Genomic DNA, 288,358 nt, shown 5'->3' on the forward strand with positions numbered 1-288,358 from the left:
TGACAGCCTACAGAAATCACTACTAGGTGGCTTTTCAAAGGCAGCTTCAGAGCTAGTGCCTTCATGCTGTCTTGCCTAATCTTCATTCTGGGTAATTTTTATAGAAGATGCACTTCTTTGTGTACTTTTGATGTGGCTTTTACATCTGGGTCTGGGTGAAGCTCACGTGATTAGCAGCATAGTGTGTGCTGTTTCCCTGGAAGGAGCAAGTCACCTCTGAGATTGCAGTGCAGGGAGTTACAGGAATTTGTATCATCAGGTCACTTCTGGCAAGAGAAGTAGATGAACGTATGCCCCTCTCACAGCTCTGGGTGGGATACGGGTTAATTCAACTGACCTGCAGGCAGCCATTGCTTCCTTTGCTTTGGCATCCCATTCAATAGGTAGGGCATGAATGCTGGAGTCCAGAAATCTACTTTATCACTGTGCCACAGCAGTTTTCTGAGTCAAATAATCCTGGTTCAGGCAGTTATGAAGTGGGACCTGTGGGGTCTGTTCTTAATGAACAAGAATAACTTCTAGTTGTCCTTACTTGAGGGAGATGGGGACAATTGGCTGGGATCCCTTCCCTTGAGACCTGGTGCTTATTCTGTCATCTAAGCTATGGTGTATCAGCTGAGGACTGGTTGTCCTATATTACATCATTTTCCGCCTCCCTGTTTTGCTTCTCTTAGAGAATGAATAGTAATACAATTTCCCTAGTTTATTTAATTGATCATTTGGCTTGATAATACTGTGTCATCAGAATGTCAGAAGAAAAGCTTTAAATATTGAAGTCTGCAGGTTGACCTTTAAGTCTTTGTTCTGTACAATGAATTGGAACTTTCTTGCTGATCGCTTTAATTCATTGATGCATCTTAATGGAAAATTGATTTTTTTTTTTCTCCCTAAAGATCACATTTACATAAAAAAAAAAGGAAAATGATGTTTTAAGAAAAGATTTGCTAACAAAATGAAAACGATGTCTTTGATGTATGCCCTGAGTTTCAGGATTTGAAATAATTTTCATTAAGGAAAGACTCATGATAATGCTGTGACTTTTTATCTCATTAAACTCTGCTATAGTGCAAGGAAGTGAGAGATGATTACTAGACATTATCTATTCTTGCTTTACAGAAGACCAACATCATGAGGCGCAGTCTCTGTCCCTTAATTTTCAAAACCAGTAGGGTTGAAAGGCTTATCCTCTGTTTGTTCTCTAAAACCAAACAAAACCTAGAAACCAACAAGCAAAAAGCCCTCAACATCCTTCTCTTTTCTTATTGGACTAGGACACATAGTATAAATCTTACAAAGCCTAGAGCAAGACTGGCAAAATGCCATTCTGATGAAAGAGCATCATTATAAAGTCAATACCAAATGCCACTAAGAGTGCCATTAACTTGAAAAGAAGAATGAAAAAATATTTCTGTCTAATCTGAATAGCATGGGTCAGATTTTGTTTTGCATGCTAAATTCTGTTAGGCAAGACTGGAATAAGGTTGTGGTGGCCATAGCAGTAGCAGGAAGCTTATGCAAAGGTTGAGACAAAGCCGCTCCTTTTATCTGGAGTCCTTCAGTGCAAACTGGGGCAGCTCCCTTCTTCTTTCTCTCCTTACCCCTACTTTTGCTTTATCCTACATCAAACAGCTATGGACCACCAAGTGGATATTCTGGGGACTGAGAAACGTCAAGCTCAGCCCTCTTTCTTCTCTCACAGTGAAGCTGTGATGAGCCAGTTTCCTTCTAATCTTGGCCCACAGACACCCCAGGGCCTCTCTGGACTCTCTTTCTTCCTCTTCTCTGATACAGAAGATACTCGTATCATAAAGAAGTTGTAATCAAAATGTTTTGAGACGTGGGGGGTGGGGTGGGGAGAGAGAACAGATTGTGAGGACAGAGGAAATTTGGTAGCTGCACGACTTCTAGAAGAATGCGAAAAATGTGAAGTTGGGGTAGCAGAAGTATTGTTGGGGTTGGGGACAACAGAACGAGAGACAAAAAGGTGCCTTAGAGAAATGTAACGGTGTGGATTTGGCCCTAGTGGTGGTGTGAATCAAGTTCCCTTGCCTGCAGCAGTGGATTAGACCTGCAGAATTTGTGGCACCCACACTTTTATATATATATATATACACACACACACACGCACACACACATGTATGTATATATATACACAAACACATACACACACAGACACGAGTGTTTTTATGTCTCTTTAGCCTGTGTTGTTGAAAAGAGGTCACTATCTGTATTTGCCAGCACTCTACGTGCTGTACGTTCCACGAGACCACTTCTACCACACTGTTTAGGAGAAATCGGCCAACTGATGATGAGTAACAGGCTGCTTGCATGATTGTTTACATGGCAGGAAGAAAGACTTCTCGTCTGGAATTAGTCATACGTGCTAAATACCACCTCAATCTTCAAGCCTTTTTTTTGGAGTTGGTCTGGTTGTTTCTTCTTTTGCTGTTATCAAGGTATTCTTAGTTTTTCAATTAAAAAAAAAAAGAAAAGCCTTTTGGAGAAATTTAAAGGAAAATATATTTGTGATTTGGTGAAATGAGTCCAAGATGACAAACTTTCTACACCAAATATGCTTTTTGGAAAGGAGTTAGTAAAATTATTTCTGACTCTTGACAAAAACAGTTTTATCAATAATACATGGTGCAAATATTTCATAGTGTGCTTTTAGATAAACAATTCTCTTGAAAACTAACAAATTTGTAAGTTTTTTATTAGTTTTATGATAATGAAATGCTTTTTTCTTGAATAGTGTTGGACAGAAACTGAAACATACTAGTCCATCCACATCTACCACCTCCAAGTCTTGGTCCCCCAAAGCCCCCTTGGAATTTAACAACAGACATTTTTGAAAGGCATTTTAACTTCTAGCATTCAAAATAATGTCTGGGAAAAAAAGCTAAAGTTTTGGTCACTGAGTATGTATGATTTTAAAAATTAGGTAAGACATGGCTTACCTTTGTACTGAAATTAAGGCAGCTCTGGCTACGTTGTCTGTTAAATTAGTTTCCCATTACATCCATTGGCAGTGCATAGCGTGCCATTATTTACAGCACACTTGCATCTTGCTACCCTCCTGTTACACTTAATTGGAATGGCAATAAATATTAAAACTCCATTCCTCTCCCTTTCCAGAAACCCAGCTATATGGGGATTTGACCCTACCCAGATTAGATCTGCCCTCTTTCCATGTGTTCCAAAATTTTGTGTGGGTGTCTATATGCACTCGTATGTTCATCCATAGATATATAAATGCCAAGTATTTTGACCAGTCCTGCCTTAAGACATATGTGTAATATACATATTATTATACACGTATGTATCTAGGAATATATGCATGTATGTATTTATAAGATTCAAAGTTTCTGCAAATGAGATTATTGCAAGGCATTGCAGTCACTAGAATTAAAATGGAAGTACTGAAACACAGAGCAATTACAGTTTGTGCTCAGCGCTCCGGGTGTCTGATCCCACTGTGCTCCCGCTGAGCACTGGAAGAAGCTCAGATAATCTACCTATATCATGAATCTTTGTGAAGTGTTGGGGAATGAGCCAAGATCCAGCAGGTCAGCTAGGGGAGATGTGGGTGGACTGGTGGTAGGCTGTGCTGTGCATATGTATTTGAAAACACAATTGCTGCAGCAGCCAAGGGAATGGAGGTGTTTTGATTTCAGGCTCTTCCAATGCAGATAGCTGGAAACATTTACTAGACTAAAGCTTTAATGTTAAAATATAAACACTTTTTTTTTTTCCCCTGAAGATTTGATAGCAGACACCTCTGAGGGATGCGACATTCTCTTTGTCTATAAATACACTGACAGTGTGCCTGAACTCAGACCTTGAGACAGTGTCTTTGCTTTGGGCAGCTGGAGATTTTTGGCTATTGAAGTTCCCAACTGTGAAGATTTTATTTCAGCATGAAAGATTTTTTTTTTTTCTTCTCAGAACTGGAAAAGGTAAGAACTGTTCTACGTGTAAAACAAACAAACAACTTTCTAGTTAGTCCTGCTATTTGTCAGGGTGATTTCATTATCTTACTGTGCCACTGCTTCCAAATGGCCTTGGAGACATCATTTGAAGTACAGTGAAGTATTTGTCAGAGTCAGAATGTTCTTGGCAATTCTGAGAATTGCTAGATTAAGAGCTTACCCAACAGCCTGAAGTATTATTGTGTACACTTCTTGGAAACATATATAAACCATGATTATTTCTCACCCCCCTCATGTACCTATGCAATAACATCCTTAAACTGGACTTTAAAAGCTCTTTATGCTACAAGAGCATTATGGTGTTAACACCAAGTGTAAATTAAAGTCCCTACCTTGTGAAAACTAAGATTTTGGGGTAGTATTCTCAGGTGCAAATGGTATGTTGTTCAGGAAGTTGGTTGGGTTATTACCAATTTGTCCTTGCTGAAGACCTGTCCTATCACTTTCTGGAGGACACTTATCGGAGATGGACCCTTCCAGGTCGTACATATCTGGGTTAAAGTCTCACAGTCATTACTTCTAAAATTTGGGATTTCCGCCTCGTTTTCCCTCTCCTTGCTGTGCAGCAGGTCCTTGTGCTGGCAGCTGCCTGTAGGTGGGGCTGCCGTTCCACGCAGGCTGGGACAGCGGCAACTGTGGTACAGATGTGTACAGATGTGATGCAGATGCAGCCTGTGCTGAACTGCAATGGCCAGCAAGTAACCATCTCCTTTAGCAACTTAAGCGATGCAAAGTGACCATAGTTTTAAAATATTTTGTTTTATTAAATGTTTAAAATAACATAAACATCGTATTAACAATTTTATGGCTGAGGTTCTCATAATTTGTGACTTTACCATTTTATCTGATTTGAGAGATCAAAAGATTACACCTTAACATTAGAAACTTTGTAATTAAGATTTATAACTGTAAGTTGTCTCATAGCTAACAAGTGAATAGAAATAGCAGATAGAACCATATAAACTTTGGACAGTGGGAGAGTACATACTTTACTATAAACTGGGGTCTGCCAAGATTATTTAAGAACAAGAAACCTTTTACAAGCAGTTTCATGTTAATCTGAACAAACCAACTCAATTCATAGTTGACTTCTAAGCAATAGAGAAAAGTGGGATAGTACTTCTTTAATGATTCCCCAAATACCTGTATTTTTTTTTTTTAAATTCTCTTAAGTACCTGTACCACCTTCATACCAATATTTAGCACCATGTAATGGGATATTCACCATTTAGCTTCTGGGGAATGTACAGTGTGTTATTTACTCTGCGCTAGAATAAAGGGTCCAATTGTAATAAAAGTTCATCCTTGCTTTCTGCGGTAGAACGTCAACACTGGAAGAGCAACAGCATGCTTTCGACCATGAAGCTGTAGCTTATTTACAAACAAAAGAATGTCCGCCCCCTCTTTTCCCAGTTGCTTATTCATGATGATGATTTGATTAATAGTACTACAGGTTAGGTTTCCTTTACGCTGGAAACTAGGGTAGGTTTTAATCACTTCGTCTTAAACTGAATTGGAACAGTGCATACCAAACAAGCACAGCCTGGCATGTCAATATGAGCTCCACTACTTTTACCATCTCTGTATGTTGTATGAGAAGACAGGTGCTGAAAGATGTAACTATACACACAGGCATATATAATCATGTTTTCTTAGAAAATGTAAAATAACAAATTTCTTGAGGTGGGTAACGAGCCAACAACCTGTAATGTACCAGTATGTCTGTTACCCCTCCTCTCTACCAAAAAAGAATTGTATTTTCTTAACAAAGTTATTGGGATAGAGGGTGGAGGAGTGAGAAATTTTTTTTTTTGGTAACAGACATGCTGGAGATAAACAGCTTCTGTTGTCAGTCAAAAGGCAGTTTAAACTCGGATTAATTTTAGGGATTTGGGTCTTTTTGTTACCACAATTTAATAAAAAAAAAGATAATTGCAAGCTTATGCCCATTGCTCTTTGACAGGGAAATGATATTCAGTGTTTCATTGCTTTCGCACAGCAGTTCATAGCTATAGCCTACAGACTATTGTATATGCATAGTATTAACAAAACATTAGTACATCGGGTTCAGCAGTGGTCCGTGTTATTTCTGTAGCAGCACTGCAGGCTTCTGACACCATGAGGGGGTAGATACACTGCAAGTTCATAGGGTACAAACAAATAATCCCATTATACTGTCTTGTGGCAGATATTTTCTTTTGTGGCTGTGCACAATGACTGCCAATATTGTTCTCTACGCTGCCTGTTGGTAGCTGGGGGAAGGATGGAGGAGCCTTTCAGTTCATATGTTTTATTACAAGAAACCAAACTGATAAAATGCTGATGGAGCTCTTCCCCCACTCCTTAGGAGGCAGAGTCCTCTGAGTTTGGCAACTCATACTCCTCTGATCCCTTGAGTCTCCCTTGCCTCGTTGAGCTGGATGCTCTGTGCCTAGCAATGCTTCTGCTGCCTGTGAGCAGAGGCTGCAGGAATGCTCCTCCTACTCCTCTCTCCTCCCCATAGCACTGACCATGCTACCTCTGTAGGGAAAAAAAAAAAAAAAAGCTTGAGTCCTGCTTCAACCTTACAGGTATTAAAAGGTCTAGGCTTCAGCCATGAGTAATATCCACTTCTGAGTTGTTCGCGTTACTTTGTGCACGGTCACCACAGGACCTCTGATTTAACTTAACAACTGTATTTGGCTTTTCTTTTGTCAAAAGCTTGTGAGTATACATGAAAGAGCAAGAGAGAAAATAGGGAAGAAAAGAAGTGGCTGTCACTCAGTGTTTTCTTTTAGATATTTTCCCCAAGGTTTGGGTTTCTTCAGAGCACATACAAATACACTAAGGAGCACACAGTAAAACATCAAAGATAAGTCACTGCTTGAGGCGAGAACAAGTTCTTATGCCAGGTCCAGCTCTCCATGATGACAGTCACCACTGGCACCCAAAGGCCATTGCCACATGTCAGTCTCTGCATTGAGGTTTTTCTGAAATACTTCTGTGGTTCAGACAATCACCTGAAAACATCTCAAGCCACAAGACAATGGATTAAAGATTCAAGTTTCACTGTATGTTATGTCTGTGTTAAGAAAAGCTAACAAACAGCTTGATCCACCCCTCAGGCAAGACCAGAGCTTTGGAGCCAGCTGCTGGCAATGCTGCGTGAGCTATGAAAGGTCTCCAGAAGAGCATACACCATCTCCAACAGCTATGTTTCTGCAACATCCCAAGCAGCTCCTGCTGTTTTCTCAGGGCTGAGTAGTAGCTTTGCTGTGGCTGTTACCTTCAGCAAAATGCTGAAGAGCTTTAAAACGTGATACCACCATTGTTCTGAGTGAAACCTGAAGCATCTTTTTGCATGTGCAGAAAACAAGTCCGGATATGCTCAGATGAGCAAAGATACATCTCAGACTTCTTGGGACAATACAGCCTGTGCAAATAACTGTGAATGCCTACAGGCGTATGTGAGGAATGCATGGCATGACTAGCATTGGGGAAGGGAAGGCAGGACACTTTACTCTTAGTAGAGCTGACTGGTGTAGACCAGACATTGTAGGTGTAGCAGGTCTGCAGTATTTGACTTTTCTGTGAAACTCAAGTTTTTGTCTATGTGCACAGCATAAGACTTATGATCCCCTTAGCTGTTGCTTCTTTTTGTACGTAAGGCAGGCACTTAAAAAGACTTTTAGGATATGAGTTGAAATTCTTTCCTACTTTGTTTAATGGAAGTTTGTTTCAAAATAATCTGCAGTTTTGTTTTGTTTTGTTTTTTAGCCTTTTGTATGAGAAGACTGGAAGCTGGCTGATGACCTGATTATGTACTTGAGGGAATGCAGTCTTTTTAGAGGAATCCCCACAGCAGCCTGCCTCACCCTGCCAAGGTAGCCACAGTCTGCATAGCCAAGTTAGCAAAGTATAATGCAGCTAACCTTCACCATATGCACTGCTACAGAAGCACTGTACATGAAATGTCTGGTCCTCAGCACCCGAACCCATAGCTCCTAGTTTCCTAGGCAGTGACACCTTGCTATTGTGCAATGCATGCACTGCCAGCTTTCTGAAGTTGGAAAACACACATAGCTAACAACCAGTATGGTTTCATTTTGAAAGTATGTTTTCCAGGCAAGAGTGTAAAAAATTTGCATCTTTGTAAACTGAGTGCTTGACCTAATTAAGCATAGATCAGAAGTAATGTGTGCCAAACACAGGGGCCTTTGCTAGGGAATGCCAGACCCCTGCCGTTCTGGACACCATGTTTCTGGTCAGGTTCTGCTGCAGGCATCCTTTGGCAATTGCTTGAAACTTAGACCTCTGGGGCATATGGGGGAAGATTAATTCCTTGCACCTTTAGAAGGACTTTTGAACTAGCTTGCAGGCCTAAGATATAAATATACTGTCATCATAACTTGCTCTTACCTTCACTGCCAAAAACAAGTATAATTTTTGAAGAATGCCAGCTTTGTAAATACTCTGCTATTCTCAGCTCTCAAAAGAGCGACTGTGTCATTTTTTTGTGATGTAGCATTACTTTTTCAGGCAGCTAGCATGACACAAGACTAGAGAAATTGGATGCTGCATTGTTTCAAAAACTAGCTGCTTTGAAGTCTGATAATCTTAAAAGTGCTTATTCAGTGTTATTTGAATAAAAATATTCCAGTATTAGATTTGACTTTGAAAAACTGATAGCATGATAAATTTGTTGCTGTTGCACTAAGGCCGTTGTTGCACCAGCTACTTTGAAGAAGGCTCTCTCCTTCTCTCTCACCCCACAGGAATTCATACCTCACTACGTGAAACAAGTATCTCCAATAGCCATGAGTGTTAGGAAGACCCTTGGGTTCCTTTCTAAACTGCAATGTAGGACAAAAGCCATTACCTTCGCAGTGCATGACCGTTTTTACACAGAAGTCAATGAAACCTTTCCTATTCTCAATGAAAACAAGTTTCAGACTTTTTAATTCCTACTGACAGGAGTGGCCGCAGAACTGGCCTGATGTGATTTCCTCCATACATGTCTTTACAATTTCTTTGCCAGTGGAAGTGATCAACTGCAAAAAGTGATTTAGCTGTAATGAAAGCATGAAGGGCAGTATCAGGCTGTTTTTGAGGTACAGGGAGAGAGGTTTTCTGGAGACAAATCCAAGGGGGAAAAAGACCTATTCCTCAAAAATAATAACGAGTTTCTGAATTCTTCAATCTTTTATGAAGTCTTCTCTTCATTCTCAGAGTAAATACAGCATTTTTCAAGCCAAAAAAATGTTCCAAACAAATGTGATAAATGCAAGAAAAGGGCTTTTTAATAGACTGCAACCTTAACCACAGAGAGAAAAAATACCTCTCCATAAGAAAGCAGCTTGTGAGAGAGTAGAGTTAACACAGGTACATGAATTCTATGTGTGTCTTCAGTTATGGCTTGAAAGTATCAGTCCTCAGTAGCAATATAAGACAAGATCTGAAAACTTCAGTGTCTTCACTGGCCTAGTCTAACTGATCTTTTTTCCCCTCTAAGTTTTGAAAAACTGAAAATATGAAATCATGTTTTTCAATAAGGTACCATTTCACTGAATGAGAATGAAGGAATAGCCTCTTTAGGAAGACCTCTTACAGGTTAATTTTCTTGGCTGGGTCTTCGCTGATGGCATCCTTTTCTTCCAAGGTTGTATGCTTTAAATTTGCCTCTTTTGAGGAAGAAGATGGGATTAAGATAGCCTAGGTAGTACATGGGAAGACAATGACTTTGGTTAATCCTTACTTTTGCACTTCAGACTCTAGATGAACGGTTCCAGCTTGACCTGTTCCTAAAGCTTCAGTTATGGCTTTAAAAATTGGCCTGGTCCTACAGAAGAAAGACCACCATGTATTAAAGCATTAGTTAAAATTAAAAAGGTGAACATATAACAGTGCACAATAAATGCAGGCTGCTGTTGGAGGGAGTGGATTTTTCTGCTACTTTCAGACCCCGATGCCCATAGTTGCTGATTAGAGGAGATGGAGGTCCTTCTGGAAGAGGCTGGTTGCTGATGGATGGCTTCAGTGCCTGAGGGTGCTGGATGCCCTGAAGTAGGAAAGGAACTTGTAGCAGAGGCTCACCACAAAGTACCAGATGTTTCGAGCCATCTGTGACCTTGCAATGAAAATGCGCCAGATGATCACAAGGAGGGTGGTGTTGAATGCATATCGGATGTTCCTCAGCCTAAGAAAGAGAAAGAGGCATCTTATGGAGGAAGACAAAAAACAACAAAAAGCTTACCAGCTTGCTTCATTTGCTACAGGTAATTTTGTAAGAAATTCTGTTTACAAGTGGCCCTTGGGCTTTTTGCCATTCCTATTTTAGTGAAGACACTGTGCCTAAGATGTCCCTACTGTCTTGCCAAGGACAGTGCTGAGGTTAGGGTATAGTGAATAGTTAATGTGATAGGTGGAATACCTGTATGGCAAATCTCTCTTGTTCTGTGTACTCTCATTTCAAACCAGAACAGAAGTCATACTGAGAGTTTTTTCTTTATGATAGTCTAGGTCCAATACTTTCTGCTTTGATTTGGTATATTGCCTATTTTTCACTTTGCAGGATTGGTGGCAGGCTAGAGGACCTTTGCAGGAGCTGATGAATAAGGTTCTCCTATTTGGGTGAAATTTTTCCTTTAATATTGGGAAATTACTCAATAATCATAAATGGTCTTCACTTTTGCAATACTGCAGCGCTGGGGTTTTGGGGGTGGTGGTTTACACCATATATTTAAATGGTATTAATGGGTCTTTAAGATGCTAATCATCTTGTCTTCTTTCTGTCAAGCAAAAGTTTCTGCAGTTCTCTAATTCTCACTTTCCCAGTGTCTGACCAAGGGAAGAAACCTTCATACCTAATGTCCCCAAGACTGGTTTAATTTTTGTAAGAGGTTTTTTTTTTGGTAAACTTTATCACTGCACTATACCACACTGCCTGTTTGGACTATGAGGCACTTACTGGCCTGTTACGGAGGTTCTTATAAATCCTTTAAAAATGACCCATGAACGAAGAACTTGTTTAGGATTCCTTGCTATGGCAACAGGCTGTTTTATGCTTCCAGCATTTACAGTGCACAAGAATGGTTTTCTTAAAGGAAACAACCAGGCTCTTACTCCAAGAGAGCTGCTCCTTCTCCTTTTGCCTGCACTTCTCAGTAAAAGGGCTGGAGAAGACAGGAAGAGCCCAATCTTTAACTGAATAGAAGGACAATCTCAAATTGCTCATTCAGACTCTCTTAAACTGTCACCAGGGATTGAATGCATAAGCTCTCCACTGATTTTGGAGAATGTTTGCCCATTCTCCCCAAGGAATTAGAAACTTCAACTTTAAAATGAAATTTAAAAACATACAAATGCTTAAAGCTTTTAGGCAACGTCTTTAAATTGCTAAAAACTTCTAGGAGCTTCACAAAATCTAAATCTGACCCTTATTTTTCTATTGTAATTCTGAATGACTAAGACGTTCTGCATTCGTGTATTCCTCTTATGCATTTGTCCTGGTTTCGGCTGGGATAGAGTTAATTTTCTTCTTAGTAGCTGGTACAGTGCTGTGTTTTGGATTTAGTGTGAGAATGTTGGTAACACACTGATGTTTTAGTTGTTGCTATGTAGCGCTTATCTTAAGCCAAGGATTTTTCAGTTTCCCATGCTCTGCCAGCAAGCAGGTGTGCAAGAAGCTGGGAGGGAGCATAGCCGGGGCAGCTGACCCAAACTAGCCAAAGGGATATTCCATACCATGGAACGTCATGCCCAGTATATAAACAGGGGGAGTTGGCCGGGAGGCGTGGATTGCTGCCCAGGCATTGGTCAGCGAGCAATTGCATTGTGCATCACTGTGGTTTTTTTTTTTTCTTTTTTTCCCCTCTTCTTTTTTTTGTTATATTTCTTTTCACTAGAATTATTATTATTATTATATTTCATTATTATTATTGTTAGTATTATATTTTACATTAGTTATTAAACTGTCCTTATCTCAACCCACGAGTTTTACCTTTTCTCCCGATTCTCTCCCCCATCCCACTGGGAGGGGGTAGGAGTGAGGGAGCGGCTGCGTGGTGCTTAGTTGCTGGCTGGGGTTAAACCACGACAGCATTGTAACTTCGTTACTTGGGTCGTCTGCTGGGAAGGCATACTATCTAGCCCCTGATCATTAGTGTCATCAGAAGTCCTCTTTTTCTTACGGGAAGGGAAAATGAAATACTGACAACCATCTGCTGTAAGAAATAAACTATGCTATGTTTATCTCCATATTATTCAACAACAATTATTGCAATGTAACTAGAATAATTTTCCTCAAAAGCCATTCAATGTAGCCAGGAGCTCTTGTCCTTGTCACTGGGTATGACTTACTTTCGTAAATGCTGCTTTGCTGCTGGAATGCCAGCCATGTCCTCATTTAGCAAGTACTTCTTAGCACCTAGGCAGTAGCTTTCAATGTATTCTGACCAGTGCAGCTGACGAACATCAAAGTTGTATAACTGGGATTTAAAGACAAAGAGCAGAAGTTAAATGCCAGAGTTCAAATCAAGTTCACTTTATGCATCAATTCTTCATTGACCTCCGTTCCTGACAAGGTCCTCTCTCTGAAGTTCTTAAAGCCACCAAGTTTCCAAGAAGACGTGGGCACTAGCAGACTGTATTTCACAGCTGTCGATTAATGTCTTACCCAGCTGGGAATTTGGGCAAAGCAAGCAAAAATTTAGTGCTAGCTGGCAGAAAATAAAGATAAGTTTGTCTTTCAGGTGGCAATTTTTGCATAAATACATGTATATGTACACACACATACACATACACACAAAATTGTGGAAGAAAAATGGCATTCCACTCAGGTAAATGGATTCATATGAAAACCTCCATGCAGTTTTTAACGTGTCACTAGAATTATGTGTAAATAAATGAATTGGACATTGAGTCAACAGGTGCCTCTGCGTCAGTATTACTCTCTGCTGCGCTGCATTCTCTCTCAGCAGCTAGATCAACAGAAGTCCAAGAAATGGGTTACTCTGGCATTTGGCATCAAAAAATCTCACTGCAGAGCTAATTACCCCAGTTAATTTCAGATGCTTATACTGGAAAAATTGTTAGCAAGTTCTCAGGCAGTTGTCTGTCTATTAGAGCAAAGAAAGGATTTGTAAAGAGGAAGAGTTTTGTTGTAGAGGATTTTTTTTTTTTAAATGAATGAGTGAAGTGAATGACATTTCTTATTTACAGGGTCTTAAAAGGGAAGATACTCAGAAAAATACCTTCCTTTCATCCCCATGCCAATCCAGGCCATTTGCTTTGGTGGAAGAGCTTTGGTATCAAACCAGCAATAACTTAGGCAGAGAGGGGTTAGCTAACTCTGTCAAATACAGGGGGTTAGCTACTTGCAGATCCTGGTGTGTCTGTCAGATATGCATAGAAATGTGTGCTGCCCATAAACTATCTAGCTTGAATACTGCTCACAATGCAGCAGTGGCAACACTGGATGCGGTGCATCTCACAAAGTTCTTATAAGCAGCTTGGTAAGCCTGAAATTCTGTCTAGCTTGCACTAAGTCCTTGATGCTGTAATTTTTTGTTTATCAATCTGCCTCAGAACTAGCTCGTATTATACCATTTAGGTTCCCTCTACATCTGCTGTAGTGACAGCAGTGCCACTGCCCTTAGAAGTTAGAATTTGCTGCATGTACTCCCTCTGCAGTCTACGGAAAAAAAACCTCTTGATTCTACTACCGGGAGTCTGTGCAAGAATTTCGTGATGTGAGTGAGAACAGTTTGATGTGAATGCCTAAGTATCTCTTTGCAAGGAGATACTGACCAAAGGTGCATTCAAGCTTATCACAAATCTACTCTTTGTATTCCTTCAGTCTTTCAGTTACAATCCCGTTCTTAAGGAGTAGTAATTCAAGCCTATAAGGACTACAACAGAGCTTGACATCCTGCAAATTAATTGCTCTTTGGGGACTTGAATAAAACAGGAACTTTTTTCATACTGTTCAGTGTAAGACACTATGTGTTAACTGAATTTCCCTGTCCAGAGCCCATTGAAACCAATGTGGATGTAAATGTCAAAATCTGTCAAGTAATTTCCATCTAGATCACCCACCGCAGCTGCCATGTTAACTGGAAAGACTTCAGTGATTGACCTATCTCAGAAGAAAGAGCAACACACCTCAGGAGAAAACATTCTCCTGTAATAAATGGAAGGTTCCTGATAAGTTATTTAATAAAACAAGGAGGAAATGAATTGACTTTAACCTGAAATAATTTCAGTCATTTGGATGTCATTCGAAAGCTCAACAATATACCAAAAATAATTGCTGCAGATGAACGGAATTGGAAATTAGCAATCCATATTCAGGACATAGTTACCTTTTTGTCCTCTGTGTTAAGGTGACTCATTAACATATTCATATTATCTGAAGACCAATCCCAGGACTGGGTGGAGAAGTACTGCAGGAGCATCATAGACTTGTGCAGTCGATTGATAATCTTCATCATTCTGAAACAGAGGAGGAGTGTCAGAGGTGGATAGGAAGTTTGACCGTATGCGAAAGCTGTCGGTTTGCTCTGTGTTTTCACCAATCCAGATGAATAGGCATTGCAATTTCTGATGACCACTGCACTGGTGCTCACCAGGCTGAGAACTTGCTCAGCAAGTCGAACTGCTCCAGCTGAGGGCTTGAGCCTACAGCTACCCAGCTTTTATTGTTGGCTCGAACATGGGTGCAAACATGCATTTCCCAGGGCAGGACTGATGCCTAACTGGCCTGAACTAAACAAGCGTTGGAGGCCGTATCTACATCACCATGTGTGAGGTGAAGAGCCCATCTGAACTAGTATGAAGTCTGCACAGCAGACTGCAAAACCACAAAGGTATATTGCTTGCCTCTCGAGGTGGATACTTCTCTTTCTACCACACAAATTCTCTTCTGTTCTCAAGCCTGAGTTGGCTCCCGAAGCAAGGCTCTGATTTTTGGAGTTGGCTTCAGTACAGAGGTGACTGCATCTGCAGCATGAACAAGCTCTGATTCAGTTCAGCTCAACTTCAGTTTTCAGATAGAATCATAGAATCACAGAATGGTTTAGGTTGGAATGGACCTTAAAGATTATCTAGTTCCAACCCCCCTGCCATGGGCAGGGACACCTTCCACTAGATCAGGTGATCTAAGCCTCATCCAACCTGGCTTTGAACACTTCCAGGGGTGGGGCATCCACAGCTTCTCTGGGCAACCTGTTCCAGTGTCACACCACCCTCACAGTAAAGAATTTCTTCCTAATATCTAATCTAAATCTACCTTGTTTCAGTTTAAAACCATTGTTACCTTGTGTCCTATCACCACACTCCCTGATAAAGAGTCCCTCGCCATCTTTCCTGTAGGCCCCCTTTAAGTACTGGAAGGCCACTATAAGGTCTCCCCAGAGCCTTCTTCAGGCTAAACAACCCCAACTCTCTCAGCCTGTCCTCACAGGGGAGGTGCTCCAGCCCCCTGATCATCTTTGTGGCCCTCCTCTGGACCTGCTCGAGCAGGTCCATGTCTTTCTTACATTGGGAGCCCCAGAGCTGACAGGTATGCCAGGTGGGGCCTCACCAGAGCCAAGTCGATGGGCAGAATCATCTCCGTTGACCTGCTGGTCACGCTTCTTTTGATGCAGCCCAGGATACTGTTGGCTTTCTGGGATGCGAGTGCACATTGCCAGCTCATATTCAGTTTTTCAGTCACCAACAGCCCCAAGTCCTTCTCTGCAGGGCTGCTCTGAATCCACTCATTGCCCAGCCTGTATCCATGTTTGGGATTGCCCTGACCCAGGTGCAGGACCTTACACTTGGCCTTGCTGAACTTCATGATGTTCGCATGGGCCCACCTCCCTAGTCTGTCAAGGTCCCTCCCTCTGGATGGCATCCCTTCCCTCTAGAGTATCAATCAACCGCACCACTCAGCTTGGTGGCATGCTTTTCATGTCTTTGGGCTTCTCTGATGTCTTTCAAAAAACGCCTGTTTTTCTTAAAGGCCATTCCTCTCCCTGTATAATATAGTGGCAGTTTGGAGTGTTTTTTTGTGTCCTTCCTTATACAGGAAGGGTCTGATAGCATACACTCCTTGTGGATGACCTTGAAAATCATCCAAGTCCATAGGCTTTTTTTTGCAGGGAGTAGAGAACTGTTTGAGCATCTTCCTGGAGTGTGAGTGTCCTGGTAAAGATGAAAGCTGCTTCAGGGGCACAGCTGCTTAACAGGGACTTTGGAAACGTAGGTTCAGGTCTCTCATGTGTCTTGGCCTTTTTTTATTATTCTTTTTTTTTATAAAAGGGGATGACAGTAATGCTGTCCTACCTTGCAGGATTATTTTACAGTCGTCCCAATGGTCATGAGTACAAAAGGCCTCTGGGAGGCAGTTGTTTTAGAGTGTGATGTGCAGTGCTCGGTCAATTTTGAGAGAACACCACGTTCTCTCAGACTGGATAAGGGCAAGAGAAAGCATTAAAAGGCTGATTTCTGTGGAAAACAGAGCTGTTTTCATGAGAAATTTTGAGCTGCCCAGAGGGTAATACAGTCGCTGTGACAAATCAAAGGCGGCAGTCTGGGGAAGAATGGTGCCAGGCTGGCCTCTCCCCGTGCAGATGTGACTGCCACGACGATAAGCACTAAGCACAGCAGAAAAAGACACAATGAGTACATTAATTCAGAGGAGAACTGCACAGCTTACCCAAAGCCAATTGAAAGAGCACTAAAACCTTATATAGGCACTGCTACTCAGAATTAAAGTGGCTTTCATTTTAGAAGAAAAGCACACCATCAGATTAAGGGAACCTTCATTCTGAATAATTATGTGCACATTGATGGAATGCGGTTTATATCTAAACTACTTTAAAATTACTTCAGATTAATCTTCCTGATTGATCGTGCCTGTGTAGGCAAGTACTATGGGGCAAAGCTTTGTGAATATTTTAATACCTTTTAGGAACTGGGGAAACAAAGTATATGGCTAGATTGCAAAGATCTGAAGCTGCCCCTCAAACTGGCTCCCCAAAAGCCATCAATATCTTTAAAATGCTTCGGGCTAATGGAATCTGTCAGAAAAAAATGATAAGAGTATCAACTGTGTGTCCCTAATTATGTTTTGAAAATAGGCTATCCATGTGGCCTCCTGTCAATGTGGGCAGAATAAGCTCTGACCGTAGATCTACCCAAAGTAACGTATCTGAGGGGCTAAAAGTAAGGGTCAAAAAAAGAAATGAAGCATCTGAAGAGGTATGTATGAAAACTGCGTTTCCTCTTAACTGACTGAGCTCAAATGTTGTGACCACATTCAAAATATTGACTAATTTGGATGAAGGAATGGTCTACTGAAAAACATCAACTGAGTAGAAACATGCTTTTCTGCAGCCTCTAGGAGGCTATGGCACAGATTTCTTATAGAAAATCTCATTCTCCACTGTGGAGGAACTGAGAGTAATAAAGCAGATATTAGCTGTCACTGATAGCCTTATTAGTTACACTTCAGAAATGCATCTTGTCATCTAGAAAACTGTTTACAGCAATGATTTCTTTATTTGCTCCCATACTGAGCCTTGCATGAGCAGATTCTCAGGTGCAGCAGATTGCCCTAGGAGACTACTAATGATATAAAACACATTATTTTCTAAGTCATGGATGGATGTGCAGCAATAACAGTAAGCCATTTAGAGCAGTTTTGCTAGACATCTGGCAATTTATGTGAAATGAGCTAACACTTAAAGTAAGCTTCTCAGGAGAGGCAGTATATAAAAGTCTAAAGCTGAAGGAGATGACTCTTGTACCTACACTTTGGTAGATGATAGGGTACTGCATGTCATAACTACAGGAGAAACTACAGCCGAGTTCCTCTGAACTACCCTGCAATTCAAATTAGTGAAGGTCATAGGCTGGTCCTGAATAAATAGTAGACTTGCAAAACCATAACCAGCTCCCAGATAACCTATTCCATATGATAACCCATCAGCTTATGATCAGTTGAGTATGGATACAGTAGAGAACTGAAGCCTGAGTCTTGGTCCTGGCAAAGAACTTTCTCCTTTCTGCCTGCAAATCTGGCATAGGGTCATGGAGAGAATTCAAGAAACTGCCATGAAGAATGCTGGTGCTTCAATAGATGGGAGTCACAAGCGGGAGGAAAGTTAGGCCTAGGTGCTCTGTTTGAAGTAGAGGGAAAAATTAAAGGGAAACATTAAAGCAGGTTCAGTGACACATTCAACTTTTTTTAAATTTGATGTAGTTTATTGCCCTTAGACCATAAAGATCTGATATTTAGGTAGCTGTGAAAATAAGAAAGAATGAACTGCTACTATGCTTTCTACCACATTGCAGCAATACCTGGATGAGCTTAAGTAGCGTGTAAAAAGAAAAGGGGAATTATATTTAAAAAAAAAAAAAAAGACTTGGTGAACTCACAAGTTCATTGCTGAGCCGTGTTTGCTCAGGTCGCAAATCTTAAAGTTCAGAAGAAGGTATCTTTCTCAGCATGAGTTCATGCTGAGCTCTATTTGAAATTTAAGTACAGTATTGCGGCCAATGTCCATTGGCTACTTATGCCAATCAACTTTATGAAAAGAAATGTCAATTGTAATGGCAATGCCAAGATCTTACTGCTGCCTGTTTCAACAGAGTTTGGAGATTCCAGCCTGTTCTTGCTCATATTCAGTTTACCTCTATTTCTAGGGTAATTCTTGCCTCCTGGATAGCTGGAAGTCTTTTTATGGACCAACTTCCCTCCGTAGCAGAATGTCAGAGAGAAATCAGAGCAGTACATCAGTCAGGGATTTCCCTGCAAACAGCTGAAGCCAGCTTTCTAACTAGCAGAGGAGCACAGAGCAGCTGACATCAACACAGTGCTGGCATACCGTTCTTGTGTTGCACAATAAATTCTCCTCTGTGGTGGCAGGGAGTAAAGGAGGATGTTGGCTGAGTTATGTTACTTACACCAGGATTCCTTCCACATGGGACATGCATGTCGCATGTTCCTCCTAGCCATGACACTGCCAAGGTTCAAATACCAATTGTAATGGTAAACTGTCCTTGTAAATACAATTCAGAATTTATTCATACTCAGAAAGAACTGCTTCCTAGATTTCAGGGTGCTGGGCCAGTGCTGGCAACTGCTAATAATGCATCTGATTTATGGGGAAAAAGTATTAGCTGGAATGTTCTAAACCTTGCCAGTCTCAAGTCCTTATGCAAGCTCATGACAGATAGAGGCAATCACATCAGAAAGTTGCAATGGTGGAAATCTTGCTATACAGAGGACAGTGTAACTACCGGTCCTCTTCTTCTGTCTTGGGAACCTCTGAAGTGTGTAAAGCTGAGTTTAAAAGATGTGCTGTCCCCCAGGTACTGGAAAGGGTGGGAACCCTAGGCTACGCTTAGCTGCGGCCATGCGGTTCCTTTTCTTTTTGAGCAATCTCCTCAAGACAAGGAGATGGGAAGAAGACCAGGGACTCCAGGCTGAGGCAGCCAGTTCTCAGAACTTGTTAAGAGATCTGCTCTCTATAACAGTGGCAGGCATGCAGGAGGCTGAAGGCGTGCGGTTTCTTACCTGGGCTTTCTCCCTGTGAGCCTCATGTACAGGTCATAGAGTATGGCCGGTGCCTTGTGACTGACAGTTATCCAGTACTGGTTTATCAAGTAGTTGGTCGTCAAGTGAGCATTGGGTGTTCGGAAGGCCTGCTCCAGGGGATTCCTTTTGAACGTGGACATGACATACTGCTCTGTAAGGGAACAGGCATTTAACTTAAAATCAGGCACTTTAATTTTAGTTGAGTTGGGCACAACCATACCAACATGCTGCAGTAAAGCCCAAGTTACAGTGCTTAACATGTTTAACCTACAGTTCTGTGAACTATGTAACCAGGGGTTGAACAAGATCATCTCATGGTCCCTTCTGGCATTAAAATGGATGAGTCCATCTATTGCCTATTTGAAACACAATCTGACTCTAGATTTAATAGTGGCAGACAAAACCTTCCTTATCAAAACACCAAAACACAATGGAGGAAAAGCAGGCAGTTGTAGCCTGAAACGCTTCAAACCAAGGAACTGCAGTTCTGCTTTCACCTGCAGTAGATGTAAAAGAAATTGATAAGTGTTAACATACCTTCAGATCACTGAAAGCAAACTTTGATCTGCTAGCATAAAACAAAAATGACATTTCTAATTTCTAGTCAAATTTTCAAAAGGGCTGATGTGAGTATTAGTCTGAGTCAGGGACAGGTTGCTTACACACATAGGGTGCTGCTTCTAAAAAGACTTCATTATATCCTTTCAAACCACGTCTGACCCACAACACGAAAGACCTCAGCCTGTTTTCAGGGGAGCTCTGGATGCACTAAAGCAGCAAAGTGTCTTGCATTCTTAACTTGAAAACTAACGATAGGGTGGTAATCTTTCATTCCCTTTGTATGTTAAGGCACAAAATACGTTGGGTCTGATTCTGAGCTTGTGCAATGGCACAGTGCCACAGAAGTGGCATCTAGATGTGCATATCTGGAGCATTTGCATATTGCAGAGGCTTAATAGAACTGCAATAGTTGAATATAAGACTATCATCCTAGGGACTGATAAACAGAATGTGCTCCTATTCCTGAGCACCAGTGAGCTCAACAAAGAAAAACATGTGGGCTTTTTTTACTTTTTTAAAAACGAATTTGAGTTATGACATCAATCTGTGCTGATATTATAGTTTACTCTCTAAGCTTATGTTACACATAGAAAATCAGATGAGAATTTGCAAGTCACAAGAAACATCCAGATCATCCTCAGATAAGTAGATTCCAATCATAATATTCAGACAGTACTCTCATGTATCTATGGTCAGCTCATTACTGCACTTCAAGTAGTAACTTTTGCTGTACTCATTCTAAGTAACAGCAAGTAGAGGAGACTTGCTAGCCACTTAGCTGCTAAGTTTAGACAACAAAGACTTTTAAAATAATACAATTTAGGTTTAGGGCAAGTTTATTGTTAATTTTTGTGTACCGTATGCTGCAAGTTTAATGGCTGAAGACCAGTTCTCCTGAAACTCATCTTGCATCTGAATAGCTAGAACTGACTGCCATCCCTTCTCATGTAGCCACACTGCAATGATGTGGTTATCTTGTGGTCACCTTGCGGGCTGCGGTATGGAAATCTTATCCTTTGCAGCACGTTCTCTCAAAATGGCAAGGATTAGCAAAAAACCTCCTATTTAAACTTTCCCATGTAGTTGTGCCTGGCAGGGAGGGCTCGCTGGAGCAGTTTTACTGAAGATCTGGAAAGGTGTTTACTCCTGGCAGGGGAGTGGCGATAAGCAGTTCGGGATGGGCTACTGGGAAGGAAGCCGCTGTCCTGACCTAGCTCTTGGCAGAGTTTGTGTCTGTCTAAGCAGTGCGTGAGGAGTTTCTTTCCTCTGTGTTAGCAGCACGGCCATTTACTACAATTATACTTCGACAAAGTCATAGATGGCTTAAAGCTAAAGAGATCTGCTACCAGTTCGGAGGGGGCTGTATATCTGTGCCCATTCAAGTAGCCCATGGATCAGGAGAGCAATCCCATGAACTCTGCTGCTTCTCCTCTTAAGGAAGTTTCTCCAAGAGGCACTTTAAATCCCAGTTTATTTACAAACTCTCATCTGCTTATCAAATTTAAGTTCATTCAGTTCCATTTGGTCACTTCATTTCCTAATGGAAACCTATCAGTTTAACTGGGAACCACTGATATTTTGGAATTGTGATAGTTTTTATATTGTCTGCAGCATATATTTATAGCTCTGTTTATTCAAATCCTGATGTTAATATACTGCAGATCTAGTTTTCAGCTGTAAACTGGTTGAGAAGGTTTCCCTTTGGAAACATGTTAAAGATATTACTGCCTTTCTTTTCTCTTTGCATTTTTGGCATCTTTGGCCAGGACAGCAAGAAAGAACTAATCAGTAAGTGGAAAATGCAGCCCTTGGCATTTCAGATCATTGGCCATACACCAAATTCACACAAATCAGCAACACCCTTATCGTCTTGGTTACTTAAGGCTTGTAGCGGAAAATGCAGCTGTAGTAAAGGAGCTACAGTATTATACCGTGATATTACTCGTGAGAGAAGCACATATATCAAGAGCAGATGAGGTATCTGAGGGTGGTGAGGCACTGGAGCAGGTTGCCCAGAGAGGTTGTGGATGCCCCACCCCTGGAAGTGTTCAAGGCCAGGTTGGATGGGGCTTAGAGCAACCTGGTCTAGTGGAAGGTGTCCCTGCCCATGGCAGGGGGGTTGGAACTAGATAATCTTTAAGGTCCCTTCCAACCCAAACCGTTCTATGATTCTATGATTCTGTGATCTGCTGAAAATGCAAGAAAAATTCTGAAAGTCAGGAATGAAAGTGGTTTCATTCTAAAATGCACATAAGGCAGTGCAACTTGAAAGACTTACTGGAAGGAAGCTGGGAAAAAAACAGTGTTGCATAACTTGGAACAGTTAATGCTATGGGTGTTTTGTTTACGAACCTCCCTTACCCTGGCTTGCACTGACTCAGCACAATTGCTCTGTCTCCTAATTTCTGGAAAGTGTTCAACTTCGCAAGCGTAGCAAGTGTCTTACGCTCCAACAGTTTGTTTTGGAGAGAGAGAGAAAGAATCAAACAGACAGACAGACGGGTCAGGCAGGCAGAAAACCCCGAACCAGAAACATATCACCTCCAGGAGCTACTGAAACGACTTAGTGGGTGGGTGGTCTTTTGCCTTCGACCACAGCACAAAAACGCAGCAGCAAATTCTACAACTCAAAGGCAGATTTAGCAGGGGGAGAATCAGACACCAGTCTCATCTAGGTAGACTGTCAAGGATAAATTGAAATCAAATTTTCCCACACTGAACACCATTTTAAAGCCTGCTTTAAGGTTTAGTTTGGAGCAGAAATTGCAAAATGTACTTCACAAAGTCAGACTGGGAAGACTTACATTGCAGCAAAGCAGAATACGCTTCTTCAGATTAATACTCAGTTATTTGACCACATTTTTGTAATAGCAGGGAAAATAACAGCAGTAATGGAATAAAGTAAGAAAAAATTCCAAGGCATAGCCTTATTTGGAAAAGAAATAAATCAGTTAAGGTTCCTTTTAACACTAGAGGTTTGTCTGTATCTGGAGATCTGTAGAATAAACTGGTTTGCAATGGATGTTTAAGCATAAGCTCTTAAATAGTCTTCTATATTTTTCAAATAATTCTGTTCTACATCTCTTTCTCCTCCCTCCCTCCAAGCTCATCACCTTTGTACTCAAAATGTCCCCATCTCAGTTGCTTCTGTTCCCTATGCAGGGCATCCTGAGCCTGCTCCAGTCTCAATTTCTCTATTCGATCTTTCTCTCCTTTCCTGCTCTCCCACCAAAAAATCCCTACTCTGTTGTGTTCGCCTGTCATTCCTACAGCTGGTCCTGGTGTAAGTCTCCCTAACCAGGTAGTTCAGGTCTTCCCCTCTGCAAACCCCATGTTTGATTTGCACTAAAACACTCAGTCCCATGCCAGATGACTCCCATTCCACACCCTTGTTTCTCAGCAGCTTCCAGTCTCACTCTCACAACCCTCCACCTCGATGACCGGTTACAGACCCTGTGCCAGTCCGGCCTCCCCAGACTCCTTGAACAGACTCTCTTTCCCTTTGCTGATCCTGTGTCTCCTGTATGTTTGCATCAAACAGCTTCTTTCATGCTGGGGAAAAAGAAAATTCTGAAAAAGCTGGAGGTAGAGACCTGGCCTCAACAATTTCAACCTGAAAGGCTAGCAGAGCTAAACACAGTTGGAAACAGGCTTTCAGAAAGAGAGGGTGACAACTTGAGTAGCAGTTGCTGCCCATGTGCAAAGGAGGGAACTGGTGGGTGAAGTTCAGTCCTTCTGTGCAGGGGCTGGACTACTCAGTGGTAGCTCTTATTTCAGAGACATCATGGCTCTGAAAGGCCTGTTGAAAGTCCATGTGATGAGACTGGCTGCCTAGAAGCCAAATAATAGTGAGTAGACAGAGAAAGTAATGTGAGTGGGTTGAGAAAGTCTGTCATATATATAAAGAAGATTTTAGAATTGTGTGTATTTACCAAAAAGAAATCAGTGGGAGACTGAATTGAGAATTCAAACTAGATGGCCGCAGTCATAACATCCTAATGTGATAAATCTTCCCTAAACTCATTTCTTAAACCATTGCAACATCTTTAAGGGCAAAATTTTGCTCTTTGATACTCCATCCTAATTCCTGTTCATGAATTTGTACCTAATACCCCTCTGCAGCCTGCTGATCTCTGGAAAACTGTGGATACAACATGTGGTAGAAAGAGCTCCACAGTGTCACCCAGGGAGAAAATTTTGCCTTTAGTCCCATCACACAGGTGAACTGCTTATGCAAGCTTCTGCTGCACTCAAATGATTTCTTTGCTAAATCCACAGTTATGAGCAAAGTAACAGAGTAAGATCAGTTACAATGCATTAATACATTGCTGTTTTAATCAGTAAAATTACACTGAAAATGGGTTAAGCAGGGCAAACCTCAGGTAGCGGTGCTATGGTGGCTGTTGCCTGAAGTAGCAGCCTGTGAAAAGCTTTGCATTTACTCCTGTGAAAAAGCCACAGAAGATCTGACTTTACACGTTACGAAGACTGGCTACATTTTCCAACAATCATCTATGAAGCCTCACCTCTTCTCACAACTGTGACAAACCACAATGTTAGATCTCTCATAAAAAAAATATCAGAAACTTGGTGTGATTTTCCCCCGCTCAGCCAATTGCTGAAACCTCTTCCCTGCTAGATCACTTGATCAAATCTCATGGTAGGACATTAGTAGGATTTTCAGGCAAGCCTTGCTCTGAAGATGCAATTATGGTCTGATTCTCTGCTGACTCACAGTTTGCCAATTAAATAATGCAAAGACAAATGCAAAGCAAAGGCTGAGAGGTGAAACACCACAGTAGTTATTTGCCAGCATCCTGTATTTAAAGCACAAAGAAATGTATTAATGTATAACAGAAAGCGAATCAGGCCCCGTACATCTGTCCATGAATGTACTGACTGTACGTAGTATTTCTGCTGCTTGGCTTCAGCGTGAGTTTTCCACTGTAAGTGTGTCAGGATTTGATTCCCTTTCCTTCATCACTGCCTCAGAAGCACATCCACTTGAAGAAAAGTCAACCACGAAAATAATTTTAATTCTTCCACTGGCAAAATTCGTGATGAAAAGGCAAACTGTTCTTGAAGCACACCTGTCATTTCAAGGTTTGCCTTCTCAAGTCTACACCAATTATTTCTGTTTAGAATTTTCTTCACAGAAAGAGGAAGAAAGGCTACTCTACTTCCTTAATATACTAGTTTTCATTCACTATCAAGGTCCTCCAAGTGATTTCAAAGCACAAAAAAACCCCCAAACCCAGAAAAGGTTCTCAATCAGAAAAGGAAGATGTCCTGTTATAGCTATGCAGAGCATCTTCTCATAGAATTAAGGGGCTGGTTCTCTATTCCTTTTTCTACCACTTTAATACCTCAGTGCAACAAAGCACGTACTTTGCTGGGTTGTTCTGTGATTACGCCCACAATGAAAACTGAATAGACGCTTTCCTGAGCTGAATGCCCAGCACCAGGAGCTTTTGCTCACAGGACCCTCACCGACTGCAATTGGGCCTCCCACGCGCAGTTTGAATGGCAGATGCTGAATGCCACCTAAATATAGGAAATGCCACCTTTTCGAAGACTGGCCGAGGAATGCTATTGATGTTTGACACATTCTAGGTTTAAATTAGACCTTACCCATTTCTCCCCAGAAGAAAGGGTTGATTCCACCTGTTGTGCAGTTGTACACCAACATGTTTTTTGGTCTGGAAAAGAGAAAGAAGTATTATTTTAAGGTGTGAGGAAAAGCACCCAAAGCTTTATTAACGGAGCATGAAAGCTAACAGACCAAGAAACAATATCAGCTCATAAAAAAATGCAGAAGAGGTCATTTTTCATAAATATGAAAATACAGTATAAAAAATGAAGTTTTAATAATATTCAGTCAGATTCTGGAGAGCATATGAAGTTAATGGGGTTTAAGAAAAATCATTCATATATCACTTATCAAAAATTATAAAAACAATAAGGAAAGCACGCATACTGACAAGTTTCTGATTTTTTTTTAACGGTTTCTCTTAGTATACTCTAAATAATTGGCCCAAGCCAACCTCAAGGACACACTGTGTATTTTGCAATCATTTACTTAATGGATATGATTCATGCTACTTTTAAACTCATTTGTTAGGGTGGTGATTACGAATCAATCCATTTCAACAAAATTCTCATTTTAATACCAAATAAAGTTTGGTTGTTATTTGGGCATGGAACTAAACATAGATCATACCGGTTTTATTTCTTCCTTTGATACAAGGCAAGAATTAGTCAAACAGCTTTTTTGATCTAAGCCTGCCTTGCCAAGGGTGCAAGTGATGCCATCAATACAGCATTTTTCTTACCCTGCATTAGCAGCTGGAGCCATCTGCCAAAATGCTCTAAGAGGTGAGATCTGGCCTTGAACAGGGGTAGGAGCTGGGCTGGAGGATACAGCATCTCAGTGTTCCTAGGGTGCCTGTGGTGCTCAGAGCCTTTCTCCACTGGAGGAGGCTGCCTATGAGGAACCTTTCTTTTCAAAACTCTTATGACTGAAGAGACCAGGAGACAGAACCCCTAAACCTGGGATAAGAAATCTCGCATGGTAATACCTGAAAACTGCATCTGGATACTGCACAGTTTTAATGGTGCTTTTTAAAATAATGCTTTGAAATCATGGCATTTGGCTGTATATTATCATTATTACTAATCCCTAGCAGACTTCTAGGGGTGGTTAGGACTAATAGACGTGTGTCCAGCTCTGAATCCATGATCTCCTGTAACTTTGAACTACTGAGTAGAAGTCTGATAGAGTGTTAAACATAAAAATGCACAGTAGCGCTTAATGTGGGAAACTCTGCATTATGGAAATCAATATGGCAACTCACTAAGGACTAAATCCGTAATATGTGCCCATATAGAAAACTCACCTAGTGCTGAGCCACACACACAGCCTGATAGAAAGTGCACTGAAGTGAAAGCACAGACTTCCACTTACTCCAGTAGGTCAGGCCCATTAAACACCAATGAAGAGGATTTCTCCATTTTCCCAGCTTCCAATGAACAGTCTCTCCCTGTTGATTTTTTTCCATTCTCCACCCTCCAGCTGAGTCGGTGACCTTGGTAGAGTGTAGAGCTCTGCAGAGCTTCTACACTATGTAGTGAAGATTGCAATTCTCTGCTGAGTTTTAGAATCTAATTTCCCTCAGTAATGTCACCTGCCCTGAAGGATACTGACTTTCTAATTAGATGATTTGGAAAAAAAAAAACCCCAACCATACATGCTATTCTTCAAGACAGCACCTAAACCTGAAACTCTCTCAAGAGAAATTAAATTTACAGAAGGCTCAGGCTCTTGATTTTTGTATACAGATTGCTAACCTTAGGGTTGTGCCCAGCTTTAAATCAAGTTCTGCAATTGCTCCTTTAGCCTAATAATTATTTGTGTAGGAACCAGATTAAACACATCTATCTCTTGCCAATGAAAAGTTAAAAAATGGCACTTCTCCTACCATGGCCAGAGCCAGGAAGTCTACCTGTGTGCTGATGTACTGCTCATCAGCACACGTTTGTCTCCTTTTCCAGCTTTATGGACAGGCTGTAGCTCTCTTCATCTGGAAGCTCTCAGGAGTGGGTGTGTGTGTAAAGGGAAGCTGTATTTATTTTTCCCAGACCATGCTGCTTTGCCTGTTGCTGATGGAGAGGGATGAAACTATGAGAAAAATAAATCTAAAAAGCTAGCGAGCTGCCGTTTAAGATCCTTTTAGGATCCTTGTATTTAGGTTACTGTATGCAGCTTTTCTCCACCCTCAGTTCAGAGGGCTTACTCTGTCTTTCAGAGTGAAATATTTCTGCCTTTTATTTGCCTGGTATTGATTTCTCAGAGTTGCATAAACCTCCAGAATAATTCATGTGGTTTACTCTGTAGCACTTCCTACCTAATGATTAAAGGTCAGAGCCAGAGGTTCACAGGAAAAGATCTAAAATCCTTATAGATATGTATAATCCACTTATACATACCCTTCTCAACAACGCAAAGAATGGGTTTTTTTAGATCATCTCACCTATCATATGAGCCCATAGTATATTTATATTGTGCAGTGTTTTCCAAGGAAAACACGCAGAGCATTTTCACTAAGAAAACCTAGAAGCCACTTGAAAAGCGACTCGATATAGCTGCCTGAGAAAGGAGGCCCCAAAACGGCTGCTGAGAAGCTACAGCAAAGCTCTTGGCCTTCAGAAAGTGACTTCTGAGGGAGAGACTTGTGAGTTGAGCTTACGTTGTACTGAGAAACAGGTCTCACCTGCAGCTTTAGAGATTTCCTAACTCTGAAGCCTGCCTTTATTGCTTCTGCTACACTCTTAGTCCTTGCCAACTCAGGGAAGAAAACATGAACCAGAAAAATGAATCAACAAGGCTCTTGCACAGGTTTTCAATTAGCTTCTGGTTCCCTTTAGAGTCCTGGTGCAGGCAGTAAATGCCCGAGTCTGGCAGAAACAGGAGTGCCTTCCCACCTGTGCACAGCAGTGTACCACCCGGCCGCAAGGGTGAGGTTGATGGCGACGTCTACTGGAATCATATCTGCCACCGCTTCGTTGTTGGCGATGACGGTCCGCAGAATCCCTTTGCCCGCCTGTGGGACAAAGGAAAACAGTTACTGATGTAACACCATGGTAAGATTTCATTGGCTTGGATTGAGGACAGACCGTCAGGTTAGCACTTTTCAAGCCTGGCACCTGCTGCAGAAGATTATTTGGTTTCTGTGAAAACAAAGATGCAACTCACGTGGATCCCATTGTTCTGCGTTTTCAGAGGAAGTCTAAAACATGATGACGTCTGTGCTGTGTATAACAAGAAAAGCTGTAACTCTTAGTTAACTCAATGTGAAAGAAATACCTTAGGAAAGAAATATATTTGAATTTACTCAAGTAAAATTCCCAGTGATACCTGAAGTTACATTTTCTTAAATGACACTGGCAGGCAGAGGTCTGAGTGTCCCTCAAAGACAGTAGTCACTTTGGAAATGACACCAATAGGCTTTTTGAAAAGTTTACTCCCTTTCCTTTGGATGTATTCACACCCTCCTCTTTTCTAAAGCTATGTCTGTTAAGCACAAAGACACAGTCAAGACATGGCCCCTGCCTTGAAGAGCTCGCCACCCAACGAAACTCAGGAAATGAATGAGTGAAAATACAAAGTACTGACAACCAAAGAGAAGAGGTAGGCAAGAACAGAAGATTTTTATTTTGCTTTGGTTGGAAGTGCATTTGTCAAGGGATCAGGCTTCCCAAAATATACATATTTAACCTGAATGCTTATCAAGGGGTTTCCCTGATGACCAATTAGTCTTTGGAGGTTCCACAGGAGAGACGTGGCAACAGATGGCAACAACATGGCAGACTGAATTAGAGAGGACAATTCAGCAATATAGAAACATGGAGGTGAAATGGGGTGAAGGAACTTCACCTAGTGTGTCAGGTATGAGGGCTGAACAGAGCAAATAAAAAAAGAAACCTCCATTGGCAGAGTCAAGGTTGCAATCAAGTTATCTAGCATGTGGGAAACAAATGCAATGAATTCGAGTTTGATGTAGAAGCTGAAGACCCAGTGAAAAAGCCGGGAGGATAAAAGTGCTAGTGAAGCAAGGAAGGAAAAAAGCTTTTATAATTTAGATCCGTGTAAAACCAGAGGGAAGGTCTGAGTGAAGGGGCAAAGGACTATGCTCTACAAATCCATGAGTATTTAAAAGTTAGAGTAAAGGAAATGTTATAGCATTTTTTTTTCTTTTCTTCCAACCTGAGACTCCCATTTCATGATGAAATATCGCTACAGCTGTGAAAGATGAAGTTTTACTACAGCAACTAGACAGGAAGCACCTAGTTGTGCAAAAACCCTTGCCTGAAGTCTGTGGAGAGGAAAGATGTGATGAAAAAAGCATTTAAGACTTGGTATTAACTTGTAAAGCACATGGCATTGTCTACTGGTCATTGTTGGATGTTAAGGGACACCGCATCCCCTGTTTGGAAGGTGTTTATCTGGGTTTTTTTTGTTCTGTCTCTCTCCCCTCCTTTCCCCTTCTATAATCAGATGGTTTTGTTACATTTCACAGCTTGCAAGTAAGGGAATACCACTTATGACTGATTTAATTTTCATGAACTAAGACTCCTGAGCACTCTCATCTCATCCTTGGTGCAGCTGGCAGAGGGATCATAGACAGACAGACTCAGACACAGGCAATCGTGTAAGCTTCTCCACATGACTCCATCCTCCTCAAACCCATGGCATGCAGTTAACTTCTGCTGCCCTAAGCTGAACCTCAGGTGAACCACAGTTATGCTTAGACATTAAAACCTTAACTTGCAAGATCACTATGATTATTTTTTTTTTTGTTCTTACTACTGTTTTTTTCAAGGGAAAAAAGGCAAAAAGAACCAAAGGAGGCAATCAAGCTCAGCTATGAATTTTCCACTGCTGTGAACACATGCCCACTAGAGACCACTGTGTGATCAACTATCACGTTTTCACAGGTACGCTGAAGACGTTTCTGAGGTCCTCAAAACTAGGAAGTTTGATGGATGTGCTGCAAACATGCCTGTATTCAGAGCAGCATGCGATGGTCATATACACATGAATGAATTAGAGATTTCATATATTGTGTATTTAATAAAGACTTCAGGTTTAAGTATTTTAAGTTACTTTTTACATTGGAAATGGTTTGGTACTTCTTTGTCAGGTATGGCTTGATTTCTGTTTATAGTTGCTGACTTTTTTCTCTTTAGTGAAATAGAAGCTACTGTAGCTGAAGCCTCCGAAATCATTTCCTGGTCTGAGTCTGATGTTTCTGGACAGCCTCCCAGCTGAAGCACTTTGGGGCCAGTCACTGTCCAGAACATGAATTAAAGCACAGTTCTGCCCTACAGCTTCCCTGCCTTGCAGGGAAGAAGGTCTTTACATGTAATACAGAACAGCAAGACAAATTCTTCAATTACAGTCCAGCGGAAATGTAATTAATTTCATTTTGTTTTTCAATCAACAAAGCTTCTCCCCGCAGCAGCTGGAGCAACTGTAGGCGAAAGAAACATAATTAGACTTTCAAGAACAACTTGAACTCCCATATTTCATGAATATTTAAAATAAATATAACTATCTGTGGAATGAAATCATCAGACTCAAATACTGTAGTGGTGACTGAGAGAAAAAAACAAACAACTTTGCAAGGTTTGGAGTTCAGATTCTGCCCAGATGATCCCAAAGATCATCTGAACCAAATCTGAATCTAGGGGTTGTTCTCCATATAGGATGAGCTTGGGTTAGAAGTGGTTGTCCTGGTTTCAGCTGGGACAGAGTTAACTCTCTTCTTAGTAGCTGGTACAGTGCTGTGTTTTGGATTTAGTGTGAGAATAACGTTGATAACACTCTGATGTTTTAGTTGTTGCTAGGTAGCGCTTATCTTAAGCCAAGGATTTTTCAGTTTCCCATGCTCTGCCAGCAAGCAGGTGTGCAAGAAGCTGGGAGGGAGCATAGCCGGGGCAGCTGACCCAAACTAGCCAAAGGGATATTCCATACCATGGAACGTCATGCCCAGTATATAAACAGGGGGCAGTTGGCCGAGAGGGACAGATCGTGGCTCGGGCATCAGTCAGTGGGTGGTGAGCAATTGCATTGTGCATCACTGTTTTTTTCCCTCCTCTTCTTTTTTTTGTTTTTGTTTTTGCTTTGTCATATTTCTTTTCATTAGAATTATTATTATTATTATATTTCATTATTATTATTGTTAGTATTATATTTTACTTTAGTTATTAAACCATTCTTATCTCAACCCACGAGTTTTACCTTCTTCCCTGATTCTCCTCCCCATCCCACTGGGAGCAGGGGGGGGTGAGGGAGCAGCTGCGTGGTGCTTAGTTGCTGGCTGGGGTTAAATCATGACAGTGGTAAATTAATATTTTAGTATGGGGGGGAATTTAAAAAAATACACAAACACTAGAACACTTCCTTTTTGCTTTTTCCATCCTTAATTAAGGCTAATAAAGCTACTTGACTAATAAATACACTTTGAAATATAGTTGGCCAAGACAGCTGGTTGTAATCACACAACTTCCAGGTAATCAAACTAACGTGTAACTCGCATGCTCAAGGGTTAATTTTCAAATTACCAAACAGGACTTACCAATTCACCATATCCAAGCACATTAATTCAAAACATGTATTTATTTTTTTTTCCCCCTCAGAAGACCAAAAGTCTCTTGGGCTCCCTAATAACAAATACCTTTCACTTCCAGAAAACTAGTACCAGTCCAACTAAGTTCAGTAGCAACTGGAGATGTTACAAGACAAATACTGTCTGTCAGCACTGGTCCCCCCTCGCTTCTCCACATCACGGAGTCTCTGCTTCTGACTGATGCCAGCCAACATCACTGCCTGTGGGGCCAAAGAGCCATTGGACACGGACAACAACCTGGTCTCTACACCCTGCACCTATTGTCATTGCTCTTTGTCTTTTTCTTGGTTAAGTCTCAATATAGTTACATACCAAATTGTCATATTTCATCACTGAAGAGCTCAGTGCAGATGACACAAATTTCATTGTCTCTTTATTTTCTATATTGAAGAACCTCAGAGTTTCAATTCTGAACCAAAAAATACCATCTCTGTTTCAAAACTATTTCAGTACAAGTCAAAGCTTTTATATAAAAGGGAAGGGAAGTTATTTACTACAGTGACCCTAGAATCTCAAAATCTTTACTTTCCATAGAGTTAATTTGGAGATGAAGATACAGGCTGGCATCTGCATGTGAAACCTGGCCTGAGTGAAACCACTATTAGGTTTGCTGTTGTATTCAGTAAGGCTAGAAATTTTTTGCTTTGAAGAATAGAAAATATTAGTTACTGGTATGAGTGGCAAAGGATAAGCATATGAAATATATGCAAGCTCTAGTTCCTAAAGCGGACACTATTAAAAAAAGACTGATATATGGGCAAAATTTCCAAATACTTAACCGTTAGGTGTTTTTTACTTGTTGGCAGATTAAAAGAAAAGAGGAGGGGAATAAAGAGCAATGTAATGGAACTTTTTTGTATAACATCTTTCTTGCAAACCAATTGTGGACAAATTTTTGTGACAGACATCTTTAATGCTCAGAAGTAATCATAAAAAAATCAAAACTCACAGATATCATTACGAAAGTTAGAACCTGTCACATGAAAATGTAAAGAGTACATCTGCAAAATTAAGGAACTGCAAAACCTTTCTTTATTGTGATGATGACAAGACATCATGGAAGAACACAGAAAACAGCACAAGATGCTGGGAGTAGAGCAGAGAGGCAGTGCAAGCTTTATGAGCAGTCAGCAAGGAGTAAAAGGCTGATAGATAATTATTTTAAAGAAACTGTGACATGAATAGGAGCTAATAACACTTTGGGAACGCAAATGATGCGTTTGGGGGATTTTGAATGTCTCTGAAATGTGTAACTGGGGTTTCAGATAAAAGCATTAGCTGGGATATACCCACTAATTTCACCAGTCCTGTGGATTCCAGAAGTAATTGTAACAGTTTCTATTTATGCTCTACTTCAGGTATAAATGAACTTTTTTAGCAAGATGATATTTGGATTTTATTCTGCTCTCCTATGATTGTAGACTGCTAATCCCTTTATACACTGCATCAGGCTAATTACAATATAGTTTTTACAAAGTAATCAAGTTGGACAAATCATACATGAACAAAAATATCTGCCCATAGCTATACAGCATTATGCATTGACAAACAGACCTTAGGCAGTGATTTTAGTTCAGAAAAAAAAATAAGCCAGGAGAAAAGGTATGCAACTTTACTGTTTTCATATGTTAAATTGTAATGATTGTTTTCATATTACAGAGGATATTTTATCAAGTTCTTAATTATTTATCTTATGGGTTTTTTCCTCACCATTTTACACAGTATTTATTTACACCAGTGTTAAGCAAGAATATAGTGAATTATCCATGTGACTGGCAGAGTCTGAATTGATAGCTATGCACATTATTTAGGTGTACTCTGCACATCGAGAAATCCTGTATAAAGCAACGGCAAGTGAGACCCAGAATGTTTGTTATTGTGGAGTGGTCACAAACTACAGCAGTGGACTTAGCAACAATACATTTGAAGAGAAATGAAAGGATAAATAATGCTGCCTTGTATTGATGGTATGGTAATCTGGCCTGGAAAATTAAGTTCTCTTATAAGATTCAAGCTTTGACATCTGTGAATTACCCTAGTTTCACGGATGCATCTTTTGCCCTTTCTTTGAAAATTTGGCCAAATTTGTCCAAAACTTTAGGGTTTTTTAGTTTTTAGAAACTGCAATTCACGTTTAGTGAACCAGCAACATGAATACTCTTTCAATGTCCTTTTTTGCACGCAGCATAAACAGTCAGTCTTCTGGGTCCTACAGGCATATAGAGGTATGGCAAGTGTGTGACATGAAAATTGCTATGATCCTTTTTTGCGCACAATTTCTACGTGGCTCTGTAGAGTAACTTTAGAGTTGCAATTTTAGTAACTCAAACTCCACTTTAAGGGGAGCTTAAATAATAACTAGACATACCGCAACAAATATTCCACTTGTCCCGTTGAAGCTGTCAATCCAACCCTGCAAAAAAGAAGAATGATTACTATTTCTTTCAATGACATGTTGCTTACACAGGCTTCGAAATGGTGAAAGGGCTATAATGCTGTGCTGTAGATAAAGAAGCAACGAGACACCAGTTAAGATGGATGCCAGCCTATCTGGGACAGCTGCCAGGAAGCTAACCAGTATCAAGTACCTAACTGATTTTAAATAGGGGATGCAGTGTATGATACCTCATTCTGTCTGCAATCTACCCATCAACAACAGAATCTAATTTTGGTTTTAGAAACCCCTTCTTTCCTATAATAACTTGGCTACAGGAATAAACTCTGGCTTTAAACACTACAGTGTCTTGGTGCCGTCACACTTGCTGAAAACAGTCAGTGTGTTATATACCCTCCACGTACAATATGCAGAGGTCACTGAGACTGATTTGGTTACTCCAGCTAATTTCTAAGGCAAGGAAGAAAAAAAAATACCACTCCACTTTTGAATCCCATCCTACTTCAGGTCAGGGAAACTGCCACTTGTGGGAGGGAGCTGGAGTTAAGACCAGTGATGAGCTATCTGACCCAAAGCAGGTTACGACACCTAACAGAGTTCGCTCTGTCTTTCCAAGATGGGGAGCTTGGCCCAGAGCCTCGGCTATATCTCAGCCATCTTTGGCACACTTCGAGCTGCATGAAAGCCAAAGGTGACTTTATGTTGCCTTTCCAATTCGGCTGCAATGTTAGGGCACATTATTCCTACCAGTATATTTAGCTTAGTGAATTATTTCAGTCCAAAAGTACAGCTGCATTTAATTACTGTGTGGCTGACATTTGTATCTACAACAGGTCCATACGAGTGTGAATCCAATGAATTCAACGATTGCCAACATAAGACAGAGATACTAGGTAACTGCACATGACATTATCAAATGCTTTCAAGGACCACGTGAGGTCTAGGGTGCTCATTAGGACCTCATTAATAGGCTGACTAGACCATGGAAAGACTCGAACCAGAATGCATCAGGACTATGATCAACCCTCAGATCTTGTGTTTCCCCAGCTAGTACAGAAACTCCCCTGTGTGTCTGTCTGGGCACGACCCTCTGCGTGTAAGACTGTCAGTTGCAAGTCCAGCATTTTGCACCATTATTATCCCAGATATTGTTATTATTGCTTAAATGTGTTCTTTTCACTTAGAGACGAGAGTCTTTCCTGAAGATGCTGAAGAAGGCTTGCTGTTCTACTCCAGCACAGGTCCTCCACCTCTTCCACAAGCTTTCCTATGAACTGAAGTATCTGTTTCTCAAGTGGACACTGCTATAAGTAGGGAGAGATTCCTGACAGTACTGTAGCTACAGCTGCATCAAAGGGCTCTCAGTAGGGAATTGCTATGTATTCATGCTTACTGGGAAAGGCTCATGCCAGCTAGCTCCCACGATGGATGGCCTGATGATAGCAATGTTCAAGTTTCCTTTCTCTTGCTGAATCAGGTATTCTGACAGGGCTTTGGTGTAGGTGTAAGTGTTGGGCCAGTCCCCAAGCAGCTTGGGTGTGATGTCTTGAATGATAGATTCGTCCAACCACCTACAGGAAACAACAAGAACGTCATTATCTGCCATGCAGAGAGAGAAAAGACTGAGGCAAAAAAGACCAGTGAGACAGGAATCCTCACCTGAAACAAAGGATAAGCAAGTCAAGGCCATTTAAGACAAAGCAAGGAGCAACTGGTGTGGATTTAGAACGGCTCTGTGGGAGAAAGGTTGCTTTTGTCTTCAAAGTGCAAAATAACCCTGGTGAGCTTCATGCTACGATGTCCAGCTCAACTTCAGGTATCTATACAATCTCATTTTAAAGCAATCTCTTGTGTGCTTTATGCTTCACTGCAATCTGTAACGTAAAAATGTAGCCATGGTCTACAGGTTGATGGAGCTTTCCAACCTAGCACTCTCACTAGGTAGCACTCATCCTTAGTCAACACAGTCCCTATATCCTCCCATGTACGTTTCAGGAGATTCTTGGTAACCTTGAGTTACTAAGTCGAGTAGCATTACAAAGGTCTCAAAAGCTAGAACAACGTACTACAGGGATATCATTCCAGTAGCACTATTTACAGTTTTAGATGTTCCTTCCTACTGGTTTTCCATGGGTTTCTTCACATAGGAAATTAGGAAACTGTCAGTGCAAGCTGCTTAAAAAAACCCAACAAACAAACCAAAAAAACCCCACTGAGTATTTTTTTTTAAGGTATTCAAGTATCTAATCCATCAGAAGTAGTTATGCATATACCTTTTAAAAAGTGGCCCTTACCACTTCGGTGCTGCAGTGAGGGCCTAAGGCTCAAAGGCTCTTCCCTGGCACACCATCAAGACTGCACTGGTCCTGCCAGCATTTGGGTCTAAAGGACAGGAACTGGCTGTACTTCCAGAGCCCTTGCACACTGCTGCCAATCCCTGACAGGCTTTCAGTAGTCTGGTGTTACACCACAGAATCAAAGATTAACTCGTATAATCCAATTTGTAATTAAGTCAATGGACTTATAGTTCGGATTGAATGCGTGTGCTCTTCTCAGGGGCATTGCAAGGATACTGTTTCCTGCAGATCCTTGCTTCACCCCTCCTTACCTTGAATTTCAGAAACAGGTGAAGGTCAAGGGGAGAGGAATAAGGTGGAGACTGTCACGGCTGGAGAATTACTTGATCATATCAACTTAAACATCCAAAAACCTGGTGGTTCAGGAGGCACACCGCTTTTCAGATGGCTCTCATTAGACACAGATGGAAATACTACAGAAAAACTATTGTATGAGAAAACATTGATTCACTGAAACTGCAAAACAGTTTGCAGGCGAGGGTTGAATTCAGTGAATCTCAGTTTTGGAATGAGTTAAAAAGAATCTGACAGTTTTTAGTATATAGAAATTATTTTTTAATAAATCAAAAAAGCCTTATGGAGGCACAAATACTTTCCTTTGCAACCCTAGTCCCATGCTTCAGAAATAAGGCAGAAAAATTGTTTAAGCATAAAATATGAAGTTGAACTACGCAGAGGCTATAAGCAGCACACAATATTGACTTAATTTACAAAGCCTGTTTAGGCAGCCATTGAACCCAGCCTCCTCAGGGTCTCAGCTAAATTGCCATTGTTTGAATCTGTCGAGTAATTAATTACCAGCCTACCAAAAGGAAATGTCTATTTCTGTGGAGCCTGGAGGAAGACTAGGTTCATTTGGGAACTCAGATTAAGCTGCATACAAGTCTTTTTTCCCTTCTTTTTTTTTTTTTTGCTTTTATTTAAATAATAGGAGCTTACAGGTTAGCATTCTCACAAAGCAAAGACAGGTGTAGAAGTACAAGGAGAAGCAATTTCCCCTTGCCCTCATCCTTCCAGACAGGCCTCTGCATTACTTTAAGTGGTCATCAAGAGGACCACACTCCTGCCTGTCTCAAGTGTACCATCCTACCAGGTGATTTGATCTACCAGCATTACCATCACAGGACTGCTGAGCTGACAGTTCAGCGAGGTGAACTGTTCCTACTCCTCTGTGACCTACTTTAAAGATTTTGAAATGCTAAATCACAAAGCTACTGCTTTTGCTCACTGCTGCAATTGCCCGGTAGAAACAAGAGATGCAAATTAAACAATTAGTAACCTCTTCTTTCACCATATATATGCACCAAATTACTCTGCCATAGGAAACATAACTTTCTGTGTTAATCACTTTGCATTAATAAGACACTCTCTTTCTTGTAAGTGATGACGGATCTACATTTTCTGCAATAACGAAAACAGTTCTGCTTCAGCCCACACTTCACTGTGCGCTGTGTTCCTTACCTCAGCACACCCTTCGAAGCTGATTTCCCTCAGCTTTAGATTAAGGCAAACCTTGCTTGATGTGACAGATTATATGCTTCCTCTGTTGGCCTGGCAGCACTTAGAAGTGTGACTTTTGGTTTACACAGGTTAAGCCTAAGGCTTTACTTGCAGGTTAAATATCAAAATACTGGAAAGCAGGGATATAATAGGAGGATAAGAACAGAAAAAGAAACAGCTGGGAGTCCTACTTGGGATTTCAACTGAATAAAGAATCATAAGCATATATCAAGTGCATGGCCAAAAGCATCGTTAAATGGATCTGTTATTGCATCCAGTTGTGTGATCATGCCTCTTAATGCACTTGCAGAAGAGCACTTTAAGACAAGGGTTGTTTGTGAAGGGAAGCTTTCACAGCTGGCTGATGCAAAACATGGCCTGTATTTCTTCCTCCTTTTTGAAGGGAGTTTATATTTCCTTGTCTACTTTTTTCCTCCCCCTCTTTTTGAAGGTAACGTTCTGATATCTGTTAATCTCCTTTCTCTGAAACCTTCTGTATCCAGATATCCACATATTATTTCTTCCACTTACATAGTGAATAATAAAAGGTGCATCTCTCCCATCTCCTTCCAACCCTACTTTGTCTTCTCTCTCTCCCTCCAAGTAATCCCCTGCCCTTCACAGGCTCTCAGAATTTTCTCTATCTCATTCCGCCTATGTCATCCCAACATCCCAGGGACTTTCCCTGTCCTGGTCCTTCACACCCTCTGCAGCCCCATGCATCTCTTTCATATATTGCCTTTGATTTGCAGAACACCTTCCAAACCAATGACACTGGAGACAGTGATTTTCAACAAGGCCCACCTGATTTCAATGCCTTTGAAAGCAATGGTTGTCTTTGCTGTGAGCAATTATAATGCTACCTGCAAACACTATAAAGAAACAGATGCGATCCTAGCTGAGGGCGTGCTGTGATTTCTGTCTGACTAAAAGTCCCAGAAGGTGGTGAACTTCTGGAGTACGGGACATAGGAAAAACAGTAAAAGAAATTGAAAAATCTAGTAAAAAAGCAAGAAAACCCATCTCTAATTATGTTGCTAAGAAAAAACAACCAAACATACTACCAAGATAAACACATCAAAGAACACATCTGAAAGCCCATCCTCTGTCACTCAACCTTTCTTTCAAACATCATCCTCTCTGCTGCACATGCAAACTATGACAAATGAATTCCTAGTGTCTTATATGAATGTGCTGGTTTTGGCTAGGATAGAGTTAATTTTCTTCATAGTAGCTAGTATGGGGCTATGTTTTGGATTTGTGCTGAAAACAGTGTTGATAATACAGGGATGTTTTAGTTATTGGTGAGCAGTGCTTACACAGAGTCAAGGCATTTTCTGCCTCTCACACCACACCACCAGCGAGGAGGCTGGGGGTGCACAAGAAGTTGGGAGGGGACACAGCTGGGACAGCTGACCCCAACTGACCAAAGGGATATTCCATACCATATGACATCATGCTCAGCATATAAAGCTGGGGAAGAAGAAGGAAGGGGGGGGATGTTTGGAGTGATGGCATTTGTCTTCCCAAGTAACTGTTATGTGTGATGGAGCCCTGCTTTCCTGGAGATGGCTGAACACCTGCCTGCCGATGGGAAGTAGTGAATGAATTCCTTTTGCTTTGCTTGCGTGTGCAGCTTTTGCTTTACCTATTAAACTGTCTTTATCTCAACCCATGAGTTTTCTCACTTCAACCCTTCCAATTCTGTCCCCCATCCCACTGAGGGGGGGAGTGAGCGAGCAGCTGTCTGGGGCTTAGTTGCTGGCTGGGGTTAAACCACGACAATGAATCAGCTGAAGTAGCAACCTCTGGGGTAGCCAGGCACTTCTGCATGTTTCTGATTAGCATTCTGTCCTTTGCTGGAGTCTTTTTTATCTGAGCCGTCAACACTAATTGTTTCTAAAGCTGCAAGTGATGGTAAGCTTTTTGGGGCAGTGAAATGTACTATTGATAGCGATGAACGCCAAAGAACATTGTAAAACTGAGTCAGTGGGCAAAAAGGTGGCAGATTAGCTTCACTGTAAATAAAGGTAAGGATTAGGGAAAAGCAGTCTAAACTGGTCTTAGAGGTTGCTGAACTCAGAACTGGCAGTTGCAGCTCAGCAAGAGCTCTTGGAAGCATAGCTGACAGTTCTATGAAATCTCCAAGTCAATGAGTAGCAGCAGACAAAAAAGTCAATGAAATGTTGGACATCATCAGGTACTGAGAACAAGACCAATGGTGTCATTTGGAAGCTATTTAAATAAAACTTTGAGTGACCACACCTTGAGTACTGCATGCAGTTCTGTTTGGCCCTTGCACTTCAGGGAGGGAGTGGAGTTAAAAAAAGGCAGAGAGGAAGGGCAACTAAAATCATCAAGCAGACAGATCAGTTGGCATATGAGGAGACAGTAAAAATGCTGGGACCCTTCAGGCTGAAGAAGAGAAGGTTCAGGGTGAATGCAATACAGATTTACAGAACTGCAGAGGTAGTGAATAGGGGAAATATTGCAGATACTGCAATGCTGCAACTATGGGACATGCAACGAAACTATTAGCATGACAGCTTGAAACCCGTAAAAGAAAGCTCGTCTTTATGCAGCAGTTAGTTAGTAAACTTCTGGAACTTGCTGCCACAAGGGGTTGCAGAGACAGAGTACCAGAAAGTTCAAAAAGGGATTAAACAAATTAATGGATTAAAAAATGGGTCAAAAAATAATAGGATGTAACACCTCTCATACTACAGTTCTGGTTTCTGGGAGGCTACAAGGGGAACGGATTGCAAAAAGTATCCAGGCTTGTGTAGTTACCCTAAACAGCATCTCCTAGTGCCACTGTTGCGGGAAAGATACTGGGCAAGGCAGCCCATTGCTGTAATGCACTAGAGCATCTCTTACGTTTTTATCACGCTCCACTTGCTGAATAAATGATAAATGATAGATGACTACTAGCTGGAAGTAAACATATCCAAGAATATGGGCTACTGGAAAAATTAAAAAAAGAAAACACTGATTTGTACTAAATTTTCTGGAGTAGTGCTTAGTCCAATTATTTTTTTTGGCAAACAATTTTTTGATATAAAACCTCAGTGGTTCTCCTGCTGGACATTAATTCATGTCATCTCCTATTACCCTAAATGAAGGAGAAGAAAGATTTTATACCAGCTCTTTGGGTTACTAGTTCACAGGTCAGTTGCTTATATCACACAAGTGGAATACCACTAGAAAATAAATGAAAACAAAGTTACAGCTGTGGGAAAATTCTTCTAAGGGAAGGTGTCCTGGGGCCTTTATCATCAGATTTTATTATTCTTTCTAATTATTCTTCATTTCAGTAAATTCAGTTAAACAAGCCTTTTTATTGTTCCCTCAAAGTCCTGGATTCTCACACTGAACTCCTTCTAAAACAGCCTGTTTCTGACTCATCCCCATATAACTCCAGTTTAATACCACAGGATTGTTGAAACAGGTGGAAACAACGTTGGGAAGCTGAAGAGATAAAGAAATGAATACAAGGTATATGAAAAATTTCAGTTCTTACTAAGGTAGCAACAGAGATGAGTCTTACAGAAAGAAGAATCACAACTCCATTCCTGATAGCAAATGCACTCGTGCATAACTTATTCAATGCTGGACTCCCATGAAATCACACAGTCTTTATTAAAATGGTGCATGGAAAAATTTAGAGGTAGCTGAAATCATGAGGTTATTAAGTGTGGTTTATGCTATTTTCTAATACTTTTGTATTTGGAAAAGTATGTTAAGCTCAACCAAATGTTTATAAAGCGTGACTTCAGCACCTCTCCAGATAAAAAGGCTCCAAAACAGAGTCTTTGTTTCTTCTATTTTCAAAAAACCTCAGTAAAGCTAGTTTCAAGAGAAAATCCAGAAAGGACAGACTTACTGGATGGCATTCTGTGGAAAGCACCCCTCAAAACCACCTAGAATGAAAGCTCTCTCTTCCCTTGGTCTCGGTCTTATTATGGCCAGCATTTCTTGCTGGCATAGTGCATACAGACAAGGCCATACAGCAACAACAGCAACTATGAACAGAAATCCCACAGGATAGGTTATATGAACAATTCGGAGGTCTTCTGCAGAATGAAGCAAAAACAAAGTCAGAAGAGGCGATGCAGTTCCTACTTACTCTACTAAATCGAAGAGCTTCTTGGGTTCAGCTGGGGGTGGGTAGATGACTTCTTCTATGCATTTCCGGACACAGTTTGCATAGGCAGTGGAGATGTGGATGAAGGCCTCGAGGTTCTGCATCTGCCGGGCCAGCTCTAGGAGCCGCTGCGTGCCCATTGCGTTCAGTTGCAGGGCATGTCTAAAGAGGGCAGGGGAAAGAAAAAAAATGCACTTCACTGGAAAGAATATATCAAAGTTGAGCATTTTCCAAACCCCAAATAATGAAAAGGCAAGTAAGGGAAGAGATGGGGTCACAGCAGAGTGGAAAGCTTCAATGAAATGCAAGGGCTAAACCAGTTTTCAGAGCAATGCTGTTGGATTTGCTGTTCTGGCCACAGAATGTCTCTCAAATATTTTTACTCAATTCAAAGGATCAGAGGTAACATTTCACTAACATCGCTACATCTGACATATTTGCCACCCCTTCCTGGAACAAGTATTTCCAACACACGTGACCACTGAGGCATTATGGTTCCTACGGTACCCGTTCAACTTTCTGCTTAAGGGACCACTGCTGAAACCAGATAAACACATGGTTTCAGTAAGCAGCAAAGTGTCCTTGGGCCCAGAAAAACAGATTCATCCTGAAAGAAGACACAATTAGAGATAACAGCTTAAATTCCCAAGGAATGGAGAAGAGAACTGATAAGCATAAGAGAAAAAGAGTCCTGGTTAGCAAGGTTGACCTTGAAGCACCCAGCATAGCTAGAAGTTGTCCTAGAGACTATCTGCAATGGATCTTAGTGAACAGACGTTCAACTTTGTTGCATGCTTTGTACTGGAAGAAAGACCTTCCTGCATAGGAGGGAAAAGGCTAAGGAATATGCAATCTGTTCAGCCCAGGAGTAGAAGCTTTCAACAACATGTACAAGATTATGAATAATCTTATCAAGTACAGTGTACAGTAAAGAAATTAATTACACTAACATTGAAGAGAAATTATAAATAGTCCAGATGAATGAAAACAGAAGCTAAGAGTATGATTAATGTTTGGATCACAACATCTAAAGCCAGAGATACTTTTTTTTTTTTAGCATGCTGCTATTAAATAATAGCATTTTCTATAAATTTCTATTTCCTCCTGCCCTTCTAGCAGGATGAATACTTCTACTCTAGCTACCCTTCATATGAAAGTTACTCTTCCATGTACATTTCTATTCGATTGTATCCCTTCTGAGAGGGGGCGAACAGAATTGCGCTCAGAATACGGGCCCAGCACGGATTTCTGGAGACGTTCAGAGTTCCTTTAGCCTTCTAGGGGAATATCATCTAACCCTGGTGATTTGTTACTCTTTGTTTTTTCTACTTATATTAAAACTGCATCTACTAATATTTCAATATAACACAGTTTCCCAGATTTCTGCCCTCAAGAGTTCCATCTGGAGAATTCCCTAAATGTACTGCATGTTGATGCCAGTAACTCATTTCATTTCTCTATTGCTGCTTTTCTAGTATCTTGATAGCACTGCTTTTGCACCTCCCTTATCTATCAGCTCTACATATTCTGTGGTAGGCTTTGGACTTCTGCCGTGTTTAAAAAATATTTTTTGTGTGTGTGTCATTAGCAAGTTGCTGCTCAAAATTCTTATTTGAGTGGCAATATTGTACTTTCACATTTAACATGCTAGAACTTTTACCCATATGATGTATTTTATTATTCAGCTAGGAATAATTTGATTTTAACAACTTCTCGTATTTTGCTGCTTAATCATACTGGATTTTCCTTGTTCTGTTAGACAGATTTTGAGAGATCACATGTAATCAGCCTTTAAATAGTTTCTACACTGTCTGCAAGCAGATGACCATTTTAACTTTTTCTTTTAAGTTCTTTCTAGCTATCCTCCTTATTAAAAAGGTAGTTTCCCTTTGATGTTACATGCCACTGCGACCTATTTTTATAGGATGTTCATTCGTGTATTGATTTAAGAACATTTATGGCTATTAATGCAGTGCAGTGCTTTGCTACTTATATCTTGAGCCAGGTTCTACACATGGCTCAAGTTTAAATCAAGAGCTGCTTCCTTTCTGGTGGATTCTCTAATCAGTTGTTGCAAAAAGCAATTATTTATGGTGGACACAGTGGATATCTATTTAGTCTACGTATGAGCAAATGAAGACTGACATTATTAATTGTGTTTTCTGCTCTCACAGCTTTAGTGTTTTTCAAAAAAACTGTGAAGATTGGGCAATCCAGATCATCCACCTCAGTTTATTGACCTTTACGATTTGCATACAAGCACTTACACATCTCATCTTGGTTTAGTGGCTTATTTCTGCTGTTCTTTCTTAATGGAAAGCCTGCCTGGACAGGCACTCCCAAGGGAGCTCCTTCAGAAACTGAGCATTTATTGTAAACAGTTAATTACATCGACTGTTGGATATTTTAAAGCTTGTGATAGGCTATTTTCTTAAACAACATCTCATTTCCCTCTTCAGTTACTCAGTGACAAAGAAAGGCCATTAACACTAGCTTTAGAGACAGACACAACATAGTTTCACTTCAAGCTGTCTCCAGCTAGTTCTGCCAAAACATCTCCCTCTTGACCTAAAACACACTTTTCCCTATCCCAATTTTAGGTCATACTTAACTCCCTTACTATATTACAACCCAAGCTTGCAGTACTTCCTTCTGTTTCCATGGAAATCTGCCAAGATACTTCACTTTTGACGTGCATATGCACATGACATTTTCAGAGCATTTACATTGCACATTCAGCACAGAACCACATGTAGCGTGAAAACGTAAATGGAGAATTATTACCGCAGCTATACAAGAGATGCACTGAACGGTGTGTTATGGGCTATTGTGCATTCTGAATCATGCTTAGCAAATACAGAAAGCAGAAAGCAGGACATACTTCAGGGGTTCATCAAAGCGAACTGTTGCTGCACAGTGGAAGACAATATTGACCCGGGTCAGAAGCTCCTCCTCATCTTCAGCACTGATGGCCAGCTTGGGCTGAGTGAGTTCAGCATTAATAGGCTTAATCTTCTCGTGGAAATTAGGGCAATCTTCTCGGACCCTGTCAAAGACCTTGAAGCACAAACAGAGAGAGATCAGGTACAGAATTAGGCTACTGAGATCACTTTGATTAGTAGCCAGTCTGATTACATCAGTCAATGAAATTGGCACAAAAGAGAATGCCTGGTTCTTTCAGAGGGAGGACACAGGTGAGATGATAAAATAGTTAATTCACTTGTTCCCTCCCATGGGAAAACCTCATGGGGAAACAGAACAAAAATATAGGAGGTAATGCACTGTACTGAAGAGATTAATGAATCTTCCCTGCACCACTCATTTCCTGGGACAGCCACTGAAATTTCTGTATCTCCACATCTCCTGCAACCACTCTCTAGGGCTGCTTGCAGGACCATAACAGGAGCTAAGGAGGAGGGCAGAGTATGGAGTGGGAAAGCCTGTGAAGCATTGGACTCAAGCAATTTTCTTGATGGTTCTACAAAGAACTTGAGGAGAGGAGGGGAGCAGGGCACATTCTGGCTCCTCCTCTTCCTTATGCTGCTCCTTGCCTACTGTCACTCTTTGTTCATGTCAGATGAGTCCTCTGGGGAACTGCCTTTGGGATGGAAAGATGGGGAACCTCAATAACCCATGCTGCTAAAGCTGCTGACTGCCACCAGCAACTTTGCATGACTGGACAAGTGTGCAACTAGTTGGCCTCTCAAGCTGTCTTCCAGCCCTTTTTTTCTAAGAGTATGATCCATAGCTCTTTCCAATACATGTTTTCTGCCCAGCCTTCTGCAGAATGACAAGACTGTGCATCAGTCCAACAAAAAGATCCCTACATTTCCATATACTGGTCTGTCTGATGACTTGTCCAAAACCAGCATTTGGCACCCTGCTTCGCCTAAGATCCGAGATAGCAGGTACCCTGAACAGCAAGACAACTGTATACAAACCTTCTGAAAGGAAAAGGAAATCAATACTGTCATCACCTGAAAGGTGCGTATGTGAAAACAGCGCTTTCCTCAGTTCCCATTTTTACTCTGTGAGTAGCTCAGAGTCACTGATAACAGTATAGCAGGTCTAGGTGCAGTTCTGCTTGCGCCCTGAAAGCAGACAGCTATTGCAGGTTCCACCTGGAGACTTTTTATTTGGTAAATCTCACAGGCAAAGAAGATGAAGCCTGAATTTCAAAACACTATGTTTGCTGGAATAGGATTTGAAAAAATCATCTTAAGTTTTAGAAGCATCTGTTCTAAGGGTTTTGTATTGCTGGCCACCATTATTGTATTTGAGCAACTTCAACTGAAATAATAGTAACAGTTAAATCCAAAAAGTCCACACACCACCTTTTGGGTGCAAAGTGACAACGAGAAGGGTAGAAAGAATAAATAGAATAGAGAGGCTGTGGGATCTGAAGAGGTATAATCTAGATTTCAAAGGATAACCACACTTCAAAGGTGACTAGCCTACTGACAGGAATGACTAAGTACTGGGACAGATTGCTGGTGGATGCTGTGGGCCACCGCCTTTGGATGCATTTAAGAACTGTCGAGATAAGCATTGCCAGGAAAGGCAGGGAATAGCTGAACCCGCCTTGGGGCAGGTGGATGGGCCAGCTGGCTTCTCAGGAGCTCTGTGGTTTTTGGGTGTTTCCTCTACTCTGTAGCTTACTTGCCAGTAACACCGAGTTTGTAAATCTCTTTACTATCATGGCCTCTTCTTTTCCTAGAGATTATTCTGTCTTTGATTTGCCCAGTGCTTATGTAAAAGCAGAAATTGTGTGACATAAATTAAACATACTAAAAGAAAAAGACATATGAAAGATTAAATTGATACTAATAGCAGTATTTTCTTGTTTGACTAAGGGTTTACCACCTTTCTGCTTATGTGACAACCAAATCTAGATAAACCTCGATGTTCTTAGGGATAAAGAAGTGATAAGAAAATCATTAGCTTTCCCCACTATGCAGCACACTCTGTACTTGACTTTATGTATTTTAACACACAGCTGCACATCCTTCATAAACCTGAAACTTGAGCAAATTAACAGAAGTTAGGACATGATAATGTAATTTAATTTCTCTCAGTTGCACCCAACTACATGCATATTTCAGCAATGTAGTCTAGGCCAGAGAATAGATTTCTAGACAGAGAAAGCTAATCATGGACAAAGATGTTGGTGAGAGCCAGCTGGACCGTAGGAACTCAATTCGCAACGACTTATGTTCAGAACTGGGTACTAGCAGCATTAATGTCTGTAAAAATCTTGTCTTCTAACAAGAGGATGCTAGCTGGCTGTCCAAATATGCATCGTCTCATGAGAGATCACACATGAGCAAACCCTGATAAGACACAAACCGGAAAGTTTTCTCAGAGAACCCATCTAAGACGAAGGCTGTCTTGTAAGAGTTTTAGGAACAATTCTGCATTTGTTTGTTCTGTTGCAAAGAGAGTGTAAAACTCCACCCAATGAGAGTTATTTTATACTTGTTTTACTTTGGCATAAATAATGCAAAGGCAGAGAAAGAATGAATCAGCCCTTTCTCCATTTCAGTCATGGCATATAAAAAGAAGAGTAGTATTTCTGCAGCGCCAGCCTTGCTCGAATTTGGACGGTTATATTCTGTCTACATGCCATCTCCTCCTGATGTTCCCACTGCAGATAATATCCCCTTCAGTTTCTGTGCCTACTGCTAGGTATTGCCTACCACCACATGCCACTCAACAGCTGTAGTTTTTCACCCCCTCCAATGATTCACTGCATTTCTCTGAAGGATGAAGGCAATTTCTAAATGCAAGCTCACAAATCAGCATACTGCTTTGGAAACCTTCTGGATCACAAGAACATTCAGTTCATCGTCACCATTAAATCAGATAACAGGAGCAGCTGTTTAATCAAAGTCTGCTGCCTCTTTTACGGAACCTGAAGATTTCAGACTTGTCAGTGCTTTGCAGGGAAGTGCAAGAAGATTTAAAGACAAAATAAATGCAGCTTATTCTATACTGTTTCCTATAGTTCAGGGAGTGCTTAACATAAAGATGATGCTTAGGCTGCAGGTAAACAATAATTGCGTCTCTAAATTCTGATTAACTCACCCAGAGCATATATAATAAATCCCCAATAACTGCATGAGGCCTAAGGATTGTTCTATCTTTCTTATCTTTTAGAAGCTGTCTGCCAATACAAAATATATTCAATGGACAGAAGTGGGCTGGCGTGCTGTACTGTTGGAACTGCATGAAAACACTGGCCAAGTCAGCGATACTCCAGAAGTGATACACAAATTGCCACAGAATTACAGTGAAGAGAAAGGAAAGATGTTTGATTTCAAGTTGTCCAATATTAATTAAACTGAGGGAAATCAGTAATAACGTATCCTGATTTCAGTGTCTTTTTGAGCATCCTAATGCATTCCCAGGGGGAACACTGCTGCCTTGACCAAAACAGAATAAATGAACCTAATAGGTGCTATTCTCATTTTAAACCTCAAAATAGGATGCAAGTTCTGTATAGGCTGTGCTACCCCTCAACAGAGGTGAGAATTTCCCTCTGAAATTTGCTGAATTTTTCTTATTTTATAATCAGGCAATTCCCATTTATAATAATAATCTAATCTCTGTGATTTCAATTTACATTGTCAAGCACTTATTATGAAAACAGGACATCTAGAATTTCTCCCAGCATTATATTTGAGTGTGTTTGATGGGCATTTCTTTCCCTATTCCTGCCCACGTAAGCTTTGACCTCCCTTCCCAAAGGACATCTGTAACTTTGTGTTCTCTGTGCTTGCCTTAAAGCATGTAATAGTTCAGAGAGATTTCTGCCCATCAATCTTTCAATCAGAAATTTTTCCATACCACAAAGATACAAAAACCTCAAAGAAAGGGTAAATTGCACATCTATGGAACAGCGCAGCTGAAAAATAAAGGAACCACTGAACAATGTAAAATGCCAAAGGCTTCACATCTTCCTCAGGAGACATTTTCAGTGAAGCAAATACAAAATAATGAAAAGTAGCGTGCCTAAGCCATGGTCTACTTTAAAAAGGAACTTGCATGAGTTTGGTCTTATAACTGCCTTTCACAGAATCCTGGGTAGTCCTTCCTCTTTTGGACCTATCAGTCCTCACCCCTAAAAAACCAACTTACTGTAACAGGCACCATGCAGGATGGCACTTCATTGAGAAACACAAGTATGAGAGAAAGCAGTTCTCCTGTTTGCTTGGTAACGTTATCTAACATTATTTCTTGTGCTCTCCCCTGATGTGAAGGATTCATCTTCCAAACTGCTGAATAAAAACATCCCAGCAATGCAAGCTGTGGTGAAGGTGGGCTACTGCTCTTCATCACGTTATCAGCAGAGTCTGTAACTTGCTGTGGCTCCTTTCTGCAACAAACTGCCTCTTCAGCGATAGCACTCATGGCTCTCCCTCTGCCAGATCGGGGCCAAACGCTTTGGTGACAGACCCAGAAAGCATCAAGTTTTTAAGTGTGGCCTAGAAAGGTAACCTTTTTTCCTCCTGTGGTACAAAACCAACAATCATCAAATTACACCATCTTAACCAGATATTGCCAGCTTTTTTTTTTTGTAAGACCAATAAAAAATGGTCTTCTCTGGTGCACAGTGGGGCCAGGTGTGTTTAATAGGTGCTGGGATATTAGGCTTCTCTAGGAGGGTTAGCAAAAGATGGTGACTTACATTATAGTATGCACATTTCAAGACATTACTGTATGAGAACATTTAAAATGGAGAAAAATCAGAGAATTCCCACAAAATGAATCTAATATATGAGGAACTACTGAGAAGATTAAGGTTGAGAGAGTTCAATTAAAAAAAAAAGAAAAAAGGCAAAAAGCTTCCGTCCTTTCAGATAAAGAAATGGAAGGGATTGCTTAGCATAATTCAGGAGCATATAAGCATGAATTGCTTCTGTAAAGGAAATGTAATTTATTCTAAGCAAGGCGTGGGCCAAGGGGTAAAACATTGTGGCAACAATTCTTTTAAAGAGCAAGGTATTCATTGGGGGTGTGGAATAATTTTAAAAACAAGGTGTTTGAAACCTCTCTTCTGAACAGAGCATTGGTGTATAAATGCTAGGGAACAGCCTATGTATAGATACACAGAGTAACAACCTGGCGCATATATCCATCCCTCTGTGATTTCAATGGCAGTATCATAAATGGATATGAGTGACCACCACAAATCTAAACTACTGAAGGTACCAAAGTAATGAAAATAGCTCTTTAAAAAACACCTGATCACTGCAGTTTTATTCTGATGAAAGGGCTTGTCCCAGTTGTGCTTGCCACTGATAAAATCCTCCAATACAGTCTTGAAGGAAGGAAGGTACATAGCTACTTTTAGAATTGCCATTGTAGCAAATCTTAGAAATAATTGGGCAGCTTCTTGACATAAAGTAATTAGTCTGCAATTAATTTTTAGCCTGGTACATTTCCATCAATAAGCATCAGGATTGCTCAGTCAAGAAATGTGTGAAAATGCAGCTCAGGAAGCTTTAATTGGGATAGAGCCTTTTTTTCCCTTGTGCGCTCTCTGCTTCATTTCGTCTTCAGAAATTTGCTTTTAAATATGGTTCTTCTCAAGGCAAATAAAGCATAATTCATCTAATCAGTTAGAAAGCATGCAGCAGAGTGTTCCTCATTATAGGAAAACAAATGGCTTATGCTTCAATCTAGACCTATTACTTTCCCCTGAGTAGAGCTAATGTAGTGGAAATACAGTACCCATGACCGACGTCTAGTAAACAAAACAGCTGATTATTTAAAGATAAAGACTACAGAAACAAAGAGCAGACAGACAGTAAATTTCAATATAGGTCAGCTAAGGCTAATATGTATAGCCAGCTACTTTGGGTGTGGTTTTAAACAGCCAATTTCCTTGAAAATTGGCTACTGACAAAGCCTGCTCTTTTCTAGCAAGAATACTCGGGTTACGTGTCAGTTAATCTGGAACAGTAAAAGGAGTTCTTTCAGAGCCAGGCGTTGTAAAAAGAAGCATTAGGGACTTGACAGACATGGAAAAGCTTTCTGTGGTCTCTAGTACCATCATATAGGTGGGTGGACAAGTCACAGACTGAATATGGAGCTTTTTTACATTCATCACAGACGTTTCTTGTGCTCCTGTGTGGCACTTAGATAGATATCACTATCAGCATTTGATGGCATGCTTGACATTTAAAACCGAGGAAGAATTTAAGTGCAGGGAAGGAGGATGGTAACACTTGGAGCTTTTCCTACAGGAACCATTTAACATGTTTCTTCCCATGCATTTTCCAAAACTGTTTTCCTTCTCATCCCTCCTCCATAGCTATGCCCCAATGTGGGCATAGGTGCAAGGGGAGTAGTTGCCAAGGGATGGCAGGAGCACTTGGCTACGACCAGAGTCCCATCCATCCCCCCTTCCTCAATTCCCGCCATGCAGAATTCACTACTGATTCCTTAGAGAATCACTGGATGTACTTGGAAATTTTAATAAGTACAGAGTTATCCAGACATAGGATCTGAATCTGCTTTTCCATACCCATTGCCTTAATTACAGATCTTTGAAGTTTCACTGCAGATTTGCTTGGGCACCAGGGAGCTTCAGGGGTGTTTGCTGAGTCCCCAAGGCTAACCAGCCAGGAGTAAAGGCTGTGCCAAACACAGATGCCTATTTCTTGGAGACATTTAAAGAAATGACCAAGAAAGACTTTGAAAGACATTTAAAGAAATGACCAAAATTACTTTCCCATTTGAAAGTACCTAACAAAAATCAGGTTGATTTTTAGGAGACTATGGAGATTGGCATAGCAGCTAGACAGCGTGATCTCAAATGCATTCTCACTTATAATTACATTAAAACAAGTTCTATATCACAGGTGCAGAACTCTGAGGTTCCTTGCCTCTGAAAATATAAGTTTCATGTGTATAGTCATGCAGATAGTGTGGAGTGGGGTTTTGGGGAAGTCAGGGGACCACATGTAGGCAGCAGCTGCAAGGCGTGCTTTCAGATATGACTCCCTTTCACATGGAGTCTTAGCAGGGAGAGACAAGCCAGACAGAGCTACCCACAATTACGCATCTGGCTGACCAGGTATGCCTGGCTCATTAGATCACAGAGCAGGAAAGAAGACACAGTGCAGCTCTGCAAATGAGTGAGATGCAGTCCTGGCTGCAGAAGAGTCACTCTCTGTTGTGAAGCTTCACAGGATGGAATGATGTGAAAAAGAGGTGGTCATCACAGACTAAATACAGCATGATGGCATCCTCAGCCAGCTGCAAAGCAGCTGACCCAGCACAACACAATCAGCATTAGCTCTGCATAGCAGTCCTTGTTTATACAATTGATCGTATCCTCTGATGGCTGGAACTGGTTGAGCCCCACAGAAGTCTTGGGATCTGCCTGGTGGTGTCTCTGTATGTTAGACCACGCCGCATCTCACAATCTCACTTTTTAGTGAAAACAGAGCTCTGCCAAAAAGTCACCGAGGGATCCTCACAACTAGAGACATTCAGGTAACCTTATCTCAGCCAGATCCTGAGGGTACTTCTTGTTCTGCTACAATGCTGTTTCCAAAGAGGATAACCAGGAACATTGGCTGTCACACAGACACAGCTGAGGCAGCTAGCATGTAACCTGTATAATACACAGTGCTGGTACACATTTCAAAATTTTGTTTCAAGGACAACTCCGTGGATGCATCTGGGCCCTACAACTCCTGTAAGTATATCTGGAAAAGTCTTGAGATACTCCGCTCTGAACTTGGCCCCTCCAAAGAACTCTTCCAAAGGAATGACTGCAGCAGTTGTGGCAACCTAGGGTGGGTGTCCTGCACTTCCATACTCACTTATTTAAGATCCCTGACCTCTTCCTGAGGCATAAAGGAGAGAATGCCATCATGAAGAGGATCACAGGTAATGTGGACACCAAAGTTCACCTTGATTAAAACTGTAAGGGAGGTAAAAATCCTTTGATGTCACATACAACAGAAGTTGAACAAATCAAGACAAATGCATCAAATATTTCAAGCTACTCAAATAAAAAAAAGATTTTTTTAAACATTATAGTGAGATGGCACTCAAGTGTAGAGAGCTGAACATCTGGGAAATGAGTACAGTAGAAGAGTAAGTCACTCTTCTAGCATGAACCATGCTAGAAGATTCTGGGATGTGAGGAGCAGGCAGTCAGCAAATGGTAAGAGCCTTGTGCCGAACCCCCACCACCCAAGAGAGCCAATGAATTCTGTGGAAATATCTATACCTGGAAACTAAACTGTGCCAGGTTATGCCCTAGGCACTGGAACTCAATCATCTGTATTGTTCCACTGTTAGAAGGGTCTTAGCACAATTTTGGCTTGAACCAACTACCAGAAAGATGAACACATCCCTGGTCACAAGTGAGGAGTTAGCCTGGGACAGGGGCTTTTCCCAACAGATGTCCCACATGTGTCCATGATGTTTTGCAAGGTAAGAAAGTTTAATGGCATGAGTGCAAGCATTTCATGCCACCTGGTCTCGGTGCCTGAAATTCATCCCAAGAACATTGAATTTATGGACATTGTCAAACAGTACAATCATTTAAACATCGAAGTTTTGCAGGAGGTTCCTGGAATGCATTGATGATAATTTCCTTCTCCAAGTGATAGAGGAGCCAATGAGGAAAGGTGCTATGCTGGACCTTGTTCACACCAACAAGGAGGGGCTGATGGGGAATGTAAAGCTCAAGGGCAGCCTTGGCTGCAGTGACCATGAAATGGTGGAGTTCAAGATCCTTAGGGCAACGAGGAGGGCGCACAGCAAGCTCGCTACCCTGGACTTCAGGAGAGCAGACTTTGGCCTTTTCAGGGATCTGCTTGGTACAGTACCATGGGATAAAGCCCTGGAGGGAAGAGGGGCCCAAGAAAGCTGGTTAATATTCAAGGGTCACCTTCTCCAAGCTCAGGAGCGATGCATCCCAACAAAGAGGAAGTCAGGTGAAAACGCCAGGAGGACTGCGTGGACGAACAAAAAGCTCCTGGACAAACTTGAACACAAAAAGGAAGCCTACAGAGGATGGAAGCAAGGACAGGTAGCCTGGGAGGAACACAGAGAAAATGTCCAAGCAGCCAGGGATCAGGTTAGGAAAGCCAAAGCCCTGATAGAATTAAATCTGGCCAGGGATGTCAAGGGCAACAAGAAAAGCTTCTATAGGTACGTTGCTGATAAAAGGAAGACTAGGGAAAATGTGGGCCCTCTCCGGAAGGAAACGGGAGACCTGGTTACCTGGGATATGGAGAAGGCTGAGGTACTCAATGACTTTTTTGCCTCAGTCTTCACCAGCAAGTGCTCCAGCCACACCGCCCAAGTCGCAGAAAGCAAAGGCAGGGACTGGGAGAATGCAGAATCGCCCACTGTAGGAGAAGATCAGGTTCGAGACCATCTAAGGAACACATCTAAGGTGCACAAGTCCATGGGACCTAATGAGATGCATCCGCGGGTCCTGAGGGAACTGGCGGATGAAGTTGCTAAGCCACTATCCATCATACTTGAGAAGTCGTGGCAGTCCGGGGAAGTTGCCACTGACTGGAAAAGGGGAAACAGAACCCCCATTTTTAAAAAGGGAAAAAAGGAAGACCCAGGGAACTACAGGCCAGTCAGTCTCACCTCTGTGCCCGGCAAGATCATGGAGCGGATCCTCCTGGAAACTATGCTAAGGCACATGGAAAATAAGGAGGTGATTGGTGACAGCCAACATGGCTTCACTAAGGGCAAATCGTGCCTGACAAATCTGGTGGCCTTCTACGACGGAGTGACAGCATTGGTGGATAAGGGAAGGGCAACTGACTTCGTCCACCTGGACTTGTGCAAAGCATTTGTCCCACACAACATCCTTGTCTCTAAATTGGAGAGACATGGATTTGATGGATGGACCACTCGGTGGATAAGGAATTGGCTGGATCATCACACTCAAAGAGTTGCGGTCAACGGCTTGATGTCTGAGTGGAGACCTGTGACAAGTGGCGTTCCTCAGGGGTTGGTATTGGGACCAGCATTGTTTAACAGCTCTGTCAGCAACATGGACAGTGGGATTGAGTGCACCCTCACCAAGTTTGCTGACAACACCAAGCTGTGTGGTGTGGTTGACATGCTGGAGGGAAGGGATGCCATCCAGAGGGACCTTGAGAGGTGGGCCTGTGTGAACCTCATGAAGTTCAACAAGGCCAAGTGCAAGGTCCTGCACCTGGGTTGGGGCAATCCCAAGCACAAATACAGGCTGGACGGAGAATGGATTGAGAGCAGCCCTGCAGAGAAGGACTTGGGGGTGTTGGTTGATGAGAAGCTGAACATGACTCGGCAACGTGTGTTTGCAGCCCAGAAAGCCAACCATATCCTAGGCTGCATCAGAAGAAGCGTGACCAGCAGGTTGAGGGATGTGATTCTCCCTGTCTGCTCTGCTCTTGTGAGACCCCACCTGGCGTACTGTGTTCAGCTCTGGGGCCCCCAATGTAAGAAGGACATGGACCTGCTGGAGCGAGTCCAGAGGAGGGCCACGATGATCAGAGGGCTGGAGCACCTCCCCTGTGGAGACAGGCTGAGAGAGTTGTGGTTGTTCAACCTGGAGAAAAGAAGTCTCTGGAAAGACCTTATAGCAGCCTTCCAGTACTTAAAGGGGGCCTACAAGAAAGCTGGAGAGGGACTTTTTACAAGGGCATGTAGTGATAGGACAAGGGGCAACGGCTTTAAACTGAAAGAAGGTAGATTTAGATTAGATGTAAGGAAGAAATTCTTCACTATGAGGGTGGTGAGGCACTGCAACAGGTTGCCCAGAGAGGTTGTGGATGTCCCACCCCTGGAAGTGTTCAAGGCCAGGTTGGATGGGGCTTAGAGCAATCTGGTCTAGTGGAAGGTGTCCCTGCCCATGGCAGGGGGATTGGAACTAGATGATCTTTAAGGTCCCTTCCAACCCAAACCACTCTATGATTCTATGATTTACCTAAGACAATTTCTCATTTCATCATCCTTCTTTTGTGTTTACATCTGATACAAATATTTCAGCCTTCTTATGCCATTCCACATACATTTTTGTTATGTTATTCATGACAATGTAATTTTTTGATTGGTGCTTAAAAGAAAAGCGCTAAGCCCAGGTACCTCAGCCTGTCAAATATCTGCTTCCTTTCCTTGCTGTCACTTAACTATAATCATATTCTCATAGTAAGACTACATGCAGCACACACAGTAAGTAAACAAACTGGAAAATTACTGGGAAATGATCAGAAGGTAATGTAATTTATGAGACTAATAGGAAAAGCAGGGACACTACAAGAAGTGAAGGCACTTGTGAAAAAGAGATCAAGTCCAGTGAAGAAGAAAACAGTTGAGATTCTAAGAAAACATCTAAGAAAGGATGACTTAACCATTATAAACCGATTTTCTATAGTGTCACTATTCCAAGCAAGCAAGGAAGCAGAGAGTTACAAGTAATCCTTGATTTCCATCCAAGGAGCCTTCAGCTTAGGGTATTTAAAACTTCTTTAAGAAGATAGAACCATCTGTCCAAATACTGTCCAGCTACTTACAACGCAGTGTGGCTCTGCAAGTACCACTCTTACCCGAGACCAGCTGTAATTAATGCCTCTGAGTATGGCCAGTTCTCAGAAGAATCCATGGAAACCCTTCAGAAATGGTTGCAGAAGCCCACATGCAAGCCTGACAGCTGGATTCACAGCTCAGACCTTCTCTCTGAATCCAACCTCTTTGCATGTTATACAAAATATGGACCACTTTCTGTATTTGAGGCCTCTTTTGACAGTGCTTGGATCAGTTGGTTCTGCCCATAATAAACATTCTTAAAATTCACCTCTTCCTGGCATGGGTATAAAAAAAATATAAGCGGTCCCACTGAACTGTGTCAAATTATTCTGATGTAAGGAAAAGGCAAATTTGGCCCATGAAATCCATACCAGCTTTTTGGCATGTGTAATCCCTTTTCCACTAGCTTGGGTCTCATCAAGCAGGAGGTATAGCCTTGTTTCAGAATAAAGATACCTGTTGTTAGGAGAGCCATTTAACGTCAGCTTGTGATAGTAACACTTCTACTAGGAGCAGATGTCGCTCACTTCCTGGTACAAAGATCAGAGCGTTGCCACAGATGGCTCAGTTACACCATGTGAAAATTTTCCCCCTACCCTGCCATTGCAGTTGTACCTGACTAGACTGCTCTGACAGGGCTGATGGTAAGAGACAAGCCAGATGATGTTTCACACACCCTGCAAGACTTTTCCTCTTCAAGGCAGTAAAAGATAAGAATGAGGTTTTTTTGCAGTCAGGTAGGAGTTTCTCTTTCTTTTTTTTTTCTTTTTCTTTTTTGTTTTTATTTAATGGTAGAGAAAGCCAGGTATTTTAGTATGGAAGGAAACACACACACATTTTAAAGAGGATCAGGAAAGCCATATCAAGTGTCCTTAAGCCAGGCTCAGGTTTTAGCTCGCTCTGGCATCTCTCAGAGACTGTTGAAGGGTAATCAACCATTACAAGCCCGACTTACCATCTCTGGCACTCCTATTAATTGTTCCAGCTAAAGCCATAATGTTAAAACTTTCTGATTAGAGGATCTGTGACTCAAGATATCTTTCACACTGACATGCAGTCTTCATCTCACTCACAAAATACCCCAAATACTGTACATCTAATAATAGAAAAGTTACTTTTCTCTGCAAGTATATTTTCAGCTCATACTCCTTCCAATGGAGACCAAAAAGGAGAATTTATGTAAGCTGAAATGGCGTTCATGTTTTCTGCATGCCCTGCCCTTGGCTTCTAGATCTAGATTTTACCAATTAATTTTATGCTACCCAGTTCATACAAGGCAGAACAGTGAGCACTTGGGCTAATTATGCTTCAGGTGTAACAAATCACTTGCCCATGTGTCACCAAAATGAGCAACATTTCCAACTAGGTTGAACAACAAAAAGTTGTTTGTACACAAAAGTCTCCCCATCTGTCTGAGCAGGGATTACCGTTAATGAGCCTGTGTCCTTGGCCCTAGTCCTACGAGGTCATAAATTACTTTAATGCTTTAATCTACTGGTGAAAAAGTCTGGCTGAAGGAGTGGAGAAGAAACAAGTAGAACATACCACAACCAACTACCCGTACTGAAATGCACGTCTCATCCCACATAGTGGTTTCACAAATAAGAGATACACAATGTTCTGCAAATACTACTTGCATGAGGCTATACATCCTAACTATATATTTAACTGAGGGAAGTACAACTCATCTCTACATTAAGTCTCCATCTGTTCTGCTATATTCAGTAGAGGCAGCCCATCAATTTCCCAGATTTCCTGGGGAAAAATCCCCAATGCTTAAAGATCTGCCCCAAACTACATGGCCTGTAAAGTTAGCATCTTTAGGGCATACATCCTTCTATAGACACTACTACAGAGTGATAAGGTGTAAGCAGGAGTTCCGGATGGAGCACCAAGCCTCACAACTAGGTAAGGTCTCTACTGGGAATGAGGAAAGTGATTAAAACAGTTCAAGGACAACAAGGCTGCATGAGCACAAAACCAGAGTGAGAAAAATGTGTTACTCTGGTGCTGTTGTATGCAGACTGTGCACAAGATAAGAAACTGCTTGTGCTTAATTGGAACGAGGTAGAAGAGTCAAGGCTAAAATAAAATGATTTGTCTCAGTGAGTGTATATGGTAAACAATATGATGCCAGTATGAACTGGATACTGGTGGGGGAGTTCTGCGGTGCAAAGTCTTCCAAAGTCACCTGTACCCAGGCAACCACATAAGTAATACCATACAAAGTCAAGATTGCTTAAGTAACAGCACTGAAAAAAACCACCAGACTTGAGTATAGATGCATCAGAAATGGGACCAACCAGGAAAAAGTAACTGGGGACAGACTGTTTATTTGAGAGGAGTTTGGATGGAGAAAGAGAGGTGCAAGGGTAGTGAAAAGATGCATCCAGAAATAGAAAACTGGGAGATAAGATATAAAATCAGGTACAGAATAAAGGAGGACAGGATTTTTTGTCAGTAGGAGTGTGGACACCTACAGATGGTGATGAAGCTGACCTTTGAATCCAAGTCCACAATGATGATGGAGGGACCCCTATTGGACAACCTGCTGGAGCCTCCATCATCTCTTTGTCTGAAAGACTTGGTGTGCAAGAGTGGAGAAAGGAGGGATAGACTTACAGGGGGAAGGGAAAGGAGATAGAATTGTAATTCAATAGTAGTTGGGTGTGATTCATAAGACTTGAGAATGATAATTAGTAGCTTTATAGTTCTGTGTGCTTTTAGATTATCATTTAATTGCTTTATTAGTCTCTTAGTAGTGTATTGCTTAATTTAAAAACATCATAGTCTCTTAATTCAGTTATGCATCAAGCCTGCAACCTGAAGTGTAGAGTTAGACTCATAAAGCAACATACGGCTACTACCTTTGGCTCACCAGCCTGAAAGACCAGCTCTATCCATTAATCAACAGGGGCAGCTTTCACCCCACCTCTAGATGGATGCTCAGGCTCCCACCCAACCAGTCTCTCTCTCCATCCTCCCACCAAATGACACCTGTAATTCACAGGCTCCAAAGCACTTATAACAGAATGAGAAAACATTGATCTTTGTGTTCTCTGATTTTCTGTGCTCAGCTGTCCTGGTTTCGGCTGGGACAGAGTTAACTCTCTTCTTAGTAGCTGGTACAGTGCCGTGTTTTGGATTTAGTGTGAGAATAACGTTGATAACACTCTGATGTTTTAGTTGTTGCTAAGTAGCACTTATCTTAAGCCAAGGACTTTTCAGTTTCCTGTGCTCTGCCAGCAAGCAGGTGTGCAAGAAGCTGGGAGGGAGCATAGCCGGGGCAGCTGACCCGAACTAGCCAAAGGGGTATTCCATACCATGGAACGTCATGCCCAGTATATAAACAGGGGGGAGTTGCCCGGGAGGGGCGGATCGCGGCTCAGGAACTAACTGGGCATCGGTCAGTGGGTGGTGAGCAATTGCATTGTGCATCACTGGTTTTTTTTCTTTCCCCCCACTTCCTTTTTTTGTTATATTCCTTTTCATTACTATTATTATTATTATATTTCATTATTACTATTGTTAGTATTATATTTTACTTTAGTTATTAAACTGTTCTTATCTCAACCCACGAGTTTTACTTTTTTTTTTCCCCCCTTTCCTCCTCCTCAGCCCACTGGGAGGGGGGAGTGGGAAGCGGCTGTGTGGTGCTTAGTTGCTGACTGGTGTTAAACCACGACATCAGCTCACGACACTTCTGATTCTTACATTTGTATAGGAAAATGGCAAGCCCACTGGTATATTATGATCTTAAAGAGTTTCTGGAATTGCTTCACAGTGTCATCCCTGTTAATCTGAGGGAACCATGACAGCATGAACAGATCTTCCCCACTGAACTCATAACTGTGATGGAGGGACTCTCATACTCTCTTGGCCCCCTGCCTTCCCCTGTGCTTTCCTTTTGCAGTACCTTTTTCTGGTACTGCAATATCACTTACTTTCTACGTCTTTGGGACCCCAAGTACCACATGCAATTTGTGATCCCCTGAGCAGCTATATAGGGTGCCCAAGCAGGAATGTGGAAGTACTGCTGTGCTATAGCTGTGGAAAATGATCTCTGAGGTGGCACATGCCCTCATGGTGAACTTGTGTCTTGGATTCTCCAGTAGTATGCAGGCTAATGGCCAAGTATCTCATGTATGGATTCCTCTAACTTCAGAGGTATGCTGTTTTCAGACTCATTTTTGCAGCAAAATTGTTTTTGCCCCATCAGGTTAGTGGGGCTTTGAGGAAAGAATGAGGAAAATCCTAGTCCGTGCAATTTTCCTTACATTAAACATTTTATGGCAGCTCATTCCTTTCAAATGAAAAGCATTCAGTTTTGGCTGCTTCTCTCCAGGGATAATAGCACAACTATTATCTCCCCATCATTTACTCTATTCATCACTCAGAGCATTGCAATTTTATCTAATTCAGAGAGAGTAAAAACGTACTAAACCAAGAATATCTTCTTTCCTTTTACACTGGAAGAGATGACTCTCCAAAACACTGTGTCTCCTTCCCTCCCACATGCCTAAAAGCATCTCCTGAAGAGGCTCAAATTATATAATAATATCTGATCATCACTCTCTGAATCAAGAGAAATAACAACTAATGAACAATGACACTGACAATGCTGGAACCATCTATGTCCTATGAGGTATGGAGATCAGCGATGTGCTGTTATAGAAAAAGAAGCTCAGGAGATCATCTCCAAGATTAAAGCCCACTTCCGAAGGGATGCTAATCTATGTTTGGGGTTGCAGCCATGGAGATATGCATTTCCTTGTATGTTGCTCAAAAGACCTTGCCAGTTTAGATATGATTTTACAAAGCCAGATGCCAGTTCTGAAACATTACTGCAGGATGTTTTGTATGCGTAGCCTTTAGCTCTGCAGTTAAATATCAGTTATTGTAGTTAAGAATGGCTCAGAGCACATATAGTCATTTATTTAAAAAACAGACATTTTTACTGTAATGCTAAAGGGAAGTAGAATTAAGTCTCAGACTGCTTAGTACTGCTTCTATTAAACCCAAGTGAAACTCTGCCTTGTCTGCTTCATATTTAGTAGCAGCAGCAGAGTATCTTGGACTGGTTTAGACGTCTGGTTGAGAATTTCCCACTACACTGTGGCCAGCTCTAAATTAAAAAGTTCGCTGTAGATATGGACTTTAAAATAATCTCCCCTGAGCTGTGCTGGGTCTGCAGGCCCAATAGACCTAAAATTGCATTTCAGTCAATATAGCGATTGAATGAGTCCTGAAAAAATACTGCCAAGTAAGAAGGGGCTACTTATTTAACTCCTTTCAGTTCTCACACTGGTAAAATTGAGATGCTTTTTTTCTAATTCCCAGCTGGTGGGATGGTTAAACACCCTGAAAATGAAACACCAACGTATCAAATGGTTGGCAAGGAGCTCTTACTCATGACTGAGCAAATAGCCCACAGTACTGGGTACTTCTTTTGTAGGGGGAAATCTCTTTCATGGCGAGAGACTTTAATCCACCCACTCAGCAACCTGGTGTCAGAAATCGTTCTGTATTGGTCATGAAAGTCATCATCAGCACTGATAACTAAACCATGACCTTTAAGGAATAAATATGTTTTTATCAACACTAGTGGACAGAAATGAGCTTAACTGAAGAATTTGTCCATTTTAACTGTATGTATTGGTGGGTCTACAGGATGATGTTTTCTGAAATCTTTCTTTATGCAAACTACCACCTCCCCAGGGAGCTGCACAGAGGGGCACTTCTAGCCTCACAGGCAGGCAATTACTATTGCACCTTTGCGGTTCCCACCGCTCTGCAGCAGGACACAACTGGAACAGACAGGCAGCACAGTCTCCTGCTGCTTCAATTCCTCCCACGTTTGAGGATCCACATAACAGGGCAGTTGCCTCGTGAATAGACCTGTGCTGCTGGTCATAGAAGACAGCCCAGGCAAGGCAACCACATTTAAATCGCTACCCATGGCTCAAAGGTACATACTGGTCATCCCAGGTATGGTTTATCACTCTTTTTTTTCTTTCAAGACCTTTGGAGATAGCATGTGTGATGGATACACTTGACCCCTAGCCGTACTTTGGTTTGGGCTGACTAATGAGCAACAGGCCTCATGCCCTGTAGTGAACCTGCGAGGTGGAGAGCTCCTGGCTCATGTACAAGGAAGTGAAGGTGCCTCAGAAAAATATTTCGGAAGGTGGTTTCGAAGCCCAAAAATGCAAGATAACCAAAGTACAGAACAAGATACCAGAGCTAAAATGAAGACTTCTCTCTTGTCTATACTACTGACTAGCAGCCAACTACTTCACTCTATAAATATTACCATCAGAATGAGCCCAGTTTGAGCTCTCCCTGAATTGCAGCTGGACTGCATGCCGAGTGACTATTCCCTTGAGCACGGATGCCTCTCAAGGTTTGAGATTCTTTACCTGAGACTAAGAGATCCTTCCTTGCCCAAGGCAGAGAGATCCTTTACCTGCGACAGATCCTCAGTAAGTGACTGATAGCATGCTGAATTAATACTAATGAAACATTACTAATCCATGTAGCTACTCAATATTATTATAAACATTGTATAGATAATTCCATTAGGCATAAACCATTGTCCAAGTCTGAGACTAAGATTGGACCTAGCCGCACCTAGGCTCCATAAGGAGTTTAGAAAGCAAGGGGGTCCACTCTGAACCTCATGTCTCAACAGCAGGTTCTTCCTTACCCTTTGCGTCTCTGGTCTGTGTGTGAATCATTCTAACTCGATTCTAATTCAGTTTTCCTTTGTATGTTTCTTCTATGCAGTAATTAATAAGGTGAATCTTGCCATCAAACTTATTGAACGTTATTTAACCACTGTTAAACTCTGTTAAACTCCATCGAATTTATTGAACTCTCTCAAATTATTATTTTACCTCAATAAAACATTGCTGCTTCTCTCTTTTGAGTGAGGTGCATTCCACTCATCCATGACACCATGTAAAAACTAGACTTACATTGACCTCCATCAGAAATTCTCAGTGGTTTCCTACACCACCTTCAAGTAGATAGACGCAAATCTGTAGAGGCAAAATTTCTGCTAGCGCAGAATTCTTTATTTTCATTCCGAGTTTCAAGTGCCTGGTTTTCTGCCCTCCTTTGCTCAATGATAAACACATCAGCATTTTAAAAATAAACAGCTCAGAGAATCCTTTCTATAGGAGAGCTATTAAAAAGCAATTTCTTTACCAGGGAGAAATACCACTGTCAAGTATACAACAGGCAGCCTTGCTTCATAGTTCATTTTTTTGTTTATATTATGGTTATCTTTCATATTTCTATCCTTCAGCAAATCAGCTTGATAGATTCATTCTTTTTTGAGAGTCGGTCTTAGTCACTAGAGTCTGTTCACCAAGAACCATCTGTTCACCAAGACTTCCCTCCCACACACCATGGTAGAATTACGCCTACAACGAGTTTCTTCTATTAGGAAAGAAACATCTATAAGAAGCTAGGTGACATGAGTCCCTAGGGAGACAACACAAGTACTCATGTCTTTGTTCATAATTATTATAAAGCATTTACGTGCAATACCCATTACTGAAGGACTGACTCTGGAGGGTAAGTGAACCTGTCTACCCTTCCCTCCCAGAGTCAGAATTTAATCCTAGAAATGATTCTCTAAGACATGGTGGTATCATCACAGGCAACAAATGAGGAAATCTGTCTAACTTCTGTTTGTCAGTCACCTGAGAAACGTTTAGGAGAAGAAACACTGTTTTTTGATTGTCTTCCCCTTCATGCATAATGGAGACAGTCTGATCACATAGCCTGTGTCAATGTTCAGTCAGTGCAAACGGGAATACCTCCACTGACACCACGTGTTTCAGCTAAGGACATAGCTCTTTTTTTTTTTTTAATGTGAAAGTTCATATTGAAGGTTTCCCTGCAGTAAAATATCCACACTTCAGTTAGAGAGGGCAGCTGGCCCAGAGGTTAACACACCGACCTGGGATTTAGATATGGATTTACCAGCTTCAGCTCCCTGCTCCATACAGATTGCTGATTCCCACTCTCTTGCTACAGTACCAATAGCTCAAGATCTGTGCTAGAAGTGGGGATGGGGAGTGAGTGAGTGATGTTGTGCCAGTTCTCTTTCTCCTTCCACAGCCGAGGCCCTGATTTCACTGAGTGCGTTTATGTGCGAGTTAGGGGTGATACCCCTCGAATTCCTTCCTCTGCCTCTGACCTTTTCATGATCATGCAAGAGTCACCTAATCTTTCTGACTCAGACTCATCCCATCTACCTTACCTAAGTAAGTGTCTGGGAGAGTTTAATCAGATTAAACTGAAAGAGCCAATAGATCTATTATGAAGGTATCATCTCGCATCAAATCTGTTACATCTGCCAAATAATAACAATAAAGTGTGAGCCTTATCTTGGGCCTCATCCAAAGTGCAGGACATAGATGACAGACGAGAAGCTAGACTGCAGCCTGTGCTACGTGTTCATGCTTCACCAAATACCAGGATCAAGTGCACCCTGGGTAGCTGTCATCTTCACTTATGTCACTCAAGCAAGAAGACAAATTGCAGTGGAGAAGTGAGTGAGTAAATACATGCCATGCCTTCAACAGAAAACAAACTGGGAAGGAGTGAGAAAACCAATTGCTGTTTTCACATTAAAGGGGATACTACTGATGAAATAGCACTTCTTTTCCACTTTACCTAGACAGTATTTTCACTCAGTACCTAAAGTGACCTGCTGAACCAACCCTCTGGAGGTGTGCTGCTGGCCTTAGAGAAAATCTAATCTCTTTTAAGAAAATGTTAAAGTTTTCAGAATAGAAATGGCATTTCTTGGCACTTCCTCCTTCCAGTGTTACATCTCAGGAGCCCTTGCATCTTACCAGTGCATGGGCTCGGCTATGCCTTTGGAGCTAAAATCCATCTAGCCTTGCTGTTAGAATGAAAACTAATGAAAAGAAGGGAAAAGGAGTGCTGAGTAAATTAAATGCAGTGCCTGCCAGAGGACAGGAGCACAAAACAAGCTGTAGGCAGAGAAATTATCCAGGGGCACAAGAAGTACCATGCAGAAGCAGACCTAAGGTGTATTTGTTCTTAGCCCCCATCTGACAACAGCTACAAGGGATGTTTCAAAGAAAGATGTAAGTAGTTTGCATCAAGCAGCTGGGAAATCACATCTTCCCAGTTAGGTCTCATTGTGGTTTATAGGAGGAAGGGATTGGTTTAAGTGCTTAAGTTACAACACTATCTTCCTATATATATTTTACGTGTAATATATTTTTTATTCCTACAAATGTTTAGTACAGCTTGAAGCCCCATTTCATTGCCTCAATAACAACATACACAATTAATTTCAAAATCTAGTTACTCTTTAGTAACATAGTCCTTCCTTCTTCAGCATCGAATTTGCTTTTACTTTCACTGAATGTCCCCTTTTCTGGACACTGAGTTTATCTTATTTTGGTTTTATTTATTTTTAGCATAGATGTCTTTGGCCACTCTGGTTTCATGTTCTGCTGATTCTCCTGATGCCAGGGATTTGAACATCATCATGAGCGATCTGTAGCCAAGCATACAAAGCTGATTGCTTTCCTAGAGAGCATCTGCATTCCAAGGAACTCACAGTTTCCATAGGCACACGGCCCGCCCATGGAAAGCAAATTTAAAGAGGATGGTCTCAAAGTTATATGAGTAGCCAGGGAATGACACTGATTAAATGTCCCTGAAACTTCCAGATTAGATTTGAGGCAGGAGGGACAGAAGGATAACTAAAAGTCTCCAGACATATCTTTTGGATTGCAAATACTTTTTTTGATTAAATATTCCATTAATACCTAACTATTACGTAGCCTTTTTCTTCAGTAAGTTCTTCATGAAGAAGAGCTATATAATTTTTCAGGGTAGGAAACAGACACATATATTTGAAGTGATTTACCCAAGGTCACATAACTAAGCAGCGGAAGAACCCGGAGGAGAACCTAGCTATTTTAAAGCCCTTTAAGAGGCGACATTCCTTCCTTAACTAAGTGCTTCTTTCCTGAGAGCTGCCATTTGAATGCCGAATTAACATTAAAATTATGGCACTGACTCAAAGTCAAACTTATGTTTAAAAAAAAAAAACCAGCACATCATACATTTTAGGATTAGGAATATCATCTCTTTGTAACTGGAGCATAGGAAATTGTGTTTAATAAAGGTAGGATACATTGGGGTGAATAGTAACAAACTTGGGTGACAGGCCTGTGAAAGATTCTATTCTTTTTGTAGGTACCATGTGCTCTCCTCTGTCACTGTTCATTGCTTTTGTGCTCAACTGCCAGGAGACTGCAGGCCCTCAGGGAGAAGGAAGGGGAAAACACATGGGTGAGTCAGAGTAATGCCAGCCCCAGAGAGTGCCAGCCCCAGAGAGTACCAGCCCTTGAGGAAACATTTAAAGGTGGTGTTAACTGGAGAATGCCTCTGTTTGCCTCCAAGCAGGCTGGGAAGACCACCCTTTCCAGCTCCAAGCTTACAAAGAAAGAGGGTACAAATAACTGCTTTGCTCTTCGTGCCTTCCCCCTAGCTGTTTTTGACCCATTCTAATCAGGAGCTAACATTTATCTGGAGGAAAACTGCCTAGAGGTAGCAATCCTAATGTGTCCTGCAGAGATAACAGTTAGGAAATGTGGAAATTGCCATTTGGTGATCCAGGGGTTTCATCTAAACAAAAGGAAAGCGGTGAAAACTGTCCTCGGAGGACACATCTGAGAGGGACTGAGGAGTGAGTGATGTGTGACTGAGGCAGACACTGGCAAATGAAATAAATATATGTATAGCAACTAAGGTAGAAAATCAAAAGAATCTTCTCTGCAATTCACAGATCAACACAGAGGCAGCTATGTCAACTCTCGTTTGATACAGTACAGATCCCAAATCAGCGCTGAAGTAGGAGTGTAATGGTACACGAAAAACATTTACAGAAACAATCTCAGATCTCAAAAGCACCTCTTCAAGAGCTTTTCATATTGCCCATTTTGTGTAAATGGATGGATAACATTCAATTGGATTAGGCTAAATGTATGTCACTGCTATAAACAGCAGCAGGGAACCGATGCCTTAAGATTGCTAGAGCTTGTTTTTTCATGTCCCCTTCAGCAGGAGGTTAATCTTTGCACTTTATTACAGACATAAGCAAGGCTTCAGTTTAGCCACACCTTTGGGCCTCTAGCATCAAAAATGTTTGCTCGCTCTTGCAATAGTTGCTCAGCCCCAACCCTCTTATGCTAAATAATGAATCAAGCACATTCTCCAAAATATCTTTTTGGAACCTTCCAAGGAAACTAACCATACATTTTATTTTGACAAATTACATATGAATTCATTTCTTCTACAACTGATTCAGTCCAGCACAAAGGATAATTTAACAGCATGTATTTCTGTGTGAAAGTTGTGACTTCTACGTAAATTATTTGCTTTCTCCTACTGTCACTGGGGAAATGTTCACCTTTGAATCAAAGACAATGTACAGATTCACAGAAACACAGAAACATGCCCCCATTTATGTGCACCTACTTCAGGTTATTCACTGCTATTTAAAATACACAACGGCACACATGGAGAGCTAATATCACGTACAATTGGCTTTTCAGTTAAATTGAAAATTTAATATGAGAGAATTTGGCTTTCAGCCTGGTTTCCAAGGAAACATTTCCAGCTACTATTGGTGGAGGTTACAGGTTGACTGTCAAGCCCACAATTTCCTTTGTTCCTGGTCCATCAGTTTGATTTCTTTTATCATCTGGTCTTCCCCACTGAAATACATGCTAATATAGGGGGAAGGGTTTCTTAATACGTGCAAATTAATCACTATTTCCCAAACAGCCTCCCCAAAAGAGAGACACTCAAAAAGCAGTAGCAGTGATTAAAGGAGAATAAATTAAATGAACGTATTTGAATTAATTTCAAACGTGATATCCAGATTTGTATATGTACAAGTCTGCACAATGTTGATAAATATCTACTGGAGATAATCTACGATTTTACTATTTATCGCTAACAAGCAGATGGGCTCCCACATTGCTATTTTCAGGAATACAAACACATTCTGAAAACAAAAACGAAACAAGGAAGAGTTTAAGAATACGTGTGCAGGTTTTTAACCAAATGTGCCATTACTAAGGTGAGATTTTATAACCCTTTAGGATACCCACATTTTCTACAACTACAGCATTAGGAGATGATGAGGACCGCAGAAAATCAATCACCAGTGCCATTGCTTTTTGAAGACAAGGGGCAATACACATTGGAGTGCATACGTAGGACAGAAAACAGGTCCCAGCCCCACAGGCAGGCACTGACCCGGGCCGGAGGTACACTGCCTTGGTCTGGTCCCTTCCTGGCTTTGTTTCTTACCAAAAAAGTGGTTGGTACAGAGGAAGAGAGGGCAGCTGGGTATTTTCATGCACGCAGAAATGAAGTCTTGCTCGTAATGCTTAACGCAATTACACAGACTCAAAGATACATCACTGCTGCTGTTTCTACTTTTGTCGTTACTCGTGTTTCTGCTCGCTCTTTCTTTGTGCCTTGGCAAGGAAAAATATGGGGAGTTGTGGTGATTCCCCTCTTCTTCCCAGGTGGAAGGGGGTTGGACCCCCCTCTTCTTCCCAGGACATTCACATGAGCCCAGACTGCGGTATTTTTTGCTCCTCTTTTACCTTTTCTAAAAGCTCTGTAGTGGCAGAAGGCTAGTATGGCTCTTTTTAAGGACACTATTAATAATACCCATTGGACCCTAAAGAAGATTTCTAGGAGCTATTCCCTCTCTGCCCAAGTAACACCCAGTCTCCCTCCTAAGCCATGTCAGTCATAAAATATGGACATACAGGAGGGTATTCCAGTTTTTTTTAATAGCTATAGTTCATCTTTCCCTGGACTGCAATATGCTCTTCTCCATAAGTGCCTTGCACTGCAATTGCCCCAGCTCATGCTTTCTCTACTCCTTTCCTCTCCTCCCATCTAAACTGCATATTAGTAAACACCTTCCTCTGCTTTGTATAGTACATTTCTGCCTACATTTGATTAAAAAGCTCAAAATTTCTCTTCTAGGCCATGCACAAAGTCTCCAGTGTCCTTCCATCCTACTTTCCAGGATACCTTCAGCTCACGCACCCTGTAACGATCATGGCAACTAGGAGCAGAGATTAAGTACTATGCTTTTTGTTGATAACTGGGTGATGAATCAGGCCCGATAGCCTCAAAATTGGAGCGAGACATGCCCTGCTTGTGTAAAAGCACAAACACTGACGCTGCTATGAGCTGAACCTGACCTTGTGAAATGGCCGCCTTGATTCCTACAGAGCAACACGTACTCTGTGAATTTTCCCTTTAGATGTTCATAATTTAAAAAAACCCAGTCTGCTATGACAATTTTCCTCAAACCTGTGATCTAATTTTCCACCCCTTCCCTCCTATTATATATAAACAGATTTAATTCCTTCCTCTGTGGTCTACACTGAAATTAGGAAAAGAATGGAAGAGGAGAAAGCATAATATTTATTTCATTTCTGCAAAAAGCTGATAAAGAAGTCTTCCTCTGAAGACATGGTGCTAGGCACCACAGGAAATGCAAACAGAAATGATGGGTGCTCTCAGGAGGATGGCTGAGAAGGAGGGCAGGCTGGAGGTGCCAAGGGGGTACCTGATGTCGGCATTTTGTTTCATGGGATGCTGACAGAATTAGCACATCACTGTAACTTTGACAGCAGAGAGTCCATATCCAGAGGCAGCACTGAAGGAAGGCTGCTTGTGACCTGGATGGGGACCACTTCATGGCACCACTGTTGCCACCTTTTACCCTCCTGACCTGCATGGGCCCAGGAGACTGGGATTTGACCAGTCCCACCCCTGGCACTTTCCCAGTGCCACCCAGCCAGGTCCCTGCCAGCAGCAGCTCCTGCAGCACAGCATGCTGACGCACCCAGTACCCTTACTTGCGGGTGCTTATTGCTTTTTTGTCGTTGTTCCAGGATACTCCTCCCTTACTGTACTTGTTACTGCTTTGTTTCAGTGGTAATAAACACTATTTTATTACCCATTTCCTTTGCAGCAGGTGTGTGATGGTGCTAGGAAGGCACAAGAGACACAGATGCAGGAGGGCTGGACTACAGCGATGATGCGGGGTTAGACATTGCTCCCAGGACTTAAAGGCACGTGGTCTTGAGGGAGACAAAAGCAAGAGAAAATGTCCTATAGACAGGATGGTCTGTGGTTTGCTGAGATGTTGCTTAGAAACGTTTTCTCTTTTAACTGGCATCCTAATGTTATCACTGGCAGCACTTAAAGCTTGATTTACCCCTGTTCACACAATGAGTTTTAAGTAATCTCTGTGGGTCTGGGGGCTGACCTATCAAACTTTGACACAACATCATGGCAGCATAATTAAAAATAGGGGTCCTGATAAATTCTAACATTGCTCTGATTTTATTCTAGTTTGAATCCACTTAGATTGGTCCAATTTAGATCACCTGGGATAAAGGTGAAACATTTCCAATCATGTCATCCAAACAGGAATGTCAGAACATCATAAGGGTTCACCTTCCTCTCCTGAACTAAACTAGGTGGAGATATTACAATATTATGAAAAAATTGTGGATAGGATAAGAGCAGTATAATCATTTGATACTAATCAACGCTGAAATTGCTAGAGAAATAAGAAGCTGTCATTTTGCTTAAAGCCTGCAGCAAAATTTGCTCAGTTGATAGCAAAGTGAACATTACACAGGTTCATTTTATGCATTTCAGTTCTCAGTGCGACATGCCTTCTATCCAGAGATGTGAGTGTATTTGCAGTGTACCTCAGGAGATGGGAACATGTCCATCAAAAAATTCCACTGTAGTTTATTTACGGTTAATATTTTACAGCAAATTAACATTAAATACACTCCTCTCTGATAAGATAACAATCTGAGGGCAACACCTTCTCTTTCAAGGCTCCTAGTAAAATGATAACCTTTGAAACATGTCAGCTGCCTGAGGTAAAAACTGAGCACTGTCTCCATCAGGCAATTTAACAACTGATGTATATCTTTATGACTACAACCGCTCATTATAGAGATATATACTGCCTAAACCACTTCCAGAAAGACACAAGCAGAAGTGAAAAAGTTGTTCTAGGCCCCCATGTGGAGTTAGCTCAGCATATCAAGATACTGATGTAGTTCTGCTGCGAAGTCTTCCCAACTGGACAAAACCTGAAACACATAGCATTACTCTGGTTAGTATCCATGGGCTGCATGGCTACTATACCTACAGTGCACTTCAGCTATGTATTTGACTTGCTGTTTTATTGCTTTCCTTTCTATGGGGCAGTAAATTTTACAAGCTGTAGTTCTCTTTTTTCACCCAGAACTGCTAAGGACTCTCAGACTAATATTATGGCATTCAGGTAAGTGACACAGTGTTTTGCATGGGTAGACTGTGGCCTCAGTGTGCATGTGTTCTTCTAAAAGAAATAGTATTGTTTATCATTCACAGGTAGAAATGAAGAAAAACAGGGTTGGAAGGGACCGCATAAGATCATCCTCTGTCTCAGTGAGACACCAAACTCTCACACTGTTGAATATGTGGTTCATGTTGCAGCTGCAGTTGGAAAATACAAATGTACTTAAGCTGGTTGATTTGTTGAGATTACAATGCTAGTTGAAATCTTACTCTACTCTGAAACATCAGTTTGGGTGCTTGTACTCTGTAGTGAGATACATAAACACAGGAGATAACTAGTTCATACAGGTTAGGCAGACCCAAACCATAGCAATTAAAATAGAAACTAAAAGAGAAGGATGAAAAGATAGGTGAAAAATAAGTTTCTAGCATGGTTGCCCAGGTACCAGGAAGAGAGGCACACAGAAAACTCTGTACCTGAGGGAGGGAGAAAAGGAGAGCAAATAGTTAATCCCATTTGGAAAAAGGGCAGGCATTCAGGAGTAAGGGATGTGTATTATGCTGAGAGGGAGAAAAGACATACAAAGGGGTATGGAATAAAGGACTTTGCTTCCTAAAGGGAGATGGCCTTTAAGGTCAGCTGGCCAGGGTCAGCCTGGACATGCTCTTATTGGGTACGTATTTGGTCAGTATCCATGAGAGTAAGCATGAGATGAGTTAGCACTGTCTTATAGAAGATGCCTGATACAGCTGTAAAAACACTATTTTAAGACTTTGTTTCTAACAAGGGATTGCTGTTGAACAATTGAGGTAATTCTCCCCCTCTACTAAATGTATTGCTTTACTCAAGCCTCAAAAGATATCAATGAAGATAATGGCTGCCTCTTGATTTGCAAACTAGGCTATTAAAAACATTATTCAATACTCACCAGAGCATGGGCACCTAGCCAAAGAAAACAGTACAGCAGTCTCTCAGCAAGGTGGATGGTGTAACGTGTATGGACCAGGGGACAGCACGCTGCCCAGCAGCACATTTAGTGCCATCGCTCAGTTGCCTCATTTCAAGCATGACATATGTCCGGCCATATGTGCAGAGTGCACCAGTTGAGACAACTGCCAAGTTAAGATATAACCAAACATTCTCCTTCTGAACATCCTTGGCCAGCAGCCGTCCCAGCATATCAAAGAGTCAGGAAAGCTCTTCAGGGAACCCTCTGGGGCAGGCGCACTCAGACTGGCTAGCCCTAAACTAATCAGCATTGGCTGTGAAAGCTGTCGAGCCGTAAGTGCTTCAGGCAAGCTGCTTTATTTCAGTTCTCCAGACTCTGCATGGGAGTGAACAAGCAGGTAGGTGCAAACGATCAGCTGTGTATGATGAACAGCACCCTCCAGTCCAAATCCAAGATACAAGATGTACACTCATTTCTTCCAACTTTAACAAAGACTGCACTTAAAACTCCAGGTGGCTGATAGGAAAAAGTGCAGCTCTACCAGTCTGTTTAAAGGGTGACCTCTGAAAGTGGGAAAAGTGAGCTGTGGAAGTGCAGGTTGGTGCGGAAAGGGAATTGGGAAGCATTGTTGGCCATCACCCAAATGTGGTGATGGCTCACTCTCAACAGAACACAGTTGGCAGGCCCTGAATCTCAGCAAATTCACCTCTAATTTTTCCCCTTTCTGCATCTGCAATGATGTGCTAAAATGGCAAAGAATTTACTTACTGTTGACCATAGTTGCTGAGGTATATAGGAGGGACAGGTGACCTGACAATGCTGGGAGCTGAAGAAGATATGTGAAAAAGGAACTGAGCAGATGATGGCCGTAATGCTCTACAGATCATTAAACAGAAAAGAGAAGTAGAGCTGGATAGAGCATTTGGGTCAGAGTTGACTTGGAAATGTAATGGTGCAGCTAGAATTGCTGATGTTAGAGTAATGTTGTGATCAACACCTTCCCTGGAGATTTCTGGGGCTAGTGCAAAGTGGGGAAATGGGTTGCTAGGCCCCGAAGCAGCAAACTCTGCCTGTCAGAAAGAAATGGAAGAAGTAATAGGGGAAGGGTGGAAAGAATTATAATCTTCCAAGCTTCGAAAGGAAAGGCCAAAAGGAAGAATTTTGGAAGGATGACAAAATGATTTACTGCTTCCATGCCCTACTGAAGCTCAAGGTCTCTCTGTTGCTAAGAATGGTTACTGTCCTCTCACTCAATGTACTGTGCACGTGGAAAAATTTGACAGAGAAGAATCTAATTACCGTTCCCTAAAGGCTCAGAGACTGTCCATTGATAAAACTCCATCAAAATCATACAGGCACTACATTAACAATTCTGAATTGCAGTAAACTTGATTTATTCTTTGTTTCTTTGGTACTCAGGCTACAGTGTACAGAGTCCTGATGCCCTTTGGATGTCACTACCAAAATGAGTACATTGACTTTGATCACAGTTTGTATTTCTGCTCATGCTGAAACAGAGACAAGCAAAATCAGCACTCAGGATTTGCAGCAGACATCAGGCTTTTAAAGGATCAGATATACTGGATTAAAAATATTAGAATGAGAGTAATATCTACAGAGAACATGCCACAATGTATTTTTAGCACATATAAGTCTTCACATAGAAGAATTTTTCCCCCTCTGAACTTCCATGCCTTCATCTCTTGTGCATCCTTTCTTAGTGTAAATCCTTCAAATGGATTATATTTAAAGAACTACTTATTTGATGCTTGGAAGAGATGCTAAAGCAATATTTTGGCACATATTTATAAAGTGATTAAAATCTTGTACTTATTCCACACAGGTAAAAAAAAAGATGGTCATGTATTTTGATAATTGATATGAAATGGTAAGGACTAGTACTTTAAATCAGTGGAAAGATAGGAATCAAAACCTTACTGTCCTTTCTTCAATGAACATAGCATGAGCCCTGTGCAGAGAAAATCCCTTCCTTGAAGAACTTGTATGATGACAACTGTTGTGGTTTAGTCAGCAACTAAGCACCATGCAGCCGCTTCCCCCTTCCCCCTCCCAGTGGGGTGAGGAGGAGGAAAGAGGTGAAAAAAAAAAGTAAAACTCGTGGGTTGAGATAAGAACAGTTTAATAACTAAAGTAAAATATAATACTAACAATAGTAATAATGAAATATAATAATAATAATAGTAATGAAAAGGAATATAACAAAAAAAGGAAGTGGGGGGAAGGGAAAAAAACAAACAAACAAAAAAAAACCCCACCAGTGATGCACAATGCAATTGCTCACCACCCGCTGACCGATGCCCAGTTAGTTCCCGAGCCACGATCCGCGCCGCCCGGCCAACTCCCCCCTGTTTATATACTGGGCATGACGTTCCATGGTATGGAATACCCCTTTGGCTAGTTCGGGTCAGCTGCCCCGGCTATGCTCCCTCCCAGCTTCTTGCACACCTGCTTGCTGGCAGAACATGGGAAACTGAAAAGTCCTTGGCTTAAGATAAGCGCTACTTAGCAACAACTAAAACATCAGAGTGTTATCAACATCATTCTCACACTAAATCCAAAACACAGCACTGTACCAGCTAGTAAGAAGAGAGTTAACTCTGTCCCAGCCGAAACCAGGACAACAACATGCAGCAGATGGATGAAACAAAAAGGATGGAGATGAAGAAGAGAGTCTCGTCTCTCAGTCGTTTCAGCAAGTCTGTATTTTCTCTGCTTATCTTTCTGGATATGCCTAGTCATGTTACACATACCTCTCAAAATTCTTACCTACAACACAGATTATCTCCCCAGGCTATTTCTATATTTCCCCACACTCTTTGTGACAAGGAACATTAATAGTTACATGTACATGTATTTATGGTTCTCTGCCCTGTTTACCAAAAAAAACGTCAAACCCACCTCAGCTTTTCTACTATCTTGAAAATAATAAAATAGCAAGCCCTATTTTCACGGATGAATCCTTGGGTATTTCAAAGAAGGCATGTTGCAGGTTTAGGACTTAGCTCTCAAAAAGAAGCACCATTCTCCTAATATCACGTATGTGAAGAGTGTGTGACATGGTAGGTAGTCAAGTGATAATGATGGTAGTATTTTACAAGAAGTTACTAGCTCCACTTCCATGTTCTTAGAAACTTGGGTAACTTGAATAGCATACCTAGAAAGCTGAGCTGCATCTTGGGTATGAAGTTTGATAGAGAAACCAGCTGGCAAGAACATATTTGAATAAGCAGCCACATGAATGAGCTCTAAAACACATTCTGGTTATCTTTGACTGTGCAAGGTGGAATTCTGTGGCTGGGTAAGAGCTTCTACCCACAGCACAGGAAAAGATGTCACAGCTTAGTATTCTTTCATTGGCATATTCTTCTCCGTGTCTCACACACTTGTAACATCTTTTCTAGCTTTAGGCATTCAAAAGCCAGGCATTCAGTCTAAAATGCTGCCCAGATTAGGCTAAAGACTTAAGAGTAAATGCATGTGTACTTAAGCTACCCTCATTCCTTATGAGAGCCTAAGTCCAACTCTGCCTTGCCACTGACAGTCCAAGCCTCTCCCCTGCCTCCCTGTCTGCTGATGGCCACATCAGGAGCTGACCTGGTACAGGCAGGAGTTACATTTTCAGCCAGAGGGTGGTTTTTTTGGTTATTCCTGCCAGGTTTGGGGGCTGGTTTTTGTGTGGGGGATGGAGAGGGTTGCCTGTGGGTTTTCAGACAGACCAATTGCTTACCTGATTTGTTGTAGCTGTGTATAAGGGCTAAGGGCAGCATGTGGGAAGTAGCCAGATCATGTGGCATGTGGTGAAACCATCCTTTTTGGCGGAATCAGCAGGGACTTCGATTGGCTCAGGTCAATCATGAAAGTGCACCGTTTAAGTAAATGCCTCCTTTAGAAGCTAAAGCTAGGGAAGATTAACCCTGCTCTTAAAGGTCTTTGGGTTAAAGCCACAAACCAGAACTCAAGAGACAGAAGCTCCCTTGCTTGCTTTCCACTGACAGGCTGTGGAGCTTGACACAGGTCAATTAAACCTTGCTTCAGGAAAATGCTTAAGCAGGTATTTTATTTAAAGCGCGCTTGTTGTAATGGGAACTCACTGCAAGTTTCATATTAGGTAGGCTTTTGCCACACAGGGTCTGGAAGCTGTACATCTGTTTTGTCCCTCATTAAAACAGAGAAAATAATTTAATTTATTTGACAGAAGGGGTAGACTGAAATTATGATTTATCTAGATATTTAAGTAGTTGTCCTGAAGGAAGAATATGAAGTTCTGATATGTATCTTTCACGTCTCTAAATTAAAGCAGGTGCATACCCCCTTCACTGAATCAGAGCTTTAATTATACCAGACCTTTAATCACACCAGGCCTCCAGTATGCCATTGACACCTTTGGTTGCAAGCTACATATTAGTATTGTTAATGGCACTGCACCTATTTTAATCGCTTTGCCGCCAGGCGCTCACTTGCTTCACTATCACCAATCGTGGTAATTCCTGTGACTTAAAACACCCTGCCAGGATGTGCCTGACACACATGGAAGCACTTATCTGACTAAGGTTTGTTTAGTGAGTGACTGCTCACACACAGAAACTTCCTTGTACTGAACACTGCCCATCAGTGGCAAGAGAGCAAAAGCCAAGAAATGTATAAAAAGACCAGGGAAAGCTACCGGGCCTCAGGGGCACAGAGATGCAGAATAGGGTTATTCCTGCGTTTCCCTCCTCCAGCTTTCTAAATCAGATATGATTTATGAAAGCACTGCTTATCAGTAGCCTAGCATAAAGAATGCAGTATAGCCTGGAGATATTTTTTTTTTTAAGGTATTAAACAGGGCAGGTCCCCAGATAAACCCCTAGGGAATTCTACTTATAACTGGCCTCCAAGCAGAGCGTGAACCATTAAACCCTTGCAGTCTGTCTGTCCAGCCGGGTTTCTTTTCCCCATCTTGACTGTAACATCCCAGTCTGGATGTTGGCATACTGTTGGAGACTATGCCTAAAGCTTTGTTAATGTCAATCATTTGCAATGCAAATGATATCCATGTCTTTCCTTTCATCCACAGATTGAGCCATTTTATCACAGAACACGATCAGGTTGGTCAAGGCAAGGATACCAAGGGTAAATCCATGCTGACTATTCTCAGTCACCTTCTTCTCCTTCGCATATCCAGAAACGTGCTCCAAGAAAACTCACTCCATGATTTTTCCAGGAACAGAAGTGAAAGTGCCTGGTCTACAGCTGCCTGAATTGTCCGTCTTGATCTTTCTGACGATGGGTGCAACATTTGCCTTTCTCCAGCCATAAATGTCCTCTAGAATCTAGAAAGCCTGGGGGCTTCTCAAATAAATGAAATACATAGTTTTTTGTACTCTCTGCCCCTGTGGCAAAGAAATTTGCTGCAAAACATACACACATACACACGTTTAATAAAGTCAGCTTCCTGGAGATCATAGCAAGGACAGCGGCTTGGGAACTGCCCACATACATCAGGGATTCAAACATCAGGGAGACAGTGTGCCTTCAAGCATGGATACCACACACTAGGTTACAGAGCAGATTTTTTAAAATGTTATCTCCTTTAAGCAAGCAACCTCCCCAAACAGAAATCTACGAGTAAAAGTATTTTTCCTGCTCAGATTATTCAGGTGGCTAATTCCTTGGGTGTGGGTACACATGCAATGCCAGAAGCAGTACAGTTGTATTCACCTGGTCTTGTGAAACATGACTTTATCAGTTGGTTCTGGGTAGCCACCACAGAAACCAGTATGATAAAACCTTCTGTTACCCTACTGCACCCCTATTGCATGTTCTTACAGCCTAGTTTACACTTGAATACCTTGAATAGTAAGTGAAGTACTTTTAAAAAGGTTTAAAGAGGTCAGACTGAGATGGTTTACAGACAGGATCATGAAGCTTGAGTGACAAGTCTAACTACATGCTTACTGTGTGTGTTACACACCTTTCATAAATAAAATGTTAGTTTAAACTTGAGACTACTACAGAGCCCTCTGGACACCTAATTTTTCAAGATGCTTTCACTATCAAAAAAAGAACCTATATAACTTAATTCTTGCTTGAACCGAAGGGGAAATTTTCAATGAAATGAAGAAACATTGTCACTGACTAGAAATTTTTGCTGTAATTTTGAGCTCTAGTTCCACAATTTTAAAAATAAAAATCTGAAATAATTTTCAAAATAAAAATATCCTTCTGAACCAAAAATGTGAACTGTTATTTTAGAAGAGGTCATCCCAAAATATTTTGGGGTTTGCTTTTTTTTTCCTCTTTCTAGTGCCCTGGTGTTAGAGCTCCACCAAAGCAATCCAGGTAATTCAATACGGAAGTGCATTTTGCTTGTCCTTATCCATGTTTTATTTGCCAAAAACCATTTTGGGGGGATTTTTTTTCCTTCCCTACTAGGAAGATACTGACTGTTCACCATAAACATTTGCTTATATTTATGCAATACTTGTAGTATTATATAATTGTAACGCCTAGTAATGCCCAGCTTGGAGGCAGACTCAGGCTCCTGTTTTGCTGAGCTCAGCAGTATTATGAAGGCTTGAAAACAGGGTTTAGGGTTTTGCAGATACAAAACCAAAATAAGAGAGCTTGCCCCTAAACTAAGCTCTGGAAGCCCACTTTTAAGACAAGATGGCCACAAAAGGAGGCAACTAGCAGAAAGGCAAGAGAGATGAGAAGAGAACACATGATAATGCAGATCAAATGTACACACACAGTTAGCAAGTATCAAAGGTTTGTTTCGTTTTTAAACAAGCAACATGCCATTGTTTGGTTTTGTTATTATTATTTGCTATTTATATTGCAGCAATGCCCAGAACTCCATTCTGGAAAAAAGCGCACCAAGCTCAGTCCCCACCTTTAAATCTTGGTGCAATCAGACATGGACAAATGCAAGTTACTAGAATCAGTAATTTCTCCTCTCAAATGCACGCCTCCAGCAGACTGGGAGAAAAATGATGACCATAGATTTTTGGTAAATTCTGCCATTCTAGCAGCCAACCTTGTTTCTTGTTATCACAGGTACAATGTGCTGTGCATTGCGGCATACACCTACCTTGGTCTCAGTCCAGAGCCTTTATCCTTTGTTAATTGCCCTTGGTGCATCCTCTGTCTCTCTGCTATTCTCCAGTTCTATGCTTTTATAATTCTGTGCTGTTTTAAGCATTTCAGTGTGCTGCCACTGTGGGAGCAGATTAGCACTGGCATCAGCTGGTTTCCCAGCTCTGATTTTTCCTTACTGTACCTAGCACTAAACAAGCTACTGATTCTCCAAGCTTAAGCTTTTGACACTACCAATTTATTTTTTGGCACATCTGAACTCTTCCAACACCACTGCCCATCATATGCCTGCTGGGATATTTTAGGAACTCACAGGCAAACTAGTTACTTAATCGAGTGATTATCCCAAAGCTTAATGTATGAGAAGGAGATCATTCTAAATTTTCTCTCTCATCTAAATCACGCCTGTAGGTAATGAGCCATACACTTGGCAAAACTCACCCAATTCAGTCTGTATCAATGCAAGACAAGATTCTGTTAACTCTTCAGTGGCACCCACTTCAACACAACCTCCTTGAGTTTAGGATAAAACAGATCCAAACTACAGCACAAGACTGACACACCAGTGAAAGATGTTACCAACTTCCTTCAAAGAAAACGAATACTGCAAGGCTTGTAAAATATTTGTCACTGCAATACCCAGACTCTTCTTCAGGTACCTCAGCATCACAGCCTCCACCACCACAATCCATGTCAGTAACCACAGTAGCTGTAGGTCATATTAGACTTGCTTATAAGCCACTGTCACTTTGCTTGCTGCAGGTTCCTAGCAGATTTGCAGGTATTTTAACTTTCTGGGGTAAGGTGACATAAACATGCAGGGTAACAAAAACATGAGAAATCACATAATTCCATCTCAGGAGAAGTACAGGCACAAGCTGTGACAGCCAGGCAGGAACAGAGATGCACGAAACCCTGTCAAACTGACACAAAGTGCCACCTGGCATGGCATGGTGCTAGGTGCTATAATGTAGGAAAGCATTCAATCCCAAAAGTACACCTTGGAAGCAGTCATCCTACAGTTAGGGTTTTTAAAGAGGAAGCTTATAGTAACTAAACAAATATAGGATCAAAAATCAGTCTAATGATAATTTTTGACAGAGGGCATAAGGCATGCCTTGATTTTAAAAATTGTTAGCTAGACCAGTAACCCTTTCCCTATGCCAACTCCAGATCAAACACAAGTCTGGTCACAAACAACAGGCTCCAGACAGCCATCTCCACGGTCCAGAGTGTGGCAGTGAATCATCCCTGTTCACAGAATTAACAGGGTTCCCCTCTGCAAAATCAGACCAGCTCACACTGAATGTTTGGCTGCAGTCAGGCAGTTGCTGTTCATAACCATACCATCATTCACATTTAACTATGCATGGAAGAGCTGCTTTGCCACAGCAGTTTTTCTTTCAAGAAGCAAAATTAATTTACAACAGGCTAACACTAATAATACTCCCACCCCCAGCTGCCTTAACAGAAAACAAAAGGCCTATACAAGTCCCCAGAAAATTACCAAAACCCAGTTTTCACACTTGGGTTCCTTGGCACAATTCAGACATTTTGATTTGTGTATGCAATGATGCGATTCAGAACTTCACATCTTTTTAAAGCATTCTCCCTTATATACTTGGCAGTCCTAACGGGTTTGGTAAATGAAATAAAAACAATAGGCTGGATTTACTAGGGCAAAGTGCAGTCAAAGGTGACCTTCAGCCAACTTTTAAGCTGTCTGATCTTCTGGAGGATCAATTTTAGGGTCAATTGTTTGGAACGTAATACAGCAGTCAGTACTGGTATGAACGGCCTTATGAGTGCCTTCTGGCAATCCGGGCATTCTGGTATACAGGGATACCTTGAATTTGTTTTCACTCTTCCAGTCATAGCTCAATGCCAGGGACTGGGAGAAGGATGATGCATGAGCCAGCGACTCTTCTTTGCAGGCAGGACACCTAGAAGATCAAATGCTCTGGGCTGTGCATATCAAGATGTACCACTGTGTCACAAGTGGGAGGCCTCTCTTAGAGGTCCTAAGGCTCAGAGCATTCCCCCCCATCTCCCCAGTATTTTAACAACTTTGTTTGTAGAAAGTATTATCCAGTGATCAGGTCTGAGGGTTTTGACTGGAAAGTCAAAACAGAAGATTAAAGATTCTGCCCCACTATATCTAGGATTTCTTCTTAAACTGCAACCTTTTGTTCACAAAAAACTTTATTTCTTTGCAAGATCTTCTGACATAAAATTGGGTTTAGCATCCATCATTCAGTCATAGTCAGCTGCCAGATAAGAAAAAACACAGGTAAGGAAGGCCAGAGTTAAATTTAGGAAAACAGAAAAGCTTTCTTTAAGAAAAAATGGAAGAAGCAGCTGGGGATAGAATGTAATAAAATCAGAGATGAAGGATGAAACATGAGTTAACTTTGTATTTTGTTGAATGACCAAATGGCAAATTCTGCTCTTTGGGTGCTGACTGATAGCTCCATTACTGACCTACTTAACAAAAAGATAAGCCTCCATTCTTAAGTATGATTTGCAGGCCAAGATGTTCCCAAGAGAGGTTGCCTGAGGTTGCCTTATTCAGCCCCAATTCAAAGCAAAGAACCCAAGCCTGCATATGAGCTTTGGTACATGAGCAGCTCCGTTGGTGTCCAGAGCAGTTCTGAAGTGCAACAGCCCAAAAAGGAATCATGCCAACTCGCACACATCAAGAGCCAAGTCACAAGCTCCAGCAAAATGACAAACATTGTTTGAAAACATGTTTGCTGAAGGCCTTGTTGGTGAACGGGTCACTTGGCAAAATTGTGAACACAAAGCATGCTGTGCAGCTGCCTGAAAGCTCAGCTTTCCTGTGTGCCTGAGCAAAACTGGGATATAGGAGAAATTGGAGGGTTACAAAGGATGCCCAACAGGACTTCTCTAATGATGTTGCTCCATGGCCTTCATGCCAGCAAAAGCTGCTGGGAAATAGCTCTGATTTCTGTTACTGGTGTAAACTCTCGAGCCTGTGGAGTGGAGCTTTTATCTTCAATGTTCTTTGTACTTTTGCTGTCCTCTTTGAAAATGCCATGCTGAACTCTTTACCATCACTCTCCCCTGCACCACGTTTCTTCCATACCTCTAATGCATGCTCTCTCACTTCCTTGACTTTTACCACTTAGGATATGCAGACAGCAGTGATGGTGATGCTGAAAGCTTTCTGCTGGCAAGGAGACCGACATCCAAAAAGGGACAATTCTCTGGATGGAGAGATCTCTGACTAGCAGAAAAGTGAATTCTGTGGATTAGAGAATCTAAATCTTCCCTTTACTCACTTGCAAAAATCTAATATTAGAATACTATTTCCATTTCCAACTTGACACACAAGGTCAAGTTCAGATGCAATCACATGGGCAAAAGAAGTGGATGAGAGTCAGCAGTACCAATAAAACCATTGCTTCGTGGTTTTAGTGGCTTCCAAACCCAGAAACTGTCTAGCTTGCTTATCCTCCAAGGCTTTTAGGCTGGAGTCACACAGTATTGGTTTCCCAGATATAGAAGAGTGATTAACTGTATTTGCATTCCTGTATCAAGCACTTCTTACTATGTTTAAATCACTATCATCTTAAGTTGAAATACTGGCAGCGAAATCAAACTCATACACGCATTTTTTCTATAAGAAACAAAATTATCCAGAGCAAAAAGAAAATCCAACACAATGACATATAATTGAAAGGACAACTATAAATTACTTATGTGGGCCCATCACCTCTTTGAAATCCACCCTTCACGAGATACTCAACCAAAGCTAAATGAAGATACCAAGAGAAATTCTACTGATTTCAGGAACTGGGCCTTGGCTGCAAACCAGAAAGTATGTAGGCATAAATGTAAATTCAAGCAATGTTATGAAGATCCTTTAAAGTTGTGACTCAACTGCAATCTTAGTTTGCTAACTCCCTGATGAGATTCCCTCTTTCTTCTGTAAGACACCCTTGCACATTAAAGAAAAAATATTGTGAAGTAGATACAGGCTACAAGTGTCCCAAAATATCACTGCTTACGGAGAACTAAAAATGCATTTCATTTTACATACGGTGGCAAATGCAGCCTGACTGCAACCTCTAGGCTGTTACTGACAAGAGAAAATCTTACTTTTGAGGGTTTTTAAAATTGTATCATTCTAAATGTACTGCCTGCTCATTTGCTTCAAGGGCTGAACCTTACTTTATTTTGTCATTTATCAGCTGGCAGAATTCTTCACTGCAGACATCATCATTAACACATCAATCCCTTGGCACATCCACCATTAAATAAAACAAAAATGGCTAGCTTGAAAGAGAGTACCTTTATGCACATGTGTGCATTTGTGTGTATATAAATGTGTATATATTAATTGGACTGCAGAGAACAGTTTTGTGTTTACTGCATAAGAAGGTTGTCCACATGTTCCTTGGATAAAATGAGGTCCCTGACCATCAGAGTTCTCACAGAACTGCATAAAATTAGCCATGATATATTTACAAATTTAGCAGAATACTTGAATATTTATATTTAAACTTGTGCATACGTCTCTTGTTAGATATCTAATGTGAACCTGAGAGGTTTCTCCTTTCTTTTCAGCTTTTTTTTTTTACCTTATTGCCTTAACAACAAATGCATTAGCATACAAGTGGCTAGAGTGATTTTTCTGGAAGGTTTATATTTGAGGTTATGTATTCTCCCCTGGAAGTGCTGCTGTTTAGATTATGATCTACTTAACATCATGAAGGGATTTTAACTAAAAAACCAACCAACTCTTTTGAAATCTGATGATTTATTGTGATTCCAGTCCAGGCCAAGGAAAAGTCATAGGAAACCAAGAAGTAAAGATAAAAACAAAGGCCAGCTTTTACACATCATTCTGTAGGTGGTGGCTATTTGTGTAGAATGACATGCAAGACAGAAATCATTAACCCTCTTGTTGTTGTAGCTGAGCAAGTAGGCGCATAGAAAGCTGACCTCCAGAAAGAGATCTTGCTAGACCCTTTGCACAAGACATATTTTCTGTGCATGCACCTAGCAAAGATCACACGCACCTTGTGATAAGAGGCTGGGAAGAGAGATGGAGAGATGGAGAGATCAGCGCTCTGCTGAGATGGCAGCTGCTGCCAGGCAGGTGGCCTTTGGTCAGACAGTGATGGTGGGCCACCATACTTCATGCTGGGTTTGTCTTGCAAGTGCCTGAGCACCTGGACAAGTATCAGTGTTACTGTCATTCTGCTGGTCTCAGCAGATGTGCCTCATCAACACCTCTAACAGCTGTTTTGAGTGAAAGATGAGGAAACGGATGTGTCAGGGTTTGACACCAAAACACTTCAATTCACAAAATGAGACAAACACTCTTGAAACGAACTGTGAAGCATTTTTGCTTTCAAGAAATTACTCATTTGAGAATAATTCACCTTGCTTCTACAGTTTCATTTAGCACTGTGTCCTTGTTTTTCATTTAGTATTTTATGTCAATTAATCTTAATTTCATTGTGAGCTATTGTGTACCTATTGCAAGCAATGTATAACTGGAGTAAATTGAAAACTGCAGCCTATTTTAAAAAAAGAAACACCGGTTGACTTTACTACTGCGAATACCCCCAGAAGCTGAAGTACTGAAGACAGTTTGCAAAGCTGGAGCATTAAGCTGTGAACTCTCCTTGGCATTGACAGAACTGAGGTTTGTATTCTGTACCACCTAGCAGAGCTTGTGACCAGTAGACAAACGGCAGACCCCAAGGCTCGTCTGTATTTCAGCAGTATCGCTTGTTGTAATAAAAGACAATGCAGCACACAATTAGGTCAGAATCCTTCCTAGAGCTTCCAGGTACTGTGAGTTCTGCTTTTAAGGGACAACATCAGCAGGAACCATTTTAACAACACCGGAGAACTGCATCTGTAAGTGACCAGAGCCTGATGTTTCAGGGAGAGATTCAATCAGGAGTACAAGGACAAACCATGTAATAAGGGACCCAGCTTCTCCCAGTGGGAAATGCCTTTGTGAAGGGTCTGGAGAACAAGTCTTATGACGAGCAGCTGAGGGAACTGGGGTTGTTTAGTCTGGAGAAAAGGAGGCTCAGGGGAGACCTTATCGCTCTCTACAGCTACCTGAAAGGAGGTTGTAGTGAGGTGGGTGCCAGTCTCTTTTCCCAAGTAATAAGTGATAGGATGAGAGGAAATGGCCTCAAGTTGCACCAGGGGAGGTTTAGATTGGATATTAGGAAAAATTTCTTCACCAAAAGGGTTATCAAGCATTGGAACAGGCTGCCCAGGGAAGTGGTTGAGTCACCATCCCTGGAGGTATTTAGAAGACATGTAGACGTGGCGCTTAGGGACATGGTTTAGTGGTGGACTTGGCAGTGTTAGGTTAATGGTTGGACTCGATGATCTTAAGGGTCTTTTCCAACCTAAATGATCCTATGATTCTATGATTCTGTAACTTATTTGTGCTTCAAACACATACAGATAGAAAAAATATTATTTCAGTCTTGGCCTATGGCCTATAGGATACTCTGAAACTCCTGGGGACAGTCTTTTTCTGCCTCTGTTGCTACTGTGAAGAGATCTATAGAGTGATCTGGAAGTCAGAATTAATGGATGGAGTTTTCCTCCTCAGAAGGAGGCACTTCAGAACCAATTAGCCCAACACTTAGCTGCCAGCAGCACTGCCCCAATGATTAACCTTCCCCGCTGCTTAGCACTGGTGAGGCCACATCTGGAGAGCAGGGGCTAGTTGTGGGATCCCTAGCACAAGAGAGAGATGGACATACTGGTGCAAGTCCAGTGAGGGGCCACAAAGATGGTGGAGGGACTGGAGCACCTCTCCTATGAGGAAAGGCTGAGAGAGCTGGGACTGTTCAGCCTGGAGAAGAAAAAGCTCAGGGGGATCTTACCAATGTTTATAAATACCTGATAGCAGGGGGTAAAGAAGAAGGTGGAGCCAGGCTCTTCTCAGGGGTATCCAGTGACAGGACAAGAGACAATGGGCAAAAAATGAAACACATGAAATTCTGCCTGAATATAAGAAAACACTTTTTTACTGTGAGAGTGATGGAGCACTGGCACAGGTGCCCAGATAGGTTGTGGAGTCTCCCTCCTTGGGGATTCAAAACCCAGCTGGACATGGTCCAGGGCAACTGGCTCTATCTGACCTGCTCTGATAGTAAATCTAGACAATCTCCAGAGGTCCCTGCCAACCTCAGCAATTCTGTGATCCTGTGAAAAGGTGCAGAGAGAGGAGTGTGAAAACAAGTCAGAAATGAAAGAGATTTGCATTTTCAAGCTTATAAAAAACTAGCTGAAACTGCAGTGAATAGAATTATTATTTTTTATATAATAAAGGACACTACAGAAGTTTTATCATATTCCCTACTGATTAAAACAGGAGATGAAGTTTCCTGGGAATAGCTACTGTACTGTGACAGTATCAAAGACTGATCTTAATTAGAAGACAAGAAGGAGACTTTCTTTTCCCCTGAAACTGGAGAACAGTACCTCTTTCAGACTCTTGATATTTGTGGCTAGGAGGAACAGAGAATTACTCAGGCCACAGGGATGTCTACATGATGTCATGACACAGGTGGAGAGCAAGAGAGAAATGGACAATTTAACTGGCCAAAGGAAGAAGAAAGAGTTTAGAGCTTGTTCTGCAAAATAAAGTATTAGTTCTGCATAACTTTCAGGAACTGCACAGAAGAGAGAACAGGATGGGCAGTTCTCATACTTAACCTCTTCTGTTCTGTAACATAATTAAGACTGAGAGGTAGAGAATAACGTCTGTTTAGTTCAACAGATACTCATCAACAAATTACTTTGCCATTTAAATAAAAGACAAAAAAAAAAATTACAAGTAACATCTAAGTGAAAGACGAAAGACTTCTTTTACAGACTGTCTTAAATGAGGTCTAAAAACTCCTCTCCCATGCTCCTAAAAGCTCAATGAAGATTAACATATTTAGCAAAATTTGGGATAAGCAGGAAAACATTGTCTGATCACCTTGATATAGGAGAAATGATGAATTCAACAGGGTTATATGACAGGCACAAGGGTTTTGGCTTTAAATCAGGCATAATCCTTTTTATAATTCAAAAGTCATGGTGTTGATTCACTCCCATGGGCTTTCTGATCACCCTAAACTATTTCTCTCCTTTCTGCTCATGACCTTACCAGACTTTTCATTCAGACTGAAAGACTTTTTGGACAAAGACCTGTGCTTGCATAGCTATGGCTCCTGAATGCCAACATAAGGCAAATAAAATTTATCATATATCAATACCAGAAAAGAAGGTTTCATCTTCTCCCTCATCCCTACAAACATCCTTTTCTAGTCCTCCATTACTTTTTTCCTCCATCTAGCTCCTCAACTCCATTCTCTTCCAGATCCTTGCCCTGACTTTCACCAACGATAATGCCCTACTCCTCACACTTTCCTTCTGATGCTTTTTACAAACTCTTTTTTTCCAAATGTTATCTGATAGCCTCTGCAGACCTGCTGTCTTCACTTTTTCCTCTAATTGCTTCTTTGAGATCTCTTCCTAAGTTTTCATATTACTGCAGCCTTTTACTAGTCCTTTTATCTTCTGCGTCTGTACTGTTTTTCCTCCGTTACTAAGATTTCCACTGGTGTCACCGTTATGTCATAAACTTATCCCCTTACTCTACTGTTCCTGACCCACTTCCCTCTCTCTCTGCCATCTTTGAACTTAGCTGACGTCTCTCCTTTTGGATGTCTTGATGTTCATTGTAATTTCTCATAACCAAAACATGTTCTTTCTTTAGCAATATCACCAACTCATTATTTAACCGCTTCCTCTCTCTGTCCCTGGATGTCTAATTTGCATCACAATCCTGTCACCCACATTTTCTTTCCAGCTTCATTAAAAAATGAGGGCTCGTCTTTTGAGAATGGTGTATAGATACCTCCCCACATTTTTTTCATGCCTGCTTTTGTATGTACATAGAACCTTACAGAATAAGATTGTGGTCCCAAAAAAAGGAGTATGGACACAGCAACACGTTTTCAAATATGCAAGCATTTTCAAACCGACTGTTGATCTGAGGTGCTCCATTTTTAACATTTCTAAATTAAAGTATCTCAAAGGGAATCAGTCTGCAAAAGGGCACCAAGATGAATCAGACTCACCAGACACACTGGAAATTTTTAGCAAAAAGAAATACATTATATGCAGAAAAGTATAGTTACTATTATTTCTAATACTGTAATTAGTCACATCATATAAGTGTAACAAAACACAAACAGCAAAGAATATTTAGGGTTGTTCTAAATCCTTAACTCTGAATGCATCCCTGATCAACTTACGCAGTGTGTGGAGAAATTCTAGATTACTGTGCAGCATCTGTGTATACTAAGTAGTGATGGAAACTGCATTATGACTATGAAACTGTGTGATGAACCTATTTTCTCTGGGAATTGCCTCAGTCACACAAAGACATTCTTTCTTCCTCAGCAGACTGCAGCCTGAATTTATCTGACTGATGCAATGGAGGACACAATTTCAACCACCACATTTCTTTCCCCCTTCCTCTCATGGTTTCTCCTCTGACATCTGAGTATGCATTAAAAAAAAAACCAAAAAAACCCTCTGCCATTTCCACCTAGCTGCACTTCTAGCACCTCTGCAGAATGCAGTCTGTGCTGACAGCCGTGCAAGTGCAAAGGAGAAAGGAGGTGTAGGAAACCAACTTCTGCTGATGCTAATTGATAATAAGATGGGCCTTTGTGCTTCTCAGCTTCTCCATTAGCCTCCTGGTAGGCATGGCTTTGCATGCAGAACAGATGAAACAGTAAGTAGGGCTGCCAGATCTCCCAACTTAGCTGAAAGCTGACGGGTGAGATTCTACATCCTGAGTCATGACATGGGTTGGACATCCATCAAATGAGGAGGAGCTGTCACCATACAAGGCTGCAGTTTTGGCGCAGCACCCAGAAAAGGCAATGCCATTGCACTTTGCTTGTTCCAGATGTCCATGTTCCAGCAGAGCCTAGAGCCAAGGAGCAGCAGCAGCAGCATGGCTGCAAACATCCAACAGCAGAAAGTGACACCAGGGACATGTGAATGAGTCTTGAGCTCAGGACTAATGGTGGCTTTTTTTTTGTCCAGTGTGAAAAGTTATCTTGCTGGAAGCGCCAGCTGTCTTGTTGGCCCTTCCTTGTGCTGTAGGAAGCAGGCTATCAGCTGCTAACATATAAAGCAAAACCTTACCAGCCTTCTTCAAACAGAAACAAATTGGAGAAAAGAAAGAAATAAAATGGAACAACGCAACAGATGGTGTTAGCTTAGGAAAGAGGAGAGACCCTTGCCTGCATTCGTGTCAGTTATGTTACTGCCCTTAAGAATTAGCTCCTCTCTACCACACGGTTTACAAATCATGGGGTCAAGTAAGAAACAAGTTTCTGTTAAAATGATAGATTTGTTCCTTTGGTACACAAATACCAGAGTTAATTCTGATAATCTACTGACAAAAGTGACAAAAGTGAGGCAAATCTAAATAAATAAACAGAAAACATCTTCAGCTGTTTCACTCCAATTAGCAGTTTCCAGACCTCTTACTGAGCAAGTGGGATCTTGTTCCATCAACCAAAAAAACTCATTACTCTGATCCAGGTACTGATCCATGCACCGTTGCAGTGGTCGCAGCAGATTTAGGGGACGCTGTTCCAGAGGGAGTGACGCTGCACTGGTTTGGCATGGAGAACCTTTACTGCTTATGGTGATGAGCAAGACGCATGAGAGAGAGAGTGGAGTAAAGGGACAGTCAAGGGAGGTGGAAAAAGAGAAATCTGGCATGATTTGGTGAAATTTATAGGCTAACAGAGGGTCTTGCTCTATATTTGCTGGTAAGCATAGCACACTTGACAAGGAAATACTGAAGAGGCAAAGGTGTCTGATAACATTGGACTTCTGCTGTTTTCAGTGGTCAGTCCCACTATACTGTGTAGTTTCAGACAAAGCTTTGCAGGGAAGAGAAGAAGGTCTATCTGTACCATCCACTGTAACTATAAGGGTTAATCATAAGGGTTAACTGTGGTTGGACGATATGAAAAAGCAGGTTTTACTGTATTTCTGGTCACACCTAGCAATATCTGCTCCCCATATTCAGCAGCCTCACAGCCTCCCTATTTTCTCTCTGAATTATCAGAGACATTAACAAGAGTCTTTTCGACTCCTCACTTTGACTGATCTTCTAATTAGGAGCACTGAACAAATAGATCTGCGAAACAGCCTGGCAGCAGCAAGCAGCCTTGGTTCACTGCATGCAGGGCATGGAAAAAGCTCTGCTCTCCCAGGGACAGCGCGAAAGCTACAACCAGTGACTCAGCGTTAGCCCAGTAACTGCTCTCCAGGGAATCTCAGACAACCCCTCCAAGAATTCCTGCCTATTTCTGTGCACGGAGGGATCAGACAACAAAGAATACTTCTTGAAACAATTCCCTACCTCTGATAAATAAATATACACCTCCCATCAACTAATGAGTAAACAGTGCTGTCAAGCTTTGCCTTGTGATCCGCATCTATGGACACATCCATGGTGAAGCCAATACTGAAATGCGGGTTTTGTGTAAGAGCTGCTCTCTGTGCCATGCAGACATGGCATTTCATTAAGCACAGGGTAATAGCTTGATTCCCTTAGGGATTCGCTGCTGGAAAATAGAACATCTCCTTTCATAAATAGGCAAGGTCACCATGAGCCACACATTCCTCAATGCACACGTTCATTTTGGAGTTGATGCTGAGATAATTGAATATCTGTTCATTATATGTTTCATATTAATGCAATAACATATCTTCATGTAAAACTAATTTTACAAGATCTGAGGAAAACCAGCTTTATATTATATTTCAATGCCATCTGTTCAGCTACTCCAGAATACAGTGGAAGAATTCTGATTTATGCCCAAATTATTTTTTATATTTTACTCTTCATGTTGGATTCAGAATTTGAAAAATTCCAGATAAGAAACATTTTAAAAGCACAAACTAAGGCATTTTGCCCCTTCACACCTCATCACCCTTTTGTGACTTACAATTGCTTGTAACCATGACAGGAGTCATCTTCCAGCATATTCACATGTACACAGTGTGAACAAGACAGTTCACAAATGTGACACCTCAAAGTTTAAACCCCTAGTAGATATAATGATAGAAACCACAAAAATTTCACAGAGATATATGAAGAGAGATCAAATATTATAGGCAATTTCTTTCAAAATATTAAGTACTACCAAAAATCAGGAGTCCCCAGAGGACCTTACCTGAAGAACCTAAGCATTATGCAGCGCAACTAATTCCTGCCAATCTACTTCTCTGCTTTCATCTTACTTCATCCCAAATACTATTTTTATCTGTTTGTTTAGCATATTTAGAAGCTAGCAACCTGCTTTTCTCTATTCCTCTGGTTCCTGGGATACTTCCCTTTTGGATGTGAAAATGAGACATTCCAGAGCATAATACTGGGTCAAAGCATAATGTAAAAGAAGAAAGACTTACTTTCAAAGTGAATGTGTGATCAGTCAGTAAAGTTATGTAGGGCAGAATACAAAAGTAGAAATAAAGTATTTTCTCCTAAACACAGATACAAATACTGTATTGCATTAAATCCAACAGTTTGTGGGGGAAAAGAATAATTATGCAGGAGAGATTAGAAATTATATATGTACATGTAAGGAAGAGAAGGAATTTTATTCTGAATTTTCCTGAGCTTACTCAAATATATACATTCTTCATCAGAGATTATGATCAGGAATGTCAAATGCAAATGTTGCCTGAAGACTTGGAATAAGCTTTTGCTGCACTTTTATTTGTTATATAGCTAAGGAGTTTCCCAAACTGGAGAATGCAAACCACAACTCTAAATGAAAGCGTAGTCTCTAGATTGTGAATGACTGATTATGTGGCTTAAAGGCATACAGCAAACTTAACTGGAAACAATCTGCAAAAATGTTAGCAATACTGTTTCTTGCCCTCTTCATCTGCAATGAAATTAACAGTTACTGGAATTAACAGTTTCACGTCCAGAAAAAAAACAAAGGCTGTCAACATTTTCACATGGAAATAACCTTTGAAGAGGTGGGTTTCTGCCTTAGGGAAGTATTTTTGCTTTATTTTAAAAAGATCAGCATCAAAAAGACACCTTCTTCCTTGAGGGGACCTGAATGAGTTGTGAGCATACCCCTAGAGTTTTTTCTTTTCAAAGCTGCAGCAACCTAACTTAGAGACTTGCCTCCTTCTTTTGTTCATTTGAAACACGTTGAAGCAGGCTGTCAAAGGTTCAAGGAGAGGTTATCAACTCCTGTTTGCTGTTGTCATGCCTAAAACTGCTGACACATGCTAGGGAAAAAAAGAGTACATCTAGTACAGCTGCAACAATAAGACAGCTACTAGGGAACCTCACCTAGAGCTAACAACAACACTAAACTGTGCTGGCCAACTGAAGAGATGAGCCAGTAATATTTATACATAAAATGCAAACAAAGCTTATAGAAAAATAGCTACGTTTGTCATTTTCTTCGTGGTTTAAAAAAAAAAAAGGGCAAAAAACCATGCAAACACACCACATTTGGGATTTTGTTGTTTGATGATGAAAACCATTACCCACAGTCTTCAGTGATGAAAGCTGTAGAAACAGCTGAAAAATGTTCATTGAAAGGAAAAGTAATGAAAAATTGTGCACTTGACAGACTTGCAAAAAGCAACCAATGCAACAGTTTCCTTTTATATCACTTACAGATTTTCCTGAACATGAAAATAACCTACCCTCTATTGAAAACACACCAAAAAAAAAAATCAAACTCTGCTGTTGGACATACTTAAGATTTTTCTAGCTTGATGCCTCAAAACATTAGGAGGAAAAAGGCATGCCTTCTCCCAGACCTACTTGTCTCTAAGTAAGTTATCTATAGACTTATTTTACCTCTAACACCAGTAGAAGGAGGAGGAGTACTTTTCCAGTCAAGTCTTGTTCAAAGCTTTAGACCAATACTCTAAAGATATGTTGACATTTCTCAGATTAATTCCAAGTAATTCCTTGCCTACTAGGGCCAGATCTGTCCCTTCCCCTCATTTCACATCAGCTATGTACAAATTCACACTAGCAGTAAGCATTAGCTTGAACTCTGGCACTTATCATAGCTGGAGGAGTCTGAGCAAGTTCATGACCTGACCACTGGCCTAAGCTCCTGAGGACCTTGAGGTCCTCAGGCCAAGTCCACTCTAGCTAACTGGTCTAGCAGTTTCTCCTTACAAATCTTTACATTAAATGCAGCAAAGGGCTTTGACATCCTTCTTGACACTAGAGATCTGGTTTTCCTCACCGGGGCGGCAAGCTAAAAGCTCAACAGAAACACGCCACATGGGTGGAGGTCATACAGGTCTGTGCTTCAACTCACAGGTCTGTCTTAGCCTTTGTGTCTGCTGCAGTCAACTTTGGAAAACACCCTTTTCAAATGCAGCAGTATTTTATCACTTCATAAGTAAGGTTAAACTGGAGCTGACATCAGAAGATGGCAGATTCCCCTGTGTACTGCAGCAATGCACAGCCCACTATATGTTGCCACCAGGCTTTGTCTTATGAAATGAATGTAATGCCCCAAAAAGGGCAAGGAGTAGGGTGTGATGGGCTCACACTCAGTTTTATTTTTGAATGCTAGTGTTCAAATATTAAGTTGTGAAAGTGGGGGAAGGAAAAGAGTTCATGAAAGCAAAATACTGCTCTTCTTGCAAAAAGGATATTTGCTAAGGTAACATGCTTTTGAAAAAATTCTCAACAAACAGCAATGCAAAAAGGAAGAAAAACAATTACATCACTACAGTGTAAAATGCTCCATCACCTGTCAAAATTAGACAGATCCAGGTTCATTCATGTACAATTTTTTTGTTTGTTTTAGACACAACAAAAATATACAATGGTCACAGCAGAAGATGGTATTTTGTTCTTCATTAATTGAGTATAACAGAAGTCCTTTGCTTCACCCAGCTAAATGGATTTCAGATTAGACTAGAATAAAATATAGAAACTTACCTTGCATTTCAACATGTTGGCCACTCTCTCTTGCATTGATTGTCCAGCCTTTGGCCTGACGAGTATATAAACTGCTTTCACTTCAGGGCTGGAGCGCAGAAGCTTTTCCACCAGTACTTTGCCCATGAAACCTGTAGCTCCTGTGATAAGTATGGTCTTTCCATTGTAATAAGCTGAGACTGAAGACATGGTGCTTTCTTGTCCTGTCCTTCCTTTAACTTCCTGCAGGAGGTACCTGAGAAGATGCAGAAATAAAGCGTTAAGGGCTTTTGAGTCAAGACATAGATCAGTTATTTGGGAGCTACAGTCTGAGATACCCTTTTCTAGTCAGCTATGGCAGCTCACATTAGTTCAGTCAATAGCAATTTTAAATATGATTTTTTTAAAAGTCTTTATTATGAAAATAAACCATAAAAATGAAAAAGGTTAATCTGAGAAGCTTAAAAAATCAAGCTCAGCCTTATCCTCCATATTGTACCATAGCTGCACCCAGCAGTCACAGTTTAGAACATAACTTGTCCTGTCCAAGACTCCTAGCAGTAGATGCTCATTGCAGTGTTGAATAGCCTTTTTCTGCTACACTGAAGTGGCAGCCATGAAGATATGCAGTTATCCCTACAAGACAAAGTAGAAACAGATCTCCTCACAAACGCTGCAGGTACAAATGTGCACTTTAATTCCACTGTGCCAAGCTGTTGCATTTCTTGTCAGCCATCACTGAGCAACGTGCTCAGTCTTTTCCTGTTGTCTCGGCTTCGAATAAAACCATAAAGAAAGCTCTTCTTCGTGGAAGATACAGTGCAATGACATTGCTCTGCAAGACTGCAATACCATGCTCCTGTGTGTAGGTCATCACCCATTACTGGCTGTTAAGGCCAAAATCCACCCCACTTAACTCTAAGGAGCATAGATGTCATATGCTTTCTCTGGAGAGTTTAGGTTGTTTGAACTGCCCTTTGGAGATCCATTGACTATATAAGGGGGCTGACATGACTAGGCTCCCACATGAAGTGTCCCAGTGAAGTATTTTAATTAGATACAATGGTTTCAGGCCTACATGTCCCCAGCCATCCTGATTCAAACTCTAAGTTGATTAAATGACAAACAAGGCTGGACTGAATCCTCTTAGAATAGCCCCTCTCTCTATTAGACTAATGGAAGGAAAAAAAACCCTCCTATCTTTGAAGTGCGGCAGATCACAGCATGCACAAACCACTTACATTGCAAGGGAAAGGCTCATGAAAAATATAAATAAATGTTTTGAAAAAAGCCTACTAAATTTGAAACAAAAAGAAACAAGAACAGTAGAACGCTGTCAATCAAGTATTCAAGAACCAGGACAATAATCTTCAGGTACCTAAGAAAAATTTCTCTTCCTCCTGCAGAAGCTTCAGAAACACTGTTGGCCACTTCAAGATTCTCAACATGACATGAGTCAGCTGCATGTTAATAAAATGCAAATACATCAAAACAGACATACAGCAGTTGCTGCATTTTTGCAGTCTTCCGAGATTCCCTGTTCTCACTAACAACTCTTTTGCATTTCTGAAACCTAGTAAACCATTCAGAGACAGTGAAGTAGCCTAACTTAGAGCAAAACCACAAGCCTTCATAGAGAAACATCTTATATAATGAGTCCTTGGCTTGGACCAACACAAATGAACAACACCAAGTGATTTAAAGTACTGCAAGAATCTTGGCTACATGTGATGGTAGGTTAAATTCCCTTCACCACATGGGACCACGAGAGAAATATAGCTTGTCCTACAGCCCATGTGTTCCTCAGGATAGAGTGAGGTATCTTACCCCAGAAAACTGACCACCAGCTATGTGAATCAAGAGAAGCACCACGGATCAACCCTTACAAGGTGTGCCGTGTTCACTGCAACACTCAGGAATGTGCTTAGCTGGACTGCGATCCCCAAGGCGTCACCACTCACAATGGTGAAAAGTGATCCACAGTCTGTGTCAATGTGCTGTCATTATTTGGGTCTACAGCTGATGCATCTACCCAGACCTGACTTTGGATTCCTACCAATCTGCCAGTTTTCACAATCACTGTACTGCTACATGGAAACATTGAATGTATATTTCTAATGGGCACAGACACATAAACTAGGGACTCAAGCCCAACAAAATATTGCTCTTCTTTCCCACACTGCCTGGGACTGCAGTACATAGCATCAAACAAATGAAAATCCCCAAATTTCTTTATCCGTAATGAATCATCAGGTGTGCCATCCAATTTAGAAAGTGGGTCAAGCAGAATAACTTCTGAGGGACACTATTTTACAAATTAATAGCTGTGGGTATTCTGGCTCAGTGAATTTGAGTATTAGCCTACTTTCAGATATGGCCTAGATTACAATTTAAATGAATGTAGCAGACTCGTCTAGGCCTATTAAAAACCTTTTCTTATTAAAGAGCTGGCCACTTGGGAAATTAAACAAACAGGTTAAACTATTAGATAATTAACTTATTTATAACAAAATGTCACATCTCATTCAGGTTAGGAAAAACTGAGTGATATTGGAAGACAGGAACTTGCAGAACCTGGAAATGTGTGAAAGGGTGTTTGAGTCCAAAAGTAGATACTAGTTTAGCCAGATGAAGACAGAGGTGACAAAAGACTTAAGAAATTTGGTATGACACTTGCCCTGCAAAGCAGAAAAATTAATTAGAGAAGACCTTAGTCACTAGAGGCCATACATATTATAATGAACATAAGGAAACAGATGAAATATAAGACCACTTCCAGTCACTGGATACTTGCTTTGAACTCATATTCAGAAGATCATATGTACCTAACCTCACCTAATATTCTGCTACTACTTTGCACCGCAAACTTGGAGATTACCACAGTGTTTAACAGGAATTACTCTCCTTCCCACACTTCAGTAGTAGAGGACATTTCCAACCTGCATCACTAAACATTAGTGCTTTGCATTACAGTTGTAGACTACTGCACAAACAACTGTTAAGATTTCCAAATGCGGACATCAATTTATTATGTTGTTTCATTTGGGTTCTCTGTTTGAGCTATCCAAATGGGGCTTCATTTGTTTTGGCCAGACATTCAATGCCTACTAGAATGGGGGGGGGCAGAAAAAAGAAAAAAGATCACACTACTTTAAAGTGTCCCTAAAATTAGCCATGCAGCCACATTTCATTAAGTATTTCTGCCAAGGACTACACCCACATAACTGACAGTTTTTCCCCATGTAGTCTGAGACCATTTTGAATGTTTGACTCCAAAAAGTCAGGAAAACAATTGCATCTCCCAAACCATTCTGGTATGATGAAAATGGAAGCAACAAACACAGCCACAGAAAAACTGAACTTCTAACGCAATCATCTGCTGTTCCTCTTGATTACTGGCTTAACCCTATAGAGTTAAAAGAAAAGGTAAGAAAAATCACATCCTTTCTATTTTCTATAATAACGCACTCCGTCAGGCAGCATATAGTTCGCAGGGCCAGTTTCACAGTTGGATCCAGTTGCTCAGGGTCTCATCCACAATAAAAAGCCATGAGGAATGAGATGGTGTTTGCTTATTACGGGATCAGATTTGTGTCTCCTTGTGTCTCTCTTTTTTCCCTTTCCTAAGTTAGCTTTTGTCATGGTTTAACCACAACGAAGAAAACACAATAATCTTGTACCCATCTGACGCCATGCTAATTATCAGCAAAGAAAATCTGTGTATTTGTTTAATGTGCACAAACGAATTGAAGTTTTGAGATCATGACACAAAAGCCACAATGCTGCAGTCTGCTATGTTCAGACAGATCCCTGAATCTCCACTGTCCAAGCAAATTTAAAGAGGCTTTTACTACGTTCTAAATTCAAAAGCAGATTCCAGTTTATATTCAGGATTGCTAAGATATTTTCCTTTCAACTTAGTCTTCACTTGACTTTTTTATTTTTCAGAACGATCTTTGGTTTTTATATTTTTAAGAGTGTGATTTTATAACAGAATTTATTCTTCTCTGTTTTAATTGATTTTGCTTGGCCTTTGTAAAGAAAGTACTGAAGAAGGTATGGAGATTTTAAGGAACCAGAGGATTTCTAAGGTCAAAAGGTGTGATTCAAGTAATGTCTGCTGACCTGACCCTTTGGATGTCTACTTCAAAATACAGAGAACTATATGCGTGCCTTTTTGACTTTTTACACTTAGTCAAATGAAGAAAAATCGTTTCCTGCAGAAGCTTATACTTTGCTTTTCATTTTAAGGAATAAACAGTCAATACTGGGCATTAACTATTTCCCAGTCAATTAAGTTGCAAGGGATTAAGCGTCTGGTAAGAGAAAACTATTCAAAGTCTGAACCATGGTCAGCAGTTGCAGTGAGTTGACCCTTATTGAGGTGAAGAAGGATAAAGACTATTTCAGAGCCTGAGGTTCCTGTCTCTTCCAAAACTGACTGGAGGCGAGAAAGCCACTGAATTGTGGAGAAAAGCCCACACAAGGGCTTCTTGAAGCCCAATTCAAGTGAGTAATTACATGCAACTGTGACTGTTTAGGCACTAATCAGAGCAGGAGAGTAATCACTGATACCATCTGAATTACTGAATGCAGCATCTTTGCACCAGTATACATCTCACTGATGCTGACTCATCTCCAACCATAGTGTGAAAAAACCACCTTTTGGACAGCCAGCCAGGAATCACACTGAGCATCTCTGCAGGCACAAGTACACAAGCTGCTTTAAGGGTAAAGCTCTGTTACTGATGCCTGTAACAGTCTCCTCTGGATCAGACATAAAGGACGATCTACGGTGCTGCATGACAAACAAAGCCATGATCTTGTGCCAGGGCATATGCCAAAGGACAAGCAAAGGGAAAGGTGGGAATCCTACCAACCTAATACTTTCCTCCTGCAAAATAAAACCCTCATATCATCAACAGAAGAGTAAAGGAGAGCTTTCCCCACCAAGAGCAGGTACAATTGAGCTCTTATTTAACAAAACAACTAATACACTGTCCTCATCTTCCACATACTTCAGTGATGCCAAATCTGCATTCAGATTACAATGGTGTCATGCCGAGAGTTAGACTGCTATCAAAGCCATAGCAATGGGAAGGAAAATGTATAGCTGAACCTCATTGACTGCTGCTACTGCCACTGCCCAGGGCAGGTCCATGGCTGCAGAAGAACAAGAGACGGCATTGAACAAGAGATGTCAAAATGGTGCACGAGCAATGAAGGATAGGTAGACTGGAGCAGGTTAACATTGCTGCTGGTTATTATTGTTAATAATAACCAAATATATGGTTATACTATACTAAGATTTCCATGCCCCACTCAACCAGGACAGCAGCCATTTCAGAAGCTTATCTGTTGAGATATTTGCCTTTTCAACTCAACAGCATAAAATGAAAAAAAAAAAAGATATTTAGTTTTGTGCAAGAGCAAAGGACTGTATGCCTGTAAATATACATCTAGATTCACAATCGGCCCCTCTGGCATCTCCTTCTACTTAGTCTGGTTTTGATGAGTTTTCTCATGTCTGGTTCATTTTCACAACTTTGTGCAGGGATGTAATTTCTGTAAACAAGAGAGTCAGACTGTTCAGATGAGTCTTTTAGACATCATATTAAATGTAATGAACTAGCTTCAACTAAAATTACAATTAATGACGAATAACATTTTTTGAAACAAAGCTACAGACAACAAAGTCCTTTAAGACAAAATAATTTTTGGCCACTTTCTGAATATAAATTTTTAATCTTGGGTACAAATATCCAATCATACATAAGACAGTTTTCTTTAATCAGGATTCCGGAGGTGTCAGAATTAACCTGGGACATGCAGAGAAAGAAAAATTCCTCTGTTGCTTCAGAGCACTTGTACAGCTGAGGTCAGAAGAAGCAATATAAAGTGGTTACAGACTATTTCAATCTCACCGGTTTGCTTCCTCAGTCTATTAATTATTTTACGAGTTTAAAATGGACTGAACACTGGGGATGCCTGAACAATGTATCTTCATATAATTATTTTTTTATTTTTTGCCCCAGGATGTGTGACAGAGACTCCACAAACTATGCACGTAATTACAATACATAAAAGCAATTCTTTCTAATATGTGTTCTTTGCCTGAAAGCATTTGTGTATAACTTCTTGTTAGTTAATCATCAGCAAGTAAATAATTCCATGACTATGACTGTAGCAGGAATAACCTGATCTTTTCACTTTGGTGGCCAGTAGAGGTGGACACTTGAACAACGAGCAGTTTTCCTCCAACGCTAATGCATATACAACAATTGTATGGTTTGAAGCAAATCAGTATAATCCAAGGAGAGCGTGTACATGGATGAAGAGGCAGGAATAGTGTTAAAAGTTCAACACCTGCACACCATCTCCTATAGAGCAAAGTCCAGTCTGAAACAAAGCAACTTTCCAATCTTCTGATTCCTGGAGTAACAGAGTGCTCCATTCCATGCTTAAAGAATAAAAATTAAAAAGACAAAGGAAAATGCAATAAGCATCTAAATGTTTCATTTATGTGCTGGCACTAGAAACATGGGATATAACAGCATCCGTCAATTCACAGTGAAATCTCAGGCGTATCCAGGTGCACTGGTTGTGCATGCTCTGTCATTTGAGATGCTTTATATGAATATCAAGGTTTTGTTGAGCACCAGGCTCTGCTTCAGAGATTTCACAGATTATTTTTAGCCCCAGGACATCTGGAAGTAATAGAGCATGCTGTGGCCTTAGAGTCACAGAGCAGAGACCCACACCATGCACGCTAGCAATAGCTGAAGTAGTGACTTGCTTTTCACCATAGTGACTTAACTGCTGGCTTCTCAGTAACACCAGGAGGAAGCTTATGTCACTCAGCTCCATTGATTTGATTTACTGGGCCAAACTCACAATCAGGGTAGTTCCACTGCAATGACCAATGTTTCAGCTGGGATTAACTAGAATTAGCTTAGATTTGAGCCTTTATATTTAAAATATTTTCTGCATTTTCAGTAATAAATAACAGTGACTCAGAATGGAAAAGGACTGTAGTTCAACGTTGCACAATATTTTTTACAATAGCACTGCTAACACGAACAAGCAGATAGTACCCAAAATTATGCACTTAAGTTACATAATCTATTTTCAAAGGTCTTTAGGCACATAAAGATTTGTGTAGTACATGATGTTTGGGAAGAGGTAGGGGAGATTTTACTGATGGCAGAAAATGAAGCAAAGAGGATGTTAAAATGGCTGGTCAAGGGACAAATTAAAAGATCCTTATGGTTTGCTAAACTTCCATAATTATTTAATAGCACTAACAACCTAATAACAATAGCAAACTGGCAAAGATAAACCTTCTCCCACTGAGCTACAGAATTAAAAGGAAGGTCATAATCCATCCTTTATACAGGCACTATAGATGCTAATACAGCGCAAAGAAATAAAATCCTGTGATTCAAAGATGGGCACATTTACAGCCAGACTGAACTCCTGATGATAATCCTCTTTACAAAACAGATTTGGCTCCAAGCAATTTACACCAAATATAAATGTTGCTGCTAGAAGCCTGAAGGTTAAATTACTTTTCTCTAGCTAATGTATTTCAAATCATTTTTTGTTTGCCAACAGTACTGACTCAATTCCATAACAGCATACTCATGTAGCGACAAGCAAGGAGAAACTCTCATTGCTCCCAGAAACCCTTCATGACTTGAAAAATGACACCAGTTTTGCAATTCATTTCAATTTATAACAGTTAAATCTAAAGAGACAGTGCAGTGTGACAGCATAATTAAGAGCTAGAGACAATGAGCAGCATGGACAGCCAGATCCTGCAAACTGCTGAACGTTGCATGACGTGGACAGAAGCTCTCGATCCTTTGGAAACCACTGGGAGTTGTGGCTTCTGGGCTAGAGATCTGCTCGCAGAACAAGACCCAGATGTAGGGCAAAAGCTTGAATTTCCAGATTTGGTCATTGCTTAAGCATTACCTGTACAGCTTCACAGATTGGCTGACTCTCCTAAGTCGTCCGAACTGTTTGACCGCCATTAAGAATTAGAGGAGAACGAATGAAGCAGAAGGGCCACTTATGTAACGAAACCCAGGAGCAGCTGGGTGAATCAAGTGAAACATCACTTGATTTTTCAGTGAAACCTGTTAGTCTCTCTCACTCTCACTATGCTCTCTCTAAAACTGATGAAAACAAGCCTATAAGTGTTTTAGAGCTAAGATAGGGCAGTTGTGCTAAGGACATACCTACATATGTGATATGGGATTTTAAAGAACAAATATTTCTCAGTAGCTCGAATATGGACGTATTCTTCCTTACCCCGGTTTAGTTAGCCTACTGGTAAGAACAGCAGCTCCCAGAGACATCAAAGGAGCAGCTTCTCCAGGCTCCTTTCTGTATTACGCAGGTCAGTGACTGTGCCCACTGTCCCTTTTTTTTAGCTTAGAGCTAGTTCTTGCAAGGCCATTGAGCAGGTTGCAGGGTCAAAGCTTAGGTGCTGTGCACAGATGAGGACTAGAAGAGAGTTTTCGCTCTGCTTTGGAATAATTAAATGCAGACATCTTATGATAGAGCATTTCTGCAGGCGATCCTTCCCCTTCTCTTTCCACTAACTCACTCTTCACAGCCATTATCACCTTGCTCTTTCTCCTTTAGCTGTGACTGGGATTTCTACAACCAGCAGTCCCCTCTCAAACCCCTAAATCAAAACTCTTGCCATACCCATTGCACACCGATCATGCTGCATCTTAGCATTGCAAAAGGGAGGTCTCTCGGTGATTAAGTCAAAGGTCTATGAATCTCTCTGTGATATCAGGGTGGTCTGGCACATTTATTTTCTTTTAGAGATCTCAGTTGATAACTTTGTATTAGCATCCAGCATCTCTTAGCACAGTATTTGAAGATTTTCTGTCCTTTTCCACCACTTGTTCTTGCCCTTCATCAAAAATAGTGGTACTATCATTTACGGCATTTGTGGGAAGATTTGGATTTGGAGACACCAAGTGGGGCAGGAGGGTTGATCTGCTTGAGGGTAGAAAGGCTCTACAGAGGGATCTGGACAGGCTGGATGGATGGGCCGAGGCCAATTGTATGAGGTTCAACAAGGCTAAGTGCTGGGTCCTGCACTTGGGTCATAACAACCCCATGCAATGCTACAGGCTTGGGGAAGAGTGGCTGGAAAGCTGCCCGGTGGAAAAGGACCTGGGGGTGTTGGTCGACAGCTGGCTGAATATGAGCCGGCAGTGTGCCCAGGTGGCCAAGAAGGCCAACAGCATCCTGGCTTGTATCAGAAATAGTGTGGCCAGCAGGACTAGGGAAGTGATTGTCCCCCTGTACTCAGCACTGGTGAGTGTATGGCAGTTTTGGGCCCCTCACTACAAGAAAGACATTGAGGTGCTGGAGCGCATCCAAAGAAGAGCAACGAAGCTGGTGAAGGCTGTAGACCACAAGTCTTATGAGGAGTGGCTGAGGGAACTGGGGTTGTTTAGCCTGGAGAAAAGGAGGCTCAGGGGAGACCTTATCACTCTCTACAACCACCTGAAAGGAGGTTGTAGCGAGGTGAGTGTCGGTCTCTTCTCAAACATAACAAGCAATAGGACAAGAGGAAATGGCCTCAAGTTGCACCAGGGAGGTTTAGATTGGATATTAGGAAAAATTTCTTCATCAAAAGGGGTGTCAAGCATTGGAACAGGCTGCCCAGGGAAGTGGTTGAGTCACCATCCCTGGAGGTGTTTGAGAGACATGTAGATGTGGTGCTTAGGGACATGGTTTAGTGGTGGACTTGGCAGTGTTAGGTTAATGGTTGGACTCGATGATCTTAAAGGTCTTTTCCAACGCAAGTGATTCTATGATTGATCCAGTTTAAGAATACCTGCATACAATTTGAGGGTAACAGGAGGCTGAAGTGTTTTGGTGTTTTTTTCAAGCCCCACTTTTGGAACAGTTCAGCTAGCACAGCTGCTGTGAAGGACAGCAGCAGCAGGACTGCTACCTCCCCCCGATTTCCACATTCCAACACTCATGGAAAACCATCCCATAGTGACCCCAAAACAGACTGGGTAGCCAAAAGTATCTAAAAACTGACTGCATTTCTGTAAAAAACGAAAAAAAAGTAGCGATTGATAGTAGTGATGCAAATATTCATGTGATTGCAGGAACCATGTTCTGCACAAAGGCACTGTCACGACGTAAAGAAGAACGGTCCTCACTCAAGATTTTGAGTCAGCAGTACTATTGATCCAAGTAGAGCATTATCTAGTAAGTAAATCTATCTCATGTAATGATGGAGAGACTATCTTCCTGAGGGATTCCTCCTTTACCCCTAATTCTCCCTCCTCTACTGTCACTGTAGTCTCCATCCAGCTCTCTTGCCAGGTAAATACATAACCACAATGCTTAAAAGTCTTAATGAAATCAAACAGAACTGCATTTATACGTTTTCATATCAAAATCTAAAAAATACAGAAAACAACAAAAGAAGAAACTGAGTACAATGTACCAGGATGTCAAAGTGATGACCCCTTAACAGTCATTAACAAACGCTTATCTAAGCCATGCTACCTTCCTATTGTTACAACTTTTTTTACAGCTATGTCCAGTAGAAGCTGTATATAGAAAAGATGAGTAGCTTTGTACTCCTGTGTGGATTTATCAGAATACATACATATTTTTGTTCAAAACAAATGCAAAGTATTTAATAAATGACTGAGTGACACTAGCTGCAAAAAAAAAAAAAAAAAAAAAAAAGCTGTGGGGATTCAAATGTACACAGGTTTACCCTCTCCAGTTTCTGATGACATGAGTCCCCCATTCAATTTGTCTGGATTTTCCAAAGCATGCAGGCTTCTATTGAAGAAGACTTTTCTTTAGTAATGTGTATGCACATACTTGTGTTTGTACATGCACACATGCATAGAAAACCATTTTTAGGTTGTAGACGCAACAATCTGTTAACTGCGTTTCTCCTTGAGTTGCAACCATTTTTGGGCCATCAAGACCACAACTATCTTTTACATGCTAGCGGCTGTAAAATATCTCTTATTGTAGACTTTTACAAGCTGTAACAGAACAAATATTCCTTTTCCTCCATCCCTCCATAATGTCCAAATTTGCTAATACCTCCCCTATAAGGTAGAGGAAACCACCTGTCAGCTGAGAAGCTCTTGACATGTTGTCAGTGAAACCTCTTGATAAGCTCAGATAATATAGTAGCATGGTGTACGCTGCTTAACAGAAAAATGTGGTGACTATACTAAGAAGTCTAGCAGTCCTGTGACAGCAAGCTAAAATGAAATTTCACACTTTAGATCTCAGATCTAACAGAGTGGAAAAAATTACCTGCTGTGTTCGGACTCAGATTTAAGGTTAATTAAATAACTGTAATTATTTTTCTTTCCAATAGAAAGCTAAGCTCGGCAGTCTGAGCATTTTTATATTCAAGTTTTATTAAGAAGCGCAGCCTAGAACCCTACTCTTGCCTTGGCTGGCGTTGAAAGACAAAAATGCTTGGAATATTTCCCACCAAGAGGACTCTTCTTAAAAGGATGACCAGAAGGATGTGAGAGTCTATACTGTCAATTTTATAGCAATGCATATATACATACAGACATATGTTTTCAAAACCAAAGATTTAAGATACCATCAAGTCTTCTTTTCATATTGAAACTTAAAAGAGAGCATTATCAATGGAAAGACCACAGTTTTGCCTTTTACCTCATCATTGCATCAAAACTCAGACAGGCTAAATAAAAACAAAAAGAATTTATTTTTTTCATTTCTCCCACATTGCTCTATTGTTCACGCTTAGAGCACTTAATGGCACCTGGCAATGCATCAGACAACAGCAGCGGTCTCATTTGTTCTGTCCAGCTACTGAAATAGGACAGAAGCTATCCAGGCTTCTGCTACGCAAAATTCTCCTGTCAAGTGAAGTTCTCAGCAGACAGAGTAGGATCAAGCCCTTCAGGAACAGGGAAGAAAAGCAGCCAAAGCATATTTCATTCCAGGAAGTCCACAGGGAATTTTACGCTGCTTAGTGCATGCTGCTAGTTGGCTTATTCTGCAGCAAGCCAGAAAATCAGCATCAGTGACCAGCGCTCCGATAATTCCCTGCATCCCTGTTTTGTCGAAGACAATTCTGGCACTACCTGAATCAGAACCGCAATACACTGACATATTTGCTGCCAGAGTCCTTGGCACTAAGACAACGACCTCACACAGGCAGCATAAGGTTGTATACTAAGGCAGCTACAGCAGCAGAGCTGCAGCTGTTCCAGTTTGGCAGGTTGCTGCCATGTCATGACTCTCGCTGTGCAAATGTGATCAACTGACAAACATCTCATCCTCCCTTTGGAAACGCACAGAAACCACAGCGAGAAGAATCTAACAAGCCACTGCATCCTACAAGGACACATGTGTGGAGCTTTGGGAGAGGGCAATGGAGACACTGGTATGGGGCTTGCCTACTTCTGAAGAGAGGGTGAGGAAATGCAATAGCAAAAAAAAATTTAGACTTTATATATATAATGTAGAAAAAATATAAAGCATACTAGTTCTTAAGACAGAAGTCAGTGAGACAGAAGGCACTTCAGAGAGATTCAGCGGTATTTCTGCCTTCCATTACACCTCACCATTCTGGGTAGACTTTTCCCCTGCTTTGTCTGACTGTCTCTGTGGGGATGCACTCCCAACCTCTTTAATCCTTGATCTATTGCTTCTAGCAGGACAAGAGAAGCATGGAGTTACAATGCACAGCTGATTCCTGCTGCTCCTTCCAAGGCTGTAGGATAGCTTGGGGCCAGGGGATGAAAGCGTCAGAGGCTACATGCGCACAGCGAGACTACTATTTTTGCCTCTGCCCCTTCTGACAGCAAATGTCGTCCTAAGAGTTTGGAAGTTTTTCCTTGCGATCAACAAACACAGCATGCGGGCAGCATGAGCGAGAAGGCCTCCTTCTCTGGAAACTTGAACAGGGAATACAGAAGAAGCCCAGCTAAGCCAGAAGCTTCACTAGCCATATGAAAACAAGCAGTGTGTATTAATAGGTAGCTCCAAGGTAGCTGCTAGGATTTTCAACAGACAGAGTAAACCAGTGTTTGATCAAAGTGGAAAACTGAAGGAAATCTACTGAACATGGGTAGGGTGAGGGTGAACATATCTTGGATGCTAACTGCTACCAACAGAAAGATGAGACTGCAAAATTAGCTTCTTTTTAAAAGAAAATAAGAAAAAGCAAGAGGCAGCAAAGAGTTTGTAGGACTCTCTGATTAGTATCGGAGTCAATCTGTTTATAGAGGACTTCCCATTCAGCTTCTACCAGTAGGCCTACATCTCACAATGAGCTGTGTGCAAATCCAAGAGACCTCCTCACTGTGCTATGCCCAGAATTACCCACAGCAGCTTAAAACTTACAGTAGTTCTGTGATCTCTAAATGCACTGAGCCAAATTACTCCTGGGTGATGATAACCTAGCAATCTTCAATGCTGATGACATGGAAACCGAACTCTTCCAAAAAATAGTTTCCTTAAGACTGAGACCAGTAGCTGAAAGAAATGAAAAATAACTTACAAGGGTCTCCTCATGTGCCTTGGAAAATCTATACTTCTCATAGAATTTGCCAACTGGCATGATGTGGCTAGCTGGCAACGGAGTCTGCTAACATGGGTGCTGATCAAAGCTTGCAGAGAAGGTAGGCTTTTGTCAAGCAGGAGCTAGTTCAGTAGGAAATGGACTGAGATCCTCTCATTTCTTGACATTTGACAGCCACTGCCATAATATTTTGAGATATAGTTTAAAGGTGTAGTTAGTAAGAAGGTATCAACAAAACACAGAAATCATGGTCTTATTTGCTCTTATAAATATATTAAAACTTCTTTTTCTACCCCCATCAGCTCTTCCCTTACTTGAAACCCAGCTATGAGCAAGCAGAACTCGTTCTACTAACAGTGAGAACATTTTCACAAAATCTTTTGTAATTCAACTGACTGCACTCTTGACACTAAATATTATCTGTACTTAATTTCTGAGAGTTTAGTTACTCTTAGGAGGTAGTTTTGCTACGTCCCGATCCTCATCAGATGGCTTTAAGGATTTCTGACTCTTCTAATTAGTACCTCTCTCCCTGTTCTACCAGGATAAACAGACTGACAAAACAGAAATAAAACTAAAAAGCAAATGTTAAGCGAGCCTGAGTATGCTATTTTAAAATACAGGGATGCAATATTCTGAAACATATACTCCTGCAGCAGAGACTACATATTTGCTGCATCCCAAGCTCTTTGGGATGGGAACTATGCAAGTGCAATAGTACCAGTCAGAATAGGTCTGATCACAGCTGAAGTTATCGGAGTAGAAATATTTTTTCTGGATTTGTATATGTAAATCAGCAATATAGCAAACACAGTCATAGCAAACACAGCACAGCAATGTTTATCCTTCCCTTTTGCTGTTAAAAATTCTCTCTTTTATTGTATTAGTGTATTTGCTCATACTCTGCTTTATACACATTAACTAGTGATCTCTGAAATACCCCAGAGAAACAAAGTAGATGTGTATTTTATTATTCCCATGATTAGAAGCAAGGCAATTCACAGGGGCTGTTAATGAATTAGAGTTAATGATGCAGTGCCAAGCAGCCACTTTTTTGCTCTTTTTATGAGTTGTGTTCAGTTCTTTTCAATTGTTTAGGTCATATTAGAACAGAAGTAACTTCCATTTCACAAGCCAAAGAGCACAACAGCAAGAAAGACCATAAATGCTGTAAAATACATTGATTTTATCAAAATAGTTGTTGCAGTACTGCAATTTCATTGGTATCATGTGCATATATAAATAAAAAAAGTCTTTAAAAAAAATTTTGTTGGTTCCGTTTTTGGTTCTTGGTGGGTTTTGGTTTGTTGTTTGTTTTTTTTTGTCATGCAGTTATTCCTCTCACTCAAGAGCACACAGACCAAACTGTGGATTCAGGAGGGAAATAATAATTATATGTGGAAGAAACCAAACTAGAAGATCAAAGTAATACCCTTCCAAATTACATTTTCTGACAAACTGCAAGGAAAATACACTCCATAAATCTCCTCACTTGGTTTCTGTGGAAGATAGGCAGCACAGTCTGCAGATTTCTCTCCCCAAAGTTCTCCAAGAAACACAAATATTTACTCTGCAAATAAAGGGAAAAGAGCAGGAGGAGGAAACTAAAGAAAATTCCCTGGAGTTACTGAAAGCTGCATTAAGGAACTTTGCTCAGCACATCAGCGGCTCTGAATAATGAGGCAGCAGAGAGCTTTGCAGCACCGGGAGCCTTTGAAACACACTTCTCCAGAAAGAAGAGACAATAAAATGTAAATAGAAAATGCCTCTTGGCTGGCATATACTGGCACAGAGAAAATTTTTCCTCCTTTTCCACATACAGAGACCAATTTTTTCCTTCCCCCCTTCTCCAATATTTAGAAGACAAGCTGATGAGAGATGACAACGCACATTTACAGAAGTTCAAAAAAATCAGCATTGAATAAAACATAAGTGCAGCATCAGAAAAAGATGGTCAGGCTGTCCTAATGTCATCTAACACATCCTCTGTGCACTGAAATGCAAGGAGAGAATGGAAAGAAGTAATTCAATAACGATTTGGTTCTAAACATTCAAGAAAAGTTTGAGTTAAGTTTAAAGCACTTGAATAATCCTGTTGTAATCAGTGCCAGGTTCAAATTAGCGCACATGTGTTTTCCTGAATCACAAATTACCTTCTCATCCTTAAGAAGCTCTGCATTCAAAATTTACATGCTCCTATACTGAATAAAGTTTTTTCATTACTTTTTTCTTTTTTTTTTTTTTGCAGTGACTAACAGTTAAAATCTTAATTATCTGGTAAAGAAATATATCCACAAATTTTGCAATGCTGGCTTTCCCCTGCCCCAAATCTCATCCTACCATCATCTATAAAATAAAGAAATTCTTCCTATTTCCAGGGAATCCCACACAGTCCTCTTAAAGTCAACTCACAGTTTAAATTTTGGAATAATTTTAAATTAGGTTAGTTACAGACTCAGGAATACATCCTGAAAACAAGGTACATGTGCTGACTTCACACAGTGTTGTGGTTTAACCCCAGTCAGAAGCCAAGCACCACACAGCTGCTCCCTCACTCCCCGTCCTCCTCCCCCTGCTCCTGGTGGGATGGGGAGGAGAATCGGGAAAGAATGCAGAACTCGTGGGTTGAGATAAGAACAGATTAATAACTAAAGTAAAATATAAAATTAACAATACAAATAATGAAATATAATAAAACTAATATTAATACTACTAATAAAATAGTAATGAAAAGGAGTATAACAAAAAAAAGGGGGGGGGAGGAAAAAAACCCAGTGATGCACAATGCAATTGCTCAGCACCCGCTGACCGATGCCAGAGCCACGATCCACCCCTCCCGGCCAACTCCCCCTGTTTATATACTGGGCATGACGTTCCAAGTTATGGAATACCCCTTTGGCTAGTTTGGGTCAGCTGCCCCGGCTATGCTCCCTCCCAGCTTCTTGCACACCTGCTTGCTGGCAGAGCATGGGAAACTGAAAAGTCCTTGGCTTAAGATAAGTGCTACTTAGCAACAACTAAAACATCAGAGTGTTACCAACATTATTCTCACACTAAATCGAAACACAGCGCTGTACCAGCTACTAAGAAGAGAGTTAACTCTGTTCCAGCCGAAACCAGGACACACAGCTCATGAAGTACAACCCTGTGGAGCAGCACCCAGCAAGCCTCCTGCCACTACCATGATCTTTCCCCCTCAAGCGGGAAGATGTCCAGCTGTACAGCCTACCTAGTGGTAGTGCCTCTGGACTGATTAATATGTACCTGCCCTCAAAATGCAGAAGACCACACAAAGTTGGTATATTAGCATAGCTTCACGTAGCACAGAGAAGTACAGAAATAAATATGCAAAGGCATATGACATGTTTCAGATTGTCAGGTATGCTCCCAGATTTTTCTGTGCAGCATCCAATCTACAGATGTGCTGAGCCTTATAGCTAGCTGTCCGTTAAAACACTACAGTTTTCTCTCTGACAGCAGTCTTCTCTTAACATCGATGTGGCTACTGATGTTACAGAAAGTTAGTAACAAAATATACACGAGATGCAGTCTCTCAAAATAGATGCAAGTCACTTAATTACATTATGCTTGTATAGAACACTGCAGTAAATGCTGTACTATCGTGCGCCAGTGATTTCAAGCTTAGGCACAAGTACGGAATGTTGGTGACTCCTGATTTTTTTTTTTTTTTTTTTTTTTTAAGCCTTTTCCTCTCATGTAGAAACAGGAAATTGTTATGTTCAAAGGTAAAGGTATTTAGCTGTGTTGTGACTACATAAGTGTTAATGTTTGATCAAACATAACAATAGAAATAAAGAGCCATTGAGGACCCTTCTAAAAAGAAGGATTTATCCATATCATTTAAGAAAAAATAACTTCTGACTCAAGTCCTGTTTATAATTTATTATATTTTCCAATAAATGATGATCTTTTTGACTTTTGTATGACCTCACGATCTTGGAGACAAAGCTCACAGGTTATAAATATCAAGCAAATGTCACTAGTTCTGAAACTGAAACTCTACCAAAGTGCTTTGGTGCTTTTAGCTCCATTGCACTAAGACACCCAAAGCAGGCTCACTATATCTTACATCTCTCTATTTTGTGTACTTAAAATTTTGATATTCAGAATAAGCTCAAGCGCCCTCTCTTAATTAATTTGTACCAAGCAGAACACAAAAGATTCGCATAAGTCAGGTCTCTCAGGCCCTGCATCTTCACAATGCATTGAAAGTCCCACGCGGGTTCAGAGTCTGTCCTCAGCCCAAACCCCAGAGATGCTGTGAAAATAAACGTTAAGTAAGTGACTTGGTGTAACAACATATGTGCATGGCAGGCTACCTTTCAATAAATCAACTGTTATCAGTCCCTGCTTCTCTAAACTGTAGCCAAAAGGTGCAATGTCCTCTGGAAGGTATCACCAATTGCATTATTGTCCTGATTCTTCAGACACAAATTATTTACCTCCAAGCCTTGCAACTTTTGTTGGATATCCCCCATCTTGGATTTTTTACTGCTAGTCTTTGGTCCAGCTAAGAGTCCTATTATGAAGGATTGAAGTGAGGTACATGCAGATTGTCAGGCTGGAAATTCTTTGCCAAAACACACGGCTTAATTGGGCGGGGACATAATAAGTAACATGTATCCGCACTAGGCTTGCCACAAGAAAGAAAAAAGTTGTGTTATTAACAGCCAAAACACACATTGACCTTGCCAAAAAGTAGTCTTTGAGGCAGGACACTTCCTGCAATACAGAGTTATTTACCAAAATGAGCACACAGAGTAAGGCTCCCATTCAATTATACCTCTTAGGGAAAAGAGTAGTAAGGAACAAACATGCCTACAGGTAGTAGCAACCATTTTTTCTCTCCAGTTTGATAGCACAGAAGTGGTACCACTCCGTTGCTTGTGAAAGCAAAGCAAAAAAACCCAGGAGAGATGTTTCAGTCTGCTCAAAATTTTATTTCTTGAAATCTCTGTAGCATAAAAACCTATTTTAGGAGAAATTTTTTTTTTCCCCTGGCTGTGCAAAACAGCCCAAAACTCAGCATATTTGGCTTCCTGAGAATTTTTCCTGGCTGAGTACTCACAGCCTACAGAGGCTCTCTGTTATAATTTTTGCCAATTCCCTTTCTTGACCCCTTTCCAATAGGATAACCAGAGAAAAAAGGTGGCAGTCAGAGAAATGGCACGACCCAAGGATCCTTGTTTTATCAGAAGGATGTTTGAAGCCACAGAAAACAATGCACTGAGGTGGCCTTAATTTGCACTGGAAGCCAACGTAGGTTTTGGGAGATTTAATGGTTTTGCCACCACATCCATCCTCTTTGATCTTATATTGAACACATGCCAAGAAATCTGGATCTTAACAACAGATAGGCAGAGATGTCCTGCAAGAGATACAGTCCTAAATAACCAGAGGGGAAAGAAATCATGCCTGTGAATATAGTGTGAGTCTTTTGACAGAAGGAATCTTAACCATAGATACAGTAGGGACATGGTAGGTGATTCGTGCTTGGAAAAAAATGTAATTTAGATGATACTTACTTGCAAATTGTTTGATTTAGTTGAAATCTTCTAATAACACAGAGGATAAAAAGGTTGCTGTCAAGACATGCAAGTTGAGAGGCTGAAGAATAAATGCAATTGTAGTGATCCTGTGTACCTGAAACTCAAACAGGATAAAGAGACCACTTCTAAAGAGACTGGATGATCCGTTTCTTACAAATAAAAGTCAGGCCTTTTTTCAGATTTTCAAGAACTTTAGAAAACGTCAGCATTTAAAATCAGGTTAAAAAGTCATAGTGTTTAGCAGGAGAGAGAGAACTTAAATTGAGTATTTCATAGAACAAGTAGATCATCCTTAGAAACAGTGACAGAAAATGAAAACTACTATCTACGATCTAAAAGACAAATGATGAACTACAAGGGAAAGTAGAAGAAAGGCACCTTTGCACTGCCAGCTTCCCAGCTGGCTGTGAGATGTCAGGTTTGCCAGGTGTCAAATGCTCCATAGAAGCTATTAGGGCCACTAATCACTGTATAGCACAGAGATGCCCACAGGTGATACCGAAGCTTGTAGATCATCTTTACACTACAGGCACAATTTTTTTATAGCAGGTTGATCCTTCCAAATTTACAACACCTGAAGTTTAACTCGAGGCAGAGCATGGGCCAATTATTTTGCTAAATGTGTACAATCATAAGCCTTAATTGCAACATTCTTCAGTTCTGACAGTAAGACTGAGACAATCAATGCAGTGTATTTCACAGGGGAAAACCATCGCTGATCCTCAGTTACTCTCTTTCATGAATCTCTGGAGTTGCACTGTGGCTAAACGCAGAGGTTTTGGCAGCAGCTTTAGGTTTTTTAGAAATTCTTACCTTTAGCAACTCAGGCCATATTTTTCTTGCCCCTTCACTTGTGCAGGAAGCATTCTTGTGGGATCAAGTTGTGAGTTAAACAAATTCACTGGACTAGTTTATGATGTGGCTTGAGAAAGAGTTGTGTAAGCACCACTGACGGCATTGTGAGACAGTGGTGGGATGAGAGGCAGGGGCAGGAAAAAGCAAGAATTCATTTGTCCTGTATCGTTGCCAAGGCCTTCACACTGTGAAACTCCGGCCTCTCGGCAGAAACATTTAATCTACCTTCTTTAGGAAGTACTTCAATTTTAAAATTTAACAATCATAACAGTTACAAGAAACTTTCCCCAGGATTTGCATGAAGTCTCACCTGAATAATTTCAGGCCATCTCCCCAACTCCTCGAGGGTGTTTTGCCAATACTCTGCTACTCCCCTTCAAAGTCCTTTTCTTTCCCCATATTTGTGCTTCAGTCCAACCTGCAGTGTTGCCGTCTGAACTAGGAAGCTTGTAATAGGAACAGATCCTCCATGGCCACCAAGCAAGGAGGAGTAAAACAAAACCCTAGTAGCCACCATCAGCCTTAATCCACCGCTTCTATGAGAGAGTCCCAGCTGGAGAGATGGTAATGGAGAATTGAGGACTGGGAGGATCACTTAAAAGGGAGAATCCCAGCCCAGCATGGAAGATAAGGTCTAGCATCACTTACAGAGCAAGGATTTAGGAACATGGCTTACCTGAAAAAATCTGTTCTTACAGAAGTTTATCTGCATGCAGTTAGTTTAGTCAGGAAAGTCAGCCAAACTCTAGCAACATGGGAAACTTTATAGCATAGGACAGGCAACAGCTAGTCCCTCCTTTCTATTTGCTATAAGGGAGTGTCCTGGTTTCAGCTGGGACAGAGTTAACTCTCTTCTTAATAGCTGGTACAGTGCTGTGTTTTGGATTTAGTGTGAGAATAATGTTGGTAACACTCTGATGTTTTAGTTGTTGCTAAGTAGCACTTATCTTAAGCCAAGGACTTTTCAGTTTCCCATGCTCTGCCAGCAAGCAGGTGTACAAGAAGCTGGGAGGGAGCATAGCCAGGGCAGCTGACCTGAACTAGCCAAAGGGGTATTCCATAACTTGGAACGTCATGCCCAGTATATAAACAGGGGGGAGCTGGCCGGGAGGGGTGGATCGTGGCTCTGGCATCGGTCAGCGGGTGCTGAGCAATTGCATTGTGCATCACTTTTTTTTTTTTTTGTATTCTTTTTCCTTACAATTACTATTATTCTTAGTTAGTAGTGTATTTTTATATTTTACTTTATTTATTAAACTGTTCTTATCTCAGCCCATGAGTTTTACTTTTTTTTCCCTCCTCCTCCCCACCCCACTGGGAGGGGGGAGGGGGAAGCGGCTGCGTGGTGCTTAGTTGCTGGCTGGGGTTAAACCACAACAGGGAGGTACTGTAAGGTTTGCAGGAAGTAGAGAAGCCATTAGTTATTAGGAAATAAAATGGCTCTAAGATACACTGGACACACACAGTCATGGCACACTATAAAACACAGGAGAATTGCAACAGCTACAGACAAGTTGACACAATAGCAAAGATGAGGCAACATGACCAGTTTTTTATTTGACAGCTATTTCTAGAATATATAGCCTGTTCTTTGCGCAACGTGTTTAGCATTTTTGTTAATTTGCAGTTGAATGGAAAGATGAGTCACTTGATCACAAAACAACTTCATCATAACTCAGGTTGCAGCCTGTGAGAGCAGAACTACTGTGTACACAACACAGTCTATTAAGACAATTTAGCACTCCTTTCCTAATGCCTAGGAAAAAGAGCCCCTTTATTCTAGAGTTTATTATATCTTCATTTTCACTGAAATAGCCTAATATGATGCTTTTATGTTCTTCTCCACATATTAGAGCAAACAGATTTCAGGCTGTAGTTCTTCCTCATGCCCTATCCTAGAGCAAAACCAGTCAGTCCAGCAAGAAAGCAGAAGAAACTCAGAATAAAAACAAAAATGACTTTCTCTCCCCACAGAGGATGCACCTATCTCAGCTGTATCCAACATATTTTCTTGAAAAGCCTGGTAAACTACAAGTGAAAATATGTATGTTTTACTCATATAACTTGTCCTCCCACTTACAAAGGACAGTATTGATATAGTCAAGATACAGTAAAAGTGACAACCTCTTTTTTATATAAGGACCTTAAACCACAATCCTAAGCATACTGAGTAGCTACTACCCTCCTATTGAAACAAGCCTCTCTTGACTCACAGGGGGTTGTAGGGAGGAAGATGGGAGGAGAAGGGCATGAACCACCTCAAAAAGAAAGGAGCTCAATGATCTCCACCCTGGGTCTCCTGTTTGCGCTACCTATTGGCATGGGGAACCTCCCCACTCAGAGACGCAGGAAGGGCCCTTGTTTCCTATGGGGCTCCTGAGACTGGTTGAACGCTGGTCCACTCAAGCAAAGCTGTGTATCGAGGGACCAGCTCTGACCTGTCTGCACTTCATTATTCCGTATCCACTGTAACTTCCGTTTCTCATGCAGGAGTCACTTTAGCCCACAGGCTAAAAAAATAATCAAATACCAGTTTGATATCTTTGCAGCATGACATCTGAAATGAGCTAATTGTTTTCTTTCCTGTTATTGTGACTCCTAGAGCAGGTGTTTTATAGACTGCCAACGAAGAGAGAAATTTGTGTGAGCTACTATGGAGGCCTTTTCTCCCTCAAAATTACATAAAGACCATGCTGATTAAATACTACCCCACATGAATAAATATCCCTTTCACAGAAGTATTCATTGAAGGGTAACAGCTGATGGCTGTTGTACAGCCGATGGATGAAGTACACATGTTGATCTGGAGATCTTCATAACACAGCTGAATTAAACCTGAACTTTATAAAGTGTTGCATAAATGTCCTGCTTCTCTCTCTATAAAACCTACTTTTCATCTCAATAAGCTTCAATAAACTATCTATTTTACTTTCCTTTTTCTACCTAGACCACCACACGTGCTGCAGTTTTCCTTTGAGGCACACGCAGCTTCCTCAACTTGTTATACACAACATGAAAATATTCCATCACGTCACGACGTACAATAACTTTGCTGATGCTACATTTACATGGGAAAGCCAGTTTAGGAATTGATGTGTAATTTTCTCTCTTTTTCAATTCTCTTTAATTTACAAACATATTTTCAGTCATTTTACTGAAACATTTAGATTTCTTTCCATCAAAAATCCTTAAGCAAAATGTTTCTCCTGGAGCCAAGGTCACTCAGAATCAACTGGGATCTGTCGCTTTGTCAAATCTTGTCTCATTTTGACATTGATCTGCATCCACCTGTATTGCCACTATGCCAAATGACAGTTCTAGCTTACGTAGGTCTTGCTCTCGTTATCACTATCAGTTGGGCCTCCTGATGGACTGTATCTCCCAAGACACATACACTCATGCAAATCCTGGCGTATGCTGTGACCTCCACTCTGCTAGAACTCTTTGGATGCAGAGCAGGAGGCACATAAATGTGATTCACAGGATGAAAGTGCTTGGCCAGTGACCCCAGCTCGTAGTGATCAATGAAGACATTCTCTAAATTGCCGTTCCCAGGACTCATCAAAAGCAGTGGAGGAAGACATAATGTCAAATTGGTCTTTTAAAAAAACCTCACACCATCCTTTTGAAAACCAAAATTTTTCAAAACCCTTCATTCTAGCACAAAAATGAGATTTTTTTAATTGCTATCCAGCATAAAGATAAATGCTGAAGTTAGCAGAATTCCCTGAGGGAAGGAAATACTGAGTTTTAAATCAGCTCTAGTTACTCCTCCTCCTCCTCATTTCATCTCTGTCAGTGCTTACTATGTATTCTACTATTAAATTTTTCCTCATACATCTTTCCCAGCCAAATCTTTCACTTAAGCTGTTCTTTAAAAACTCTCTCTGGTTTGCTGGCTGTTATTAGAGATAGATGAGACAGAGCATCACAGCTCTCCCTCATGGGAAAATGTCTTTGCCTAAACAGATGAAACTACGGTGGGTTCATCTCCATTTCACATTTTGCTCTCAGTTGCCTGGGCACTTCTCCTGCCCAGTTATCACCGAGCTGCATCTGCCTTTTTCTAATCCCTCCTCCCTCTCTCTCACCAACAGGCCACAAAGCCGAATTCCATTTTATTACCCGCCGTCAACCCTTAACTTCTCTGGAGTGCCTGCGTAGAAAGTAAAATTGTTTTAGGTTGCTCATAAAATCCACTGCTCATTCTCTCAGAGCGGCGTCTCCTCTCTCATGGCAGATAACATACAAGTTACAGAGACTGGAGAGTCCTAGGGCAGGAGATGCTCTGAGCACTGCGCTCTCCTGGCATAGCACAATCACAGAAGTAAAATTAGCCAGAGCTGCAACGGGAGATTAAGCTAAAAGTCTTCAACTTGGAAGTAAAAAAAAAAAATAGCTTCACAAGCCTTTCAAAACCACTTCAGGTTTCCTGCAACTTAAAGTCAAATAAAATTCTCCATTTTGCAAGCTTCTTTAGACCAGCTTCACACAGGAGTGTCTATATTTAAAATACAATATTTTAAATTGCATATTTTTATACAATATGTGAAAGTACACTTAACATAAGAGGTCTTCTTTTTCTAATTATCTTTTTTGTTTCACCATTTTCCCTTCTGCCTTCTCCTTCCCTTTTGTTTACGCACTCCGGCAACTCACACATTACATTCCAGTATAATGGCAAACTTTCAAAAAATCTGATGAGGTAACAGCTAGTCTTGTCCAGTTTGAGGAGAATAACTCGGGTTATTTGCAAAAAATGCCAAACCCTAATGCATGGGATCTGAGAAACTGGGATTCCATCACTTTATTCTTTTGTTTCTTGCTTAATTACTGAAGTCCTGATGACCATACACAGATATTTGGATAGCAAACCATAAACTCAGTAGAGGAAATATTCTAAATTACTGCTAAGTTTGTGTAGAAAATATAAATTTACAGTCTTTACTTGCAAGTTCTGCCCTCAGACCTCCCAGGTGCCTGTGTCTCATAGCAGTCTGGGGGAGCAAAGCGTTACCCCTGGTAGAGGAAGATGGAGTGAGGGACCCAGGCATAGCAGATCTACACAGCTCTGTGGGACTGGGTGGGATGCATCCAAGGGGGCTGAACGAACTTGCCAATGTCATCAGGAGAAAATAGTCTAGTATTCTGGGAAGGTCATGGAGACTGAGAACAGACACATCGACAGTAAAAGACAAATGTCGAGACCATCTTCAGGATGGGCAAGAAGAAGGAAACTTCCAGAGGTGGAGGATAAACCATTCTATAATTATTGATTACTATGATTATAATCATAGTACCACTTTTCATATAATTTTTCCTTCGAAAAAGACAAGGAAGAAGAAAACAAACACATAAAAGGGGGAAGGGGAGCTGAAGATTAGTTTCTTTGCTGTGCTGGCATTCAGTTTTGCTTGCTGTAAATGGTATGCTGACCTCTGGCAAATATCCCTGAGTGCAGGCCTTAGAAACAGTCTTCATTAACATTTGTGAAGATGATGAAAAAAAGATAATAATCAAAACTCTATACAAATTATCCTGTAGTTTAGGCAAAAACAACTTAGACATTATAGATGGACATAAATACAGCTAATTTTTCCAAGCTACATAAAGAACTCTTTCCAGAAAGAAATAAAAATACCTTCAAAACACTGAATTTCATGGAGTTATGCCACTTCTCTATACATTTTTTCTTAGTGCACTAATCAAACACCTAGCTTCTTAGCACAACAAATCCTGGTTTTGGACAACAGATTACCACGGAGCCTAATAATTATTTTGGCCAGAGAGGCTTTCCTGAGATGTCTCAGTCTCCTGCCTCAACCTGTTCCTCAGAAAACAATTCCTTTTCATCAAGAGAACACTGCCTGCTTAATGACAGGCTTATGAAAATCCAAATAAAACATTTTTATCTTTCCAGCATCAAGAAAGCCTCCAAATAGCTACTGAATGACTAAAATCAGGGAGCGTCTGAGCAGTGAGATTGATTCAGAAAGAAAAAGGCTTTGCCTTCACTCTCTGGAAGCCACAGCCTGCGAGCTGGCTTGTTCTATTTCGTTCACCCTGGGAGCAGATTTTTCCATCTTTCTAAAGTGCTGTTTTATCAGAATGATAACCCAAAATGTACTCTTACTACTCCAGTCATATTTCCATGAAGGTTTCTGTGGGAAGCTGGGATGAGCGGTGACTCCTTTGCACGCATAGCCAGTGCTCTTCCTTCTCCTGGCTGCCTGCGTCAATAGCTCTGCTTGCTCCCTCAAGGTCAGTAATGGGGAGAGCCCCCAAAATAAAAACAAAAAAAGACAGCAAAAACCGATGGTAAGAGACTCTGACTTCTTGTTGGATACTCCTATCTCTCCCCACTGAATATACAAGGAGCAAGAACTATTTGGCCCTTAACTCTGAGGTGCCTCAGATGCATGGGCAGAGTGACTACATTATACTACCTTACTCTGACAGTGGCCCAAAAAGGGCCAAAAAGGGAGAAGGAAAGAGTACACAAAGTAAGAAACCAGGACCTCTGGGCGACAAACCATCCCAGAGACCACCTGTGAAAGGCAGTTTCAGCCAAAGGACATTCAAGGAGGTTTGTCTCCCCAGTTCTGTCTGAGCTTCTCACTGAGAACTGGGAATGAAGGACCATTGCTCCACACTCAACACGTATGTTAAAAAGGAAAGATCTTTTACTGAAGTAGAAAAAAAAACAAATGGGATTTGGCAGAAAGAAAATCTTTTATATAAAGATAATACTATCAACAAAACTGCCAGGGAATACTGACCTCTAACTGCTAACAGAAGCAATAAATCAGTTTTTGTCTTACCTAGAGCAGAGAGATGATTAGAGAAGAATGAGAGTCTCAGATAGATACTTTATAAATAAAGGAAGAGGTTTAATTGAAGATATTCTGATGTGTCAAAAAAAAAAAACGAAAGCAAAAAGGTATTGGTCAGCAAGTTTTTTTCTGAGTAGTCCTGAGAAGGTTTTTTAAGGGAAAATATTTTCCTGACCAGTAAAAGATAAATAAAAAGATATTTTGTCTTTGCTTTTGAAATATTTACTAGTTGTCTTGGTTGTTCTCTGTCTTTCTACCAGCCATCACACTTCTACTGCTCTGGACTTCTCCTTTTCTGCAGATCCCTTTCCTTCTCCCTTGAGGGCTTTTTCCCTTAGCTCTGAAATATTTCACTTTAAAAATAAATATAGAGAAACTGCTGCTTCCCTAGAGCATTCCCAGTGGCAGCTATATAGGAGTTTCAATGAAATGCTGCTTCCTGGGTCGTCAGCCTGACCTGACTTCTTTTTTCTTTCATTTTTTCTTTTCTTCGTAAAGTCAAACCAGGAAAGACGCAACATTTAAAAGCCCTGTAAAGTGGGAAACCTGCATGGCTGAAACTCAGAACTCTTGGATTCTCAGCAAAAGAAGACTGCAGAGAAACGGTACCATAATAAATTATGAAAGCTGAGTTTCCAGGTAGCCTGAATAGCTTTGGTAGACTTGAATTAAATTACTTTAAAATGCACGAAATGCATCTTTGTTGTTAAGAAGTGCAACAATATACACTGGAATGAGACTTACATAAAAATTATTTCGTATGACTCCACAGCTTCAAATTTTCACCCTCTGACTTTCCCACATATTCTGAGGAATTTCATAGTTAAGGAATAAGGGAAGGTATGTCCATCTACTTTCAGAACTGTTAAAGGTGCAAGATAGCTGGCTGTATTTATTACAATATACACTGTAATAATTAATTGGCTGTATTTATTACAATATACACTGTAATAATTAATTTAACCTCATGATATAGGCTTTTACTTCAAGAATGGCCTCTGCTAGACTAGACCCTACAACAACTCGGCTCTAATTCTATTTATTGCACTTTCTGGACAACCTTACACAAAGCTGAATCCACAAAGGCTTGCGATTTTTACTAACTTCTCCCATATTTCGTTTTTTTCTAATCCAAGCAATACAAAGCAGTTTCCAGCTCACTGCATCATTGTAAGGTAAAGAAAGTGTACATAATTTAGATTTAGGCACTGGGAAATTAAGGGATCTGATGAAAGATACACAGAAATAGTCCAGGAGACAGTTGGAAACCAAATGGGAGAAAATGGAGCAGAAAAGATCTGCTATGGTGAATTTCATTCTTCTACAGGATTCATTCAGTGCCTAGTAATTCAGGCTGGAATGAGGATGTACCTGGTTTTGGGTGCATTCCCTTTGACATACTAGGAACATTGTAAAGCAAGAAACTTCTGCAAAACATATGTAAAACAATTTCTTAGTTGCTGCCCAACTACAAGTAAAGCCTCGTTCTTAGCTGCTCAGAGAAACCAGAGAAACTGAAAACAGATGCTGGAGTTGCTGAAGATGCTGAGGAATTGTTGGGTAAATTTCTGATGGCAATTAATAAAATCAAGCTGCATCCTGCATACAGAACAGAAGGAAGGCAGGGAAAAAGTGCAGAAAGAACTCATACAAAATGGTAGTCAAAGTAAATGTGCTCCTCTACATCTTTATTCCCAAATTACAGCTGTAAATGAGGTCCACAGAAGACATCTGAGATGAGAAAAGAAAAAAAATTCCAAAACTGTCTGTAGAATCAGCTCCACACTGACCCCTCATAGTGACCCCACACAGATCTGAATTTAGGCAGTGGTTTTTGTTATTATTTGTGGTATTAATAAAGGAAGGACCTTATTATTTCTTCCCACACGTGTCCCAAATGCCCACTGTATCCTTTTCTTTTCTCTATGTGATTGAAGGAGGCCACTTTTGGTCAAAAGGCTAAATGGGCTTTGATTCCCTTACAGCTTCTATAAGAGGATGGAACCTGTCCTATTAAGAAAAATCTTAACATACATTTTCCAGTTACTGTAAATCCAGCCTTGTTGTTATCTGTTTACAGCCCAGATGAAGAAGACAGTGAGAGGATCTGTGAATGTGCAGCAGCAAGGAATGATACTGCAGAAAACAAAAATTTGTGGACAAAGACTGAGGATAATATCCTACTGGGGGGACGTGGTGTGAAACTGGGAGCCTTTGGGCAAAAAAAGAGCCCGGTGTTCAAGAAATATGGTTTTAAGGAGGGATTCCAGAGTAAGCTGGAGAAGGAACAAATCTGGAGTGAGAAGCAGAGGACAAGGAAGTATTAACAGGGCAGACAGTTTAACACACCAGCTGTGTACTTTGGGGAGCTGTGAATAGAGAGTGCAGAAGGCTACAGAGCGAGAGAGGAGGAAAAGAGAGGGTGACTGTGAGTGCAGCCAGAGCTTGCTGGGGACTAAATGAAGCTCAGGGGTTAAGGGAGGGTAAGCAAAGTCACTGACCTCTGAGGAGTCTTCAGAAAAAAAAGCATTTTTCTGTGCACTTGAAATACTGATTTTCTAATTGTACAAAGACCAGTTAAAAAGCCTGTCCTGCGAAGTTAATAAGCTCAAAAGGCGTCATTCAGCATGCAGCTTCTTATCTTTTTAGATCTCTTTGGAGGGAGGAAAATGGGAACAGGATGATAATATGACTCATGACTTTCCAATATTAGGTATGACAATTCTGTAGTTGTAGAGGCTGAGACTTGTGTACCCTACTTCTTCTAACTCTGAAACTGAAATAGCCAATTGCCAATGCAGCTGGATAGGGTATGTACTGGTTTGTACATTTTTTCCCCAAAGCCACACTTAGCTTAGAAAGGTAGCAACAGAGATCGGTGTTCAGCTGCAACCTACACTGAATAATTATAATCTGAAACAGGATTTCCTCACCTGTTATGCTGGTTAACATGCCACAGTCAGACAGCATTACACACATTTAAACCCAGCCACCTAAAATAACATTGTATCTGCTGCTCTTCCTACGCGGGCAGGCTGTTGGTACTCCCAGATACTTGGTATACAAACAGATTTCATCAAACTTAGCAGTGGCAAAAGAAAAATCTGTAGATACTAAAAAAACCAACAACATTAAGGCACAGTGACATCAGAGTGATGTTTCCTTCGGATCACTTGTAGCCTCAAACCTGTTCTTAGGCTGCCCCTCTCTTCAGTGAGGAATGAGATGAATTTAGCCGAGCATTGGGAAGGGAAGCTTGCTGTGCCACGCAGCATTAAACACCGATACCACATTAAGGCCAGGGAAGGGGAAGGGAGCATGGAAGGATAAGAAGAGCAGGCTGCAAGGTGGGGAGATACTGAGAGAGAGAAAATAAGAGTGGTTCAACAGCATTCACCTGGAAACTCAAGAAGGCTGAAAAGCCTGACATTTACTGCCAGTGAAGCTGCTCTGGAGGCGCTGATCCCAAACTCCCTCACGTGGCGTGTCCCCCATCCAGAGCTGAGCTCCGGGCAGGCCTAGGAATGCTCCCGAGTCAATTGCTCCAACAAATCCAAGCCTAGGCTTACAGTTGTTGTAATTCAGAATGCAGAAATGCATATATTTAGAAATAAGAATTTGCTGGATAACCACATCTGGCAGAATCTGTGAAAAGCCTCAGACTGCCTTCACATGTGTACTGAAGGTAGGACTGGAGAAATCAGGCTTTTTCTCTGTCACCAAGTATATATTAAAAATACTGGTTTTAATCTTTTGGCAGTATTAAGGGAATCTTTTTCTTAATGGCCAGATTAATTTAAGGTTTTATATGGGAACAGTTAAGTAGGGAGCTCTTTGAAAAACCTGATACAATATAAATATTTAATTCTTAAGTAAATCATTTGGACCTCGCTCCACTATTCTCAAGCCTAGCATCTACCATATAAGCTCACAGAAATGCAACAACAGGAGTTATAAATTTCTGTTCCCATTCCTAAGACATCAGAGGAACTCCTCCATAGGCCAGGTGTTTAGCAAGCACATTCGCAGACAGCAATACACACGGGAGGTTTCCAGTCCAGGACTCTCCATGCACATCAGCAAAGGTTACACTCATGCACGGACATCTGTGGGATGCAGGAGATGAGATCTGCTGGTCAGAATTCACTGCAAACTTTCAGTGAGTGGCAGCACATTTAAGCCAGCGAGGTATCGCTTTTACTCCAGGCAAGGAGAGGACCAGTAGTCTCAGAGATAGACAGCATATGTCTGCTTTTAAAGAAATACTTCAAATGTTGGAAAGCTTAAAAAATTGACTTACTTCATACGGTACAATATTTCATCTGAGCATGTATTCTCAATCTTTCCTTGAATTTCTCTATTCCAAATATCATTACAAAATAAAATTCTCATTACCTCATTAAAATAATCCTCTTGCTGTGCTTAAAAAGGCATAGAAATAGGATAAAATCCTACGACAGGCCTGTAACTTTTACTTATTTCATAATTGAGTGCTCATTATATTTCTCATTGATTAAATTAGAACAACAGTAAAAGTACTTTAAGAAGTTTTCCATCCTCAAAATTGTTGATTTCTCTGACGTGAAAGTTAAAGCCATTTAACTGTGATCTGGTCGTACTATCTGTTCAAAGGGGCTTTCCAAATTTGTTTGTGCAAAGGAACATCTGTTCAGGCAAGGCAGCTTTCCAAATTTGCTCATTTGTCTGCCTGCCCTAACAGCTACATTGTCATCCATCACCTGCCACCAAAGCTGTGAATGACCAGGAAGTTCATGAGAGAAAAATGGTCTTATCTTAGAGCTGCCCATGGACAACACGCAACTGTAACTGAAAATATTAGTAATGCTTTCTCTCCCAGTACCTTCCTGAGATTAACAGATGGTGAAATACACAAAGACATAAAAATCCTGGCTCTGATGCAGTCAGTGGTGAAGGACTGCTCCTTTCAACAGAACCGAGGATTCAGGCCATATCTCCAAGCCACCTGATGTTTGTCACCACCGTGAACTCCTCTTCAGTCTTTTGCAATAGCCTTGAAAAAAAGGCGTGGATTTGCCTGTTTTCAGTTGCAACAGTCATCTAATTGGGAGGTGACAAAATCTTTGTTGCCCAAGACAGCTCATGTGGCATTGAAGGTGTTACTTCCTTCTCTGCAGTGAGGCCCTCCTTGATCCACTGTGGTCTTCTGTCGGCGCACATCTTCGGCTCTTCTCGTGGAGCGGATGCGCTCATTTTGCCGAGCACCAGCTGCACTCTTCAGAAATCTGATGTCACCGAAAGCGGCTGAATTGCTGTGATTCTCTGCAGTGAATCAGCTGTGGTCCCTCACAGTGCGAGGTATGGCAAGTCCTGTGTAACTGCATGTGAGCAACCATCGTGTTAACCGTTGGGTCACGGGCCAGTTTTAAAATCTTTCATGCAAATAGAAATGCGACCATTCAATCTGTCCTCTTGCTGCTGGCAACCCTGCCTCCTCCGATAGCATACCTGTAACCTTCCTCCTCCTTTCCCAGCTGTTAGGCTTTTTTTATCTGCCCCAGCTCAAAACACGGTGGGGCGTGGAGCAGAAGTAGCAGAAAGCACCCAGGAGCCCTGGGTGACTGCAGAGCTAAGAAGGAAAGAATGAAGCTCTCTGGCAGTGAACAAAGAATATTCTAAAATATTTCTAGAATATAGGAAGAAAGGAACGGAGAAGAGGTATGAAAGCTGACCTTGCTTCTTCAACTGAATCAGCAGATTGCAGCTAGAGAGGAGGGGCATGTTTGTTTTCAAAACAATAAAATACAACCAGCACACATCATTCCACATCTACCATCCTTAACAGCACTCTTCACAAAATGCTCGTTACGCACAAAACCCAAACCCTTTGTTTTTTAATAAAAAACCAAAACACCAGTGTAAGAAAACAACAAACCAAGCCCAAAAGACAATCCCTTCTCCCCACAAAACAACAAAAATGCCTGAAGGCTATCCTGATATTGTCAGTACTCTAAAGACACGATACACTCACCAAAGCAAAATGGTTGGCTTTCTGTAGAGCTGTATTTACCAAACCCTTTCATTTGTAGCACCCGAACCACCAGCCAAGGCAGGAACGATGGCTACATCCTGCTGGAATGACCACGGAGCAGACCCGCACCTTGTAGCAGAGGACTGCAGCGATGCCCTGGTCTAGCTGTGACCAAGCTGCTTCCAGAACTGGGAGTGATACAATCAGTTCCAGGCAGCGCTGCTCCTTGCTTAATTAACTTTGCTCCTGTAACCCACGTGCGGCGCTGCCAGCTAACACTTTTGAATGTACCTTTGAAAATCTAAGCTCATTATGTCCCATGGCACTGCTGTGACACAGACAGAAGTACCAGCCCAGTGACCACTCTTTTCACTGCACACCAGTGTGCAGCACAGACATACCCTTAACTGACATAACCTCTTAGCTGTCTTTTTTTTTTCGTCTTGATCTAACAGCGATCTCCTTGCACAAGGGACAGAGAGTGCCTCAGCCAGCAAGTGTCACGAAAGTAACAGACTTGGAGCAAACTGATCCTCCTGAAGTCAAGCTGAGCAATGGATTGGGATGCATGCCAGGTCATTTTGGACCTGCGTGAAAAATATCATGGCAGGAAAACAAAACAGATGTGATTTGAGAGACAGAACATAAATGTGAATATGTGCAACTTTTAGAGCTGCAAAAGACTTAGAGCTGTGGGCAGCACCTCACTATTTTGACTATTTTACATTCAGGGAAATGGGTCTTTGCAACAGGGAGAGAATTTCTCTTCCTGACCAGAAAGACACTTAATTTTTAATTCTTATTTTAGTCAAACCATACTTTGACTAGATGAAACTATGTTACCCGATGAGGGTATCAAAACGAACTCCATGCCTCTGCCATTTCCTGGGCCTACCTGTTGAATGTCAGCACGCCCTATTCACCAGCAACACCAACGAGCAAAGTTTCGTAAAGATAGTTAAAAAAACCCAACACACACACACAAAACCAAATCTTGTCACACTCTGCCAGGAGTTTGCCAAGCAAATTAGGGGTGGTGGTGTGGTGGTGGTGTTTCCTCCTCTTTGCATTGTCAGGATAGATTTTGTCAGCAATTCAGAGAAAGTTTAAATAACAAAACTTCTTTTTGCTTAGTCACCATTTTATTTGAATCTGGCAAATGTTCTGATGAGGAAAAGTGTGTAACTACACGGTTAAATTCTGCCCACTAAGAAGTCTTTCCATATGGGTACCAGTGCCTGCAGGGGCAATGGGACAGGAATGAAATATTCTCACAAGGAAAACAAATGCAGCTCAGTTGGGAGAAACACAGCTGGGAGAAAAGATGCAAATATAATAACATCAATACTAGAAAGGATTTTCAAACAACCCAGTTTTACTCAGTGTTTCTGGTATTTAGAGGGTTTTTGAAAACCTGTCCATTACCTTTGTCAAAGTTTATGATATTTTTAGATAAAACTATTAGAATTTTGGTGATTTTCTCATAACAAAATGAAAGATAGAAGTTTTGTTTCATTTCTGGAATATATATTTAGGGGAAGATTTCCCATTCTGAAGGCTGCATTCCAGTTAGCAGCAGTGTGAGTGGTGTCAGTGTGTTAAGCCTAAGATAATGTCTATTTACAGTCATATCAAAGGCATGGTGACAGGGACGTTAAAACTTGTCACTACAGGTCAGCCCTCATACTGAGGGCTCTCCCCAACTTGATTCACCTGGAAACAAGTATCTCAGTTATTGAGTCAAACCTAGATGGATATGATCTGATTTTAGCTACAGAAATTAGAGTGCTTTAACCACTGAAGACCAAAACTTTACCGAAATTGAACTAGGACCTTTTTCCTAGATTGGTCCATAAAGAACTTTAACAGACTGCTCTCAGGAACCAGTGCCCTTCTGAAAATATAGCAGGAGGGATCCCAAGCAAAAGGGAGGGGGAGATGAAGATATAATGAAGTTTTGCAAGAAAAAGGGTGTAGGAGCAGGAAGACAGCTGTGATGCACTCTGTAATGAAACATTGTTCAGGTGCAGGGAGTGAGCCATACGGTCTGATTCTCAGTTGGCAGACAAACATGTTTCCAGCCCTGAGGGTTAGGACTGTGTTTCAAAAACAGCTGGCTGGCTATATAGGAAGTTTTCCTAAGGTGAGGAGGATTTTCCCAGGGCTGACCGAAGGATAGAATTGGTGCTCCTTATCATCTGCTGGGATGAATCAGGTCTACAGGCTTGATTTAATGCAAAACCTGGATAATGCATTTACTAGGACAGCTATGGCATTGTCCCGATGTGGGAGGAAGACAGACCAACCTGTGATGCTCCTACAAGACTAGGTATCTGCTCCTCAAGCAGAAAATGAGAAGCAAACCAGAGTAGATTATAGAGTAGATTTCAGAGAGTCACAATTTCAGTTGCAAAGCCAAGACAGACAAGCATCTAAATTGTCACTGCAATCTCTGTAAAATAAACAGGTATTCTCAAAAATATCTTAATTATGTGCTCTAGGTTAAGTACTCCAGAGTGATGAAAAGACTCTCAAAGGCTAGGGAGGTAGAAGATCTTACTAGAGCAGATGATCCTAAAATGTTGTTTTGGAAGAGGCCCCTGATGGGCTGCTAGGGACAGGTGGATGTGGCAGATGAAGGGCTGCAACATGGAGCTACATCCATAGTCTTCAGCTTTTACATCCCTGATTTAGCCTCCTGATGTGCTCATCAGAATACACTTTTATTGTGTGAAACAGGCTGCTCATGCAGTGTTGTTTCCTTATGGTATATTAACTGTCAGGCATAATACGTTGCAGAGAGCACAATATACACGCACCTTGAAACAGCATCATCGGCACTCAGCTCAAGCATCTTAAAGGTAAGAGTAATCTGCTGCATCTACTGACTTTTGCCCTATTTTTTATGGAGGTTGATAGGAAAGTGCTATTAGAGGCAAGCAAAAACTTTTGACTGAAAGTTTCTTGGTGAAAAATTAAGATCTTGGTGATGTCAATGATTTTAGAGTTATGTCACTTTTGGTGTCAGTTTCATGTAATTATTGGGGGGATAAAAAAGCCCCCCAAACTCTAAATATTTTATTTCAAAATTTAAAAATGAAACAGCTTTGCTTTAACATTTATCACTTTTGTTTATCACTTGGGGGCTGGTGGGGCGGCAACCTGAACAGTTGATTTTAACCAGAACAGTTTTTCTCCTCAAATTCATAGGCCAGTGATTTTTCCTCTCTGATTTTTCAGAGCTAGCACTGATCTGAACATTGATTAGCCCGAACTCTTTAGCAAGAGCAGCAAATAGTCCTTATCCAACAACTGCACCTGCGCCTGTGTAAACTGCCCAGAGATGAGCTGTTTTCTTTCATGTTTCAAAATACTGTAGAAAACCACCCTAATACTTGCTTAGGAAAGGAAAAAACAAGAGGACTTATAGAAGTAGCTCCTTTTCATTCTGCCCAGCTCCCACCTGCACACACAGACATTACCAGGAGCAGAACTGGGGGTACCGGCCCAGAACAAGGGATGGAAACGTTTCCAGCCTGCGCCACAGACATCTGCATCCGAGTTGCAATGCGTTCCCTCCTCCTCCCCAGACGGGCGTGAAAATCAAAACATGGAAGAACTGCTTGGGCTCTGGCTTCCCCCAGCTCATCCACATAGGAATGCAGCCTCGTTATCTCCAGGCTTTTGTTATCTGCCAGTGCAAGTATCATGGTGTAGCAAGATGAAGGACATTTAATAGATGTGCTATAATAAGCTGCAATCTTTGAAAAATGCTATTAAGAGCAGAGACTCTCCCTTTCTGTATCTCCTGTGTTAATGAAACACTCCTTTAGCCAACAGAAAATTTACAAACTGTATACTATTGCTTCTGCTATTTTAGCTTCTTGAAATAATAGGCTTATATTATATATGTGCCTTCAACTCTAAAGATCGTGGAGACTCCAAAGATGCAAAAATTTTAGTAAAGCTCAGCTCTGCTAATCTTGACTCCAAGGATATTATCCTTAAACATTATTAACATGGCATCAGTGCTGTTTATCTCCTGTTGCACAGGTGGCTATAGGCACTTTTCAGCTCCTGCACACCCGGCTGTACGTTTTGTTGGTCTGATGTGAAAGCCGTGATGGCACAACTCACCTGAACCTTCCTTGCCTGTTACGCCTTGTGCTCAATTACCTGAAATCCAGAAATCTTTCCTTCTTAGCATTCCTGACTGATGATCATCTCTGAAATGACTGATTTATAAAGAGAACACTCACCAAACACACACAGTTTTAGGATTCTCCAACATGTATTTACATAGTGACTGAATTGCCACCAGTTGCACCCAACTTTGCTGGCATCATTTTTATACCCCCACCCATCACCCAGCCCCTCTAACAACATGCCAGGAGTGACTGGTTACCTTACTTTATTTGTATGGGCATTGTTGCACAGACAAGATGGTCTCCATGGGTACAGACAGCCTCACTCATGCAGCATGAGGATGCTCCCAGCATAGTGTGCAGCAGAGTCCCATCCAGAAGGACCTCTCCTGACCTTATGCAAACACCTCTGTGCTGCACTCCCAAAAGCAGGGAGGCGGGGAAGCCCAGTGCATAGCCACCTGAAAGGCTCCAGGTGGCCTTGGCCATGTTTAACAGGCTTTATTAGCCAAGGCAGTAGTCTCAAGGCCTTCGGCAAAGAAATGGCAGTGATGGCAATCATGCCCACTAGGTGCAAAAAGGAAGGAGAGAGTAGGTGGAGGAAAAACATACAGGGACAGAAACTGAACCAGTTAAGTACAGAACATAACCAGTTTTCTGAAGTAATAATCAGACAAAAGGAGGACAAGACTCATCTCCACTGGAACAAGACAAAGCGTTACACGTACCTATCCACAGGCACTCATTTTGGCTTGTACACTGCTGCCCATGGCTTAGCACACCAGAGGAGAAACTAATTTTGGTATATCTTTCACTGACAAGATTGTTGAAAGATGAAGTACCTGCTCCCAACTGTTATATCCAACATCTGGGAAGCATCTGCTGAGCAAAGTGGTTGGCTGGCTATAGACCGTCAGCATACAGGTCTCCCAACACTGTTTTCCTCACTTGGCATACAAGTCTCCACAACCTAGATATGGTAACAAGAGGAGTATCACCACAGGAGGCTGCAGGAAGAAGATGCCAGAAGCAGGTTCCCTAGTTGCATTGCTTCACCATGTCATCATGCCTGAAACACAGCTGGTGAAAAAATACCAGATCGGGTTGAACCCTTCACATTGCATGTGGAAACATGGAGCAAGAGAATGATTGTGGCACTGCCCTGAAAAGTACTAGTGAGGCACAGACACTACTCCAGAGCTCACATGCAGTGTATGAAACTTGTTTGGTCTGCACATATCTTACAGTATTTGTTACATCCTCCAGTGTTTCATAAGTGCCCCAAATTATGTTAGGAACTTCGCCTTATCATGGGTGTGTGCTGCTGCACCCACAAAAAGTGGACAGACAGAAAGGCAATTTTTTTTTCAAGCAATGCCAAGATGAGTGGACTGAATCCATGCATCAGTGTCTTTGTAATGTAGAGTTTATAGCACACAGCCCAATTATGATAGCCTGTCTTGCTGGGGTGCAAGGATGAGCAGTTTCTTCCTGACAGCTACATCTAGATCACTTTCTCCCTTCGTGGAAAAGCAGGATAACAAACCACTGCATCATATGAGGCTGACGGTTGCTGTTACAAGACCTACCTCGAGGCTCTTGCCTCAAGGAACATCTATTATCTTCATCTATGCTAGCATGCCTCTGTACTGCAGCATGACCCCATGTCATGCACTTTTCAAAAGGAAGGCACTGTGCCGTGGAAAGATGCAAGCAACCAGTATGACAATATCAAAGCTGCAGATTAACATTTTGAGGCTGATATAATGGGTGTGATGATAGCAGCAGATAAAGGGATAGAGTGGTAAGACCATGCATATCAAAGTGTTGCGTATGGAAGGGTGGAGGATGACAAGATGAAGGGTTTGTCACTTTGTTACTGCTGTTGTCTGACATCAGGAGGAAAAAAGGGTGGAAGAATATATTATAGATATCTGACACAACATGCATAGTCTCTCCCACTTTACACCCCCTGCAACCTTCATTCTTAATTACAGTCTTACTAGTAGATTGATCAGGTGGGAAAGGAAGAAGAAAAATAGTTGGCTGGCAAAGTTTTTATACAAATACATATCTACCACTATTTTAAGAAAAAAGGACAAAGAAAACAATGGAAAGATATGGCAGCTAAGCGCACAAAGTGTTCATTAAACATAAATATGCTTTTTCCCAAGGAAGACCTTTAACTTGCAGCCTCTTCTTGGAGGAAGGGGAAACAACTTGAAACTAATTGGTGCTAATAATTTTTTCAGTGATTTAAGAATCTTCCCTTCTAACAGTTTGGTATCCTGTGTGCATTTGGGCTTCAGTAACTAACAAATGGAGGTAACTATGAATCAAGGTGATTTAGGACTGTGATTTCTTTATAGACACATATACAGGAGTGAAACTATCCCTTCTGGGGTGAAAAGGTGCAGTTCTCAGCTCAGCTAAGAATCCATACAAATCCAAAACCAAAGGAGATGACATTATGGCTGGCAGAAAATTAAAACCTGTTTTTCTTCAAAGAAACAGTGTTTTTCATTCTTTTAACCCGTTTCACAAAGTTTATCTGCTTGGTGCAGAAAGCTGATTAAAAAAAACCATTTTCCAATTTGCATTGCTAAATTGCAGCCGTGGGCCCAGAACCCATTACTTAAGTCTGCACCAACATAAAGCAAGAAGACAGTTCTTGACCAGAAGAGCCCAACTGTTTAAAGCAGTGGCTGGAAGGAAGTTTTGACAGTGAAAGTATGCATATCTGGAAGAAAATATATTCCAATTAGCTCTACTTAACACTTCATAGCAGGAACAATGATTTCTGTATGGCACCTTTTGTAATTAATTGTGTGTATCTATTTGACACACCCAGTGTGACATAGTATCACATGAGCTTTTATAATAGCTAGCAGGGAAAAAAAAAAATCATACCTGTAAATACCATGTATTTGTAATCTTCTTTTGCTAGCAGGGAAACGTATAGAAATGAAAAATCTGTTTAATATCTGCTATTCAATTAAAAAAAAAAGAGCCAAAAGCTAGCACTCTACAATACATAGGCTTCCACTTATTTTAGGACATTGGGGGGAGGGAGGAACAAAGGAAAAGCTTTCTGTAAATCTCATTTATGAAAAATATGGCATTGCATAAAAAGCCATCACAGCAGGATTCCTTCCATTTCTCAGATACCATGAAATGCTTCTACTCCTTGTACGTGGACAGGCAGAATTAGGAAGTCACATTAAGAGTTATTTTTAATAAAGATTTATGACTTGTTAACAACTTCTAATTAAGCCTCCCACTCTTCTACGGTATTGCTATGAAACATCTTAAAACAGCATTCAACAAATGCCTCCAGCTGTCCCTGTCTGGCTGCTTTTTAGGTTTCATCTTTCACAGAGGTACTCCAGCTAACTATGGAAAGTAACTTAGTTTAGCTCTCAAGTTTAAAAAAGCAACCACTCATTTTCCCTTCCAGCTGGTGGACAGACATGATAGGTGACTGAAACGGTTAATTTCTTACCATCTCCAGCAGCTAGATTTGTTACGTGCACATCCTGCACATTAATGACAATAAAACTCTAGGTAGTAGCCTTTGATCTGCAAAATCAGTGGCTCTGAAGGACAAGCCAGGAAAGGAGCAGCTGCTCAGTCTTCTCTGCTGGAAATCACTCTTTGTGTACCTTACAATAAAGATGTTCTCAGCCTGACACTATCGAATGAGCACACAACAAACATTCTTCTTTCATGACATCTCTTTCCTGGTTTTCTGCCACTGATCCAGATTGCCCTAGACTGTGGCCAAAGACTACTTGTAAGGGGGTCTATGAATGACTGCCAAAATCTGGAGGTAGAAAGAATAAATAGAGATGTATATAGTTTAATTTTCACAAATCAAAAAATGTTCAGAAACACTGCTTATGCCAATTTGATCAATTTACTGCTTGGGAAAGGAGTGGGTTCCTACTGTGTACCACACTAGGTGTTGAGATTGGAAGGCAGAGAGAGTAACATCAGGTACCAATCTGAAGATTTTATAGATGCTGGTACCTTCTGCTCTTTTCCATGTCATCCTAGCTTGAGGCAACATGAAACACATAAAACGGCCAGTAAATTGAGTAGATGACAAGTCTTGGCACTTATTTGAACTTCCCATGTCTTTGCCCTTAGGTTTGATGTTGTAGTTCAAGATTGCTCTCATGACTCCTGCATGCTCTATCTAAACATAACCTCCCTTGAAGTTTTCGTGCCAGCATTTATTAATAAATACAAATGAAAATATTCTAATGTTCCTATTTTGGTAGAGGCACAGTTTAGAGAGAAATATAAAATAATACCGGAGTCCAAGATGAAAAAAAACAAATGAACAAACAGCTACCATTAAATATAAACACAGTTATCTTTTCACGCTCTCTGAGAGAGAGGTCACAACAACCTTGATTGTGTTACCACCACTGAGACACAAGATGAAGTTCCCATGGTGTTTCTATTGTCACATGCAGTTTGCTTCTGTTGAGCCTGTCATGCTGGGATGCTGCATACACATTAAGAACTACTGCTTTTCACCAGAAGGTAAAATACCATGTTTGGCAGAAGCTGAGGCAATTCTTACTGCACAATGCTTGGGGCCAAAAAAAGTAAGATATTCCTTCTCTTCTTTCCTTCTCCTTTCTATGGTGAAAATTCTTCAAAAGCCGGTAAAAGAGGGCATTCTTGTTGATCATCTCTTCTGCTTACCAGTACAAAAAAAAAAATCCCTTAATAAATAAGATCTCAGGAAACACAAGACATACAACAAATATGAGACATACCCAAATAAAAAAATTTGCATACACTTTTCCTAGTTTATTCACCTTTGACTTTTGTAGCAAGTACATTTCCATCCCTGAGACCTGCTCGAGAGCCGTGTGGGAGGATAATGGGACAATTAAAGTTTTATCAGGATTTTAAAAAAAGAAAGACAAAGTAGTATGTCCCAAATTGCATGATCACTGCTAAAGAACAGACAAAAGTAGTAGGTCAGCCTGAATACACAGTCATGCTTGCACTGCGGTTAAGTGGTACATTTCTCCCTAATTCCAATAACCATTAATTCTAACAACTGTTCAACTGAACCAAAAACCTTTCGAGTTAAAAACAAGGGTTAGCAGCCTGGTAGGGCTGTAAAAAAACCCCCACCTTCTATCCTCTTATAAATGTTACACAAACCAGGAAAGAGCTGTTTAGCATTGTGGTTTAGGCCCAGCTTGCAACAAAGCACCACGCAGCCGCTCGCTCACTCCTCCCCCACCCCGGCGGGATGGGGAGGAGAGAATATAAAGAAAAAAGCTAAAGAAAGGCTCGTGAGTCGAGACAAGGACAGGGAGGGATCACTCACCAGTTATGGTCACAGGCAAAACAGACTCGATTTTGGGGAAAAATAAACCAATTTAATTTGTTAACAACCAAATCAGAGTAGGATGATGAGAAATAGAACCATATCTTAAAAACACACCTTCCCCCCGCCCCTCCTTTCTTCCCGGGCTCAGCTTTGCTCCCAAATTCTCTATGTCCTCCCCTCCAGAGGTGCAGGGGGACAGGGAATGGGGGTTGCGGTCAGTTCTTCACACATTGTTTCTGCCACTCCTTCCTCCTCGGGGGGAGGACTCCTCACACTCTTCCCCTGCTCCAGCGTGGGGTCCCTCCCACGGGGGTCAGCCCTCCATGAGTTTCTCCAACGTGAGTCCTTTTCCACGCACTGCAGTCCTCTGCAAACTGCTCCACCGTGGGCTTTCCCACAGAGTCGCGGCCTTCTCCGGGCCCAGCCACCTGTTCCGGCGTGGGGTCCTCCACGGGCTGCAGGGGAATCTCTGCTCCACCGTTAACCTCCATGGGCTGCCGGGGACAGCCTGCTGTCTCACCACGGGCTGCAGGGGAATCTCCGCTCCGGCACACCTCCTCCCTTCTCCCTCCTCACTGACCTCAGGGTCTGCATGATTGCTTCTCTCATATCCCACTCCTCTCTGCTGCAGGTTTTTTTTTCAGCAGTCTTTTTCCCCTTCTTAAATACGCTATCCCAGAGGCGCTACCACCATCGCTAATGGGCTCAGCCTTGACCAGAGGCAGGTCCGACTTGGAGCCGGGGAAGCTTCTAGCAGCTTCTCACAGGAGCCACCCCTGGAGCCCCTCCCCTGCTACCAAAATCCCGCCACACAAATCCAACACAAGTATACATGCAGGTGCACATATACGTTGTACGGTCATGCTCTATTCAGTGCTAGTTTGCAGCATTACTATGCTCCTGTAGGTGGATAGTCAGTAATTCCTAGGCAAAGACTTTTCTAATTATTTGTAATTATTATTTTTATCAGTATTCGTATTCAAAATGTTACTGTATATTCACAGCAAGATGTAGGGAACACCCAGCAGCTCTCAGCTGCGGTGCCCTTCCAGGAAGACTAACATGTGGTGCCAGGAGCAAAACAACCCCCACAACCCTTTAAAATAAAATAAAAAATAAACGGACAACAATAACCAAAAAACTTTTTAAATTACGCCAAACACCTGCAATTTCAGTTTTTGACTCAGTCTGCCCCTCCCAAGAAAAACCCACAAACATCTTAATATGCAGGTCAAGGATCCTCAGTAAGGACCCTCAAAGGTCTCCGCTCCATCGCTCCAGGTGGGGGGATGCTTGCAGACTCGAGAGCTGAGGTCACAGCCTCCCCGCGAGCTGTGGTTCCCAGGGTTTTGTCCCTTTCCCTCTCTATGACAAATAGCCTAGTGTCTCGGGGCACGTGATGCCAGCACTGCCCACAGAGCAACAACGTTCAGGCGCTGTGGATCCTTCAGAGGCAGGCAGAAATGTGCCAGAGCAGACAATTTGCAAAATTTGTTTTATTGGAATTTCTCCAACTAGATCTGATTATCAGATCTCCTTTTGCCTTACATGTAAATGTACTGGCTTAGGCTGTAAAACACAGCACCTGGGTGCGCAGCCAAATGTCAAAACAGTTTCAAAGGCACCATTTTGAGTAACAGTGACTTTGAAGTTAAGGTAGTTGTTTTGATTCTCCCTGGCACTTATGGGGAGCGGGTCTTGGTCAAATGAAATGTATGACAAGGAATTGTCTGATGTTTATAAATTCAGAAATTGTTCAGAGTTAAAAATCAGAAAGACAGCATGACAAACCAGGTTACTATATTCTCTTCAAGCCAAACTGAAAACTGACCTTCCTAAGGAATTTTTCCTTCTGCACAGTTCCACTTAGAATTAGTAAAATACAAATTCCTAACTTTTCTATCTCTCTTCAGAGCCTGACTTGTGAAATGAATTTTTAAAAGTAGCTGTAAAAAACTGTTCAGTTGTCTGAAAGGAAGTCTGCAAGAGATATGACTATGTTCCATAATGTTATTAGGTTTTAGCTGTTCTCATTAATCACAGAAATAATACAGTAGTGCTCAGCTTCAAACCCCATCACGAATTATGGAGAGGGTGCTGCCCTTTCAAATTTCCAAATGCACATTTACCAGGTCTTGTTGGCCTTTTACAGTCTAGTGAAGTTTTAATTCTCAAAGATACAGACATATAGCTTAGTGGAAGTGGCATCTTCAGTCTTTCTCTGTTTTCTTATCTTCTCAAAAACAGCTTTGAGAGCTAAGCACATGGATTTTGCAAAGTGCTGCACTCTCATCTTCAATTTATATCAGCTGTTCAGCTTTGAATAGCAGTCTGGTATTCGCCATGTCAGCAGAACTGCCCTCCAGGAGCTGCATCTCTAGCCAAACCTCAAAAGAAAGAATCACTTCTTGGCACAGGCAGCTCCTCCAAGCGTGCTCTGCTTCCTGCCAACCGCTTTTGGTTTAGCCTCAGCCTCCAGCACCCAGTGACAGAAGATGCTGCCGACAGGAGCACAACTGATGGTCTCCACCCTTCCAGTCCCTCTCTTGTCTCAGAGCTGCATCCAGAAATAGCTGCAAAGATCTGCAGTGACCTAGAAGAGCAACTTGTGCTCCGGTAGGATTTTTAGAGCTCTGATCAACTGGAAGGCATCTTCTCGCAGTCCCTTGACGGGAAATGCTCAGTGGAAGCTGGCTGCTTTTAACACCCATTCCACAACATCGTCTGTGGCATCCAAAGTTTACTAACTCAACAAGCACAGAGCAAAACTCCTCTCTGTTGTCAAGCATCTGTTTGACTCAGATCACACTGAAGCATGTTTTGCATGCATGTGTAAATGATTGGGATAAAAGTGGTTTTGCTTTAATGCACTGCTTGGCAAGGGGAAACAAACAAACAAAAAAACCCCAAAGCAAACCACTTCCGAAACTAGGCTTAATTGCAAATTAGCAAGGACAGTTAAGTGGCAATTAGTGCAGTCACAACTCAAGCTAGGAGAGTCAATGGTTCACCAGCGACTCACCCAAGATACATAATTTTGTAATTAATGAAACTGTTTTCTGAATTTTAGGGTACAGTGTGTATCACTCTTCCTGGAGTGAAACACAGGTTTTGTTTTGTGGTTTTATTTAGGCATATTGTTGACCAGAATTAAAGGACAAGAAATTATGCATATGTATTTCCTCTAAACTAAGGTTTTTTTAGAAGTCTTCCAAACTTCCCAACTGCCAGGTTAACAAATCAAGCACTGTAAGTAATTCAAGCATGCTATAGACTGTACCTTACCTAACAGCATGCCACTTACTAAAGTAAAACCAAACCAAAACAGAAAAACTTCATCATCAGGTTAACTCTGTTTCCACTGGAAGAACACAGCAGAAACAAAGGGTTGAGCAGCAGCAAGCTTATCTCAGGAAGGCTGGTGAAGGCCATGGGGCATGAAGTGGCAGGATGTTTCCAAGTCCATCTTGAACTTCTAAGCTTAGCACTAATAAAAGCTTACACAAGCCAAAGATGAGGAAAAAAAACCCCAAACAAAAAAATGGCAATTCATATGGGGATAAAGCCCTAGGGCTGTTGAAATGGGTGCTGGTGGTCTATGGTTAGAGTAGTACTGAATTCCCACAGGTTCAGCTGCTATACCAAAATCTTAGCATCCCTTAGCCAGCTTGGTAATACCTTCTTTCTCCTAGAAATGGATGTCCTTTAATTATTTCTGGGCAGACTGCCAATCATCTTTAAGACAGGTGACATTATACACAGCTGCTGTAAATGCTCCGTAACTAACTGTTAGGATGGCTTTCCACTTCAAATATTATTTTCTGCACTCATTTCTTTTAAAGGAAATAATGCACCTGAATTTCTTACATCTGGAATCCATGCTAGAGCATAATTTTTTAAGCTTTCTATGAGCATGAGGAGTTTAAAAAATCATTACAGAAAGGACTGTGTTGTTAGGAAACCTCTTCAAAACAATTACAGAGAAATTTCATAATACTCATTTTTGGTACATACTTTATCTTTGCTTGACTACACTTCACAAACTGCAAATTGGTTTAATTTCATTGGCCTCATATCTGAAAAATCAGTGCTAGACTTTCAGAATGAATGAGCTAGTAAGAGAATTACAAGGACATAACACATGCCATAACATAGCAAGGAGTAAGTCAGGATGACCTCATTAAATCCATGATTTTGGAAAGTGTTCCTGTTCACGACAGTATCTGAAGCACATCTTTCAAATGGAAACAAATTATAAAGTTCTAAAAGGTTATCACTTCAAAGAGATTTAGAACTATATGTATCTGTTTAGACAATAGGACTTTACCTGAATATGAATCACAAGTGTAGACAGAAGACACAGAATATTCAAAAGCCCAAGATGCTTAAACATAAAATATTAATAAATAAAGTATAATGCTGTCTTTAACTCCTATGATAATTCACATTTTGAATGAACTTCAGCATCTTTGCACTTTGCCATCAGATATAGACCACAAGTACCTGCACAAGTTTGCATGAAAAGAACAACGTTGGCACTCTAAATGGTGGTTGTTGTGCATTCCCCCCTTTAGTCCTTTCTTTTCCTGCTGATGAATGCGCGTCTGCTTTCTCTTACAGGAAACTTGTCAGACAGCAAAATCAAGATTTTCCAAAACATTTCATTTCACTTGGGCTGTCGCAAATAGTCAAAACAAAGATTAAATCACTACATGCCGGTACAAATTTGTAACTAAAACCCATTACAATCAACGATTTTTTTAATGAAAAAGAAAATGCAAATAAATTGTTTTGTAAATCAAAACACTATATATTAGATGTGGAAGTTCTTGGAACAGAGACAATAAACATTCCCTTCTCAAGAAAAAAACTCAACAAAACAAACCCCTCAGGAGATGTTTACATATAGGATTGCTAGATCTTAACTTTAAAGTTCACCATGACTGTGTTGAAACACATGATTCTAGGAGCTGTAAGATTAATTAAGATGAAATCAGCAGCAGCTAAATGGTGTTTATAAGAAAATAAAATTGCACAATGCCTACAATCTCACACTAGAAGCCACATAATCTGGTTTGAAATGTTAACTACCCAGACCAAATATGCTAAAAGGTGTTTAGACCTACACTTCTTAAATCTGAAGTTTACAGATGATTGTCGCATGAGGCTGAGTAAAACTTGCTAAATTTCCCTTTCCATCTTTGGCAACATTCAAAAGACAAGCTCAAAAAGAAAACTGAGGAAAACAAGGGGTTGTAAGAAGACTGATAAATTAAGATTCTTGCTCATGCATGAACCAGTTGGCAACAACTAGCTCTTCTGATCCCTTTCTACTTCTAACTTATAAGAAACCAAAGCCTAGGGTGCAAAAGAACACTTGACTGCATACCACCAAAAATTCAGTGTTATTTATAGTATTAGCTTTCAGCTAACACCAACAAGGCGAAGTACACTGTGCTTAAAGGAAACAAGGTGCTTAAGTTTCCCTAAACCAAGGAAACCAGAAAGATGAAAATGAAAACTATACATAGTTCAGCTGTCCCTTGTCATGATCTTTTTGGGTCAGCTGGGATTGTATTTTGCACCAAGAATAACCCAGAAGATAAAATAGGCTACATTTTCTGGCAAGTTTTGTACCCATAGCATAACAATTTTTGCAATAAGTGAATTGTTACGTGATTTCAGTGGCTTCTTCCCTCCACTAAATAAAAAACCAAACTTTGCCTTGCTTATAAGCAAAATGAATTGACAGCTTATGTATGGAGAAAGTTGCACAGTGCTTAAGAACCAGTAGACATCATCCAACACAACATATATTGTTTTTAGCTATAGCTAAGTATCTGTTACAGACTATGCCCATATTATAGTATTCCTGTCCTTAGCAATACCAGAACAATCCTTGCAGTAGTGTTTTTGTTGAATAGCCAGTTCCTGGACTTCCTGATTACACATGAATTCTGCTTTTATAGAGTCAATTATTGCAGTGAGAAGACTAAAGATCATGAATTCAAACAGATTTGCTCATTTGTCCTATTGTTTTCTTATTCAGTACTTTCTCACGGTTTTTGAGGACACGATTTACGTTTCTTGAATAGCGAGCCTGGCAAAACTAGTGCCACTTGAGGATAACAGAATCCAAGGAGAATCACTCCTGAAGCTAAATCAAAATGTCTACGAGTCAGGCACAGAGGAAGGGTTCCAAGGTTATGCACTCCCAACTCATCTGCTCGGTTTACAGGCTTCATTAAACAAAGCAAAATTTACAGTGGACAAATTTAAAAAGAAAAGTGACAGTTTACTGCCCAGTTGTATTTATGCAGCATTTGATACACTTCTTTAAGCTAGAAAATGTAGCATTTTCAACAACTTTAAAAAACCCCAAACTACTACAGTTGACAAGTTTAATACCTGAATGAAAACCATTTACTTGAGTAAAGTAAATGACTTTAAGTCGCATCCAGCATTGTAATGCATTAACCTTCCAGTTTGCAGCATACAGGAACTATTACCTACTGGCATTTGGAGGAAATACAAGGTGGTTTTGAGGCATTGAATCTATCCATTTAACTAGTAGGTAGGACAGTACACTCGCTTTACTGAGCGCTTGAATTATTCTGGCTCATAAAAAGACGCTGACTGCCTTCACAATTAGGAGATTTAATAAGATACTATAACAAAGAAAATCAAAGAAAGTTTTGCCTTCAAACTTAGCCAAATTGTGTTTCTGCAGTTAGTTGCACTTGCAGTGTGCAGACTGACTCTATTTTGTAGCAGGAGGCCACAGAAATGCAGATTGCTGGTCTAATAATGCTTTGTGGTTTGGGTTTTTGCTGTTGCTTAGCAGTTATGAAAACAATCCACTTGACAAGGTCAGAATTCATGACCAAGAAATGTGGTGAGCAGAGCAAAAGTTACATATACAGCCCTATCTTTTGAAGTATGAGCTAAGGGTTTAGAAAGAACGTTGCTACACTCATGATATTGAAGTCAGAAGTATTGTATGCTCTAGTAGGAAATCTGAACAAACATTGACACTTGTTTGTTTCCCTAAATCATCCTGCACTGTTGCACAAAAAATATGTCTGTTAGCCTGGTTATCAAGTTCTCTGCAACTGTAGTTTTCTTAAACACCTTTTTGAACCACATGAAAAAAGTAAACCAAAAATCTTCAGTTACCATAAACCAATGCAGATCATTCATTCTGTGAACTTCCACTGCAGATCTAATCTATTACTCCTAAAAATAACAACAAAATATTACATGACATGATCCAGGTTATTCCAACACCAATGTGAAAGACAGACTCTGCACTAGCATAGAGAAAAGATGCGATACATCAGGGTCCGGTGATGCATGCATTAACTTTTCAGATCATGAAGAAAGTGAGCATTCAATGCCCAACATCACAGAAGCAGGCTTTGCTGGGAGGCAAAACCTGGCTTGCAGCACAGTCCTGTGTAATGCCACCTCTCCAACTCTACCAGCTCTCGCCATCAGGTGTAGCCTGGAGCCGGAGAGAAGCCATCCACAAATACAAAATTTTAGGGATGAGAGACCAACAGACCGAGTCTTACACGTAAAGCACGAGACTTCACAGACCTGTGTGATAGGTGGCTCACTGCCTTTGGGACCCACTTTTAGGTACGTTTTTGCACATAAAAGGTTTTGCCTACAAACACCACAGTATACTTTGTAATCCTATGCTGGTGTTTATATAAGATTTCCATTATGAACAGTGTTCCAAATATGGAGCAGACTGTACGCTTATTATTTGTATAAAGTCCTTGCTGACTCCTGTGATAACTAGCTTGTAACCAGCTTAACTACAAGACTTAGAGACATTAGTGTGTTTCTGATGACTCTCAGATGTCCACACGGTGCTGCCGCTAATCACACAGCAACTAGCTTTGTTTTAAACATTTTCAGGTTCCAAAAAACATCTGTGCAATGTGATGCTCCCTGATGATAAAGCGTTAGCCATATGCTGCACTCCCGCTCCTTCTCTCCAGGGACACAAGTGATTTTACTTCTACTCTACATGTTTTTAAGGCATAACAACAGACTCTTTTTCCCTATGGTCTAGGACGCCAAGCGCATGGAGAGAAAGGTATTACTGGGGCTCTTCTGCATGGCAATTTCAGGAGAGGAGCAACAAAGTTACAGCCTGAGGTTTAGATGAGTATGTTCTCAGTAACTCATCGAAAAGAGAGAGAAGGGGTGAGATCATATTAACAGTGTCACTTTGGTACAAGGGGCCCAGGAACACTTCTTCTTACCTATACTATGTAGACAAAGGTCCTTCAGTAAACTGTATCCATGTCACAGCTTAAGAGCCTTGAATCTTTCAAATAAAACCCAGTCCAAAGTCTAAGCACAAAGTGGAATTTAAAACAGCCCAAACCAACAAGCCACATATTAAAAGACAAACAGGAGCAAGAAACCCAGGTAAAGTTACAATTTATTTCAAAGCTACATGTCTATCACTCATGACCACAAACCCAGCTGGGATTTACCGGCTGGGCCACTCAGAGGTTGAAGAAACAGCAGATCGTATCCAAGGAATTCAAACAGGTTTATGCTTTTGTTTTCAGAACAATGACCCCTCAGCTTCTAGGTCAAATTCTGACTACATGCTATCGCACTCTTACCTTAGCTGCTGTCACTCTGTATTTCTTAAGTTCATTTCATAAATGCTCTTGCATAATGTACAGGGTTTAATCAAAATTAGGTTTATATATTCTAATTTCTAGGGGCTTGGGAGTTTATACACGTAGTCTAACAATGAGATTTGGATTCGCTGGCTCCAGTCAAATATAGTTCACTTTCAGGCAGCATATCCAAGATGATAGCTAAAAGGCGTATTAGGGACGACAATGCAGAGTCACCCAAACAGCAGGAGAGGCAGCACAGATGAACTAGCAGACCCAGCCAAATGCAGGCTGATGCCTGCTGAAGTGACTGAGCTGCTCCCAGCTCTGACGTACTGAAAGACACTTGCCTGGATGTAGTGCCAGACCAGATATAGCCCCAAGCTATTACAGCCCCTAGGACCCAGAGCACACTGCAGAAGAGCCTGAATTTTGCTGGTTGAACTTACTAGTCCCCACTAAAGGCTGACGACGTGTGGGTCAATACAAAACAACTAGAGATCTGCATTTTGCCCCTCATCCCCTCTGTTCTCATGCCTTGTAGTATGGAAACTCCCCAGCTGGCAGAAAGCTCTTGGCTCAGACTGCAGGGGAAAGCTGCAAAGCTGCTTTTGGGCTAGTACTGGCCCGGGGGTTAAAGAGATGCATCAGCATGGCACTGCAATGAGTCAGCACACACGGGAGACAGCACGCCTCTGTGGCACGATTTATCTGCAACAGAAAGCCGAGTAATGCAGTCTTCAGAGAGGGTTGTTTCATTGCACTATTTGTATTGCCACTGCAATATTGAAGCCCACAAAAAACCAGACATTTCTCAGCAAAGTTATCACTGCCCAGGCCTAAATAAGAATATCTGGAAGCCCCAGTGAAGATCACCAGAACAAATCTAATCTCTTGGTGCTGATTTGCTTCCCACACTCTCTATTCAGACAGCTCTTATGCATACACTTACTCCCTGGTTGCTGCTTCTGCTTCTGGATTGAAAACAAATATGAACGTACACATCTTCCTATTACATGAATAATGAGATTTAAGTTGACACAATAAATGTTTGTCAGGAACATATTCTCGTTGAAATATATTTTCAAGATATTCCACAAGTAAATCACTTAGTTTTTTCATCTTTGTCTCCACAGAGATCTAGACTAGGTCCTAATTATCCTCCTGTGAAAATTTATCCAGCAGAGGCAGAGACATTCCTACCAAGAATCTTTCCAGTAAAACTGCCACAGCGAATGCTGATGCTTAAACTAAGCTGCAACAAACGTATTAAATCCTGAGAGTGAAAAACTGTGTTCACATCTAGCAACAACTTCCTGAAAAACTGATAAAGGAAATTTCCTAAGAATAAAATTATTTTGTTGAAATGAAAATCAAGGTTTGGTGGGGGCTGAATAGGAAAAGCAAGTATTTATTTCATTTGACATTAGGGTGTTCATTGCTAAATATGGATATAATTTACCACATATAAGATCAATGGCAACTTTTGTAATTACAGTCATGGTTTGGAGGAAAGTGTTGGTATAGCAATACCAAGCATAGGAAGGAAATCCACATCTACTCAGAGCATTATTTCTACATATCATTATTTTTTATGGCATACCACTCTAGCAGAAAAGGGTGCAGTAAATCAATAGCACTGCCTATTTTAATCACATAGGCGTAGTTTGGAAAAGTATTTCACAGAAACACGCTGAACAAGGAAATGAAAGACCATGACCGCACATTAAATAAGGTTTTGTTTGTTTTAGTTACTTGAGTGTTGTTCCTTGAATCAGCTTATGTCAGCTAAAGTCAAAAGTTTAAAGCCAGGCTTTCCCGAACTGACTCCTCCTGGATTCAGAACATAAAACGTTTCGGTTGGTTTGCCCCCCCCCCCCCCCCCCCCCCCCCCGCCCCATTCTCTACGCAATCATGAGCAACGTAAATGAGATCTGATACCTCTTAAACTGGTTTGAGTCCCAGCAATCTCAGGTCTGCAGGGTTTCTTGGCTCAGGCATTAAGTGAAAGAAATAAAACTGGTTTGGGACTGGAATCAGCCCTGAAGTGATACAGCCACATCTGCATGGCCCTACCCCTGATGCACCTGGCATTGGTGTTAATCTGGGAGTCAGACAAACCAGAAGGGATAACCAACATGTGACTGCAATACCTTTTCCTGGCCAGCCCAAAGGGAGGGCTGGTGCCCAGGGCACACTCTGTGACATTCCCACCCACAGGCTTCCGTCAACGGGACTTTGGCTGTGGGTTTGGGGAACCGGGACTTTGAGTGTTTCTTTCTTGTGCAAACGTTGACCTCATTCTGTCTGTCTCCACTCCTACCTTGGATTACTGATAAAATCATACTCCTAATTATCCTGGCTTTTAGCTGACTATTTTTTCCCTTTCCATGAGTTGGTTCCTTCAATTAAATCTTGCAGCACTCACAATCGCAGTCAGATTTAAAAGAAGGAATCAACTCAATTGAAAACAAACAAATGATCATCAACACTGATCTGTGAAAAGAGATCTGTTATGATCCTGACAGCTGATTTTCTCAGGTCTCTTTCTCTCTTTCTTATTTTTGCAAATTAGTTTGAACAACAGATTTCTATACATTTCTACAGCTTCTAGCAGACCTAGAAAGACAGAAGGAATGGCTAAAATAGATGTAATTCTTAATAAATAATCTTAATTCAACTGAAATACAAATTACTTGGATTCCTATGGTCATGTGAACATTGTGGTTTTCCCAAAGGCATGTCGAAAGAGCAGAAAATTTGAAAATGGCTAAGCAATATAAAACCACATAATATCATATAAAGTTAAGGATGTCTTGTACATGGATACAATTCAAGCTGATGGTAGGGAGGAAATCTTTGTAGAAGAGGGGCTTCTGTTGTCCACCATTCCAGATCCACCATTGTGTACATACAAATGTCACAACCTTACAAAATTCTTCCTCCACAGCGCACAGCCCTGCTGTCCTGGGCAGACTCTAACTTTTTTGAAGTTAGAATCACAGAAAAGCTGGTTGGAAGGGACCTCTGCAGATCACCAGTTCAACTCTCTGCTTGAAGAGGGACTGTCACCAATGCTAGATCAGGTCATCCACAGCTTGGTCCAGCTGAGTCTTGAAAAACTTCAAGGAAAGATTCCACCACCGCTCTGGGTGACACGTTAAAAGTCCTGTGCTACTCCCTGGTGAAAAACCTTTTTTCCTAATGGCTAGTCTGAACTTGTCAAGCTGCAACTTGTGACAGTTGCCCCTTGTTTTTACAATTTGCCACTAATAAGAGCTCAGCTCCATAGTCATTGTAACTCCTCTTCAAGCAGTTACAGGCTTCTGAGATTGCCCCTTAACCTCTTTTTTTGGCCAGACTAAACTAGCCCAACTCCCTCAACCTCTTCTCATAGTTTATGGGTCCCATGGCTCAAATCACCTTAGTAGTCCTCTGTTGCATCCTCTCTCCATTTTTTAAACATTGTCCTTTTCATTTGAGGAACCTCAAAACTGACTGGAGAACCACAGTGCTCAACAGTGCTGAGAAGGATAATAACTTCCCCTGATCTGCTGGCCATACTTTTAATGTAGACCACTATGCCGTTTGCCTTATTTGCAATGAAAATGCATCAGTGGCTCATTTTCAACTTGGCAGCAACCATAATATCCCATTGCTTTCCCACAGATGTTCTGTTCAGCCAGTTGTTTCCCAGCCTGTACTGTTGCATGGAGTTAATCTGCATAGGCACAGAACTTCACAATTATTCTCACTGAACTTCATGAGGTTTCTGTTGACCCAAAGCTCAGGTTTTTCAAAGTCCAGCTGAATTGAATTTCTACCATTTGGTGTATTAAACTCTCTCTCCTGTCAATTTAAGGTGATCTATGACTTTTCTCAGGGTGCATTCTGTCTTACCATTTAGGTAATTAACAGAGATGTAACACTACTGGCCCAGTCCCTCACAGGCCACTTGTTATTTGTCTCTAATTAGACACTGAGCTATTGAAGACTACCCTTTGAACTCAGATACCCACACAATTTTTAGTCACTCTAACAATCCATATCTCCAGCCCATACTTCCACAGCTTCCTCAGTGAGAGATGATAACAAAAACCTCACTGAAGTCAGAGTCAAGAAATGCTATATCCACTGATGTCCCCACATCTACATCGTTAGTCACTTTGCAATTGCAAAAGGCACTCAGGATGGTCAAGTACGACTTGCCTTTGGTACATCTGGGTCAACTGTTCTTGATTACCTTCTCTTCCTTCTCACATTTGGAAACAAATTCCCTGAGGACATGATTCATAATATTTCCAGGGATTGTGGTAAGGCTGACTGGCCTATAGTTCCCTGGACCCTCTTTCTTACTCTTCTTAAAGATGGGTGTAATGATAGACTTTTCCTAGTCTTCAGGGACCTCTCTGCCATCTTTTTTCATAGATAACAGAATTGCAATTGCATCGCCCATGTCCTTCAGTATCCTAGCATAAATCCCATCCAACCTGGTGGATCTGCATATAACAAGCTTTTCTAAGTAGTCCTGAAGAGTAAAACGTTCTTTGTTTCCTGTGCAGCACTGCTTAATTATGTTCTCCTAGGCAATCTTTGCTTTTGTACAAAATCATATTTGGAATACGAATGTATCATGCCTCTTGCTCAGTGGGCCACATTGCAAGACAGGTCATCTCTTGCCCACACACTCAATTCCACACTGCTTGGGCTCTGAGAACACAGTATTTATCCTCACCTTGCCCTTATAAAATAGGAAAGTGCTCTACCCCCTGATCTTAATGAGCAGCCATCTAGCAAAAAGTACTTCTCACAAGTAGCCAGAGATATTGGAAAGAAGAGAACCCAAATCTTCAGAGCACTAGGCCTCTAAATACTGATTAAGGGAGAAAAACAGGGCGACGAGAAATACCCACAGCACAAAGAGAAAACATTTGACCCAACCCTTAAGAGTATCTCCAAAATAACTGAAGGAATGAAGAAAAAGAATAACTCACCTTTCTGACACATGACCTTATACTTGCTTAACAGGACTAAAATTACTAGGCTCCATTTGGATTCTGCTAGGATGTGGTTCCTTCAGGGGAAGGAGGGAGACCCAGTAAGAGTCCACTTCACTGACATTAGATCTCACTGCTGTTTGACAAACCTGCCAGGTTATCTTCCTGAATGCTCAGTGCAAGACTGCTACATACCCTTTCCTCTGAATTTAGCAGGGACCTACGGTCTGCTGCAGACTTGTCACTACTTGCTTCTGAGTTGAAAAACGAGAGGACCCAAATGTTCTCTTACAGCACTGCTTCGAGGGGTCTTCAGACAAAACCCACTGTGCTGTTGCCAACTCTCAGTGCTAAGTTAGAACAAAAGAAGGCAAGCCATTTCCACCATATGCAGTTTTTAAACACTACTCCCTACGATATGTGTTAATATAATGCATTTGTACTGTGTTAATCTCATTTTCACTGTTAACAGTGAAGTGGCAAACACAAGTGCAAAGCACTATCTTGCTCCTCTTCATTCAGCATATGGCACGCTGGCAGACCTCTATATCTGATTTGAAATCTACCACATTTACCTAATTTCCACATACCATGGATTATCACACGTGTCCTTTGCTATGCTCCTTTTGCTTTCAAGTACTAATACCACACTATTACAAGGAAAATGCATATCTCCAATAAGCATATGAGTAAACACAATGTGCAGATGCAAGAGACTTACTATACCAATAAAATCAACATATTCTGGCAGAAAATGTTCTCAAGATGATAGAGACCACTCCACCTGTGGCCCAGCATATTTCGTTCTCATATCATGCAGTTTTGGTGGATATATATTAGTATAATTTTTATGTTTATCCTAAGACATCAGAACATATGTTCCCTTGCTAACACTACAGCAAATATTTATTTGCAATATATTAAAGAGATGATTTAATCAATGAAGAAATGCTCAACACAAAAAAGTGGCTTCTACAGTTGTAGGTTTACAACTTATGAATAGGAGGACAAAGAAAACAGAAAGCTGATATATCTTATCTTAATTTTTCAGATTCTTTCAGAATTTGCTTTTTAAAGAAAAGAAGGTAAATATCCATAAAGTATGGAAAACATGTCATTTTAAAAAGATAAGGCAATGAAGTATGACCTTTTCATCACAGAATTATAGTTATCCTTAATGTATTTTCCTGGCCTTAATCTTCCCGAACCTTCAAAACAAGTGTCAAATAGATGCAATACCTCTATTGGTGCAAGTGGAAAGTTCTGGTTTCGTAAGATTTTTGCACAACACCGTACAGAATAAAAAACCAACTACCTATGGGACACCCTAGTGAAAATTCTATAATTCATTTAAAGGAAGCTGCTGCTGGCAATTATGAGCACTTTAGATTAAAAGTATCCCAGACAGGATATTTTGGGCACTATATTTTGCATGGACAGGACACAAGGTTGCACACAACCTTCTTGATAAGAATTTCAAAGACAGAAAGACAGATAAAAAGAGAAAAAAGGAGTGCAAGGAGGTGCCCATTTTATTTTATAAATGAGTCAGCAGTATGGGGTGATATTTATACAAAGCTACACAGAGCAAAGCACCAAATGCTGCCAATGCTACTCTAGAGTGAAAATACAGACAACACACTGAAAAAAATATAAGTTTAGAGTAAAAATACATATAAGGACTTGCATGCATCACATGAAAAAGAATTCTCTTGTCTTGATTACTTCCAACTATCAGATGTAATAAATTTAGCTTACTCTTGTTACCCATGAGACAAGATACAAGTTTCCTGCTATATATCTAGGAATGCTACAACACCTACTTCTATAATTCCACTTTTTATTTGTATAGCACTTTAAGAGCTCACAGTCACAATCACATTAGTCACATTAGGTGTAGGCGTATGTGGAAAATAAGAGAGCTACTCTCTTTGAAGGCACCCTGTCATTTAATGAAAGATAGCTTTACTTTTACAGTATTGTGACTGTTTTAACATTTTGAACACATGAACCTTAGATCAGAGACAAGCTCCTACGAAGGCCTCCGGATCACCTTACTTCATCTCCCAGAACAAGAGTTATGTAGGTTGCCATGGAAATGAAATGTTAGTGACAAGTAGAGTACTTGAGTTTTGATAAGTGCAGATTATGTTGCTTCAGAAGGCAAGAACTTCCCCATCTTCAAGGATGCAATCTATGGTCAGCGATGGAAACTCTGGCATTGCATATTATTTTTTCATTTTTCAACATGACTATCCAATTTTCAGGTGAAATACTGATAGTTAGATGTGTCAGCCTATAACCTTTAAGACTGGAAGTTTAAAATCATATTTAACTTCAAGAGCAAAGCAGAGGCAGTCACAAAGCAACCTGTCCTCCTACATATGTCACTATCCTGGTCTGGGGGAAATCTAGCCTTTCAGAAAAGACGACAGAAATGCGTTCAGTATTAATGCAACTTCAGCCTGTTTATGATTCACCAGCAGAAAGGTAGCTATTGAAATACAAACATCTATTACTTGAAAACCAAAGCTGCAGTAAGTAAGTGTAACATTAGGCAAAAGGTTTCTGAGAGGAACCCGAGAAGTAAGACCCGCCCTTCAAATGGTGTAGTATGAGCAGCTAATGCATCTGTATGCTGTGCTTGACTTGCTGTCAGATCAGAGTTTAGTTTTGCATATGCGGTTGGTTCAACAGTATTACTCTGTTGGTAGAGTCCAGAGACCTCATCTTTAAATATGGGATGTTATCACATCATCTTGGAAGCATATAGTTTCCTTGCTGGAAATTCTTTGTGGGTGAGTTCGTCAGCAGTAAGCAATGCCTAATCAGTTCTTGAAAAACCTTGAGCTAGCCAAAGCAATAGGCTTTCCATTAGTAAAGAATTCAGTGTTACCCTCTGCAGATAAACAACTGCCTGCATCTCAGTTGTATATGGTCCAATACAAACATTCAGCTGAAAAAAAAATGCTGGACCAAAACACTTGATGCCCCATGCATGGAACATTCCAGTACCAGGAACTGAACATGTCTTCTCCGCATATCAACTGACTTTGACCCTGTAGCAAACAGCAGCATGCAGGATTTGAGCCAGGTGCCTGTAAAGCACTCATTTTACCATAAATACAAGACAGCTTCAGAACATGGTGGAGATGGGTTAAATTCTTTTCTGAGTCACAGGGATTAATACATAGGTAGCAGTTTGCCTGACGCTACACAGCAATGAAGAGTCAGTGACAGGCCAAAATGAAGGTGAAGTGATACATCTCAGGCAAGAAATCAGTCTTTAAGGACACAATTAGACTCCTTATCTCCTCTGTCAGATTAGTGATGGCAGAACTAGGAAAAGGAACAAAACAAAATGCCTGGGAGAGAACACAGTGACTAGGAAATAGGGGAGATGAAAAAAATATTAACTGAAAAATGCATCAAGATCCAACATTTCCCATCAAATCAATATATTGTTTAGGATGCCCTGCAACATTGAATTCGAGTATAGTAGAAACCCACAGGCTGCATTGAGGATACATGGGACAAGGCAGCAATCACTGAACATAAACATAAGAATGAAGGAAAACTAAAACTACAGCTAGACAGTGTTATGGCAAAAGTTACTGGTTACCTGCAGAACCCTGAAGGTTTTCCACTGAGTTGACAGGTTTGACTACTGCATCTAGGTGCAAGGCTTGATGGCTGTTTTGATACATACAACAGAGCATGGTATAAACACCCTGGTACCTCTGGGCTCCTTGCCCTCTCCTCTCTGCAACAGTGTCATCAAGTTTATTTCAGATGCAAACAAAGGCACAAAAAAAAAGTGCAGAGGAGATCACTGACATTGTGTTCCATACGAGGAGTGTATTAGCTTAGTCACTTTGCTCTGGAGTATCTAATAAAGATAGCAGCAATGGGGGCTTGAAGGAGGTCACTGATAGAAGACAGTGTCATTCAATGTCAGTAACGTCTTGATCTGGGATTTCATTTCTTCCCGCAGATGGCAAACTGAATGGCTCCATAGGGAAGTACAAGCAGAACTACATCAAAGCAATAATGTGTGTTACTGGAGAAAGGATCATAGGGCACATAAAGAGCTAGGCTGAGAAGTTCCAGCTGCAGTCACAGGACAAAAGTGGAATTTACTGCATGCAACGTTAGACTACATGGCTATCAGAGCTCCAGGTTTGCATAAACAGATCTTTTGTCAGAAAAGCAAGCAAATTGTTTCTTTGCAGTCTGCAGGATCAGAAAGAAGTAAAGCAGTGAGGTTGCAGTTATATGAAGTGAGGGTTAACTAAGGGTATAATCCTGTCTGTCACATTCAATTTAGAAATGTGAATACATGAGAGTTCGGGTGTCTTATCAATGGCCTGGAGACCAACAGTCTCAGTCTCTTCATAATTTTTTTGTCCAACAAAGGAGTTGGGTGCTTTACAGCAATGACATTCAGTTCAATAGCCAAAGGAAATCTAGAAGCAGTCCTGGACTGTGACATTCCCCTTGACTTAAAGCTAGAAGCAATGAATAAGCTGATGTCAGTGCATGCAATAGAAGTTTTGCTAAGGGCTCCTTCTGTAACAAAATTTCACCCTCAAAATTGTCCTTAAAATTAGGTTTAAACAGAATCAGGCCATCCATTTCAGACCAGCTGATAACAAAAATAAGTCCCATTGACAGCACTGTGAGCGTGTACATCAGAAAGTGTTTTATGTTGGGCAGGCAAGTCCTTTTCTCTCTCTCCCCCCTTCTCCCTAGAAGCAACAGTGTACTTCTATAGTCCCCTACTTGAGCTATGGGCACATAACAGGGGAATTTCAGGAGAAACTTACTTATTTTTATACTTGAAGAGGAAGATTTTTTAATACTAATGCCCAATAAGACTGCGTGTTTGTGAATAAGCAATGACAGGTGGTAAAAGCAGATGGTTTTGAAAAGATTTGCGGCAGTCCCTGGCTCCGCCATCCTAGCGGCTCCGCAGGATACTGGCAGAGATAGCGGTTCCCCTCCTCTTCTTTCCTCGCCTCACTTGAGAAAGCCAGCGGCAGCTGACCTTGCTGGCTGCCACAAAGCCAGGATAGGACCAGCAAAGCTCACTCACTCACGTTCTTCATCCCAGCTCCAAGCTGCTTCTGCCTCACTGCAGAAGCCCAGCCCATCGCAAGCCATTGATACTCGCTAACCAGCCGGGTGGTCATCTGACAGGAGCCACAAAACCACCTCTGTGTTAGCTAGTCCTGACCAGGAACAGAGCAGGCAGAGCTCCTGGTTTCAGTAGTCTAGCACTGTGTTTGTTCACCACAGATCATGACCACTTTGCTTCTGGGAGGTGCTTCTGAACGTGTTACTTCTGACATAAGTAGGGATATCTAAGAGGGAGCATTACTGAAAGCTCCAGTGCTGAATCCAGGCACAAACACCTGCCTTCCAGTACAGACCTCTGCTGCCAGCACTAGCTCTTGTTTCTGAAGGCCTTGGTGATGAAGGACGCATCTCAGATGTTTCAATCCTGCATAACCAAGCAAACTTTCACAAATGGTGAATAACCTTGTGTCATTAGTCATAGAGTGATACTGCAATGGGGAGCAAAGCTCAGAGAAGCACAATTATTCACATTATATCTCAAAACAAAGAGAGCGGGCAAAAAAATTATTTCATATGTCAACGAGAGCAGTAACAGAAAAGTATATTTCCAAATGAGTGATGTGTGTTTGGTCAAAACAGTGCTGATTGCTGCAGCTACAACCTTCTCCAAATTATTGTTACTTGTGCTTAGGAAGCAAAGACCCACTGCTACTGAGAAAACTGCTAGCTTCAGGCTGTCGTCTTCTGCGTGCTCCATCAGCTGTAGCACACCACTAGTTAAAGTCAGTTGTAACTCTGTTTTGAGATATCACAGTACACCTATAAAGATGACTCAGGCAATTTCATATACCACCAATGAATCATTAAATGGTACCACTTCTGGCTACTATCAAACCCATCTGTATAGCCCATTGTTAACTCCACGGTACACCCATCTCAAAGAACCTTTTAGAAGACTGCTGTGCTCTGTTAATACCCACACATTTTGTGAATTAATTAAGAATCTCTCTTTTAGGATTTACTAAGGTGTATTGTAGGAATTATGCTCCTGAAAAGGGCTGGTACCTTTTCTACATATCATCTCTGCTTTGCAGATTTTCCCCAGAAACAGGTCTGATTGACTCATTGTCAATATAACACTTATTGTTTTCCATTTCTTTAAACAATATAAGTGTATAGCTTTGTAAAAATCTTTTCCTTATTGTTCATCTATAGCATTGTTTACAAAATTGCAATCAATTTACATTTTCATAATTTCACTCACAGTGTCAAGGTAGTTTCTGAAGGAATATTCTAGAGAGGGTTGTGACACTACAGTGTATTTATATTCAGCATCCCCTGAATAAGAAAAGGCCCTCCTGAACCATCTATGGCAAAATAAATCCACATTCTTTACATGAAATCAGGGAATCTTTCTTACCTTCAGTCAATGGGGTTTATGGTTGCTTTCAGGAACGTAAAACAAAAAAAAAAAGGAGTTATCAATTCAGCTGTCCCCAATTTTATACAGCATTGCAGAAACAGCAGTGAAAACTGAGTTTGCTATAAAGGTGGACACAAGCCATTCAAACCTGGAATCAAAAACTTACATTTGTTTCCAGAGAACACCCCATGGTAAAATTACCTCTTACCTTTGGGCACAATAAAATGTGCATCTGGGCTTGGATAAGGCAAGGCTGAAAGACAGCTTTAGAAATTAAATTGTAAGCATCCAGGTTTGTGACGAGTCCTGCCATTCTTGCATGCATTAAACAGTCATGAAGTTTTGTATTTGTTCTGGTAACGCCACGGGACAACTTACTGCTTCTCAAAGCAGATATAGGTGATGGATACTGGCATGATGGGTTAAAAATGAAATTAAGTATGAGGAAAACCTATAATATGCATCTCTTATGAGCACAGCTGCTCCACAATTACTTTCAGGAAGGAGAAAACATTGGAGTTAAACACAATAGCGTATTTTTGTGGTACAAGGTATCTTTTTCTGTGAGCATGGGTGGAAGAACAGAGCCTATGCAATTTCCAGTCACTTGAAACAGCCTAAGCATAGGTACACACAAAGAGAAACACACGTATAAGCAACTCTTGCAGAAGACAGCTAATATAAGCTTAGAACTGAACACAATTGTAGTCAAATTACAGGTATTTTTGCCAAACCTTCAATATGCCTCATGCTTTAACAAAAACGAATGTAGCCAGAGATTTGAGGGAGAGGGGATTTCCAGTTTCCAATAATTACCAATAGAACATTAATTATATGCCTACACACAAGATCCTACTATTGACTATTTCATTCTGTAAAGACCTAATTAGCTGTAATTTTAACACTGTATATCACCCAAAGACAACTACATTTTCTAAAGAAAGCCTGAAAGCACTATTACATGAGAATTGGGAGAAAAAAAAAAAACAAAAAACAAAACCACAGACAAAATGTCTACCTCAGATGGTGTTAAAAAAATATGAGTTATAGGCTTACCATTCAAAAATTGAATGGAAAAAATATAATAAAAGACAAAGCATCCACTGTAGTACACTCTTTGCTGTGATAACAAATGAAAATGAACTTTTGCCAGACATGGCTGCGTATAAAGAGGGCTGAGATGCTACAAGTGCATGGTGATCCATGGTGGCACTACAGAGCAGTCCACGGGGACTGATTCACAGAAGTTCAGGAGACCTCACAAGAGAGAGCAAACTAGGGAAATGCTCCCCCATGCCTGCTCCCTATGGCTATGACCATCCCGTGCTGAGAAATTACTGTTGTCGGTATCATCACAGCAATAAAGAACTCGTGCCACAAACCTGGGCTTTATCAGCACAGGCCATGTGCAAACACAGAGCAAAAAAGAGAGACTGTAGCTGAAGTAGTCTGCAATTTAAATACAAGATAGGCAGACTTAGAAGCAACAGGAGTGGTGGTGAGGGTATAAATTGGGTCAGTGGCAGAACTGACCCCAAACCTAAATTCAGAGCTCTACATCCTGAGCAGAGGGAGGTAATTTTTTAGCATCCCAGAGTAAGGCCCCACCTCCTTCAAGAATACAGGTATTTAAAACAACTTTTCGTCCTTCAAGTTTCCTCTTTCACTGGGTTCATCAGGCCCTTGAAGAGTATGTCTACACAGGTGACTGGAGACGGACAGGTACGTCTCCTCACTCTCCAAATTGGCCAGATATAAGCCAAACCCGATCTGGAAGCCATGCAGAAGTGTTAACATAGCACTGAGCGAGCTTGTTAGGCTGCAGGTCTGTCATCGTTTTAATCTGGTCCAAATGGGGCTCCTACCAAGTGCGATGAGGATCAGCCCGCTCTTCCCCCAAGTGCACGTCTCTGCTGACTCCTCGGTGCATTTTAGTCATGCATTGAGTCAGACCCAGGAACTCATCCAACTGAAAAACAGGCCAACAGTAACAACAAGAGCGGATTTGCATTTGGCCACCAGCGATAGTACCAGCACAAGCGAGAGATCAGGAATGCATAGCCAGAGGTGAGGCAGGCAGGCTGACCCTTTGGCAGGAGCCCACATTCATGGCAAATTAAAATGACTGCTGAACCACACCCTTTGCCTTGCAGAGAGGCAAGTTTTGGTTAGTTCCAGCACAGCTTCACATTAATACAGGTGAGCAGCTCCCAGACAAGGACTGCCTTTGTGTAATAGCTTGTTGAGCCAGGGAAGTGAACGTGCTTCAGATGATACTTATTTCTAGGTACGCGTGGAGATGCCTAACTCTTTCCATGACCTACTGCTAGTAACTTAGATAATGTTAATCTCATCGGACAGCATTGTAATATTCAAGCTTTCATTTCTTAAGCCTCCTTTGTGGACCCAGGACCCTTAGGGAATAAGAATGCTATAATTTTTAATAGTAATAATGGGATAATAATGCAGCTACAGAGCAATGCTAACATTATCCTCTGCAGCAATTATTCCCAACATTTTCCTACAAACACAGCAAAACCAAACAATATAATAAAATAAGCAATAGTCCCCAGATGAGTCGAGCACTCATCAGTAGAGTTTCCGCAACCTCACTGAGTTACTCTCCACTGGCCTTCAGCTTCTATGAACTACTCAGATCTGTGGTATAACAAAAAAAAAAAAAAAAAAAGGGGGGGGGGTCTCTACTCCCTTTCCCATTTCAAAACATGTGGGTTTTTTTTTCTCCTTCCCTATGCCCTCATTTACGTGATCTGTCCCTTGTACAGATCAAAATTACTTGTCATTGGGGAAAAAACCTGGCAAATTGATCAGAATTAGGAGCTTCCTACATGGAATGTAAGGAAAAAAAATTGAAAAGTTTTTTTACAATGACAGTCTAATGCTGCAGACTGCCCCCTTGGAGCAAGGATCTACACTCTGCCGCAGGACTTGAAATCATCAGTATCTGAGAGATTTCTGAAGACATTGGCCACTCATTCATGTTCCTCTACTGCATCATGCAGACCAAATGGCAGTCTCTGTGCCTTTGGTCATGTTACCCATATTCCCTGCCACAATCCTTCTGCCCTGTCGTTACCCATGTTCTCCCTGCCAGCACTCCCACACCTCCCCAACCTCCCCCACCCACCCATCCACCCCCCCAAGATCCAGGTCTGCCAGATCTGAACTTTGGGGAAAGCACGGGAACTTTATCAGTCAAAGCTGCCTCCATAACAGAGCTGCAAACTTTGTGCCTCTGTTAACAGGCCATTCCCTACTACTTTTCTGGCAGTCTATCTCTAGATTCTTCTTTTTTTGCCCAGCTGACATGTTATGGGTTTTATTTACTCAAGCTTTTCTGACATGGTCTTCAAGAAGTTTTAAAACTACATTTCCCCACCGCTAATTTAAACAAGCCTTAATAGGGATTAGAATTGAAACCCAAATTGGCAGAACTGAGGAATTTGCAGCTTTGTTACAGTATCAGATGCATCCTCAAACATCCTCTAAATATAGTAAAAGGCTGGCCTAAATCTGCTATTGCTTCATGTTTAATTCAGATACCCTTGAGTGACTGCATCTCTCCCTCCCCCTAAATTTTCTATTCTCATCACCTATGTATTGAAGTTTATGGTGACTTTAACTTAGACAAACACCCCAAAACACCCCAAAACACAGAGGAAATGTTTTAAAAATGTGTTTCTACAAAACTATAGTTTATCAGAGGAAGAGAACACAATAAAGCACTACATTATAACTGGGATTTTACAACTTCTCTAAAGCAACTATCAGTGTAATTTTTAAACTATGCAGTTACTTTAAAGAGAAGATGAGTACATTATACAGTAATGAACAGAACTTACACTTTCCTATCCAAGAACATTACAGGTAAGCAGGAAATGATGATGCTTTTGATACAGTAGATGCAAATGAAAACAAACTCCAGTAGCAGATCTCTGAACTGCCATCAGCTCCTTATCAAGTGGAGATGAAGGTTCCCAGAACGCCAGCACACGCAGAAAGTTACACTCTAAAGTAATGTGCCAAAGGAATGTAAGCTTTGGTATTGAAAGCTTCTGAAAGGCCATGCATTTTCTTTTTTTTTTGCACCTTTGGGCTCACCTAATAGTTCAATTTTACACTTACTTTAATACAAATTCAAGTGAACCAGGATTAGAGCAAATATGGATTTTTTAGTACATTTTTCTAGGCTAATAATGACCTTCACAGATAGCAAAATCTCAGTCTAAACGAAGATGCAAAACTAGTCGTTTGACTGAATTTATAGTGCAATATTTCTGGATGAAGCAACTCCGATTTAGTTTTACTGCTTCCCACTGCAAGATAATGGTCTGTCATTAGTTATTCATCTCTCTAGTTATGCCCTTAAAAGGCTCCAAGGCAAACACGTAAAAGCAAATTGTTCTGAGTAACAACATTACTGTAAAGGACTGTGTAAGACAAGACAAGGTCACGTGTCTCTAGTTTCTAGAAAACCGAGGATATCCTCACAGGATCCTGTAACAAAATTCGGGTTAAATCTTTGTGGTGCCATGTGGGTGGGTGGTCAGCAGGGGTATCCAGTAATTTCCCAATCAAGACACAGAAAACAGCACCTAGGCTTAGAATAAAGAGCCCTCCTCATACGATTAAAACTCTATTGCTGTCTAATACTACACTTCTTTAAAAAAAATGTATGGGCCTAATAGCAGGGAAAACAAAAAGGCAAGGCTCCCCTAAAATTATATTAGATCTTGCTTTTTGTGTTTTTTTGGTGGTTTTTTTTTTTTGGGGGGGGGGGTTGGGGGTTTTTTTTTGCATAGCACTGAAGATTACCCCTACCCGGAGCAAACCCCGCTGTGAAACAGAGCAGGAGCCGCTCACCACATCCTCTCCTCATTCACAAGGTTGCACTCTGGCTTGAACTCTCCCAAGGAGAAGCCGAAGCGCCGGCTGGGCTGGGGCCGCCGCTCCCCCCGGGGCACCGCCCAGCGCCGGGGGGTCCGGCCCGGCCCGGCCCGGCCCCCCTCGCCCGCTCCGCGCCGGCCACGCACGGCTCCCCGCTGCCCCGCCGCCCTGGGTCGGGGCTTGCCCCCGGGCCGCGGTACCTGCCCGGCACGACCCGACCCGACCCAGCCCGGCCCCGGCGGAGCCTCCCGCCACCGCGGCAGCCGCGGGCGCTGCAGCCGGCCCGGCCCCGCCGCCCCCGGCCGGCTCCCTCTGCCGCCTTCCTCGCCTCCTGGGCATCATCCCTCCATAGCGTCGCCTCCTCCTCTCCCCCACCCCCGGTTTTTTTTTGTTTTGTTTTGTTTTGTTTTTGGGTTTTTTTTGCTGCCCCCCCAGTGTCCCCCAGCGGGTTGTTACCTTCAATTACCGCTTTTCCGACCAATTCCTCGCTCCAAACCGCTGCCCCCACCTTCCCTAGCACACAAGCAACTCCCAGCAAAGAAAAGGAGGAGGAAAAAAGAAAAAGAAAGAAAGAAAAAAAAATTACAAACCTCTCCTCCCCCTCTGGGTCTGATACTATATATCCGGCCGGGGGAGGGAGGAGCAGCGCCTCTGCTCTGCCTTCCCCTCTGCCGCCTCTCGCACCGAGCGGCTGCGGCCGCGCGTACCCGGGGAGGAGGCTGCCTGCCCGGGGATGCGGACCAGCTCAGGCCGCCCGCGCTCGGCTCCTCTCCTTCGCCTTGCCCGGCCCTGCTTCCGTGCGGCCGAGCTCAGGCTAAACGGCAAGCGGCTTGGCTCTGCAGCGAGAGCCGCTAGGCACGCCAAGCACACCGGGAGTGCGGGAGAGGGAGAGGGACCATCCCCGGCAGGACTCGGCCCCGTGTCCCCCCCGCCTCAGGCCGCCCCTTCTTCCCCGGTCCCCGCCGCTGCCGGCATCGCCCAGCAGCAGTGAGGCAAAGGCACGTTTCGCTGCCCCCTCCCTGCGCAGCCTGCCGCCGCCGCTCCCCCCGTTAGCCGTGCCGCAGGGTACCCGGGCACGCCGCAGCAGCCCTCGGAGGAATTCAGAAGAGCAGGCGAGAAAAGGCTCCCTCCCGCAGGGCTCCTCTCCTTACCGGGGTGGCGGGGCTCCTCTGCCGGCGCGGCCGCCTCCGGGCTCCCCGGGGCGCTGGGGCCGGGGCGGCGCGCAGGGGGCGAGCGGCGGCGGCGGCGGCTCCTCAGCGCCTCCCCGAGCCCCTTCCCTGCCCTCGTCCTCCCCCCGCCTCCGGCTGCCAGGGAGAGCGGCAGCGCTAGGCGTGAGCGGGCAGCCGGGGCTTGCGGGAAGGAGGGCTGGGCGGCAGCCCCGGCAGGCGTCCAGGAGATGAAAGGAGACGGCCAGGGGAGGGGGGGAACCGAAGCTTTCCAAATCCATGACGAAGGGGCAGGGCAAGTGCTCCCTTGGGTGTCCCCCAAGGTTATTACACCTCCCTCTCTCTTCGGCTTAAAGCAGAATTTACCTCTGTGTTTAAAACGATCAGGAAGAATGTTGTACACAGAAACAGACTTATAAAACCGGCATATTAATTTAATGACACAATTTGTCTCACAAGCATTAGGAAAAAAACGAGACATGCAGCATACCTACTCAGCCACTAATACCTACCTTTGCCACAAATATTAATTTTCTCACTTCAGCTATAGCAGATACACCCTTAGAAAGATCTTTTCAACCCAACATGAGAATCAGCAAAATGTGGTGCTTTTATATCCTCTTATTACACTTACAGTATGTACAAGCATTAATCAATTTTACAAGGTTGTGTTTATCTAATTACTGTCTTCAATTATTAGTGCTGAAAAGAAGCTAGCCCCAGAGAGGCTGGGTCAGATGCCCATTGATGACTGAATCGGTATCAGAGCTGTCAGCAGAACTCCACACACAAAGGGATTAGGTACTACACCCCCAGTTGCAGTTCTCTAGCCTCTAGCTCCTTTATTGAGAAGCTTAAGGCTACAGGTGCCTGCCATTTCCACATGAGACCTCCCTGCACATGTCTGTTTGCACACCTGGGCACCCGTAGTCAAAGCCTAAGACTAGGTGGAGTCTCCAAAGCCTTCACATTTTCGCCTCATTCTGGCTAGTGTCCTTACAGTACATGTCCCACTACCCTTAATGTGACACCTGGGCATAGGGCTCTAAGACCAATGTGGACCATAAAGGTCCAAATTGCCCAGGACACAAGATCTATGTCTCCACACTACACCTACACAGCTGGATTACGGTTTTATGTGTGGAGTCAGATAGAGCCATTCAGGGAATTCAGCCCACACAAAGGGGTGGGATGTAAAGTACATTGACTTCATCATTTGTATAGATGGAAGAAAGGCTGCTGCCTTCACAAATAACTGAGTGCTATCTATCTCAATGGATTGGAGCACTCAACAGGAGAGTGGAATCTGGCTTCAATTTCATTTTTTCCATTACAAGGAAAAACAACCTACAACTTCTTTTACGGTTGGACTCGATGATCTTAAGGGTCTTTTCCAACATAAATGATTCTAAGATTCTATGATTCTAGCAAAGGAGTTTTGGATTCATTCATTGGAAATGTAGTGGGAGGGAACTTGCAAGGAAAGAAACCACAGGAAATGGTTCTTACCCAAGGAAGTCCAAGCTATTTGCAGAGAGTGACTGGTGGTTGCTGGGATAATTCCGAGTAAACAGGGTTTTGGTTGCCTACATCTCAGGCATATTCTTTAACATAAACATCTGCCTTGACAGACTGGCCAGGCTCCTGTCTAAACTGAAAAAGCGATACCTGAACTGCCAGCTGAAGGCAACGACTTGGCACCAAAATGGGGAACAAGTAGACAAAAAGAAGTGAATTAATAGAATAGACAGTCAGGGGTGGCTTTGTTCAAAGGCCATGATCTTGCAGTCTGAAAAATAACCAGAAGGAAAGTTTCTGGGAAGCACAGGATGGGAGAGAACTATTGCTAGCAGAATCTTTCAGGACATTGAATAGAGAGCTTGATAAGCATCAGTTCTTGCAGAAACTTTTTCAAGAGACATTGCATGGGAGACAAAGTACATTCAAATATACAAACCTATAGAAATTCCTTTGTGAAGTTTTGAAAAAGCAGGCAGGCTTGAAGAACAGTTCCCAACTAAGAGCCAGTTAGGACATTAGACAGGTAGCATGTAGGAGACAGTTCATGACAGCTGCCCAGAAATCTCTAGAAAAAAGTTGAGGGGATAATTTGGTTAAGGAGATGAAGAAACAAGAAAGAATCATTAAAACAGTGCCAACCGGAGGAGGCTACCCTTTGAACCAATGAACTGAAGGTAGTAATGCAGCTCTCAAATGTGTCAAGGGCTGGAGGAAATCTAGAGGCTTGGCTGAAAAAAATGCCTTTGAGCTAGTTGTGCATCACAAATGTTTAAAAGGAGTAAAAAAAGTAAACTCTCCAGGGTACTCTGCACTCAGGGAAAAATGAGAGAGATTAGCCTTCATTGTTCTTTCTTGAGTAGCCATCTTAATTCCACCGGTAGTTGCAGTGACTGAGCTGGAGAAAGACCTGTTGCAAGCCTGGGACTTTAGTGCATATCACAAGGATGAGGCATGAATTTGAAACTGACCTTGCTATAGATTGCATACACCTGAACTTCTATCCTAAGCAGTATAAGGAAGACGTAAAAGTAGGAAAGTTAAATTTTACATCAAACTACCATTAAATGATTTGATGCAAAACTGCTTGAGGGAAGTTGCCTGACGAGGGTCCATGAAGCTAGTATTGGAAGAATCAAAGCAGTACTTCCCTCACTTCCTTTGACAATGTGCCCTAACTCTACATCTAATGGATTACCAAGGGGCAGAAGATCAGGATGAAAGGGTTGAATGTTTGAAACACATAACCGAGTATCTTTGGGACAGATTAGTCTCAGTACAAAACCCCTCATCTTTTATGGACGATGAACTAAGGAATAATCTTTCTGTTGCAATTGCAGATCTGTACTAGACACAATGATGCCTTACTGTAACCTGTTGACACAGTCTTACCCAGTGTCTCATTTCAACACGTGCCAAAGCACAAACATCACCTGGTGAGGATGTGTTGTTCTTTCCCCCTTCATATGCCAAATTCAGCAGTATGGTTTAGGTATGAAAAGTTTTGTTTCGAATAGCCTATGGATTCAAGATGAAGTGTACCTCTTGTGCATGTTTAACAGTACGTACTGTCTCATTGCAAAATAGCCAAACCCCAAGAAACTCATTTTTCTTTGAGCTTGATTTACATACCTTTACATCATTAAAAAGTTAGAGACCTCAAGAGAATGTCAACAAAGCCTTAAGAGCACAAAACTAAGGGAGCACTTAAACAGAGTAATAACTTAAATACCTAACAACAAACTTCAAGTCATTCACAGGCCATTAGTGAAAGAATCCTATCCTAGCAGGAGTATAGTTTCACCCAAATGCAAGAGTGAAGTGCTTAATCTGCTCATTTACACAAGAAAAAGAATTGCATGCAATTTCTTAAGAAATTACTTTTATTTATAGTCAAGTTGCAGTTTATCTGTGGTATATCTTACTTTTACCAGAAAAAAAATCCCACAACATCTGTTTAGTTTAAAAGCCACTCTGTGACACTGATGTCCTTTAATAGAAGAAGCACTAAAGAACTTCATTGCTGTTAAAATAAACATCACTGGCAGTAACTCTGTATGGTGCCCACACTTGGTTGAACACACAAAATCAGTTTAGTACTCATCTCGAGTCTTAAAAGGCTGGGTAGAACATTTGTTGAAAATATTGTTGCTTATTTTGAGGTTAGCTGTTATCCTGAACATGGAATTACTATTAGCAACAAAAATCTTTTCAACAGCTTTGGAAATAATAAGCACAGATACGGAGTTTTGTTGGTTTGTTTGTTTCTGTTTGTTTTAAATACGAGCAAAGCAGCTTAGTCTGAAGAAACAGTAGAAGAGCCCAGGAGATCTATAAACTGGAAAAAAAAAAATGCAGATCCTTAGGGCTACCAACATATCAGAAATCTAAGGGAATCTAAGGGTAAAGGTTCAGCAGCCATTTTAATATTACTGTTTATTTTTCTAACAGAAATTGCTAAAGTTGTCTGACGGCTGAAATTTATTTTATCCCTGCTTTTTAGTTGCACTCAACTGTCTTCAACAACTTTTTTTAAGCTTGCCTTTTTCATGCCTCATTTCAACAGAGAAATATACTTTTATTTTATTGAAAGCTTGAGAAAATCTAGCTGCATTATTCTGGAAAGTGTGTATACTCCCAGATATGAGTACGTCACAGATTGAATTAGGTGTTACAGACATGGACCTCAAAAACAGTAGAAATTGGGGTCTTCGTCCTTAGTTTGTCAGGAAGATCTGATGCCCTTTATACCAACCAAGGAAATATTAACCTTTGCATTCCTACTCATTAATATCTATGATGTGAATCCTATTTGTTACATCTGGGTTCGTCCTGCTTCCCCCATCTGAGACCAGAGCTAAACAGAGGAGGCCTTAACTTTAACAAGACCATCATCAAGGCGAGAAATGTAAACTACTTCTCTTTTTCCCAAGTTCAGCTATGTGAGGAAGGCAGGTCTTCAGTTCAGACAACGACTTCTCCAACTCCTGGCTTTAGCTGCGGTGCTGACCAACATCCCTGGTTTGCCACAAGCATGAGAATAACCACTTTGGCTTTTGACCCACAGACAAAAAAATGATTTGCTTTATCTGGGCAAAGATATGTTCTAGTTTCCCCACTTGAGATCATGCTTACAGGTAAAATGATGCTGTCTTGCATTAGATCCTGTTGCCACCTAAGCATACACTACTCACATCAGGGAAGAGCTTAAAATATTGTACGCTTTGCAGGTTTAACAACTATCTTATAGAGAGGTTCACTGCCTGCTAGTTAGTAGATGGGTGTATTGGGTTTGTATGGCAAGGTTTTGGTAGCGGGGGGGCTACAGGGGTGGCTTCTGTGAGGAGATGCCAGAAGCTTCCCCTATGTACAATAAAGCCAATGCCAGACGGCTCCAAGACAGACCCGCTGCTGGCCAAGGCCAAGCCCATCAGCGACGGTGGTAGCGCCTCTGGGATAACATATTTAAGAAGGGGAAAAGTTACTGCACAGTAGCAATTGCAGCTGGAAGAGAGGAGTGAGAATATGTGAGAGAAACAACTCTGCAGACACCAAGGTCAGTGAAGGAGGGGGAGGAGGTGCTCCGGGCACCAGAGCAGATTCCCTTGCAGCCCCTGGTGAAGACCATGGTGAGGCAGGCTGCCCATGGAGGTCCACGGTGGAGCAGATATCCACCTGCAGCGCGTGGAGGACCCCACGCCGGATCAGGTGGATGCCTGAAGGAGGCTGTGACCCCGTGGGAAGCCTGCGCCGGAGCAAGCTCCTGGCAGGACCTGTGGCCCCGTGGAGAGAGGAGCCCATGCTGGAGCATGTTTGGTGGCAGGACTTGTGACCCCGCGGGGGACCCACGCTGGAGCAGTCTGTTCCTGAAGGACTGCACCCCATGGAAGGGGCCCATGCTGGAGCAGTTCGTGAAGAACTGCAGCCCGTGGGAAGGACTCACATTGGAGAAGTTTGTGGAGGACTGTGTCCCATGGGAGGGACCCCATGCTGGAGCAGGGGAAGAGTGTGAGGAGTCCTCCCCCTGAGGAGGAAGGAGCGGCAGAAACAACGTGTGATGAACTGACCCAAACCCACCTTCCCCATCCCCCTGTGATGCTGGTGGGTAGGAGGTAGAGAAAATGGGGAATAAAGTTAAGCCCGGGAAGAAGGGAGGGGTGGACTGTGGTGGGTTGACCCTGGCTGGACACCGCGTGCCCACCAAAGCCACTCTATCACTCCCCCTCCTCAACTGGACGGGGGAGAGAAAATATAACGAAAGGCTCATGGGTCGAGATAAGGACAGGGATATCACTCGGCAATTACCGTCACGGGCGAAACAGACTCAACTTGGGGAAAAAAAATTAATTTAATTTATTACCAGTGAAATCAGAGTAGGATAATTAGAAATAAATCCAAACCTTAAAAACACCTTTCCTCCACCCCTCCCTTCTTAAATATGTTATCCCAGAGGCACTACCACTGTCGCTGATTGGCTCAGCCTTGGCCAGTGGCGGGTCCGTCTTGGAGCTGGCTGGCATTGGCTCTATTGGACACAGGGGAAGCTTCTGGCACCTTCTCACAGAAGCCACCCCTGTAGCCCCCCCGCTACCAAAACCTTGCCACGCAAACCCAATACAATGGGGAAATCTGGGGTTCACATCATATCCTGTGGCCCAAAACAAAATATCTCTTCATATTCCTGGGACACACTGTTAGCAAAGACTCTCTCAACCAGGATCAAGGTCTTGTCAAAGAACATCTCAAGAAGCATATGAGAAAATTCAGGTAGGCAAGTATTAGATCATTTTGTAAAACTCTTTCTCTTCATTAAATACACACAGCTCATACTGTTCTAGCTCCTCGCCATGTTCATGACACAACTCTATGGGCAAGAAAGAGGCCACACAACTTGCAAATTTCACAGTCTGTGTGAAATGCCCTTCACTCTTTCTCCAAGCAAATGGAAAAAAGACTTTGTGATAACATTTCTGGTTTTATACTTGCTTGAGAAAGTAAGCTTTATCAGACTAATTAATATGTTGGCATTCACAAGGAATGATTCATAACATTTTTAAGAATTATTTTCCTAAGGGCATTTGATGCTTAATTTTGTGGCCTCTCTTTTAGTTAAAAGGACTCATTTAACAGTATCAAACTTATGCAATGAGTACTGTTTTGAAAATACACTTTAAGAGAATTCTGTGTCAGTCTTTACCTTGTGCTTCCATCAAGGTAAGTTTTAATGCCACCTTCCTCTCTCACGTCAAAATTATTTTCTTCAAAGTCTCTTGAGTAAAACAGAACATGGAGAATAACTCAGAGGTAGAGGCAGGTCCAGCCACTGCTCCTGAAGTGTCTCCATGTGTGGCGGGGGGTCCGTTCCCTTTTTAGGCCAGAACCTTACCCGATGCTAATCGATATAGCTCTGCCGATTCCCTTTTACCGGCGTAATATAGAGAGAAGGAAGAACGGCAGCTGGCAAGATGTTTGCAGTATAAAATCACAATTTACAGAGACTGGTGCTGCTGTCATAATCATACAGTTGCTGAAGCGAGACCATCTCCTGCAGGAGCATTCAGGAGATGCTAAGCACAATGCACACATGCAGTCCCTCATGTACGCACCATTCAGCATGGGCTCGTTAGGTTCATGATTGAGCTTTCCCAGCTGGCTGCGGAGAATCTTTTTAACCAAATGCTTAGAAGGCCATGCTTGAAATACTTATTTCAAACTCACTTTTCTAGTCATGATTGATATAAATCACAAAGTTTATTGCTTGCTTAGAAAACTACAGTATCTGTAGCAGCACTGCCTTATTTTGAGATTGTATTTCTGACTAAAGAACCCCAAGAGAGTATGTCAAGGTCTCAGATAGGGTGGTTCTACATGCACCATCCAGATGCTGATCAGCTTGAGAAGCAATAATAATCTGTCTGAAGTCTTGTGGGACTGTATAGCAAACAAGTGTTACAGGCTTTTTTAGGATAAGATGGACAAGGATGAACAGCATGAGAACAGCACGGAGTCAAAACATCTGCAGTTTCCTCTGAAAAGGACTGCAAGTACTTTGATACATTGCAAAACTCATGCTACAGGTTCTCAAAACTCACTCTTGAGCATCAATTTTTCTGTTGTTTTGTTTTCATTTTATTAAAAGGTAAGCTTTGTTTGGCTCCTTCCCAGACATCAGTGTTTCTCTGAATTCTTGCCAATGAGAGCAGTTCAATTTTTGTGAGGCACTCTGAGCAAAGCAATCATTTTCCATTAAGCATCCAGAGGGGAAAAGAAATATAACAGAAAGCATACAAAATTAATTAACCTTGGTTTTTCCCCCAGAAATTTCTACCTGTAGCTTTAACAAGTTGCAGCTTGACCTATGATATTTATGTTGCTTCGAGGCTGAAGTTGCCCTGTACCACTGCAATACAGGAAGGGAACTTCTGAGACGAGGTGATTTTAGGTAATATATAATTCTACACTTATCTTTCACTTGCATTTTGATAATATACTGCTTATTCAGATGAAGATTCTGAACCACAGCTAGCAGGATCACTTGCTCCAAGACCACATGTATAAAATGGACTGCAGAGCAGCACAGACATAGTTTAGCTGAAAAACCTAACTGTGGGTGGAGGCCTATAGGAATAATAACAATAATAATAATAATATAATCAAATCCAATAACTATTAAGTTTATTCTAAGCCCTGTGTGATGATGCCAGAAAATCATGTCTTTATTAAAATAATTTTAACCAGCCACTCACTCTTACTTATGGCTGCCCAGCTTCATTGATCTGAGGGACTGGAATGAAATTTCTTTTACATGATGCTTATTTAGCAACCAAATGTTAAATGAACACCTGTTATCTCTGTGGCTTCCAGTACACAGTTCTGATATTTCTGACTTAGCAAGTCAGCTTGCCCTCTAATCTTTTCTCCAATATGGTTGTTACTCTGGGTTTGGAAAGGATATATCTTCTGCAACTTTTATAAGACCCATGGTTATAACACAGCCAGTGTGCACCCACATTACATAAAACTGTCATCCCATCAGTTTTTAGAGTGCTGTTAATACCATTTTTATTAGGTCAGTCATGATCCGTGTTGCCGGGTGATGGCGCAAATGAAGCAAAATAAAGCAAATAAAACTTGACTCAGGACTTGTTCACCTGACTTTCTGCTTTGCTGCTGTCCATGCAGGAGGCTGGAAGCACACTCACAGAGTTGCCTGCACAGAGCTTCCAGCATGGTCTTCTTTCAAGGCTGTGGGCACTTCAGCCAGCTTGTCCTCACACAAACACTCTCTGGGTTGTGGCTATGCTCCAGTTCTGCTGATGTGACAGCAGTCATGCAGATGCACAGCCCCTCTTTCCTACCCACACTGAGCCAGGATATGTCAGCTAATCTTCAAAATTCACAGACCCATCACTATACCCCACCTAATACTCATCACTATACCCCACCCCACCTTTACGGTTGGACTCAATGATCTTAAAGGTCTTTTCCAAACCAAATGATTCTATGATTCTATAATATACACCAAGTGAGTGAAGCAAACTGAAACGTAATGGAAGATGTGTTTTTTGAATCATTGTTTAGACAGATCCTAAAATTCTGATTAGTGGAGTGACAGACATTTGAGAAGTAATACATGAGTCAAACTCCAAACAGAAGATTAATTGCCACATGTTACAAACAAGTTTTAAAAAATCATTTTGCTACTGATATATATTTAGGTTTCGGTTTTTGGTTTTTTTTCTTGGCGGAGGGAGGGAATTAATTGATTTAGGTAATATTGCTTTTATTTTCTTAATACAAAGAATCCACGTTTTGCAGTTTCACTTTTTTTCTGACAATTTATTAGCCTTTGCCCAAGGTACAGCTGAAGATTAGGGACTCTGAGAAGAAACTTAAAAATTAAGCCTACAATTAATGTTTAAAAGTAAGATGATTATATTAACAGATCTTATCACCTGTCAGCCTGATTGAATTTAATTCAAACCTGGTGTTTATGATGAAGGAAAATCATGGCTATGCAATGGAAAGCTGCCAAGAGACTTTGGACAGGCTGATTTCTTAAATAACAGTAATCTAACCCACTTACAGCTTCCTCATGTGGTTATAATAGAAAGAAAATCAGAAATTTGAGAAGGTCAGACTAATGTACCATCATGCATTCCTGCTGGCCACGCTATTTCTGATACAAGCCAGGATGCTGTTGGCCTTCTTGGCCACCTGGGCACACTGCCGGCTCATATTCAGCTGGCTGTCAACCAGTACCCCCAGGTCCTTTTCTGCTGGGCAGCTTTCCAGCCACTCTTCCCCAGGCCTATAGCATTGCATGGCGTTGTTATGACCCAAGTGCAGGACCCGGCACTTAGATCGTCCCTCTGTACTCAGCACTGGTGAGGCTGCACCTCGAATACTGTGTTCAGTTTTGGGCCCCTCACTACAAGAAAGACATTGAGGTGCTGGAGTGCATCCAAAGCAGAGCAACGAAGCTGGTGAAGGCTGTAGACCACAAGTCTTATGAGGAGTGGCTGAGGGAACTGGGGTTGTTTAGTCTGAAGAAAAGGAGGCTCAGGGGAGACCTTATCACTCTCTACAACCACCTGAAAGGAGGTTGTAGCGAGGTGAGTGTCGGTCTCTTCTCAAACGTAACAAGCAATAGGACAAGAGGAAATGGCCTCAAGTTGCACCAGGGGAGGTTTAGATTGGATATTAGGAAAAATTTCTTCACCAAAAAGGTTATCGAGCATTGGAACAGGCTGCCCTGGGAAGTGGTTGTGTCACCATCCCTGGAGGTATTTAGGAGATATGTAGATGTGGTGCTTAGGGACATGGTTTAGTGGTGGACTTGGCAGTGTTAGGTTAATGGTTGGACTCGATGATCTTAAGGGTCTTTTCCAACCTAAATGATTCTATGATTCTATGATTTGAAATTAGCTGCTGTTTTTCACCGATTCAGTGTCAGCACTGAATACTGAATAACCAGCAGTGAAACATCATAGAGCTGCAAAGAATTAATGAAATACCTCATGTTTTCAGGTCAAATTATGCCTAAACAAATAATGCTCTGTGCATGTCTGAAGTGCCTTACATCACAAAATGTCAAGCCATAGGCTCCTTGTCACATGAGCCTTAATCCTGCTTTTTTAACCATAGACCTTACAATGTTTGTACTGTAATCTTTCAACTTTTTAAATAGGTGTCCAAAGGTGGAATTGGTTATTTGTTGATCGGCTGATCTGTAAATCTGTAAATCTCCAGCTTACAGACACATGTTAGCAGTTTTCTGATATAGCATATTTTTTATTATTTCCCCAAATTATTTTGATCTTTATGCAAACCGGTATGATCTGGAAATCAGATTAATACTGCACAGAAATATGAGCTGGGAACACCCCAATATTTCTTGTATTTCAGAAATAAAACTGAGCTTCAAAAACCTTACAGAAGTTAAGCCAAAAATCAGTTCTGAGGTATACATTTACAAGGCTTTTTCATTTTATTGGATTTTCCCATCCCTGAATACAATTAGATACATATTACAGGAATAAAGTTACTATGAGAGGACACCTAGTGGTATTTTGCAGAAAGTCAGAGATGTACACTAAATTTTCTGAAGGCACTCAATTCTTTATATATATGAGATCATGCTATTCATTATTCCCTACTGATGTCTAGGTTATGATATGGAGTACCAGATATTCCTTGAGAACACTAGAGAAAGTGTCAGATACCTTGGCAACTAATCTAAAGAAAGCACAAACCCAGTTTATTCATATAATTACTACAGAATATTGTATCATTCTGTCCGTGCCTTTGGGGATGAAGGATTATTCCATAACAAAAGGGCGTAGTGCGCAAGGCCACTATGCACCGGCAAGCAAGACCGAGCCCAGCTGTGAGAAAACCACACAGAGCAAAGGCGAGACAGTCTAACCTGTAGTGAGCTACTGTGTGTGCTTCGTAGTTCCAGATTTGGAAGACCAACAGTGATGAAGCTGAAGGCAACTGTGCAGCAGTGCCATATTTAGACAAGGAGGTCTTTGGCCGTGATGGTGCCATCGCCCACTTCAGTGCGGTGGCATCTAGATAAGCTAGATATATGAACAACCCAGAGAATCAAATAAAGGAAGCCAACAGCAAGGTGCAACAGCACAAACAAGTACATTATAGTCCAACAAGCATACTGGCATCAAATCTGTGAGGCCTAGCAGGCCATGCAAGATGGTTTGAAAGCCCCTTCTCAGTTATTTGTAATATTTGTAATGCCATTGTAAAACAAGGGACAAACAAGAGTAAATACTAGCACAAAATAAAGTTAAAGTGAATTGCAAAAAGAGAAGATATAGCAGATATCTTGCTTGAAGCTTGCTAAGAAAGACGAGTCTGGTGGAACTACCAGGGAGTGAGTCAGTAGGAACACTGTTCAAGGGCTAACTGCTTTTGCATATTTGAAGTACTTCTGCTAGCAAAGTTACAAATTAGTATTAAAAAAATCCAGATCCGTATCAGAAATACAGAGTTCTACTACAATTTCATATACAAAAGAGAAAGTATTATTTAACACGTTCATTAATCTGATTTCCTGGTTCTCATTTCTATGTCTCATTTGGTAGTATTAATTTCTTACATGTGCAGATGTTTAGTCTTCGTGCAGTTTGACAGCACAGGCTTTTCCTTCAAATATTTTCTGTTCCTTACCGGCATTTCTTCCTGATGTAATCCTTGCCATAAACTGTCTTGATAAGAGTAGGGAGTTTCAGCATTTCAGCAAAAGGATTCAAAGTGTGACAAACTCTTAGTAAACCACTAGAAGCAGGGTTAAAACCCAATTATCTGGTAAATATTATTAATTACTGGACTCCAAAACACCTATAAAGTTCCAGAACAAATGACTGTTGCATGATCTACAGTACAGGGGCTCACCTATCCCTGACCATTAGCCCCCTTTTGAGAAGCACAGGCTGTATGACCTTGGCTAGCTTTGCAAAAATGATTTTTTTGTCAAGCTGTAGAAGAGCATCCCATGCAAGATAAGAAAAGAGAAAATAAAGACCGAAGTGAAATTGAGACAGGGATAGTGACTTGAGAAAAAATAGCAACACGGAAAAGTGTCAGACCTCAAGATAAAACATTGTAAAGTCAGAAGGCAACTCAGCAAGAATAAGGATGATCCTGTATATATAGCACAGGCCAGCAGTTTCCCATCGGATTGTCAGCTGCCCAGCCAGCAGACTCAAGAACTGCCTGCATGGGACCGGTAGGCATACTAGTGCTTAGACTAGTATCACATTAGTTCTAGCTATCTACTGTGAGTATTAGCCAATAAGTGACTGATGTGTACCTAAAAGTATAATCCTGCTTGCAGGGACTCTGAACATACAAAAAGATGCTCATTATTTCAGCTTTTTATTAAGCAACCAGTCGGCAAAGGTTACAGCAGGGTTGTGTTACAGAGAAAACAAATTTTTTGTTCTTTCCTGTGGTCAAAAAAGGTGATAAATTTGATGAATAAAGGACTGAAAAATGAAAGTTTTTGTTTTGGTTTAATAGCTTCCAGTTTTGTGGCTTTGATTCTCAAGGCGCCTTCTCAAGAAGATTTATGTTGCTCCTTTGGCTCTGGAGATGTCTGTTCCCACCATTTGCCCAATGTAACTCATCAGTAAGAAGAAACAGAGAAAGGATTATGTTCAAGTACATCACCATCCTTTTGTTATTGACAAAAAATCGCCTAAATCAGTAAAAAGGGGTGTGTGTGTGTTTTAAGGGACACCCTGAAGCAATTGCTAGCTTAAATCACATTCTACACATCCCAACAGTCAAATCCTTGGGCTGCCTGAAGAACTTAACTAAATAAAATCCTTTAGTAGCAAATGATTGAACCTAAGGAGTCAAATTTTCAGGCAGCTTAAATTGCTCTGATGAGCTTCCTTCATTCATTGTTTTCACTGCAGTAAAATATCCAGTCCTTGTGCAGATCACAGTAAACACAGCTGAACCAAGATAACCACAGTTTAACAAAAACGGGCCTTAAATTACTAATTATGCAGGACTGCAGAAATAATTTGCCAGAAATACAATTGAGATCAAGGGGTTTTCGGTTTCCAATTTTTCAGAATCCAGTAGGCCTCTCAGCTATTTTGGCTATTCTCTTTCAAAGTAAGTGCTCTGGTTTTGAACTGGTAAAAATCAAAATAAGATGACCAGAACAGGAGGAAGAAACCGTATCCAGTCAACTGTGCAACTGAGACAAAGATCAGAAAGCTCAAGTACCAGCAGTAATTTGGACAGAGGTGACTGGATGGTTTTGTTTTGTCTTTTTAATTATCACTCAACAGCAACACAGTGCGAGAAAGTATAGGTATATATGAATGTTTCAATCCTACACGTTGCATCACAGACATGACCTTCTTGGTTCAATGGGATAATAGCTACAGTTATCAATATTTCTTTCTCACATGATACCCAGGATCTTTTTTTTCTTAGTCTGGTAGCAATGTTTTGTATCATATTGACAAGTCATTTTTTTTCCCCTTTAGAGAACATCATTGATAGCATACAATGATAGCTTCATTCCAAATCAGCTACTTCATTCTCTTCTATACTACTGTATTTAGTTACTACAGCATGATCAGGTATCATGAATTAATGAAAGATCTAGCTTTTGGTGTTAAAAATTCATTTGTATTTGAATTAGTTAAACAATGGAATATACCTGCAGAAAGGGGTGTTGTTCCTCAACAGATATCCATATATTTCATTTATTTCCACTTGATGGCAATTTTTGTAGTGCTGCACAAAGTCTGGTTAATCTCTTGTCTTCCAAAATTAAAGGCATTTCGGGGTGGATGGATGGGGAAGAGATCCTGATCCTGGGGGCATTCAATACTCCATTAGGAATAAAGAATAACTGTTTATTGAAGCATGAGAGTCAACGGCTTTAAAACTCATTTCGAGTCATAAAGCAAGCAAGGCAAGACAAGAAAATTCTATTCATTTCCATCTCAGGCCACCATGTGCACATGAAATAACAGAGCACTGAGCTCAAAATAGCTCAGAACAGGGGGTGTGTGTGTGTGGACTTTCCGCAATTCCATTGTCTATTAAATCCTACCATCTCTTCAGCTTCAAGTGATGCTGGTCAGATTTGTGATGAGCTTTGTTACTCAAGCCCCCATTTTGACTACATTGTGTTAAAATGTTCTGCTATAACAGAAGTTGATAGGATGGCACATTGAGTCAAGACACGTCAAACCTTGACTAAGGTAAGACAAGTCAGTTGTTAGTGGGCAACAAAACTTCTATAGGTACATTGGTCATAAAAGGAAGACTAGGGAAAATGTGGGCCCTCTCTGGAAGGAAACGGGAGACCTGGTTACCTGGGATATGGAGAAGGCTGAGGTACTCAATGACTTTTTTGCCTCAGTCTTCACCAGCAAGTGCTCCAGCCACACCGCCCAAGTCGCAGAAAGCAAAGGCAGGGACTGGGAGAATGCAGAATCGCCCACTGTAGGAGAAGATCAGGTTCGAGACCATCTAAGGAACACATCTAAGGTGCACAAGTCCATGGGACCTAATGAGATGCATCCGTGGGTCCTGAGGGAACTGGCGGATGAAGTTGCTAAGCCACTATCCATCATACTTGAGAAGTCGTGGCAGTCCGGGGAAGTTGCCACTGACTGGAAAAGGGGAAACAGAACCCCCATTTTTAAAAAGGGAAAAAAGGAAGACCTAGGGAACTACAGACCAGTCAGTCTCACCTCTGTGCCCGGCAAGGTCATGGAGTGGATCCTCCTGGAAACTATGCTAAGGCACATGGAAAATAAGGAGGTGATTGGTGACAGCCAACATGGCTTCACTAAGGGCAAATCGTGCCTGACAAATCTGGTGGCCTTCTACGACGGAGTGACAGCATTGGTGGATAAGGGAAGGGCAACTGACTTCGTCCACCTGGACTTGTGCAAAGCATTTGACACTGTCTCGCATGACATCCTTGTCTCTAAATTGGAGAGACATGGATTTGATGGATGGACCACTCGGTGGATAAGGAATTGGCTGGATCATCACACTCAGAGAGTTGCGGTCAACAGCTCGATGTCTGAGTGGAGACCAGTGACGAGTGGCATTCCTCAGGGGCTGGTATTGGGACCGGCGTTGTTTAACATCTCTGTCGGTGACATGGACGATGGGATTGAGTACACCCTCACCAAGTTTGCTGACAACACCAAGCCATGTGGTGCGGTCAACATGCTGGAGGGAAGGCATGCCATCCAGAGGGACCTTGACAGGCTTGAGAGGTGGGCCTGTGTGAACCTCATGAAGTTCAACAAGGCCAAGTGCAAGGTCCTGCACCTGGGTTGGGGCAATCCCAAGCACAAATACAGGCTGGGTGGAGAATGAATTGAGAGCAGCCCTGCAGAGAAGGACTTGGGGGTATCAGTGGATGAAAAACTGAATATGAGCCAGCAATGTGCACTCACAGCCCAGAAAGCCAACCGTATCCCGGGCTGCATCAAAAGAAGTGTGGCCAGCAGGTTGAGGGATGTGATTCTCCTTGTCTGCTCCACTCTTGTGAGACGCCACCTCAAGTACTGTGTTCAGCTCTGGGGCCTGCAATGTAAGAAGGACATGGACCTGCTCGAGCAGGTCCAGAGGAGGGCCACGAAGATGATCAGGGGGCTGGAGCACCTCCCCTGTGAGGACAGGCTGAGAGAGTTGGGGTTGTTTAGCCTAGAGAAGAGAAGGCTCCGGGAAGACCTTATAGCAGCCTTCCAGTACTTAAAGGGGGCCTACAGGAAAGATGGGGAGGGACTTTTTACGAGGGCGTGTAGTGATAGGACAAGGGGTAACAGCTTTAAACTGAAAGAGGGTAGATTTAGATTAGATGTGAGGAAGAAGTTCTTCACTGTGAGGGTGGTGAGACACTGGAACAGGTTGCCCAGAGAGGTTGTGAATGCCCCATCCCCTGAAGTGTTCAAGGCCAGGTTGGATGGGGCTTTGAGCAACCTGATGTAGTGGAAGGTATCCCTGCCCATGGCAGGGGAGTTGGAACTAGATGATCTTTAAGGTCCCTTCCAACCCAAACCATTTTATGATTCTATGAACATAGCAAGGGACTAAGCAGACATTCTCATAAGGCGAGAAGAGAGAAATGCATTGGCCTCCTCTATACATAAATACTTTCTTACCAAGTGCTTTTTGGACTATCAGGATGCATGGCTCTTGCAGAACGTATATAGGGCTGGGAACACATTTACTGATAATTGTGGTGTTTGTCAGGCTCTACTGTTTAAACTGCACAGGCATGGCCACAGGAGGTTTCTGAGTATGTAAATCTGGATTGAGTTTTAGCGCTTAGAAATGTAAAAAATTCAAAGCAAAATAAAACAAAAAAGAACTCCAAACTGGATGTGTGATTTTGTAATTGGTTACTGAGAATGCCCACCCCATCCTTCTTACATATAAAGAAATTGTTTGTATATGTGAAAAAGAAAGAAAGCTTGAGAGGATGGTAAATTTGCTTGTCTATCATCATACAGAAAGACAGAGAGAGGAAATTAACTTTCAGAAATTACAGATAACAAGTACAGAAAGCAAAGAAACCAACAAAGCAATAAGCTTGCACTGACTTCACTATTAACAAGGTTAAAAAAAAAGACAAGGAAAAAGTATATTTGAAATTAAGTTTTAAGAAGTTTTGTTGCTGTTTACAGCTCTTTTGAGTTTAGAATTCCTTATATAATGAATTCTGGACACCAGAGGCAATTTCAGCAACCCAGGCTTTTTGCAGGATTACTTTTCCTACTTCTGAATCAAGTCTGGGAAAAAGGTCAGATTTCATAGCAAAGATGAATGTGTATACAAATTTTGGGAGGAGAGGCAGTACTTGAGCTGATTTATTCCATCATGTCCAAGAGGGTGCTTGGGAAAAAAAAATCACCAAAAAACCCAGGACATGCTGTTTGTGTGGGAAGTAGGAAAGGCAAAGGCTTAAGATGCACAGGTGTGCTTCGATGAAACAAATGTATTGGTTTTTACTGCAATAATAGCCAGAAACCTCAATGATGGGTCAAGGCTTTACTGGGTGAGGCACTGACCAAAGCAAGAGAAGAGTCTTCGGCCCACCAAGCTCATAGTCCCCTGTAAGACAGACTCTCTGCAGTGGTAAAATGCTGAAGTGGATTGCAAGCATGGGGCATGGCAATATTCACAGAGTTTATAGCATTAAAGCTATATGACATTTCATTGGGTGTAGGTGGCAAGGTTTTGGTAGCAGGGGGGCTGCAGGGGTGGCCTCTGTCAGAAGAGACCAGGGGGTGCCCTGTGCCGGACACAGCCTGTCGTAGCTGGCTCCAGTGGACCGTGACCATAGATGGACACAACATGAAGGAGTCTTCATCACAGCCGTGCTTATGTCTCAGCTTCTCTGCTGTCATTTACCTACCCCCACTCTGAGCTCAGACCTTGCTCTGCCCTGCAGGATGGGGGCATCCTTCCCCTTACCAGGCTCTAGCCCCACCCAAACGGCCCATGGTTTAGACTGCCCATCCTCCAGTGGGGGTGGTAGTAAGAGTTTAACTTTCTCTTGCATCAACTTGATTTCCAACTCCAGCCACACTTTGCTCTATGTGAGAGCATGGTCTGTACTCCACCCTTGCCTGACTCACCTTGGTAAGCATGCATGTCTTTGGAACCTCTTCCAGAAAGCATGTTTAAAGCTATTCTTCAGAGTGGTTGCCCATTTGAGAGCATGTCAGATATGTATGTCTCCTCTTGGCATGTTTTAGACCCAAGCTGAGCGCTTCTATAAATCTCCCCATGCCTAAATCAACAGATCCTGTTGAACAACCCCACTTTGCTGCTACTGAGAGAGGGGAGGCAAGCTTACCTTCTTCTGTTGGAGAGCCCTTACCACAGAAGGCGGCTGATTGAGGAAAAGCCTCTCTCTTTTGAGTGTTTTGAATAGACAGGTAGAAAGTGGTCCAGCAGCACAGCACAGCGAATCTGTCCTGGCGTGAGGGAGGGGTGTTTAGCACTGGGGCAAAGGTTTCTGTTTTGAGAGTGAAGTTCAACATTTGCAACTGATGCTACTGCTTCATTTAAAGTATATAAACATCCATTATTTAAGGTAATACGGTGCCTCTGTTAGATGGTTTTTTATAGCGTTATAACATATAAAACGTTATCAGGAGGATTTCAAGTAACGTTCTCTACTGCCTTCCAAAATTTTCAAAAATTTTAAAGATTTTGAGTCTAAACTTATGCTTGTAAAATAATTTTAGTTTTCTTCCCAGTTTAGCACTGAACATCCAACAGCTGCCCATGGCAGTGAGTAGGTTTCAGGTGTGAGAGCAAAATATTTGATGTTTTGAAAGGCTGAATCCAAAGCAGTTTTGTTCTGCCTAATGGCCAAGGGGAAGATTTTCAATGATCACTATGTAAGCTGAAATTTAACAGGAATCAAGATACCAGTACAGATTTAGTTTGGAGGGGAGAGGCTGAAGAGACCCCTAGAAGCTGTTAGACCCCACCTGGGATGGCTGGTGGACTTTTGCATTATCTGACATGGGCAGAGCGCCACATTTCTATCCAATCCTTCTTGTTCAGATCACAGCTAGGTCTAGCTTCACAATATATGGCTTAGAAATCACCCCCCTTAAAATCTGCAATGCAAAAGGCCAAGTGCTCTCCTTCCTGAAGGTATGGGGTCTAATGCAAAAAGGAGGGTTATTTATCATCCAGCTTTCAAAGAAGTATGAGAAAACAATTGCCTACCCCTCAGAAGGAAAATTGGAAAATTCATTGCATGACTCAGCTTTCCTGTTTAGTTGCTGAGAGCAGTTTGGGTCTGAAGGCAAGGACGCTGAACTATTGAGCAAAAGAAAAAGATGGTTCTAAGCGGCCTTGCACACTGATAACAGGGTATCATTTAAACCTTTCTTGTAATGGTGGGGTGAAGAGCAGGGGATATGAGTCTTCAGGACATATGCAAACATCCTCCATTTATTGGGCCTCCAAAGTATTAAAAAAGCATTGTTTGAATGCTCATCATCGTTAGGCAGAAAGGAAGGGAAGTCCTAATGGAGGCAGGATGACAGCTTTCCACTGAAGGGGAAATTTACTTGGCAACGGTAGCCTCTCTTTTCCTGGACTCCTCACAATCCTTATCCCTACCAGTCATCTGGCATGGGCTTTGAAACATCAAGTCATCATTATTCACTGTATTCCTAGCATGACATTTTCTTCAGCAGAATTTCATATGGTTTCTGTGGCATTTTGTTTGTTTCTTTTATGAATGTTAATAAGATTTTCTTGAAGGGAACTGGAAAAAAGAAAAAGAAAAAAAGAAAAAAGAAATGGAGCTTCTGAGGTAAACAGAAAGGAATAAAACAAAAAAAAAGGAAAAAATAAATCAATGGAGAAAAATATTTCTAGATTTTACATTAAAAAATTCTAGCTTCATCTACTTAGAACTAGTATACTAAAAGATTATCCTAGCATCTTACACTTGAAATGTTAATATGGAAGAGTAGAGAATTAGTATCATGTTGACAATGTAAGAAATATGAGTAACTGAAAGGTTGTTAAAATATTTAAAATGAAATTTATCTTCCTTCATTCATACTACTTCCAAGATTGAATTCACATGCATGAAATGATACCACTGCTAAACGGTTGTCATCACTATTGCTTCAGTAAAAATGTGAGGGTTCAGAGTACATCTGTCAAATTCCGCATTCCAAGGAAGAAAAGGAAAATCTAATGTAATGCTCCTGGAACTTCTGAGGCAAGAAAAAAGAGCATTCCTGCCATGACTTTAAACTGCAGTGAAAATGTATGCCTTCTCTAGTCATCACTACAAAGTTCAAAGCCATATGAAAAAGAAATCTAAAACCTTCTGCATATGAACCAGCATTTTTCATCATACTACAGAAAAGCAAAAATGCATATACACAACAGTGGTTTGTAAGTATACATCAGGTAATCATATGATGCAGCATTAAATATGTTTAGTAAGGATTCGGCTGGTGTCAGTTCACTGGAGGAGATGTACTTCTCAAGCTTTCTGCTGTTTCCAAAGCAGCATTTCTTACATTTCTCCGGTGATGTGCTGTCAGTGTTTGGGGCTGCAAAGTAATATTATCTTTGTGCTGTGATGAAAATATGCCCTTCGGGTTAGCATGCTCATACAATGAATTGCTTCTAATACACCTTGTCTGACTATTAGCCAAAGCTTTGATCGCTCTTGGGCACGGAAGGAGAACCTTTTATATGGTGAGTGGGGAGGCAAAGGATCTAGTTGTTATTTTTGACTGTTGTACATTTACTATGATCTCTTTGCTTTGTTTTATTTAAACCTCAGTTTCTCCCTCTGGAAAAATGAATATATTAAAATATATCAGCCTCATAAATGTGACAGGAGGATTAATCAGTCTGCTTTTACAAAAATCCTCAAATGGAACATGAGAGAATAGGAATTTTTTAAATTGTTTACTTCCAGAAACTTTTTTCTTCTTTGACTGCCTACCATTTTCAAATATATTGCTCCAGGTCTTAAGAAACATTGTTTTAAGCTGCAGATAATTTAAAGCAGAGGAAAATTCTAAAAATACTCTCAATGTGTGAATATAGTCCCTCAAATTTTATTTTCGTAGCTGTATTTACTAAAGCCATAGCACTTTGGGAGTGATGTAAAAATATACATGAAGACTTGCAGACATTTTTCTGACATATACTCTTCCTGACAAACAAAAACTGTGAACCTTTACAAGTGTATTAGCTAAAACCGTACAGCTAGGTATAAGTTCACGTGGATTTAAAGGTCTTTTGGATCAAGGTCTAAATTCTTTTTGAAAACATAGGTTGCTATAAATAAGCAAGACTACCTCTGTTTTGTAAGGATAAAATCTATGCATACACCCAAGCAAGCAGACTTCCAGTGTTTTGCAAAAAGTGTGAAAAATCCTGTTTACATCATTCTTTTTGAAATTCAGGGGAATTTCCACAGAAGAGACAGTATACATATATGGACATGCATGTCCCAGCAGGGCTCTTAGGAAAGCTAGGTAAAAATTATCTTATGATTTCAGTCGAAATACTAACAAAAGGTAAACCTTGGACATGATTTTTAGAACTGAGTCTTTAAAATCATGCCTAGTGGTAGCTATGGCAGCTTGAAAAAGGAGACAGCTCAACACAGAACTCAAGAAACTGCCCAAAACTCATTAAATGGATTAAGGGGGGGGGAGGGGGCAGGGGGAAATCTGTACATCAAGAAAAAAAATGAGGCTTGAAAAAGCCTCATTGGGTGCAAGATGCCCAAATGTCTTGCTACCAGTCCTCAAAATGCTACCAGTCCTCAAATGCTACCAGTCCAAAAGGAAATACCAGATAAAGATGCTGTTTCAATATTTGCTGTGAGTTCAGGGTAACAGAAACAGAGCGAGTTAAATACACCACTGCCAGTAATGATGTTTAGGCATATGTTTTGGCGACCTCCAGCTACCACAAACTGCATCACATGCTCAGAGTCAAATTTAATACCTTGGGCTGGGGCACCTTCTGCCCTTGGAGCCTCATTCTTCCAGATTCTGTAAGGACGGCACTTTTCTTCTCTAAATTATTATTTTAATGGATTTTTTAAAAATTGTTCTGCTTGTTGCTGTGAGTTAGATTGCCTGGAAGCAGATATTTTGTGACTCAATCATTTGTATATTCTAAGCGGAGATGGGGAGAGGGGAAGGAAGTAGCATGAATAAAATATAAAAACAAAATGCATTGCTTTGTCTGACCTGCTTGAAATGCCAGATTAATGTCTGCATGATTTAGTTCTTTGTTTTCCCTTGTTCATCTAACAAATAGTTTCATAGCACTGTGTTGAAAACAGTTTATTTCTACCACTAAAGCCTTGGATCCCAGTAGGGGTTATTAGTACTATGACATGAGTTTTAAAAGCTCAATACCATGAACACAAATCTTTTTAAAGAGGAAAGATTTCTTGTGCATCGCTCCTGAGTCTATTTAACTCTAAAGCACCTTCTCTAAATTGGAATATGTTTCCTATTAATTTTTTAAGCTATTGTGTTTAAATAAAAGCTTCCTCATGGTTCATTTAGTTTTACTACCTGTACTCTAACCACTAGACCAAGAAACAAAAAGACGTGGAAGTCATGATGCCTGCTTTCTGTACCCAGCTCTGCCGTCCTAGCAATCCCTGCTGTTTCAATTTCCTCAGCAGAAAGGGAAGGGATGATAAAACTTTCACATATTTACAGCAATTTATATCAAGTTTGTGGTTGTTATTAAATTCCAAAAGGTTGGCTTGTATTTTATATCTTATCATACCAAATTCCAGTGCAGATCTCAGGACATTTTACAAGTGATGTTTATTGCAGCTCTTCTGTGAAAAAAAAACCCTGAAGGGAATATATAATCTAGTGGTACAATAGAGAACTCTGCAGAGATTCATTAGTAAAACTGATTGAAATTTGGATTTCTATTTTCTGATTAAGTTTCGAAATTTGACTTTGTTCAAATTGGGAATGAAAACCAGTTTGTGGAACCAGTTTTCCTTTGGTTTTGTTTTGCAGAGCTCAGAAAATGTCATTAAAGAAAATTGCTTTAGGGACTTTGCCATTTTTAAAAGTGCAGTTTGAAATATGAAGTGTCACCAGAACATTACATTTTTTAAAAGTATTATTATTTAATGATTTTTCATTAGTAACAGTAACAACATTAGACCAATAGTACTGCTGATGACCTAACTTGATGTGAAATAAAACAGCAGAGGTTTTTTTAAGCATTATGGGTGTTTCTCTCTTAATGATGACTGAGATATCTTCTTCTCTAAATCAAATAATAGTATATTAGACCAGTTGTTACTAGTATTACTACAGCATAAATGTGCAAGTGTTTAGAGGGTAAAAAAGTATTTCATTTGGTAGTAATTAGCTACTGTATTTAATGATCTTGTGAAGAAAAGGAATATCCCAATATTATAAAAAGACATTGAAATGATGCAATACATCATTAAGATACAAATAATGCAAAAATAAAACCTCATGCATAAACAAGAAAGCTATTTCTGGACTGAATATTATCTACATTAGACAATTCTTTTCAAATATACAGTTTTCCTCTTTATCTGGTCTGCTCAGTCCTCTTGAACCACTCCATTTGTTCTTCTCTTCCACTCCTTGCTCAGAAAGTTTCCTCAGCTGGGGTGCATGGCATTCTCATCCAGATTCCCACATGTGATTGTCAAATATATCTTTCTAAGTAGGAAAGTAATAACCTAAGATGTCATCCAAACCTCAGTCTGCAGCCACCTAATCTCATCTCTGAATCTCCATTCAGCCTCCCTTTATGCCTCTTACTGTACTGACTTCGTATGGAGACAAATCTGTCACACTACAGAGCACTGAGAAAATAGCAAGGTCACCTTTAACTATACATAGTTCAGGAAGAATTCATATATGCTTAATATGTGTTGTAAAACATGACTAGTCAAGAGAACATCTTATCCAAGTGATGACGGTGTCTTATGTCTGATTTGAGTAAGGCCAAACGAAAGAGAAAACAAACAAACGAGAAAACCAAAGTAGGATAACCCTCCTCTCCCCTCCAACATTATTCATTAGATAAGTAAAATTTGTACTTAGATAATCTGTGAGCAAGGTGTTCCTTTTCAGGGAAGGAGAAGGATGGGGGTGGGGGTAGTGTGTGTCTGTGCATTAAATTTCTGTGAAGTGCAGATCATGATTAGAGTGAACGATTAGAATAGTAAATGATATATTTAGTCTTTTTTTTTTTCCCCCACAATGGGTAGCTTCAGACAGAGCAGACCTGTCTTCACATAGCCCTTCTACAGTTAATGAAAAGAGGGAGGCTCCTCCAGAGGCTGACACAGCACATCAGTTCAGTCCTGAATGGCATGCTGGAGCAACTTCTCTCTTTTTCCTTAACCATAAAGCAATAATCTCATCCTGTGGTCCACAGATACTTCTAAGGGTGCTGCAAGATGTACCTAAGAGCAGCAAACCTTTTCACAGTATATTTTAACTCAGTTTACAGGATTTTGCACCTGCAGTGAAAAATTGTTAAGGACTGCAACTAAAAGCAATTGAAAATCACTGCTCTAGATACAGCCTAATGAGATTGTCCTTGCGGATCTAAAGTTAGCTGCTGTGAGAAAGCCTTATGTACTGTTTTCCATTTTCAAAGCTGTGCAAACATCTAAGATTTAATCAACTGAATTAACACTGTCAGGTGAAAGCTTAGATCACCCTGCAGCATTGCACTGCATAGTGTGATGCACTTACATACCATTTCTAGGATGCTCTCAGTTACCAATGACTTCCTTTATACTGTGGTTTCAGCTTATTACCCTGCCATGCTTTGGTAGACTGTCTCTCTCCTTTTATTTTTCCTCTTAAAATTACTCTTTGCTGCCATCTACTTGGCACAGTCAATTACAGCACCACAAAATGCTACCGAAACAGAATAGTAGCATCTAACCTCCACTTGTATAAGGTGCAAAGCAACGATACAGAATATTTTCCTCTGTTCTTTTCGTTTTCTTGAACCCCTTTTAATTACAGTCAAATTCACTTAGCAAAACACCGAGGTGACTATACTGCTGCTGTATAGTTCATCAAAAGCGAGTTTTGATAGTGCTGGAACAGGGCACGTCTCCTTTGAAACCTATGATAATTTACTTTGTGCATTTTGGTTTGGGGAGATTCATTTTCCATTTTGCTTTGTTAAATTTTCAAAGCAGGGTACACTAAGCCACACCGCGACCTGTTTGCTTAGATTTTATCACAGTCAGAAGGCTCAGCGCTTAAACCTCCCAAACAACTTTTTGGTGAGGATATACCTCTGAGCCACCTCTGTCCCTTTGCACATGCAAGGTTGCAAGCCAGTAGTATTTTAAATGCAGAATAATATCTGTGCATGTATGAAGAGTTATTTCTTCCTAAAGCTCCTAAAGAGGAGGATACATCAGAGGGGTTAACTCACCTTATTCACCAGCATAGAGGAGTGTAGCCACAGTGTATGCAAGGGATTCACCAATGAACTACTTTCTCCGTCATGTGGCCCTAAAGGTGCACCCAGGAAATGCTAATGGGGGATGAGAAGGGTGATAACTACTCCATTAGTCTGCCTAGTTAACTCAGTCTCAGCCCAGACAGATCACTAATCTTCTAGCTCCCTCATCCATCATCAGCACAGCTGGCTCTGCCAGTTTTTGCAGTGAGGTCCAATTAAACTGTTCGTAACAAAATACATTAGTCAAGGAAACAAAGGCATCTCTCCCCTTCCTGGGTCTATGTTTGCAACACACAGGGCATGTCAGAATCGCCCTGCCTGATGGCTGTGGCTTGTTCTGTGGACACAAGAGGATGAACGAAACGTAGTGTTTCAGAGTATGGCTACTTTACAAACCACACCAAACCAAAAAACCAACCCCAAACAAAAAAAGGAGGTGTGCGCGTTAGATAACTTATTAGCCAACTCATGTTAAATGACAGAGATAAGGCAACTCTTGTTTTATCTGGGGTTAGAAGCTTGAGCTGTCACAATTAATCTGATGTGCTTGATGGGCAGGGGTGGTGAGAGAAGAGGTTGTGCAGCCTCTTCCCTATCATGTGACACACAGCGTGCACCCCACCAAATTACCCCAATGGAATAGAGGGAGCTAACATACCTTTTTTACATATACACTTTGTAGCTAACTTTTCCATAGAAGTAGGTGCCTTTCAACAGGAAGACAGGACTCAAACACATCATCTAAGTAAGGGAAATATTTAGGGATCTTTTGGGATTCATACAAGTGCAGAATCTCATCCGTCCTCTAAAATGATGTTCAGAAGATTGGTTTTTTCAATGATAACTCTTAGCCTAAAGATCAAAAATAGCAAGAGAGCAGTATCACATGCACTCCCTGTATTGCTATTACCTATTATGTGCATTACCAGGAGTGGATTTGCTGAATGCTATCAGTAAATAGCACCAATGACAAATAACCATTTTGGGAATGTTTTGACTACCCAGGAACTTGAGGAGTTAAGGAAATCTTTTACCAAGGGATGTAAATGTGCTGCCCCTTCCAACTTTTTTTTTTTTTAATTTATTTAAATAAGTTTAGGGACTTTCCTATTCTGAGGTCAGTAGTTTCAGTTTATCTGGTCTATTCCTTTATTAGCAGGGACATTCTGTGAGAAGAGGATGCTTGTCATCATCAAAACCTGTTGTATCACACTGGCCAGTGATATTCCACAGTAGACTTTGGGGAGTGTTCCAGAAACCAAGCTTTCAGACATCTCGGTAGGCTGCTGAATACTGCCTAGTAGCCCCACTTTTTAACTTTCCTGATTTGAGCTTGGTACCTGCAGTATATAAGAAGCCAGACATGACCAGCTTCTTTGCAGAATTTGTGTGTGAGGGGGATGACAGGAGGAAAGAGGGAATGACAAAACCCCCACAAAAAATAAAGACAGAAAAGCCCCACAAAGCATCCAGAAAAGCCCTCAGAGAAACAGAAATAATGAACATAGTTAACAAGCATGAAATGCCCAATGACAGACAGGGGAGGAGTGTTGGGCAGCATACAGACTCCACATAACTTGTGAAGGAAAAGCTGACATACAAGAAATGGTGTTCTGTAAGGGATGTGCTGTCTCCTCCTCTCTTCTCCTGCATCAGGTCACATCACAGGTGGCTGACTAAAGCACAAGGGCTGCCATCAGATCTCATTACACCTCCATCCCTCACTGTAGGACCTCCCCTTTGCCCTTGGGGTTCCCCAGAGCCACAGAGGCTCCCTAGCCCTTCTCCAGAGCTGCCTTTGGAGCCCAGGGCTCAGGAGGGATGTGGCATGTGCCAGGTATAGGACTTTCTAGCAGCTTGACAGGTGCTCAGAAGATGGGCCAGATGAGCAATTCCAATGCTGAGCACACAGCCAGGTCCAGGTCAGATCCCAGAGGTGTCTCACAGATGCCCCACAGTGCCCTTGCCCTGGGCAGAACGCAGCATCCTGATGTCTCTGTATAACTATAACGTATTGACTCAGTGGCCCGAGACCACTGGAAAGCCAAGAGATTATTTTCATATGGCCACTATCTCTGAGCTGTGGAGGAGCTGGAAAAACACAAGAGGATCCTGATCCACAGCAGTTTTGGGGCAGGGGGAATAGAGGTCTGGACTTTGGATTCCTTGCAGCTGCTCTATACTGAGCTCCTGCTATGCATGCATATATGCGGTGTGAACCTTTATGAGTTCACCTCCACGACTCAGCTTACCTTGTTACCCATGCCAAGATGTGAAGTCCCATGTGCTCTCTCTCATGTGACCAGCAATCATGGTATGGAAATGTGTATATGGAATTATGCTACATGCATTCCAAATACCTACAGCCTTCCAGGTCATATGAAGTTGAAGAAGCTGCAGCATTATGCTGCTGTCCAAAGAAATTGTCTTCCAGTGAGGTACTGCTAGAAGGAAGAGCACCATGGCACTTCTCCTAGTTCAGGATGCCACTCATCAGGAACAGCCCCGAGTCAGAAAGAAGCCCTGGAAGAGGGCTTGCATACAAGGTGGGGGCAGGAGAAAGGCAAGGATTCCTGCTGAGTGTATCTTGATGCTCAGGGCCTGCCTGACCTTCAAGCTAGGTGGACTAACGGTGGTGAATAAGTCTCGAAGAAAGCCAGCTTGCACTCCAGAATAATATACACTTCCTCTGCATAACCTCACTGCAACGGTTGAAATAAAACTGTACTTGCAGCAGTCAGCTAATGTTTTCACCTGCAAGGCTGGAGGATGCCAGATCTGCTCACTTGGCATGAGCATTAGGGTTTCTAGTACACGATGACTTCCATATCTGTGTAGGTACATATGGAACCTTGCTCTTAGAGGGAGACTGCTAAGATTGACTTTGGAGCCACAATAAAACAAAGATATGCTTTTTTGATGGAAATCAGTAGCATCATTTACTGTACTAGCTTCTCCTATTAAGTTTATAGACATATGGAGGACAAAATAAAATCTTATGCTACTGAATAGTATGGAAAGAAACATATTTGAGCATAAAAGTGAGTTTTGAACTCATTAGTCTCATAATTAGAAGGCTCTATTCTTTATCTGCATACTTTGGGGAATATTCAAAAAATAGTGTAAGCTAGTACAGCAGAGATAAACATTTGACTTGGGTTTGTGTACAGCAAAAGATGTACATTAAACAAAGACAGACATTATTTTTAGCATTTTTTATAAAAAGGCCAAGCTTCCGTATTAATTGAAAGAAACTGGACAAGTAATGAAACTTTAGTGGCAGTTATTTCTCTGCTTTTAAATAACACCCCACCACCACCCCACCATATAACAAGTGATGAACAACATGAATAACAGGCACCACACCTTTCGGTAATCACTTTTAAAACACTCTGGAAGTGAAACCAAGACAATTACATCAGTGAAAATTTGCACATCTCTTGTGCATGCTAATAGACAGCCCTGACACTGAGCCCAAAGCCAAAAAGTGCCAGCTGCTCTCAACATAGCTTCAGCAGGAGTTTCATTGGAAAGGTACCCAGAAACAACCATCCCCTTGCAAGGCATAGGTAGTTCTGAAATGCAAATGCCAGGGCAAGCACAAAGCAGTTGTGCTGAAGGTTGGGCAAACCCCCTGTCAGACAAGCAAACGAAAAAAAAGAGCAAGGAGGTGGGAATAAACAAAATGCTGCTAAATGCACATAATGTGATGTAAACCCACTTTTCTGCTTCAATTATCCTTGTCTCCATAAAATCATCTCAGTGTTTACCAGCCACTGGCAATCAGAGTCATTTTATTCAAATACTAATCCTATAAATGGAAATGGAAAATTAAATCCCTTAAGACTGTAAATAACTAGGGTGCTGCATCCTGAAACATATGACATATTAAGAAACACACTGCCATTTCCTGGAAAAAAAAAATCATGGAAATTCTAATTTGAGCATGAAATTCTTCCTTTTAGAACTGCTTAAAATGTAAGCAGTGGGTGAGATACTATTTCTTAAACATATTTGTAAGTGGAAGAAGAGTCCTGGCCCTGATGCCTTGAGGAGCTACAAAAATAATAACTGTTAAATAACAGTCAGAATTTGCATAAACAAGTACATCTGTCATTAATTAATAGCCCAGCAATGGCACTTGGAAAAAAAAAATGAGAAAAAGACTAAGATACGAAACAAAATGAGAGAGAACGAGATGCCACAAACGCCGATGAAAACCGTATGTTCAGCTAAAGATTTTTACTGTCTCTTCGCATCACAAACAGTTGCTGTCAACTGAAAAAAAAAACCAAACCAAAACAAAAACAGAATAGGTCCCTGTATCTGTATTTATTTTGAATGTTTAAGTGCCTCTTCCTTAGAGGCCTTTTTGTTCTGGAGTTGTCTTTCATTTCCAGAGGCATCAGGGTAGAGGCGTGCATCCAGCTCAGTTAAGACACGCTCTTAAGGCAGCATGAGCAGAGACTTAACTCTGCCTTCTAGCACTCACCAGGAGAACCCTGCTTGCCAAAGAAACCTGATGCTCTTATGCTACTTTGTATTGGGTTTGCGTGGCAAGGTTTTGATAGCGGGGGGGCTACAGGGGTGGCTTCTGTGAGGAGATGCCAGAAGCTTCCCCTGTGTCCAATGGAGCCAATGCCAGCCGGCTCCAAGACGGACCCACTGCTGGGCAAGGCCGAGCCCATCAGCGACAGTGGTAGCGCCTCTGTGATAGCATATTTAAGAAGGGGGAAAAAAACCTGCGCATTTTGCAGCCAGAGAGAGGAGTGAGAATATGTAAGAGAAACAGCTCTGCAGACACCAAGGTCAGTGAAGAAGGAGGGGGAGGAGGTGCTCCAGGTGCCGGAGCTGAGATTCCCCTGCAGCCCCTGGTGAAGACCATGGTGAGATGGCAGGCTGTCCCCCTGCAGCCCATGGAGGTCCATGGTGGAGCAGATATCCACCTGCAGCCTGTAGAGGACCCCACGCCGGACCAGGTGGATGCCTGAAGGAGGCTGTGACCCCATGGGAAGCCCACACTGGAGCAGGCTCCTGGCAGGACCTGTGGACCCATGGAGAGAGGAGCCCACACTGAAGCAGGTTTGCTGGCAGGACTTGTGACCCCGTGGGGGACCCACACTGGAGCAGTCTGTTCCTGAAGGAGTGCACCCCATGGAAGGGGCCCACGCTGGAGCAGTTCGTGAAGAACTGCAGCCTGTGGGAAGGACTCACATCGGAGAAGTTTGTGGAGGACTGTGTCCCATGGGAGGGACCCCACGCTGGAGCAGGGGAAGAGTGTGAGGAGTCCTCCCCCTGAGGAGGAAGGAGCGGCAGAAACAACGTGTGATGAACTGACCCAAACCCTCCTTCCCCATCCCCCTGCGATGCTGGTGCGGAGGAGGTAGAGAAAATCAGGAGTAAAGTTAAGCCTGGGAAGAAGGGAGGGGTGGGGGGAAGGTGCTTTTAAGATTTGGGTTATTTCTCATTGCCTTACTCTGATTTGATTGGTGATAAATTAGTGGCTTGCTTCCAGGTATTGTGCAGAATGATTGCAAACAGTACTGGTTTTCACTTCCTATCCAGAGCTGATATGCCAGGTCAGCACTAGGAGAAGTGCTTTGTTAACACCTTCATACACGGCATGGATGAAAGGGGAGTTACCTTTAGGGCTGCTTTACCTTCTGCATTCACATCATCCAGCTAATAGAATTTCCTCATGTGCTGTCTCATGCCTTAGCATTTCCCCAGCTGTACCTGTGGGTCAACGCAGCTGCTTTGCTTTGCTTTGTTATTTGGGACAGACATGACATTGCCGCTTTGCCCTGACAGGCCAGTTAGTGACTGGTGTGGAGCCACAGGGACCAGACCCATGCCACACTGGCTTTGTCTGATCTTGGAAGCTAAGGAAGCTCAGGCAAAGCTAATACCCAACAGGCATCATCTGGGAATCTCAGTTAACATAGGTACCAAGTAAGGAGAGGGGGTTCAGCACAGTCTGCCTCACTGCGTGCCTGGTAAGATCATGGAGCAGATCCTCCTGGAAGATATGTCGAAACATACAGAAGACAGGGAGGTGATCACAGACAGTCAACATGGCTTCACCAAGGTCAAATTGTGCCTGACTAACCTAGTGGCCTTCTACAGCGGAGTGATTGCATCAGTGGACAAGGGAAGAGCTACGGATGTCATCTACCTGGACTTCTGTAAGGCCTTTGATATGGTCCCCCATAACATTCTTACCTCGAAATTGGAGAGATATGGGTTTGATGGATGGACGGTTAGGTGGATAAAGAATTGGCTGGATGACCATGCCCAAAGAGTTACACTCAAGGGCTCAATGTCCTAGTGCAAACCAGTAATGAGTGGTGCCCTTCAAGGGTCTGTACTGGGACTAATACTATTTAATAACTTCATCAATGACATAGACAGTGGGATTGAATGTACCCTCAGCAAGTTTGCAGATGACACCAGGCTGAGTGGTGCAGCTGATTCACTAGAGGGAAAGGTTGCCATCCAGAGGGACCTTGATGGGCTTGAGGAGTGGGCCCATGCAAACCTTATGAAGTTCAACAAGGCCAAGTGCAAGGTCCTGCACCTGGGTCAGGTTAATCCCCAATATCAGTACAGACTGAGGGATGAATTGATTGAGAGCAGCCCTGCAGAGAAGGACTTGGGGTTACTGGTGGATGTAAAATTAGACATGAGCCGGCAATATGCACTTGCAGCCCAGAAAGCCAACTGTATCTTGGGCTGCATAAAAAGAAGCGTGGCCAGCAGGTTGAGGGAGGATGATTCTGCCCCTTTACTCTGCTCTGGTGAGACCCTACCTGGAGTACTGGTGTGTCCAGCTCTGGGGTCCCCAGCACAAGAAAGACATGGACTTGTTAGAGCAGGTCCAGAGAAGGGCCACAAAAATGATCAGAGGGATGGAACACCTCTCCTGTGAGGAAAGGCTGAGAGAGTTTGGGGTTGTTCAGCCTGGAGAAGAGAAGGCTCCAGGGAGACCTTATTGCAGCCTTTCAATACTTAAAGGGGGCTTACAAGAAAGACAGAGAGAGACACTCTACCAAGGCCTGCAGTGACAGGACAAGGGGCAATGGTTTTAAACTGAAAGCGGGTAGATTTAGACTGACATAAGGAAGAAATTTGTTAGATGAGGGTTGTGAGACACTGGAACAGGTTGCCCAGAGAAATTGTGGATGCCCCATCATTGAAAGTGTTCAAAGTCAGGTTGGATGAGGTGTAAGGTGCGAGAAGACTTTGGCACAGTAACCCAGGATAATTTGCCTCCCTCATGTCCCAAGCGCATCTTATCATGTTGTCAAGGTAACCCAGGATAGTTCGTTTCCCCCCATCTGCACACACCCTTGCACGGGCACCGATGTTGACGGCCAGCTGCAGATGTCAGAATTCGGACAACAGCACCTGCATTACATCAGCAAGTTTCCTAATGAGCAAAACAAGTGTGGTGGGTTGACCCTGGCCGGATGCCAGGTGCCCACCAAAGCCACTCTATCACTCCCCCTCCTCAACTGGACAGGGGAGAGAAAATAAAATGAAAGGCTCATGGGTCGAGATAAGGACAGGGAGATCACTCACCAATTACCGTCACCAGCAAAACAGACTCGACTCGGGGAAAAATTAATTTAATTTATTACTAGTCAAATCAGAGCAGGATAATGAGAAATAAACCCAAATCTTAAAACACCTTCCCCCCACCCCTCCCTTCTTCCCGGGCTTAGCTTTACTCCTGATTTTCTCTACCTCCTCCCCACCAGCATCGCAGGGGGATGGGGAAGGAGGGTTTGGGTCAGTTCATCACACGTTGTTTCTGCCGCTCCTTCCTCCTCAGGGGGAGAAGGACTCACACTCTTCCCCTGCTCCAGCATGGGGTCCCTCCCATGGGAAACAGTCCTTCATGAACTACCTCCAATCTTCCCACAGGCTGCAGTTCTTCATGAGCTGCCCCAGTGTGAGTCCCATCCACAGGGTGCAGTCCTTCAGGAACAGACTGCTCCAGCGTGGTTCCCCTGCAGGGTCACAAGTCCTGCCACCAAACCTGCTCCAGCGTGGGCTCCTCTCTCCACGGGTCCACAGGTCCTGCCAGGAGCTTGCTCCGGCACAGGCTTCCCACGGGGTCACAGCCTCCTTCAGGTATCCCCCTGCTCTGGCGTGGGGTCCTCCACGGGCTGCAGGTGGATATCTGCTCCACCATGGACCTCCATGGGCTGCAGGGGGACAGCCTGCCATCTCACCATGGTCTTCACCAGGGGCTGCAAGGGAATCTGCTCTGGTGCCCGGAGCACCTCCTCCCCCTTCTTCTTCACTGACCTTGGTGTCTGCAGAGTTGTTTCTCTCACATATTCTCACTCCTCTCTCTCTGGCTGCAACTGCTACCCTCTGTAACTTCTTTTCCCTTTCTTAAATATGTTATCACAGAGGTGCTACCACTGTTGCTGATGGGCTCGGCCTTGCCAGCAGCGGGTCCGTCTTGGAACCTGCTGGCATTAACTTTATCGGACATAGGGGAAGCTTCTAGCAGCTTCTCACAGAAGCCACCCCTGTAGCCCCCCCTGCTACCAAAACCTTGCCATGCAAACCCAATACAACAAGACATTGCATATGTATGATAAGTTAATCAGCACAAGTTTTATTACCCACCCCTGTGGTGCTTTCCCTTGGGTTTCACCCCCAAGAAGGTCTCCACTGCGTCAGGTCACCATTTTTGCTAGCGTTGGTGTCCTGGGGCTGCCACTGTGGTAATGCTACACTTGCAATAAAGCCAAAGCTTTCACTCACTGAGTGTCATGCCTCTTCCCTGGGGGATCTGCATCTGCTTTTCGCTTGTAACAGTGGCTTTGAGCAACCTGATCTAGTGAAAGATGTCCCTGCCCATGGCAGGCAGGGTTGGACTAGATGATCTTCAAAGGTCCCTTCCAACCCAAACCATTCTGTGATTCTATGACAAGGGGATTTTTTTGGAACTATTGTCAGAGTTTGGGAACTAAAGAACTGTGGACACAATAGTTTGGTAAAAGATGAAGGGGCTGAAGAAAGAACATTTTTCTCAATCAGGCACACACATTAATTTTCTGAATGGCTAAATGGTCCTCACTCTTCCCAGCCATTTATTTCCACAGATTTCAGGCGTTTACTCCTCTGTCAGATTTGGTTGACATGGACAGTGTGATCATCTCATTTTCCTGGTTGTTTTTGTTTGGTTGGTTTTGAGTCTCCACCTTTGTCAGTGTACTTTTTCAGAGGCGCGTGTGTTTATAGGGATAATGATAGAGTTACAGAGTGTTTTTGTGCAGAGAGGTTTTAAATTCAGTGTATGGCAGCATTCTGTTTGGGGCAGGGAGGCAAGAGTGCAAGTCAGGGATCTGAAAAACATTGATTTCAACAAGAAATGTATTTTTCCTGTTGAAAGTTGGGAAAAAAATGGAATTGCTCGTACTATTTTTATTGCAAATGGTATTTTACTTTTAGGTTTTATTGCTTTAGAAAGCCTAGCAGAACAAACATGAGATCTTTTGGGATGAAAGTCTCTGTACTAAACACTCTCTGCAGAAACAATTGTTCCATTTTATATTTCTTTTGAAAGCTGCCCCATATAAACAGAAAATTTCTGGCTGACTCTTTCCATCCTCCTCCCCAAAAGACAGTTAAGTAAAATCCAGGGCAGTAACCTAATCACTAAGTTGTTTATGCTGAAATACATACCTAATTCTAATGTTGCTTCAGGAGTGGCTGCTTGTTAATTATGTCTTTTTTTTTTGGTTGTGGAATTTGATTCGCTACTCTCTGTAATACTTGTATGGTATTGTAAATAAATACGTCATTGCAAATATTAAGAAGTAATTAGAAAATGAGAACGCTAGACTGGATTGCAGGTGAGCGCAGTGACTACTAGCACATGGTGACTTGTCTGATCATTATGGGAGGGACAATATTTTCATTTTAGCTTTTGAAACGTTTGTTCCAGGATTAAAATTTCTTAGCCAAATATTTATGTTGCATTTTGTTGGAAAAACTTTGTAGAATTTGTAGATCTTTTTTATGGAAGACATTTGCACATCTTATTGTAGAAACAGAATACACATAAGCAATGGCATATCAACAACACTCTCTAAATTATCCAGAATTGTTATCAAAGGAGTACTGCTCCTGGAAAAGGATAGCATACTTCTAGTAGGGTCTGATCCTTGAATTGCATGCAGCTAAATTCTGTGAAAGCTGCATCCACAGAACGACTGCATCACAAATACCCACATTCCACAGGCCATAAAACATTTTAACACATTTAATCAAGCCGAACAATTCACTACAAAAGATTCAAATCCACAGAAATACTTTTTCATGGAAAGAGACCAAGAGACATTTTGGATGTTGCAGTGGCTCTCAGTCCTTTTAATACCATGGAATTTTCCTAGATGAAGATGTTTATCCAGGTGATGTCAACACTGTCTCCCATAATATCCTCATGAACAAACAGTGTTGTGCGATTTGGTATACTACTTATATAGAACTTGCTTAGCGTAACTTGCTTAGCATTAGTAGCTAAATTTGCTGAAGCCTTAGGCTGCAAGCTGTGAAGTTTCACCCAGATATGCTGAACTTTTACCTAGTTAAGTAAAAGAAGGCCCCAGAGCTGGTTCGAGCTGGAAGATAAGGAAGCAAGGAAGGCCGCTACAATCATCAGCTGACGCAGCAACCTTGGAGATAAGAGAAGAAACAGCCCGCCTAGAGACAGCGAAGGGACCCAGTGAAGAATGGGAAGACCCCAGACCCTAATATTACTACTACTCAGAACTGTCGCATAAGGGGTGGGGAATATAGATTGTAAGGGTATAACTGCCCAGGGATTTCTTTGTTTGGAGTCCCTCTTCGGAGGCACCCAGCTCGAGCTGCTCCACATGTTGGATAAATAAACCACTTATTTACTCAGAGGATTGGCTACTCTTCTTCTTCAAGCAGGAACCTAGGGCTGAGCCCTGTTGACGGTGGCATAATTCCTGGCAGGTGGTGTAATTTCCTCAACAAACAGACTAGGTCAGTGGACAGTCAAGCAAATTAAAAACTGATGAACTACTGAGCTCAAAGTGTTTTGGTCAGTGGCACAAAGTCCACCTGGAGGCCAGTCACTAGTGGTGTACCCCGAGGTTGATACTGGATCCAGTATTCTTCAACATCTTCATTAACGGCCTGGATGATGGGGCAGAGTACACCCTCAGCAAGTTTGCAGATGTTGCAAAACTAGGAGGAGTGGCTAATACACCAAATGATTGTGCTAATGTCCAGAGGGACCTTAACAGGCTGGAGAAATGGGCTGACAAGAATCTGATGAAGTTTAACAAAGGGAATTGCAAAGAAGTCCTGCACCTGAGGAGGAATGACTCCATGTCATGTTCAGGCTGTAGACTGACCAAATGGAAAGCAGCTTTGCAGAAAAGGACTTGGGGGTCATGCTTGACAAGTTGAGCATGTGCCAGCAATGTGCACTTGCAGCAATGGAGGGCAACAATATCCTGGGCTGCATTAGGAAGAGTGTTGCCAGCAGGTCAAGGGACGTGATCTGTCCCCTCTACTCAGCACTGATGAGGCCACATCTGGAGTGTTCTAACCAGTGCTTGGCTCCCCGTCACAAAAGAGACATGAATGTATTGGAGCAAGTCCAGCAGAGTGCCACGAAGACAATTAAGAGACTGGAGTATCTGTCATACAAGGGGAGGCTGAGAGAGCTGGGGTGTTTAGCCTGAACAAGAGCAGGCTCAGGGGGATCTTATCAATGTGTATAAATATCTGATAGGGGAATTAAAGGAGGTGGAACCAGACTCTTCTCAGGGGTGTCCAGTGATGGGCAAGAGGCAATGGGCACAAATTGCAATATAAAAAAATATACTAAAAAAAATCCATTTAAACATAGGACAAAAATATTTTTTACTGTGAGAGTGACTGAGCACTGGCACAGATTTCCCAGAGAGGTTATGGAGTCTCTGTCCTTGGGGATATTCAAAACATGACTCAACATGTTCCTGGGCAACCTGGACAGGCTTTGAGCAGGGGTTTGGACTAAATGATCTCCAGAGGTCCCTCCCAGTATCAGTAGTTCTGTGATTCTGTGGTTTAGATATACTTGTAGGTAGGTAAAGTTTATGCAAAAGATTTTGTGCATTAATAAAAATAAACAGATATGAAGTTCATTTATAGCCATTCTACCAAGCTTATGTGGTATCATCAAGAGCTCATTGTAGCAATCATTAGTAAACAGCTTCTCAGCTCCACTCAAAATCTTAGAAAATGAGAGGAAACTCACTGACGCATCTGTTTTTACTTCGAAACAAATAATCTAAAAAAAATACTTGGAGGCAAAGCAGACAAAACCAGAACAACATAACAAAAAAAAAAAAAAATGTACCCCTCTGAGCAATGCATACCATTTTAAAGTCTCTCGCTCTGAGTTCTTGGTGGGAAAACTATGTGGGCAGCTGGCTGTCAACCCCCTTCTGTGACAGCAGTAATCTCAGAATCATAGAGTTATAGGATGGTTTGGGTTGGAAGGGATCTTTAAAGGTCATCTAACCCATCCCCAGTCTTCCTCAAAGACTATTGGCATCAGTTTCTGAGGCTCTGTTATTTACCCCAAGATGCCTTCTCAGGGAAGATCTTTGCAAACTGTGATTCCTCCTGAATTGCAAACCTTCTCCAAACTGCAGTTTTCTTCTGAAAAAGGAGTTAGCTGCTCTTCTTCCTTACAAAATATTTTCTAGTGGCTTTCTGCTCCTCAGTAGGAGAACCACCACATACTAGATCACTCACAGTTCTTACTGCTCCCAGGAAGCTTAAACAATTTTCCTCTTCTTCAGTCACTGCTCTTGGTGCTGCTCTTACGCTAGATGAGGGTGACTACTCACCAAAAACACATTTAAGCCTGGCAGGTTTGCCCAAACTTTTGTAACTATGTAACTATCTCAGCCTTATCACCTGATTAATTTTGGAAATTCTTTCAGTGTATATCATAAAATAAAGTAAGTTAGACAAAAATTTCATGGTCCATGGTCATTTCATGACCAGTGTTGGTGCAAGCAATTTATTGATTCTGCATGAAAGAAAGAGCTAAAGTCATCTCATGCTCATGTCAGTACAGAGCAGCTTAAGGGGAAAATACAGAACAACAGTTGCAATGACTAGGATGAGCCCTATCATTGAAAATTCTCATCACTGGGATGTTGTTTAGTTGTATAGATTACTATACAATTGTATCAAAAAGTTAAAGATGGTTAAGAAAATGCAAATAATAAACAGCAGAGCCCAGATATGGGTCTACAGTACTTAGTCACTTAATTATTTCATTTTGAAGTCAATGTGAATTAGCTGTCTATTTTGTGTTTGAGGACCTGGACTCCAGCTCTGGTTTTCCTGTGACACCACTGCCTACCTTTCACTCTAGCAGAGTCCTCAGCACCAGACCAGTGGTGAGGCTGGAAATGCTTCACAGACGGTGTCCTGACCTGAAAGTGCAGACCCTGGGTTCTCTCTAATTAGTCACCACATGGCCTCTCCTGTACAAATACCTCCAGCCCTGCTCTCCAACCACAACCTACTGTGCCTTGAAACTTAACTGTGACACTGAAACCAAAGGTCCAGCTGGTCCACTGTCCTGTTTCTGACAGTGCCCCACAGTAAATGCTTTGGAAAAAAGTCTTAGACCAGAGCAAGGATGGAGATAACCCTTACCCTGCCAAACTTTTGCAGCCTAGAGCAGGAGGTATTTTAAGGGCTTCCTCAGTAGAAGGTTAAAGCTGGAACATGCTGATTAAATTACTCTTTAGGGGTCTATTCTCCATGAACTTATCTAGTTTCCTTTTTAACCAAACTATACTTTCGGCCTTCACAATGTCCTGTGTCAATGCATTCCACAATTTATACTCTTTGTAAAGTAGCATTTCCTTCTGTTTGCTTTGGCCCTTGGGCCTGCTAATTTCCTTGGGTGTTCCCTGCTTCTTGTACTACGAGAAAGAACAAATAATAATTACTGAATTGCCTCCTTTTCTGCCACCATTAGACAGGTATTTGTCCTGTAGCGCCTCCACCTCCTTTACCATTAGACAGGTATTTGTCCTGTAGTGCCTCCACCTCCTTTCCCATTATCTCTTTTCCAGGCTGAAAAAAATTGTTCTGTATAGTTTCTATACATATGTCCTGTGTTTTAGGTCTTTCTGTCATGACAACTGGAAGGCCATCTTGTCATGGCCAGATATCACAGGCATTCCTTCTCATGGTACAAGTGCAGCTTTTCCTGTAAAACTCGACCACAGAGAGTGTCCATAGGAAGGTGTATAGAATGGCTAAAAGAGAAAAGATGCACAATAGTCCAAATGGGCCCTGTGGCCATTGAGGTCAGATCCATGTTTTGGGCCATCCTTCCTGCCACAGGCCAAACCCTCCAAGCAGCTTGCTCTGTCCTCCCTCCATGCAGCCACGAACTTATGCCCACCTCTCCACTACATTGCCACATTCCCCTCCTCTGCTGCAACCCCCACATTCTGCGCCTTCCAGATGGTGATATCATGACCATGGAGGGAGACATGTGGACAGAAGTGCAAGCACTACTGCAATACAATAGTGATACAAGTCGTGCATATTGTGAGGATGCCGCTGTCAAGGGCATCCAAATGCTACTTGAAGGAAGTACTTCTTTTTGTTCTCTGACAGCTGATGCCCATATATTTTATTCTTTTTTTTCCCCCAGTCCCTCTAACTTAGCACTTCCCTGTGTACAGAAGTTGTTCCCTCATAGCTTTTTCACCAGTGACTTGGGAGCATTGGTCCAGTCACATTTCTGCTCGGGAGTCAAAGCTACTCAGTTAGATCTTAGCACTATCTGACGGGTAATTCTATTGGTATCCAGTAGTTGCTGTTGAAGTTTTCTCAGAAGGAAAGACAGTATCATCTCCTGCTCTGCCTGGCTCTGCATACCTCCCCCCAACTGGGGACCCTACCTGTGCACCACAAGCTGCTCCTTGAAAAAATAAGTATATCATCAGAAGTGCAAGCTTTCCCACAGGAATTTTGGATATATCACATTTATAAGGCCTCCACGGGGTCTGGGCAAAATATACTTTTGTTCTGGACCTAGACAAATGCCATTGGAGCAGCGCTGCCCTACAGCCTAGCTGGATTTTTCAGACGAGCCATCTTTCAGTGCTGTATAAATAAAGGACAGTGGATTCTAGTATTTAAATGGCCTACACAATTCTTTGAGTGATGCCCACCCAGTATTATTATACATACCTTCTCTCTATGGACACAGATGCTAATGTTTATGTTAGTTGGTCTAAATTTTTTACTACCATTTATCAGAGAGTGAGCACTAAGCTGAATTTGGGAGCAGTTCCAAATTCAGCCAAGGCAGTTTATTTTCCAAAGAAAACACTGTTGACAATAGAATTGGAGTTTAGAGACTGGATCTTCTAAATACACAAAGAGATTCAAAAGTTGCTCCCTAAAATATGGAGCAAGTACACTAATTGGCCTCTACATACCATCCTAACACAGTCTCTGTGTATTCGTGGGCGTTAGACTGTACTTTTTCTGGTGCTTTTGAAAAAGGCTTGAGGTGAGGGATTTCAGCAGTTCACAAGGTTTAATGTTGCATGGCACAGTCTGATTTTTTGCAGGTTTATATTGGCCAATATTTATTGAATTTTATTGAAGAACTGTATTTTGTTTACATTCTGGCTGGGATTTTGAGATCCCTTCACCAGACACCCACAAATACCTTACTACTTCTAAAAGTACATGTTGTACAAAAAGAAGTAATATGCAGCCTGTCAAAACCACGTTAAAAGGAACAGGCCGTTACTGAAACTCAAAAAGATCCAAGGAGCTCCCCGATCTTGCAATTTTGGTGGCACCAAGGGGCTTTGCAGTATCTGCTTAGCCTTGTTAATTTAGGAGAAAGACCATTCAGCTTTCTGAAGTCTCCAGGAGCACACAGAGGCAAAGAAAGAGAAGGAAGTACAAGGCTATAGCTGGGGTGAGACACCTCCTTGCCGCAGCAGCAGTGCTCGCTGTACATACATGCTCAATACCCAACTCACAAAGAACAGCAAAGAGCCTATCCTGCCTTGGAATCTCTCAAAGAGCAAAATCATGGCAAAACAACAATAGGAAAAGAGCCTTGAAAACTTTTTCTTATTTCTTAAAATAGCTCTCCCCTGTGTGCCCGCTCCCCCACCCTCCTCACAGTTTTTGGCAGGGAGATAGCTGTAGCAAGTAATTAAAGAGGGACTTTCATGCTGGGACAAACATGCAGAAATGAAAACATTTTACATTTTTCTTTGCCAGTATGTACATTTCTTAGTAAATATTAATAAAGATACTTGCATGAGCAACACAGCTTCTTCTCTTGGAAGCCAAATTACTTTTTCTGTTTTTATTCTGCAGTTAACAAGGTCATGTCTGATCACAGTTATACCAATGGAGTAATTATTCCCTGATAAAATTATAAAGCAAGGCTTCATTTTACAATTATCCACGAAAGGTGGGAAGGAGGTGATATTGTATAAATCAGAAAGAGCATTTGTCAGATGTCAGTCACCACAACATATTGCATGGAAGGGAAAACTGGCTTACACTTTTTTTTAAGACTTGGCCTTGGCATTTTCATTTTTTAATTTAATTTCATTTTCATTTTGAAATCATAAAAACTTGACACAAAAAAATATAGTTTTAGAAGACTTTTAAAGCAGCAGACTTTTAGCAGACCTTTTCCAGAAAGAAGTTTGCCTGGACAAGGGAACCAGGACCAGTCCTGGTCAGACTTATGCCAACCCCCTTCAGAATCATTAGTCTCTTCGAAGGATTTCCTTTATTTTCATAATGTTACAGCACATGCCAGTCTTCCACTTCAGTTTATTGCTTTTTTTGTGATGGGAAATTGTCCTTACCCAACAGCATCATCAGCCCTAATTTTGTAAATATCAATCTGCATAATCAAGATTTATGTTCATAAAAATATTTATACTTCCTCCTCTCTGTTAGGAGAGGAAAATTATATTTTATAATTAGGCAGTGGCAACAAACAAGACGTGTAATTGCGTTATTAGCATGTGTGAATTCAGAATAGGAAGCCCTGTGAAACTTTGCTTGGGAAAAAAATGTCCTGGGCTTGCACAGTAGGTGACTGTTAACTTGCCAGCTGTTGCCAGTCTCAAAATACCAAGACTTACCATATTAGTTCACTATGGGTCAGATTCATTCCTCAGCAGTGGACACTTAAGCATTAGTTAAGTTTCACTGAAACCTCTGACAGTGGTCCCTAGGCCTTTTCCATGTGATCTCCTCATGCATGAACTTCTCTTCCAGATATGTTTGCACAAGAGCAAAGGAAGACATAAAGGAAGAAAAATTAAAATATAATTAAAAGAAAACAGCATTAAAGAGATTTTTATTTATGTATCTGTGCACATATATTTGTGCATGTGTTTATCTACAACAACAGGCAAAATCTTACCTTCACCGATTTTCACAATAAGCTCTACCAAAGATGCAAATTCATTAACCCAGAGAGATTAAAATATCTTCCAAAACATTTCTTTATGGCTGAATTAAATTTTGTATCCTTTAATACGGCACCTAAGATTAGAGAAATGGTTCTACTTAATTGTCATCAATTAGTGCCGCACACCAAAATCATTATTTCGAGCATCTAAGATAAAAGCAGGTCCTTTACAATAAAATTTCTGGACACAGCCTCTTATGCAATAATTACACTGAGGTTCAGCCCTTTAGATGCTGCTACCTTGAATATACAAACTCAAGTTTGTTTAAGCTCTAGCTTAACCAAGTGAGTTTCAGAACATGGTCTGGAACTTGCATAAAAGTGGGTGCTGGTTATCCAGTACATACATTTGCAGTATGTGGCAATATGTGTTACTTGTGTTCAAAAGGCTTTTTGTTTGTTCATTAAAATTTAACAGTCTTGTAACTTTGGACATAAATATTCCAAAATTTCTGTCTTTTCTGACTTTAGAGAGACGGTTTTGAAGTCTTCCTCTCAGTGAAGTATCAATAATTAATAAATATCTGTTTCAGTTAAAACACATCATTGTTAATAAGATACAGCCATTACAGTAGTTTGTGCATAACAATACAGGCATGAAGCCACCACCCTTAGAGAGTGGATTCATGACCAGCTTATGTGGTTTTAAATGTGTGATGATCCCAAAAGGGTCAGTTCTGCCCTCCCTTGACTTACAAATACCAAGAAAACAGTATTTATTGTGGGATTATTTTTCTGCACCCTCAGCTGACAAATATGATCCACCCAGGGTGGCCAGAGCTGTAAGTCTCCAGTGCAAATCCAAGAGGCAGATCATAACACCAGGAGCTGTGACAAAACCAGCCACTGTGAATTCAGCAGAGAATGAAATACCCAAGAGCACCCCGTCCGATCACTCTGTGCCGCTTGATGGGTAATTATCCCAGCTGTAAATCTGGTGAGAGCTGAGTGAACAGTGTGGGTGGGTGGCAACCTCTGAACCACAAAGACAGTTTTGTTTTGGCTGTATCTGCAGTCCATGTGTGACCATATGAGCCTCCCTTAGCAGTATGTGTATCAACACCCAACGGGAAGGAGCCAGATAGCGTGACCACTGCTGGTGGCTCTTGCCCTGCATGCTCTCTTGTAACTTCTCAGCCTGATCTGCAAATTCACCACACCAGCAGTGTGGGATGGCTTCAGGCCCAGTCGGGCCATCTGGCTCTCTTAGACACTTCAAATAAGTCACGTAAGTCACACATCAGCTTTGGGCCAGACTTCTCTGTGGGGGACAACTTCACGTAGAGCATTCAGCCTTCCTCTGCTGGCTGGTTCACCTTGACACTCTGGGTGCACAGAGAATACGCCTTACCCTCAAACCTTTCAAATAAACAGGAGCAGTGGTTCTGTGCTTGCAGTCAGGATGTCAGGCTCACATAGGTGCAAATGGCTTCAATGTTCAAGGTTAAGCTTAATTTGCTAAGTTGTCACGGGGCTGGTCAGGTTAAATTTTGTGATCTGCCCAACACAAGCAACGTGTGGTTGGCTTGCCCGCTAACATTTAGTAGCTGTGTATACATGCACACTCATAATCACTGTGCACAGACACAAGTTTCTTTTATGACTATGTTGCTCTCTACTTGGACTTAACACATTTCTGGTGACTGTTTTATCCTGGTGAAAAACATACTTCTAAAGAATTGCCACAGGAGGGCTCCCACGTTTAAGCTTTCCAGATATGAACACCTGTGGGTGTTGGCAATACTTGCGAGGGGCTTTATTTCCCCCACTCTTTCCTTTAGCATTAGTGACATCTTGCTCGCGCAAGCCGGGAGCAAACAGTTGTACTTTGAGCCACTCATAGTGGCTACTATGAGCAATTAATGTGCTAGGTCACACTGAAGCTTGCCGTCCATGTCTTTCCCATCATACCATCGTTCTCCTGACCTACAGCATTTCCCAACGTTTCCAGGCTTGAAATTCTTGGGAGGTAAGTTGGATGATGTTCTTAAAGAAGTGCATGATGGAGGCCTGTAAACTGAGTTTGCCTAATTCACTTCCACTGGCCCAAGCAATTTCTCTGCCCCAGGTAAATTGAATGCTAGTGCTTTAGCCCCCCTGTCTCCTCATTGCATAGGACTAACCATGATGATCACTCCGAAGCAGCCGAATGAAGCAGGAAGGAGTTCCAGAAATGCTGCAGCCCACTCATCTGTTCAGTTTGTCCATAGGATAAGAGAGCTCAGCCACACCGAAAGCTCTGGCCCAGGATCCCCATGGTAAGGGTTAGCTCCACAGAGTGATTTCATGAAACAGTTTCTTGTCCAAGGACGTAAACACTAAATACCTTCTTTGGAAAAGACCCATTTGTTTAAAGACCAGAAGACAAAAAGCAGAAAAAAGCGATGTGGAAATGTGAACTTTTGCCTGTTTTTTTTTTTCTTTTTTTTTTCTTTATGAGAACTTCTAACACATCTTAAAACTTCTAACACAAGAGCTTTTTCATTTCTTTCTCACTAAGTCAGTTTTTCTCTAGACTCAGCAAAACAAGTTCTGTTTATTAATGTGAGCTCGTCCCAAGATCTGGTTTTGCCAAGTCTTGAGCATTAGAAATCCCCTAAAAATCCTTTCCTTCTCATCCATCCTCCTAGCCTTCCTCTCCCACAACATACACAAGGCACTTCCTTCAGATTTGCTCTGAGATCAGAGTTTCCTCAGGATGTTCAGCCTCAAAGCTTGAGAAACACTGCAACACATTAGTCACCTCCGTCACCACAGTTCCCAAATACACCAGCAAGCCAGACTTCCAGCTGATGCAATTCATCAGCATTACCCTGTCAAGTTTCACTGGAGACCTGATCCACGGCATCCAACGCAGCAAATGACTACACCACGGCCACTCGTCGGCCTCATTTTGTGGGTAACTTGAGAGGCACCATGACCAAAACAAAAGTGTGGGAAACTCATCCCTTATGTTTAGGGTCATCTGAATATTAAATTTTTGCTCAGAGTCAGATACAGATAAAAAGAAGGGGACGTGTATGCCTGTTATTGAGATTTGTAGAAATGTGAACAAAACAGTATTATTCTATAGGAATATCTATTTGCCTCTTGCGTCCCTCATTACCTAGCGATAATATAAGCATGTGCACAAAAAGTCAAGACAGGGAGTACATGCCAAATAATACTTACTTTATCATAATCATGTGTGAGAGCTATGCATTAGATATAATTCACCCAAGAGGAATTAGTTTTTCTTTTTCCCCTCAAGTCTTCTCTGGATTTCCAGGTTTTGAATGACACTTGCAACAGGACAGTTTGTTCGGCAGATCTGGTGTCACGAAGTGGGGCAGCTCCTATGCCTCACGGCACAGGCGAAAGTGTAGGGACTGTACGTGTTGCTTACGCAGTGATGATACTCACATTCCTCTAAGTAACAACACGTTCGCATTCATAGCACACACCAAAAGATAACTGTAATGCCATGGTAAAATAGTATCTAACTCCATTGTCACCTAAATCAGTACAAGTGAAGAGTGAAATCAGGAGAGAGATGTCAGGGTAAATCTAGTATGAGTGAACAGGGAATCATGTCCTTAAAAAATTCTAATCAGCTTCCTAATCGAAGCACAGCTGTGTTTTCTGCTCCTGTTTTCCTCACTAGATGTGCAAGTTAATATATTTCTAAATAATTTTCCAGAGAAGTTTTGTTTTGTTTTCCACTTTCACAGAATGGTCGAAAGGATTTTCCTCAGACTTTCTCCCAGAAGCCATTGGCTGAGCTCAGTGATGGAAAATTTCAGCCTAGAAAGTAGAACCTTTCAGAAACTCAGGAGCAAGGGAAAACACTGGACTTGGAGCAAAATCTGTTTTGCAGTCCTAACTACAATACTACGTCAGCGTCCATGTGGATGCTATGATACAGACATAGCATTGATTTACACATGCAATTTTTGAAGCTGAGGCAATCAGTGTTAGTTTATTGATCAGTAACACAAGAGAAACAGAAGATGCACACAGCTGGGATGTGCTGCTGGCCTGATTTGACTCACCAGACTTTCTCAGGAAATGCTTGAGCATGTTTCATTCAGTAGGCACAGCCGGCATGCCTGGACACAGCACACCTCTTCTGTTTGATGTGGTTTCATAGGGCTTGCACATCCTTTGTATCACATAGGCCTGTGGGTGCTCAGGGCAAAATGAAATTGGCAGACGATTAAATGGCAAGCATATGCAGTGGCACACTTCAAAAGTCCTCTGATACTATAACAACATACAAATCAGGGCCCCAGTGACAAACTCATTTCTCACAGTTCTTAGCCCCCTGTAACCACATGATGGCACAGAAGATAAGAAAGAGCAAGTCCAAGGCAAAAAACTTCATAAACACTCGTGGAATTTATTTCTCTGCCGGGACACCATCATTCATTTTCTGTATGAGAATCAGGAGATATCTAGCTTGTAGGGGCAGGCAACAAAATCATTGGGAGACCTCCTGGTTGTGTGACATAGCCTTTCTGTTTTGCTTTTCACCATCTGTGAAACATTTCTGTTGATATGTAAGACAGGGCTTGCTAACATAGCCTTAGCAATTCGATTGCAGCTCACACTGAACACCTACACTGGTTCATATGAAAGAACTCTTTAGACTAATTGTGCAAGAATAAGTGCCCACAGAATAGTAATTACTGTGTCCTCCCATGCTGTGTGCCAATTATTGCTCCCTTATAACACCAGCAGCAGCTCAGGAGAAACCAATTTGCTGCTGATGCAGTTTGCAGCAGAAAAAAATGGCTAACCTAAACAGAAGCAACCTAAAGGTGGGCTCTGGGCTCCTCAGTGGCCAGAGCTTCTGTGCTAGCTTACAGCTGGGACCAGAAGATGCCAAGATGCTATTTAGCCTTTCAGGTTGGTGAAGTGTTTTTGGATTCTGAGTAGAAGGTGGTTATTTTTTGTAAGCTTTGATCTGCAGTGAAAAAAACTCTTCTCCGTGTTACATTAAAAAGGGCAGAATCCCTAACCATTCCTTTGAGAACAGGAGAGGAATTGATTCTTGCATAAAGGTTAGCATAAATACTCAGAGAAGAGAAAATGTATGTTCCCTACTGTAGCTGCCCGTGGTTGCTCTTTCCTTCTCGTTTCCATTAGAGGGTGCTCTTGTTTCAAAAATTCCCCAACCCAGGGTTTCTGCCATCAAAGAGTTGCCTTTAAAGCAGGTCTTCAAGTTAGGTGGTCCAGCCCAGTTACTAAATGCTAAGCAAGGTAGGAGACAGCATGATTAAACAAGATAGCATTACTTATTTTCCCTGCTGTACAAGTCAGGAGCGCTGCAGACATTAAAGATCAAGAGGCAGCAGCTGCGTAGAAACTGTTCTCCTTGGAGTCTCTCATTACACAGACCCTGCACAGAGCGTTACCAACAGGCTAAAACCACTTTTCACAGTTTTGTTCTTTCTCTCTTTTAAAAGGTAAAAGGCAAAAGGACTGTTTACATTTGCATTTTAAAGTCCATTTATACAAAAGCTTTCCACTTCATACAGAAGATTGGAAAGAAGCTGAATCTGATATTTATAAGACTTTACAAGTAGGTGCATTTTAAACAACCCAAATAAAGCACAAACAAGCACAGGATAGGTTTTTCTACTGTCACATTGGCAACGATGACTGAATGCAAGCTATTCCTGCTGAAAAAGGAGATGCTTGATCTCCACAGCTGTCCCTCCCTATAGCCCACATACGATAGCCTCCTTCCCACAGAACCTTCCATCTAGAAGGCAGCAGGACATTACTTGGGGGAGATGCTGGCACTTGCACAAAAGGCACAACACAGCCACTTTCCATTCCTCTCTTCACTTCCATTCTTCTCTTCACTGTTTCTGTAGATCTTGAAAGTTACCCTCAACTGTCCTCAATAGCTGGCCTTCATCTTCACCCCAGCACCTGGTGTCATGAAGCCTGTAGCTCAGCTTCATCCTGACAGTCCATATGGATGCATTTTTTAAGTGCTCAAACTTGAATGATTTTAAAAGAAGATAGCAACAATAACAACAGGTTCCTGAAGTACAGTGTTGGCTAAGCACTGTCAATATTTGAGAATTTTACAGCTAAACATGTCTGCATCTGCCTCAGAGAAGAGACAGTTGACCCTTCAGGCATTGTGAAAGACTTCCTCCCCTCCACCCCAAGATCCAGCTGCAGACTAAGGGGAAACAAAACTCTCCCACCACTTCAGTTGCAGGCTGCTGCATTTACAACTGACACTCCTGGCTATGATTTCTACTAGCATTTAGCAGCAGCTGTGCCCCCAGCTGGGAGCTTTCACTTTCTATTTTTAAAATCAGTGAAATCAGGAGCATATGGGGCCTATAATTTACCATGTATTTTTAATAATAAAATTCACTCAGCAGTGTATCAGACTGTAATTCTACCCTAGAGATTCTTTGCTCCCTAGGAGATCCTTTATCAGGCTTAATATACCTGATTATATCGGGTGTGTGACATTCTCCACAATTTGCTATCATCAAAGTGTGCAGTATATCACACAGAAGCCTATGCCATACAGTGCTTGTTCCCCAGGACCAGGCTTTGAAGCAAATAAGTGACAATAGCTTCTCACTTCGGTGCAAAATTGGAAATTGTGCATGACAGCCAGTTGCCTCCAAGATATCTTCTTATTCCTGTGTTATGACAATAGTTAGTGAATACGACATATTTGGATTCATAGCGCATTTGTGCATGTAAGTGGTTTGTGAGTTTAAGTGCATATTTTCAGGAGGCAACTATTTCCAGCTAGAAGACAAAACTAAACAGGAGAATAAGGAAGAGAAAGAATTAAAGTAGTATCTGGCCAGGGGTGAAAAGAAAACTGAGATGGATGGCAAAGGAATAATGTAGGTGATATAATTTTTGCTTGGCATAAACAAGAAAACAAGTCTTTGGGAATTACAGAGTCAATTCAAATTGTTCTGTTTTTCCCCTTGTCCCTTAAAACCAAGACCACTTTTCTTCATTTCAGTAGAAGTCTAAGCTAAATGCCCTACATCCTAATCTGGATGTCCATCAGAACTAGGCCTACTCCTGACTTAGGCTGCTCCAGTCTTTGCATTGAAAGGTTTTGGGATATTTTTTTGTTGAAGTCAGGAGAGTTATACTGATGTATAGCCAGTAAGAAATGCTAGAATGGCAAATCATGCAGGTCTTGAAAGAAACACGGCAGTTTCACAAATGTGCTTTTCAAGCACCTTTACATAAGCAGGTAAGCAATTGACTATACAGCAACCCTTCTGGTGTTCCCATGTGTGTAAAGACTTTATTTTTTGCCAAAGGACCTTTTTATGTCAATTGCCTTCCATGTGTGTGCTTAAAAGGCCATCCAGAGCTTTCTACATTCTGTCCCATGGATGCTCAGAAGGCCTAAGTAGGCTTATGACATTCTGTTTACAAATGATCTCTGACTTTCAAAGAGTACCTGTTTCTCATTCGTTTTACCTCATTATGATCTGGTGGAATCAGGTAACCCTTCAAGGTTTCCTTCAGGAACTATCCATCCTCCTTTGAAGTGCCAACACAGAGGAAACACACGTCCCTGAGATGCCTCTGAACTGCGAAGGCACCAGCTCTTGCACAGGCTTCTCTGACATTCTCTCTGTATTTGCTGTTGGACTAAGCTGTCAGCCTAACAAACAGGCTTTTCTCTTCCTGGGGATACTATGTAAATTAAAACCTGGTCAGGTCTCCATCATTGGTGTACCTGATGATTCCCTTATTATTATTAATAAAATGAAGCTCGGCTACAGTTGGTGGTGATCTACTTTAACGACCAATAAAGTTTATATGAAGTTTCTCAGTAGTGTTTATATTACGCTACTATACTATATTATAATTTTTGTTGTTGCTGCCTGGGATGGAGACTGGAGAAAGGGGTAGAAAAATCCGGCCTACCTACCTGTGTAGAAGTTGTTGCTTGTCATATCCCATTTATAATTTAATATACTACATTGCAGGTAACAAGAATAAATGTTCAGAATGATCATTCTAGGGCCTTAAAATCTAAGAATCTGTGAAATGATCACTTTGACTTAGTGGCTTGAGGATGAATGAGATGGGCAATGAGTCCTGTTCTCAGGACTAGGACATCCTGGCAGGACGGGGGGAAGCTTGCTGAGCTGCTGCCTAGCTCATAGATATAAAGAGAAGTCAACGTCTAAGACAGAAAGGCCAGCACCTTTCAGCAGCTCTAAATTCATGTGAAATAAAATGATGTCAAATAGAAAAGCCTGGATGCTGTTGGCAAGCACCAGGAAGGGAACAAACGCAATAAGAACAACGTGGACAAAGCTACTGAGCTGAACACTCCTAGACCTTGGAGCCAGAATTGTTTTCCTAGTGCAATCTTCCTTGCTGTGAAGCTTCTATGAATGCAATTGCTGACTGGTTTAACCCAAAGGTTAACTGTTGTGAAATAAACAAACCCTCATAGCATCATATTTGGCTTCTGCTCAGTCATCAAGTTCTGTTTGTGTCTTATTTGCTTCTCCTCTCAAAGCATTTCGAACCTCATTGTCTTTTTTTTTTGTTAGTGATTTTACCTTTCATAGTCAGCCAGTTGTCTATAAAACTCACCACTAACAACTATCACTGTTTAGGGCAACACCTATTTACAAGGGCAGTGCTCATCATCCACAGCCATCTCGTCAGCTGAACTTAGTAGACAAGGCTCTGGAGAACCAAGCAAATGCTTTAGCTTTTAGATCATTAGACTGTTCTCCTCTAGCACTATCTGATGTAGATACAATCGACTCACTTAAAAGACTGAACTGGAAACTGAAAAGTAGCTTGGCTAATAATGTCCCATACTTGAACCTGCTTTGGCAGTGGGATAGGTAAGATTACTTAATAGCGCTTTTCCATCTCTGGTTTCTAAATACCCCATTGATTTCAGGAAATGGTGAGTCAATAGGTTAGCAGATACTTCTGTTTGTCTATTTTGCTGGGTCCTTTATTTACTCTGCATCTCTTGGTTACTCTGGGAATAAAAGAAAACCCCAAAACATATGATGCAAGTAGGGAGACACAGAGGTCAAAGCCAAATGAGGTTAAATAAAAATTTCTTATAACACGGTTCAGAAGGTAATGACTTCTTAGCTGCTTTTCAGGTTGTCTGGGGGATCTGGCTCAAAAATTATTTCTTCTTCCTGAACCAGACACATGGTTCAGAAACAGAGTTTTCATCCATGTCAAATGCCTTCCATGTTGTCCTGGTTTCAGCTGGGATAGAGTTAATTTTCCTCTTAATAGCTGGTACAGTGCTGTGTTTTGGATTTAGTGTGAGAATAATGTTGATAACACACTGGTGTTTTAGTTGTTGCTACGTAGCGCTTAAGTTAAGGATTTTTCAGTTTCCCATGCTCTGCCAGCAAGCAGGTGTGCAAGAAGCTGGGAGGGAGCATAGCCAGGGCAGCTGATCCGAACTAGCCAAAGGGATATTCCATACCATAGAACATCATGTCCAGTATATAAACTGGGTGGAGTTGGCCGGGAGGGGCAGATTGCTTCTTGAGCGTCAGTCAGCGGGTGATGAGCAATTGCATTGTGCATCACTTGTCTTTTCTTGGGTTTTATTTCTCTCTTCTTTTTTTTGTTATATTCCTTTTCATTACTATTATTATTATTATATTTTTATTATTATTATTGTTAGTATTATATTTTATTTTACTTTAGTTGTTAAACTGCTTTTATCTCAACCCACGAGTTTTACTTTTTTTCCCTGACCCTCCTCCCCATCCCACTGGGAGGGGGAGGGGTGAATGGCTGCATGATGCTTAGTTGCTGGCTGGGGTCAAACTACGCCACATATCAAGACAGCAAATTGACTGGATTTCAGACCACAAAGGCAGCATCCTGCCCATAGCTGGACATGCATGAGGATTGCCTGATTTTTATTAGCTAGGACCGGAAAGTGAAGGATTAGCAGTTGGAGTAAGAGTTAGTCAAAGTCCTGGGATAGTTTGTGTGGAGAGATACACACAACCTTGCCAATGCAAGAGAAGCTTTCTTGTGGTGTTTGAAGCCTGAAGCTTTCCTACACAGAGGTTACCAAATGGTTTAATTTCTCTGACAAACACAAACCTACTGGGAGCTAAGAAGAAAGTAACTTAGTTATTTTCACTTTTTGACCTGAGGTAGAAGTTCAGCTCATGTTCCTGGCATTGAATCAGTCTTGAAGCAGCCGTCTTCTGTGTCACGTTTATAGTGATGTTCCAAGAACAAAAAAAAGACAAAAAAGCCCACCCATCTCATAAAACATGACTTTGAGGTGATTAAACCCTCTGGTAAAACAGAGAAAGATGAATCAAGGTTGAATATTGGGACAGACGCTTCCAAATGTCAGAATTGCTGGTACAAAAGAAAGAAAACAGACCAATGCACCCCTTTCTTATCTCCTCCTGTGCCAGGAGAGGCTACTGCTCTGATGAAGCAGTGGAAAGGCAGAGGTATTGAAGAGACTCTGAGCAAAACTGTGAATGTGGATGTCGGCAGCAGGCAAAGCAGCACACAGCAGAAGGTGCCAAGCCACTCCTGTCAAGCTGGTGCATCTACATGGCACAAAGCCTTTCTGTGATACTAGATTGGATCCAGAAGTACAGCTCAGCAGCCCTACCTCTCCTGCTCATTCCATGGCGCGGTGAAAATAAACCCATTGTACCACTGAGGCTGAAATGCTGAGCCATTATTTTTCTTTCATAATGTCCGTTTCCAAGCTGGCTATGTTTCTGTGCCAGGTATAATGTGGCTAACATTCACTGTGAAACACTGGCAGCGGGTGGTTTTCTAGGAGGCTTCTCTGCTCATTGGCAAAGAGAAAATACCTCCTTCACACCACCACGCATGCCCTACCAGAGGAACAAAGAACAGAGCAGTGCCTTCTCCAGACATACACTTGCAAGGTCAGTCCTTTAAAGGGCCTGCAAGTCCCCGGGAGCACCCAAAGCACTGCCTTGAACACCATATATATCCTAGCTTCCAAGATGCATCCATGCATGGATGCGCAGTCTTCCCACCAAGGCTGTGTGCCTGCAGCCTCTTCTGAACCCCCGTCCCAGGAGGAAACTGCTCCTGGGCTGCATGTCCAACAAGAGGCCCGAAAAACAGTGTGACCTTGCCAGGGAGCACCGAAAATGTCACTGATTGGTTGTAAACTGTGCAACTGGAAAGCAATATCCCGCTTTCTCCACATTACCACTTCCACCCCTGGCTCCGACAGTGGTATCATCTGCTCAGAAGCCCATCAAGGGAGCTCTGCAAAACAGAGCTCTGCGTCTCACAACAGAGGCTGAGGAGGGAGGGAGATGCTCTGCATTAAGCCTGTTTAGAAAGATTAGAGGGTAAGGAGTATCAGGATATTTTGTTTCCTACCTCCCTTCGTCCAAGTAAATGAGGTCTAAATGGCTCCTGAGAGGAGACAGAAGACCTCAAGTCAAGCACTTTCCAGAAAGTAAGCAAGCAAACCCCGCTACCCACTCCACTCCCCACCTCTGCCTGTGAATGTAAATTTTCAGGAATTATCCTTTTAAGAGATAAAGGGGAGAGAAGGAACAGAGAATATGATTGTGCCTTGCAGCCAATTTGAGAAGGCAGCCAAGCTGGCTTTGGCATAATGCCAATTTGCTGGCTCAAATTTCACCTGTAAAAGCCCTGTAGATATTAAAAAAGCATTCATTATCCACCCAGACACAAAAAACTTATTATGCTTTATTTTTCCAATCCTGCTAACTATGCATAAACTGTTCCTGCTGAAGGACAGTATTACCTGCTTCCTTCAGATTACTTGCCGATCACAGCAGCTCATGGGTTTCTGTTTTTAATGAGACGGAAGGTTCTTTGACTAGACTTCTCCCCAATGACCATGGACCTACGTGTGTGGATTCCTGGTTCCTCTTTAAAGGGCTCAGCTACAAGCATGAGCCCAAGGCCTGCTCATCTCTCCCACTTCTTGGGACATTCACACACAACAGTCAAGTCACTTGTTGCTTGTAGCCATATGAGTTCAACTAGAATCCAGTAGCCCCTCAGTGAGGCATCTTCCGCCATTTCTGTGTATAACAAACCTTGTGCTGACTATCAAAGGATACTAAATTTCTTCCATAATGTATTCAGGCATTTTTGTACAAATTTGCTTTCTGCATGGTACAGAAAGGTCTGTCTTGAATTTAATGATGAATGTAGACATCCCTATTAAAAGGCTTAGCTGAACCCTATAATTAGATTTATTTCAGCTCTACATATACTTTTATTAGCACTTTGGCTTCAAGAGGAAATGTGTTGTAGCTACCCTTAGCCATGACATCACAGCTGCTAGCACAGCAATAACCTCTAAGCACCACAGTTAGCGCTTTTCCCTAAGCAAAGGCAACTGTTGTATCTGGTGGTCAGACGCTAAGATAAACTTTGGCAGTGAATTAGCAGGCTGCATCGCACAGGTGCTACACTGGGTGTGCTCTCTGCCAGTTACTTACAGGCTGAAACCAGGATCCTTGCGATCTGAAAACAGCAAGTCCATCAGATTACCCAAAGGAGTGTGTACACAGGACCTTACCTCAGCTAACACCTGGCTTTGTTTTGGTCAGATAACTAGTAAGCAATTTCCACCCAAGTTACACTATTGCTAAATGCCACCAGTTGTTCTGTGGCTGCTATGCAAAACCCTCACACCAGAGCCACACTAACAGGAGAGGAGTAAGTGTGCGGTATATGGCAATGAATTTGCTCTGGGGCTGGGGTTCCCAAAAAGGTGGTGTGTTCTTATTGTGTGAGCAGCCAAATAACTCCTCCTGCCCATGCATATATGTGACAGCCTCTACCTGTTCTGATACCAGAGCCAAGTGCTTTTCGGAACCCTTACTCTAAGGCATGTTACAGCTTTTCCCTCAAGACCCAAAGATAATTTGGGACCCCATTTTTTTCTAAGGCAGGTTACTTCAGCTTGCTTACACTCTTCTGTGCAGCCCTGATTTCACAAGAGCAGGGACTGGCAGTGAGCAATGCTTAACAAAACACCTAAACACTACCCAGGTTCCTGCAAAGTGAAAGCACAACAAAAACAGAGGGGTAGGGCAGGCTTTTCTTGCCATGGCTAAAGGTATCCTGCACCGAAGGGGTTTTTCTCTATGCAGATTCCTTGGAAGAGACTACGACAGTACAGTCAGAGGGACGCAGTCTCAGTAGATGAACCACCTCTTATTTGGAAATCCAGGTCCCAGACTGGATGGTTGGCCGGCCAGTTGGCTCCATCCGGTATAAGAGGGTCCCAGAGCCAGAGAGAAGTGAAGTGATGCTATATGTGAAGTGCCAGCCCTGCAACGAGGGGCTGTGAGACAGGAGCCAGCTGAGTGAATCTTCAACCAGAGACTGAGAGACTTGGCAGGTCTGGGATTGGCACTGCAAAACTGTTGCAAAACTAGCCTAAGGTGACAGCGGGATATATAAAGAATCTTGTACTCCTCATACTTACAAAGACTACAGAGAAACCACCAGCCTCAGGCTTTCTTCAGCTCTACAGTCACTTGAAAACTATAGCAAAGCTGTATTCTGAGGCAAAGACAAAAACCTAATAAAGTGAATGGAGAAGATCTGATTGTTTTCCTGCAGCTTTTGATCTGCGCCTCTCCAACTAGGTGACTGAATTTTTGTAAAAGAAATAGCACCACAAATCTTTGCATGTACATACATCACGTGTGAGGATTAAAACAAATGCTCTTTAATCCCACGTTTATTTCTCTGAAGGGCATGGAGGGAAATGGCAAGAAAAGTCTTGAATGATGAGAAGTATTTGGAGCTGGATCCTCTGCAGACACTTCCAAAGGTTCTTTCCCTCCATAGCTGCCGCCTTCTCCCACACTTGGCCTTCATCTGTTTTTCCTCTTGATCTCTAGAAGTTTTTTTCACACAAGTTCCCATGCTGTATGCTTACAATGCTACAATTTAAGAGTAGGAGAAGCGAATTCCTATTTTTAGTTCCAGCGTATAAAATGTTATCTAGGGACAGGTCATTTTGTCCTAAGTGATCAAGCAGAAAAAGGATATGGCAACAAATAAAACCTTAGAAAGGATATTCATGCGGTTAAGGCATTAGCCTTTTAATTCTGGAGATTTGTGTTCCTTTTCTGGCTCTGCTACAGCCTCCTTAGGCCCCTCATGGGTTAATTTTTGTTCCTCACTTCTCTTCCTGTAATATGGGGATAATGCTAACCTATCTAACAGCTTGGTGCAATGAGGATAAATTAATTACTGTGTGACAGATTTTCAAACACATTAGTGTTTACTGCCATAACAAAGCCTTTTATGTAAACAAATTCCCCTAGGAAAACAAGAGGCTGGATTTAAAGGTTGCTTTTGAGGTAAATTCCTATACCAACACTCCCACCATGGGCACACACACACACCAAAGGAAAAAATAGGACAAATGTACAGTGTCATGCTTTAAAGATCTTGAAAATCAGCCAAATCTGTAAAATGCTAAGAAGACTTAATGCAATACTCATACATCCTGGGGCTAATTCTCAGGAATGCTGAGTACCCTCTGCTCCCCACTGACTCCAAGTTGAGGGCACTCAGCAAATTCAGATGTAAAATAATCATTTAGCGAACAAAAGGCATTTGAATGAAGCCTTTTTCCTCAGCCTGCATATTTTCACAAATGCAAACACCCTTACCATAAGAAGTTCCACCAAGCTCAACTGCTGTAGCATCTGCATGCTAGGTGCAAAACATGGAGATCTGTAGCTTAAAATACCAAAAAACACAGGGATTATCTCTTTTCTCCCTATCTGATTGTTCCCCTAACCCATGAAAATGTCCTTGTGTGGCTCCCAAGAACGCAGCCAGGAAAGAAAAAAGGGTGAGGATTTTGCCATTACTTTCCCCAGTCTCTAGGATGGCCTTGGGCCTCCCCGTCCCTCTCATGTGCATCCCTGAGTCCCAAGACCTTCAGCATCATGTGACCGCACTCCAAAAAACACTGGCAGATGGGAATCCTTCTCCCTTGCACCAGTTTGTCTTTATAAGGTACTGGGTGAAGAGAGTTATTTTCCACCCGCTCAAAAACAATATGACAGCTTTGAGTGGGGGAGGTATTGGTCCTTTCTCAGAAAAGCAGCTGGTTTGCTTCTACTTGAAAATGGAGCTTAATTCCTCTCTGGGCTGAGACAGCTTTTAAAACTCAATTAACAATAACACCTGGCTTTTGGGGATGTGATTGAACCAACGCTTCCCTGTCTGAAAACACTTAGCCTTTGAGGAAGTTAACATGCAGACCTGTGCTCGGTGTATAATCATAGTTAAATGCTTCCTTTGAGGGTTTGTGGAAGTCGGTTTTCATAGGTGCAGAAGAGGCACCAAGGTGCGATGGTGTGAACTGCTAACGGGGGAAGTGGTGTGAGACCGGACTTGGCCACACAGAGACTGGTGGGCCAGAAGGCCAGTGCGACACCACAGCGGGGTGCGATGTGTCACCACTCCCCTCGCTGGCAAAGTGTCCAGCCAAGCCTGGGTGGATCAAAACCTGAAAAACAAATCAAAGTAAATTCCAGCCTGAAAGGCACACAAAGCCTGTGCCCAGTACACAAGCCCCCATCCTTCATCCACACATCATGGAATATTTGCTCGTAGCAGCGCGTGCCGAGCGCGCAGTGCACTGGAAGGGAAATACCGGAGGGGCAGTCAACACTGCAGTCCCTGTTTGCCAAGCGGGGCACACTCCTTCGGGCTTGGCCGCGTCACCGCTCCTTGCTGGTGACCAGCTTCGCCTCAGACCCACCTCAGAGCTCTCTGTTTTTTTTGGCGGGGCCTGCAACCCCGGGCAACCCAGCCCTGTGTTTGAGCCTTGCCCGGCGCGTTGCAGAATGGAGAACACATGTTTTTTTGTTTCAAAGATATTGCTTAAAATAACTCCATCTCTAGAAAGCTGAAGCCGGACACCACCCCCCCACCCCTTTCCCCTCACTCTCCCCTCTTTGCACAGCTGTGGCTCCCATGAGGACCCAAAGACAGATGTGCCATGAGGATCTGGTTATCATTCCTCCTTCCCACCCCCCACCAAAAAAGAAATATATACGTGTATTTCTTTCTCTGGGCTGCTGGACAACAGCAAGCGTCTGTGAGAAGAAGGGGAGAAGGAAAGCATTGGCTGAAAAACATCCCCTGCTCCCTCTCCCCCCTCCCTGTCATCCTGTGCTCTCTTCAAACACCTTTTTAAACATACCAGTTTTGGTCTGGTTTCCTGGATGGCACATCTTCATGTCTAGCTGGGCTCCATCCATTACCTCATGAGACAGGGTAGGACCAAGGTGACAAGATTGATGAAACATTTTGAGCGAGGGGAATGGGTGAGGAAACCCTCCCAGGACAGCAGTGGAAATGGGGTGAGGGGGCGCTTTTATATTTTAAAGTCATCGAGCAAATCTATTTCAGGAGGGAAAAGGTAATTTATATTCTAGAGAGACAATTTGGCATTCCCTCTTGTTTGTCCTACCAAAACGATGAACTGACTCATTTAATTTTATTTTATTTATTTTTTATTTTAAATTCAGTACCTGAATTTGTCCATGTTTCATTTTTTTGTGGTTTGGAGGGGGCTGAGTTAAAATGCCTGCCTTACCTAGAGTTCAGAAGTAACCAAGTTACTTCCACTTCTGGAGGTCTTATATTTTATTCCAAATTGGCACAAGATCTATTCAGTTATTCTTAGCCTTGCTGACACCTTTTTGCTTTTGTTACATTAATGCATGCATGTGAAGAGGGAAGGGACTCTGAGTTCTGGATCCTGTTCCACTGAGCTGTTAATTCACATTAAGAAAGGTCAAGTCTAATAGAGCACTGCCTTATGTTGAGGCCAAGAGGAAAAGGAATTCATTTGACAGCTCACTTTCCAGGTGTATTAACCCCTTCAAGTGCCATTAGGCTGCATATGTGTCACAGCAGCGGCTCTTTTATGGAGGAGCCCAGATAAACTGGCTTATTACTCAGCTTTCAGCTCCAATTCTCTATAGCTCAGATCACAGCTCTGCTACGGTTCCTACTGCTGCTTAATCTCACCTTGTATCAGGCTGTTGCCTGCCAGAAGTAAAGACACTCCTCTCTACTACGATGTACAGTTTGTACATGTCTTTATATATCACGGCATTTTATGCAGAGTGAAGAAAGGCAGCAAAACCAACTACATAGGATCATTTAATTAAAACTTTTGATTTTTTATAGCCAGCGCAAAGGTATCCTCACAGGTGAAGGGGAAGACTTTTGCTTCTTGGGGAAAGCTAGAAGGGTGAGGAGCTACTATGTAGGGGGAGTTGATCTTTGCTACTTGTATTCCAGCGTGATGTGCAGTAAAGGACCTGAGTAGCCTAGAGGTACTGGCTTCTCAGGAGTGTCTGCCTGAAACCCTACATACGTAGTTGTCAAATATGAAGAGGAAAGAGAGAAGAAGGCTAGATGGCTGCTCAGAAGGTGCTCAGGGAGATGGAAACAAAATTTACCATTTGCTAGCTGATGGACAGAAACACATCTGTTTATCTTGAGCAGGGGTAAGAGGTATAGGGAGTGGAAGAAAATTTGCTTTTGTTAAAAAAGAGAAATACAGCCCATGGTATTTGGCCACATCACAAAACCTGAAGCTCATTTGAACACTTTAAGAAAACAAAACTCTGGGCTCAGCCTCAAGGGAAAGAGTAAACAATTTACTTTTCACTCTGTCTCAGTTCAGACCAAGTTAGGAAACCCTTTCCTATGAAAAGGGCAGAATATGATGAACAAAACAAAGCAAAATCACCACTACCAGAGTCTAGGTGGTTCTATGCAGAGCTTGGTATTGATCTGACTTCTGCAAGGGGAAAGCCCCAGGCAGTCTAGTGAATGTAGATGCACAGCCAACATTGGCTTGCAGTGCCCAAATTAACTTGCTAAAATGCAAAAAGACTGCAAAAGGAAATTAAAACATAACAAGAGAGATAACCCATCTGTGTATATTCTACTCTTTCAGGATGTCTACTTCTACAGGGAAGCTTTTTCATTAACCTCAAAACAGTTCATCTTCAAATTTTCTTTTTTGAAGAGGAGCTACTTTAGTAGTGGATTTTTCTTATAAACATACTAAGTTTAATTTATGTCCCCAGTGAGACTAAATGTGTGACACAGACCAAATTTTTAATATATATTTCTATGCACATGGAAACATAACAGTTCCTGAAACATTTAATGAAAACTGTGTATGATGTCTTCTAAAGCTTCTCTGGACAGTGGCGATCTCAAATAAAGCATAGAGCTAGCACTAGCGTTGACACAGTACACCAGAAAAGCTATGCCTTTCTTCACGAGCAAGGGCAGGAGAGAAACCACACTGACCAGGTGATACGACAGGAGACGGGTGACATTGCGAAGGTGTCGCTGGAGAGCAAAGGGATGAATCCCCAGCCGGTGGCACACGGTGCTCTCGGTTGGCGCTGCCCTTTTCCAGGCACTCTGATGCCCTGCGAGGCTGGCAAGCACTCTCCCTCCAGGAGGGGAACTCCCTCAATGTTGGCTGGGAGAAGAAATTCAAGTCTTTGCCCTGTGTCCTTTGAGAAAACAAGAATCTCTCAGTTTGCGTTTATGAGAAGATTTCACATTTCATTCCAGCTGGAGGGAAAAAGAGAGAGAAAAAACACACCCTTTTCTTAGCCAGGCTGGAGGTTGTCTGTGCACACAGACTGGGACTGTAGGTTATTCCACAACGGTTGGAGTGTACCCCACTTCCCACCCCTACCGAGAAAGTCTCAGTCCCAGGGAAAAGCAGCACATCCTACGGTGTAAAGGCCTCGGAGGCAGGCAAAGTGCAATGTCTGGCTGAGGCAGGCTTAGTGCCACTCCATTTGGCACAGCTAATGATAAGGTTCCCCTTTGGCTTGCCAAGAGGGGCTGTTGCCTGCAGAGCACCTTCAGCGTGTAGCTAAGCTGTGATAATATGCATATTCGGGAAGTCTGTTTGGGTCTTTCATCACCGGCTATTAGTTACACGAAGGCCAAGGCGTTTTTGTGCAGAATCAGAAATCCTAGAAAGAGTCCCAAAGCACAAAGTTGCTCAAAATCTGAACTATTTCTGGGGGAAGAGGCTGAGTTCAGGCCATTACAGACTGAGGATGCCAAGTCTGGATCCATGCAGCTTTCTGGGAAGGATGCTCAGGTCTGGGACTGCAATCCATTCCCCAAAGGAAATAAGGGTGAGATACGCAGTTCAAATTTTGCCACACCTTATGTGTTCATAGATGTGAAGCTCGAGGTGAGACCTCTCTGCTTAAATCAACCAGGGACTCCCCAGGTGCATGGACAGGACAAAAGCCAGTGGTCCAGCTGCCTTTGCAGCCCTCTCTAGCTTTGAAGGGCAGGATCTGCTTTGGAGATGAATGAGAACCAAGATGGGGACAAGATGGGAACCAAAGGGACCACTAACTGTGTGGGAACGGGAGAAAGTAGAAGGGTCCAACAAATGTTGTCCTGAAGTCCCAGTTCTCCCTAATTGTCCTTAACGTGCTGCTGTGAGTAAAATACCTGGAAAATGGCATTTCATGTCACCCCTCTCCCTTCTCCCCCTGCCCCCGCTGCCATCCCTACATCCCTCCCGGGTAAGAAGAGAGCATCTGTTACAGCAGTCTGGTCTGCAGTAGTGGGTGGGTAAGTGGTTTCATGCAACACCAGCTGTGGGCTCCAGCAGGATTATATTTAAACTCCTATATACTTTTTTCTCTACCTTCTGTTGTTATCCTACATTCTGCCGGAGCCTGCGGCAAGGGTGGGGAGGAGGGCAGGACAATTAGATTCAGAGCAATAATGATCATGATAAGAAGAAGAACCGACGCTGAATGCAATTCCCATTTCTCATTACTATGCTACTGTAGCTATGGTTTGGCTCTCCTCCTGGCCTTGGCAAACACGATCCACTTCATCTCCTGCTTCTCCTGTTGGCTGGGCTCCCACCCTCCGCTTGGCTCCTGCAGCCGAACTCCTGGCTGGCTGCAGTAATCCCACATAATATTTCACGCAAATTTATATGAAGCCCGTTACAAAGCTCAGCAAGGAGACACTGTTTCTTTTTCTTGATACAATTAATCATTTGTAGCTGTGCTCCAAGGACCAGCCTGTCTCCCATGTAACTGCTCCTTTCTGTCAAGACGGCTGAGAAAGTGCAGTACCCAGGGAGGGCAGGGAGAAACCCAGCTTTCCCTCACTCTCCCACACAACCCCAGGTGAAACCATGCCGACTCTTGCAAAGCCCCCAAGCCTCCCTCCTACCTGTCTCCCCCAGCGCCTTGCTCCGGGTGGCACCAAAGCAAGTGCTCACAGGCAGCCCCCCCGTCCCACAGCACACCCCACCCTCCCTGCAGCCTGGGCTTGGCCGCCTGGGTTGCCCCTCTGTCTGCACGACAACTTGGTGAACACGCTCCAGCTGCTCCTGTTTCTCAGTCCGCCGCTGGGAATATTGTACAGGATTGCTCTTGCCTCCTGTGGTTCCCATTGCTTTCCACAATCTAGTTAATCTTTTGGTACAACTCCCTCTTCTCCCCTTCTCCCCCCTCCTTTGAAGTATTTCTAGTGTTGTGGCTGTTTTTTTGGAAAAACAGAAAGCTAACCCACAGTATAATGTTTCTGCGGCTAAACAGGAGACCCAAGACTCTGGGCTTGTCAATCCAGGACCTCACACTAGTACTGAAATTCAGAGAAACAGAAAAAGGGGATCCCTTTTCTGCTTGTAACTGTGGGTGTCCACCTCTTCACTCAGTATTTCCTTGCTTGAGTCCATCTATTTCTCCTCTTCTTACTAGTCTCAAGTATAACATCAAGAAGATAATTAAGAAACATATGCTTAACAAAAACCTAAAAATCCCTCTTTTTAGCATTAGGCACATAAAGGGGTTGAAAGCTGCAATCTGTTTCAGCATCTTTTTTTCTGATATTCCTACAAAATTCATGGTAGTCTGGTTCAATAAGAGATAGTAAAGGAAAAGGTAGTTTAATTATGTGTTTAGTAATTCTTAAGACAATTGCTCGAAGAACTGGCTTTGTTTATTTTTTAAGCTAAGTACCCAGAAGGTCCCATTTTCCCTCCCAGAGCAAACTCAGGCCAGGTGTGGTAAAAGAAGGAAACTAAATAAGAAATTGGCCTTTGTCTCTTCTTTCCCACCCGACAGTTTCATTATGGGAGTATGCTGTATTTTCTGAAGCACAGCCACTGATTCCTGTTAAGTGAATTACTCTTGCCCAATAGCTGCAGTTCCTCTGTTCAAAGCATATTTCCCAGTTCCCAAGGAATTTGGGGAACAAATTTTAAATCTATTATACTCCAGAAATCTTTTCCAGTTGTCACTGGCTTACCTGCCAGATAAGTATTTCCTCTCAGCAGATAGTTATCTTTCACTGGCTCTCCAAGTTGATGCATTTCAGGATCCTTTTTGCAATCTGAGATTAGAACTATAACCAAAACATTAGGAAGTGGGGTTGCAGTCATACCTCTAAGGTAATGCCATTTCTGAAGGTCAAACCTGCATGACAGCTTTGTTGGACCATTTTTGTGATACAGTCATTGCCTTCTAAATTGGTTCAATATCTGAATGGCTGAACAGGCAGCAATGGTTGGTAGCATTTCTTTACAAATTGTGGCAACATGGTGGATATAAGGTAGACAGAACAGGTTGTGGAAGAAAGCCTTGCTATGAATCTGATATTTGGTATCATTTCGTCCTCTGGTCAGGAAATCTCTGAACTGTTGATTGCCAGAGGATGGGACAGCATGTGAAGGGGAAGGTTACACTTGGAAGAAATACGCATCTGTTTCTTATACCTTTTTGAGAATAGATACTACTGTCCTCTGCCAGAGACAAGATACTGGGACTGAGGGACCCTTTTGGCCAGTCTCATTTTCTTATTGTCAAAGATACAAAATCCTTGGGGGGCGTGGGGGTGGGGGTGTTTAATCTTTTTTTTTTTTTTTTCTTTTTGGTTGATTGGTTGGTTGGGGTTTTTTGTTTGTTTGTTTGTTTGTTTTTCCAGTCAGTAGCAACATACTTTTCTGTCAGTTGCTTTTTTTTTTTTAGTTATTAAGCATATATTTCATTTACACCATTTTCAACTTTTGCAAATCAAAAAAAAAAAAGGTGATAAAAGTGATGATAAACTGCTTTTCAGCTTCTATCATGTCTTTGTAGAGCACTTTTTACCACCTTCAGGAATGGCCTACACTGGAGACTTTTATTGGAACAATTAAAGTAGAGAAGTGAATTTTCAGGTCAGTTTTGATAAAAGGAGAAGGAATTAAAACTAAGATAGAGTTATATACAGAGCTATATATTTTCTTCAACATGTTTTTGGAGGATAGCAATTTCTTACTGCTCTTTTAGTAAAAAATACCACAATCTTTTACTTTAGACTTAGATCTGACCAAAGTTAGGATTAAACTGGTTATGACAGGACCCTGAATCAGCCAGAAATTTGAGGGAGACTTGCTTGTATATTTTTCTTAAAGCAAGAATCCCCCCACAACACCAGAAGGAATTTCAAAACTCTGGAGCTGGGATTTATGAGAACCTAAATTAAAGTAGGGATCTTTTTACAATGTAGAGAAATAAGATCTTCAGGTTAATTCGAACAAAAATAAAGGAATTTGACAAGAATTCTCCCCGCTGGTTGTGCAAGGTGATAATTTCTCTTAGGTTTGCTCATAGCACAATGTCATTTTGATGTGCAACGTCTGCTTCCTGGGATACAGCAGCTCTGCACAAACTTCTCTGGGTCCCTAGGAACAGTCTCTTTCTTTCCATCACCTGGGAGGCCTGGCTCTGTTTCTGCTCCCTGCTCTTCTCAGCACTCCAAAATTTTCTCCCCCACTCAGAGCTGATGCTTGCAGTCCCCCTACCCCAGGATGTATCTGTTCAGATACTCTCAGGGAAGGAGCAACCTTCCCACTTTCTCTCTTGTCCAGCAGTCAGGACAAGGAAAAGAGGCAGTTCTCCTTTCTGTTGCCCAACCACTCCATCTTAAAGATGTGTACCAAGGAGGACTATCTTGTACTCAGAAATAATAAATTGCCAACAAAAAAAATAGAAACCTCCTGTCGCAGGACAGAAAAAACATCTTCATTTTTTGTTTTTTTGTTTGTTTTGTTTTTTTAAACAGTACGCTCTATATAGAACCCCGTTTGGTATCACCTCCCCATTCCTTCAGCTTCTGACCAATGTATCCTACTCTAAATTTTCAGATCTTTGCAAGATAAATGCCTGGTAACTGTTTTATACATCAGGGAGTTCTGCAAATGAGAAAACTGCACCAGTGTCTGTGTCCTCCTGTCCAGTGTCAGATGAAAAATTGCAATGACACGCTACGGCATGCTGCTTTCCTGCACCTAGGCTGCCTCATACCCTCTCAAGGGTGAATCACAAGAGGTCTGATCTTCAAGAAAGATTTTTAAAGATCTAAAGATATTGTTACAATATTTGCCTTTTTGTCTTCTTGTGTGGTAAAGAGAAAGATAGCATTGCACAAGAAGCTGTTGATCTCTCAGCTGGGATGGAGCAGTAATTGTCTTTGATCACCATGGTTGGGGCTCCTTATTCCTGGAGAGTGAATGTTGCCAGATGTGCTTGACCTGGACGATGTGTAGAGAAACTGAGGAGGGGCTCCTGAATGTAAACCAGCCAGTACAGCGTGAGAGGAAGTAGTTAGCCCAGCCTCTATTTTTGAGCCAACTGCGTGTGATTTCAGGGCTACCTAGAGATTTAGCTTAAGTGCTGTCTTCCGTACATCAAAGATGTGAATACTGACTGGATGATATAGAGAGCCATTGCCTGCAATATGATATACGCATCTACTTCAGACATGCCAGGAAGCCCATCTGTTTACTTAACTTTTTATGAAAGCAGTTGGGAGGAAGAGCTTCTATTTGACTGGGGAGTTATTTTATTTATTTATTTGCTCATATTTATAAAAATAAATACAAATGATGTGAAAAAAATCACTTTTCTGGTAACAGAAGTTATGAAAATAGTCTTTCAAAGAGCAGTGTGTAGCAACAGTCGTGACAGTGACACCACTAAGAACTCACAGCAAAACATAACCCACCACTATTTGTTTCTAGGGAGTTACCTTTACAAACTGCACTTTCTCCTTCTTTTGCCCTCTTCCTTCCCTGAGGCCATCTTTTTCCCAAGACACAAGCTAAGCTTTGCCAGGCTTCCAGTATGCTCATAAACAGGATACTGGGGAAAACTGGAAGCAGGAACACAGAGCATCTCTCCAAGCAGAGGAAAGCAGATGAAAGCACATCAGAAAGCTGTATGTCACAGGCTGTATCTGATGTCAAGTCATTTGATGGTGAGGGACCACGGTAGTTCAGAAGATGGAGGGGATGTGCAGGGGAGAGTGGCTGCAGAGCAAGCTTCTGGCAGGACTTCTTAATACAAAGCACTTTCTAGGGCAGCACATCATCATCAGCAGTGCTATGCTACCCCTTTTTCAATATTCTGGGTGCCACAGGCTCTGTTTGTGACTTTGGGCAGTTCACTTAATGCTGTAATATTTTAACATCCCATCTGTCTCTGGACACTGACAGAAAAGTCCTCTGGGCATAAGCTCTGACAATTTGAGATGCTACTTGTCCCATGGATGACCCATCCCAACATGGGGCATTGCTGTTCTGTGGCAGAGGTAAAAGAATGGGCTACAAGTTCTTGCCTCACATCATCTTCATTAGTAGTCTATTATACTGCAGGAGAAGGAAAGCTTGCACTAATATTTTAGACCCTGAAATGAGTAGTCTGAGCCATGGACGTATGTCCTATCCCACCACTCCTTCTACTTGGCAGCAAACTCTGCCAGATGGCCATGGCATGCTAAAGCCATCAGTGCATGTGAGTCTGTGCCTTGAATAACCAAGCGGTGGCAGCTGGCTACTGCACTGAATACACCATGACAGTAATAAAACTTTTAATGAAACAACACACTTCTCTCTATATCATTCAGAACTGTTTTGAATAGCTTTTTGGGAAAAATAAAAAAGGTTATTGCCATCTTTCCAGTAAGAAAAAAAGGGAGTTCATTTGTTGAGATGTAACAGAATTTTGGCCAGAAAAGAGACTTTAGTTATTTGCACAATTTTACTTGTACAGACACCCAGGTACAGATGCTTTCATGGAAACTTTGGCTACATAACAGTATTAATTTTGGCTGAGTCCTGAGACTATTTTCAGAAGCTTTCAGAAATTTACAGGAAGTACCTTTCCTTTTCATTTATGTACAGTGTTATTGTTATTTTTATGTATTAAACAAATAAACAGAGATACTTTTACTTTGCTTGTACTAGATTTCATGCTAAGAAAGGAGGTGTGGTGGAGGGGAGAAAAATCTTGGCTTAACTAGTTCAAAAACAAGGCTCATGGCAACCCAAAAGTTGAATGCTCTTTCTAGAAAACCTGGTCTTAAGAGCAGTGGTCTCCTCTGAGACCACCTGGGCTACTGCTTGTATTGTGGCAAAATAAACAAACAATCAGAGTAAAGTAAAGATGAGAGGGTACCCTGGGATTCGGGTCTTTCGCTGTCTCTTTCATGAGTAATGAATGGGGTGACCGCACAGACTTGGAAAGCCCTGCAATGCTTGAATCTGCTGCTGACTTTCAAGCAGGCAGAGTGCCGGATTATATGGGATTCACTGGCAGTATTAGGGAGTCAGTTAGAGGGGCTTCAAGGTAAATCAGGAGTTTTTATTACTCACACACAGGGGGAAAAATTTTAACAGCTGCTCTTTACTCTCACCGGTGGTATGTAGGCAGAAACTTGAATTATACAAGAGAGTCCTAAGAAACTCCTGGAAAGGGCATCTCTCCAGCTTGGGTGTCCAGATCTGCTGTCTTGAGATCCTTTTATGAGTATGAATGCAATTCTCAGCAGCAGTAGGGAAAATCCTGTTCATTGGGCCCACCTGAGGTGACCATATACCCCAGGGTACTTTCCCATTCACCTGGGTGGTCTCAGCCCCCTGAAAGGAAGACTCTTTTGACTGAGAAATGACACACAAGATACATGGAGCACATGTTGGCCAGTGTAATAATACAAGGTCTCCAAACATGAGCACGCTATGTTACACTGATCATGGCTCTTTGTGCTGTTTTCTACTTGAGTTCTCTCAGCCTATTCTCAGAGCTCTGTAATTAAGGCTTTAAGGACTTACTGGAGCAAGGAAAATGGGAACTTCCTTCCAAGCTACACACGGGGTAATGGGAAGAGTTATTTACTAGGCAAAGGACATTTAGTCTTGTCCTCTATGCCTGCCACAGAAGACAAGACAGATCCTTTTGACTGCATTTTGTGGCTACGGCACTGGTTCCCCCTTTGCTGCCAGCAAATTACTTGGGTATGGCCTCTGTTTCCCTATTTAAGTTCCTTCTTTTCTGCTTCATTGCCTCCACTGAGAGGGTATCAGCAAAACTTCAAAGGTCATGCATAGACTTTGGATGTTTCTTTGTAATTAATCATCAAGACCTTCACACACTCAGTTCATGAAGGTAAAAGATACTATCCTTTTCTTAGCACATGGATTATACAGTATTTGAGGTAGTTGTGAAGATACAAAACTTTATAGAAGTGCCTCGTGCTGTAGGATTCAAACAGGTACTCTAAGGGTGGCAGAAAGAGAAGATTTCTGTCTCCAGTGCTGTCATGGTCTGGTACCTTTCATGAGCAGCAAATATCTTTTTCAAACCACTATAAAGAATAAAAAGTCAAAGCTGATAAACATTTTAAAATATACTGTGAAAGAAAGCCAGTGTTAGAAACATACCATGAAAGAAATCCAATTCCCTTTGAAGCAGGCAACAGTATCATAAAGAGGTAAAAGTATAAGAAAAATGGAGAAAACTAAATCAAGTAATTAATGACTAAAAGAAAACCCAACCCTAGAGCTGAAACAAAAGGAGACTGCATGCTGAAAACCATACACGTTAAAAGAGGGATTAAAATAAAATCAAACAATAACTTTGCATTCTTCTCTACTAGCACAGAGCTTGTCCTGACCACAGTGCTCTCTGCCTGGTGGGAATGCAGAACAATGGAGGGCTTTGAAGATTAATGGTTGTTAAAATCAGAAGGAAGTTGTTGGACTTTCCACAGAAAATAAGTTATGGAACCTCAGCCAGTAAGAGGCCACAAAATGTCACTCAATATCAAGCCTAAAATATAAAGACTGAGGTCTTAGATATGTTCTGTTTTCAACTAACTGTAGGTTTCCCAAAGGAAACTAGATAGCTAGATATAGGAAATTTACAATAACCAGGACTGCTATTTATGAAGTGAATCATAATGACTAATCCTGAACCCATTAGGCCGACCTTAGTCTTTTTTTTCCAATTGCAAATGGAAAGGATGTTTTTTGTTTTGTTTTGTTTTGTTTTGTGGTCAGAAATATTTGGCTTTGAGAAGAAAATCAAAGTTGCAGATGGTCACAAAATTTTGAGACCAGATTTATTTTGTTGAAGATCACATCATATTAGAAGACAGTTTTTTGAAGAGCTTCTTTTCCCCCAAAACAGATTCACCTCACTAACTGCTGAGCTCAGATGAATATCAGCTAAACCTCTCGATAGCTTAGAGATAGCTAATTATTCATGTCTGCTGTGAAAGTACAAGGAATAGTGGATCTTTGCATTACTGTTTCATGTTGCCATCAGGAACACCCTCTAACTGTAGAACAAGGTGATGGAATTACATACATGCTTTCAGCTCCCAAGGGCTTGGGAGAGAGAGAGAGTTTGCTCATCATAAATCTGAGCAAAGACAGAAGAATAACCAGCTTTCTCAGCTTAATCAAAACCTATTCCCCTGAGGAAGGCCAGCAGAAGTCCTGTATGAAACACTGAGGAAAGTCTCAACAATATAGACACCATGATGTGACTCTGAGCCACAGGTTCTGCCATTCTTGCTCCTTTGTCCTGATAGAGGTATGGGCTTTAGGGTGCTGGCAATACTGAGCTGTAGATGGAGATGGTCATGGTTAAGCTGTGCAGTGATTTGCAGAGCAGCAGGTTACATCCTGGGTGATAATGAGGATGTTATCCTCTGGATGAGGAGCAGGCATAACTGTGGCAGGCTTCCTTCCATGAATGAGGAGCTGACATTCACCATTAGTAAGAGGCTCAAATGCTCTCATCTCTGTCACTAATCAAAGGTACAGTACACAGCAGAGTCACTTTTTCTGCAGTGTTTCTATGACTTTCTGCTCTCTGAACCAGCTGGATTCAGAAAAAGAATGTTTTATGTTATCTGGCATACATCCATTGTCCACTTCCAAGAGACCATCTCAGATGTGGACAATTTTCTCTGAAAAGTAGGATGTAAGTTTTGTCCTGAATCAAATGCACAAGGCTGGTGTCCCTAATACACAACGTTACTGCAAATTGGAAAGGAAACCAACTTTTATTTCTCAGAGCTTGCTGACTGCCGTAAGATCTTGACTTGTTCCACACGTTCCCTGCACTGTACGCAGAGCCCTGAGTAACCTGATGCAGTGTCACAAATTAAAATAAGAAATACAGCTTTAATTAAAACACTAAAGTGAATTTGTTCAATAATTAGCAGTTGCGTTTGTCAGGAAGGTGGTAAGGTCTACTACGTATGTTCAGAAAGGGACCACATGCTAACATATACACTATTTCCCCTGAGGGTATGAAGTAAATTGATTAAACAGTGCCACAGGTCACACTAAGATTTATAGCCAAGGTCTCTAATGTGTTTTTTGAATGAAAGAGTAATACCCCTATGGTTTTCACTTCAAAATTTTTGGCAAGCTCCCTATTAACTCTGCTCACATGCCAGCACGGTGGGCAGTACTGGGAGGGTACTTTATTCTAAGGTACTAAAATCTGTGATTAGGCAATGATTTATGGTTTTCCTTAAACTCTGAAGTGACTTTTTTCAACAGGAGTATTTTTGGCTGGGCTAATTGAAGCAAAAGTTGACTGATTTATGATTTAATTTACAAAACCTTTTGCCACACCTTTAATGATGAAACCTCCTTCTTTTTTTTTCCACTGAGGCATATTTTCCATTACTGCTATACCAGTATGGCATTAGAAAAGCCATTGCCATCTCAAACATCACTGAAAGGCTCCATTTCTTCTTGGAAGCTGCTTAAATTATATATTTAAACTCCTCTTTCCTCACCTCCTTCTCCCCCCAAACTGTAAAAAAAATTATTCCTAGAGCATTTTAAAAGCTTGCATGAAGCTTTACCTTCTATCTTGCATAGAGAAAGTCAGTGAGATTAAGGCTTGTTTTATTCTTTTCTTTACAGAATATGCAAACTTCTCATGCTCTGGTACATACACCCAAGAGGGTTAAATCCTATGAGCAACCTCTTTAATAAACCACTTCCTGTTGCTGTAAATATATAACAAAACTCTTTCTTCTCCAAAGCCAGTTTAGCATGGTAGTGACTACGCTATTGTCATTTAGTGATTCCATCGTGGTATTTCTGAAGTGAGAGGAGGGCACAGGCATGACACCAGGCTGAAATCTGCCAGTTCCTTTGGCCTACAAATGAAGCCCTTGAAAGACAGTCTTGATGTGGTGAGTGCTCTACTGGAGAGTGACAGTGACTCATCCCTAACCATCCCTTTTCCTGGAAGCTGGAGTGCAGGAAGATGACAAGGAATAGAGGATGTAAACATGAAAATCTCCTACTCCCCTACTTCAGTTGTGTCAAGTCCATGTCTTTTGAAAAGCTACCCAAACCTCTTGGAAACCTACCCAGTTTTAACTATGCTACAGGCATTTCAGACACCATGGAATGCAATTCTACTGTTTTACAACTTTTGACAGTTCAGTTCTTACTGCTCGTCAGCATTCCTGCTATAACCTTTAACATTCACCATTCAATCAAGCAACCACAGGGATCCACACTTTTCAGAGACTCTGACCTAAATTTGTTATGTTTTGCAAAAGGATGTTTTGCACTGCCAGTAAGCTAGCATTTGAAGCAGATTTCAATGTTGGGTAATATATAATATCAGCAGTAAAATTAATGGAGTAATCGAAGAATGGAGCAACTCTGGTCAAGTCAGAGTCTCTAAAGTGTATGCAGGACAACTGATAATATTTTGAACAGCACCTTAGTCTATATCTGTAAACAAAAGATACCAACCGTAGAGAGACCCTCAGATGATAATCTGATTTTTGACAGTAATTATTTTTGATGTACTTGCTCCTTTCAGTAGTTTCTGGCTATTTCATTACAGGACAGCATTGAAGACATGAGAAAGGGAAGCATAAGCAAAATAGTTTAAAAACAAAACTATTAAATATGTTGTTTGACTCCTCTAAGGAAAGCTCCAAAGCTGTAAAAAATGGGCCTGGGGGAGTGTTGAAAACAGAGATTTATAGCAGAATGCCTTGCAGAGCATGTCAGAAGTCACAAAAATCAGTGAACAGAGCTGTGACACATATCGTAGTCCAAGACAACGATCGGTATTTGGAGAAAGACAAAAGGAATCTGAGACATTTGTCTCTCAAAGATTCACATTCGTCAGACAAATTGTTCATAGCCGGAATAGACCATGAGCCTGCAAATGAAAGTAATTTCTTTTTAATGGTCCAGACAGAAAGCCATTCTATCTTTGCAATAAAGCTACAAGGCAATAGAAGTCAAATAGGTGAAATTATAGGCTAACACACACTGAAGAATAATATCATCTAAAAGTAAGTAACTTCATGGAAAAACCACCATTTCTAATATTGCTTGGGGGAAAAAAATGCATGATGAGTTAAAAAAAAGAAGTGACAAGGCTTTTTTTTGTTGGGGGGTGTGTGTGTGTCTGTGAGTTTACTGAAGCAGGACAGGGAAGATTTTCTTTGAAGAGTGTAGACAAGAAAGGACTCAGGTGTCCCACATTATGCCCTTTGTGGCTGTAAAGGAGATATAAGAAAAGTACTGTTGTGGGTAAGGTCATTTTCTTGGAATCAGAGAACTAATGGAAGAATCTACAGAACTGATGCATAACCTGGTAGAAAAGAACAGAAACCTTAATTTATGTACAGATACAAATAACCTAAGAATGCAGCCCTCTATATGGAGCTATGTCTTTGGAGAAAATCTGGCGCAAAGTATTTTTCTGTCTTCTGTGCATTTCTATGCTAGCTACTGTTCTTTGGAAAACATAGCATCCACCCGCATGCACATTAAGTTCCACTTTTGGACAGCACTGTTGAGGCACTGTGACAGTAAAACACAAAAGCAGAACTGCCTGTGAATATTTCCAGAGTTGAACAGCACAAATAGAATTACTAGATTTCTAATTGCTTCTGTCGGACAAAGATGATACTGATATTTTAGGAAGACCTGAACGTGTACACAACAATGCAAGATACTGCAGGAACTTTACTAAACGGTGCTGGCCAGCTACTAACTTGACTGGATATAAATATCTGGAAAATCATATAATGTTAATTTTGATTGTTATTTACTGTTTTTGTGACGTTTGGCCAAGAAAGGAGTACGTAAGGACACTGCACCTTCACAAAGCACTGGTGTGAAATTTTTGGAAGCAGCTATGGGAGGCTCCTAGCACACAAGAACAACTACAGCTCAGACACTAAGTGAGACTCCCAGTCTGTTTACTTTGCAGATATCCATGTATCCACCTTATGGTGGGTTTCTTAGCAGTAGTTGTTATGAGCTCAGTTAGAAAGGTAAAACTGAAAAACAACTGAACTGAACAACTTAAAGACCTATCTATCATCTGGCTCATCAGTGTCACTGAGATTTTAAAATCAGACCGTCTGGAAAGAGTAGTCTCAATTACTACACAATTATGTGAGAAAACAAAGTCAACAAATCTTCAACACCTATATCCCTTAATTAACATCCTCAGAAAGTGCATCAAGGATAAAGAATAGAAATGTCTTACTGTGTGCATTCAGAGAATTCTGATCACAAGATTTTTTTTATTGGTGACAGGGAGAGCTGATGATCAGTCAGTATTTTCACAGGACTTTACCTCCAGTGAGTGGAACAAATCACATATTTTCCACCCAAGCAATTCAGTTTAGGCTTTTAGGGAAAACTTTATGTCAAGTAAATGAAAGTGTTCGTCAGAAAGTCATAATAATTTTTTTAATACAATTTTTAAAAAATATAACTCCAAGAAATGAAAGCTTCTGGAATATTTGCTGAAAATATCTTAAAATCTTCAGAGAAAGCAAAAAAAAAATTCTCTTTTATCTGCACTTTTCACAAGAAAAGAGTCATCTCTATTAAGAGGCTTTTTGGGCATTCATGCAGCTACAGCGGCGTACCTCCCCAACACGTACATTTGGGCAGGCACAGGCAGATATAGCCTTGGGCAAGACACACATTCATATCAGAGGGCCACAGGAATGCACAGAGCACGGGGTAGTGCTGCAGAGCAAGAATTACAGTTCCTACAGTCTCTGTGGGCAAATTCACAGCAAGGCTATTTTACATGGTGTGGTATTTGATGACACTTTTGCTGATAAACCTTATCAGTACCGTATTTACCTTAGAAACTTCCTCCAGGACACCTACAAGCCTGTGGTTCCAGCAGACGGAGATTTCTTTCTCATTTAGACTTTCACTGGTCCTTGGAGCGCACTGACTCTGATTTCTTCTTTCTTCTTTTTGGTATGGATCCTACTTGCATTGTTGAAAAGAGTGTGCTCAGATGCTGTGAAACAGATGTGCAGCGAAGGGAAAATCAAACAGGTAGTCACACAACAGCAAAGGCATCTCTATGTATTTGCAAGCAAGTGAAACCTATATGAAGGCTTCTTTGTAGGCAGCTCTTCTGTAAAGACTTTTATAGTTTTCCAAGGGAGGACTAACTCAACAATAGTTTTTATTCCAGTTGCTTCCATGCTTTATCTGTGTTTGATATGAGAATTTGCTTGAAATCTAGAACCAGCTTTAAACATTTTAGCTGAATACTATTTATTAAAAGGTCTTCCTGCTGAGAAAGCTCAAAGATGTGTTCCCTGTTGATTTGTTAATACTATTAGCAGTTCTGAGGACTGTAGCCAGCAAGGCAGGCCCAAACAAGGCAATTTAGCAATCTAGCAATTTTAACATGCTCTGATTCATTCAAGGCCCATTTGTCAGAGGGGATGAATGGTCTGAGATGAACCTGGGTTTGTATTTAAACAAGGACAACTAACTTCCCACCTCTAAGCAGATGGGACTCAGAAAAGAGGAAGGGGAATGGTCTCAGGAATAGACAAGAGATCAAGCAGGGAACGGTTCAATACAGAGATGTCCAGTTCAAACAGGAAGGATGGCCATGGTAAGAAATGCTTTCTCGTTCCACAGACACGTCCCCAGAACCAATTCCCTGTGCAATTCTTATACTTCCTTAGCAAAGCATCAGATGACGTACATCACTGTTAACTTTCACTGGTGGCCTTCACTGTCATATGAATTATCCTTGCAGCTGAAGAAGTGAGAGACTTTTGTGTTAAAAAGATGAACACATTGACATAATTGTATGGAGATTAACTAAAAATAAATATAGAATAAAAGCACTCTGTGATGGTTCCAATATGACAGAGAACACTCTTGGTACAAGATCTCTCCATCCCAACCCATTATTAGAAGCTGTTCTTCTTTGATTCAAGCCTTAGTGAGCTTTCTCATTTAATTTCTTCATCATCCTCCCTGCACTCTGAAGAAAGAATTTATGACTCCTATTTTCTAGCTGGGAGAAAGGAGAACGCCCCCAAAAGAGATCCAGACCAAATTTTGGAGAGGATCTTTCAGAAGTGTCCAGCTTTGAAAGTTAGATATATGGGCACCTTTGAAAATGTTTCTGGGCAGTCTGTGCATATTTTTGTGGCTGGATATCATAAAAAAATTGGCTTGAAATTGACTATCATTGTACAGAAAATCTTTAGCAGGACAAGGCAAAGAAAACAGGGAATCTCCCAAGTCCACAATCAGTTTTCTTCTTTCCTGACATTGTATCTGACAAAAAAGCAGAACATTTAAAAACCTCTGTGTATGTGTATCTATCTGCCTATATCTATGTCAGTTACCTAGATTTATAAAATCTTGTTCAGAAAGTACTGAATCAAATACATCCTTGTTATACTTTATGGATCTGCCAGAGGTTGCGCAAGGAATTAATTAGACCCAATAAGCTTAAAAACATGTATTTTATTATAGTTTTAACATTTTTTTTCCCTCCAGATTTTAATACAGTCTGGAGATGTGTCAGCTTCTTGCGTTTGTGCAATTTAAAGACTAAAAAATTTCTAGGATTAGTTGGACACTCCCAGCTAGGTCAGAGCATGTTATTATGTGTTAAAGTCTGAAGCAGTGAGGAGCAGTAATTGCTGAGCTTTGAGTGCATCCTGTCTACGCTCTGGGCGGTTGAGGGTGTGTATACGTGTATTTGTTTTATGCATGTCTGTCATAACTTGCTTTAGGGATTCAACCAACCACTTGTCTGCAGGCTGCCTTAGTAATAACTAAGACAGAGGAAGGAGGGGTACCAGGGGGGAAAAGGTAAGACTGTACAGAAGCTTGAAAAATATAAACACGAGAAGGGAAAGAAATTACTTAGAGGGTTCACACAGTGGAGTAATAGGATTAAATTCAGCTGGGAAAAATTGATGAGAAATAAGGAAAGTGTTCCTGTCACTAAAATGACATTTACAAACTGCTCTGGATGAAAGTATTAGTAGATGTACAGTATGAAGCCAGTTTAAATAGATTGCCAGATTTTCTTATATGGCCTTTATTATAATTATGGAGACCTATGTTGAAACAGAGAGATTCAAGGCCTCTTTCTTTCTCACAGTCAAACTACTGTCCTGCAGTTGTACAATTGCTACATCATCCTGCTTTGCTTCATCATCCAGCCTTTACACATGGCATATTTGCCTGTCAATCCATCTACAGAAAAACACTGGCCAGCATCCGTCTCTTACCTCGCACAAAAAAGGCTCTGTGGTCTAGATGTTTTCAAACATGCATGAGACATGGAGTAAGTGCCCTGCATTATTGCTCTTCTGCTTGCCTCAGGCTTGCCTGAGGGCTTTGTAGTCTGTCTATCTATCTGTGCCACAGCCACTTTTCAGCTAGGCAGCTGTGCTTTTACGGCCCTTTTTTTAGCCCTTCTGGAAGAGCACAGTAAAGGTCTCGGGGGACAAGAAGAAAGCATGTGTGTCCTATTTCATGAACATATACTGATGAATATCTTGGTGGCCAGAGGGGCCTACCCCTTTATTCATTACTGTATGCAATATCAAAACGAACCAAGAGTTTCTAGTGGAGTTTAAAATCTGGGTGAACAAAAGAGCAGTCACAGCAGCTCAGCCAGCTGGCCCAGTATCTTGTCTCAACCAGCAGTCAAACTGGGTGCCTAAAGAAGAGTATAATAGCACAAAGACAGTGACACTTCCTCAGACTACTCTCCCATGTCTCCAGTAATTTGTGGCGCAGAGCTTTCCTGGGCCAGAGGCAGTGGGGAATGCAGGAGCTCACAGCTTCTCTTGGAGAGACTGCCAGCAGAAGTGACAGTCATGCACTACAACTCCTCAGGCACTCTAATGGAAGTGAGCACTGAGTGAAGTAAGGAAGAGAAAACAGATGTCTTTCCCTACAGCATACAAAATAAATAAAATTTGGGAAGGTAGATGAGGGGAAAAGATGTGAGAAATGGTTGAGCCTATTTGCATTCCTTATTTCTACCATGAGATGTTTAAAATTTTAGCATGTTCACACATACAGTAATTGATTCTTTCTATAACTATTCTGGATTTTATGCTATCTTTCCTGCACCTTCACACATAAGTGTACGCACGTATTTTAAGCATATAAGGATTATGCTTTGTTCTTCCTGCGTAAACAGTGCTTTACCTGCATCATGCTTTTCCCTCTATTTCACAATGTCACAGAACAGTAAGAAATTTTTATCGTCTTTTGCAAATAATGCAATATGCCTGTGTGAAGACTAGACCAAAAGTAAGAGAAGGGTCAGTCAGTGGAATTACAAAGTGGAACATTGTATGGGTTCATCTCCTTCAGCTATAAACACTTGGCTCCAGATGTAACAAAAGCAGTCATGGAAAATTTCAAATCTAGGTGATACCCAGGCTGCCTGAATAATCCAGGGCAAAACTCTAGCTCTAACTCACCGGTTATGTGAGAAAGGTGTTTCATGTCCCAAGCTGCACTTGTTACATGTCTATATTGAAACAGAAAAAGTCAACATCTGGACTAAAACTCTTGTAAATTAATGGAAATAGCCACAAGTACCTGAGAAATGCTGCTAGTATCCTTCTAACACAGGTCTATGGGACTCATCTATTTGTTATGTTAGTAGACTGTGCCCTGAGCTCAGAAGTTCATCCAGCTGTGGCTAGAGAAAGCAGAGGAGAAACTAGCAAATGTTTTAGCTACCCCTTAAAATTTTCAATAAAGTGTTAACTCCCCTTGTTTATTCTGCAACCTTGGCCAGGCAGGTTGTTCCTAATTTTCAGATATTTGCAAACGCTTAAATTAAAACTATACGGAGACTTCCTTTTTCTGCACTGGAGTAAGCATTTGACAGCGTGAGAAGTGGCAGGTGAGTACCGTTGAGGAGGAGAACTAGATATTCTCCTACAGATATGCTTGATGGGGAAAAAATTCCCCATAAAAGCAGACTGCAGCAACTTGAAACTGAGAATACTTGAGATGAAGCCAAGACCGAGATAGGTGGTGCTCTGTCCTCATCTGGGGGTGAGTAATTTTCAGGGCCTGGCTGAGGTGGCTGTCAAGCATGGGGCAAAAGTTTTAGCAAGGTGAGCAGCAGAAAAGCTAATGCTTCAGTCTAGGATGCAGAGTCAGATTTAATATAGAATTTAACTCTACCCACAACTTTGCTTAAAACATTTTAATATATCAGTTGCTGAAATACGAAAAATGAACAGTCAAACTTATTATCACTTGTTTCTGTCTACATTGGCTTCTTTGGGAGGGCGCATTCAACCTCCAGTCATACTGAGTCATTTCCTAGGAACTTTACACCAAGCATAAATAGATCCAGATGGCAGGTTTAAGGAGGGCAAGGGGAATGTCTTCTTATTCCTACTGTGCCAAGAACACTTTGGCTCCTACTGCCCAATAAGTAAAATAATACCTAACAGGATCTTAGGTTTCCCAACAAGCAGTTGTAGGAACCTGGATACACACAAACCTTTGCTGCTGTTCTATGTGGCATGGCTCACCTTGATACACCACCTTACGATGACATTGCCTGAATGGCCAAACTCTCTGTGAGCAGCTGGTTGGCTGGCTGGACCCCAGCTCTTACTCAAGCCAAGATCAGTACCAGTCAGTCATCACTGTAAGTATTTTTTCACTATCTTTAAACTCATGGACATACATGTCATGATACAACAATGGCTATGTAAGTCCCATTACCCAAGTGTTACCCCCTAAAACCTGTTGTTGTTTTCTTTAAATCTTTCTCAGAAAGAGAAGTTAAGAAATTAGGAAACATCACAATAAATCAGTGAGGTTTTCTTATCTGTTGTCTAGACCAGAAGCTAAGACCTGAAGCTGCATTTACTATCTATTCAGCCCTCTTGTTTTAGGAGTTGGACGTATCACTGCTATGCAACGTGTCTTCTTTCCATAAAATTATTTAGCCAGGTATAGACAATAAAGTGGCAACATTATTAAAGTCTTCCATATAATAAGCAAAGAATTATCAGCTATTGCTTCTAATCTTCGACATATGATGATGAACCTGCTGAAGTGCAGATAATTATTGGTGCCTCCCCCATACCCAGATGAATAAGTAAGCAATTTTGCTATTAAAAAGTAAAGCAAAATTCCCCAAACCTCCTGCATTATCTACCTCCTAGATTATTCAGAACTCTTTAAATCAAAATGCAGATATTCAATAGTGGGTACTTCATCATAAGCATTAAATGATTCTGTCTGCTCTGCACCATTTCTTACATTGCACCAATTAAACTCTCAAACACCTGCCCAAGAATGCTTTGGACTTAATTAGTAGAAAACTTGAGAGGAATTCTCTTGAGAGGCAATCATTTGTTTGGCTCTTTCAAAGTCACATTCAGGAATTAGAAGGGGATATATTGTGAGCATTGTGCTTAGAATAGGAAATAACCATGTAATACCGACTGGCAACCTATTTCTGAGTCACAGCCATGTTGTGGGAATGGGGAAACAGAAGATAGGCAAGCAAATACTCTAATATGGATTACCTTCTACCATTCCAGCTATGGTGTCACGTAACATTGATGGCTCTCTTGGGCTTCAGTACACTGCACCAATTTGCAAAGAGTTCTGTAGAGCTAGCCATTGATTTTCCTTTTTTATTTCTTCGGTAGGGAAAGAAGGAAGGAGAAGATGGGGAGAGGAAATAGCCAAAAGATGCAGTTAATGCAAAATGGAATACTTCTTTAGGAAAATGCCTAATTTATTATAAGTTCTATCTTTATGCTGATACCACTTTTTACAGTTCAAGGGACATGAAACATTGACACAGCACAACGAAGTCTTTTAAGACTGGTTCCACAGTTAGGCAAGTAATGACGGCCAAGTACCATGCGTCCAACTGGTAAATTCTTTTGCTTCTGTGCATGTTAAAATACTCGATATGCCACTGGCACAGGCCAAGCAGGTTTGATAGCATCCGCAGGAAGGAGGCCACTTATTTTTTCATGCGTAATTTATCACCACAGGTATTTTTGCCTACCTATGTGTCCTCTGCTTAAACTCATGGTAGCACGTACATTCGCAGCTGGACGTGCTGTTGCTGTAGCAATCGTGCTCCACCCTTCAGCTTACTGGCAGATCCTGAAACAGGATGTCAGCATGAGGTGCCTCTCTGCAGAGCTACTGTCTATCAGAAAGAGACAGTCTTGAGACACCCTGTGGGGCACTTTTTTAGAGGAACATGGGTAATTACTTAGGATATTTAAGTATAACATTAAATATTTACTTCTCCTGAGAAAACATTTAAAGTGGCAGTACTTTATACGATTCCTGCAAATGCAAACTCACAAGCTTGGCTGGAACATTTGTCTCTCATTCTGCATAAAAGTAAAGTTCCACCCCTTATTTCACATATATCTACATTTTTAAAGTTTATTGCTTTTCACTAGCCACCTTACCAAATTACTTTTTTTGTATAGCAAAGAGAACAGTTCTGAAGCCTTCTTTTCATCCCAGACTTGAACCTGTTTGTCAAACCTCTGCGAGCTTTGGGGAGTTTTATTCTGATCCACATGACAAACTTTTCATTCTCTTTGCTTTAGATGTAGGTACATGCACCCTATAATTATCTTTGTGCAACTGATTTTTCCTTGTTTCGCTGCTTTTGCCTTGCCTTATCATGGAGGGGCATGGGATGAAGTCATAGACATCGCTCTAAAGGAGATCTGATGCATCTGAAACACAACTTGTAGCTCCAAGTACGTGTGTATGTGCACACACCCCTTTGCTCCAGACATAACTCACTGTTCTTTACAAGTCTAACGAATACTGTACTCTCTTCCCACATACTCCAAGTTCTTCCAGTTTGACATGTTATCTATTACAGCTTCAGTTGTGAACAACAACAAAAGACCCCTTGTATTATAGACTTTAATAACTGGTGTCTGTTGTGACAGGGCAGCTGACAAGGAAGAATGTCATAACACATCTATTATGTACCTTCCTCCACCTAGGAAGATTTTCCTCCATCTATTTTTTTGGTGACTTGGCTTGTGTGGGAAGATTTAGGGAGTGTTGAGACATGGAAAGTTAAATCTCCAATTATCCAGAGGTCATGACAGTCAGCCAAATTGTGTGCTTCCCTTTCCACCTCTACACCCACTACACTGTCCTGCTGCTGACCCTGAAATGGAAAGACCACCCTCCTTCGAAATGAAATCAAATCCTCAGAACTTGCTCATCCTTGGGCCTCTCCCAAACGCTCATGCTGCCAAACATGCCTAATTCGGCAGTAGTTTCATAACCTGGTGGGCTTCGACTCTCTTGCGACCTGAGCTGAGGTCATTGCATTCATTTCCATTTACGAAGTTGACTTGCGTTTATATCCATGTTGTCCCAGAGGCAAATGTGCGTCTGGGTTTTTCCCACTGCGTATGTGCTGCCCTCCTCACACAGATGAGGTTTTTCTGGCAGCCTTCTGTCATGTTGTTATGCTTTGAATAATTATTTTTTTAAAACTTCTCCAGTCCAAAGTTCACTTTTTTCCCTTCTCTCATGCTCTTCCCCCCCCTCCTTTTTGACTCCATCGCCATCCTCAACCCCTCCAATATATCTCTGTGTTATTCTTGGCCTGTCTAGGTGCCAGTTGGGAGCTAAGTTAATTTAGGTGCTTGTCTGCTTGCCTGTCAAGTTCTATCAAGAGTAAAAAGAATGGCAAGTTAATAAATTCAAAATTATGTCAGGCATGAAGCAGACTCTTATCCCATGCTGTTTATCTGGCAGTGGGTGAAAAAAAGACCAATAAAAGAGAAGAAATATGGCCTTTCACACACACACACAGACACACACATGCACACACTTTGAAAGGAAGGCGAATGGCTGCGCTTTACTGTCAGGTGGCCAGCACAGAATTAGCTGGTGGTCTCAGGCCAGACCTTATGGGGCAGGTGTCCACATTACAGAAACCACAAGCACCATTCGCAGGCTTCTTGGCAGCTGCAGCGCAAGGACTGACGTGCACTCTCACCGATTCAGGAGAGTCCCTTGGTGAGAATTTGGGGATGGAAGTGGGTAGAAGAGGGTAAGTTTGTTGTGCTGCTGGTCAGGCGCCATTTGTACCATTAATAAAAGATATGGCCTCCATAGACAACAGCCTGGAATCTGCTAGGAAAATGGGACCCATGGAGTTGGCCTAGTCCTTAGAAGAGTATGTTGTGGATTCATGAAATTTGGAGTGAGCACTGTTATACTAGAAAGAAAAGCCTCAAACAACGCTATACAAATTGGGCCTCTGGCATTTTTGGGATTTTGTTCAGCTTCCTTATGAAAGTTAAAAGTTAAGCTTTGTGAATATATTTTAGATAGTTCAGAACAGTATATATTGGGACTAATTGTAGAAAGATGCTCTAGGATGGCAATGTTTAGGAATGAAATGGGTTTAGAAATGTCTCCAAATCTACCCAGATTCTGAAGCAAACAACACAGAATCACCTGAACGGGAGGAGGGGAAATCCTCCCTCCCTTTCCTTTTGGTGTGCTTTACTGAGCTTCACATATGTAATTTCCCTTTCTCTTCACTGTGAGAAGCCTAATGTCATGCCTCCCAGGCTTCAGGGCATGGTATTTCTCAGGCTTTCTTTAAGCCTCCTTCCCTCAACAGATGTGTTATTAGTTTCTCTTCACTCACACCCTCTTTCCCTACTTTTGCTCCTGGAAGAGAATGGAAAGCTGTGTCTTTCCTTACAGTTTTGGACAAAGTGCCCAACATGATCTTGGATGAGGTTATCATTCCTACCCAAGGAAAAAGCTATGACTTCAGACAACCAAAAAAGTAGCATATTTTTTGTTGCTGCGTTCTTTTCCCATTCCAATGTCTTCCTATTTATCTGCAGTTATCCTAGGCAATTGACTTACAAAATCATAGCTTTGCAGATAAGTGAGAACATCTTAGTGATATCACTGCCAACACATCCAGCTTTTAAGGATTAAACTGCTGAACTGCATCAACAATCCAAATTTCCAGTGGACTTAAGTGAATGCAAGATCAGCATTTAACAGCTGGGTAGTTACTGAAAAATTAAAGCCTTAGTATGTGAGAAGACTTCAAAGTTTTGGCATCAGTAGTGGGTAGCAAAACATACGTAATTAATTCATAGATCACAGCATGCCTTTCAGCAGCATTGAATAATATGTTTGATTATGTATTTTATCTGTGTTTATATATGTATTTATAACTATATAAATTAGACCTGTATAATTATGTATAATTACATACTTTTGTTTAAAGATGTGATTGGGAGTTTCCCATAACAGCTGCTACACAAGTCACACACTAGTTGATAAAGATATAAAAGCTCCAATACCATCTGGAAGTTTATACAGAATATCTTTGACTTAGACACGAGAGGGACCCGCTGAAAACATTACCATTGTATTTAGTGTGCAGTGGACAATTGCATGCAAACCATGAAGACAATATACATTTGGGGTTTATATATATTAAGCTCCTACTTATTATTAATAGTCTCATTAATATTTAAAACCTGTCCAAGTGACAGGTGGCCAGTAATGGCCCCAAGGGGTAAACCACAGTCTAAAGAATTCTTATTTTTTTCAAGGTTGTCTTTCTGTTTATGTTTGTTTTAACTTCTTTTTATTTGACTTCCTTATCCTTATTGATTTTTCTTTCCAATTCCCCAGCAAGGTCCTATCAGGTCATGCTGATCCTTGCTTTTACCCACACCATGACTTAAAAGTGAAGAAATGGAATTCCTAAAATCCTGCTGATTTCAAGTATTGCTGTTCACCGTGACTACATATTTCAAGCACTTCCATTAATAATACCTGCCTTGCAAAATAGGCATTTGATAAGATGACAAAATTTGCTCTGAAGGCAAAAGTGATGGAACAACTACAGTGAAGGTCGTCTTAGCTAAAGAACACAAACTAGCCTGGCTTTCTAAGGAAATGGGACTTCTTTGCTCATAATACCTGTTTGACCATCTGCACCTTTCTAAAAACCTTTGAACCCACAGGCTGAATCCATCAAATAAACCTGACAGAGGAATAGTGGTCTCAAAGATAGTAAGCTACTATTACTTGTGCAAATTGGTATCTCGGGGGCAGGAGGAAGGAAGACACCCTGACAGAGCCCTGAAGGGAGGGCTCGACCTTTACTTGCTGCCTTTGCTGCACGTAACAAGTAAGAAGTAGCAGTCAGTCAAGCAATCAGGAAAGCCATAGTCTGAAACTCTCACCGTACTGCCCATCTCCTGCTGAGCTAGCAAGGCTCCCAAAGGTAAATAGGAAGTGAAAAGGGCTGAAGATGTCATGGGAGTGGGTGGTTTGGGCAAGGTGGGACAAATTACTGTTGCATTTGGGGAAGTTCTTCAGGGTGGTGGAGAAGGCTGGGGTTACTGTAGTGTGAAGAAATAGGATATGCAGAATATGTATTCATAAGAAACTAGGCTTCATCAGTCCTAGTGCTCATAGACCAACTTCTGTTTTTAAGCTGCTGGGCCCCAATTCATCACAGCACTATGGTGGGTGATTGGCTTTATGCAACTTAATGACAATAGTGGAAACAGTGGGACTGCTTCACTGCTTACAGGCTTTCTGCAGAGCATTCTTGGATTATGGCCATAAATGACCACAACAAAGAGCTGCAATGTGTGCTACAGATAAAAGACATCAGTTCAACACGTGTAAACAAGCATAGTGTCTCTTGCATTGAATTCCACTCTCATTCAACATATTGTTTACAGCAACAGACCTCATCCCTGTGGAGCAATTTCTTTCCCATTTGGTCTGCTTCTGATTAGTGTAAGAGAATGACGTATAGAAATGACGCTGTAATAAAGATGATGGATAGTCAATGAAGCAGCTGCAGATTAGGAGAAAAGGAAGCTGACTACTGAAGTTTGGCTTAGTAAAAAAAAAAAACCAACACAAACAACAATATAAGTTTCTAACTGTGCATGTAAAAGCCACTTGAAATTCTCCTACTGGTATTCTTACTCGTATGCCACTCATAGCACGTAGAATAGTAATTTCCCAGTGGAAGCAAAGTATCCAAATGCATGTTAGGGGACTAAATGCCTTTTAGATCTGACCTTTAGATCAAGCACTTACCCTGAAATGTTGTCTTTTCCTCTGAAATTCATACTTCATGGGGAATAGGAAAAAAAGATGAAACAGTTTTGAAATAACTGAACAGCATTCTCTTTAGATAAAGCTTTTAGACTAGGGTGTTAGTTAGTCTGTGGCTTTCTTAAGCTCATACATGAATTTTACAGACCAGGCTGAGTCAGCCTAGCGTGGGATGACTGGATGACTTTATATCCTTAATCAGATTTTGAGTGAATAGTTATTTTCCTTCTGTTTGCACCTGAGGAAAAGCTTACTAGTGTTTGCATCACCTTCTAAGCAAACAAAATGAATCGGGCAACAGCAGCCTGGAACACTTTACCGTACTTCTGATTCTGCAGGGATCTTGCCCACTTTTGTTGTGTTTTAATCAGAGGTAGCTTTTCATTTTAGAAGGTGGTTCAGCATGCCATTTTGAAAATGGGGGAGTGGAGTAGAAGAGAGGAGGAGACGGGGGGGGGAGGGGGGCGGGTAGGAGGGGGACACAGAAATTTTTACTTAATGAGTCAAATAGCTCAGCTGTCCAAAAATTTCCCTAAAGACATTCACTTCTCATGTCTGTGTGAGCTCCTACAGAAAGGAATGGAATGTGCCATAGTTTTCCATAAAACGCTCCAAACAGAGGATTGATCCACTGCTCTATGCTGTGTTTCTCCTCTGGCTACAGTAGACTATACTACTTTAAGGCCATGGCCTATTTACTGAGTTTCTTGGATCTGATATATGCTCACAAATGGATTTGATGTTATGCTGTTCTGCAGCAGAACTGGAGATGATGGTAGCTCAATCCAGTCTGTTGCTCTTTTTCATCTTTTTCACCGTACTGAAGTAACACAAGATCAATCTCATTCTGCAATCTCTGGAGCAAGTGTGTCTGACCATGCAAAGCAAAGAAATACACACCACATTCAAAGGGAGGACACATGAAAGGGATAGAAAGTGTCAAATTAATTTAAATAAATCTGTTTCAAGAAAGTGGTTCAGTGCTTGATAAAGAAGCTGGATTGATGGCCCAGTGATGGGCATCTGATTGACAGAGCAAGGTATCAGGCATTAATTTCGCAACTGCATTGTGAGGAATGCTACTGGCCAATTTACCTCCTCTGTGAGCAGCAAGTCTTCCTCCAATGGTAAGACTGTAGCTAAGATGTCATCTATTTATTCTTGCACTTTCTCTTCAGGTTTTTTATGACAGTGCAATCTGTTGTACTAATTATATTAATGTTAAGGAAAAAGCCTGTCTTTAAGGTGATTATGCCAACATTTATTTCAGATAGTTTACTGGACAGCCGTCATAGATTGCTGCTTTTGAGTCATTAGTTTATCTGAACTTAATTAAAACATGGTAATTTAAGTCCCTTCAGTTCAACTAGTTGACTCCTAGTCCCACAGCTGTAATGAATTTTAACGTTCTAATGGGGTTTTGTGTAGTTTACAAATGTTCTGTAATTTCTTATCATGCACTCTGAATAGTTGAGGCATTGCTTAAAGATTGTTAGTGGTTTCTCTGTTATGATTTTTTAATCAAAACCAGTGCCAGTCAATGTGTCATGTATCTCAGCACATGTCATCAGTCCCTAAAACAAACTGATCTTCACACTCTAGCACACATGAGCAGTGTTACAACAGCCCTTGAACAGCATGTCAGCTGGGAACAACTCACTATTTCTGGAGCAACACTTCAATGACAGACTAACAAACATGTATGCCCCACTGAAATAAAAACATGTTTATAAAGACATAGAACTTTCAGCTTCAGGATTCCCAAGGGCTTTCATAGAACAGCTGAGGGTGAAAAAAATCATTAACTATTTCATCAAGAATAAATCAAAAAACCTTTGAATGATTCCATACATCATTAATGAGCAAAAGCTTTGTAGCCAAAACATCACTAGCATTCGTGGAAATTCACCTCGTGATGCTGGCTGATGAAGTTTTGCCGGTATCATTACTGATTTTGTTCAGATTCAGAAGTGGTCAAAGTGAAAAGACCAGCCTACACTAACTTCTAATTTAAAAATAGGTTTTGCACTACCCAGCTACTAAGCACTCTTTTGTTGTTTCTTTTTTTCCCCTATTTGATGGTTGTAAAAGGTACCCGGGGTGGTGAGCAGTTTTCTTCTGTATTTTGTTCTGGGAAAGTCTGAAGTAAACGGAAAATGTATCAGGTTGGCAGACAGAAGTGTGAAACTTTACGTTAAAGGTCAAGAGCCTGTTGATTTTACTGGACTCCAGGTTTTGCCCCACGACCTAAATCATACTCCTCTGAAGTCCTTCAAAGACTTTCTATCATCTCAGTGATCACACATCGAGTTTTCAATGCAGCTTCTTAGATCTACTTTTTGAGAAGACAAAATTACATTTTCTGGTTGTAGACAGATGCTCTCATAACTAACTAGAGCAGAGCAAATGGGATAATGAAGAATGTTGAACAAAAGCCGCTAGGCCTTCTCTTTCAGTAAGGTTTAGGTTATATCCTTCCACCACTGCATTGCTCCTTAGCCCAGCCTATTTTTGAAAGTGGAGGCAAGAAGCAAGTTTGAAGATTTCTCTGGAGTAGCTACAGCAGAATTTGATCCTAACATCACAAGAAACTTTATTCCCGTAAACCATCCCACTCAATTCTGCAGAATCAGAAAGGCTGAAAGCCTTGAATAAACTGTAAAGTTGTTGAAACAAACGTTTCAATGATTCTTTAAGCTCTACCTCTAAATCTTTGTCAGGTCATTCATTATCACTGCTTGCCCACTTATGAGAACAGAATGAAACAGATCCTAATGGCTTAGTCAAAATTACGTGAGCCTCAGTGACACGTTCTGCCTCATTTTCCTTCAGGGAATATTGAATGTATCACCGGATAAGCCATGAGTACACCATGATTTCGGAAAGTAAACAGGAGTGCTCCACATTTTCTTTGTACCATAACAACATTAAAATTTGACTCTGCACCTCCTGTACAGATTTACTACTGTTGGAAACAGGGGGTACTTATTAAAAAAAGCCACTACCTCTCTGTAAGGAAAATCAAAGGTAGGGTTAAGGCCACCAGCCTGAAGTTTTCAAAGAGAAGGAACCTGACACTGAGGTACTCAACCTGTACCAATACCTAACTGCCATCTTATCTTTAAGGTGCCAAGTACTTGACAGCTTTGAGGTCAACAGCAGCTGCTTAAGAACCAACCTGTTTGATAGTATGGAAGGTGCTTTAATATTTTAGGCATAATCCTATGCTTCACATTTTTTAAAATGTTGGCTGATGGCTATTGGCAAAAATGCTATGCTTTCAGGAAGGGAGGTGGAAAGGGTCATAATTTGGTCATCAACATTTGATGCATCCCAGAAGAGGACATAAAAAGGTATCACGCTAGGAGTGATGTGTTGTTGTTGGCTGTCCTTGTCCCCAGCTGTGAATGAAATGGATTCAGCATTTTAGGAGTGAGAATAAAAAACTAAATTGTTAAGTCCCCCAGCTGTTTTGTGCTTAGTTTTAAAAATTATGAACTACTGTGATTTTCAGTCTGAGATGAAACTATTTTGCCTGTTTGATCACTTTGAGTATTTGCCAGTGAGATTTCTTTCAGTGGGAAAAAGACCATGTCAAATGTCTTACTTTACATATTTAGATCTAAATGCAAAGTAAAATAAGACACCTCTCTACCGTTCCAGACTCCATGGTACTCTCCGTCTAGAAGTAACTCATGGGCAGCAGAGCAGCCAAGAATCTAAAGCAGCAAAACATAATCCATCCTTCCCACATCTTCTAAAGCCTGACCTTCCCCAAAGTCCTTCACCTTGCCTGTCTCTACAGTGCTATTTAAGTACTATGTATAACAGAAAGCCTTATTTTTCATTAGTGTCCGGTTTCCTTCTTTGATGTCTTTTTAAATTTAATGTACTATTAATATGTTATTGATGAATGATGCCAAGTCAGGAGTGATGGACAGGCAGGCCAGTTCTTTTGCAAGACCAAGTCTAGTTTTTGCATTTCAAGATGGTTGTCTGAAATGATAGCCTGAGTATATCCCCTTTCTCTCATCCTTCTCCACAAAAATCCTTTTACTTTTTCTGTCCCCTCAGCAAATATGCCCTGAAAAGGGGCAGACAACCTTGTCACAGCTGAGTCTAACCCTCAGATTACAACCTTGCTGCATGCATTCCAAAAGGTGGCTTTGTACCTGTAACCACCGCTTCTTTGAAGAAGAGGTTTGATCATTCCTCTGATTTCTTCAATTGAAGCAATCCATGACAGTGGCTTGAAGGAAACTGCATCTGTTCAGATGGAACTAGCTTGAGTTCACCAATTAAGTTCACACAGACTAGACAGGCAAGTCTTCAGACAGACCAGTCATCAGATTGTCAGTAACATTTGAACAATCTAAGCAGGACCTCAAGTAAGGATTAAGGGTGAAAAGCTCTACATCAATGTGGAAGTCTTGGTCCCCTGACTAGCCCAGTTGTAGGTATGCTACAGGATGGCTGGGATTGTGTGGACTGGTAAAGTCACAGGGGTGAGAGCTCAGCTCGGGCAAGGAAAGGATTTATCTCAATTATTTGGAGTTAATGCAGAGTAGAAATGTGGTTCATAAATCCTCAGGAACTAGGAGAGTATAAGAAGAGGCAAGAGTCTGTTTTGGGGTGGCTACAGGTCTAAAAGATGATATATTTTTTCAGAAGGGTATGCGTTCACTTACTTCTTGAAATATTCAATTGACTGTTGGCTCTGCAGATTCATTTATCTTTGGCTGGGGAACTGGAAGGAGTATGCAAAATGGTTAAAAAACCCCTATCCTGGATTGCATTGTCTTTCACATTGCCTTTCCTTCTGAGGGACCCTACAGTGCTCTATGATATATACTTTCAGGTGAAATCACTTAGTCTAGTTTCTGTGATGGACTGGAGCAGAAAGCTGTTTCTGTATAGGTCAAATTTTACTATCAGACATGATGGCATAAATGCAGACAGATCTATACAATTCTTAAAGGTTTCCTTCTATTTAAATTTTTGCAACAGAGAAGTGAGCTCAGTGGGACTACATGCACTACAGAAAACTAGCTCAGAAAATTCAGAACAAACCAGGTTCAGTTAAAACTTTGAGTGAGCTCTGGGTAGACAAATTACAGTTACAATGGTAACATCCTGGTCTCTTTGATTAAGAGATATTATAAATTGTGGTCAGTACTTGAAATATTACATTTTAATCAAAAGAATGAACCCCCAGGAAGCTTTATTCTCTTAATAACATCCCTGGGCATTAATGTTAGCGGTAAATACCACCCATTCAAAACCCTCTCTACAGTATGCTGTGGTTTGCCTAGAAGGCCAAATGATGACATATACTTGATTGGTTTGTCAGATCTGAAGAGATTCCACAGTGAAGTGGGATGCATAATAAACTACTTCGAAATCTTTGACTTGAAACACAGAAGAAAAACAACTTCAGTTTGAGTATTTTACATGGAGTGAAGACATAGAAATATGTTTCATTGCCTACCTCATCTGCCCACCCATAATCCCCTCCTTCTAGTGGGGGGAAGGCGAACAGATTTCTTTTTTTCTTTGCCAGTAGTTCATCTTGTCTTGCTTGCATGACAGCAGATGTGCTGGGAAGACAGTAGCTTTGAGGGACAGAAACTCAGACTGGTCATGAGAATGTATATTCCCAATATGCAAAGATATACTCACAGCTTTAAAGCTTGGGGTTTCTTTTTAATCCAGTGATGTGCATTGGGTTATTTGGAAATGTGGAAGCGGGGGGAGTAGGGAGACTTCACGTGGGGACAGGCAACACTGCTGGATTGCATTTGGAGATAGTTAGTAATGCTACTTTCAGTATAGGCATGCCCAACTGGCAACACCCTTTTGGGCCCCTTTCTTGCTTTGCAACCTTGTGTGCAAGATGCAAGAAAGTTGCAGATGAGGCAACCAGCTACATCAGAGTGAGAGATGCCACAGAGGTAATTGGGCAAGTACAGGTCTATTTGCGTGAGAGTGAGAGTCTAAAAGGTTGTTTCTCACTCTCCATCACTGAAACGTGTCCAGTCTGAATTCTGCCAACAAAGGAGCTCTGCTCTGCCTCCCCTCCTCTGCTGTGCTAATTCCCCCTGCTAACCTCCCACTGTGCCACCCACCATGTTTTCTATGTTGCCATTGAAAGCAAGACACTCTCAAAACAGAATAAAACAGCAGGAATCAACGGCAACACTAGACATTTTGCTGCCTATCTGTCTGCCTCTGCAAGCATTTACTTTGCCTCCTGGACAAAGCCAGGCAAAGATGGTCCAACAGCCCAAAGAATGTCCTAGGAAAGGAGAGTCACAGCAAAAGACAGCAGGACACAGACTGAAAATGTGTCTATGCATTGTCACAGTGACACTTCTGAGCAGAAGGCAGTGGTGCAGCCCAAACATGTCCACAAAGCAAGAGCATTCTCTAGTGAAGACACAGCATGGCAAGAATAAATGCATGAAACTCCAGCTCTTGTCAAGATGGCTATTAATTTCTGCAAGATTAGGATAACCCTTCTTTAAAACTGAAACCAAAAGGTTGTAGTTGATGTCATCTAAAATTACTGTCATCTTCAGTCTTTTCTGACTTTCCCATCTCTTTTCAGTAGCTTGCCTGTTTGAAGAACACAAAGACCTTAAAAAATCAGCTGTAAGTAATTTCTCCGTTTTAAAAACAAACAGAAATTCTGAAATTAATCCCAAGGCAGCAGCAGGCTATGAACTGAGATCTAGTTCAAAGTCGGATTTCTATCTGCTAATACAGCCAGTTCAGCCAAAATAAATCTTTATTTTCACCAGATGCCACATGTGGCTTAAGTATTCCCACACATCTGCATTAGAATAATTTTCAGAGAGAAGATAAGTCCTTCCCTGGACAATACAAATGTAACTTTTGTGAGCTGGTCTTAAGATGATCCTTGATTTTCCACTCTTTTACACAATCCTCTGGCCTTTCAGGGATTAACACATTCAACAAAGGTGGGGTCACCTACTAGACAGACTTGATTGTTGTGCCCAAATGAGTGCTAATCATGATCCAGACAGCTTACACTGTGCCAGCTAACATCCACAAGTACAGTTGAGTGAAGCAACACGACAGAACTGAGACTAATCATCTTGGTGTGTTAGTCACATTTTTTTGAAGTGCTTCATGTGTTGACACTTCTAAATTGTTCTTATTTTTATTATAGAAAGAAGAAGATTCTGACTTCAAAAGCACCTTTTAAGAATGCACACTGGGGATGAGATATGGTTTAAAGAGATGGTGGAGGAGATAGTTACCCAAGAAGTGTAGTGCCCTGGTGAATAAACGGGTTAATTACCTGTTGGTGATTGGAGATGAAGGAGAAATCATAGCCAAACCTTGTACCTCTCCTGAGACCCCATGTTCACAGAAGATTTACTTAAAGGCCCAGTCCTCAGCATTCTGTTTTCTCATAGTATTCTTAAATTGAATTGAGAACAGTTCTCTTAAGGCCACCACAGCTTAAGAAAGAAAAACTAGAGAAAGCCTGGAGGCATCCTTAATTGGCTTACAACCTTAAAAATTTAGTTCTCAAAATATATTTTCTTTAAATAACCAGTTTCCTAAGAAAGAATTGTTGCGTGTAGGACAGTGGGAATGAGGCGAGAACCTGGGAAAAAGTTTATTACTTTTTACATTAGGAGAGGGAGAGCTGGAATAGCATTCAGATGTATTCAATAAAAGTATTCACGACTTCCTGTTCATTTTGATCTGCCCTACTAGTCCAGGACCTTCCTTTCCAAGGTGGCAACAGGCTGTTGGTGTTTGCTGCTTCACCCTAGGTTTAAGTATGTTAGCACTTATCTGCCATAGAAGTATGAATAAGAAGACAATGATCTCTAATTAGATGTGGAAAGCAAGAAATCATGAGGAAAGCTGAAGGTGAGATAAAAAAGACCTGACTGCTGTGAGGGGAGATGTTAGTATCAGAGAGACTGCACAGAAGAAAGACGCAGTATTTGAATGACATGAGCTTTGTCACCAACTTTAATTCTGTGTATGGAGATGGGAAGATGGACTTTAGAGACAATCTAAAGAAAAAAAAAGAAAACCAGGAATTTTGACTGACAGCTTTAGCAGTGAATGAAAATCCCCAACCCTTTTGTGAGATGTGGTGACTGGAAAAAGTAAATATTAATGGAAAAGTTAGAAAGAAGGACTTTAGGGAAAAGAGGCGGTTGTCATCTATCCAAAATGTCTGTCGAGTACTCTGAAAATGCAAGTTTCAGAGTCCCCAAGCAAGACTTCCAAGCCTCTGGAACGGCCCAAGCCACATGAATGTTAGGGAAGTGTACAAAACCACTGCTTTCCTTTGGCCCGTTCATCTAGAGTTGTTAGAGTTTCCTGCCTAGAGAAAAAGAATCTGCTACAGGGAATTCAGGAAAAATAGCTGCCTGGAACCACTATTGCTTTTTTTCTAAAATTATAATGATGCCCAATTCATCAAAAAATAACCAAAAAGTGTTTTAATCAACAGCATTGGGTTTCCCTGATACCAACACCAGCCAACACAAAAATACTGCACCTATTAGGAATGCTTCGTAAATAAAAATAAGATATTTCCCCATAACAACAATGAAATGGAAGTGAACATTTAATTCTACCTTTCTCACTCATAAAAAGTTGTCCTTCTATCAATCACTCTTCCCGCCTCTGTTTTGTACTTTACCGTGCCTAAATATGAGGCCACGTCCTCACAAATGTGGCTCGAGAAAAAAATGGAAGTAAAAAGGGGTAAGGAAGAGGAGAGGGAAGATAGACTGCAAGGAAATACAGTACCAAAACCTACATTTTTACTGAACTTAATTATTTGCAAAAAGTTTTTCTCACCAACGTAGTATTCAAGGAGACAGGGCAGGAGTCTTGGTCATGAAACCTGTTTGTAAATCACCACAAGCAAAGCAGTGAATAGCTACTCTGGTTTGCTAAACCCATTTTGTCCTGTACAGCTCTTACAGCATTCATTCTTCCCCTTATCCTGATGGAGTTCAGTGAAAACAGGGAATGAAGGTGACCATCTACACTTTGAGATGTTTTTTTGTTTAAGCTTCAGTTTCTGATTCTTATTCCCTCCTCCTCCTCGAATGGACAGCTTGCCTGGATCCTCTGCCCTCTATTCCCTGCCCTATCCCACCTCCCCCCTCCCTGAAGCTTTCACTTTATTTAATTTCTACAACAACTTCCTTTTCCATCTCCTCTACCATTCTCCCCCTCCTGCCTTCCTAAGGGTACACATCTCCTCTGGCTTGTGTTTCAGGCAGGCCAGAAACTACTTTGGAGATATCCTCCCAGCCCCTCTCCCAGAAGGAGTTAAACATAATGTTAAAGGAACACTTCAATTTTAAATTTAAAATTCTGTGGCATTCTGTCTGCTTCAGCCAAAGTGCCTGAAAGAAAAAGTTTGTTCAGAGGATGAGAGGTAACATGTGATAGCTTTTGATTTCTTGCTGGGGAATGCATAAACTAGGGCTGAAACGGGAAGCTGCAAAAATGTGTCAGCAAAAATGCACCTCTGCAAAAACCTTGTGTTCACTGAAGAGGAAATAAAGGGATTGCCAGGAGGTCCCAAATGCCTATTGATACGCCGTCAAACTTTTCACCCTCGCCGTTCCACCACGCCCTATTTTAAATCCCAGCTCAGATTATTTTATTTTTTTTTTAAATAGCTCATGATTTCGTTGGGCCTAGAGCTCACGGAGATTGTGTTGCCACTAAAAACACATAGCTAAACACAACCAGGTAGAATTCAAAGGAATGAAGCAGATTATTTATTTGTAATTTATTAAAAAGCTCTGAATACAGATTAATGTTCCTTACTCAATACTTTTTTTATTGTTTCACCTGTTATACAGTGGGAATTGAAAAGGCTGCCTGGTCATCCAATCTGGCTATAGCTGCTTGAAGTGTCTGAGGATTCTCTGGGGAAATATAAACTAAGAAACCACCCACAGTAACACTTCCCAGCTGCCCTCTGAAGGTCAAGGCTCCCTGTGAGAGAGCTCCAGGCTCTCCCAAGTCACAAGTAAGCAGCTTCCTGTGCACCAGATGACATTCATGCCTTCTGCTAGCGTTTGCCTGGTTTGATCAGAGAAGGAGGCACAGATGTGTCCTATCATTTATGCAATGAGGCAGAAGTCTTACCCACACTCACCATAACCGCCCTTCGAAGTACTCACTACATTTTTATACACAGGTTTATTTTTGGATGCTCTGATGAATCTTCTTGCCATTCTTTGTGCTGTGAACCTGCCCCCAGAACTGACCATCCAGAGGCCAGAAGCAGCAAGCTCAAATATGGCATTTTCACTCATCCTAGCAGGCATGTGCAGCACACAGTGCAGTATTTACTGAATCCCAAGCAGTGGGTTTTGTTTGGAGCTCTTTGTTAATTATCCTGTGTTATGTTCTTGCATCTTTCCTCCAGGCTCTCTTTCTTTTTTTTAGGTCTGTCCCATCTAGTTAGACGATGATGGCTCCTCTACAGCTTCTTTCTTTTTCTAAGAGTGTAGTGAACCTTATTTTTGTCTTTTCTGGGCCTTCTCTCGATTATCAAAGACTGTGCTGCAGTATTCCCAAAGCCAAAGTACCCTGAATGAGATACACTGTGTTTGGTAGGGGAATCCTGGTTTTAGTATAATATTAAAAGGCGCTGCATGCGGCAATTGTCTTGCTTCTGTGAACTCAGGCTGTGTAGAAAAAAGTCAAATTAATAGTTCGCTCCACGGTGACCTCCATATTTCCCCCACCAAAACCAGCCTGCAGACACATTGCCCATTGGGCACACATGAAGACTGTATACTATTTTTGTCTCATGGTTTCAAGTGCCAGCTGTCACCTAGCAGCTGACCTTGAGGTTGGCTGAACATTCTTGGCTTTATCTGGAGAAGAATCCTTCATGTCATGACCAGGCTTCCAACGGTGAAGAGTATTTCTTAATTAGAGTAAGGAAATGTCAGCAATTAAAATCATTAGATGTCATTCCACTAAGGAAAAACAATGGCTGGTAGAATTACATGTTGCATACCTCATGCTAGCAAAGCCAGGATTTTTGTTAAAAGCAAGCAGTCCCCTTTTCCTTTTGCACTGGGGCCATAGACTCTTATATTAGGCAAATGAGTTATACAGAAAAAGATTTAAAACTATAGCACAAAAACTAATGAAATGTCACTTTTGGCTTCAACATGTTCTGTAACAACAAATTAATCTACGGAGTGTCCTGCCCAACTGGGAAATTATTTTTTTTTAATACAACAGAAAAAAGTCTCCTGTGAACTTTTGAACCTTTAAACTTTTTTCCAACAAAATATCTAAGTTAACAGGGGAAAAATAAAGTTTCTAAATAAAGTCTTCCCCTAGGACGGCATTTTTATCTTGCCAAATTAAACTAACCAAAACTTTTGTTTCTCTAGCAATTTAGCTTCCCAAGAAAAATACACCTGCAGCTTTAAGGAGCTTTGCTTGAGCATACAGGCCTTCTGTTTCATGAACAACATTAGAGGGCACTTCTGCATTGTGGTAGGCTTAAGTCAAAGAAAGGGACAAGCCTGACCTTACTGGCTGAATTGCGCCTGAATTCAGAGGCAACCTGAGATCTGTTCCAGCCTTACCTGGATTAATAACTTATTCTGCAGGCAGCCTCTTTGATCTCATCAAAGCTGATCCTGGAGTAAGGCATGACCTGCTGTGAGGGAAGGTGGGACCTGGTGCTTTATAAGTAGGTCAGTGGTTGGGGAGGTGAGGCTGAGACCTGGGCTCCTGTCCCGCCCCACATTCCTGTGGCCCTGCACCAAAGCAGCTCTGCCCTTGTGAGCTCCCACCCAGGGCTGGGGGTGCTGGATCAAAGGCGAGTGTGAGATCTGCAATGCAGGGTGCCACAGGCAGATGTTACAGTTTTGACAGCTTCACTGATTTTGTTCTGAGTCCTTCTACATTTGATGCTTTTATAGCTTCAGTTGACAAAGATACGTGATTAAGTTACAATCTCTGCTTTCACTGAAAAAAAACCCCACCAAAAAAACCTTTCCAACCTGTGTGATTATAGAGTAAAGCTTGAAAAGGAGATCTAAAAACTTAAAAATCACAAGGTCATTGGGAGGAAAAGTAAAAACTCAAGCTATATTTATTTATTTATTTTAGAAGCACCATGGTTTTTAAACTAATTTCCTTATTTTGAGGGTGCTGACTCACATTTTATGAACGTTTCACATCACCAATGCTGACATAAACAAACAAATATCATCAATGTAATTAAATATCTCTAATTTATCCAAAAGCCTCTAAGCAGCCTTTTCAATATATGCTTTTCTCCAATGACGTGATCTCTTTGAAAGAGTCGCACAAACTGATCAGCACATGCACAGAGGTCTCACTGGGCTTGTTTTCCTATTTACCGTTCTTCAAGGCCTGACCTATGGAACCAAGGTCCTGAACTCAGGCTACCGGCGAAATGCAGTTACGATTTATCCTAAGCCTCTATCCCCATTAGGAGGCAGGATTTCACAGTATACCTCAAGAGCAATCTTCAGCGACCATTCTTGTACAGACTAACTAGGCAAAGCCTGCTTGGTTTCGGCATCAAATTCCCCTGTTTGCTTTGAACCTCCAATTTCTCACTCATAACACCAGGGAAAGGTTGGAGGAACTGTTTGAGTGTTTTGTCCCAGTCTCACCTCAGGGGTGAGGAAGTGAAAAAAGACAGAGCATCGGCAGGGTGTTATGAAAACATCAGACATTCCTTTCTGGAGTGAGTGACCATGAGCTCTCCATGGTCAACTCAAAATTTAGACCTAAAATTCAGTTTGCATAGTCCTATCCAAGAATAAGTAGCTTCTTACTGGAAATTATTTGTTCATCATTCAAGCCAAACTTAACCCTTAGCCTTCTCTCCAACACTGCAGGTACGCCTAGAAATCGGGAGCCCGCAAAGACTCCCAGGTAGGCTGTGTTTTCTTGTGTGCTGCCTCAATCGCTGTGGGGGGCTGAATCCCACCTAGCATCACTTGTGCCGCATCCATCGCATGAACAGAGAGTGCAACTTGGCGTGGCAGCTATCCGAATCTGTGACTTTTCCTGGGCAGAGGTACAAGCTTCACTACGGCAAGAGTGATTCAGATTTAAGATTTTTCCTGTCCTGGTCTTGAAGCCATCGTTCCATATCTAGCACAATTTGGAAAGCACAGTGAAGAGGAGGTGTGAAATCTCTCGTAGAAATAGGTCAACTCTGAAGACCTTGCTGTCTAGCTGATGCCCGCATTCACTCACGAGACACGAGCAGCAGTCCTACAGAAGAAAGACAGGAGTAGTAGTCCTACAGAAGAAAGACAGGAGTAGCAGTCCTGCAGAAGAACAGGGGCCTGTTTTGGCCAAGCTCAGAAGTGAACAACAGCCTTGTAGTTGTGTCATTGAGGTTGCCTGGTACAATGCACACACCTCTGAGGGAGCACGAACACTTGTGCATCTGTTCACCTCCCCCCCTCAGGAACATGTCTGCCCCTCGTCTTGGCAGCCGCTCTCTTCAAGTTTCAACCATCTGATTCATGCAGCAAAAAGTCTCCCCACAGAAAACATACTGCCTGAACCGCTTTGTTTTTCCTAGAGCAGTGCAAACAGTTATTGCAAGGGGAATTTCAGGAAGATTGTGCCTGGCAAGGAAAGCTCACTAAATAAACACGTGATGTTAATTATGCTTTGCCTGTTTCAAGTGAGCATTTCAAAGTGCTTTGCGAACCATTAATTAAGCTGCAATTTAGTACCATGAGGTAGTTAAATATTATTAGCACTGTTTTCTGCAGGTGGGAGACTATGACACAGAGGGTGAAATGACCTGGATGAGGTCTGTCAGCAGCAGACCAAAGCCCCAAACCTACAAATTTCAGCTCACCAGTTCCCTGCTTCATTAGACCTTTGTACTGTGAAAAGACATGGTTACCTCGCGGAGTATGATGAAAGCACGTGACAATTGGAACAGCAGATCCAGAAACCGTGTAGCGTGTCACCCCCACGACAGAAGCGTGGCCAGCAGGAGGAGCGATTCCCTGGACTGTGCTGCTAACACGGCCTTGTGTTGTGTCCCCCAGACCCTGGAGCCGCTCTTGACTAATTGCAGCCTCTGTAGTTAATTACAGCCCTGATTCCGGTCTGCCCAGATACCCTGTTGCTAACACTTCTGGTGCCAGATTTCACAAACAGGTCAGGCATTTAAGCCAGCTCTGTGCTTCTGACAAATTTTTGGGTCTAGTGTTTCTCTGAAATGGCTCTACATGTTTCAGGTGCCTCACACAGTCTTCCCCCTCCTGCTTCCAGTTAACCCCTCCTTCTGAATAAGTGGCTGTGGTGAAGTGTCTCGGCTGAAATAGTTGCGGAGTGCCAGAAGCCAAGGCACCGACGGCTGATACGGAGAGATGCTCCCAGGACCGCCTGTGTTGGCCAGTGAGTCCCAGCCGAAGGAGGGGAAGCCCGAAGCTGAAGACCGTCTCTTCGGAAAGAGGCGCCAAGCATTGCTTCCCAAAAGCAGGACTTGGGTAGCAGGGCTGTTTCACCACCTTCTTATAAGATCTATGTTTCATTATCTGTTTTCGAGTCCTGCCTTAGACACCACATCTCGCATCAGATGCCCCACTAGTTCCTATATTCTCCCACCCACCTTCTTAGCCAGTCTTCTTTCTTTGTTTAATCACCTTGAGTCTATTCTCAATGGAAACTCTACACTAATGAAAGAATAAAAGAACAAGAAAAGTTAAGAAAGAAGCCTTCAGCTTTGAGTGTTCGTCTGTGGCATGGACATCTACAGTAAAGAAAAGTCAAAGTGCAAAAGCTGGGGAGCTACTTACATATTCAGCCATCCCTCTTTTCCCCTGTTGGTATGCGTTATACTGTTTTGGTACATATTAACTTTCACTCCTTCTAAGAGATACATAATCCCTGTGGCACCTTGGAGCCACTCATGATCTACTGGGCACGAGCTTTCTGAAAAGTCAGCTCCTGTTTGAAGCGAGTCCATGCAGCAGCAGTGCAGACAGCCCCCAAGCTGCCAGCCTCGCTGGCCAGCTCTGAGGCAGCCCCAGCTGGCGACAGCACTTCCTGAGCAGCCTGGAGCTGTGCCCAGTACGTACACCCAGGGGATGGCATTTTCCATGTACCTTATAGACCATGCTACCTCGGCTATAACCCTCCCTACCGCCGCAGGGCAAGTTTGTTGTCTGTGCACGGCAGCTGCCAGTCACCTAAATAACGCCCAAGTGATGCTAAACACCTTTTGAAATCTGCCCCATACTGGATGCACGCAGGCGAAGATAGGCATTTGCTTACGTGTATTTCTACACATACGTATACCTTCATTTACACTTTTCTCATTCACATACGTGTGTAGATAGGCGATATGGCAGATGTACAGATGTAGCGAGCCGCTAGATGGGGCTACAGGAGGAAGAAGATAGATGTGGGATTATAGGCAATCCATCAGGATCAAGCCAAGTTGCGTGTTTAGTATCCTGGCCTGTGTGGGATCTTTATTGAAAAAGATCAACCATAATAGCAGCGTGCAGCACCTGTAATCTCACCACGGGAAGGGAAGCAAGCATGCTTTTCAAGCCAAAAGGCACAGTATTTTACCAGGGAAAAGAAAACATTGTATCCCTTCAATTGTAAACTCCGGGTGAATGTGCTTATACATTCAGAGCATGAGGCAGATGGTAACAAACCACATGCTTGTGGATTATCCCACTTTTTCCACATTTGCATTCTCAAAACCACTTTTGGTGCCCGTGGTTTAACCTCTGTTTCCCTAACTCCTGTTTATGAGTTGAGTGGTCACATGTCATCATGTTGAGTGGGAAAGTGTGTACAGGGGATAAGGAGGTAGAAGTGGTTCCATATGGTGAAAGAACCGACTATGCCAAAGTATTAAAAAAATAGAGAAAGAAGGAAAAGCAAGAGTAAAATCTTCTGAGGAGATCGGGAACCTAAAACGCTTGTGACCTCATACGAAGCAAACGTTTGTCTGCATGTGAAAGGGAAACTTACGACCTGAAATGCTGATAATATAGGTTTGGGTGTTTGGAGCAGGGGTGAAGGTTAGACGGATTTACCTTCCTCTGCTCTACGCATGATTCAGGCTGAAGGCTGAAAGGTTCCAGTCGGAGGACAGGAGGCGGCTGAGAGATCTTCAAACTGCTGGCTTCAGTTCTTCTTCCAATTTTACACTGTTGATCAGAATGAAAAAAATACATCAAAAACCATTTTAGCTCTGTTCACAATAGTACTACAAAGTTGCTGGCGCAGTACAAGGTACATGCTTGTGGTTTCTTGAGACAATTCATCTAGCAAAGTCGGAGACCTTATGCTTCAGGGAAAGGCGAACAAAACACAACAGATGCCCTTTACTCAGAGTGGATAGCAAGGGTCAAATTTATTATAATAGTAGATAATAAGTGAAATACCACAAAATTATGGAGAAAAACCCCCAGACAATGAGCAATGGTCTTTTGTATCCCAGGTTTGAATAAAAAGCAGACAACAATGACAAAAATCCATTATTGCTGGATGAGGATATAGTGTTCTCTGTGCTGGCAAAACCAGCTTACAGAACCACTTTTGCCACTGTAATCCGTTATCAGTCCTGGTAGTTTTATTTAGAAAGATCAGCCAAAGAAAGATGAATGGGTATTCAACCCCAAAGCATACTTTCACGGTGTAAGCATTCATTGGCGTTGTGTGCTGTAAAAATTCGATAAAGGAAAGGATGTTTCAGTTAACTAAGTGTGACTGAGGTATCCAAATTTTTTACCATATATCATGAAGCAATTTGAGAAGTCAAGATTTTTAGATGCAGGGATCCTTCTGAAAATCAAGTGTCTCTGACAGATTTCTAGCTGGGCACCCAAAATGCAATACATTTCTGAATATTTACATCAAAGGTCTTTGGTTTTGAGAGTCAATTATGTGATCATAAGCCAGTCCCAAAACGGGGTTCAAAGACCAGCTTAACTGGCATTCATACAGTTCATTATTGGTGGTCCTGAGGATTGCAGACTTGAGTTGGGACTGCTTTCAGAAGTGAGACTAAGAAAAGCGGCATGTGGTTCAAAAGCACTTAGCTCTGCCTTCAAGGGGAAGCAGACTTTGTGATAATCTTTGCCAACACAGCCGATGATAGACACCGGGGTGAAATTCCAATTTCTCTTTGCCATCAGCTTCCGTGTGGCCAGGATTTAAACCCAGTTGTTTTAGGGACACATCCAATAATCATTTTATCAACTCAAAAGACTTCCATTGACTTACATGGGAGATGGACCGTACTCTCAGCAGTCAGTTTACTCGTAATCACAGCTGTCCTGGTTTCAGCTAGGACAGAGTTAATTTTCTTCCCAGTAGCTGGTATAGTGCTGTGTTTTGGATTTAGGAGGAAAATCATGTTGATAACACACTGATGTTTTTAGTTGTAGCTAAGTAGTGTTTATACTAAGTCGAGGATTTTTCAGCTTCTCATGCCCAGCCAGCAAGAAGGCTGGAGGGGGCACAAGAAGCTGGGAGGGGACACCGCCAGGACAGCCGACCCAAACTGGCCAAAGAGCTATTCCATACCATATGACATCATGCCCAGTACATAAACTGGGGGAGCTGGCTGGGAGGGGCGGATCGCGGCTCGGGAACTAACGGGGCATCGGTCAACGAGTGGTGAGCAATTGCATGGTGCACCACATGCTTTGTATAGTTTAATTCTTTTAGTATTACTATTGTCATATTATTAATATCATTGTTTTTCACTCCTTTCTGTCCTATTAAACTGTCTTTATCTCAGCTCACGAGGTTTTTTTTCCTGATTCTCTCCCCCATCCATGCTTAGTTGCCGGCTGGGGTTAAACCATGACAGTCCTTTTTTGGCACCCAACGTGGGGCACGACGGGTTGAGATAACAACAAATCTGACTGGAATGTGTTAGAACAAATTTGTTATAAACATACATTATATTAGTTCAATAGTTGCTGGTCACAATGTTGACGTATTTGCTCTCAAAGGTGGTGCACTTGTTCTTAAAGGCGCGTTATGTAATACCTTACTTGCAGTATATGCTCCCTGTTGTGCTGTTTATCACCCGTGGGAACTGGACCAGAGTTATCATGTTGTTCTACTTTGTAACACTGGCTTACGATACGATAGAATTGCTGGTCATGAAACTAATCTGGTATTTGTACTCAGCATTGCCGTCACCTCCGTACTTCGGGAGCCGTCTGTCAGAAACTATTAATAATTACACCTTGTACCTTTTCTCATCGGAGAGGCAAGCCACGGGGGAGACACATTTCTTCAGCTTCCCCTTCTCCTCCAGGCAAATTACAGTAGCTCTTGAGAATTTTGAATATCCTTGGGATGTTCAAACCAGCATGTTCCTGTTGTTATGTCTCCTGAATGTGTTCCAGCTCTTGTTTAAGGTGAAACAACTGTTTAAGAATACCTTTCGGAAATCTGCCCCGAGGCTTAATAGCCATGGGTGGCATGGCATGTGGGAGAATATGGGCAGGTATCTAGAGAACTTCTCACCTCCAATGGTTTGGAACTTCACTCCCGAACAACTACAGGACCCTGATAAAGTGATAGACTATCTGAAAGGAAAATGCTGTGGCTATTCCAAAGAGGCACAACTTATCGCACTGTGCTGGGCCCTGGCTAGTAGCTACCAAACACTGCTCGATACTGTGCAGCACCCTCAGGGGGAAGGGAGGGAAAACAGACCGACAGATACTGCAGCTACTCCAACCCCTGCAACAGATGCAGCGGCTACTGCAACCCCAGCGACAGGCAAGGCGGCTACTCCAACCCCCACAACAGACACGGTGGCTACTCCGACCTCTGCAACAGACACTGTGGCTACTCTAACCTCCGCAACAGGCACTGTGGCTACTCCAACCCCTGCGACAGGCGCTGCGGCTACTCCAACCCCTGCGACAGGCGCTGCGGCTGAACCAGAGAACCAACCTGTGCCAGTATCAGTCGCCCCTATACAGAAGAAGAAATATACAAAAAAATCAGTTCGTTTAGCAAAGGATGAAGATGAACCAGGGTCATCACGAGAACAGGAGGAAGAGGCAGAACCAGAAGTAATCACCCGATCTCTATCCCTGAGTGAGCTGCGGGATATGCGAAAAGATTTCAGCCGTCGTCCAGGTGAGCACATTATCACCTGGCTGCTCCGATGCTGGGACAATGGGGCTAGTAGCCTGGAATCAGAGGGTAGGGAAGCCAAGCAGCTGGGATCACTTGCTAGGGAAGGTGGCATTGATAAGGCGATTGGAAAAGGGACACAAGCCCTCAGCCTCTGGAGGCGACTCCTGTCAAGTGTGAAGGAAAGGTATCCCTTCAAGGAAGATGTTATATGTCAACCAGGCAAGTGGACCACCGTGGAAAGAGGTATTCAGTACCTGAGGGAATTAGCCGTGCTAGAGATGATTTATTATGACCCGGATAGTTCACAATTACCCAGAGATCCAGACGAAGTTCAATGCACACGACCCATGTGGCGGAAGTTTGTACGGAGCACACCATCATCGTATGCCTACCCATTGGCAGTACTAACTTGGAAAGACGAAGAGGCACCGACAGTGGATGAAATGGCTCGCCAACTCCGGCAATATGAAGAAAATCTCTCTTCATCCCTACGAGCCTGTGTTTCGGCTGTGGAAAAACTGTCCGAAAAGTCCGAAGAACTGATCGAACTGATTGAAAATTCCTACTCCCCACCTGTACAGACCAATATCTCAGCTATTAGGAGTGAGCGTTCCTCTGACCAAGAGAGAGAATATAGAAGGTATACACCACGGGGTACCCTGTGGTTTTACCTGCGTGACCACGGAGAGGACATGAGGAAGTGGGATAGAAAACCTACCTCGACCCTAGATGCACGGGTACGTGAATTGAAAGGAAAAACAACCAGAAAAGGGGATTCTTCCAGGAAAGATGCCGCTCCGGTTTCCAGACAAAGTAGAAGGGCTTCTGACCCTCTTGAAGGGACCTCTAAGTCATTTTTACAAGAAGTGAGTAACAAATACTCCGACCAGGATTAGAGGGGCCCTGCCTCCAGCCAGGTGGAGGAAAGGGACAACCGGGTTTATTGGACTGTGTGGATTCGATGGCCTGGCACATCACACCCACAGGAGTATAAGGCTCTAGTGGATACCGGTGCACAGTGTACTCTAATGCCATCAAGTTATAAAGGGGCAGAACCCATCTGTATGTCTGGTGTGACAGGGGGATCTCAACAGCTAACTGTATTGGAGGCTGAAATAAGCCTAACTGGGAATGAATGGCAGAAACACCCCATTGTGACTGGCCCAGAGGCCCCATGCATCCTTGGCATAGACTATCTCAGGAGAGGGTATTTTAAGGACCCAAAGGGGTATCGGTGGGCTTTTGGTATAGCTGCCTTGGAGACAGAGGGAACTGAACAGTTGTCCACCTTACCTGGTCTCTCTGAGGACCCTTCGGTTGTGGGGTTGCTGAGGGTCGAAGAACAACAGGTGCCGATCGCTACCACAACGGTGCACCGGCAGCAATATCGCACCAACCGAGACTCCCTGATTCCCATCCATACGCTGATTCGTCGACTGGAGAGCCAAGGAGTGATCAGCAGGACTCGCTCACCCTTTAACAGCCCCGCATGGCCAGTGCAAAAGTCTGACGGAGAATGGAGACTAACAGTAGACTATCGTGGCCTGAATGAAGTCACGCCACCGCTGAGTGCTGCTGTGCCAGACATGCTAGAACTTCAATATGAACTGGAGTCAAAGGCAGCCAAGTGGTATGCCACAATTGATATTGCTAATGCATTTTTCTCAATCCCTTTGGCAGCAGAGTGCCGGCCACAGTTTGCTTTCACTTGGAGGGGCGTCCAGTACACCTGGAATCGACTGCCCCAGGGGTGGAAACACAGCCCCACCATTTGCCATGGACTAATCCAAAATGCACTAGAAAAAGGTGGAGCTCCAGAACACCTGCAGTACTTTGATGACATCATCGTATGGGGCAACACAGCAGAAGAAGTTTTCGAGAAAGGGCAGAAAATAATCCAAATCCTTCTGAAAGCCGGTTTTGCCATAAAACAAAGTAAGGTGAAGGGACCCGCACAGGAGATTCAGTTTTTAGGAATAAAATGGCAAGACGGACATTGTCATATCCCAATGGATGTGATCAACAAAATAGCAGCTATGTCTCCACAGACTAGTAAACAGGAAACGCAAGCTTTCTTAGGTGTTGTAGGTTTTTGGAGAATCCATATTCCAAATTATAGTCTGATTGTAAACCCTCTCTATCAAGTGACCCGGAAGAGGAACAATTTTAAATGGGGCCCTGAGCAACAACAAGCCTTTGAACAGATTAAACGGGAGATAGTTCATGCAGTAGCCCTTGGGCCAGTCCGGGCAGGACCAGATGTTAAAAATGTGCTCTACACCGCAGCCGGGGAGAATGGCCCTACCTGGAGTCTCTGGCAGAAAGCACCTGGGGAGACCCGAGGTCGACCCCTAGGGTTTTGGAGTCGGGGATATCGAGGATCTGAGGCCCGCTACACTCCAACTGAAAAGGAGATATTAGCAGCATATGAAGGAGTTCCAGCTGCTTCAGAAGTGGTTGGTACTGAAACACAGCTCCTATTAGCACCCCGACTGCCAGTGCTAGGCTGGATGTTCAAAGGGAAGGTCCCTTCTACACATCATGCAACTGATGCTACCTGGAGTAAGTGGGTTGCACTGATCACACAACGAAGTCGAATAGGAAACCTTAGTCGCCCAGGAATTCTGGAAGTGATCACGGACTGGCCAGAAGGCAAAGATTTTGGAATATCACCAGAGGAGGAGGTAACGCGTGCTGAAGAGGCCCCACCGTATAATAAACTGCCAGAAAATGAGAGGCAATATGCCCTGTTCACTGATGGGTCCTGTCGCATTGTAGGAAAGCATCGGAGGTGGAAGGCGGCTGTATGGAGTCCTATACGACAAGTTGCAGAAACTGCAGAAGGAGAAGGTGAATCGAGTCAGTTTGCAGAGGTGAAAGCCATCCAGCTGGCTTTAGACATGGCTGAACGAGAAAAATGGCCAATACTTTATCTCTATACTGACTCATGGATGGTGGCAAATGCTCTGTGGGGGTGGCTGCAGCAATGGAAGCGGAGTAACTGGCAACGCAGAGGTAAGCCCATCTGGGCTGCCCCATTGTGGCAAGATATTGCTGCCCGGCTAGAGAACTTGGTTGTGAAAGTACGTCCCGTAGATGCCCACGTACCCAAGAGCCGGGCCACTGAAGAACATCAAAACAATCAACAGGTAGGCAAGGCTGCTAGGATTGAAGTAGCTCAGGTGGATCTGGACTGGCAACATAAGGGTGAATTATTTTTAGCTCGGTGGGCCCATGACACCTCAGGTCATCAAGGAAGAGACGCAACATATAGATGGGCTCGTGATCGAGGGGTGGACTTGACCATGAACACTACCGCACAGGTTATCCATGAATGTGAAACATGCGCTGCAATTAAGCAAGCCAAGCGGTTAAAGCCTCTTTGGTATGGGGGACGATGGCTGAAATATAAATATGGAGGGGCCTGGCAGATTGACTATATCACACTCCCACAAACCCGCCAAGGCAAGCGCTATGTGCTTACAATGGTGGAAGCAACCACCGGATGGCTGGAAACATATCCCGTGCCCCATGCCACCGCCCGGAACACTCTCCTGGGCCTTGAGAAGCCAATCTTATGGCGACACGGTACCCCAGAAAGAATTGAGTCAGACAACAGGACTCATTTCCGCAACAATCTCATAGACACCTGGGCCAAAGAGCACGGCCTTGAGTGGGTGTATCACATCCCCTATCGTGCACCAGCCTCCGGGAAAATCGAGCGATACAATGGGTTGTTAAAGACTACATTGAGAGCAATGGGTGGTGGGACCTTTAAACATTGGGATACACATTTAGCAAAGGCCACCTGGTTAGTCAACACTAGAGGATCTGCCAATCGGGCTGGCCCTGCCCAATCAGAACTTTTACGTACTGTAGAAGGGGATAAGGTCCCTGTAGTGCACATAAAAAATATGCTAGGGAAGACAGTCTGGGTTACTCCTGCCTCAGGCAAAGGAAAACCCATTCGTGGCATTGCTTTTGCTCAAGGACCTGGATGCACTTGGTGGGTGATGCGGAAGGACGGGGAAGTCCGATGTGTGCCTCAAGGGGATTTGATTTTAGGTGAGAATAGCCAGTGAATTAAATTGTATTATGTTAATTGCTATATAACCCTGCCACTGTATGTCATCATTACTATAGTTGTTGTATGCTATATCAACAGTATTACAGTAAGAATTATCTAGATTAATAAAGAATGAACTTTGATAAAACCAAGCGAAGTGCAGTAGTGATGGAACCAGGACTGACTGCAGCATGCAACAATCCAACACCACACACCATCCTCCTGCTGCGCCCAATGTCATCCGCCCGCTGCACTGCACCAAAGCCGGATCCTGCTCTGCCGACTGAGCGGACTTCGCACCATCCCTCCTGCCCAGACAGACTGTTATGATAGATGGAGTCCAAAGTCATGGACTGAATGAACTCAACGAACATTTTAAATGGACTTTTTAAAGGCTTATACATTAAGGGAATGATATCTGTGCGTATATGTATTAAAAGGCAGCAAAAGTGGTGGTGACTAATTGAAAACGCATTGGAAAGTGTGGGACCTGGACATGATGTAGATGGTATAGAATAAGGGGTGGATACTGTCCTGGTTTCAGCTAGGACAGAGTTAATTTTCTTCCTAGTAGCTGGTATAGTGCTGTGTTTTGGATTTAGGAGGAAAATCATGTTGATAACACACTGATGTTTTTAGTTGTAGCTAAGTAGTGTTTATACTAAGTCGAGGATTTTTCAGCTTCTCATGCCCAGCCAGCAAGAAGGCTGGAGGGGCACAAGAAGCTGGGAGGGGACACCGCCAGGACAGCCGACCCAAACTGGCCAAAGAGCTATTCCATACCATATGACATCATGCCCAGTACATAAACTGGGGGAGCTGGCTGGGAGGGGCGGATCGCGGCTCGGGAACTAACGGGGCATCGGTCAACGAGTGGTGAGCAATTGCATGGTGCACCACATGCTTTGTATAGTTTAATTCTTTTAGTATTACTATTGTCATATTATTAATATCATTGTTTTTCACTCCTTTCTGTCCTATTAAACTGTCTTTATCTCAGCTCACGAGGTTTTTTTTCCTGATTCTCTCCCCCATCCATGCTTAGTTGCCGGCTGGGGTTAAACCATGACAGTCCTTTTTTGGCACCCAACGTGGGGCACGACGGGTTGAGATAACAACAAATCTGACTGGAATGTGTTAGAACAAATTTGTTATAAACATACATTATATTAGTTCAATAGTTGCTGGTCACAATGTTGACGTATTTGCTCTCAAAGGTGGTGCACTTGTTCTTAAAGGCGCGTTATGTAATACCTTACTTGCAGTATATGCTCCCTGTTGTGCTGTTTATCACCCGTGGGAACTGGACCAGAGTTATCATGTTGTTCTACTTTGTAACACTGGCTTACGATACGATAGAATTGCTGGTCATGAAACTAATCTGGTATTTGTACTCAGCATTGCCGTCACCTCCGTACTTCGGGAGCCGTCTGTCAGAAACTATTAATAATTACACCTTGTACCTTTTCTCATCGGAGAGGCAAGCCACGGGGGAGACACATTTCTTCAGCTTCCCCTTCTCCTCCAGGCAAATTACAGTAGCTCTTGAGAATTTTGAATATCCTTGGGATGTTCAAACCAGCATGTTCCTGTTGTTATGTCTCCTGAATGTGTTCCAGCTCTTGTTTAAGGTGAAACAACTGTTTAAGAATACCTTTCGGAAATCTGCCCGAGGCTTAATAGCCATGGGTGGCATGGCATGTGGGAGAATATGGGCAGGTATCTAGAGAACTTCTCACCTCCAATGGTTTGGAACTTCACTCCCGAACAACTACAGGACCCTGATAAAGTGATAGACTATCTGAAAGGAAAATGCTGTGGCTATTCCAAAGAGGCACAACTTATCGCACTGTGCTGGGCCCTGGCTAGTAGCTACCAAACACTGCTCGATACTGTGCAGCACCCTCAGGGGGAAGGGAGGGAAAACAGACCGACAGATACTGCAGCTACTCCAACCCCTGCAACAGATGCAGCGGCTACTGCAACCCCAGCGACAGGCAAGGCGGCTACTCCAACCCCCACAACAGACACGGTGGCTACTCCGACCTCTGCAACAGACACTGTGGCTACTCTAACCTCCGCAACAGGCACTGTGGCTACTCCAACCCCTGCGACAGGCGCTGCGGCTACTCCAACCCCTGCGACAGGCGCTGCGGCTGAACCAGAGAACCAACCTGTGCCAGTATCAGTCGCCCCTATACAGAAGAAGAAATATACAAAAAAATCAGTTCGTTTAGCAAAGGATGAAGATGAACCAGGGTCATCACGAGAACAGGAGGAAGAGGCAGAACCAGAAGTAATCACCCGATCTCTATCCCTGAGTGAGCTGCGGGATATGCGAAAAGATTTCAGCCGTCGTCCAGGTGAGCACATTATCACCTGGCTGCTCCGATGCTGGGACAATGGGGCTAGTAGCCTGGAATCAGAGGGTAGGGAAGCCAAGCAGCTGGGATCACTTGCTAGGGAAGGTGGCATTGATAAGGCGATTGGAAAAGGGACACAAGCCCTCAGCCTCTGGAGGCGACTCCTGTCAAGTGTGAAGGAAAGGTATCCCTTCAAGGAAGATGTTATATGTCAACCAGGCAAGTGGACCACCGTGGAAAGAGGTATTCAGTACCTGAGGGAATTAGCCGTGCTAGAGATGATTTATTATGACCCGGATAGTTCACAATTACCCAGAGATCCAGACGAAGTTCAATGCACACGACCCATGTGGCGGAAGTTTGTACGGAGCACACCATCATCGTATGCCTACCCATTGGCAGTACTAACTTGGAAAGACGAAGAGGCACCGACAGTGGATGAAATGGCTCGCCAACTCCGGCAATATGAAGAAAATCTCTCTTCATCCCTACGAGCCTGTGTTTCGGCTGTGGAAAAACTGTCCGAAAAGTCCGAAGAACTGATCGAACTGATTGAAAATTCCTACTCCCCACCTGTACAGACCAATATCTCAGCTATTAGGAGTGAGCGTTCCTCTGACCAAGAGAGAGAATATAGAAGGTATACACCACGGGGTACCCTGTGGTTTTACCTGCGTGACCACGGAGAGGACATGAGGAAGTGGGATAGAAAACCTACCTCGACCCTAGATGCACGGGTACGTGAATTGAAAGGAAAAACAACCAGAAAAGGGGATTCTTCCAGGAAAGATGCCGCTCCGGTTTCCAGACAAAGTAGAAGGGCTTCTGACCCTCTTGAAGGGACCTCTAAGTCATTTTTACAAGAAGTGAGTAACAAATACTCCGACCAGGATTAGAGGGGCCCTGCCTCCAGCCAGGTGGAGGAAAGGGACAACCGGGTTTATTGGACTGTGTGGATTCGATGGCCTGGCACATCACACCCACAGGAGTATAAGGCTCTAGTGGATACCGGTGCACAGTGTACTCTAATGCCATCAAGTTATAAAGGGGCAGAACCCATCTGTATGTCTGGTGTGACAGGGGGATCTCAACAGCTAACTGTATTGGAGGCTGAAATAAGCCTAACTGGGAATGAATGGCAGAAACACCCCATTGTGACTGGCCCAGAGGCCCCATGCATCCTTGGCATAGACTATCTCAGGAGAGGGTATTTTAAGGACCCAAAGGGGTATCGGTGGGCTTTTGGTATAGCTGCCTTGGAGACAGAGGGAACTGAACAGTTGTCCACCTTACCTGGTCTCTCTGAGGACCCTTCGGTTGTGGGGTTGCTGAGGGTCGAAGAACAACAGGTGCCGATCGCTACCACAACGGTGCACCGGCAGCAATATCGCACCAACTGAGACTCCCTGATTCCCATCCATACGCTGATTCGTCGACTGGAGAGCCAAGGAGTGATCAGCAGGACTCGCTCACCCTTTAACAGCCCCGCATGGCCAGTGCAAAAGTCTGACGGAGAATGGAGACTAACAGTAGACTATCGTGGCCTGAATGAAGTCACGCCACCGCTGAGTGCTGCTGTGCCAGACATGCTAGAACTTCAATATGAACTGGAGTCAAAGGCAGCCAAGTGGTATGCCACAATTGATATTGCTAATGCATTTTTCTCAATCCCTTTGGCAGCAGAGTGCCGGCCACAGTTTGCTTTCACTTGGAGGGGCGTCCAGTACACCTGGAATCGACTGCCCCAGGGGTGGAAACACAGCCCCACCATTTGCCATGGACTAATCCAAAATGCACTAGAAAAAGGTGGAGCTCCAGAACACCTGCAGTACTTTGATGACATCATCGTATGGGGCAACACAGCAGAAGAAGTTTTCGAGAAAGGGCAGAAAATAATCCAAATCCTTCTGAAAGCCGGTTTTGCCATAAAACAAAGTAAGGTGAAGGGACCCGCACAGGAGATTCAGTTTTTAGGAATAAAATGGCAAGACGGACATTGTCATATCCCAATGGATGTGATCAACAAAATAGCAGCTATGTCTCCACAGACTAGTAAACAGGAAACGCAAGCTTTCTTAGGTGTTGTAGGTTTTTGGAGAATCCATATTCCAAATTATAGTCTGATTGTAAACCCTCTCTATCAAGTGACCCGGAAGAGGAACAATTTTAAATGGGGCCCTGAGCAACAACAAGCCTTTGAACAGATTAAACGGGAGATAGTTCATGCAGTAGCCCTTGGGCCAGTCCGGGCAGGACCAGATGTTAAAAATGTGCTCTACACCGCAGCCGGGGAGAATGGCCCTACCTGGAGTCTCTGGCAGAAAGCACCTGGGGAGACCCGAGGTCGACCCCTAGGGTTTTGGAGTCGGGGATATCGAGGATCTGAGGCCCGCTACACTCCAACTGAAAAGGAGATATTAGCAGCATATGAAGGAGTTCCAGCTGCTTCAGAAGTGGTTGGTACTGAAACACAGCTCCTATTAGCACCCCGACTGCCAGTGCTAGGCTGGATGTTCAAAGGGAAGGTCCCTTCTACACATCATGCAACTGATGCTACCTGGAGTAAGTGGGTTGCACTGATCACACAACGAAGTCGAATAGGAAACCTTAGTCGCCCAGGAATTCTGGAAGTGATCACGGACTGGCCAGAAGGCAAAGATTTTGGAATATCACCAGAGGAGGAGGTAACGCGTGCTGAAGAGGCCCCACCGTATAATAAACTGCCAGAAAATGAGAGGCAATATGCCCTGTTCACTGATGGGTCCTGTCGCATTGTAGGAAAGCATCGGAGGTGGAAGGCGGCTGTATGGAGTCCTATACGACAAGTTGCAGAAACTGCAGAAGGAGAAGGTGAATCGAGTCAGTTTGCAGAGGTGAAAGCCATCCAGCTGGCTTTAGACATGGCTGAACGAGAAAAATGGCCAATACTTTATCTCTATACTGACTCATGGATGGTGGCAAATGCTCTGTGGGGGTGGCTGCAGCAATGGAAGCGGAGTAACTGGCAACGCAGAGGTAAGCCCATCTGGGCTGCCCCATTGTGGCAAGATATTGCTGCCCGGCTAGAGAACTTGGTTGTGAAAGTACGTCCCGTAGATGCCCACGTACCCAAGAGCCGGGCCACTGAAGAACATCAAAACAATCAACAGGTAGGCAAGGCTGCTAGGATTGAAGTAGCTCAGGTGGATCTGGACTGGCAACATAAGGGTGAATTATTTTTAGCTCGGTGGGCCCATGACACCTCAGGTCATCAAGGAAGAGACGCAACATATAGATGGGCTCGTGATCGAGGGGTGGACTTGACCATGAACACTACCGCACAGGTTATCCATGAATGTGAAACATGCGCTGCAATTAAGCAAGCCAAGCGGTTAAAGCCTCTTTGGTATGGGGGACGATGGCTGAAATATAAATATGGAGGGGCCTGGCAGATTGACTATATCACACTCCCACAAACCCGCCAAGGCAAGCGCTATGTGCTTACAATGGTGGAAGCAACCACCGGATGGCTGGAAACATATCCCGTGCCCCATGCCACCGCCCGGAACACTCTCCTGGGCCTTGAGAAGCCAATCTTATGGCGACACGGTACCCCAGAAAGAATTGAGTCAGACAACAGGACTCATTTCCGCAACAATCTCATAGACACCTGGGCCAAAGAGCACGGCCTTGAGTGGGTGTATCACATCCCCTATCGTGCACCAGCCTCCGGGAAAATCGAGCGATACAATGGGTTGTTAAAGACTACATTGAGAGCAATGGGTGGTGGGACCTTTAAACATTGGGATACACATTTAGCAAAGGCCACCTGGTTAGTCAACACTAGAGGATCTGCCAATCGGGCTGGCCCTGCCCAATCAGAACTTTTACGTACTGTAGAAGGGGATAAGGTCCCTGTAGTGCACATAAAAAATATGCTAGGGAAGACAGTCTGGGTTACTCCTGCCTCAGGCAAAGGAAAACCCATTCGTGGCATTGCTTTTGCTCAAGGACCTGGATGCACTTGGTGGGTGATGCGGAAGGACGGGGAAGTCCGATGTGTGCCTCAAGGGGATTTGATTTTAGGTGAGAATAGCCAGTGAATTAAATTGTATTATGTTAATTGCTATATAACCCTGCCACTGTATGTCATCATTACTATAGTTGTTGTATGCTATATCAACAGTATTACAGTAAGAATTATCTAGATTAATAAAGAATGAACTTTGATAAAACCAAGCGAAGTGCAGTAGTGATGGAACCAGGACTGACTGCAGCATGCAACAATCCAACACCACACACCATCCTCCTGCTGCGCCCAATGTCATCCGCCCGCTGCACTGCACCAAAGCCGGATCCTGCTCTGCCGACTGAGCGGACTTCGCACCATCCCTCCTGCCCAGACAGACTGTTATGATAGATGGAGTCCAAAGTCATGGACTGAATGAACTCAACGAACATTTTAAATGGACTTTTTAAAGGCTTATACATTAAGGGAATGATATCTGTGCGTATATGTATTAAAAGGCAGCAAAAGTGGTGGTGACTAATTGAAAACGCATTGGAAAGTGTGGGACCTGGACATGATGTAGATGGTATAGAATAAGGGGTGGATACTGTCCTGGTTTCAGCTAGGACAGAGTTAATTTTCTTCCTAGTAGCTGGTATAGTGCTGTGTTTTGGATTTAGGAGGAAAATCATGTTGATAACACACTGATGTTTTTAGTTGTAGCTAAGTAGTGTTTATACTAAGTCGAGGATTTTTCAGCTTCTCATGCCCAGCCAGCAAGAAGGCTGGAGGGGGCACAAGAAGCTGGGAGGGGACACCGCCAGGACAGCCGACCCAAACTGGCCAAAGAGCTATTCCATACCATATGACATCATGCCCAGTACATAAACTGGGGGAGCTGGCTGGGAGGGGCGGATCGCGGCTCGGGAACTAACGGGGCATCGGTCAACGAGTGGTGAGCAATTGCATGGTGCACCACATGCTTTGTATAGTTTAATTCTTTTAGTATTACTATTGTCATATTATTAATATCATTGCTTTTCACTCCTTTCTGTCCTATTAAACTGTCTTTATCTCAACTGACGAGGTTTTTTTTCCTGATTCTCTCCCCCATCCCAGGGGTGGGGGCAGGGAGCGAGCGAGCGGCTGCGTGGTGCTTAGCTGCCGGCTGGGGTTAAACCACGACAACAGCTCAGGAAAAAGTGCTCCACTTCATTATCTCAGAAGTGGAAGTAGAATGGATTGGACTGGAGGGGGGAGAAAACAGAATGACAGTCACAGGTCAAGACTACTCCAGCTAGCACCAGGGTGGCAAAACCAAGCCTGCTTCATCCCTGTGAAAGAGAATTGGATTTCTCGTAGCAGGTCTGAAACTTTCCCTGAGGCAGGTTTAAACCTGCAAATTGTACAAAAACATTTTCCATCCGACGAGACATCCTATTACAAACCTGTTCTATATTCTGTAAAGCTGGCGGTGGGTGGCTTTCAGTCGACTTCCTCCCCACACACACGCTCACTGCCCTTTGCTGCCAAGTCAGAAAGGCGAAAAATCATATACACTTGCATTCACCAAGTGATCTCCAAAGCAACTTAATACTGGTTCAAGTCTTCCTTGTCTTATAAATCGGATTCTTTCTGTAGATTGTTTACCTACCACTTCTAGTGTATGTCCAATAAATTAAAATCTGCTGAAGTGGTAAAATGTACGAAAGATATAGTGAATGGTCTGCAGGCTGTACAGTGGAGCCGTTATTCTAAGAGGAAGTAGGAAAAGCAATCATAAAATTTTGAAAAATTATGCAATAACTTTGTAGTTATTGCCCATCTGTATTCATTACAATGATCTACCTCACAGGCATATAAATACAACTGGCAAGTAAAAGATGTGCTGTTTGCCTCCAGATGTGGCACTAGGCTTCAGCAAATGAAATTCAATTAAAGACTTTAGAAAAAGTGTTGTAAGTGTTCATCAACAGATGGAATCTAATCACCTCTCTCTCCTACCCCCCATTTTACATTTCCCCATGCTTGCTCTTACCCCCGCTCAGGACACGTTTGGAAGAAAGATGACAAAATTTAATTGCTTCGTTTGCAGGGCAACCCTGATACACTACATTACTTCATGCTTACAAGGCAACAAGTCCCATAAATCACACCTACTGAGTGCACCCATTAGAGCTCCAGCATGACAACTTTATGCCTAATACTCTCCAAACAAGGACCACACAAAACTAAGACTGTAAAATTGCCGTTGACTCACAGTGGCTTTTATAACATGCACTCAGCTCAAAAAGACTTAACTTACATGGTTTTTAATCACGTTTGGGCATAGAAGACCTCTCACTGATTCGAGACAATGTATGTTAAAAAAAGAAGAAAAAGTAGAATATATTTGGCAGAGCTCTTTTCCTTGCAGTTCCCACAGAGAAATATGTCCGTATAATGGAAAAATGATTGTTTCATTTTGTAAAGAAAGGGGATCCTGAGAAGTGTTTCTTCCTAAAATAATAGTTAAAAAAAATGGTATTTTGTGTGTCACCATGGGGAGGGAAAGGGGTAGGAAAGGTGGTATTTCCGGGTTAGATCCTCAACTCGTGTATATCTGCACAAAGCCATGGAAGCAGCTAGAGCTACCCACACTCGCTTGGGAGTCCGGTGCTGCAAGGGTCCATCCTGCCTCCAAGAATATTTGCACCATCAGGCCAGTGACCAATCTACACTGTAATGGCCCCACTCCTGCCAAACGCAAGCACAGGCACAATTGCACTATCAAGCTGCAGCAGAGTGCTAAAACCCGAAAGGAGAGAGCCCCAGTTGAGGAGCTGACTGATGCTATTCACAGAGTTAGCTATACAGCTGGCATGAAGCGTTGGGTATTCAAAAATATCCTGGCCGAACTGCCCCGGGAAGCCGGGAGCCTCCAGTGCAGAGGCTGCCACGGCTGGCTCCTGCGTGAACAAAGGGTGCAGAAGGGGCTCACGAGTGGATGCAAAGATTTTCATGTGCTTCAGACCAGGGTTCCTACTGCTTCCCTCCAACAATGTGACATACATCACCACTTTTCACTGAGAATCTCTTATTTCTTCGCACAATAGCTTGTTTTCCCCACCCTCCCTACGGCTACAAATGAGACAGAGGGGGTGAATCTTACACGCTGTCTAATGGACTTCCTTGCATTCGGAAGGCAAAACCAAGAGTTTTATATAATCAGGCTAACGTGCAAACCAATTGAAATGACAGTGGTACGTTATAGTATAGTCCTTAAGCATTCAAACCACAGCGGAAAAAAAAAGTCCCCTCCACTAAACTACAAGGGCTGACTGAAACCCACACAAGCTGGGAAACACGGTAGGGTCTGACTGAAAGCTTGTCCTTACTTCACCCCTGAGGAAAAGAGTAGAGCGTATAGATAATATTGGCTGCTTTTCGGTGGGCCCCAAATACGCAGCAGAGCTATTAAGTCCCACAAGCTAGATAGGAGGCTTGCCACCATATCCTCTCTCCCATTCCCACACAACCAGACCTCTAACTCACATGCTTGCAGGGCAGCTGCTCTCTTTCTGTCCAGGACCTTCATTGCCACAGGCACCAGTCTTCCCTGTTTTATAAGTTCTAAGTTAGCACCTGCTATGCTTTTCTCCCTCCTTGCCCTTGCCCGCACAGAAAGAGGTTTTGATAGCACCAACACAAGGGAAAACAACACAAAAAAATGTGAGCAGAACAGCTCTGGATGCCCGGTTTCCTATGGATTCGTGCCCTGTCTCCTGTTCCTATATTCCCCATTCCCACCATCTTTATCACATCCACAGCATTTTGCCTCCTTCCCCTCTCCACGCTGGCGTGCCGTAGGGCTTAGCAGTGGGCTGGGGCAACGGTCCCAGCTGGTTTAGGGCAATGCATGTGCTGCCTGCTCAGCTGGTTGCTACTTTTTCAGGTGGATAAGGAACTAAGTTATAATTGCCTTTTTCTAGTTAGTGAAAGCACTAATCTGAATCTTCTTCCTCTACTCAGCTACCTCTCTTCACGAAAATTCACAGGCACTTGTCTTCATTTCTACCCGGCTGCCAGGTTGAGCTGAAATGGACTAATGAGTTCAAAAGTTATTAGGAAGGATGGATGGACAGACTGTACGTTGACAGAAACATTATTTCTTTAGAAAATCAGCCTAAAAATAACCCTATCACAGAAGCCTTTAAGACCAGTAGTAAACGAATCAAAACTATAGACTTATCCACAGATGCGCTGGTGAGTCAACTCTGCAGATACAGTGCGTTTCATTTTCACCCAAGATTCATATAACTAAAGTTACTCATCTGTATAAGGCTCATCTAAGTTTCTCTGAGCCTTCTGAGGTGGCTGCCAGGATGATCAGTGAAGAAGGGTTTAGATTCCTCTGGGTTTCCCATCTCAAAATACATTAACGTGTACACACATATGCCTCATGCAGGTGCACATGTAGGACCCTCCATCCCTGTTTCTGCATAATTGCAGGTTCCAAGCTCTTCACCGTCTTTCATGTGTTTTCTACAAACTATATTTTCTGCTCCGTAAGGTAGGAAAGTAATTTTATTTCTGTTTTTCAGGTGAAGAGCTGAAGACTGACGAAGATCAGGATCCTAGTAAAGTATCCAGTTTCTGTGGTTTTCAAGAGTATTTAATTGCTTATGTATATCTGAGAAATTGGGATCACAAGCCTCAACCAAGGACTTACCAGAAGTTCACGGAAAAGAAAGGAGCTGAATGTAGTTCCAGATCCCAGATTAATGTCCTAGTTCCATCCTCTTCCATCCATTCCTTCATGACCTATAATGTAATTAGCTGAGGGTGAAAAAAAAACCCAAAACCAAATATACAGGGAAAAGAGATAACATACGAAAGATTTCCATTTTACATGTACAGGTTTCCAGTCCTGTGTTACACGTAGTCGAGACTCAACCGTACGCTGAGGACACTTTAAATCGCCTTAGTAAATTAGAGAGGACTTGAAGAAGGCAAAATCTCTTTTTGCCTCCCCAACCCCTCCCTAGCTACCACTGTCTAAAAGATACTTTGCTTTAATAAGAATCAGCCTTTAAGTCTCAAATAAACCCAGATTCACACTATTAGAATATAATTTTTTCTATAATGCTCTCTTCTGGAGGGGAAGCAGCATGCTGTAAGGATGGAAGCAGCTTCAAACTCTGCTTGAAGCTGGCGAACCAAAGTTTCTCTGCAAACAAAGAAACATAAATTAAATTTAAAAAGCAATGTTTCACATTCTTTATGGGTTGGCATGAGCCTGCAGGCTGACAGTTTGGGACACTAAAGCCATGGGTGCACCCCATGAAAGACAAAACAAGAGTTCTGACACTGAAGCTTAATGGTTAGGGCTATTCAAATATTCCATCTGCTGTGCTCTGGTTTTAACTGAGTACATGTGAAATACTTGGGGTTTTTGGGGTTTTTTTTTTCCGCTCAAAGCAAGAGAGGGTATTGTTTAGCTGTTGTTAGACAACAGAGCTGGGCAACCTGAGGACGCATGGAATAAATAATGCAGAAATTGGTATAAAGCCACTTATATCACATGTGGTCTTATCTGTAATTGGTTCTGCCTCAGCAAAGATATCAGAAAGTTTCCAGGTTTGGAAAATTAGTGAAAAAGAAAGGATTTCTTCACTTTAGAGAAGAAGTAAATAACAAGGGACAAGAGAAGAGTACACAAGATCACAGATGCTCTGAAAAGGGAGAATAGTCACATTCAGGGAAGTTAAAAGGTGAGTCAACTAAATGTGGTGAAAGTAAACACTTGTTAGCAGAACACGTAATTAGTCATTGCTACAGGATGTGCTTGAAACAAAGAATCTAGCAAGACGTAAACAAGGTTTAGTTACATATACATGACTAACAACCCTATCACTGTTATTTATTGATACAACGGTTAATGATATCATTTTGGGGTTGGAAAGTTGGATAAACCTGGTCAGATTTTCACACGTTTAGAAAATTTAAAAACCACAAGAGACCACTGAATTATCTCCTATATAGTGTCACTTATTAAGTGTCACCCAAATCCCCTCACACTAAACCCAGACACTTGAGCCAAAAAGTTTCTGTTCGCAAGAGATCTGTCTGAACACTGTGAGTGGAGACCAGGAGAGACTGAACTGCCACCAGTGCCTGAAGCCCCTTGCAAAGACAAGGAGCTGAAGACTGAAACTGTATAAAGGTGTGGCTGAAGCTCTAAACTGCAAGATTGGACCGCGTCAGTGGGTAGCTTCTCTTTGGGTGTTTGCCCTTCAGAAATGTTCAAGTAGAATGGTCTGGGGAAAGATATGTGTTAGAAATATGGTCTTTACTAAAAATCTCAGTGTTTCTTAGGATCTTAGGAGAGTTCTCAAGATAAACACATTCTGCAGGGATTTGATGCTGACTATTGTTTGTGTAGTGTACCCATAGCTTCTGGAAGATGAGAAATGGGACTTTATGTGAAGCTTGCTTAAGACCCTGCTTCCAATCCCCACCCCACCCCGCTCTTTGAGTACGTTCCCCTGTAGCCTCACCTGCTGTTTTTAACTCTGCCATTAAGAGCTGCACTCTTTAGCAGCCCTTATATGCGAACTGGGAAAGAAGGAGGAGAGAGACCACCACTGTTAATCCAGCACACTTATCTAGAGACGAGGAAGCACTCCAGCAGGCTTGCTATGTGTCAGTGGATAGCACAGGTCTACAATGACAGCTCTTGGCCACTGAAGAACTTCCTACCAAAAAGAGAGCAATTTGAGCACTCTCTTTAAGTCAGTCTTCACCACCTCTTCTTCTACTGTACTGGTGCAAAAGGGGCTTAGTGAGGATTCAAAATGGAGCTCTACTCATGCTGGATACCTTTACCACTACCTTACAGCATATCAGTGCAAAGACTGACTTGCATGCCTATGTTCATTTACTGTACTAGGGCAAATTTCTGCCTAAGAGCCATGGAAGACGTGATGTACCTCCATGCATTGATTTATGCCACTTCACCTATAGCACCTGCAAAACTTCTGTCTCAGCTGAATCCGGGATGTTCTTTCAATCAAGCAAGTACGCAAGACCTAGATCCAATAAAGAATAAAGTGTCTAAGTTACAGCACCTTGACTCCTAAAGGGAAACGCAGGTGTTTCTGTTAGCCACCTAGGCCTCCACAAGACTGAATGAAGAACATTAGGCACCTCCACATAAGAAGAGAAGATTGCGTGCTGTTGGGGAGCTACCTAGAGATTCTAGACAAGAAATGCTTAGTATGGGCTGTGTATCAAAGTTTCTCTCTTACCAGAGTTTAGATGCTTGACTTTGCAGCCTAGAGTTAAAGCCCTCACCTTGAGAAATACATATCCTAGGTTCTGCAAGCCACTTGTCTGCGCTTTAATTTAAAAAAGATAAAAGCAACAACAAAAAATCCAGAAATTTTAGTTAAAGTAATGAAAGAAAGAGAGAGAGACCAAAGAAGCTCT

The 288,358-nt window shown here is 42.0% G+C and overlaps 1 protein-coding gene across 2 annotated transcripts; it reads right to left on the bottom strand.

Moving 5' to 3' along the window:
• Positions 1-4,729: 4,729 nt before the first annotated feature.
• Positions 4,730-164,323, bottom strand: FAR2 (fatty acyl-CoA reductase 2). Of its 2 annotated transcripts, none has more exons than XM_050904280.1 (12): positions 164,288-164,323; positions 95,746-95,980; positions 45,578-45,753; positions 42,679-42,858; positions 36,089-36,266; positions 34,669-34,713; positions 28,594-28,712; positions 25,744-25,811; positions 19,531-19,702; positions 14,330-14,459; positions 12,327-12,454; positions 4,730-10,164 (listed from the first exon to the last, which is right to left on the bottom strand). In XM_050904280.1, exons 2-12 carry the CDS (start codon positions 95,932-95,934, stop codon positions 10,002-10,004), a joined length of 1,548 nt encoding a protein of 515 aa, XP_050760237.1. In that variant the 5' UTR covers positions 95,935-95,980; positions 164,288-164,323; the 3' UTR covers positions 4,730-10,001. The 2 variants fall into 2 exon arrangements, with proteins under 2 accessions (XP_050760237.1, XP_050760245.1); XM_050904288.1 differs by lacking the exon at positions 164,288-164,323 and adding an exon at positions 114,856-114,882.
• Positions 164,324-288,358: the final 124,035 nt, after the last annotated feature.

The sequence above is a fragment of the Gymnogyps californianus genome, chromosome 1, assembly GCF_018139145.2.
Source record: "Gymnogyps californianus isolate 813 chromosome 1, ASM1813914v2, whole genome shotgun sequence".
NCBI lineage: Eukaryota > Metazoa > Chordata > Aves > Accipitriformes > Cathartidae > Gymnogyps > Gymnogyps californianus.

Coding starts and splice junctions, on each gene's coding strand:
- FAR2 (XM_050904280.1), bottom strand. CDS start 95,934: ATGTCTTCAGTCTCAGCTTATTACAATGGAAAGACCATACTTATCACA. Junction 34,714..36,088: donor GCTGGCATGAGCCTTTCCCA/GTAAGCATGAAT, acceptor TCTTTTTTGCAG/GGTTGGATTGACAGCTTCAA. Junction 19,703..25,743: donor TTTCTTCTGGGGAGAAATGG/GTAAGGTCTAAT, acceptor GTTCCCTTACAG/AGCAGTATGTCATGTCCACG.